Source organism: Ornithodoros turicata, chromosome 2 (assembly GCF_037126465.1).
Source record: "Ornithodoros turicata isolate Travis chromosome 2, ASM3712646v1, whole genome shotgun sequence".
Classification (NCBI taxonomy): Eukaryota; Metazoa; Arthropoda; class Arachnida; order Ixodida; family Argasidae; genus Ornithodoros; species Ornithodoros turicata.
Genome location: NC_088202.1, coordinates 147,624,311 through 147,912,668, shown reverse-complemented (window position 1 = coordinate 147,912,668; position 288,358 = coordinate 147,624,311). Strand labels below are relative to the sequence as shown.

The 288,358-nt window shown below is 46.8% G+C and overlaps 9 protein-coding genes, 2 long non-coding RNA genes and 1 other non-coding gene across 14 annotated transcripts; 7 read left to right on the top strand and 5 right to left on the bottom strand.

The window, feature by feature from the left end:
* Positions 1-14,776: 14,776 nt before the first annotated feature.
* Positions 14,777-40,130, bottom strand: LOC135384246 (uncharacterized). The gene is made up of 7 exons (XM_064613457.1): positions 40,045-40,130; positions 34,479-34,549; positions 31,970-32,065; positions 28,161-28,245; positions 19,187-19,233; positions 17,011-17,097; positions 14,777-14,894 (listed from the first exon to the last, which is right to left on the bottom strand). The coding sequence occupies exons 1-7, from the start codon at positions 40,100-40,102 to the stop codon at positions 14,838-14,840; spliced, it is 501 nt and encodes a 166-aa protein (XP_064469527.1). The 5' UTR covers positions 40,103-40,130; the 3' UTR covers positions 14,777-14,837.
* On the bottom strand, positions 23,577-25,453 carry LOC135384245 (putative polypeptide N-acetylgalactosaminyltransferase 9). The gene has a single exon (XM_064613456.1). It carries the CDS (start codon positions 25,425-25,427, stop codon positions 23,583-23,585), a length of 1,845 nt encoding a protein of 614 aa, XP_064469526.1. The 5' UTR covers positions 25,428-25,453; the 3' UTR covers positions 23,577-23,582.
* Positions 40,131-44,292: 4,162 nt separating the features above from the next.
* On the bottom strand, positions 44,293-62,121 carry LOC135386348 (uncharacterized). Its single transcript, XM_064616209.1, has 7 exons — positions 62,037-62,121; positions 57,399-57,469; positions 56,812-56,907; positions 54,603-54,687; positions 52,784-52,830; positions 49,712-49,798; positions 44,293-44,420 (listed from the first exon to the last, which is right to left on the bottom strand). Exons 1-7 carry the CDS (start codon positions 62,110-62,112, stop codon positions 44,364-44,366), a joined length of 519 nt encoding a protein of 172 aa, XP_064472279.1. The 5' UTR covers positions 62,113-62,121; the 3' UTR covers positions 44,293-44,363.
* A 9,740-nt stretch (positions 62,122-71,861) lies between these two features.
* Positions 71,862-164,297, bottom strand: LOC135384244 (uncharacterized). 2 transcript variants are annotated; one of them, XM_064613455.1, is made up of 8 exons: positions 164,273-164,297; positions 142,477-142,635; positions 89,432-89,502; positions 87,089-87,184; positions 86,480-86,564; positions 82,353-82,399; positions 77,362-77,448; positions 71,862-71,974 (listed from the first exon to the last, which is right to left on the bottom strand). In XM_064613455.1, the coding sequence occupies exons 3-8, from the start codon at positions 89,447-89,449 to the stop codon at positions 71,918-71,920; spliced, it is 390 nt and encodes a 129-aa protein (XP_064469525.1). In that variant the 5' UTR covers positions 89,450-89,502; positions 142,477-142,635; positions 164,273-164,297; the 3' UTR covers positions 71,862-71,917. The 2 variants fall into 2 exon arrangements, with proteins under 2 accessions (XP_064469525.1, XP_064469524.1); XM_064613454.1 differs by lacking the exons at positions 142,477-142,635; positions 164,273-164,297 and adding an exon at positions 99,595-99,665.
* LOC135385136 (uncharacterized) lies at positions 112,787-118,929 on the top strand. The gene is made up of 2 exons (XM_064614312.1): positions 112,787-113,092; positions 115,570-118,929. Exons 1-2 carry the CDS (start codon positions 112,787-112,789, stop codon positions 118,927-118,929), a joined length of 3,666 nt encoding a protein of 1,221 aa, XP_064470382.1.
* On the top strand, positions 127,080-217,814 carry LOC135384243 (vang-like protein 2). The gene is made up of 7 exons (XM_064613453.1): positions 127,080-127,410; positions 173,547-173,669; positions 200,244-200,551; positions 211,685-211,954; positions 212,290-212,808; positions 214,381-214,585; positions 216,729-217,814. Exons 3-7 carry the CDS (start codon positions 200,264-200,266, stop codon positions 217,154-217,156), a joined length of 1,710 nt encoding a protein of 569 aa, XP_064469523.1. The 5' UTR covers positions 127,080-127,410; positions 173,547-173,669; positions 200,244-200,263; the 3' UTR covers positions 217,157-217,814.
* On the top strand, positions 207,584-210,421 carry LOC135384242 (uncharacterized). Its single transcript, XR_010420301.1, has 2 exons — positions 207,584-207,821; positions 210,270-210,421. It is a non-coding gene; the product is annotated as an uncharacterized LOC135384242 (long non-coding RNA).
* Positions 217,815-233,748: 15,934 nt separating the features above from the next.
* Positions 233,749-233,821, top strand: Trnav-gac (transfer RNA valine (anticodon GAC)). The gene has a single exon. It is a non-coding gene; the product is annotated as a tRNA-Val (tRNA).
* A 15,258-nt stretch (positions 233,822-249,079) lies between these two features.
* LOC135385135 (uncharacterized) lies at positions 249,080-283,171 on the top strand. Its single transcript, XM_064614311.1, has 7 exons — positions 249,080-249,143; positions 253,962-254,060; positions 256,002-256,134; positions 275,386-276,045; positions 281,405-282,114; positions 282,720-283,116; positions 283,161-283,171. The coding sequence occupies exons 2-7, from the start codon at positions 253,962-253,964 to the stop codon at positions 283,169-283,171; spliced, it is 2,010 nt and encodes a 669-aa protein (XP_064470381.1). The 5' UTR covers positions 249,080-249,143.
* LOC135386347 (uncharacterized) lies at positions 259,327-260,060 on the bottom strand. Its single transcript, XR_010420668.1, has 5 exons — positions 260,037-260,060; positions 259,799-259,871; positions 259,649-259,734; positions 259,504-259,590; positions 259,327-259,444 (listed from the first exon to the last, which is right to left on the bottom strand). It is a non-coding gene; the product is annotated as an uncharacterized LOC135386347 (long non-coding RNA).
* Positions 259,558-273,993, top strand: LOC135386346 (uncharacterized). 2 transcript variants are annotated; one of them, XM_064616207.1, is made up of 4 exons: positions 259,558-260,786; positions 260,873-260,998; positions 266,042-266,757; positions 267,678-273,993. In XM_064616207.1, exons 3-4 carry the CDS (start codon positions 266,714-266,716, stop codon positions 269,893-269,895), a joined length of 2,262 nt encoding a protein of 753 aa, XP_064472277.1. In that variant the 5' UTR covers positions 259,558-260,786; positions 260,873-260,998; positions 266,042-266,713; the 3' UTR covers positions 269,896-273,993. The 2 variants fall into 2 exon arrangements, with proteins under 2 accessions (XP_064472277.1, XP_064472276.1); XM_064616206.1 differs by having other exon boundaries at positions 266,042-273,993.
* LOC135384241 (uncharacterized) lies at positions 283,109-284,753 on the top strand. The gene is made up of 2 exons (XM_064613452.1): positions 283,109-283,417; positions 284,460-284,753. The coding sequence occupies exons 1-2, from the start codon at positions 283,257-283,259 to the stop codon at positions 284,629-284,631; spliced, it is 333 nt and encodes a 110-aa protein (XP_064469522.1). The 5' UTR covers positions 283,109-283,256; the 3' UTR covers positions 284,632-284,753.
* The last annotated feature ends 3,605 nt before the right edge of the window (positions 284,754-288,358 follow it).

Here is a 288,358-nt window from a genome sequence, read left to right as displayed (position 1 = left end):
GCAGAGAGGGCAGCCATGTATTTCCCACATTCGAAATGTGTTATACACTCTTAAATATGAGCTTCACCGCATAGCACGCTCCTAGCCAACCATAATATCGAATGATATCGTTATCTGCCCTGATTTGTTGAAAACGGGAGGCGTACGCCTTTTTTTGTGACACTTATATGCTGTTCATAATTGTCACAGAAAAGGCGTACGCCTCCCGTTTTCAACAAATCTGGGCAGATAACGATATCATTTGAAATTGGTTGGTTAGGAGCGTGCTATGCGGTGAAGTTCATTTTTAAGAGTGTACTCGTACCACGGGGGCACGAAAAATTTACGATTATCGTCGAATGTCATTCCGATCTCTCAAATGTCATTATTTACCGAGCTCGTGACACACGCAGTCTTTTTTTAGGACATTCAACGCCACGATGACGTCGCTTTTGCGCTCACCAGAACGCCAGAACAGGCTTTTGACAGCCGTGCTTCAGTTTTCTTTGAATGGCACCATCCAATGTATATGTGTGTGCGTGGTGTTCTTTGAATGGTTCTTTCGTGAAAAGATATTCGTGAAATATAAACAATAGAACAACAACAATTTTATTTCAGGATGATGGGTGGATCTAAACAATAGTTTAGATTATTTATTTATTTATTTGAAATACTTCTGACGTATGACTCGCCATGGAAGGAGGGACATACATAGTGCGCATATTCCACTACTAATATAACTGCAACAACAATAATAATCATAATAACATTTCAAACAATTATGAACAGCATAAGTGTCACAAAAAAGGCGTACGCCCCCATTTTCAACAAATCGGGGCAGATAACGATATCATTGGAGATGATGGGTGGCTAGCAGCGTGCTATGCGGTGAAGTTCATTTTTAAGAGTGTACACATTAGCAACTGATTGCTGTAATGAAGTAGACGTACTAACCGTGCCTGTTGTCGTCACTATACCATGACCATCGTTAACATGAAAAGCGCGACCGTGCCAAATTTTCTCTATCCTGTCCTCGACAATGTATCTATACTCCATTGCGCTGTGCAGAGGCCAACGACGCTAAAAGCAGCGGACCGAGGCGAAACGGTTGACTACATTGATTGATAGACGCCGTAGTGTTACTACACGATACTATCATAATTACATCGCCACTTTCCGTGAAGAAAAATGCGACTTTTTGAAAAGAAACTCCCTTCAACCACAAGAGAGATCAGTCAAAAGCCGACGCTTCTTTCTCTTTGGGCACTTGTATTGTTCGCGGTTTCGGGCAACGAACGCAAAGGAAGACGCTTGTATCGAAAAAAAAAAGAAAAAGAGCAAAGAGAAAGAGGTTTCAGCAAAACGTAGCAGTTCTTGCGGTTGACTTCCATCACCACCACGTCGCTCCCGCGCACATTCTCAGTGCTTCACTGCAAAGCGCTGGAACCACCGCGTAGCCTGAAGTCTTTAGACGGTCTGGAAAGCTGTGGGTGGTAAGGCCCTGCGCGGATGAGCTCTTCGCTGTCCGCATCCAATCCGCATCCGCACTGCTAGCTCCTTTTTACGTAAGCATATGACCTGTGCATGAAAGAACTGATACATACAAAGCCTCAAAATGCCGAAGAAATTAACGATGACAGATGAAAGTCACTGAAAAGGTTAGCCAGCTGTATAGGACTCGAACACACATCTTCTGGATTGCCGGTCCAGGGCTCTACCAATTGAGGTAAGCTAACGCACCTCACCTGAAAGTTCCAAGGGCACGTCAATGACTTGCCCTTGGAAGTCGCTGGGGAGGTGTGTTAGCTTAGCTCAGTTGGTACAGCCCTGACTCGGTAATCCAGAAGATATGGGTTCGAGTCCTGCAGCTAGCTAACCTTTTCAGTGACTTCCATATCTTTCATACGACCTATATGTCACGGACCTCGAATGAACCACAACACCACACACGAGTATATAAGCCTGATTCTTTCCTCGGTGCTTAAACACCTGTCCAGCACATCGGCACGGACAACAAACTGTGCGAGTGGTAGGCACAGTGCACTACACTCTTAAAAATGAACTTCACCGCATAGCACGCTCCTAGCCAACCATAATCTCGAATGATATCGTTATCTACCCTGATTTGTTGAAAACGGGAGGCGTACGCCTTTTTTGTGACACTTATGCTGTTCATAATTGTCACAGAAAAGGCGTACGCCTCCCGTTTTCAACAAATCAGGACAAATAACGATATCATTCGTGGCAATGGTTGGCGCAGAGCGTGCTATGCGGTGAAGTTCATTTTTAAGAGTGTACGTTAGCGACCATACGCGCACGTGTTTTCCCCAAAAGTTCTCCTGCGGAGCCCGGTCCGAATCTCAGGCCTCTCAGCAACTTGATCCTCACCTCAATCAAGTTCAGGATTTTTGCGTGCTTGCTATGGTCCGAGACTGACGACAGAATTATAGAGGGGTGCGTCCTACACTCTTAGAAATGAACTTCACCGCATAGCACGCTCCTAGCCAACCATCATCTCGAATGATATCATTGTACACTCTTAAAAATGAACTTCACCGCATAGCACGCTCCTAGCCAACCATAGTCTCGAATGATATCGTTATCTTGCCTGATTTGTTGAAAACTGGAGGCGTACGCCTTTTTTGTGACACTTATGCGGTTCATAATTGTCACAAAAAAGGCGCACGCCTCCCGTTTTCAACAAATCAGGCAAGATAACGATATCATTCGAGACTATGGTTGGCTAGGAGCGTGCTATGCGGTGAAGTTCATTTCTAAGAGTGTATGCCCTGATTTGTTGAAATCGGGGGGCGTACGCCTTTTCTGTGGCAATTATGAACAGCATAAGTGTCACAAAAAAAGGCGTACGCTCCCCGTTCTCAACAAATCAGGGTAGATAACGATATCATTCGAGATGGTGGTTGGCTAGGAGCGTGCTATGCGGTGAAGTTCATTTTTAAGAGTATAGTCCCGAAATGGGACACAATAATAATGATCTGTAAGCAGTTGATATCGGCCGGCTCAAAAGTCAGACAACTTTTCTTCGCGTGACGTACAGCGCGGGTGTCGCGTCGAAGAGCCACCAGAGTCTGGCTGGTGGAGAGGGAGAAAGAGAGAGAGAGAGAGACATGATGACGATGATATGGGGATGACTTCCGCTCACTGAGCAGAATGCTACCCCAGCTGGTGGAACCTTCTGTTCATTCGTGGTAAAGTGCGTCCTTACTCAAACTTCGTCCTCCCTTACATCAACTGACTTACTAACCTAATAACGACGGACCTTTATTGGAAATCGCACATTGAATATGTCACTAACAACGCCAACCGCACCCTGGGATATATTAGAAGAAAATTTTCCATGGCTCCTGTAGATCTAAAGTTAACACTACATAAAACTCTAGTCCGTCCCAAACTTGAACATGCATCATCTGTCTGGGACCCAACTCACTCCCAGACATGTACAAGATACTCAAAAATGTATTTAAGATAGGATAATAAATACTGACGTTAGAATGTAATTAAGATAGAATATAAATATATGGAAATTAAAGTAATTAAGATAGAGTACGAAATACTTAAAAAAGTACTTGAAATACAATTAAGATACTACATATTTATCCTTGAACGCAAAAAGTCACCAGTCACTGGTCGATGCGGCGAGTCGCCGCAATGTGACATGAATCACCTAAAGCCCGCGTACTATGCAAGCCGTCCCTGTGTGATAGGAGACATCTAAACACAAGTCCCAAAAAGATGACAAAGAGATATCATATAACTCCACTAAATATATGTGACCCAGAACAAATCAAACTTCTAGCAGGTCCCTGCTCGGCGAGGTCAGAATTCGGCGTTACCAGGTCAGGGCACACATAATAGAACCCTCGCCCGCCCAGGATTAGTACATACGGGACAAGATCTCTAAATGGAGACTGCCAAGAAGGGCCAATGTCCGGGTCAAGTCCAAGGGATTCAGGGAATTTCCACTGAACAAGCAAGATAATGGAAAGACGAGACACACAAAGTTTGAGAGGGAGATCCAAAATATGTAATTACAGTATTGAGTAGAAAATACCATAAAATGTATTTTAAATAGAGTACAAATGCACAAAACAAAAAGTATTGAGTAGAGTACCAAAATACGGCAAAGTGTATTTAAAATACAGTATTTTAAATACAATACTCCAAATACGTACAAGTCTGCTCACTCCGCATTAATCCTTCAGCTTGAGAGCATTCAAAACCGCGCGGCTCGTTTTATCCTATCCAACTTCAACAGTACAGCGAGTGTCACATCTGTATGAAGTCATCTGTATGATGTCATTATCACTTGAACTTCTATCACTACGTCAGAAACGGAGGCGCCTCACTCTTTTTCACGCCGTTTATTTTCACAATCCAATACTAAAAGAACATTTGCTCACTGCACCCTGGTTTATCTCTTCGCGTATTGATCATCAACATAAGATGGGAATACCGCTCTGCACGACCGATTTATTGTCTGACTCTTTTGTACCCCGAACACGTTTGGACTGGAACTGCTGGAGCCACCTCCCGTCTTCAGCGATGTGTATTAATCCTGCCAATTCCCAATTGCGTATTGCTAATCTCATATAACCACTCCCCTCTGTATAGTGCTTGGCCCTGAGGGTATAAATAAATAAAGAAAACTGTGTCGCTGTAGGACAAATGTTGTTTCAGCTATTTATTGAATTGTTGTTTGTTTATAAATGCGGGTTTTCGAAAACGAGCCACAGGGTCAGTTCATTGGTCGGGTGACGCACATATCTCTTCCCCAGTGTCGTTGGAACTTTTGAGATCCCCACTCCATCGAACCACGTGACAACCTGCAAAACTGAAACTTTTCAAACAGTGTTGTAGCGCGAAAAATATTTCAGAAGGGGTTCTATGGAGACTCCTCGTCTCCCTCTCCGAAATGCACTAGGAAAGGCACAGGGTTCGAACCCTCACTCCTGCGGTTACGGCACTGTTTCAGGCAAAAGCATCCCATGTAGAGATGCGAAGCCCCCCCCCCCCAAAAAAAAACCCCGCAAATTTAAAAAAAAAAAAAACAGTTCTTTTTTGGTTTTTCCTCGTCTCCGGAAAAATTGCCCAAAATTTCCAGGCGACAAAATTCAAAAATGTGAATTTTTGTGCCTTCGATGCGTTCCAACCGGCAAACAGTGCCTTTAGGTGCCTCTAATCCTCCAAAAACCACCAACTCAGAGCTCCGTCTGGCTGATCGGAGCGATCGCCATCGCGTTCACATAATGTCGGAGTTCTGGTCGGAGTAGACGGGTTGTTCCAATTACCCTATCGTTGAGTAGACAGCAGTCTCATGGGATGCTCTGCTCTGCATTTACGCCTAGAGGATGAACACTGCTAAAGCTTCTACCTCATTGTATGCTGTGGCTTGGCCGGCAATGCTTCGACTCAGCAGTAACTGAGTTTGTTTCAATTTTTTTTTCAAATTTTTCGGAAAAAAAAAACTCGAAAGAAACAAATTTTTTTCCCGAGCGATTCAAAATTTCCGGAAATTTTGCATCTCTAATCCCATGCGCACGTTCTGCACATTCCCGAAAATAAATGACGTAATGCACAGATGATGCGTTTAAATGCAACTGCGATGGTGCATGTTGCAGAAACGCCCTTATAGTTTACATCTCCTTATCTTCGTATTGTAAACACCGTCTATTACTTGCGCGTACTAAACGGGACATTCCAAACGCAGGAACACAATCCTCGGTCGCTTATTGCCAACCTCAACACCCACTTTTGCTTTGCAGACTGAGGCTGCCACGGTTGCCAACGATACCAGCAAATTAATATTGTTGCGCACGGTTGAATGCGGCTGGTTTGCCTCGAGTAAAATCTTGCAGCCAAAGAGAGGACGAAGACACAACGGTAGAAACACACAACAGCGGAACTGCAGACTCTCAACTAAAGGATTTATTGACAATACGTCATTTAAAAGGCGCAAGAAAGTAGGACACAGATAGTGATAAACATGTTCCAACAAAAGTTGTGTCTTCGTCCTCTCTTTGGCTGAGAGATTTTACTCATGGCTATGTACCAACTACCCCAAATTTCTACCTTGGTGGTTTGCCTCTTTCGCGCGGATTGCCCACATCCTGTCGGCCAGCGATCCGCTATGTTGATATCTACATCCGATCTGCACCCGCCAGAGCGCTATTTGCATCCTATACGCCCCCCCTTAAAAAAAAAAAGAAATAAAAACTATCGTGGCATGGCTGATGACCGATGACAGATGACGCAACAGGCCCAACCAAAATATTTCCTTCTGAGTCATTTTCCCTTCTCACCCGTAATACACTCGTAACAACAGCAACTACTGTACTACTACATGGATGATTATGGGATGAGGTGATTCACCGCAACAATTGCGGTACCATACCTCAGTGCATGTGGGTTATAGTATACGAGCGGGATGACGATGAAAAAGATGAGGCATACACACTCGGACACACACACACATGACAGACGCAAATGAGATATCATGCACGTGGGTGCGTCTAACTGATGGGGGATAGTAGTTCATCCGGTCGGCTACCGGAGATGAAATGCTATGAAGAACACATCTCCGCATTCATGGCAAAAGCTCTGAGGTCACAGGAGTTCAGGCAGGCTAGAAGACGTCAGGAACACATAGAATGAGTGCAGGCATCGACGGTGCTGCACAGGGTTAGACCAAGGACCTAAGATTGCTGCAAGGCTGAGCAGTATGCTGTTGAGACGGGTCAGTTGGGACTGGAGCATGCTCTCTCCGACCTGGATTGAGGGCAGTCGATGAGGACGCGTTGAACGCTTGCCACTATGCCGCAGTTGGAACGTGAGCTGGTGGACGCATAACCTGGTCTGTGTCTGAACTGCGGGGTGAAGGCCACATTGAGGCGAAGTCGATGCAGAAGGGAAGTGAGGCAGCAGGGCAAACGTAATACACTCGTAATACCTTATGAGCAAAAGCTATTCATCGAAGCTCACTTACGTTTCAAACTCGTGTGGTACCGAAACCTGTCACTACCACTGTCATGTACAGTCAACCCTCGATTTATGAACCTTCGATTTATGAATTCTCTCGTTTTATGAACACTAGCACAAGGAACCAAACTTTTTACATGCATTTTTCCCTCGTTTTATGAACCTTGATGTTCGAATAATGAATGGAATTTCTGGGAACCAATTAGGAGTTGCCCAGCGTTTTTGCCCTCAATTTATGAACGGATCGTTCTGAGGCCAACAAAAACCTTCAAATGGATTATTCGTGGTCTTATGAATGACGCCTGAACACACAAAACGTTTTCGAGGTATTGCACCCTCGGTTCTTAACCCCTCGAAATCCGAACAACAAACGGGTTTTTGCAGAAGTGTTCCTGACCTCAATTGACACAGCGGAAGGCATGGTCCAAAGCAAAATTAAACTATTTAGTATTGCATAATAAACAGAGTGTGAATGCGCTAACATCTGTGTTTTGTGAGACTGATACAGCAGAAGGCATGGTCCAAAGCAAAATTACACAATATATTGCATTATAAACACAATATCAACTCGGAAATACTGTTCCATTTGCTCGATAGTACTCACTTAACGGAATTTTCGATTTATGAATCCCTCGATTTATGAACGATTTTTCGGGGAACCGAGGGTGTTCATAAATCGAGGGTTGACTGTATAGTTCTCCTGTACTGTACCTGTCCACCAAGCGATACGAAGAAAGGTAGATGACCTGGGCGTTGGACTGCCGACAGCTCCGCGATCATCAATTCCAACCGCGCGGCGTCGTGATTGGACGATTAAGGGAGACGTGGAAGCGTCTAATGCGTTCATATTAGATATTCCGAGAAGAATGATAGAGATGAATGGAACGGGTGATCGGATTTACGGAAGCGTGTGGTCGCACGCTGTGCACCAGCAGGTCGTACATCACTGCACTCTCCACACGACATCGAACATGCTCATGTGTCGTGCACTGCTCAACAGGACTTATATTCACTCGCCAGCCAGTTCCTACTAGCCCTGAGGTCATGTTAAAGACTGAAAGTTTTTTTTTTTAATTCCGTGTTATAGCGCCGCGAAGCAGGAAGGGAAAACCTCAGACAACACAGCGGGTGACAGGATTCGAACCCGTGACACCTCCCAGTCTCGGCGTGTGACGCGATCATCCTAACCACTATGGGCACCGTGCGCTAGAGTTTTCTATCGACGGCAGCGGCCCCTCGAGGGGAAACGCGGCGTAATGCCCTGGTACCAGCCAGTAGCGTCTAGCAGTGCTGTGCTAGTTTCGCCGTTCGAAAAGAGCGATTTGAAGCTGCCTGCATAGAAAGTCAAAGGTGAAGACAAAATGGAAATTAATTATATGTGGTAATCTGCCACGACAACCGAGTTATTGTGAAAGAGAGGCAACTTGCCGTAAAGTTTTCGTCCTTCTAGCTGTATCGTCCCGCCGATCACGTATTTGAGAGAGCGCTTTCACGGCAATCCACCCAACGTGCCGCTCAAATCCAGTGTTTCTAACTTAGAACTCATTTCTTGCATTTAGTATATTTGTCAATGACCAGTTAAGCGTCAAGATGCGGACCTATAGCACAGCAACTGACGTGAAAAAGTTGCGAAATACACCAATGAATGACCAATGAACATCGTGGAGCTTGGCTAAAATTAGTGTCTGCCATATGTCGTACAGTATCTCTTTTACTCGGACCCTAATTCTGCGGCGTGTCGGCGAAGACTGGATTTGGACCTCGTCTTCCTTCAATATAAAGCTTGTATGCTTGTATTTGTCCTCCCAGAGCTGCGTTTCGCAAGGCGTCATCATTTGATGTAGGTGCATTCTGTCCCTATGATCTTATTATCGTTGCCAAATCTTGTGATCTCGGTTTACAAGTGGTTCTTTGCTCCTTCCTATTCGTCCGCACACACCGCAAACACACACAAAAGTAATCATGAGTTTGTCGAACAGCAACCTCACTGTTTCTTCTTAATTATTGTCATTTTTTAATTTTTTAGCATAGTTTGTTTTGTGTTTCTTTTGCGTGATATTTCTGGCTGCTTCTATGTTGCAATTTGCGACAATGTGCCTGATGCGCTATGTACTAAGGCCGCTGTGGTCGTTGTTTAGCACTAATAAAACATTATTATCATTACATATCCAGTTTCAAAGAAAAATACGCCTTATTTATGTCGTGAAACAATCTTGATTGACTGATTGATTTTTATTACTATGACTGTGCATCAAATGCAGGCACATATAGGGCTAAAAGGGAATCCCCCGCCTTGACCGATGCAAGATTGGGAATAATTTGACTAAGGAACTTATCCTCACAGTGCATCATCACGTTAACGGATTATGCATAAGAAAGAAACGAGAACTTTTTTCCCCGCTATCTTCGTAATGTATATTCCAATTTGTTGTTGACTGTATTATTCATGTGAATTCTTCAGTGAGAGATTTCCGTCCTCATAGCGCAGGTACTGGACGTAGCCAGTCTCTGATGTGTAGTCTATAATTGGTAGTCCCTTGCGGATAAATATGCACTTAACTTCACGTAAATACGGACCACGAATACTACACGCTTGTCTGCGCTACACACTGTGTCACACATTGTGCATAGACACATAATGCATAGACACATAGTGCATAGACACATAGACACATAATGTTCCACGTGCGAAAGGCTTCCCCATCGCATACATTTTACGTGACAAACCTCTTCCACACAAGTAGTCTCACGGGTTAATGAGTCCAAAGCCCCACAGCCGACATATAAAATAAATTCGGTAAAACACCCGTACGCACCAAAGTTACATACGCGAAGGCGCCAATACTATGGTGAGCTAGAATGACATAGGGCTCGCCATACCGATACGGCGTCAGCTCACCATACCGTCTAGCTCACCATACCGATACGGCGTCAGTACCAGACCGTTACGCGCGAAATCGCCACGGGTGGCGCTGCCGATCAAGCGACCGCAGCGTCCTCTCGCTAGTGCACGGTGGGCTGGTAAAGACTGAGAGGTGCCAGACTCGAATTGTCCCACCGGTTGTGCTGTATCTAAGGATGATGCTATATCTATATCGATTCACAGGGTGCAATTTTTGCTGCAAATTCGTTCCAGCAATTAACGCTCGCACGCAATGACGCGATAAACGACTGGTTGTTTGGAAACAGTATATACGTCACAGCTGGTATTTGACGAGATGTCCGTCAGATGACGCGACCCGTCGTTGGCAAAACAAAGCCGCGTGCGATGGCAGCCGCCGATCAGATGCGTTGAGGCAAAGACTGCTCCACAATTTGTCAAGTCACCAGCGGTCACGTTCTAATGCAATACCAGTATTTGTTGCCCTGTAAATTGCGGAAGTAATCTGTGTTGCAAAACATATAACGACAAAAGAAAAGAAACACAGGAAAAAGAGATTAGGTAGCCGGCTTAAGATGAATTTATCTGAAAGCAGCACAGAGGGTATACGCTGATGCAGATCTCTTTACCAGTCGTGTGAATGCACGCGGCCTCCCAAGATCTATCTCTGCCTTTCCCGTCTCGGCCACGAGCCAGAATACAAGGGTCGAAAGCGTTTGGACACTAGCTATAAATTGACAAGGGTTGACTAGCTATACCTTTATTGTAGCTCAACTAACTAACTACCTCTCCAAATTACTTGTACCTACCTCTACCTCTTGAAATCGTGTAACTACATCGTAGAACCAACAGTACTGGGACGTAACTATAACCACCTTGGCGTTTTGTGCGCGTTGTCCAGCCTAGTCGCAACATGGCAACATGCATGAATTGACAACATCTTTTAGCGTTAGGGAGTACGTAGGAGAAACGCGAGCTGTATAATGAAAAGATAATTACTTGGTTCCTAAAAATAAAGTGCAACACACAAAACTTCGAAGCCCTCACACTGCAATGGTAAAAGCTTTCGCCATTCATCATGCAAGTGTTTATTTGTACCAAAGTAATTGACACCGAAGTATGTCAAAGGATAGGTGGGACGTCTGCTGATGAATTTAACAGCTTTAGCGGCATGAGTAACACTCTTCCAGTGCAGAGGTTAAATGTGCTATAAAGCAGTCGATGTCGAAGCTATGCAATCAGCATGACGTGAGAGTGCTATATAGACTCAAAGGTTCAGCACACCACGTAATATGCTCAGGAGATTACTGTAAGTATTTTTAATTTGTAAATGAAAACGCAGTCAAGAATGTCGGGGTGACACCTGGTGGGAAGAAGTCCTCAATTTGTCAAGCAACCCTGTAAACAAGGAGACCGATAAACAGGTGGCTTTCCTGTTGGGATTTGCAAATACTATACCTTTTGAGAAAATGTAATTTGTGTGAAATAAAACAAACACATGCCTAATCTTGCACTCAGTAGCTAAACGTCTATACCTGGGCCTTGTTTGAGCATCGTAGCGCTGCTATCGTACGTCTCTGTTCGGCCCATAGTCGTGCGCATGAGACATTTTCGCCGCCGTACTTGGCGGAGTTGGCGTTTCGTCGGTCTGCTTCGCTACAGTGTTGCCAGTAGATTTAAATTTGCATTTTTTTCGGGAGCTATGGCATCTATGTGAGAAAATTTTGCGGCATTTTACTCCTGAGGACGTACACAATTCAGGGCACACAAAACATGAGGTTGCACCTCGACTGCTTTATAGTACCATTAAACGAACTAATCTAAATAATGTACCCGCGTCTTCTTAGGACTAATTTTGTGTGGGAGCGAGAGAAATTATATGTTTATTTACAAACATATTGGAGCTTGGTGACACCCATCAGGAGTCTACTGCTCCATTTCTTGAAAGCGTTTCAATTACGCATGAATAAAATAATAGACATACAAAACAGAAGACACATGCGACAACATACACACGCGCAACATACATATCTGACTTGGGATGTGAGGTACATCCCGGTTAGTAACGGTTAGTAACGGGTGATGTCGACCGCGCCTTAAGACTCACTGAGCCGATGCGATGTACTTAAACTAAGGAGAAATTGGCTACCATGTTGCGGAAGAAGCACCGCATAGCTTACGCTGGCAAAAAACGTTCTTGGTTTTATGACGACGGAAATATGTCGGTAAGCGGCAAAACGACACTTAAACAAACTCACGTGACCTCAAAATGACGTTTTCTATGACGTGCAACCAGGACAAGATTGCAGTTTTGCCAAAAGCTCCCGCTTGAGGGTAGCTACAACAATGGCGGGCTTGTGTCACCCCCGTGTTTGAGATGCAGCGGACAGAATTTCGCTGAGGCGAGTGACTGCCGTTGCGGTTCGTTGCTTCGCAGCAGATCAAGAACAGTACGCCGTAATGATAGGTGAAACGTTCAGAATATGGCGAACAACTCCAACACCAATCCAATGACCCGAAAAACGCAGGATGAGCCGGGAATAACAAAAGTTCGCAAGCTCGTCATATGGCAACCATTACAGCTGACCGGATACGGAACCATATGGAACGCAGTGCACAGATTGAAAAGGCGATCGTACAACCTGCAGGTGTTAAATGCAGGGTATATTTTTATTTTTGAGACTCTGTAACAAAAACATATTAACATATAAACGCAATTTCATGAATTGACAGGGAATTGCGTGACCACGTGACGCGCTTGAGCCAATTGTGGGTGTTGCCAGTGGCCCTCATGTCGACGTCATTTGGTGGGCCGGGGTGGATGTTCTATATAAACTTATGTTTCCTCGGTATGTGGTCGAATGTTTAAAATTAGAGTTTAGAAAAACCGTGGGGTTTCAATACATGAATTTTCGCACGTAGAGTCCTTACTGGGGTGCTTTATCGACTGTAAGTACGAAAGAGCTCCCACAACTTCTGGTCAGAGTCGATTTAGCCCTGACTTGGCGAAATGCAGTGGGCGCACAAGCTCTCTGGTCGCTACATAAAAATATTGGGCCGAGAAATTCGTTTTTTATACTCCTCTCGAGCTTGTATATCGTGAGACGCTGGGAAGGTTATCCGTGTATTCTGTCGGACGACTCCATAACGTAATCCTGCAAGGAATGTAAATTCCCCGGCTTGGTGAACCTCGGGAGGGTCTTTTTGTACTCCTTATGTGGTGGTGGTGGTGGTGATAGGGCTTGCCGTTGTCGGCCTCACGTATGTGGGCAACGTCACGACTCACGCTCTGGGGGAATGTGCGTCCTGGGCCGACTTCTACTCCTTGTACTCCTGTATATGGCCAGCAAACAGCCAATGCCCGTCGTTTACGTACTTCACTGTCTGGGAGCGTTCGATATATCCTACGCTCCCTTAACCTTCGAACTAATACCATATTGCCAGGTATCATCTTTGAAGCGACCACACGGAACAGCGGCAGCGGGCGGGGAGCCGTCGAGCGACGGGCTGAGATCCGCGACACGCTGCGCTGATTAGTAAGCGATGCTTCCAGAAGCCATCTGTTCCTTCGCTCGCATCAATCTCGTGGACGGATCGACGCCCTTGGAGAAGCTTCTCTACTTCCTCTTCTTCACGGACGCGCGCTTTCTACAATGTTCGCCGCTGTGTATAAAAGCTTGTGAGCTCCCAGCCGGAGCAATCTTTACCTTAGTTCTGTCTAATGTTGAATTCCAATGGCAGATTCGGAGCGCATCCGGAGCAAGTTTTGTTCACCGCCGAGAGCAAGTCTGTTCGATTGGCAGATTGGGAACAGTTCTGGAGTATTCCAATGGCAGCGTCGGTGTGGCATTTGAGCCAAGGTCGCTCCAGGGAGCAACCCAGACTGCTCGGCCAAAATAGGCAGATTCAACCGGAACTCTACGTGACGTGTCACTTGTCGCTCGTGTTTCCTATTTCCTGTCTGTATTTCGCCAACATGGCTGCTTTGCAACGCGTCTTCGCCGTGGCTAGTATTTCGCGTCGTACGTTGGCGATTTTGTTTTGTGAAGGAAGCGATAAGTCAGACACTACCAGGGCAACGTTAGGAGATTAGGAAGACCTTGATGTTGCAAAACATGGCGTTATAATGGAACATGAGCATCTTCTTCTTCTTCTGCTTCCTCCGTCTCTGGCCGCCATCCACAAAGGCAGATTATCCAGGGCTAACTCCGAGTTGTGCGGAAGTGTTCCAGTCGCAGATTCGGATCACTTGCTCTAGGCCAGATCAAGCCGCTCCACTGCGGAGTGTGCCACTTGCTCCGAGTCTGCCATTGGAATTCAACATAAGAGCTACCGCTCTTCTGTTAGCCACCTAAGCAGCTAGAATAAAGCGTTCGCCGATTATTCGCCGTCCCGCTCGTCTGTTTTCATCCGTGACAATATCAAATTATACCTGAAATCCAGTAACGAGCGAGTCTCAGCACAGTCCAGAAATAGCAAGACCCCTGCCTTTATTTTTCCACGCGTGCACCGAAATGTCTGTCGCCGGTTGATTTCCTATCGCGGGGTGTACAAATTATGGCCCACCTAACTAATTAAAGGCTAGTAAAAGTTGTTTTCCACTCTTCCTGGAAACCATTCGTAGGTGGATGACCCAGTGAGCCTGGCTTCTGGTGGAATTCAAAGAGGTAACCTGCAAGGCGAATTGTTCTAGACTTCCCTCCATCTCCCCCTTGCCACCTCTCAGGAAGTTGTTGGGAACGTAGGTTTTCGCTCCGGGTTATCCGCTTGGTTGTTGTAGTAGTAGATCAAGCAACTTCACAGCGCTGAACGAGCAGAAGAGCCTATAGGCAAATATCCTGACTGCGGAAGAAATCTCGAAGCATACGAACTTAACCTGTAGCTCACAGCTTAGATAGATGACATTTCAGTTAGTTTGTATTAATTATTTATTCTCGTATTATATGCGCAGCCAAATGACATATGCGAATGGCGGCGAGATTTAGTTGGGTACGCAGTAGCCTCCATGACATTTTCCTGTACGAGCTTCGGCAGCGGCCTGAAACATAGAAAACAAGGCCGTTGCACTCATTTTCAGTTTTCACACATACCGGGTGATTTTTTTTCATGTTTACGACAGCAAGATCCGCACAGATCAGCATCCGTAGGCACATGCGTGCACACGACACCCATTTCACACTGCCACCCCACACTCTTAAAAATGAACTTCACCACATAGCACGCTCCTAGCCAACCATCATCCCGAATGACAACGTTCTCGCCCCTGATTTGTTGAAAACGTGATGAGGCCCGTGCCTATTATGCACGGCACAAAATAGGCTCCTCCTCCCGTTTTCAACAAATCTAGAACGAGAACGTTGTCATTCGGGGTGACGGTTGGTTAGGAGCGTGCTATGTGGTGAAGTTCATTTTTAAGAGTGCAGGTGAAACGAAAAGCGGTGCGGGTCTCAGCCACCAAGATTTCACGAGGGGGAATAGTGACACTGCAAGCGTAGCGCGTCACGCGAAAAAACGAGCAGCAAACTAGAGCCCTGCATCATCCACGGATGGAAGCGGATATCCGCGTATATCTGCAAGATACTTGCGAATTCGGATAAAAATTTAGCACTTTCTGCGGTGTGCGCATCGGATGCGGATCGGATATACCGAGTGCTGTAATTTTTCGGCCAGCAATTTATTTGTATTGCGCGCCGACAGCGAGCGCATGCTCGGGTTCACCTTTGACCATACACGGTCAAGACGGGAGAGGAGGCATCTTGGCGTCTCAAACCACGCGAGCACCGGCGAGGTAGGGTTCCACGCGTTCCAGAAGTCTCTCCATATCGCGTTTGTTGAAAGGTTTGCCTTTGCTTACGGTCTTGAGTCCTTCCGTGACAGCATGGAGGCATCCGCAATTATACCAACATGCTTCCGGCGCTCTTTACGCGTCCTTCGAAATGTGCGTATTTTGCGGATCGGACGCGGATGGTGCGTTTTGCTCAGCGGATCGGATGCGGATGTAAACTGTTGTGTACGTTGCGGATGCGGATCGGATGGGGATAACGTGTGCGCGGATGTGGGTCGGATGCGGATTCCAAAAATCTCATACGCGCAGGGCGCTCTACAGCAAACCTCTCAGATCAGCGAGACCAGGGACACTGCGCTGGTGCACCCGCAGCCACGAGCACGGTGAGAGTCCGCAACTGTTAAAAGTATATTCCAGTATACGAACATCGTCTTTAGCAGGAATGCCAAAGGGCGCAGACCGCGACAGGGTAGGATTTAAAAAGAGCAAAACACTCTTCGAGCGATTAATGCGCACGTTTGATACATTGCCATAGGCAACTAGAACAGCTAAGGCTTCGGCTACAGGAGCTTCATCCCTAAGCATAAGAGACAGGTCATCTGTGTACTGTTACGTCATCGGTAGACAGGTGTCGTTGATGTGAAAGGTTTAATTCGAGATCTACATGGATTAGAAAAACAGAACACTTTCAGCCGTCGTCCCCGGGCCTCTTCGATGATGATTATTGATGTTTCCCTCGAGGGGGCGTTCCTTCTTGCGCCTCGCACCCCACCGGTGTTTCCGTTTCAAAATGATCCGGCTGTCTAACACATCTCGTAACGACACCGATGTAACAACACGCTTCAACGTCCAATATTGGCGTGCTGCATGGGCATTTGGTATATATACACAATATGGGTTCTTCACATTTTCCCAATGTTTAGCCAATATAAGCTGCACTGCACATGGGGATAATGAGCCCCATATTACCAAACTTTTTCCCATATTAGCTGACACTTGGCAATATAGGCCCCATATTGCCAGGATTTTCCCCATATTCACTGAAACATTGCAATACGGGCCCCATATATTGCCGAGATACAGCCCATACTGGGAAAAACGTGGTAAAACGGGCCCCATATAGGACCCGTATTACCAGTGTTCGCCAATATGGGACCCATATTCTGAGCTGCTTGGGAAAGCAGCATCAGAGCGTGCTCATGAGGAATCATTTCTACTTTCGGTCTGAAAGAATGTAATCGCTGAGCCCGTCTGTATCAATTAATTAATGTGGTTATTTGGTAATGTGTAGTTTCAACGAAGTAATTAGGATTTCGAGCAATCCTACATGTCATTTCCTTGCTGCTCTAAATATTGAATGTTTTCTTACCTGACAATCACTCCCGTCGGGCACATTTACTATAGTACGTTTGCGGTCTTTGCAGTAATACTTGCAACCGTATATTCCATACTTGTCCTGGAATAAAGAAATCTATAAATAGGGAAGTTGACTCGCGACGCAAAGCCAGAAATCATTATTATAAATGGCGTGTGCCGTGGCGCTCGCGTGTATAGGTTGCATGCCGCGGTGTCTACACTGTGCGGTGCATGCTGCGGTGTCTTGTGCGGGCACTTTTAAACACGTATCCCTGTAAGGTCACCCCGTAAACGTGACAGTCACTACACCAGTGGAGAGCGACAAAAAAACAGGGCACAGACGGCTCAATGACCCAGCCAACGAGTCTTCCAGCAGGCATAATGTAGCCTAGCAGGCCCCCTGAAACGCATTCGAGTCCGTAAATCTGGGACAACGTTTCCGAGAGCCAAATCGGGAGCCGTGTCAGTTGATTTCATGTCTGCCAGAACCAGGTTCGGGGCACAATGGCGCAGGAGTCCTTCAGTGACGAAATTAGGGGTTCAAGGCTTCCCGGGGTTTATTGCCAAAGTAACATTCTTTTGCTAGGCGGCCATAGAGCTTTTGCAGAGTGGGTCCTGATATATTTTCATCAGTGGTGCCTTGCACACGCCGCGCTATAGAAGTACTTTGCGAGAGGGCCTGCATTGACTCGCGTGCTGCACTGACCTCCACGTGGACACTGGATTGCTGGGTTCGCACGACGGCAACCTTCTCGACGGAGGGACGTGTGTAGCGGTACGGTGGAGCAGTTATCATCTGTTTCCTCAGTACGACGCATGCGTGCGGAGACAGTGGCCGAGAATCGGTGAAACAAGAACAGACGCTCTTCAGAGCAGATAACAAAGAGCGAGCACCAGACGCGCTATTAGCGCCTAACATAAATTACTGTATAGCCTTGTGTGGGGAACAACACGACAAGCATTCATTCACATGATTCTTTTCCTAAAGCGCTGGGCCATAATGTAAAAACGTTCCACGTGATGCCCATACGAAACACTTATTCTTAGCACTCAATGTGCTCCCTTTCCACCACTTACACGAAGTTAGCTTTCTTCTAAGGTATAAACAATGCTTCAGATACAATAATAGTTTTTCTTCAGCTTTGTAGCTTGATGGATGGCGACTTTGAATCTGCATTCTGGCACAGCATCTTGTACAACATGAGGCGTTTGGTCTGCGGCGTTGTCATGACTCAACAAAATAAACAAACAAAAAAAGAAAAACAATGTCAATTTTTTCCAGCTCGTTGCTTTGATGGCTTCACGCAACTGAACCAGCACTTGGGCATAAGAAGTTATCGTACTTTTGGATGGTAGATAATCAATCAGCAGGATACCATCCTCATCCCAAAAAAAACATGTCGCCATGATCGCTCCCGCAGAGGCTGTCGTGAATTTTACGGGCGAAGGAGGATTCCCGTGTTTCCACGCCATGTTCTTTTGCTTCACCTCGAGGTCCCTGTGGTACATCCGGGTCTCATCCCGAGGCACCAATCATCCGTAAAAGCAACTCTCATCAGCGTTTCATCATGGCAAACATTTCCATGACAGCATTCCACTCCACTTTCCTTCAGTTTAGGTGTCAACATTTTGGGCACCTAACGCGAAGAGACCTTGGTCATATTCGAATGTACGTGCAAGAATTTTCTACAGACACAGTACTGATGCCCAGTTCCGTAGCAACCTGAAGAACCGTCGCACGTCTATTGTTCGTAACTAGACTAGATTCATATTGTTCATAACATAACTAGAGCGCGGATATATATGCACTAAAAACTCCCGACATATGCGTGCAACGATGCACCAAAAACCTTCGAAATATGCGGCAAAAACTGTGAATATATGCAATGTCATTCATCGTTCTTGGTATGAAGGAAAAAAATAATTGCGCAGGTTGGAACCATTCTCACAGCTGCTGTAGCGACGATATATATATATATATATATATATATATAAAAGTCACTAAAGAAACAAGTAAATGACATTAGACGTATTTCAAATTCAAAATTACAGATTAAGATGGCTTCTATGGCTACAAGCAGAGAAACAGATACTCACGGAACGATGCGACAGCACCAGAGGACACGTGTCATCTGGTGCTGTCGCATCGTTCTGTGAGGATCTATCTATCTATCTACATATACACTCACCCCTAGGTAGTCGTACCCCCTTTCACACACTCTAGTTGTATTGAAAGCTGCAAAATAAACAAACAAACATCGCTTTAAGCCACAGAGCCCTTATAATAACTAGAAACCAAGCAAGCGAAGAGGGGCATCTCAGTAGCATACCAGACGTTACTCGCAGCATGATCCGTGCAAATAGCGCATGCGCTGGTCACCGTGACGTCATTGATGACGTTTTTTGGACGTCACGTAGCCTTATAGCGCACCGGCGGGAAGCAATAACCCGGCGTAACGCGTAGGGCAAGGTACACTCGAAATATTTGCTTCTGTTCTCGGCTTCTGCAGGGCCAACGCTGGCATCGCCTAAATGATGGGGGAAACTGCATTCAAGAAACTTGAACTAACCTTGGTCTCACTAGAGGTTATATTGGTCTCAACTAAGCATAAACTAGACAACGTCGCTTCGTTGTAGGGCAGTTGGAACATTGGCTACTCCGCTGCTGCATAGTCTGATATACAGGCACCGCCTACACTCTATAAGAAAAAAGGAGTGCTTTTACTCCTTTTGGGGACTAAATGCGTTGCCACAAAAAATAGTTCCTTTCGGGAGTGAATGCACGGGAGTAAATGAATGTCACAGAGTGGAGACTGCATTTCCCGCGCTGTTGTAAGAGTCCCAAGTACATAATTCGTGTGCATGCATGAAAATACTTTGAAGCAAACCGTCAACCGTGATATATCGAGTGATATAAAATCTTGCGCCATACATAGGGCACAATTTGCGAAGAAAGATGCGCTTACTGTTTCTTACTCTGTGTGGCTGGAAAATTGCTACGTTGTCTGAGTTATACAGCCTTATGTCGTTCAAATTGACCAAGGGCACATATTTACGTAGACTGTCGCATTCAGGAGACCATCCGCGAAGCTGAGTGACAACTTGCAGGCCTGGGGAGTAAATGTCGGGACTAAACGTCGGGTTAGGGGACTAAAATGGGGAGTAGAAGCTGCGATTACTCCCCAACGAAAACCCGAGACTGGGAAAAAGACGTCTTGTGTTGTGTCGTCTGTTTTTCGTCTTTTTCTCAGTCTCGGGTTTTCGTCATGGATCTTAGCCACCAGCTCGCTTGCTTTTTAACCTTTTTATCTGTATCATTACTCCCCGTTTTACTCCTCTTTTTCTTAGAGTGTACGTGGCGCGGGGGGAAGTGTATTAAAGAAATTTGAACTAAACTTGGTCTCACTACGGGCACTATAAGTGTCCAACTAACCATAAAATAACCAAAGTCTCTTCCTTCTGTGTTGCTCCAGCGCGCAGGTCGTGCTAAGCCTAACCGTCGCATTTTACATTAGGGTACACATTTTATTCGGTGAAACGATCGACTTCGATATGAGACGATTCGATTTCTTTTTGTCACCTGTGATGTCGTACCGTCGGTACATCCGCCCTGCTTTAAAACGGATTAGGCGAATCTGAACCCCCTGAAACTGATAACAGAATGTACACTCTCAGAAAAAAAGGAGTAAAACGGGGAGTAATTGTAGCTTCTACTCCCCTAGTCTGCAATTACTCCCCATTTTAGTCCCCTAGCCCAACATTTAGTCCCGACATTTACTCCCCAGGACTGCAAATTGTCACTAAACTTCGCGAATGGTCTCCTGAATGCGACAGTCTACGTAAATATGTGCCCTTGGTCAATTTGAACGATATAAGGATGTATAACTCAGACAACGTAGCAATGTTCCAGCCACACAGAGTAAGAAACAGTTAGCGCATCTTTCTTCGCAAATTGTGCCCTAGTATGGCGCAAGATTTTATATCACTCGATATATCACGGTTGACGGTTTGCTTCAAAGTATTTTCATGCATGCGCATCAATTATGTACCTGGGACTTTTACAACAGCGCGTGAAATGCGGTCTTCACTCTGTGACATTCATTTACTCCCGTGCATTTACTCCCGAAAGGGACTATTTTTGGTGGCAATGCAATTAGTCCCCCAAAGGAGTAAAAGTACTCCTTTTTTTTCTTAGAGTGTAGAACGCGCCGTGCGTATAGTGCGCGGGCACGGACGCTCTGTTGCTGCGCGGGCGCCAACAGCTCCCTCATAGTTTGAGATAATTCAGGCAACACTGGGCATGCGGCCAATAAAAGTGCGTCATGATGCCAAGCAGTCAGTCAATCAGGAGCCTCGCCTTTCGGCCGGTCATGGCTACCATGGACTTCTACTGGTTTTCATGCATGGCGCCCGTTATTGCAAAACAACCGAGAGACATTTTGACAGGCGAAATGCACATTTGTTCGTTGCAACGTCCAAGGGGCATCCGTGATGATGCCTCACGCAGTAATACCACGTGACTATGACGCGGAAATATTTTTCTGCTGCCGCGAATACGGGGAGTTATTGAGGCCTAGAAAGACGGCGTCGGCCCGGCGCCACTCACGCTAGAGACAGGAGAAAAAACGCTCACAGAACGACAACACTGGGCAACTGATCATGTTGCAAGTAACGTCTCCGTCTCAACATGTGTGACCGCCATGATAGATACTGCACTCTAAAAACAGAAACTTCACCGCATAGCACGCTGTGCGCCCACCATCGCCACGAATGATAGGGTTATCGCTCCTGATAAGAGGAGAGAGGATGGCGTACGCCTTTTTGTGGCAATTATCATGTACCCAAATTTTCACAAAAAGGCGTACGTCCTCCTATCTCCTCGAATCAGGAGCGCTAAAGCCATCATTCGTGGCAAAGGTTGGAGCGCAGCGTGTTATGCGGTGAAGTTCTGTCTTTGGAGTGTGTAGGTTACGAACGATATCTCCTACGAGCTCCGTTCCCTCATGTCGCAGCAGAAGGTTTAAAAGTACTATACCCGTCCCTTACGGAACAGGAAGCAATCCAAGCACACGACAGACACGAAGCAAACAAAACAAACCAACTTCGCAGTTCGCGCACGGAGCCCAGCGAAATAAAATGCCAATTGGATTGGATTGGATACCAGGGATGCCGAGCGGGCTGCCGTTCATGCGTTGATAGTCCGTGACCTTATCAGTCATGTTGGCGCCTGAACTTCGACGCTGGGAGGAGGCGGTGCCGCATCCGTACAAATCCTTTGCTCTCCCCCGTTACTTTCTCTCCCATCTTTTCTTCTAGCCTCTCTCCTAATGATTTCTATGTTTTAAGCATATCACACTGTTCTGTATACTATAGATCTTTCGAAGCACGTGACCTGCACGGAGGACGGAATGGGAAGAAGCGCGATCAGTAAACCATAATATCCCTAGAATAACCCTACAAGGACGTGAACGTCCTCAATATCTGGACATCCATGTGATATGTGTGGGACATCCCAGCACAACAATTGCGTTTCGGTATTACCTCGTAAACAACAGATGTTCCAGGTACGTCTGTAGGATATCGCGCTTTGGATGTTTGAAAAGAAGCAGCCAGCAGATCCCAGGGGTATCCGTGCAAGGCCCAGTATATATACCAAATTTGGAGCACTGACTGAACGTCAATGGGATGTCGCCAAGACGTCGCCTGGAGCTATACGAGTAAATATGTGATGCTTGACATGTTGTTCCGGCGGCAACTTTTTTCTTGTGCTCAGAGCAAGCAAAAACTTCTGTGAACGTGAACAGAATATGGGGGAACAAGTAAAATCATTATATATCTATCGTTCGCGTTCTGCTGGCCGTGCAACGTAGTATTTATCTGTGCGTAGCACCCGACAAGCAACAGAGGAGTTCGATCACTTTTGCACCTCCGCTCAGCAGGAAATCACATTATAGCCAATAACCTGAATTGAAAACACAATATTGGTTATGCCTTGAATCTGCAGATACACGAGTTCATTGCAAAGACGCACCCCCTCACCGTTACAAATGACTTACGCCCCAATCTCTTATAATGAACGTGCTCCACAATTTGTATTTCAGTATATGCTCCGGCCATTTCGGCAACAGATGCTCTTATGCTCTGGTTTCTCTCCAAATCCGCGTACGCGGTGGAGGGGCCAAAAAAGAGAGACCCTTTGGTAGGTATATCACCGTATAGGTATAGGTATTTTGTTTGGTAGGTATATCACCGTGTCGTCATCACTTGAGATGCATCAAGTAAAACTATGGCGCAGGAAGTAGAATAAAATTTATTACATTTGAAAAGCAATTATAAGTAACATCCCATATTCGTCCAAAAGTCTCATGGCGACGTCGTGGGGATGTTCCTGGGATCTACAAAAGGTGCCGAAATTCTGGATCTCCTGGGGATCTTCAGGGTGCTCCCTGGGATATCCTTATGTCCAAAATGGGATATCTCGCAGATGTCACTGGGACGTATATGGTTTACTGGCTCTACCAAATCCGCCCCCGCCCCCGAAACCCCCCTGTGAATGAGATAAACATGACATACGCCTCGTAACAGCTATTTCGTTTTATTACCATATCCTTGAAACTTCCAATGTTGCCTCGCATTTCCATCGCATCTCTCCACTATAACCATCCAGCTATTATAAGCCATCGCCAGACATTTCTTACTCAGCACGTGCACTATTGTACCTTTCTTGGGATCATGCTTCCAATGCTGATTCCCCTTTGCACCGTGACACGCGTAGAGCACCACGTTCTTTTTACCGTCGTAATCCAAACACGCAGAATCACGTCGAATCTCTCCAGTCTTGCTCAATAGCCAAAGCTGATTCCCTCCACGTCCATGACAGGAATTCATTCCAACCGGCTTGTTCAATTCGTCTTTGGAAGACGATTGGTCCATGCAAGAACGGCCATATGCTCCCGAGTTCCTCAATTCTCCTCTGGCCAGCGCGTCTCCTGGGACGAACAGTTCCGGATAGACGTTTTTCACGTACCACTCGAAAGACTTGCACCCGAGGGTTTCTCGTAAGTGGACGCGAGATGTGACGTCCCCGTGATCGTCGACCTCGTACCCAATTCGTTCGTAGTAATACTTCGCGTAATCGTCCATCCAAACTTTAGCCAGACGAATGGCGTTACGACGTAGGACGTTCACGCCCGTCCTCCACCTGTACGGGCTCCTCTTGCGGAAGACGTGTCCAACGTGTGAACAGGGTACAATCTCCAGCGTGCCACCGCACATCCAAGTCTTGAATGAGAGCTCGAGATTTTCTCCACCCCAGATGTCGAATCCGTCATCGTACGTGCCCAGCTTCATAAAGAAGGCCCTGTCAATAGCGAACAGTCCCCCGGCCATCGTGGGGCTGCGGACCGGTTCCCAAGTGTGCTTCCTGCGTTTCAGTTCTCTCTCGGGAACCGGACGCCAGTGGAACTGGAGGTCCCAGTCGAATCCGCCTATGTTCACCCAGTTAGAATCTCTGCCGTGATACTCAAACGTATCGTCGTTTATGACGTCAATGACGGGGCAGACAACCCTCGTCGAATTTCTCCTTATGCGATCCAAAAGCGGTTCCAGCCATCCGTCCAGACACTCGCAATGCGAATCCAGGAAGGTGATCACCGGTGCAGTCGAAGCAGCTGCTCCGGCCAGACGCGCCCTGATCAGCCCTTCTCTCTTGCCGAGCCGAACTATCTTCACTTTTATGAACTGCGCCATGTAATCTTCAAGCGGCATCTTCAAGTGCGACTGGTCGGAGAAGTCATCGACGAGTATAATCTCGCGTAAGAGGTGCGACGGTGTCCGTTCCAGCACACTGTGAACCGTTCGAAGCAGAGTGCTCCAGGCCTCGTTGTGGAAGCAAATCACTAGGCTCGTCTCTGGAACGTCCGCCGCGTCGTACTCCATGTCCTTGCACTCTTTATCGCGAAAGTCTGCAAGGCTTCTGCGCGGAGATATCAAGTCGCTCACGTATTGGTTAAACGCGTGACGTTCCCAGCCTTCTTCAACCAGGCGGCGCTGGCGGTACGTTAGGTTGACAAGCACGACGGGACTACCTAGCTCTCCAGGACGTTTCGTAGTGGTGGCGCGACGATGACCGCTGATGTTGCGTGATCTGGAACAGAGAAGTGCTTCTTCCCTTCGCTTCCTTGCTCGTGCCGCTGGTGGAAGCTCGTCTCGGCGAAATGAATTTCGTGCTTCTTGCGATGCCCTAGCCTGGCGGGACCGGATGGCAACCGATGGTTCCAAGTTCGTAAGGTGCACGTAGGACATGAAGGCGATGGCGAAGAACCATAGGGCGGAAACTGCCAGCAGAAGCTTGATGGCCATGGAGACGCTGTTGACCTTTACCCTTCTTCTGTCAGCGTTGGCACGTAGTGTGACACGTAGCAGTACCATGCACGCGTAGTGTGCTACTTCTTCTTCTCATACTCGGTGAACTCGTGGCCGCTCTGCCAGGTGTTGGAAAATACCACTGCGGTGCAGTGGGGTATCCACGGAGGGTGGGGTGTGCGGCAGTCGGGCCATCGCCCCCACCACATTTGTTTAAACAATAGCTTTCTTCCTCCTATAGTAGGTCCACCACCCATGCATTGTCGAGAAACTCTTGGCTTTTGTCTGCCAGTGATGGATCTTGTAATAAGAGTGTCGATTTTTTTGTATACTTTTGAAAAGAAGTTCGTTTGAATTTCGTTTCGTAGAAGTTTGAAAAGAGAGGCCTTGTATGTGATTGCCCCTTCTATGTTGTTCCAGCCTCAGAACATCAGTTCTCTCTTGTTCAACAATTGCCGCTTGCGTCGATCCCTGTCGTATGAATGTGTGTATGAGAGTGCAAAAATGTAAGAGTGAAAGGAGGATGAGTGAGAGAGAGTGACTGGTTTGTCCCTTCAGATGACGCACCCTGGAAGTCGCGGATAAGGCGTGTTATGCTTAGCTCAATTGGTAGAGCCCTGGACCGGTAATCCAGAAGATGTGGGTTCGAGTCCTACAGATGGCTAACGTTTTCAGTGACTTCCATCTTTCATCGTTAATTTCTTAGGCAACTTGAGGCCCTGTATGTGATTGTCCCTTCTATGTTGTTCCAGCCTCAGAACATCAGTTCTCTCTTGTTCACACATTCTAAGCCTGGTTCGAGCGGGTGTTCGCAGAGTTTTACAGAGGGAGAGAGCAGTCCTTGGTGCTATGGAGTTCGGAAGACGCTGGCTAACTTCGTCTGTGCTATTCGAAGAAACGCATGGAAGGTACGCTGTTCACCACTAAGCATTTCTTTCCACCGTGCCGTTATCCCGTACGCAACTCTCCGCAGTCTTGGTCTGTTGCATGGCGACGACAAGCACGAACAGCAATCCTTAACGTGACGTGATTTCACAAGCAGGAGTTGGCATTGCACTAGTTCTAGTTTTAGTCCTAGCTTGTTGAGATAGTTATATGGGAGCCAGTCTTTGTAACTGGTCCTTCGCCTCGATGCCAATACACAAGTTATGTGTACCTCCGCGTTGGCGTCTGATTGGGTGCTAAATTCTTCAGATGACGTAACGATGGATAGAGGTGTCTGGACGGCGGTGCATCTACCCGCCCGAATACGAAAGAGAGTGCGTTTTTGAAGTAACGTTGCACAAGTTATGAAGGAGAAGAATTGAACAATTAATTGTAAATAGAATTACGAAGCGTAGAAGAACAATATTACATCTATTAAACCCGTAACTAAATACATGCAGATAGGAGTTCTTACCTCCTATAAAGCCAGGAGATTCTGAAAGGACGCGTTCTCTCTCATTGAAGGAGTTGAACTTGACTATAATGGGCCGTTTTCTCCCAGACTTGACTTTTTATTCATGGTTTGTAATCGTACTTCATCGTTATGAGGGAGCGAGGCTGATTTAAATTTTAAAAATCCGTTTAAATCAAATCCGATTTCTTGTTTTTAAATCGTGATTTTTTGCAAGCCTGGGCTCAAATGACCCGCAGCGCTCGCGCTCGCGCGCGAGGACTTTCGAAGATCCCCCACTCTTCGAAACAGCGTATCCGGAGAATGAGGGAAGGAGGAGGGTCCATCGTGACGTATCCTATTCCCCTGGCATGTAACTCGTGACGTAGCCCGGCGTGAGCTGAGAAGAAAGAAAGAAAGACGACAGGCACGGGGACTGTGTCCGCGGCTACTTTCTCTGACAGGTTTTCTAAATTTGATTGCGCGGTGACAATACAATATTTTGCATAATGATTGCTGATACACAGCTTGACGAATAAGACGGACTTTCGAGCCATGTGAAGTGTCGCCTCATTGCTCCTTTAAATACTCTGCCGAGTGCTTAGTAAGTACGTTTGCAGTATATGGTACTTTGTACTGTACTAAAAGTACCGTTGATGCCAGATACTCGTGCTCATGTACTTTGCGAACCACCGAGGCTGGTAAGCCCTCATGATTGCATTAGGGCTTACCATTAGGCAGTGATGGCCACTAACTACTTCTACAGTAGTTTAACTATAACTACTAACTTCTTTGTGATTGAGTAGTTTAACTAGTAGTTCAACTACTTTTCATGGGAGTAGTTAAAACTACTTTTTTAACTGCTGCAATGTAGTTTAACTACATCTATAACTACTTAACGTTGTCCACCAACACCAATCCCTTGTAGTGTTCTTGGACAGCTAAATATGAAGCACGAGCAATAATAAGCTTTGGCTCAAGCCATTGCTACGATCGTCAAATACAAAGCTTGCAGCGGGATTCTTTCTGTGCCTACGCGATAAACTAAGTTGCAGAATTATTTCATAGCAAATGAGGCTTCACTAGACAAGCATTAAAAGTGAAGATTTAGTACACATGCACGACACAATTGCTCTGCACCTCCGTTCTCATCAAACAAGTAGCTCAAGATAAAAGTCGGAAGCACAATCGTGCCGTAAAGCTTGAGGCAAAATCGGAAGTAGTTGGCGCCTTCAGTAACCTAACTACTGTAGTTAACTACTTCAAATAGTAGTTTAACTAGTAGTTGCCACTACATTTCTGCAAGTAGTTGATAACTACTTTTTAACTACAATCAGGTAGTTTAACTAGTAGTTTAACTACATGTAGTTAATTACTGGCCATCACTGCCATCAGGATTGGAAATGCATTAACAACCTACTTACATTGCGTTTTGAGGTTATTGTATGTGCTTACTCTGGCGATACAAACACCCTTGTGGCATTTTCCTGGGTAGGACGTGGCAAATCTCTAGACAAGTGGGAAGAAAGAAAAGTACGTATTAGTATTCCATGTGAGGAGCCGTAATGATAGCGATTTGCAACGACATCAATAGGGTTTTAAAACGTCATTTGGGTAGTAGCGATAAACGATACCATGTACCACAGTTTTTCTGTTAATTTAGCGAATTCGAAATGCGCTCACGGTAACGTTCCCGAAGATATGATAAGTTAATCGCGGTGTTTCTTTGTAGCGGGTGACATCACATTGCAAAGGCTGGATTTGATAAGCTTGATTTGATTTTATCGTACCGTTATAGCGGAGTTCTTTCAATGCACTAAAATAACGACCTACTGGATTATAACGACCATGTCATAATCGGCAACCTCTATGAGGAGCCCGTCCGCACAGTCCGCTAGGGGCGCTACTCATCGGCACGCCAGATCCGAGTCACGATTGGACGATGGAAATTTGAATTCCGAACGCGCAGAAGCGTACGTACGACTACCGTAGCAGACGACAACAATAGCTCCTATGAAAACGCTGGAATAATGATGGTAATCAACCTCAGAATGAAACATCTTCCGTAGAATATCCACCGCTTGTGCAGAAATACTAAGTTAAGCTGAAGTACCGAAAGACGACGCGCCACTCCGTGACGCAGACGAAGTCAACTTGGTTTGTAGCAGACGACGTAGTCGCTGTCTGACGCAGACGAAGCCAACACCAGGTGTTGGCTTCGTCTGCGTCACAGAGCGGCGCGTCGTCTGCTACAAACCAATAACCGGGTCGACGAGTAGCGCCGCCGCTAGCTTCCAAATGCGGCGCTGGGAAAGGGTGCCATGATATGGTCGTTATAATCTAGTAGGTCGAGATTAAAACTCGCACAATGTACAGAACCGAGTTTTAGTAGATCGTTTGTTAAGGTAACGTGATGAACACCAGCTGATCCAGAAGCAAGACCTTCAGCTTGTCAGTACCCAATAACGCGCGTTCAATGCATCACAACGGCCCGTGATTCGCTGTGAGCTCTTGCCAGAGCCTATACTAAAGCAGCTTTGGGACGCGCGAACTTCAAATATATAATGATAACGATGGCTATGAGAACTTTCAAGATCGGGGCCCTCATCTCACTTTACCACCAAGTGCTGAACTTCGTGAAAATTCGCCTGCAGATGCGAAGAACGTGGCATATTATGCACGCCGCTCTCTGATTATTTTATATATATTATGGTGTATCGTTACAGTTTTAGTGGTCCTAAAGGGGTACTTCGGAACGATCGGTGAAAAAATTGCTGTACATCGTACTTGGTGCATAACGTCCACAGTATACCTGCCATCAACTTTGTTTCTTTCTCATCTGACGGATTATGCCTCAGATACGCGAACAACAAACGCGAAACAGGAATGTAGAGAGGAGTACAAAAAACTTTCTCTTCCGAAGGCCAACGCGTTACGTCACCCTGCATGGAGCGGACAAGTAGTAAGTATACCACGCCGGTCGTAGTCGCTGTCTGACCTTCCCGGAACAAAACAATGAACGAGGATTGGGGATGAGATCACTCAGGCACAGATGGAAAGAAACAACGGTCATCTGTTTCCCTGAGAGTCAGAAAACGGCCCAGGAATGGTATGACTAATGCACGTTGACGTCTCCGAGCAGAAAAAGAAAGAAGAAGTACTTCCATCCACGTTCTGCGGGAGCCAGAGTTTTTCAAATTTCGAAGGTCGTTCTTATGATTCCACCTTCGTTTTCGAGCGAGATATTTCACAACTGTGTTCAGTTCATGTAAACGGTTGTCGGAATACCGCAAACTTGAAATCCGCTTGGTTCCGGAGTCTCCCTTTAAAGAGCTGGAAGACAGGAGCACGAAGAGGAGGTGGTGCACAGGTGAGGCCCCGTTTCACCAACGACGATTAGCATTTGAACAGATATCAACGGTCCCTTAACTCGAATTTCACGCTGAACTCTGCTTCATTAAAGGGAGTCATTGTCAGTGAAACATTCATCGCGTCACCAGATAACTTTTGTAAAAAAGAAATTGAGCGTTTACTTGACTTGAATTTCTTGAAGTCAAGAAATTGACTTGAAGTTTTAGCCATCCTTCATCTCGGTGCAAAGTTAATCTGCGTTGGTGAAACGAGGCCTTAGTTATGTTAGTGTAACTAGGGAAGGAACATGAGGGAACGAACGTCACTGCGCCGATGGAAGGACTTCACATATCAAATACGTTAAAGGAGCACTCGGATGACCTCGAAAATATTTTCAGTTTTTCGCTGCGGCGTGTTCTACAACGAATAAAATGAGCTCCTGCGAAAGAACAATAAGTTCCGCCCAAACCATTCAAAACTCCTACGATTGTGAAAAAGAAAGAAAAAAAACTCATCGCAGAGCAAGAAGACGTCGTGACACTCTCCTGCACGTGACCAGTGACGTACAGCCGCACAGCTCAAGCGTGTATTCAGGGTGTCCCAGAAAACGTGTCATTGAATTATAATAAAAAAACTACACCACCTAGAGTCATGCGGTCAATGGCATTTGTTCTTACTAGGTTTTTGCCACCTCCTCATGTGAATGTCGTGTAACGTAAGTTTAATTATGTAAATTTTTGCGAGCTTAAGTCGGAAATTTGCCTAGTAAAGGTCACTTTTTTACCCCACCAATGTGAAGAGCGTGTCAAATTAATTACAATTGACAGGGATATTTGCGAATATAGGCGAACATAGGCGAATGAAACTGACGTCGTGTGTTCTGAAGTCATGTCATAGATACTTTACGAGGGTTACGGTTACGGTGGAATGTATGTCGGTATACTATGACCCTTAGGCTCCCTTTGTAACGTTTTATCGTTCGCGCACATAGACTTAGAGGTACATGTGACCGGTTGGGACTCTCTACCAATGTGCCGTAGTGTTCGTTTTAATTTCATCTGCCCACACTCTCCTCAAATAAACAGCGACGCAAGGAGGCTGCGTAACGGCATCTCTATGGGTAACGTCGCACAACGCGTCCCTTGTTTGAGAGCAGGGAAGCTGAATACATTTACGTATCCGCGAGGGCAAGCGCGTGCGAAGTGGCACCTCTTTTGTGGACAGGACACGAAGAAAAGAAGACGGAGCCGTCGAGCGCGTTTGTGAGTGAAGGTGTTCCTCGATTTGCGTCGTACTCGTGCAGTGGTGCTTGCTGGCTAGGAAGCAGCAACAGATATTCGGATGGGACGCGATCGTACCAATCCAGCAAGAAAGTACTTTACGTATGACATCACGACAAACAATAAGTCCGTCTGTATCATGCGCTTCAAGAAAGAACGCCTATTTGAACAGACAGTTGCCTACAGGAACCAGGAGCTACCGATTTTACAGCTGCCTATTAATATTAAATACCATGTATGCGGAATAAATGAGTTTACATTTTGCAACATTGATTTTTTTTTCTAGGAATGACCATGCCCACCAGAAGTGGAACCAGTTAAAACTGGTGTGAACCGCTATGTTTTTGCTCCGGAGCAGAACCGGTACCGGACCGTTTACGATAGAACCGGAGCGAAAACCAGAACGAAAAACGTTTCGGTTCGACGCCTGGCATGCTTCTAGAAATCTGGTAAAGACAGCTCGCCACCTCAAACGTGCTTGAGTAGTTGGCCCAATGTAGAGCTCAGCCAACCCTACATATTTTCTTTATTTAACTTACGTTGTTAACTTTGTTTAACAACCAACCAACCCAGTAGGCGGACTAAAAAACAAATATATTTACCACACATGAAGACCCATGTGCTTCGATGTTCCAGCACGTATTCCAGTAGTCAGGATGGCAATAATAACTGCACGCAAGGAGCCGACCTTTGCCGTCCTGAGTTGAAAATAATAAAGAACATAAGTGTTGCGCACATAGATTAAACTTGGAAACTGTCGTCTGCTAACGTGCCATGTAGTTTTACACGTTCCAGTTGGAGGTGCCGATTGTTGCGCGTTTTGCGTGCAAGGTACTGTAAAAGGACGGTCGCATCCAGAAACCCATTATGAAACAGGTACCACAATGTTCCGCGTCCGCAACAATTTACTCGGCTACTTTCTCGCCAGAGAAGTGCTTGAATATTAGATAAACGAGTTTTAGAGATCAACGCTCCTGAGGCTCTGGCAACAACGAGATCAGCGTGACGTCACCACCTAACCAGAGGAAGGAGAGGGCCTCGCTCAGAAGAGAGGGGCACCGTCCAGAGGCTCGCATGGTCGCGGTATTCGAGAGGAGAACCTATCACACCGCCACCACGCGGCGCTTAGCGGAAACCGTCAACAGTGTGGATTGGTGCGGGCAATTCGCATTCCATGCTTTACGTTCGGTGCGTTCCCCCTGCTTTGTGGTCGTTGGCTTCAGCATGGGGACAGAAAGTCAACATTCTGTGAGAAGTAAGGCACTGTCAGCGGACATACGAATTGTAATGTTGTCCTGAGCAAGAATAACGCGTCCTTTTCACAGTACGAAATTGTAGCAAGCGTTTGTTCGCTAAGTACGTTGCTTGCGTCAGTGGCGGTGTCCGTGGGGGAGGGGGGGGATATGTTTATTAAAGGGACTATGAAACGATTTTTTTCTTCGTTTCGTTCGAAAGAAGACATTTTTCTGAGTCTAGAACCGAAATTTTACTTTCGTCGCACGAGCGGACTTCTCGGGAGCGAATTTAAACGGAGCGGCGAAGGGAGGACAGCTGGCGCCGCGCCGTGGGGAGCTGCCGAGCGGAGACACAACGGGTAACTTGTCGCGACCACGGCCGGCTCAGCAACACGTCATCGTGACGTGTTGCCGAGCAGGCCGAGCCGAGGAACCCCGCCAGGAGCATGCGCCGTAGGATCCCGCGTATGCGTTCATCGGGAGTGGAAATCTCCATGACAGCAGCTTTCGCGCGATCGGCAGATTTCGGCAGTGGCGGCAGCCACAGCGCGAGCTCGCGGCATTACTTGCCATTGTGCAACACCGGTGACGTAACGGGGAACCGAAGTGCGGTCCGTACAGTTACACCATCGGCAGGGAAATATGCCCGAGAGAGGAGGAACGCGGAAGAGACATTTCCAGCGCGCGCTCCTCGCAGAGTGGAGCGATTTCGTCCGGAAAAATTTGTGGCATATTAGTTTCTCTGCGGGAAGAACAGTTTCCATGGAAAAAAAGTATGGGGCTTCGGGAAATTTCATAGTCCCTTTAAGAAAAAAGCAAAGGAAAGGTTAGCCAGGCAAAGCGCCGGCTTGCTATTCCGAAAAAAAGAAAAAAACAGGGAAGGGGGAAAACGAAAAAGAAACGGAAGGAAAGACGGGGAATAAAAAAAGGAAGTAAAGAAAAACGAAAAAGAAACAAAAAGCAAGAAAAAGGAACAAAAACAAAAGGAACAAAAAGAAAGAAAAACGAAAGAAAAACAAAAAGAAAGGAAAGAAAGAAAGAAGGGAATAAACACTAGCACAACGTTACATGCAGTTCACGAGTCCTGAGACTCGGAGAAAACAGGGGAAAGCGGCACTGACAGCCCAACTGGTTGGGGTGCAAGACGGGGCCAAGGAGAGCGACCAACGACCAAGTCGTTACAGCCAATCTGGAGGGTGTCCTTACGTCCGGAGGGTTTCCGTGGTTATTCCTCCTGTCAATGCATTCCTCGGAGTCCTATTTAGAGCGCATTCATTCCGTACATGAAGTCTCAACGATTAAGGAAAATAACGGGCCTAGCCCTGTGAGTGATTTGCAAAACTCATCGTGTAAATTAATCGTCTCAAGAATTCGTAGGACATTTCATGCCGTCCAAGAATCTCACCTCTTGTTGTTCGCTTTGTTATTTAGTTTCAGTGCCCTTTTCTTCGCTCACTGTAATGGAGCGCGTTGGGAGCAACAGGCGCTGAGTTCTTAAAGGAGAGCAGTTTCTGGCGGCAGGTCATGTTATCGATTGTAGTGTGTAGTGTTCTGCGTATGCTATCCAAACGTCCGGGCTTTTCAGTACCCCTCATTTAGTTAGCCTCCACTTGACTAGTGCTGGTTAAATACGTATTGAAGCGGGTTTGCACCAATCACGCTGGGTAATTTAATCACGATAATTAATGGCTGGGCACAAGTTTAGCCACGGCTGCCAACACGGGATACGTGGAGGAACTTTGTTACAGTGTAAAGTCATAATCTACGAGAGTAGACTTTTACATTATAAGACAAATACATTCAATTCGGGAGCCACCCCACACAGTGGCAACAACAAGGCATGCTTTCAGTCACATCGTGTAATCCATGAACATACCTTTATCCGTGTGTACGTCTTCGAATTACAGACGTTACCCCAGATATTATAGCAGTTACCGTAGCCTTCCACTGCGAACACAAGACAATTTTATGATCATGCGCAAGCAAACACATTGACCACTCTTTGCACTGGTGCGGCATGAACGAACACAGACAGGAGTAAGACATAAGCGCGGACCCCAAAACAGGCGACGCGCTGCAGAATTTGTCGCTGTCGCGTCTGGTCATGGCGCGACTTCCCGGTTCATTTGAGCAGCGACATTTCGTCGCCGAGAAATGATGTTTTTGGAGATGCAATGCTTATTTTATTCGAGCTAAGTTGTAAATTGCCATAAATATACCGAAAGTAGTATTTCATTCGTCAAAACGAGGAGAACTTGTAATGAAGGTGCTATGTAATATTCGCCGTAACGCAGTGGCGCTGCGGTTGAGGTTCCCACGCCCCGCCTACGTCTTCGTCTGCTACTTTTGTTGGTTGCCCTCTCCACGCTTTCCCTTGCCCACGCGTTCAGTTCGTGTTTCACGCCGCCAAATCTAGCTGGTTTCGTCAAACAACAGGCAACCAATTCAGCAACCTGCTACAAACATCTACAAACATTAATGCTAAAAATTAAAGCTTCCTATACATTAAAATACATGACCATTAAAATTGAAAATCTCTTGACATCTCGAATTCACTCATACATTTTCAGCTATGTCTTCTTGTCCCAGTTCCTCTTCTTTCCAATCTTGATAGCTTCTACATCTCCTTCTATATCTCCCTCAGTATTAAATTTTTCAAGACGTTTTCCCAGATAAATCCGGATCCTCCAGCAGGAGCCTTCTTTCCAGCAAAGCTATATTTTTTTTAGTACCAGTTCAAATCTAAGGTTTCTCATGGACCGGACTGTACTACTGCACTTCTGTATTTCCTTATTTACTAAAGCTCTTTACTGTATTCAGTAGCCTCATGGACGGGCCCACTTTCCTCGCCTTTTACTACTCTTTCAATTCTGAAAGCTCTCCTGTATCAAAATGTAGTGCACCTGAGAATGCCCGACTTTACTACTCTTTTAATTCTGAAACCAGCTCCGGTGGCGCAGCGGTAACGCGTGCGCTTGGAGACTGGGAGGTCCGCGGTTCGAATCCGCGGGCCGGCTGTGCCGTCTGGGGTTTTTCCTGGGTTTCCCTCAGATGTGTAATAGGCGTATGCCGGCACAGTTCCCCTGAAGTCGGCCCATGGACGCAGCTATCCTCCCCCCGAGCGGATTCCGCTCGGTCTTCCACTTCACCCTCTCCTCCTCTCCACCACCTTTCCCTTCCCGAGAAACATGCCACCTAATCAGGCAGGCAGACCTCTCGGGTTCCTCCCAACGACACTCCTCCTCCTCCTTTAATTCTGAAAGCTCTCCCGTATCAAAATATAGTGCACCCGAGAATGCCCGACTTTACCATCTTTTTTTTCCAATAGCAGAAACATTGAGCCGCGACAAAGCTTTTTTGACGCTCGCCTGGCGGCGGTGACGTCGATTTTGTCGCTTCTCGCGTGCATCTGCCGCGTGTCGCTTGTTATGGGATTCGGGCTATTCACGGGACGAGACGCACGGACGCACTACTGCGAAGTACGTACAAACCGTTCCAGCTTCTATACCTCCTATGTATGCTTCTGGTCAAGAGGTGCGACTCGTCCCGTGTCTGCCCTCTGTCGGTGCTCGTTCTTGAAAGTGGAGGTATAAATGGGGGGGGGGGATTCTGGAGCCGGCGGAAAAATGTCTGAAGCGCGCTGGTCTGAAGCGCCCGTCGGAAGCTCAGCCGAAAGAGCCACTCGAAAATATTGTCGCCACTGGCGCAGGATACGAAAAGGGCTGTTATTGGCTGCGCCAGATCCTTCGCGCCGCGATTGGGCGAGAATCATTTGATTTGATCGAGGAGAGCCGTTGGCGATGGGAGAGTGGGAGGCGTGTCCAGTCGCGCATGTTCGCGTGTACTCGAGTTTGCCTGTGTATTGCGTCCGCTCCGATCGTTAATTTTTGCGTTCGCGGACGCTGGCGGGTTAGTTTCGATGGGTTCGAATGCTTCCGATTTCGACTGTGGCGGACTACCGTGAACGCCCAAAATGAACGCGGAGTGACTGATCCAGCTGATCACAGAAGAATGGAAAGAAGCAGGACATCGCACGAGACCCTTCGTGTGTTCTTCCTTTCCTCTTCTTCTTTGTTTTTCCTTTTCTTTTCCTGTCTTTGTCTTCTTCTTTTCCCCTTTTTTCTTCTCCTTTTCTTTTCTTCTTTGTCTTTTCCCTTTCTTTTCTTTTCTTCTTTGTCTTTTCCCTTTCTTTTCATTTCTTCTTTGTCTTCCCTTTCCTTTTCTTCTTTTCCTTTCGTCTCTTCTTTGTCTTCCCTTTTCCTTTCTTCTTTTCCTTTCCTCTCTTCTTTGTCTTCTCCTTTTCTTTTCTTCTTTTCCTTTTCTTATTTTTTCTTCTCCTTTTCTTTTCTTCTTTGTCTTTTCCTTTTCTTTTCCTCACTTCTTTGTCTTCCTCTTTTCTTCTTTGTCTTTTCCTTTTCTTTTCCTCACTTCTTTGTCTTCCTCTTTTCTTCTCTTCTTTTCCTTTCCTCTCTTCTTTGTCTTCTCCTTTTCTTTTCTTCTTTTCCTTTTCTCATTTTTTCTTCTCCTTTTCCTTTCTTCTTTGCCTTTCCCGTTTCTTTTCCTCTCTTCTTTGTCTTCCCTTTTCTTCTGTTCTTTTTCTGTTCTTCCCCCCTTTTTCATTTTCTTTTGAATAGCAAGCCGACCTCCGTCTTGCTGACCTTTCCTTTTTCTTAATAAACACATTCCCCCTTCCCCTTCGTGTGGAAGTCGGCACTACTTCTTCCGATAGTTTTATTTGCGTACATGTGTTCGCGATAACTCTTGCATGTGCACCTGATGCACTTCCAGTTCAGCCAATTCGAACAGGATCGAGCGGTCCCGCAACCAAATGGTGCCCCCACTATTACACTGTTCGCCCAAACGATCCCTGAAGCTCAAAGGCTTCCCAAAGGACGTCCCCGAGGGAAAGAAATTCGCCAGCTGTCGCGGGCGTGTCGTGTGAGCGTGACAGTCGTACCGTTTCCACCTTGCTCTCATTGTAAATTTCCATGCTCTACTTATATGTTGCATGGGACAACTGAATGAGTGAGGACGATGGGACTAAGTGTTTCACCGTAACACTAGAGAGTTTTTCATCAGAGAGTACAGAGTTTCATCGTGAATTTCTTAGGCAATTTGAAGCTTTGCATATATTTGTCCTTTCTATCCAGCCTCAGAACATCAGTTCTCTCATGTCCTTTATTACATCGACCTTATATTGACCAGGGTTGCGGAATGGGGTCTCCAATTCCGTTCAATTCCATTCTGAGGAATGGAGATATGCGATAATTTCAGTCCCTTCAATTCCTCGGAATGAAAAGGTACGGTCAGTTCCCACTCTTGGAATGGCTTGGCAAACCCAATTTCATTCCGTTAATTCCCTCAATAAAAGAAAAGGACCGGTAACCATATACTGGCAAGTCCAGCAGTGCTAGAGGAGATTGACATTACCAAGCACGGAAAAACACACAAGGACAATGTTATTTCACTCTTGACCGTGTGCAGGTGCGGTGCAAAGGGTGCGAGGACAGAAACCCACCACGTTGAAACCAAAAAGTCTGCCACCGGGGCACCCAGACCATTCCATTCCCATTCCTACGACAGTTTTTGCCAATCCATTCCAATTCCATTCCGGGCTCTGCTAAATCTGGAATGATGCCGGAATCATTCCAACTCAAGAGTGGCAACCCTGGTATTGACCTTTATTGTATCGTTTTCGTAGAGCGCTCGCGATCTGCTGAAACTTTCCACATTTTTTTCTTTATCACGTCACTATCACCATCAAGCAGCGCAACACCGTCGGGGAAAAAATGGGAACGCATCGGCTTCTGAACGGGCGATAGTACCCGACTGGTTCCCTGTTGCGTGGGAAAGGAGGAGGTATAGAGCGCGAACGAACGTGAGATCCATCTCCCGACGGTGCCCCGATCATTTCCCGAATGACGGTCATGTGACCAAGAATATAGGGTCGCTCCCCGATGTTGCGCCGATCACTTCCCGAAAATAACTCAGCACGCGTGTAGAGGACGATGGTCTTCCTCTACACGAGTCCTGACCGGTGATGATGGAATGTCCTAGAGGGCAGACGGGCGTGGCGTCACGCAAGGACGGTGCCCGTAAAACTGACGAGACCGCACAACAGGGCGTGGCAGCTGGGGGACATCGTCGTCATCGGTGGCCACCGCACGTGCACGGATATGCAACATATTTACATGATATTGCATTACGGAGCTTCGTATGACCAGCACTCGCTTTTATACCATCCCTCAGTCCGGCGTTTTTGTGCTTACGATTGCAGCTTCAGAGATATTCCGTTTGGAAGAGACATCGTTTCGATTCGAAATTCGAATATAATCCCGTATTCGATTGGGAATTCGAATCGAGTACACAAGTGTTCGGTTCAGTATTCGAAAAATCCGAATATTCGCACAGGCACAGTTGGTACAGAATGTGCAAACAGGATGTGTCTAGAAGACTATAAATTCCTAGACACACCCTGCCTGTACATCCCGTTAAGTAATGCACTAACACTGCATTAATGCTCTAACGGGGCTAACTTCTCGCAAAGTTTTATGTATAAAACTTTACGAGAAGTTAGCCTCGGGGAAGACAGCGTGCCTAACAGCGAATTCGGGTGGTCATTTCGTAGCAAAACGGCCGAGCGCTCGGAAATTGCTAGGTCGGCGACCGAGCTGGATCACGTGACCGTTGCCACCCGAACATGATTGCTAGGAATCTAGCAGTTTTAGGTACTTGGATCACGCTAGGGGCGTCGCGGTCGCAAGTCTTCGAGTTCTGTCGTCAGCTAAACCACGTGATTTCAACATGCGGGCCAATGAGGGCACTCGCCACCGTTAAAGTGCGGATGTGACGACACCGGATACAGTTGAGCAATCTGCTGCTCGATGGTTTTGAGACCGGGCAAAAAAAGTGCTAGCTAGCAAATTCCGAGCGCTCGGAAAGCGCCACGCGAACATGCGAGATTTGCTTCATTTTGACCAAGCGAAGATGACTGCTCCAGATCTGTCAAAAAAAGTTGCTCCGAAATGACCACCCGAATTCGCCATAAGCAAGTTATATCCTGTCACCAAGTATTAGATGAGCCTAACTTACACGGGACTACACTCTTAATAATGAACTTGACCACATAGCACGCTCCTAGTAACCATCATCCCGAATGACAACGTTCTCGCCCCTGATTTGTTGAAAACGGGAGGAGGAGCCTATTTTGTGCCGTGCATAATGGCACAAAATAGGCTCCTCCTCCCGTTATCAACAAATCAGGGGCGAGAACGTTGTCATTCGGGATGATGGTTGGCTAGGAGCGTGCTATGTGGTCAAGTTCATTATTAAGAGTGTACCTGCATGATGAAGTGCTCAAAACGTTTGAAAACCCAATGGTATCCTACTATGCCACATGGTATATTAACAACTCAGGGGGAAAAACAACTTCACCTACGCACCTACATTGAAGAGCGTAGCGAACAGAAAAGTCCCGGAGACGGTTGCAAGTAGATGCATCGCGTGCAATATTGGCGTCTAGTTTATAGTATAAACGTTGTTCTTAAAGTGTTCACATAAGCTACAGAATAGCGGCAGGTGCGTCTCACAGAGCGGGTTAACTAACTTGACCTTCAAAGTAAAATTTTTCATTGCGACTGAAAAGCAACAGTCAATGTATTTGCTGCCTCTAAGTGGGTGTTATCGGGAGGTTTCCTGCTTCGTTATTCTTTCCAGGTGCTATGTGTCTTCGACATATTCAAGTTCAGTGAAGTACAGCTTCGCGAACATTGCCTTCATTGCTGTTTCCAAGGAGTAAATGGTGTAAGCTTTAAGTTTTAACGTTGCCTTTGTTGCATCTAAAGGTTGAGCAGCACGTGTTCGACGCAGTACAAAGCTCGTAATTGGTGGTACGTCACAATGCAAGTATGATAACGAGCGGTCAGGGCCGGTGCTAGGGGTGTGCGGGGCCTGAGGCGAAGGCTCATCGCGGGACCTGTTTCACACCGCCAGTAATGAAAAGATAAGAAATGATAAGATGTTCGCAGTGGGAGGTTTTAGCAGTATTGGAAATGGCAGCAGGAGAGAAGGATGCGAAATCCTCGGTTATAGTGTGCAGGGTTGGCGGATTTTTCTTAAAAGTGGGACTTTTTCTCAGCACGTGACGGAATGGCACATAACACATTCTTCTCTTTTCCGTTCCCGTCCTTTCAAGTGATGGGACGTATAGCGCTACGACGACGACGTACTGTACCGTTCGGTGCATTCTTCGTCTTTGACGTGGCGTCCTGTCTGTGCTGGCTTCTGATCTTTGAGAAATGGTGATTGCTCGATTATACTAATAAGACGTACTTCATTTTTTTCTGACCAGATAGCGCTGCGGCTTGCTCAGAAATTGCTCAAATTGCTCAATTGCTCAACGTAAGCGGGAAGAGCAGCCACTCGCTGCCGTCCGTGGTACGTGATTGGCCCGAGACACAAGCTGGTTTCATATGGCATTCAGTAGTAACTAAGTTGCAAGTAACTTTTAACTAGCTACTTTTTCAGTTGTATAGCTATACAGGAACTAGTTACTTTTCAACAAAAGAAGCTTCTTACCACTTTGGATTAAAAGAAGCATGAAAAGATAATTGACAGGTCTACGATCATTTTCAATAGAGAATTTTCGTACATCGTACGCTATTGCTTTTACGTACATGAGGGATAGCGTTGGTGGCCCTGCGCACTGCATGAAGCTCTCTTTAAGGTTCGCGCATGCGCAGTACCATCAACGCTATTCCAGCCTTTCGTACGCAGACGCGATAGCGTACGATCTACTAAAACTCCCTAATTTGTTCCTCTGTACTAAAGCGTTCACCCTGTGAAATACGAAGTTGAAAATCGTTTAAATAGCGAAAATATTCGATATTAACCAAGGCCGTGAACGGCGGCTGCTATACGACCCGCCTGCGAGGAGAACTGACAGTGACATCATACAGAGGGGATGTTGCCGATTCGAGGACGGTCTCTTGCGAGCAAATTACAAGATTTGCAAACGAGCTTGCAAACTTCGCCATGAAGTATGTTATAATTTCACCTGGAGCTAAGCTCGTGTCTAATAGTTGACACAGAATCCTACCGCAAAATGCAATGTGGCCGTTGATTGGTTATCGGAGCACGTTTTCCTCTCTGAGCTTCTTCTTCGTCAGAAAATGTCTCTGTCGGTGGCCCTTTGGGAGCTGCTGCGTACGGATCGACGCCTAGATGCTGTGTGCGTCGGATAATCTCTTCCTCCGTCGCTGACAATTTACCAGGTCCCCCAAACTCACCACGGAAAAGCGTGGAACGAAGAAGGCCGCCACTAGATACCCCACTGTTGCCGTTCCGGATCACTTCAGCGCGCTAAGTTTAGCGGCAAAATGTTTTTGTTGTTTCTGCGAATGAATCTAGTATTTATATGTCCAAATAATACGCGTATAACAACTTTCTGTGTCGTGTTTCACTTTTTGGTCCCGTTTTTAAACGTGTTGAGCGATCAGAAGGATCTAGTGCACGGCTGCGTGCATCACATAGCGTACCCGTCGTACCAGGCGCCGCCACTGGCGCCGTAGGCGCAGTCGTCCATTTCTCCTTCGGTGACTTGGCCTGGCTTGGACTGTGCTTCAACTGGATCTTTAGCGCGCTACAATCAAACCCAAGCCAACGTCTGGTAACAATGGGGTATCTAAGGGCGGCCTCCGGCATTGCACGCATCGGGATAGGAACAAATACATGGGAAAATGGCGACCTTGGGGGACCTGCAATTTACGTTTCGCCATATTTCTACTGATTTCGACGGCAGATGTATACGACGGCGTTGTTGTCCAAACCGAAACCATGCACCCACGTGGGCCGGCGGGTGTGTGCTCCCGGTCGTCCACAATTGGCTGGGAGGACTAGACGTTGATGAAGTAAACCCGGCGGCAGGCACTAAAGCCAAACGCACCGCTTCGAAAACATTGTCGCCACTGGCGCAACTGCTCTAAATATCCCTAATTGGCTATGTGATATACAGGGTGGTTCACCAACCATGATAGAAATTCATAGTAAAAAACGTAGGCCCCGGAGAGACGTGCGGCCAAGAATTTTTTTTCCACCAATATCTTTTGCGACGTATTGGTAACATTTTTATTTAATTTCAATTGACGGAAAGTTAATTTCTTGAATTGAACTCAGAAATTTCCCAAAGCAAGATAACGTTTTCTTCGCGGAAATGGGTTCTCCGTGGTCATTTTACTCAGTATAGCACATGATCCCACACGTAATGCAGTGGCAATTGCCGAAATAAATTCGCCGAATATCCGTGGAAATTAGCCTTTGGCTCCGCCTCTTTTATGACGGCTGGTAGTTTGAGCGCAAAGCTGCGAAGAAACGAGGTTACACTGACACGCCACACGAGCCGGGAAAGGGTTACAAGCCTTACCCACGGAACAAGCACGCGCGGTAAGTGCGGGAATCAGAGCTATCTTTTCAAAAATGATGTCACCCGACACTTTGTAATCCTTTCCCCACCTCGTGTGGCGTCTCAATGTAACCTCCTTGCTTGGCAGCTTTGAGCTCAAACTCTCAAACTACGAGCCGTCAAAAAAGAGGCGGAGCCAAGGGCGCATTTCCACGGATGTTCGGCGAATTTATTTCGGCGATTGCCATTGCATTACGAGTGGAATTATCTGCTATACTGAGTAAAATGACCACGGGCAACCCGTTTCCGCAAAGAAAACGTTAGGTTGTATGGCAAATTTCGGAGTTCAATTCAACAAATTAACTTTCCGTCAATGGAAATGAAACAAAAATGTTACCAATATGTGGCAAAAGTTATTGGCAGAAAAAACCCCATGACCGCATGTCTGTCCGGGGCTTACGTTTTTTAATATGAATATCTATCATGGTTGGTGGACCACCCTGTATGTATACAGGGTGTCTCACGCAACGTGTCAAAAAATTATATCAAGATTATATCTAATACATTATCCTCCTGTAGCTCAGTAATGGTAATGTCATCATCCGTTGGGGAACCATCGGAAGCTAAGTCTCTTAGCGATGGACGAGGATCATTGCAGCTGGCCACTTGCCCTAGATCTGTGGCAAACTCTTCTGGAAGATCCTTAGGCTTTCTTTTGGTTGAAACGGACAGCGTGACCAACGGGTTTGACGGTTGAGGGAGGCAAACCATATCAAATTATATCTCAAATCCAGTACGAGCGAGTCTCAGCACAGTCTAGAAATAGCAAGACCCCTTCCTTTATTTTTCCAAACGTGCACTGAAAGGTCCGTGCACCGAGATGTCCCGCACCGAATTGTTCGTCGCCGGTTGATTTCCTATCAGGGGGTTTAGAAATGGTGGCTCACCTCAAAGCCTTGTAATATGTAGTTGCTTTCCGCTGTCCGGGGAGACCATTGTGCTCGATAAGGAGTGTGACCCAGTTACTCAGCTTCTGGTGGAATTCATGGAGGTAACCTCCAAGGGGAATTCCCCGAGTTCCCTCCATCTCAACCTTGCCGTCTGTCAGGAAGTTGTTGGGAACGTAGGTTTTCGTCCCGGGGTTATCCGCTTGGTTGCTGCAGCAGTGGGTCGTGCAACTTCACAGCGCTGAACGAACGGAAGAGCCTAGGAAGATATCCTGACCGCGGAAGAAATTTACAAGCATACGAACTTAACCTGTAACTCACAGCTTAGATAGATGACATTTCAGTTAGTTTGTGGTAATTATTTATTCTTGTATTATATGTCCAGTCAAACGACATCTGCGAATGGCGGCGGGATTTAGTAGGGCTGGCAGTAGCCTCCACGACATACTCCTGACCGAGCTCTGACAGGGTCCTGAAATGTAGAAAAGGTCATTGCAATTATTTTCGCTTTTCACAGATACACGTTACAGGTCCAGAACGATGTCTATCCTCTACTGAAGTTCTTGGATGTAACGACATGCCTTAACGTCAAATATTGAACATGAACATAAATATTGGCGTGCTGCTTGTACATTTGGTATATACATAATACGGGTTCGTCCCATATTCCCCACTTTTAACCAATATAGGATGCACTGCACATGGGCATGGTGAGCCCGATATTGCTAAGCTTTTCCCCATATTGGCTGACACTTTGGCAATATAAGCCCCATATTACCAGGATATCCCACATACTGACTGTTAAGTTCTGTGTTTGTTAATATTGTAGCTGACGACGATGCTAGGCCACGCCCTCGTGACCAGCCAAGCTCATCGGGCACGCATCATCTTCACCCGCGTTCATTCTAGTCGCTCTTTCCCAGTAAACTGGCTTTTCCTCCTGCTGCCTGTCTTCGACCCTTTTCTTCACGTCGCGACAACTGGTGACCCGAAGACTATATGCACCAACCTTCCGCGCATCCAGACGACCCAGGCATGTCTACCCTTCGATCTGGCACCAACACTTCGCCTGGCACTTCGGCCGCGGCCGTTACCCATGAAGACCCGACCTATCAGCCTATCGCAGCACAGACCTCACGGCGACTGTCAACAGCCTGCACTGCAGAGTAAATCGTCTGACTGAGTTAGTGGCCGGCCTGACTACCCTTGTGGTAAACGCAACCACGACACGCCACCGCTCACCATCTCCCTTTCGCTTTCGTGGCCGTCAATCCCGCACTCGCCATTATTCGCCACGTCGATACCGCTCGCCGGTCCCCAGCACAAAGTCCGCCATCGCCCTTCTGCTGGTATCACCGCACCTTTGGTGCGCACGCCCGCCAGTGCAAACCACCATGCTCGTGGGCGGGAAACGTTTCCCCCAGCACCTGATGGCGGCAGATGCTGCTGGAGGCAACGGCAACCGCCTCTTTTACGTCATCGACTCCATCAATCATCTTCGCTTCCTCGTCGACACTGGCGCTGAAGTGAGCATCATCCCACCACTCCCCTCCGATCGCCATCGTTCCTCCCCTCAATCCCTGCGCGCCGTCAACTCATCCCCCATCAAGTGTTTCGGCGAACGTTCACTTACATTGAACCTTGGATTACGACGCAGCTTCCAATAGGTTTTCATCATCGCAGACGTTTCCGGTGCCATCTTGGGCGCCGACTTTCTACGCCATTTTGATTTGCTGGTCGACATCAAAAGAAGGAAGCTCCACGACAACAGTACCGGTCTGTTTGTCCACGGAGTACGTGCCTTACATGCACCGATCAGCCCTGTCATTGTCCGCCCGTCGGCTCCGGAGCAATTTCGCGCCCTTCTTGACGAGTACCCCAAAGTCATCTGGTTGCCTCCAACGGACACTCCACCTCGTCACTCCACCACGCACCACATTCTTACCAAGGGCCCCCCTGTGCATGCCAAGCCGAGACGCCTTCCACCTGAGCGTCTCGCCATCGCCAGACGCGAATTTGACCATCTTCTCGCGCTTGGCTACATTCGTCCCTCTAGCAGCCCCTGGGCGTCTGCGCTTCATATGGTTCCCAAAAAAGACCCAGGGGACTGGCGCCCATGCGGGAACTATCGCGCTCTCAACGCTGTGACCATTCCCGAACGATACCCATTGCCACATATTGATGACTTCGCCGCCCGCCTTCATGGAGCCACTACCTTCTCCAAAATTGATCTCATCAAGGCATACCATCAAATTCCCGTGGAGCCCGCCGACATCCCAAAAACTGCCATCACGACCCTGTTCGGATTATTCGAGTACATCCGGATGCCTTTCGGCTTGCGAAATGCGACGCAGACTTTTCAAAGATTTATTGACGAAGTCACGCGCGGCCTCCACTTTTGCTTCTGCTATCTCGACGACATCCTGGTGGCCAGCTCCAGCCCCGCCGAGCACGAAGGTCACCTCCGGCAGCTTTTCCAGCGTTTAGAGAGTATGGCGTCGTCGTCAACCCTGCAAAATGTGAACTGGGCGTCTCTACCATCGAGTTTCTTGGCCATCGCATAGACGCCGCAGGAATCATCCCACTCCGCCGCAAAGTAGAAGCCATCGACAATTTTCCGCGTCCTGCCACCAGACGCAAGCTCCGAGAATTTTTAGGACTCATAAATTTTTACCGCCGTTTCGTCCCCCATTGTGCCCAGCTGATCCACCCGCACTGCTCCCTCCTTTCTGGGCCCGGTGGACCTTCCAAACCGCTCGCGTGGACTGCTGCCGCCGAAACAGCCTTCCACAGCATCAAGCGTGCCCTGGCCGAGGCTACGCTCATCGCTCACCCGATTCCTGACGCCCCTATCATCCTTACCGTCGACGCGTCTTCTGAAGCTGTTGGTGGTGCCCTCCATCAAGTCACCCCCGACGAACAGCTTCAGCCACTCGCATTCTTTTCAAAGCCTCTGATGCCGGCGGAGGCCCGGTATAGTACGTTTGGCCGTGAATTGCTTGCCACATATCTCGCCATCAAGCACTTCCACCACTTTCTCGAAGGACGCAATTTCACAGTCTACACCGACCACAAGCCCCTTACGTACGCCATCTCATCTGGTTCCTCATCTCATTCGCCTCGGGAGGTGCGCCATCTCGCGTACATCTCCGAATTCACCACAGATATTCGACACCTCCCTGGCACCAGCAACGTCGCAGCGGACGCTCTCTCACGGGCACGGATTTCCGCCCTCACGTTCCCGACCACTGTCGACTACGCTTCAATTGCGCAAGCTCAGGACCACGATGCTGCCATCGAAGACCTCATTGCTTGTCCACAATCTCTGTCCATCCACAAGATTCCCTTCCCTGGAACGCCTTACCATTTGCTGTGCGACGTTTCCACCGGCAGCCCACGACCCCTCATTCCGCAAGATTTTCGACGACACATCTTCGACGTTTTTCACTCCCTGCACCACCCAGGAATGAAGGCCACTCAAAAGCTCATTGCGGCTCGCTTTGTCTGGCCCTCGCTGAACCGAGACGTCCGCGATTGGGCCCGCCTATGTTTGGCCTGTCAGCGCTCGAGAGTTCAGCGCCACACACTTTCGCCTCCATCACCGTTTCCTACACCCGATGCTCGTTTCCGTCATGTTCATCTGGACCTGGTGGGTCTCCTTCCGACATCTGCCGGCAAAGCCTACCTTTTCACCTGCATTGACCGCTTCACCCGCTGGCCGGAACCCATTCCCATCGCCGACATAACTGCTGACACGGTGGTGCGCGTTTTCCTCGACACTTGGGTGGCCCGCTTCGGCGCGCACGGTACGATTACCACCGACAGAGGCCGCCAGTTCACCTCCCGTCTGTTCGCAGAGATGTGCAGTTTTCTCGGCTCCCAACATCGACAGACGACGGCTTATCACCCTTGCGCCAATGGCCTCGTAGAACGGCTCCAACGCACTCTGAAGACCGCCCTGCGCTCACATGACGACCCCAGCCACTGGGTGGAACGCCTACCACTAATTGTCCTTGGCGTCAGGGCTGCCATCAAGACAGACGCCCCTGTCTCACCTGCTGAGCTCGTGCATGGCGCGCCGTTAAGACTACCAGGAGAATTCTTCGACCATGCAACTCTCGCCCAACCCGCTCCTGACCTTCTTCACTACGCCACTCGCCTGCAGTCTTACTGTGCTGACTTGCGACCACTGCCCACACGGTCCTCTTCGTCCCGTCCCGTCTTCATTCATCCGGCTCTTCATTCCGCAACCCATGTGTTTCTGCGGCACGACGCGGTTCGTAAACCTCTCCAACCCCCGTACGACGGCCCTTTTCCCGTCCACTCTCGTCAAGCGAAGACCATCACCATTAGGCTTCCTAACCGGCTCGAGGTGGTCTCGGTGGATCGTGTCAAGCCTGCCTTTTTGTCCGCCATCACCCCGGTGCCCGAGCCTTCTCGTGCCCCGCCCCCTGCCCGCCCTCACCGGTGCATCCGTCACGTTCGGTACATTGGGCACCCGGCCTACCTTCTGTCCGTCTCATACCTCGCCGGCATACGGTCCAGGGAGGGGGTACCTGTAGCTGACGACGATGCTAGGCCACGCCCTCGTGACCAGCCAAGCTCATCAGGCAGGCATCATCTTCACCCGCGTTCATTCTAGTCGCGCTCTTGCCCAGTAAACTGGCTATTCGACTGGCTGTTTTCGACTCTCTTCTTCACGTCGCGACAATATTATTTATGTATATGATTTTCTGCTTTTCTAAGTGGCCCCAGCCTGCAGCATTATGGCGCGTATGGTATGCTTTTATTTCATTTTTTGTTTATCACAAGGGTCTCGGCCTTGCTCATTGATACCAAAACCGCACCTGTGACGACACGCTAATGGGTTGTGTCGCAGTTGGGACTTAGACTAAGGGAATGACAAGGACGTCTCGCGCACGCGAAGGTTGACTTCCTTTGTATACTAGGAAGAGTGTCTGGGGACAGGCTAATCCACTGTTTCCTTGTGGTTTAGGGATTGCTACTAATGTACTTGCCTTTAATTATGACAATTGTGTTTACGGCTAAGCGTCTTTTAAGCAAGCTCTTCCGGAGTACATTTTATTGGATTCATGGATTTTGATGTGCCGATTCAGGGTATTGGGAAAGTGCAGTCATCAACTGTGATTCGTTGGAAACACTTGGGCGGTACACTGATGTTTGTAAATAAAAGGGCCCGGAGAAACAATGAGAGGACGGAACAGCGGAAGGCTACACTTGAGTTTGGGGAAGAGACGATCAGTCTCGACCTGAGGTAACGTGTACTATGTACTGTAATTAAACAGTTATTGTTGCTAGTGCCCTGGAATGGTTTCTGCTCGCTCCGTGACGGACTCGCATCATCCCACCACCACCACACCTTCACGACAACTTCTACCAGGGCGTCTTCGTTTCTTCAACGGTGGAAGCCAGGGCAGAAAGTTGACTCTGACTGAAACATTACGATACTGTCCCATATTGCTGAGATACAGCCCATATTAGGGAAAACATGGTAAAACGTGTCCCATATAGTGTTCGCCAATATGGGACTCATATTGTGAGCAGCGTGAGAAAGCGGCAAGAGACCGTGCTCATGAGGAGGAATTTCTATTTCCGCCCTGAAAGAATGTAATAACTAAGCCTGTCTGTATCGATTAATTAGTGCGGGTATTTTGTATCTTGTAGTTTCAATAAATTAATTACGGTTTCGAGCAATCCTACATGCCATTTCTTTGCTGCTCTAAATATTGAATGTTGTCTTACCTGACATTTATTCCCGTCAGGCTCATTCACTATAGCACGTGTGCGGTCAGAGCAGTAATACTTGCAACCGTATATTCCTTCGTTGTCCTGGAATAAAAAAAAACTCTGTACATAACAAAAGTTGCTCGTGACGTAAAGCAAAAAATTGTTATTATAAATAGCGTGTGACGTGTCGCTTTCGTGTAGGCTGTACGCCACGGTGTCCACACTGGGCGGTGCATACTGCAGTGTCTCGCTTGGACACCTTTAAACACATGCCCCTGTAAAGTCATCCAGGAAGCACGACACCCCTCCGTTAAGTGTGAACCGCATGGCCCGAAAAGCGTCCGAATTCTTTCCGAACCGAATTCGGGACCGAACTTTTTTCGGAGAACAGAATTCCGTACCGAATTCGGCCCGATCTGGCCAAGCCAGATTTCTCCTCCGAAATGGGAAGTGACGCCAACCTAAAAAGTAGAAGCATCCAATGGCTATCCAGCCGGAAGAAGAACCATAGCAACGATGACGTAGCAATAGGGTTGACTGTTGCCGTGTGTGCGACTTCTACCCCTATGAATACAGGGATTATCTCATTGACCTGGATGAGTGAAAGGCGATGTTCCCCAAGGCCAGAAGTCTTCGGCCGAAATTCGGGGTGCATTTCAGTAGCATGCGGTGATGCAGAGAAAAAAGTTCGGTCCCGATTTCGGCTCGGACAGGTTTCGGACAGTTTATCCTGCCATGCGGTTCACCCTTACCACTACACCAGCGGTGGTGGTGGTGGTGGTGGTGATAGGGGTATGTGGGCAACGTCACGACTCACGCCCTGGGGGAATGTGCGTCCTGGGCCGACTTCTAAAGGAACTGTGCCGACATATGTCTGAAAGCGTCTGAGGAAAACCCAGGAAAAACCCCAGACAGCACAGCCGGCACCGGGATTCGAACCCGGGTACCTCCCAGCGGAGAACGACAAGAAACAGGGCACAGACTAATGAATGACCCCGCTACAGAGTCCTCCAGGAGGTGCATGTAGTGTAGCAGGCTTCCTGAAATGCATTCGAGATAGTTAATCTAGGACAACGTTTCCGAGCGTCAACCCAGGAACCGCGTGTCGTTTGATTTCATGTCTGTTCGAACCAGATTCCGGGCATAATGGCACAGGAATCCTTCAGTAACGAAATTAGGAGTTCAATGCTTCCTGTGTGCATTATGTCAGAGTAATGATGAAAGATGGAGGTCACTCAAAAGGTTAGCTAGCTGTAGGACCTTGTAGGACCTGGTAGGACCTGTAGGACTGTTGGTAGAGCCCTGGACCGCTAATCCAGAAGATGTGGGTTCGTATCCTACAGCTGGCTAACCTTTTCAGTGACTTCGATCTTTTATCGTTAATTTCTTGGGCATTTGAGGCTTTGTATGTATTTGTCCTTTCTGTATGTCTTCCAGCCTCAGAACATCAATTGTCTCATTGTCAAAGTAACATTCTTTTGCTCGGCGGTCATACAGCTCTTGCCCAGTGGGTCCCGATGGATTTTCATCAGTGGTGCCTGACGCATGCCGCGCTAGAAATACTTTGCCAGAGGGCCAGTGACTAAGGTGCGCCACTGACCTGCACACCAGGAGGACAGCGTATTCCTGGGTTTGCACGACGTCAAAGTTCTCCACAAACGCACGTATGTGTAGCAGTATGGTGAAGCAGTTATCCCCTGCTTCCTCAGTACGATGCATGCGTGCGGAGACAGTGGCCGAGAATCGGTGACTCCAAGAAGATACGCTCCTCACAGCAGATAACAAGGGATATAGGGAAGACCAAATTGGGAAATGCAGACCCATTTATAATCGAAAGCGCGGTTAACGGAAATCGAAATACCAGGACACCGTCCTAGATAGGCCCAGCCGCCGCGAAAGCAGAGCAGACGCTGCAAATTTATCCAAAGCAGGTGGTATACGTTGCGGATTTCGACAGCTGACTTCCCCGAAAATTGTCACTATACAAAGCGCTATTTGCGCCTCATATCAATTACTGTAGCCTTGTGTGGGGAACAACACCACAGACAAACATTCACACGATTCTTCTCCGAAATCACCAGCGGTGGCGCAGCGGTAACGCGTGCGCTTGGAGACTGGGAGGTCCGCGGTTCGAATCCGCAGGCCGGCTGTGCCGTCTGGGGTTTTTTCCTGGGTTTCCCTCAGATGTGTAATAGGCGTATGCCGGCACAGTTCCCCTGAAGTCGGCCCATGGACGCAGCTATCCTCCCCCCGAGCGGATTCCGCTCGGTATTCTACTTCACCCTTTCCTCTCCCTTCCCGAGAAACATGCCGCCTAATCAGGCAGGCAGACCTCTCGGGTTCCTCCCAACGACACTCCTCCTCCTCCTCCGAAAGCCCCGCTCCTATTTCAAACGTACCACGTGATGCCCATACGAAACACCTTAATGTGCTCCCTTTCTATACTACTTACACGAATATAACTTTCTTCCAAGGTATAAACAATGTTTCAGATATACAATAATAGTTTTCCTAAGCTATGTAGCTTGATCGTTAGCCGACATCGAACCGGCATTCTGGTACAGCGTCCTGTACAGCATGGGGCGTTTGGGCTGGGGCATTGTCATGGCTCTGCAAAAAAATTACTCAGTGTTTTCCAGCGCGTTGTTTTGAGGGCCTCACGCAACCGAACCAGCCCTTGTGCATCTTAGGACCCTGTTATACCTTTTGGGTGGTAGATAATCAATCAGCAGGACACCACCCTCATCCCCCCCCCCAAAAAAAAAATGTCGCCATGATCTCTCCCGCAGAGGCTGTCGTGAATTTTACGGGCGGAGGATGACTCCTGATTTTCCAGGCCATGTTCTCTTGTTTCATCTGGGGGTATCAGCGGTACATTCAGGTTTAATCCCGAGTCCTCAACTATCCTTAAAAGCAGCTGTCATCAGCGTTTATCATGGCTAACATTTTCATGACGGCATTCCGCTCCACTTTTGTTTCAGTTCGAGTGTCAACATTTTGGTCACCCAACGCGAACAGACTTGGACATACGAACAGACCTTGAAGAACTGTGCAGTCAGGTTACGATGTAGCCATATGTATACTCACGCTTAGGTAGTCGTATCCCCTTTCGCACACCCTAGCTGTATTGAACGCTACAAAAGAAACAGACAAACACATTGCTTTAAGTCATAGAACCCTCATAAGAGCTAGAAACCAAGCACGCGAAGAGGGGTCATCTCAACATAGGGGACGTTACTCGCGGCATGAACGCTGCGAAAGAGCGCATGCGCCAGACCGCGTATTGTCATGTATCCTGATTCCGCACGGGCTGGAAGCTATAACGCGGCGTAATGTTCGACAAAATCACGACCTACTCTATGCTAGAGACCTGGACAACTAGCGATCGCCTATATGGGAGAGCCGGGTCATGGGATAGTTACGGTAGTGGCCACAGCGAGCGCCACATAGCATTATTGGGGAGAGGGAATGACAGTATCGCTCTTGCCACCGTCTTTCGTGCTACACAGGCTGTTGCTAAGCACGCGCTATTCTCTCTCTTACTGCTTCGTCGTCGTCAACACAGCCCACCATGCATCGCCGCGGTTTCGGCGAGTCACGTGGTAACGAATAGTGCGAGCTAGCGCCAAATCCCATAGCCAAGCTGCGATTGTCAGAACTACTACCCCACGACCTACTACTATACTAGAGACCTGGACGTCCGCTACGCTCCCAGCACCGGGGTAGTAGTTCTGGCAATCGCCGCTTGGCTATGGGATTTGACGCTAGCTCGCACTATTTGTTACCACGTGACTTGTCGAAACCGCGGCGATGTATAGTAGGCTGTGTTGACAACGACGAAGCAGCATAAGACAGAGAATAGCGCGTGCTTAGCAACGGGCTTAGCAACAGCCTGTGTATCCCTAGCAGACTAAAGACGATGGCAAGGGTGATTCCCTCTCCCCAATAATGCTATGTGGCGCTTGCAGCGGTCACTAACGTAACTAACCCATGACCCGTCTCTCCCATAGGGGAGCGCCAGCTGTCCAGGTCTCTAGTATAGAGTAGGTCGTGTACTACCCCGGTGCTGGGAGCTTTGCGGATGGTCAGGTCTCTAGTACAGTAGTAGGTCGTGGACAAAGTACACCCGAAACATTTGCTTCTCGGCTTCTGCAGAGTCAATGCGGTTTAAAAGGAGAGTTCAACGAATGTGCGTAGTCAAGCAAACAAAGATTTAAACGAAGAACTCGATTTAAATCAAATCTGATTTTTAAAAAAACTGTGATGTTTTCGCTACCATGTGCTCAAATGACCTCCAGCGCGCGCGACGCCCTTCATAGACCCCGCACTTTTGGAAAGGACGCATCGCAGATGAGGGAAGAAGGAGGGTCCGTCGTGACGTATCCTACTCCCCTGGCATGTAACTAGTGACGTAGAGCCACGTGAGCGGAGGAGACTGAAACAAAGACGGAAGGCGCACGGGGACTTGTGCCCGCGCGCGGCTACTTTCTCAGACAGTTCTTGTAAATTTGATTGCGCAGTGACAATACAATATTTTGCACAGTGATTGCTGATGGGCAGCTTGACGAATAAGACAGGCTTTCGAGACATGATGAATGTCGCCTCATTGCTCCTTTAAATTATTTGCCAAGTACTTCGTAAGTACGTTTGCAGTATGGTACTTTGTACTGCACATACCGTTGATGCCAGATACTCGGACTGAGTACTTTATTTCACGTACAATTTTCGTGTACATCGTGCGTTACTGAGGCTGGCAAGCCATAATGATGTCGGAACCGCTGTTAGGGTAGGACCAAGTCGTGATGCCAAAGCGGACATGGCGCGAAGGGCACATTTTCGGCACAGCTACAGGTTCCAGCAACTCCACAAAACGTCGTCCAAGAACATGTATTAACAACCTACTTACATTTCCTTTTGAGCTCATTGTATGTGCTTAGTTTAGTGATACAAACACCATTGTGGCATCTTCCCGGGTAGGACGTGGCAAATCTCTGGACAAGTGGGAAGAAGGAAGAAAATACGTGTTAGTATTCCATGTGATGAGTCGTCGATTTGCAACGACATCAACCATAAACGATGCCATGTAGGACGGTTTTCTGTTAATTTAGCGAGGTTTCGTATATCGGAAGATACACAATAAGGTCACGGAAGCTCACAATAACGATCCCGAATATACGATACGCCAATCGCGGTGTCTCTTTGAAGTGAGTGACATCACATTGCTAAGCTTGGATTTGATTAAGTTATCGTAGAACTCTTCCGATTTACTAAAACACGCTATTTGCACCGTGCACCGAATTGAGTCTTATCAGATCTTTTGTTCAGGCAACATGACCAGCTGCTTCAGGAGCCCGATCCTTAACTTGTCGTTATCCCATAACGAGGGTTAAATACCGTTCCCTGATTCGCTATGAGCTCTTCCGCGAGCCTACCATAGCGGATTTGGAGCGCGCGAATTTCATGGAAATTCGCAGAAAAACCTGGTATATTATGGTAGAAGTGCAAGGGTGCAGGCGAGCTGGTACATTGTAAAACGACGATAAAACCGGAGACACGGAACAAAAAAGACGACTTGACACGTCGTGTCGTGTCGTCTTTTTTGTTCCGTGTCTCCGGTTTTATCGTCGTTTCACTGGTATATTATGCTGTCCGCTTTCTGATTATTTTATGCATATTGTACTGTATCGTTACAGTTTTACAGTGGTTTCAAAGAGTTGGCCACGAGGAGCACGGACAGGAGTTAGTGCACAGGTTGGTGTTCGTATAAGTAGGAAAGGAACATGAGGGAACCGACCACAATTTGCAGGGAATACACTCTAAGAAAAAAAAAAGGTATGATTTTCTACCCATTTCGGTAGAGCTGCATTGCACTCACATTTGTGCTCCAACCAGTCTTAACTTTTGGGTATAACTGCAGAGTAGAAACTGTCGTTCTACCGGCTTGGGTAGGAAATCCTACCATTTTCTCTTAGAGCAACCGTGAGAGAGAGAGGAGCAAAGGGAAAGGGACGCCGCCACTTATACCCGCGGTGGAGAAGTCGCGTGTAGATTGGCACGAAATGGTAGAAGTACCGTCCTGCTGCAAGTTTGGGTAGGACTGGGAGGTACCCGGGTTCGAATCCCGGTGCCGGCTGTGCTGTCTGAGGTTTTTCCTGGGTTTTCCTCAGACGCTTTCAGACATATGTCGGCACAGTTCCCCTAGAAGTCGGCCCAGGACGCACATTTCCCCAGGGCGTCAGTCGTGACGTTGCCCACATACGTGAGGCCGACAACGGCAAGCCCTTTCACCATCACCACCACCACCATTGGGTAGGAAATTCTACCTCTTTTTGTTAGAGTGTGGGGTAAGCTGTGCTGAGAAGATAGAAATAAGAAATTATATTGCGTTTCTAGCTACGTTGTCTACTACAACCACTTTTGCTGTTGTTCAACAGACAGATGTCTCTCAATTCCTAAACAAATGTCCAAAATTGCAGATTAGGAAACGGGAATCTCGATAGAGTAAGTTACGTAATGAAGTGTAATAGAAGAGCATGTCCTAACATAAAAGTCTAGTAACAGAACTAGTCAGGAGACAAGTTCAATTTCTCCCTGGTTTTCTTTTAAATAATCAATAATAATAAATAATAAATAATAAATAATAAATAATAAATAATAATAAATAATAAATAATAATAATAATAAATAATAAATAATGAATTTAAATAATCAATCAATCAATCTAAAAGAAGAGAACAGCAGTTTCTGTCTCTGTTCCTTTACGACTCCTGTTTGCTCCATTCGTACTCTCTGACGTGAAACGGGGATCTTGGCAGGGTAAAGTAAGTCTCGGGAGAGTAAGGCGGGTTAATCTGGGTAAAGACGAGCAGAAAAGAGTAGAAAGAGAGTAAAAGTCAGACTTACACTGAATTTACTCTCCTTCCTTCCTTTCTTTCTTTCTTAGAGTGAACGGTTCCCGTGAAATAAACATGTTTCTAAAAATCTAGTAACGACACCTCGCCACCTTAAACGTGCTGGAGTAGCTGGCCCAGTAGTTCACCTAACCTCTACATGGTTTCCTTCGTTTAAACCAACCAACCAACCCAGTAGGCGCGCTAAGAAACAAGTATATTTACCACACATGGAGATAATTTATCTTCGTTGATCCAGCACGTATTCCAGCTGTCAGGTTGGCAATAATAACTGCACGCAAGGAGCCGATTTTGGTCGTCCTGAGTTGAAAACAGTAACTAATGTAAGTGTTGCGCGCACACATTCAACTAGGGAACTGTCGTCTGCTAACGTGCCATGTAATTTTACACGTTCCAGTTGGCGCTGCCGATTGTTGCTAATTTTGTAATTTTGCAATGTATTCTAAAAAAACGGTCGCACCCAGAAACCCATTATGAAACGTATATACCACAACGTTCCGCGTCCGCGACAATTTACTTGGCTACTTCTTCGCCAGAGAAGTGCGAAGTGAGAATTTTTAATTTTTGTAAGATTGCTCATGTGCGTATGTGATAATCTCGACAATGAGGCGAAAGTTGAGCCACGGCTGGCAACACCGGACACGTGGAGGAACTTTGTTACAGTATAAAGTCATAATTTACGGGAGTAAACTTTTACAATATTAGACAAAGGCATTCAATTCGGAAGCCGCCGAACACAGCGGCAACGACAAGGCATGCTTTCAATCATATCATGTAATCCATGAACATACCTTTATCCGTGGGTACGACTCGTAGTTGCAGACGTTACCCCAGATATTATAGCAATTACGGTTGCCTTCCACTACGAACACAAGTAGACACATTTATGATCACGCAAAAAAAAGAAAAAGAAAAAAAAAACAGATTTCGCAGTAAGGGTAAATATGTTTGTGTGGCAAGAACGAACACCGACAGAAGTAAGACATATGGGGGACGAGACGCACGGACGCACTAATGCGAAGTATGTTCCCACCGGCCTGGCTACGCCCGTGGTCAAGAGTAGCTCGTTCGTGTCGCATACCGTGACGTATGTACCTACCGGCCCAGCTTATACCACATTTCATACTATCCTGTCTATAGTAGAAGGTACAGTCGTAAGGGAATACGCGGCAGCGTTAATCATATAACGACCGCAAGGGTGGCGCTTCAGCGGGAGTGCGCCAGAGCCGTGTATGGGGCGACTTTGCCCGTTCTTTATTTCGATCTTTTGCCGTCCGAGATGGGTTGCGCGCTGTGACATAAAATACGTCATCACTCGGGCCAATTACCCAGAATGCAACCGGAGTCGTGGCGATCCTGGAAAGCCTCAGTCGGTACCTGCTTTTTTCATCCTTGTCGTTTCAGATGTGCGGCCATGTGGCTTCAACCCAAGCAGCACAGGCTGTCAGGGAAAGAATGGGAATGCAATGGTGACATCGGCTTCTGAACGGGCGATAGTGCCCGACTGGCTCCCAGTGGTGCGGAAATGGAGGAAGAAGAGCGCGAGAGCATCAAATCGTCCCCCGGCGGTGCCCTGATCATTTCCCGACTGATGGTCACGTGACCAAGAGTATAGGATCGATCCCTGATGCCACTGTGATTACTTCCCGACAATCAGTCAGCATGTGCACGAATATGCAGCATATGTACATGATTTTGGCATTACGGAGCTTCGTATGACCAATACTCGCTTTCATGCTCCCTTTCAGTCTATAGCGTTTTCGGGCTTATGAATGCAGCTCCAGAGATATTTCGTTTGGAAGAGACATGGTTTCAATTCTAAATTCGTTTCGTCTAGAAGACTATAAAATTCTGCGCGAAGTTAGCCGTGTTAGTGCAATAATACGACTCTGTCAATAAGTGATTCAATTGAATTACATAATTGATTGTCAATTCGTTACCTTTGTTCCCTCATATTCGTAGCGTTTGGTAGATCGTAAGCAGAAATGAGCACCGACGTTTACGGCCCATCAAATAACCTTTGCATTTGTTGCAAAAATTCTCCAGAATAAGTTCATTTGTTCTGTACACGTTTTAACCTCGTGTAGAAGCTCAACGGGTAATACATACGCGACGCACCTTGCACGTGGCTGGTACCGAAATGCCTGTGTATCGAGGTGTCCATGCACCAAAATACCTGTGTACCGAAACGTCCGTGTACCGGAACGTCCATGCACCGACATGTCCGTACCAGAACGTCCTGCACCGAAAAATCCGTATCCCGTCACAGCATGAGGTTGTCCCATGAACGAGGGAAGCTGCTGGCACGGTCACGCCGGCAGAGTGTTGCTATACTGCTTTCGGGTTATTTCGATGAGCCAGTAACGAATTAGCAACGAGTTGACTATTTTTTTTTTCAATTGAATTAGTTTACGAAGTGCGCCCTTGTGAATGTGCCCTTCATTTCCAGTGTTATAGCTGTCCTTTCGAAGCATCATTTATTTTCGCAGGTGATATGAAATACCTAACGGTGTGTGTCATTGACTGCGTATCGTTGGAACGACTGTCAAATGGATTTCTTACCCGTCCGGACACGTTTTAAAATGGGTAGAAATTCAAAAATAGATCAAATATACGTGAAGTTCGCTTTTTTTTTTATATATTCAGCCCCCTGTTTTTACATTTCCCTCCTTAGTCTCTCATATCACCTGCCAAGTCTGAAGATTCGAGTAGAAGATAGATCTGTAGGATGTTGAATTTTATTGTTGGGTCGCCAACCTTTGCCGAATTCTTCCCTGACGCCATTCCCGGTTGGTACATGGCTGCCTGTTCCCGAGTTTCACTGCACCAGAGCCGAGACCGGAGTTTCCGTGATATGCGAAGGATTTATTTACAAACAATGATAAACCGGCCTCGGTGGCTCAGTCGGTAGCGTGTTCGCCTTCTGTTCCCCAGATCGCGGGTTCGAACCCGGCCGAGGACGCCAGCAACTTGGTGGCAGGGTACAAGTTGCTTAGACACGCCGTCTTCCGCGAGGGACGTTAAATACGGGGTGCCGTGTGATGAGCTTTCATCCCACGTTAAAGAACCCTCAGGTGGGCAGAAGCAATCCACAGACCGACCGCTGTGGCGTCGCTCATGATCTCAGTTGTCTCGCGACGTAAACACCCAATTATTATTAAACAAACAATGATACACATTAGCCATAATACATCTTGTCTAGTCCCCCACCCCACCTTCGCTGCTCCTCAGACTCAAGGAGGTGTCTCCGTTCAACCATAATACATGTCGTGACGTCATTACTTCACCTCCGTTTGTCGACGATGACATCTCAGATCTCGCTTTCCTGTCACTGCACCTCTTTCACAGGGTGACGTCATCGGCCATAACCTCACTATATCAGGAACCACTAATTCAGCAGCTCAGGACGAAACAGTTCCAACCCGTGGACGCACCCGCCCTCTGCTCCTGATTTACAAGTAACGGTGCCGGCTCTCAAGCCGCGCATCCCCCTACGGGGTCCATTCTCTCTGACTCACACAACTTTAGAAAAGCCGTCAGGTACAGGGAAAGGTTAGTGATATAAAGATCATCTTTCTAAGATGTCCTGTAACCATAATTCTGAATACCCCGTATGCCTATTTCTTGTTTGCTATTTGCGGGTTCAGTTTATTTGTAAAAATTAAAAGGTTAAAATTTTTTCATCAACTAGTAGGCGTATCTATTTTTGTCAGAAATGGTTTCTCCTCGCCCGAATCTTTTGTCACAAAAACTTCCTCGCGTCACCATTTTTTTTCTCTGGGAGTTCCCCTCACCCCACTTCAATCGTTTCACTGAGAGTTTTCATCACCACACTGCAACCCTTCGGTCTTTTTTTTTTTTTTCTAGGAATTCCCTTCACCTCAACGTCCGTGGGGTGGGGGGCGATGACGTCCTCGTCCGCCCTCGTGAAGACGAAGACCCCAGCCGTCGTAGAAGACAGCGCGTCCAAGCAACTTATATCCTGTCCAGGGATTTCCCTGCACCCCCTCGGGGGGGGGGGGATGTACACCCTCCCTGCATTTTTGCAACACCCCCCTCCCTGAAATTTCTCAGGTAACCCCACCCAGTTCGGTCACCAACACGTTCTGGTAGTGAGTCCGGCCGCAGCGAATTACATCCTGCACTCTCAAACTTGGGCTGTAGGACCACAGTCATGGAGATGATCGTACCATGCATATGTCTAAAATCATTTGAAAGTAACTGTTAAATGCATATATTGCGCGCATATACGAGCAAAAATGCGTGCGGGTACGCAAACTCAATGTGGATCATCAAGAACCATTTGCGGCCATCTCAAGCAAGCGAGGTATTCTGCTTTTTTTCGTCTAAGGTTTTCACCATTGGTTGCTAGGTATTCATTGAGGTTCGTGAGACAATGTGAGTAAAGTTTCTTCCGTTGTTACTGGAAGATGGTCCGTTGATGTAGCTCACAGATCGAAGATATTCCCAAGAGACGTCCGACAGGCGGTATTCTCGAACAATAACTGGGCTTTATTTACATAGTTATTTACATAACTATATACAAGACAATACTATAGCGACTGCAGTCACGGGGCTTTCGCCTCGCCTTCATCAAGTCGTTGCGGCTTCCACACACGGATTTTCTTGTGTCCTCCGCTTAAAAGAGTGACATTTGGGACACAACCTCCCGCCAGCAAACACCAATCCCAGAAGCCCGGTTCAAACGTCTCCAACTCATGGTTGGCCTACTTTGAATTTAGACCGAACCAGGCACCTCCTAATTGTCCGCCCACTACTCGGTATTTATGGGTAACGGACCAAGCTGTCAATCCGTGCACCATGCAACTTTGGACAGTGCATCTTCCTTGGCCCACTCTACTGATTTATTGCCAGCGAGCATCTGGTCGCGAAGACCCCCTGAGGCGTCAAGTGTCCCCTGTCCAACGTGCCTTCCCCGAATCTCTGTCGGGTGGCTATTCCACTGAGGTGGAAATGTACAATATTCTCGAGGTTTGTAAAAAGTACAACTCTTACAATGTGCTTGTCTTTTTTCTTTGTCGGTCGTGTGATTATGCATCTTAATGCTGAAATGCCAGTCATAATGAATCTGTATTCTAATGTACTGTGTTCTAACGTAATAACATGTACAAATAAAACGGGAAAGCTGTGCAGAGATGTCACCATTGTGCCACGATTCTTTCCATGTCCTCGGAAGAAAAATTCCGTAAGTGGAACCTTCACCAAGCATAACCCCCCTTGAAAGCGCGGCACCCCCTTAGCATTGAATTTCTGGGGAAAATCACTGACTCTGTCACCGAGTATTGATTAGCTTAACCTGCACAGGACTGCACGAAGAACTGCTTAAAGCATTTCAAAACCCCATGGTATCCTTCTATGCGACAGAGTCTATTAACAACTCAGGAAAAAAGCTTCATCCATCTACGCACCTGCACTGAAGAGTATAGTGAACAGAAAAGCCCCGGAGACAGTTCCAAGTAAATGCATCGCGTACAATGTTGGCATCTAGTTTAGTGTAAACCTTGTTCTCAGAATATCCATATATGTAGCGGCAGGTGCGGCACGCAGTGCGCGCTAATTAAATTGACCTTCCAAATAAAAAGTTAATTTGACTGAAAAGCGACAGATGATGTATTTGCGGCATTGTTTGCGGCATTTGTTGCGGCATTGTTTGCTGTTTCATCGTTCTTACCAGATGTGTCTTCGACATTCAAGTTGAATGAAGCGCAGCTGCGGAAACACGTCCTGATTGCCGTTTCCAAGAACTGAAAGGTGTAAGCACTTTTAATTTCTAACGTTGCCTTTGTTGCGCTTAAAGGTATAGAGCAGCACGTGTTTGACGCAGAACGGCGTTCGTAACAGGTGGTACAACACACGTCAACTATGCTAACGAGCGTTTGGTCTCTGGATGCATTTTCCACACCTGAGGATTCTTACACGTGGAACTGGAGAAAAATACGTCTTAGGAAGTGGTTGTATATGCGTAACATTTCGGCTGTCAAGAGTGTGTGTGGAGTGTACTTCCGTCCAAAACAGCGCAAAATTTACTGGAATAAATTTGTTACATAGACTGCACCACGTCACGCAGTGTCTTTTCACGACACTGCTTCTTTAGTTGAAAGATGGAAACGATGAAAGATGGAAGTCACTGAAAAGGTTAGCCAGCTGTAGGACTGTAGGACTGTAGGTCAGCCAGCTGTCCTACAGCTGGCTAACCTTTTCAGTGACTTCCATCTTTCATCGTTAATTTCTTAGGCAAATTGAGGCCTTGTATGTATTTGTCCCTTCTATGTTGTTCCAGCCTCAGAACATCAGTTCTTTCATGTTCTTTAGTTGTACAGCTTGGGACAAAAGTTTACGGAACACTGGGGTGTCGCATTTCTCAACTGGAGCCACACCCTCGCAGCAAACAGGAGGGCGCGCACATACCAAGGGATGGGCAGAATAACAGGTCACCTGTTTCTTATTCGATCTCTTTCTGATAGCTACTAGGGGACCGCTCCGATGACGAAACACGCTAGTGCCGTGTTCCGTAAACTTTTGTCCCAAGCTGTACCCGTGTTCTAGAAGAAGACAACCGATGGCTGAAGTATCTTTCCCGTTCCTGTCCTTTCGAGTGATGGGATGATGGTGATGATGATGATGGGATGATGATGGGTTCGACGACGACGCACTACTCTTCGGTGCACTCTTCGTCTTTGACGTGGTGTCCTGCTGGCTTCGCATCTTTGAGAAATGGTGATTGCTCGTTAGTACTAATAAGACATACTTTATCTTGTTTGACTAGATGGAGTTACGGTTTGTTCAGAGCGTTCGTGCGTATACGCCTTGAGGAGAATGGAAACTGGAAGATCTGCCACGTGCTGCCGTCGGTGGTGATTGGCCCGAGACACAAGCTGGTTTCATATGGCCTTCAGTAGTAACTCAGTTGCAAGTAACTTTTAACTAGCTACTTTTTCAGTATGTATACAGGGACTAGTAACTTTTCCACAAAAGAAGCTTCTTACCACTGTGGGTTAAAGGGACCATGAAAGGATGTTTTGCAAGCCTGCGATCATTTTCAATATAGGTTTTTTTTATATCGTGCGCTATTGCCTTTGCGTCTGCGCACGCAAACATTCACGCATTGATGGTTCTGCGCACACCCATAACAGAAAGAGAGCTTCGCGCAGTGCGCAGAACCACCAACTCTATCCACTACGTGCGCAAAGGCAATAGGGTACGATGTACTAAAACTCTCTAATTTGTTCTTCTGTACTAAAGCATTGACCCTGTGAAATACCAAGCTGAAAATCATTTAAAATTAAGTAGCGAAAATATTCTATGTTAAACACGGCCGTGAACGTCGGCTGCTATACGACCCGCCTACGAGGTGAACCGACCGTGACATCATACACAGGGGATGTTGCATATTCGCGGACGGTCTCTTGCGAGCAAATTGCAACATTTGGAAACGAGCTTACAACCTTCGCCATGAAATATGTTTTAATTGGACCTGGACCTATAAGGTCGTGTCTAATCGTTGACACAAAATCCTACGGGAAATACAATGTGGCCGTTGATTGTCAGTATGGTTACTGGAGCGTGTTTTCCTCTCTGAGCTTCTTCTTCGTCAGAAAATGTCACTGTCGGTGGCCATTTGGGAGCTGCCGCGTATACGGAACGATTTCTATATGCTGTGTGCGTCGCATAATCTCTTCCTCCGTCGCTGACAATTTACGTTTCGCCATGCTTCTACTGATTTCGATGGCAGACATACGACGCCGTTGCTGTCCAAACTGAAAACATGCACCCACGTGGTCACGGGGGGGGGGGGGGGGGGGGCTCCCGGTCGCCTGAGAGCGCTAGACGTTGATGAAGACGTTGCGAAAATCATTTCATGGTCCCTTTAAAGTATCTGTAAAACGTGACTTTTACTCAGGAATAGAGCGGCATGTTTTCCAAGCGTGAACTTTGTAACGAAGTCTCGTGGTGCCTTGGAACTTACAGCGAGAATGTATGGACATAATCTGAATTGATGACGATATTGATGTTGGCGAAAAAATAAAAAACATAAATAAGAGGGAGATTTTGAATTCATCACACGGCAAATTCGGCTACTCCCATAAACAACCATCCCCCCCCTCTACCAAAAAAGAAAGCAACCGCACTTTCGCCGGTTCTACGTGTAGGCGATAAAACAAACACAGACGTCAGCCGTCAACGCAGTGCACAATGAAGCCACATGACATATCCTAGTAGACTGTCGCCAATGCACTACTCGGGATAAAAGTCGCAAGCTCTGATAAGGCAGCATCCCCCTTGTCAGGTGGCCAAGGACTCAGCACTTTTATGAGGTCAAAGTTTCGGTGGTCCAGTTGCTCGAGAAGCAGATTTCATCGACCTGTTATATTATAATAATAATCTCTATTTTTCACTATCGTGAAGGGGTTATGAGGCAAAAAGTCGTAAAGACTTGATCGACTTGCTCAGACGCTGTTGCAGAGGTTGTCTTTGAATGTCCCGTACGGCCACCGATTCAGCATGTGTAGGCGTCCTGGGAGAGCCAGTCCGACTTTGTCGCGGCTCACATCACAATTATTTTTCTTTACCCCATCATCCATTAAATTGGGAGTGCCAATTCAGCGAACTGTACACTCTGCGCAACCGTGGAAGACACTGAGCATATATTCTCGTGCACTGTTCCGACAAGCATCTCGAAGGGCCTCTGTGTACTTTTACGTGACTTTTTTTTACTCTCCTTGCCTTTTCACAAAGGATCGAAGCTTGCCGCCTTGTCTGACCAGACACACCTTACTCCACTTGCTTTGCACTATTCGTGGTCCACGACCACCACATTTTAACGTGTCGAGTGACCTCGATCTGCTGGCACTTGCTTCATCAGGCTTTGTTGCGAGTAGTAAGTATTCAACCCAAGATTTGCACAGAAAATCCACGACAAGTATGACACTTTTTACTTTTAAATTACTTTAAAATTACTCATTTTAAAATAGTGCATAATCCGAGTCAATGCAGCACTTGTCGTGGATTTTCTCTGCAAAGCTCGGGTTATAGAAAAAAATAACTAAATAGAAAGAGAGCACACAGAGAGAAATAATTTATTTGAAAATCAATGACGCCATCTTGATGAAATCACTCCGGTATGGGCGACTGGGCGTTGTTGGGAACGACGATTGCCGAGACAGGTGGCAAGCTAGTTGCAAGGCATCACAGCAGATTGTGACACAGTCATGTCGATATGCGTGTAAGAGACAGAGAACAACAAAATACTAGCGGCGGGTAAAAATGGCAACAAGAACGGCACTGCTAAACAAGTCTAAACATGCGAGATCATGTAGAAAACACGTTTGCGTGGAACACAAAAAAAGTACTAGCCGTGGGTAAAAATGCAACAAAGCACTGCTAATTGACTTTAAACATGCAGGAGTCCATACAAAAACACTGGTCATGTGGAGGAAAGGTTTATGACGAGCGCAGAGCTAGGTAAAAATGCGCCAAGACCAGACGCATTGCGGAAGAGGCCTAACCGCTATGGCAAATCACTCACGTTTCCCTCATAGAGACGGAGTGTCCGATCCCATTGACAACCAGACTTCAACTGACGTGGTGCAGCAACGGCGGAGCGAACGACTGCAAGTTCTCTCCCTACGAAAGCCAGCGCTCGACTGACAAATGCGCCTCCCTGCGGCTGCTACGCATGTGCGCACGTTCCTAGCGCCAATTGCGGCGACCACCAATGAGGAGTAACACATCCGTACCATGTGAGAGGCTAAGAGAGACGTGAATCCCTACGCCCTCTGCAGGCCTTGCTCATTTGTCCAACCAACGCAGTTTCGTTTATCTTACTATATTGATTACACAAAAAACAGAAAAACGATTGCAGAAAAGCACAAAACACCATGCATGAAAGCTGATCGGAGCAATTAAAGGACAACGGAAACGAAATTTGTCCATTGCAAAAAAGGGACCGAACAAGGTGTAAATATTACGTAGAATTATGGTGCCACTAGTATTTTGCGAGTACGCTGTACGGATGGGCATATTTTTGACGATTACGAGCGCGCTGGACCGCCCACCCCACACGATCGCCCATGGAGCGCGCCCGCTGCCGCAAAGCACTGCCGGAAAATCTGAGGAGCGCGTGACGTCAAATATCTCTCGAGCTCCATGTGCGGCTGCCGGGTGAACGGGGTAAACACGGCGAATTCCAACTAACGCCTGAAGATGTTCGATTCGGAGATCTCGTGGAAGTCTGAAGGAGATATATCCTATGAGAGATGGGTTCGTACATGCTTCTTCGTAGCTTCAAGTAGGCATAGACGGATTCGCGGTGAGAATAAGATTCCTATCTTTCGGAAACAATTGAAACATGACAGTCATGAAAGAAGTCAGACATCGGCGGAATTTGAACTTCGCATCTCTCGATTGCCAGTCGAGCGCCAATGGCCAATACGGCCACGGAAACAACCACAAACCGGTAGAGCGTGTTTGTTCTGAAACATATCCCGGCCAAACGCAAGGTAAGACAGCCAGCAATGTAAGCAGCAAAACTGTCACCTAGAGAGAATGAGATCACACTTCGGATGGGTTTTGGGGGCCAGCCTCGCTAGTGTTGTATTTGTAATAAACGTCAGTCGATGTTTGACGCTATGTTTGTGCTGTCTATCCCTGTGTCGTTCGTGCAAGGAACACTATGTCCTCGCCTTGCTGAAAGGAAGTCCGCAATATGCTGTAGCACAGCCAGGAAAGACTTCACAAGCATGTACAATTTTTCTTGTCGCGAAAATCAACCTCCGATCGCAAAACAACCGCGAAATGAAAGCCAGGAACTCCAACAGAGGAGACAACGTGCGTCACTTCCGTGGTCTGCTACGGCGGCGCGGCGACGCTCACCAGGGGCTCAGTGTGCTTCGCGGCCGAATTTTATATCGCGATTGTGGCGGGATTTCAACTAATATACGTAAATCTAAGTCGAATTCCGGATTGTTTTGGTACACATCGCAATATCAGGCAAACAGCTTTGCAGCTTATTTTCGCTTCCGTCGTCCTTTAAGCATTTTCTAAGCTAGGAAATTTGAAAAACGAGGGTCTCCTTCAAACGACCCAGCCAGTATGTCAGAAAGAGAAGCACAGACACAACAGCCTTCTGTGGCAGCAGCTCCCACAACCATCATGGTACGCCATCTGCTCGGGTTGTGCATTTATAAGCGTATTTTTCAGCCCGGTTTCGGGGTCATATATAAGGACTTCAACGTTACCCTGATTTTCACTAATGCCATGCAAAATGCTAGCTCTGCATTGTTTTAGAAAAAAACCTCCTGTGATATTTACTGTTCTGTGATACTGCTGTGTGTTAAATGCTTCAGCTTTTGTATAGTGCTTGCTTTGTTGCCTGAATCTAGATGTCTTGACATAAATAAGTGTATTTTTCGTTCGTTGAACTCTAATTGACTGGGGATCTTTTCAAACTGTATTAGTGGCTACTGTAAAACAAGCGATTGAGACTTTGCAAAATGAAACATCACTTATCGGTGTCGAGCCGATGGTCCTGGTGAAATAATGGTTTGAGTGTAACAAACACACGAGCGGTGTGTTTGTCCTGTCCCTCTAATGGTTACCAACGCTCTCCTGAGACTCAGTCATGTTGCCTCTCGTATTGCCAACTGTACACTCTTAAATTTAAAACACCCTTTAGGGTGTAATCCGGGTGTAACTGGGGTGTAAACAAATTTTTACTCCCAAATTACACCAGCTCGAAGAAACATCCTGGGATGAGGGGTGTTAAATGGGTGTAGTAATAACGTAACACCTTATTTACAACGTCCACTGAGCTCGGGTGTAAAAGAGGCGTAAAATGGGTGTACCGGGCATAGCGCTTTTACATGAACTGTATTTCTTTTGAAATCACATGATATGCTTCATGTTACCTACAGATGCATACAATAGGGCACCTCAGCAGAAATGTTGAGTCTATACTCTAAACCCTGTGACGAACATGTGCCGGTTAAAAAAGTTCCCTCAGAAAGTACAGCCGGTACACAGCCGTAACCGTCTGGAAGCAGCCGTAGCAGCTATCAAATAGCAAGCTCAACGATCCCTATCGCCAAATATGTGTGCCCCGCTGAATAATATGTGTGCCTCCTGAGCCGTATACTCGTGTGCTTGTCGAATAATCCGTGTGCCGGCTGAATATGTGTGCCTTCGCTGGAGCGTACTACGTTGTTCCGCGCTCCGCCCGTGAGGAGTGACGTGGCACCGCGTATTCTACCGCAGTGCATTCGTCGCTGCGTTCGTGCCTGTTATGTGCGCTGCAACCTCGCCTTTGAAAGGCCGACAACCTTGCTTTTTAATTACAAGTTTATGTTTGCTTAAGGTAAGTCAACCTGGCTGTGATGCAACGTACGACGCCTGCGTTTTACTTGTGTTTAACAATCGTTCTGTTGCAGACGATGGACACATTGCAAATGGCGGCAGGAGTGGATCGGCTACATCGGTGAAGGGACGATTTATATTACAAGAAAGGCTAATTGTATTCTTTCGTTACAGGTGAACGTGGGACTGTATCGACTGCAAGGACGTGAGTTACAAAAAGCTGTAATATTCTAGCATTAACGTTTGAACAATACCAGCGTGATGTTCCCTTCGGTTTCTTTACAGGTATCCTGTCAGGTGTCCTGTCTCAACGGTCACGCATATGCGTGCAAAACTGCAACTGCTTCTCACATCGAAGAGGGGTCTAGTGCCACATGCTCGGACAATTATTCGTCGGCCATTTCGTTTGGGGAACTGTCGTGTTCGTCACTAAGGATGATCTTGGTTGAGCTTTGCAGTGCCAGCCTGGTTCTTCGGAGGGGTTGTGTCCATGCAACGTGTGCTTCATATGTGTGTGTTGGGATTAGTGAACCGTGTATGCTTTCCATTCAGCCAACGATGATGTACTGGATGAAATTTAAAGGTATGTGCACGCCAATAAAATTTGGTGGTTCAAGTTCGATGTCCTTGGTGGATTTTTTTCCCTGTTTTCTTCTTCTTCATTTTTCTTTTTTTCGCGAAGCCTGGAGATCATTTTCTGTTAGCGAACTCGAGAGGTATAATGTGTCTCGTGTATTGGTTGGTACAAGTATTCCTTCATTACGTCCGGTACACTGTGGCTCCTGACGTCGGCAGCGATGTCGTACCAGTTGTTTCAGGGGGCACAGGGCACGTACAGCTTTCGCATGCTTCCTCTTGAAGTCATCTGGTGCACTTTTTGTGAAATGTACCAGTTGATCAGGCGGCACCTATCCGTCAATGGGTTTAGTAATGTGCATTGTACCTATTTGAGACGTACTTGTCTGAAGTTTGGGTTTCGGGCTTTCACAGCATTCTGAAGCCTCTGTGAAGAGTCGTTGCAAGTAGTATGCAGCAGGCAGGTCGGGAAAAATCTGCGGTGCCTGTTTGTTACTCACTACCTGCAGCATGCCGCAGAAAGCAGCGAAACCATGAAACCCAGTGACAGACAGTATGTCGCCAGCAGTACATGTCCCGCTCAATATGACTTTTTTTCCAGAGCATTCAAGAAAACCTGTGAAGCGAAAAAGCCGCTGCTCCTTGCTCGCTCTTTCGCTCCTCCTTGAGGGCACATTAAGCTTTGGCACACTTTGATATACTGAATTATGTATGAGTAATTCAACTCCTCATTTATTGGACTGCGTACATGTACATAGGTTCACAGTTTCTGGCTGCCGGCATTTGTGAGAACTATAGCATCTATCTCTCAAGTAGCACATGTATTACTTGACAACACCTTTTTGAAGGGTGTAATATTACCAGGGGTGTTAAATTACACCCTAAAGGGAGTGAGTTATAGCACTTTTGGATTACACCCTAAGGGGTGTTTTTGAAGTAGCAAATTACACCCTTTTTTTAGGTTGTAGCCGGTTGAAAAGGGTGTGATATTACACCCTAAAGGGAGTGAGTTATCGCACTTTGGGATTACACCCTTATTACACCCTAAAGGGTGTAAAAAAATTAAGAGTGTAGGATGGGACAAGCGAAAACTGGCCCACATCACACTTAAAAAATAGCACTGCCCTCGCTCTAAAAACGAAGAGCAGGATAAACTAGTGCCTCATCTTGTCTCTGTCATGTAGTACAAAATAACGGGCGCGCGACATGTAACGTTGGACCGCTTGCTGTAGGCCGTTTTTCGTATTGCATACCCTAGGAAGAACAATGTAACGGGTATCAAGCGCTACACCGTATCTATGTGTGTACAAACGGCACCGTGTAACACGTGCACCACGCGTTACAGTGTAGATTTTTGTGTAGAAAGTACGCAGTGACGCCTGCTCGAGGCGGTAAAATTTAACAAAAATGCCTCTTATTAAGTGTCGCATGCTTAAGAGTGTTGCAACTAGCAATGTCACCACTGGCGATGAAATTCCCCATTCATCATCATAAATAAAGTCATCGTTTCTGCTTGTTGGCGTGAAATGCAGAACTGATATTTAGTGCTTTCCACATTTTTTTTTCTGTTGCCTTAAATTTTCACCTTTATAGTTTTAATCACTGCATTAAACCGGCTCTTGTTCAACTGGTACTGGCACGCCCTTTTTAGATTATATATATAGTAATGGGGCGATGAATTCCTCTATGGCCAGTGAATAACCAATGCTCCTCGTTTATGTATTACACTGCCTGAGAGCCTTCGATATATCCTACGCTTCAATAACCTTCGAATTAATACCATATCAAATTATGTCTCAAATTTAGTACGAGTCAGTCTCAGCGCAAGTCTAAAATAGCGAGACCTTTTCCTTTATTTATCCACACGTGCACCGAGACGTCCGTGAACCGAGATGTCCCGCACCGAAATGTACGCCGCTGGCTGATTTCCTATTGGGGGCTCGGAAATAGTGGCCCACCTAAAGGCTCGTAAAATGCAATTGTTTTTCGCTGTCCGGAGAAACCACTGTGCTCGTTAAGGAGTGTAACCCAGTTGCTCGGCTTCACGTAAGATTCAAAGAGATCACCTCCAGAGGGAATTGTTTTAGAGTTCCCTCCATCTCCCGCTTACCACCTCTCAGGAAGTTGTTGAATGTAGGTTTTCGTCCCGGGTTATCCCCTTGATTGCTGTAGTAGTAGGTCATGCAACCTTACAGCGCTGAACAAACAGAAGAACCGATTAAAGTATCCTGACTGCGGAAAAAATCTACAAGCATACAAACTTAACCTGTAGCTCACAGCTTAGCTAGACGACATTTCAATTAGATTGTATTAATAGTTTATTATTGTATTACGCATCCATATTGACATCTGCTACTGACATTTATAGGGGCACGCAGTAGCCTCTTTGACATTTTCCTGTACGAGCCCGGGCAGGGTCCTGAAACGTAGAAAACAAGGAAGGCCATTGCAATTAGTTTCGGGTTTCACAGACACGAGGTGATTTCTTCATACGCGTAGATAAAAAGTAAATGAAAACCCGCGAGAGAAGGTGAAAAGAATAACGACTGACCGGTTAGAAGCATAAATAATTTAATTACGAGGCTTTCTTACACTAGATGGCATATCTTAAGATAGCAAAATACATGGTCTGTCATGTATTTGGTTACCAGAAGTAGTGCAGACTATGGACCAGTCCAAGGTGCAGTCCATGGTCTGTCACGTACTTTGTTACCTGAAGAAGTGCGGACTACTACACGAAGGTCTCATAATTAAATTATTCACGATTCTAACAGGTGTCATGATTTCTTCATGTTATGACAGCTAGATCCGCGCCGATCAGCAGCCGCTGGAAATGTGTACACGCGACACCCACTCCACACTGCCACCCCAGATGAAACGAAAAGCGGTGCGGGTCGCAGCCACCAAGGTTTGACGGGGGGAATAGCGACACCGCCATGATACTTGCTGAAAAACCATGAGGTGGCGAGGCGGGCGCGACACGTGATAGGCAGCCGCGACACGTGATAGGCAGCCGCAAATCTCTCAGACCAGCGAAAACTTGGACACAGCGTTGGTGCACCCGCAGCCACAAGGACGGCGGTTGCCGATGATGCCCGGTTTCATGGGCGGAAATAATGGTGCCGCGGGGTCCTGTGCGCCCAAAAATACCGCAGTCGTTTTGAAGAGCTGGTGAAACGGATCCTAGGCGACCAAGTGCTATCATGCGCTCTCTTGATTTGTTAAAATTGGGAGACATAAGCTTTTTTATTAACATCGATGTTAATGAACAATAAAAGCTGCACGCCACTGAATGAGGAACATAAAAGCGATTACATTCGCTGCACCGATTGTATTGAGCATATTGCATGTGTTCCATCTGTTCCCCTCTCTCTCTTTTTTTTATTCAATGCAGAACAGGACTTCTTGTAGATATATCACAATAATGGTACCCGCGTTCTGATATAGCAGGACAGCAAGTAAGTCAGAGGAGTAAGCAAGAAAGGCACGTTACCTTCTATATTCGTACCAATTAAATAAAACACACATAAACGCTTTAAACGAGCTGACTAGCCTCCGATTTCACGCTCGCTGTGCGTGGGGGTCGTTGGATGTACTAGTTCCCAATTCAACCTCAATGCTAGTGTTTTCCTCTTGTTGGTCAGACAGATTTTACAGTTGTTCTGTCGTACTTTCTATGTCGATGAACCGTATCGTCCGTAGCAGAGGAGTTGTAAGGGTAATAAAACAATGAGAGGACGATAGCTTTTATTGTCCATAAACATCGATACGAAAAACGATACGAAAAAGATGCAGTGGACAACTTAAGACTCGCGTCTCCCCGTTTTTTACATTCAAGGTCAAACTTAAACTCAAAACTCGTGTCTGACCAACAGCGTAGAAAAATACTAGTATATAGCATTACTTGTAGCCGCTATCAACTCAGGCGTGGCGTGACCGAAGCGAAATAGCCCCAGAGAACCGAGCGAACTCACACAACTAGTTCATATGGCTGTCTCCAGGACTTTCCCTGGCGCGGTGGACGCTTTGCATAAAACGTGTACGAACGTCGTCTTTAGCAGAAATTCCAAAGGGCGCAGAGCACGACTGGGTAGGATTTAAAAAGAGCAAGACACTCTTCACATGATTAATGCGCGCGCTTGATATATTGCCTTAGGCATCTAGAACAGCTAAGACGTCGGCTGCAGAAACTTCATCCCTAAGTATCACAGACAGGTCATCTTCGGAATGGAAAAAGCGGAAGAGCTGTGGAGCCAGGCAGCTTGAGCAAGTGTGGTTTCAAGGGATTCGAAAAGCGGACTGAGGACCAGGACATAAAGGGCAGAGGACAACGGTACACAAGACTTTATCGGTAACCTGGCAGACAGACCCCATCTAGAGCTATAGAAGCTGAAGCTCCGGGGTATAGAGTTTGCATTACGACCTGTAGGATGGGACAAGCGCAATGCCTGCGCACATCGCGCTTCAAAAATAGTACTGCTCTCGCCCTCAAAAACGAAAAACAGGCACTTTCTGCTCTGTCTCCTTCCCCGGCGAACATGAATGAACGCCGATATGATGGGACACCGCAACAGCTGTTCCGAATTCAGCCAATCAGCGTAAAAGAAAGACTGAAAATATGAAGTGCCTAGTATATATACCCGTGGTGCACCCTGTCCAAAGCGTTCTCTTGATCAAAAGAGGCCAAAACCACGAGCTGAATGCGACAATGAGCCCAATAAAGAGTTCATGCAACGCGGAAGAAATGAGCTGCAGGGACTTGCGCAAGCCTGCCAAGGAGGAATGACAAGGCTCAGAACAAGAGAAACTCGCCTTCTTTGGGATCGCTGCATCTGCAACACGCCACAAAATTTTCCAACCCGCTCCAAGAGGGCAAGGGAGTGAGACACTTTCGTAACGACGAGGGACATACATCTCAGCAACTGGCACGCATGTGCAGCAACTTCAAGGCACCTGACGTTACAGAACGGATATTCCTTCCTATCAGACGTTGCGTTTCCTACTTGTCCTGCCACTTCCATTGGCATTAGAGAGTACAGCTTGGGACAAAAGTTTACGGAACACGGCATCTGCGTACTTCTTCATCGGAGCGCTTCCCTGCTAGCTACCACGAAGCGATCGAATAGGAAACGGGTGGCGGGCTATTCTATTCATCTCTCAATATGTATGTCTACTCCTTATTGCTGCTAGGTTGTCGCTCCATTGGAGAAATGCGACACCCCGGTGTTCCGTAAACTTTTGTCCCAAGCTGTACAAGCACGCACGTTCTCGCTCGCACGAAACGACTCATTCGAGAGTCGCTCATTACGAGAAGTAGGACGCGAGATTTCGCTGGAGTGAGTATGACTCTGGAGTAACTATGATTCGCTCTGAGTCTTTCATTTTATTCCGCAGCTGCGACCAGCTGGCATGGCGAAGCAAGATGGCAGCTGTTTGCACCAGCTGAATATGGTGGACCATAGTTACAGCCAATGGAGGAAGGAAACACAGAAGCGGCCGTTTCGAACAGATTTCCTTGGGACACCTCTAGCGGTCGCTGGTGTCAAACCGCCATTGCTTCCTGTTTGCCACGTGATCCTCCCTAAAGTTTCGGTTTAGCAACGCTTCGTTGCTCGCGCTGCTTTCCGCGCTTTAAGGCCTTTCCAAAGTCATTTATTGTTAAAATATGAGCACCATTGCAGAAACAACGTCGTGCTAACGTTAACGTGCTCTTACCACGGCTGCGGCTGTCGTTCAAGGGAAATCAGCTCTGTCACGGGAATAACGTTTCATTCGTAAGTACGTATACTTGGTCGATTGTTTCGTGCCCCTGTGTGTTTACATAATTGTACATACATACTATACATAAACTGTGTGTGTGAGAGTCACCTTTAATCGTTCGTTGGCGAGCTGCTGCTGTGCTACAGCTGCAGGTTCATTTGATTTCCTCCATTGTTGTATAAGTTCGATTAATGTCATTATTTCCCACTTCACACACAGCGTGGCCTCGTCGTCACACAAACGTCGCTAAATGATGTTTCTAGTCCTCCGTTGTTGTCCTGCAGACCGTGACTGGTCTTGTAATAGGGAAGTAAATTTAAAAATAAACCTAGCTCCGATCACTAAGAAACAAAAATGGACGCGTGCGTTCATCACAATGAGGGTATGAACAACCACTACTCCCATAGTCTGCTTTGGCAGCTGGCATGCGCATGCTCTTAGGGGTCACGTGGTAGACAGTAGTATCCCCGAATGCAATGCGAAGGCTGGTACGCCCTTTCCAATGGAACAAAAGTTCGAAGGACCGCTGCGGTAGTGACCGCGTTTGGTCGTGTTGATACGGTATTGCGCTGTTTTTAACTGCAAGTCGCCATTAGCTACACTTGGAATGAACTTCCAGAACCAGCCGAAACATGAAAAGTTTACTATATTATGATTATCTTCATAATCATGCTGCTTAACGGAAAGCAAGCGCCAAAAAAATTGGTGCACTATGAGGCATGTTCGGAGCATTTCGCCGAAGCGTACATCGGAATGAAATAAAAGGGTAGAGTACTACTTGGTGGACAGAGAACTGCAACAATATGGTACTCCTGGTTTCCCGTACAGATCCTAAACGCTGTTTTCTGAAACGAAATATTGTGCCGTCAAGAAATCTACCAACGAATGCTCGGCAAGCCTCCATCAAAAAGCCGGCCTGAGAAAGTCGTCATTGCGCTGCACTGTCAGATATGTTTTTGGGCGATTTCGTTTATTGTGCTATCGATCTATTATTACCATTCGAAAGTTTATCTGTATTGAATAACTCTGTACTGGCTGCTAATGTTCACGATCCTCAAATGTATTGTTACACGTTGCCAGCGTTTTACACGTTGCACTCATTCTATGAGACACCGCTTTTTATCCTTCAATTCAGTTCAAACTTTACGGTGCCCATGAGCAACCAGATTGGTCTGAGTAATTCTGCACCACACCAAATAATTGTAATCAAACATAATACACTGACGGCTACCAAGTACTACAAACCAAACAATAATTGTGACACGGCGCTCAAGGCCTAAGAAGGCTTTTTTTTTTACACACAAAAAAAACTATCTGTCCCTCCGCCAAACACCATTATGAATCTCAACTAAACGTGCGTTCGCAAGCTGGCGAACGGCGTTGCATCCACACTACGCAGTTCGCTCCGCCGCCGCGGGAGGGGCGCCACCGTTCGCGCTCGTCCCCAATAGTTACGGTGCACATTACAGGTCCAGAACGAGGTGAATCCTGTGCGGGAATTTGTTGGAGGTAACGACACGGTTCAACTTCCGATACTGGCGTGCTGCATGGGCATTTGGTATATGTACCCAATACGGGTTCTTCCCATTTCCCCCATTTTTAGCAAATATTGGCTGCACTGCACATAGGCATAATGAAGCCGATTTTGTTAAGACTTTCTCCATATGAGCTGTCACTTGGCAATATAAGGCCCATATTGGCAGAATGTTTCGCATATTGACTAAAACAGTGTGATAGGGACCCCCATATAGCCGAGATACAGCCCATATTGGAAAAAACGTGGTAAAACGAGCCCCATATATGACACGTACTACCAGTGTTCACAATATGGGATCCATGTTGTGAGCTGTGTGGGTTGCAGCAAAAGGGCGGGCTCATGAGGAGGCATTTGTACTTTCGGTGTGAGCGAAGGTAATCACTGAGTCCGCCTGTACCGATTAATTATCGCGGTTATTTTGTATTTTGTAGTTTCAATGTATTACTGAAGGTTTTGGGTAATCCTAGATACAATTTCCCTGCTGCTCTAAATAATGAATGTTCGCTCACCTGACAATTAGTCCCGTCAGGCTCACTTCCTATAGTAGGGTTCACGGCAGAGCAGTAGTACTTGCAGCCGTATATCCCATAGCTGTCCTGGAATAAAAAAAAATCTATAAATAGCGAAGTTAGTTCGCGACGTATAGTCACAAATTATTCGTATAAATAGCGTGTACCATGACGCTCGCGCGTAGGTTGTATGCCGTGGTGTCTACACTGGCCGGTGCATACTGCGGTACCTCGCGCAGGCACTTATGTCCCTGTATAAAGTCACTCAGGAAGCACGATACCCTACGTTAGCCACTACACCAGCGAAGATCGACAAGAAACAGGGCACAGACGTGTGGCGAAGAAGACGAAGGCTGCTACCCGGGCCGGTGCGTGAATAAAAGACGATCGAGCCAGTTCTCGAACTTGTTCCAGCCTGAACGGTCACACGCCTCGCTCATTCCACTGTGGTGACCCGGACGTGATGCAAGGATCATCTGATGCACAACCCCCAACCTCTGCTCCGCCCCTGCAGACAGCGTAGGTTGCGCATTTCGCAATTCGACTGCCCCCTTTTTCCGTCCGAGGCCAGAGATATGGTTCCAGCAAGCTGAGTCACAGTTCGCGCTGGGCCACATTACATCGCAGATCATCAAGTTCCACCATGGTTTATCAGTGCTGCCTGAGGACGTCCTACTTTAAATCGCGGACAGCATAAGCACCCCTGCGGCCCTAGAACCGTACGACATACTCAAGGTCGCCGTGATCGGCAGATCCCAACCCTCTGACCGACAACGCCTGCAAGAGATAATTTCAAGCGAGGCTTTGTGGGACTGCAAACCTTCTGACCTTCTCCGGCACATGCAGGCAGTCCTCGGAAATGCCTCATTTGACGAGAAGCTCCTCCGCGAGCTATTCTTGTCGAAGTTACCTCCTACCGTCCAGCTTGCCCTCTCTGTCGCAGACGCCACGAATCTAGTAGCCATGGCGTCCCGCGCGGACAAAGACGCGGATTCCAGCTTTTCTACCAACCTGGCATCCGTATCAAGCAACGCTATGCACTGCCAGCCGTCGCTCGCGCACTCCCAAGACAACTCCGACCTCTCCCCCTTGCGGGATGAGATACGCCGTTTAGCGGACCTGCTGGATCGCTCCCTTTCCCGCGACCAACCCCCGTTGCCCGCACCAACGCCGTGCTAGAAGCCGTTGCCCGACTCCGCCACCTTCCAGGCGTCGCGAGCTTTGCTGGTTCCATAAGCGTTTCGGCCGTCGAGTTCGCCGCTGCGAATCACCCTGTAACTGGCAGGGAAACGCCGAAGGGGATTACTAGCGGGGACCCAGGATCCCCACTCTACGAACCCCAGTCGCCTTTTCTTCATCAAAAACGTTGCGGCAAAAAAACTTTCTAGTGGACACCGGAGCAGAAGTTAGCGTACTACCCGCCACACCGCAAGACAGAAGGCACAGCCCGCTCATGTACTTTACGGCAGTAAATGGTTCCCGCATTCCTGTCTCCTACCGTCGTTCCTTGCCTTTGGATTTCGGATTACGAAGGGTTTTCCACTGGGTGTTCCTGGTCGCAGACACCAAGCACTGCATACTGGGCAGCGATTTCCTCAGCCACAACACGATCCTGGTAGACGTCGCCCGACATCGGCTTCTCGACCATGTTTCACGTATGGCGGTTAATGCTCAGCTGGTATCGCAACTTTGCGCCCTCCAGACAGCAGTTACGCAAACCTACCTGGTCAATTTCCATCATTAACTGCCCCGTGTGACTGGACCCAGCCCGTGAAACACCCCGTCGTCCACCGAGTCATTACTCAGGGCCGACCAGTCTTCGCCAAAGCACGCCGCCTTAGTCCGGAAAAATTAACCATTGCGAGACAAGAATTCGACCACATGCTCGCAGTGGGCATCGTGCGGCCGTCGTCGAGTACATGGGCCTCCCCCCTTCACAGGGTTCCTAAAAAAACAGGTAACTGGAGGCCGTGCGGCGACTACCGCACGTTACACCTGGCCACTACTCCCGACCGTCACCCCATTCCCAACATCTCTGACTTTAGCACGGGATTGTCTGGCGCTTGCATCTTCTCCAAAATCGATTTAATGAAGGCTTATCACCAGATACCCATGGCGGAAGAGGACATCCCCAAAACAGCAGTCATCACCCCATTTGGGCCATTCGAATTCCTTCGCATGCCTTTCGGGCCACGAAATGCGGCACAATCGTTCCAGCGACTTATTGACAGCATCACAAGAGGGCTACCTTTCGTATTGGCCTACCTGGATGACCTGCTCGTGGCCAGTGCTTCCCAGAAGGAACACTTAACCCATCTCCGTGCCTTGTTCCAGCGGTGCCGACCATGGTTTGCGCATCAACGCTGATAAGTGCGAGTTTGGAGTTACTGCCTTGGAGTTTCTCGGCCACCGTGTTGATGCCTAAGGCATTACTCCCCTTGCGAGCAAGGTCGACAAAATACAGAATTTCCCCTTGCCCACATCAGTGACCCAGCTACGCGGTTTCCTGGGCATAATTATCTTTTATAGGCGTTTTGTCCCGCGCTGCGCGGCCATTCTACGACCACTAGAAGACCTGCTTCAAACTAGAAGACCTGCCCAACAGCGTGCCTTTGTCCGTCGACACTATTGCAGCCTTTGAGCGAGCGAAGCAGGCCTTGGCGACAGCGACAACCTTAGCCCATCCGATCAACGGGGCCCCCACCTCCTTGATGGTTGGAGCCTCGAATCGCGCTGCGGGCGCTGTACTCCAACAACACGTATCGGGCCACTGGCGACCTATAGCCATTCCAAGAAGTTCTCCCCGACGGAGGAAAAATACAGCACCTTCGGTCGAGGGCTTCTCGCCGCCCTTCATGGCTGTCATGCACTTCAGATACTACCTCGAGGACAAAACCTTCGTAATTTTCACAGATAACAAGTCTCTCGTCTCCACCTACAATTCCGGAAGCTGTCGCTACTTGCCCTGAGAACTTCAGCATCTCGCGTATCTGACAGAGTTCAACGCACAGTTCGAGCACGTCGGGGGGGGGGGGGGGGGCTGACAATGTACCTGCTGACACTCTCAGTCGGATCTCTACGATCGAGCAAACTACTGTCGATCTCGCAGATATTGCCCACCAGCAGCGCTCCGACCCAGATCTACAACGTATTCTACCCACCTGAGCTTCCTCACTCGCGTTCCAGGAAATTGACTTCCCCGGGATTCCAGCCCCCGTCTACTGCGACACTTCCACAGGCACGGAACGTCCGTTTCTGCGAGGATGTCTGAGACGTGCCATTTTCTCGGCCTTTCATCTCCTGTCACATCTAGGAATCAAAGCGACGCAACGCCTCATCGCTGCGCGCTATGTCAGGCCGTCGATGAACGCTGATATCCGCAACTGGACCAAATCTTGCGTTCCTTGCCAACAAGCCAAGGTGCACAGACACACCGTTTCGCGTCTATCGGCTTTTCCAGTACCCACCTGTCGGTTCGACCACATCCATATCTATATTGTCGGCCCGCTACCACCCTCAGGGAACAACCGGTACCTCTTAACATGCATTGACCAGTTTACTCGCTGGCCTGAAGTCATTCCTATGCAAGATTGCACCGCCGAGACCGTCGCGCGCGCCTTCCTGTTTACTTGGATAGCGCGCTTCGGCGTTCTTTCCAGATAACAGACAGGGGCAGGCAGTTCGAGTCTCGGCTCTTTACAACGCTCTCGGAGCTCATCGGTACAACTAGTTGTCGCACAGCAGCGTACCATCCCAGCGCCAACGGAATGGTAGAGCGGTTGCATAGGCACCTGAAGTCTGCAATTATGGCCTACGAAGATCCCTCCCATTGGCATGATTTCCTTCCATTAATCTTGCTGGGGCTTCAGACCTCGTAGAAGGAAGACCTCGGCTGCACGTCCGCCGAGCTGGTCTATGGCACCAGTCTTCGACTTCCAGCCGAGTTCTTCGACGCTCCCGCTTCCGATACCCCGACCCGTTCGGTTTCCGTCGACTTTATTGACAAGCTTCGCGGGCACTTCTCTTATCAAACCGACACCAACCAGAGCCAATCAGACCCGCCCAACTTTCGTCTCCCCAGATCTTTCGTCCGTTCGTTTCGTTCGTTCATGAGGTTTTGGTCTGCTGTGTTCTTCATCAGTTAGGTGAGCGACTCGTTCTTTAAATTGCGCTTTGTTGTAGTAATTTTGTTGAATGGGTTGTGATTTCAACACTCGGTTAGATCAGAGATTGAGAAGTTACCCGTCAAAAAGAACTCGTTACAAGTTAAGTTTCCGTGTGCAAAATGTAACTAAGTTAATAACAAAGTTCTACAGCATGAAATATAACTCGCAGTTACTGAGTTACTTAAAAAAATAACGAGTTACTTCCAAGTTACTTCGGACACAAAACAGCATTACGCAGGTGCAGCCCGCGTGAGTAGTTGAGTTAGACCTCGAGTTGCCTGCGAAGGAGTGCAACACGCTTTGGTCGTTTTCGTTTATGTCCAACAATAGACCTCACCGTGTTTGTAAATAAATAATGATAAATAATAAATAATGTGCTTGTTGCTGTTGTTCACGTGTGTTTTAGCATTGATACCATACTCCATTGTGTCAATATTAAATTGTGTTTGGTAACGTTAATTAGTTTATGGGCTCGTTTTATTAGCTCGTCACGGGCGTTACATGCTCAATTTTACGCGCAAGGTCTTTCTACAGACCTTGCAGACTGTGGCCTTGTGACTGTGGCAGACTGTGACTTCTACAGACTGTGGCAACCTGAAGAACCGGCACAGGCCTATTGGTCATAACTATAGAGGGCGGATATATATATGAACTAAAAACTTCCGCAATATATGTGTAACCATGCAGTAAACTCTCGAAATATGCAGTAAAAACCGTGAATATAGGCATGTCTCTCATCGTTCTTGATATGAAGGCAAAAGTAATTGCGCAGGCTGGAACCACTCTTACAGCCACCGTCGTGACGATGTAACTACATAAACTCACACTTAGGTAGTCGTACCCCCTTTCACACGTCCTAGTTGCAATGACAGCTGTAAAAGAAACAAACATTGCTTTAAGCCACAGAACTGCCATGATAACTAGAAACCAAGCAGGCAAAAAGGATACACACGAGACGTTACTCGCAGCATGATCGGTGCAAACAACGCATGCGCCAGCCACCGTGCTGTCACTGATGACGTTTTTGTGACGTCATGCAGCTTGATTGAGCCCCGGCTGGACGCTATAATGCGGCGTAATGTAGGGCAAAATACACTCGAAACATTTGCTTCTCGGCTTCTGCAGAATCAAATGCTGGCACCACAAACATGATGTGGGGGAACTGCATTCAAGGAACTTTAACTAACCTTGGTTTGACTACAGGAACTATAAGCCTCACCTATACATAAACTAGCCAAAGTCGCTTCATTCTGTGTTGCTCCAGCGCTCCCGTCGTGCCAAGCTTAACCATTGCTAGAATACGCATTTCATTAGGTGAAAGGATCAGCTCCGATGATACGATTCGACGCTCTGGTGCTCCGTAGGAAGTTCGCCGTCGGCGTGGCGCACCAGACCTCGGCAGTTTTGACTTTCGCTCACTCAAGTTCACTCACCACCCACCCAGTTCTCGGCTCGCTCACTCACGCTCACTCACCGTCCACTCAGCTCTCGGCTAGCTCAGTCAAGTTCACTCACCACCCGCCCTGTTCTCAGCTCGCTCACTCACGCTCACTCACCGTTCACTCAACTCTCGGCTCGCTCATTCACGCTCACTCACCGTCCGCTCAGCTCTTGGCTCACGCAGTCAAGTTCATCCACCACCCGCCCAGTTCTCAGCTCGCTCACTCACGCTCACGGACCGTCCGCTCAGCTCTCGGCTCGCTAATTCACGCTCGCTCACCGCCCGCTAAGCGAATTGCGGTCTTACGGCTCTTCCTTATCTTCCATCACCCCCGTGTGTCAACGGAGCGTATGAACATGAAATTGACAGCCGGATAGCTGATCCATAGAGCGCATTGGTGCACTGCTCCACGCAAGAAATATGTAAACCGAAACCAATTAATTACTCTGAACAATCACTAAGTGTCGACGCGGTTTTTTCTTGTTATATTTTTCGCTGAAGGTCCCGATGATTTCAGATTTTCAGTTTCAGATTTTATTTATGCACAATGATGCGTAAAACAGGTTCCGTAAGCATGCGAAGTAAAATTTAATTAGGTAAGTGTTTAATTAGTAAGTTTAAGTAAATGTTTAATTAGTGAGCGTATGCAAATGAGCAGGTCACTACTCGGTTTATAGCCCCACTGGCCACTCAGCTCCAGACTCGCGAACTCACGCTCAGTCACTGGCCGCTCAACTCTCGAATTGCACGCTCAGGTTCACTCAGTGCGCACTCACTCACTGGCCGCTCAGCTCTTGGCTCGCTCACTCACGCCCAGTCACTATGCATTCACTTCTCGGCCCACTCACTCATGCTCACTAACGTTCACGCACCGCCCGTTCAATTCACGACTCGCTCACTCGGGTTCACTCATGGTCCGCTCAGCTCTCGGCTCGCTCACTCAGACCACTCACCACCTACTCAGCTATCGGATCGCTCACTCACGCTCAGTTCATTAGCCGAATTGAGCGTGAGTGAGCATGAGTGAGCGCGCTCATGAGTGAGTTTTGCCGAGGTCTGGGCGCCACTCACGCTCCGTCTTGCGTGTGAGACAGGAGAAAAAACGCTCACAGGGCGACGACACTAGGCAACTGATCATGTTATAAGTAATGTCTCCGTCTGAACATGTGAGCCGCCATGATAGATACTGTAGGTTTAAGATGTTACGAATGGTATCTCCTACGACCTCCGTGCGCCGCTCTCTCACGTCGCAGCAGAGGGTTTAAGACACGAAGCAGACAAAACAAACCTACCTTTATTACCTACAAACGGCACTGGGGCAGCGCCCAGCCTGTTGGACGGCATCAGCCCCATCTCATCATCGTATCTTTATGTGTGTATGTCTGAGTGTGTACGCGTGTGTGTGAGAGAGAGAGAGAGACAAAGAAAGAAAGAGAGAGAGAGAGAGATGGTGTAGCCTCACCGAGGCAGAGGTATAAGTGGAGATGTAAATGGGAGAAAATAGGGTAAATGAAGGTATCTGATATGAAATTGAAGTAGTTGAAGGTAATTAAGAGTAAGTAGGGGTAATTAAGAGCAATTAAAGCAAGCAAGTTGAGTTTAAAGGTAATGAATGTAAGATATATGTACTTAGGAGAAAGCTTTAACTGAAATTAAAGATTACCAAATTACCTATTACCGTAGGCAACTAAATGTAATTAAAGGTAATTAACTTCAATTAAACGGAAATTGGGAGTGAATAAGCAAGTAAACCTAATAGACCTCTCCCTGTTTGTAAACAAATGACGTCATAGTGTTCGACAGCACCACCAATTTGGTAGAGTTGAACAACGCTCGAAACTAGGGGGAAAAAAAGGTCGCGCCCGAAAGCCAGGGTCTTAAGGGGATTACGATGGTCCCTGAAAGGGATGCGACCTTCGGTCCTACTTTTCTTTCAATAGGAGGCAGCAAACAAGTGCCCATTCGTGGAACGCAGCCCTCCCCTTCCAATTTGTTTCGGTTTCAGTCTGTCTGCCAACGTCATGGTGACGTTTCTCGGAAACAGGTCTATTAAGGGAAATAAATGAAATTCAAACTACCTCGGGTAACCGAAATTGTAAGTTAGATTAACTGAGGCCAATTAAAGGTTAATAAAATGGATTAACGTATAGTAATTGAAAGTGTCGAACCGGAAGTCAAGTATAGTCGGGAAGTGGACAACCGGAAGTCGGGCTTAGACAGGAAATAGGTACCCGGAAATGAAGTATAGATCGGAAAAAAACGCTTAAAGGAAGACTTTGGAAGAATTAAAAAAAAAGTAAGTTAGCATCATACGGAGCACGAACCGCGTGCTCGATATCGAATACAACATTGGGCGTGTTAGGTTCGTGCTCCGGGAACATTCCCTCTTTCAGAGGATCACTTAACTCCTCCAAAGTGACTTCCTGTGCACATTCCCGGGTACACCCCGCGCACCCCTTCTTCGGAGCTGGAGAACGCTGGGGAAGAGCGGGGCCAGTTCCCGAGCATGACGCATGTTCCGGTGTACTGCCTTTCGAAATGGCGCAACCGTTGCAACACGTTGCAACCGCCCATGCTCTTTGTGTTTCTAGAATCATCGGATGTCGGCGGTAAATAGTCATACGATTACAGAGGACTGCTATGGTCTACTGTTATGTTTACTTAAAAGCAGACGACAGGAAAGAGCTCTATAGGAGGCGCGCGCTCAGCGGCTCTGGCGCTCGGCTTCCGCGGATAGCCTCACAAACACCATTAAGTGCAGACACCAGGGGTACATTCCCCTGAGAACCCGGGATATGGAGCTCGGGAGCCTGCTTAACGCACCCATTCGCATTCATTGTGCGCCAATACTTCATTCGTAAATGATGACAACAGCAAACCGAAACCGAAATGCAAAGAGCAAAAAGCAGAGCTCCATACTACAGTGGTTCGTCCGGAGAATAGCGTGACGTCACTCAGCACTGTCGTCTGCTTCAAAATCTGCATTCTCCCTTGGCGGATGCCGAATGATATCATCAGTCTGTTGTCCTAAGTGCACTCTGGCTTCACACAGGCGAAGCGCTCGCTTCGTAATCAATTCGTTTCAATAAAACAGGCTCAGTTCTGGAACGAGATCTTCCGTACACATGCTCCTGACATCCCAAAGGCACCACAAGCTTTGTGGTGAACTTCTTGTGGAGTCCCACTCTAGTGATAACGTATTCCTCTCGCATTTATTATGTCCAGGTTAGACTAAGTTCGCTTTTGGCAGTTTCCCGCGCGCGACTGTGCATTTAACAGTCAGATAACATTTATTTTCAGTAGTATATTTTGCAACAGGGATTTTGATCATCTTATTTCAAGCCCAAGCAGCAAAACCCTGGCAAGCCCAAATGATGTCGACACATATGTCCTGTACAACCAAGTCATGGCGTCCGAGCGGACAAGAACCACAGCAGGAATGGCATATTTTGCAGAGGTTTCAGCAACTCCACAACAGGTCCTCCAAGAATATGTATGAACAACTACTTACGTTTCCCTTTGAGTTCATTGTATTTCTTTACACTGCTGATACAAATACCATTGTGGCATTTTCCTCGGTAGGATGTGCCAAATCTCTAGATATGTGGTGAGAAAGAACAAAATACATATTAGTATTCAATGTGATGAGTCGTAATGAGAGCGAGTCGCAACGACATCAATAGAGTTTTGAAACATCATTTGGGTAGTAGCGATAAACGATACCATGTACGACAGTTTTTCTGTTAATTTAGCGAGCTTTAGTATATTGGAAGGTGCTCACAATAACGGCCCAGAAAATATGATAAGCCAATCGCGGCGTTTCTTTGAAGCGAGTGATGTCACATTGCTAAGCTTGAACCTTCTTGATCGTATCGTCATCGTAGTGTTCTTCCGATGCACAGAAACATGTTATTGGCACCAGCGATTTCCCCAGAAATTCACTGCTGCGGCTGGTGCCGAGCTTTCAAAGGGGGAGCGATTATGGTTGATGAAGGTTCCACTTAAGGAATTTTTCTTAGACACGGAAAGAATCGTGGCACATTGGTGACATCTCTGCACTCCTCCTCGTTTAAATCAAGCAACCAGCCCAGCAGGTGCAGTAGCAAACAGGTATATTTACCACACATTTCGACCCCTCTGTTTCCTTGAACCAGCACGAATTCCAGTTGTGAGGTTGGCAATAATAAGTACACGCAAGGAGCCGATCTTTGTCGTCCTGAGAAAATAATAAGTAAAATAAGTGTTGCGTGTGCACATTCAACTTGGAAACTGTCGTCTGCTAATGTGCCATGTCATTTTACACGTTCCAGTTGGTGCTGCCGATTGTTGAGCATTCTGCGTGCAATGTATTCTAAAAGGACGGTCGCATCCAGAAACCCAATATGAAACGGATACCACACTGTTCCGCGTGGGCCGACAATCTACTTGGCTATTTTTTCTCTTTTTTTAGTCAGAGAAACACGTAGATATTACATATAAAGGAATTTTAAAGATCAACGCTGCTTCCGCTGCTGCGTAGCCTCGACAACGAGATCAGCGTGACGTCACCCCCCCTAACAACAGGAGAGAGAGGGCCTTGTTCAGAAGAGAAAGGCACCGTCCAGACCACAGGGGTGACACAAACCTGCCATTGTTGTACCTACCCTCTAGCGGGTGCTTTTGGCAAAACTGCCATCTTGTCCCGGTCGCACGTCATAAAAAACGTAATGTTGAGGTCATGTGACTTTGTTCACGTGTTGTTTTGCCACTTACCGACATATTTCCGTCGTCATAACGCCAAGGGATGAACGTATTTTGCCACCGTAAACTAGGCGGTGCTTCTTCCGCAGCATGGTAGCCCATTTCTCGTTAGTTTAAGTACATCGCATCGGTTCGGTCGTCATCACATCTTTGGAAGTCGTCAACAGTACGTGGCCTTATGTGCAAAACTACGCGTTTTACTGCGGGGTTCTCAGATAAAAATAACTACCGTGACCGAAAGACATCCGAAACGTTGCACAGAAACAACAACTGCGTCGTTTACAAACAGTTTGGCCGCCAATCACTGGCGGTGCCATCTTTAAGGTCACGTGTGCCTTAACGTTTGCTGTCACGCACGACCAGGACCTGTCCAGGATGCATGGTGTTTGCCCAGTACGCTTTCGTCTACGGAGCAATACACTGGATGCCACCCCTGTGATCAAGACGCTCGCATCGCAGTGGTACTCGCGGGGAGAACCTATCATACAGCCACTACACGGCGTTTAGCGCAAGCCGTCAACAGTGTGGATCGGCGCGGGCAATTCGCATTGCATGCTTTACGTTCGGTGCGTTCCCTCTGCTTTTTGGTCGGTGGTATCAACGTGGGAACAAAAAATGAACATTCTGAGAGGGGCAAGACACTAGTACTGGACATATGAATTGTAACTAAGACATGAGCAGAAATAACACGTCCTTTTAACGGTACGAGATTGTAACAAGCGTCTGTTTTCTCTGTATATGTTGAGTGCGTGAATGGCGGTGACCATGGTTATTCCTCCTGTCAATGCATCCCTCAAAGCCATTTAGAGCGCATTAATTCGTTGGTGAAGTGTTTGTTACACATAATCGCAAATTTCGTGAGCTGTTTCCTGAGTTTGGCACGCCAAACTTTTCGTCGTTGCTTGTTCTTTAGGAAGCCATGAAAGCTAATTCCGGGTTTGGTGCAATATCTATTGCACTGAGGAACGTCCCGTCGGTACGAATGGACGTCAGCTGTCTTTCTATATGTAACGTTTTTAAGGCAATCTGATGCTTTGTTGTGCCCGCCCTTCCGTGTTCCAGCCTCAGAATAGGTTCCTATCATGTGGAACGCAGTAACAATTTACTATTTTTCCACAGTCGCTACAACCGCTATGCAGGTCTAACGAGCCATCCACACTCTGTTTTTTTATCATCTCATCATCTGTTTGTACATTCTGTGTGTAAGTGTATTATGATAGCCAGTTCGACTTCGTTAAAACTCACATCCCCATTTTTTTTCTTTATCACATCACATCACATCCACAGTCTTGGAACGCACCGCAGCGCCACCTTTAGGCAGCACCCTGAGTTGTGGTGTAGGGAATGACGTTTCCGCCTTTTTGCAGACAGCGAATTCCGGCATACCCTCAACATCCGGCGACTCTTTTGGCCTTGCATTCGATCGAATAGCGCCTGAACTGAGCCAGTTCCAGTTGTATTTTCGATACCGTGGTCAGTGGTTAACGAGGAATAAAATGACACCATATAGTGTCGAAATCCGCTGGAACGGATGCGACCATCTCCTTAGAGGGAGACTTCTGAAGAAAATCGGTTGAGTTCTTTTGTTGCTTTTACGATCACCGGTATGTTTCGAACGCAGTTACGGTATATCTCGCCTGAAAACGGCGCAGACGTCACAAAAATCCTTTCTGAAATGTGTAATCCATGTGAAATGTGTAGACCATATAATCCATGAACATACCTTTATCCGTTCGTACATCGGGATTTGACAGATGTTACCAGCCCAGCTGTGGCAGTTACGGTTGCCTTCAACTGCGAACACAAGACAAAGTTATGATCATGCACAAGCAAGGAAATCGACCTTTTTTCACAATGGCCTTTGCGCATGCGTAGATCTTGAGGCGCCGGAGAGGATCATCTTTATCTTCACTAGGTGACGCACTATGAGAACGACACAAGTGGTGACCAGTGGGGAGACCCGACGAATGGCGTGACCTTGTCGGCCTCACTCCGGACTGGTTTTGGTCCTCTGTGCTGTCCAGGTGAATTTGTTTTGAAGAGCGTCGAGCATGGTTCGTTGGAGAGCCGCTATGATACGACGCTTATGTGAAAAAGGTCCATTGCCCTCTCTTTGCAATTGTGTGCCAAGAACGTACACCAACAGAAGCAAGACATACAGGGGACGAGATGCAGGACCCACTACTGCGAATTATGTACTAGCCGGTCAAGCTTCAACTTCCTAAGTATGCTTCTGGTCAAGAGCTGCGACTCGTTCATGCTCGTTCTTGTCGCGTACCGTGACGTAGGTACCAACCGGCTTAGCTTATGCTTCATTGCCTACTCTGTCTAGTAGAAGGTACCATCGTCCGAAAATATGCAGCAACGTTAATCACATAATGCACTGCTTACACTGTACATATCACCAGATTTTCTTTATATAATCACATAATGACCACAAGGATGCGTTTCAGCAGGAGCGCACCATGCAGAGCCGTGTATGAGGCGACTTTGCCCGTTCTTTATTTTGATCTTTTGCCGTCCGAGATGGTTAGCGCGCCGTAACGTGGAATACGTCATCGCTCCGCCAATTATCCAGAATGCAACCTGAGTCACGGCGATCCTACAGAGCCTCAGTCGGTACCTGCTGTTTTCACCCTTGTTGTTTCAGATGTGAGGCCATGTGGCTTGAACCCAGGCAGTGCAGGCTGTCAGGATAAGAATTGGAATGCAATGGGGTTATCGGCTTCTGAACGGGCGATAGTGCCTGACTGGTTCCCAGTGGTGTGGGAATGGAGGAGGTATAGAGCGCGAGAGAACATCAGACCGTCCCCCGACGGTGCCCAGATCATTTCCCGACCGAAGGTCACGTGATTAAGAATATAGGATCGCTCCCCGATGCTGCTCTGATCACTTCCCAATAATCAGTCAACACTTGCTCGGATGTGCAGCATATGTACATGATATTGGCATTACGGAGCTTCGTATGACCAATACTCACTTTTATGCTCCCCTTCAGTCTAGCGTGTTCGGGCTTACGATTGCAGCTTCAGAGATATTCCGTTTGGAAGAGACATCGTTTCGATTCGAAATTCGAATATAATTCCATATTCAATTTGGAATTCGAATCGAAGTGCTCGCCTCAGTATTTGAAAAATCCAGTTATTCACACAGGCCTATTATGCACAGTTAGTACAGGATGTACAGGCAGGGTGTTTCTAGAAGACTATAAAACTTTGCGAGAAGTTAGTCGTGTTAGTGTGTTAATACGACTGTGTCAATAATTGATTGAATTGTGTTACATAATTGATTGTCAATTCGTTCCCTTTGTCCCTCGTATTCGTACCGTTTGGTACATCGTAAGCAGAAACGACGTTTTTGGAGGAGGAGGAGTGTCGTTGGGAGGAACCCGAGAGGTCTGCCTGCCTGATTAGGCGTTAAAGGAGGGATTAAAGGAGGAGAGGAAAGGGTGAAGTGGAAGACCGAGCGGAATCCGCTCGGGGGGAGGATAGCTGCGTCCATGGGCCGACTTCAGGGGAACTGTGCCGGCATACGCCTATTACCCATCTGAGAGAAACCCAGGAAAAACCCCAGACGGCACAGCCGGCCCGCGGATTCGAACCGCGGACCTCCCAGTCTCCAAGCGCACGCGTTACCGCTGCGCCACCGGAGCTGGTGACGTTTTTGGAGGAGGAGGAGGAGGAGGAGGAGGAGGAGGAGTGTCGTTGGGAGGAACCCGAGAGGTCTGCCTGCCTGATTAGGCGGCATGTTTCTCGGGAAGGGAAAGGTGGTGGAGAGGAGGAGAGGAAAGGGTGAAGTGGAAGACCGAGCGGAATCCGCTCGGGGGAGGATAGCTGCGTCCATGGGCCGACTTCAGGGGAACTGTGCCGGCATACGCCTATTACCCATCTGAGAGAAACCCAGGAAAAACCCCAGACGGCACAGCCGGCCCGCGGATTCGAACCGCGGACCTCCCAGTCTCCAAGCGCACGCGTTACCGCTGCGCCACCGGAGCTGGTGACGTTTTTGGAGGAGGAGGAGTGTCGTTGGGAGGAACCCGAGAGGTCTGCCTGCCTGATTAGGCGTTAAAGGAGGGATTAAAGGAGGAGAGGAAAGGGTGAAGTGGAAGACCGAGCGGAATCCGCTCGGGGGGAGGATAGCTGCGTCCATGGGCCGACTTCAGGGGAACTGTGCCGGCATACGCCTATTACCCATCTGAGAGAAACCCAGGAAAAACCCCAGACGGCACAGCCGGCCCGCGGATTCGAACCGCGGACCTCCCAGTCTCCAAGCGCACGCGTTACCGCTGCGCCACCGGAGCTGGTGACGTTTTTGGAGGAGGAGGAGGAGGAGGAGGAGGAGTGTCGTTGGGAGGAACCCGAGAGGTCTGCCTGCCTGATTAGGCGGCATGTTTCTCGGGAAGGGAAAGGTGGTGGAGAGGAGGAGAGGAAAGGGTGAAGTGGAAGACCGAGCGGAATCCGCTCGGGGGAGGATAGCTGCGTCCATGGGCCGACTTCAGGGGAACTGTGCCGGCATACGCCTATTACCCATCTGAGAGAAACCCAGGAAAAACCCCAGACGGCACAGCCGGCCCGCGGATTCGAACCGCGGACCTCCCAGTCTCCAAGCGCACGCGTTACCGCTGCGCCACCGGAGCTGGTGACGTTTTTGGAGGAGGAGGAGGAGGAGGAGGAGGAGTGTCGTTGGGAGGAACCCGAGAGGTCTGCCTGCCTGATTAGGCGGCATGTTTCTCGGGAAGGGAAAGGTGGTGGAGAGGAGGAGAGGAAAGGGTGAAGTGGAAGACAGAGCGGAATCCGCTCGGGGGGAGGATAGCTGCGTCCATGGGCCGACTTCAGGGGAACTGTGCCGGCATACGCCTATTACACATCTGAGGGAAACCCAGGAAAAACCCCAGACGGCACTGCCGGCCCGAGGATTCGAACCGCGAACCTCCCAGTCTCCAAGCGCACGCGTTACCGCTGCGCCACCGGAGCTGGTGACATTTTTGGCCCATCAAATAACATTTGCATTAGTTGCAAAAATTCCCCAGTAAGCTCATTTGTTCCGCACACGTTTAACCTTGTGTACTACTCGTGTACTACTACTACTACTCGTGTGCAGACTACTACTTGTGCACTACTCGACGGGCAATACATTCGCGCCGCACTTTACGCGTGGCTTGTACCGAGATATCAGTGTATCTGGATGTCCATGTACCAAAATATCTGTGTACTGAAATGTCCGCACCAGAATGTCCTGTACCGAAACGTCCGTGTCCTACCACAGCCTGATGTCGGCCCTGGTAGAAGAGGACCTGGCACGGCGACGCAGGCAGAGTGATGATTGCTTTGATGATTTTGATGAGTCAGTAACGAATTAACTATGTGTTAACTTTTTTTTTTCAATTGAATTAGTTTACAAAGCGCAGCCCTCCGAATGTGCCCTTCCTTTCCAGCGTTATTGCTATCCTTTCGATGCATCTTTAGACCTCGCAAGTAATACAAGATGCCTAATGATGTGTGTCATCAGCTGCGTATCGTTGGAACCACTGTCAAATGTATTCTTCACCGTCCGTACATGTTCTAAAAGGGGTTGAACTGCAAGCGTCGATAAAATACCTAAATAGTTTCTTCTTTTTTAATTTTAAGCGTCCTCCATTACATGCGAAGTCTAACAACAACAACAAATAAGTTAATGATAATGAATGGGGAAATTCGCTACGTAAGTCTAAAGCTCCTGCTAAAGAGGGAGTTGTTGGATGTTGAATGTTGTTATTGGTTCGCCAACTGGAGTCCCAGACGATCATCAACTTGAATGACTCGTTGCCGAATTCTTCCCTGACGTCGTTCTCAGTTGGTACATGGCTGCCTGTCCCCGACTTCACTGCACCAGAGCCGAGACCAAAGTTCCCGTGATATGCGAAGGATTTATTTACAAAGTATGACACACGTGAACCATAATACATGTCGTGAGGGCGTTATTTAAAATCCGTTTGTCCACGACGTTAGCTCCGACCTCGCTCTCCCTACACTGCACCTCCTTAACAGGGTGACATCTTGGCCCATAAGCCCAATACAGGGTGTTACCCTATAAAAGTCTACCCGCGCCGGCATGCCGTGCTCGCCAATTACTCAATGCAGGAGGTACAATGTGTTGCCTACGTATAAAACTCATAAGGACATTCCATCATGTTAAATATCGAAGTGATTGAGCACCGTAACGCAAAGTTATAGCGCAAAACGTGAGGCTCCCGTAGTCAAAACAGCCAAGATGGCGCCTCTGAGTTAGCAGACGACATCCCTTTTGGGTGTCGTCTGCTGAGTATGCGTCGGCATTTTTCGTTCCTCACGTTGCTTACTTCTGAGCAAAATACGACAGTTACACGAAAGCGAAATGAAAACTGCAGTTCCATCCGGCTGGAAGGATATGCGTCACGTTGTCGTGTGGGAAGCAGCATGTCAAGTGCTCTTCTCAACGCCGCCATCTTGTTTGTTTTGACTATGGGAATTGCACGTTTTGAGTTATAACTTCGTGCTGCGGCACTCAATCACTTTGAAATTTACCAAGATTAAATGTCCTTATGAGCTTTATATAAAGATCGCACAATGTGCCACCTGCATTGAGTAATTGGCGAATACGGCATGGCGGCACGGGTAGACTTTTATAGGGTAACACCCTGTATATCTGGAACCACCAATCCGGCAGGCTAGGTCCAAACCCGCCCTCTGCTCCCGATTTGAAACTAACGGTCCCGGCTCTCAAGCCGCGCATCTGCTACGGGTCTATTCGGTCTATTCACACGACGCAACTTTAGAAAAGCCGTCAAGTGCAAGAAAAGTTGGTGATTTAAGGATCATCTTACTCCATGTTCCTGTGACGATAATTTTGAATACCCTATGCCTATTTCATGTTTGCTATCGCGAGTATGTGTATAGCCTTTTGAATACCCTATGCCTATTTCATGTTTGCTATCGCGAGTTCAGTTTATTTGTAAGAATTAAACCGTTAATATTTTCGTTCAAGTAATAGGCATATCTATATTTTTGCCACAAAATGGTTTCTCCTCACCTGAATTTTTAGTCTGAAAAAAATTCCTCGCCTCACTATCTTTTTCTCTGGGAATTCCCCTCACCTCAAAGTCCGTGAGGATGCACACCTCAACCCTCGGGGAAGACGGCGCGTCTAAGCAACGTATATCCTGTCACCAAATATTAGATTAGCTTCACTTGCACAGGATTGCATGATGAAGGGCTCAAAATATTTCAGAACCCCATGGTATCCTAGTATGCGATAGGATCTATTAAGAACTCAGGACAAAAAGGCTTCATCTACGCACCTGCACTGAGAAGTGTAGTGAACAGAAAAGCCCCGGAGACGGTTGCAAATAGATGCATCGTGTCCAATGCAATGTTGGCATCTAATTGAGTTAAACCTTGTTGGTGTGTTGCTATAGAATGGAGGCAGGTGTGCCTCACGTGAAATGTGTCTTCGACATTCAAGTTCACACATCTTTATTGTCGTTTCCAAGAAGTGAAGGTGTAAGTTTGAAATTCAAACTTTGCCTTTGTTGCACTTAAAGGTTGAGCTTAAAAGTTGACTTACTGGTTCGACATTCAAGTTCACACATCTTTATTGCCGTTTCCAAGAAGTGAAGGTGTAAGTTTGAAATTCATACTTTGCCTTTGTTGCACTTCAAGGTTGAGCAGCACATGTTTTTTTCGAAGTACAAAGCTCGTAACTGGTGGTACGTCACAATACATGTATGATCACGAGCGGTTGGTCTCTGGATTCATTTTGCTCACCTGAGATCACCTGAGGGATCTTACAGGTGGAACTCCGCGACAACAATACGTCTTAGAAAGTGGCAGTATATACCCGTAATCTTTCCAGCTGTGGCGAGGTGGCCGACATTCCTCATTGTCTTCTGCACTGCCAGCAGCACATTCCCCAACGGCCCCCCTTTCTTCTTTTCCTTTTCTTCTCTTCTTTCTCTTTCTTCTTTTCCTTTTCTTTTCATTTCTTCTCCTTTCCTTTTCCTTTGCTTTCTTCTTCTCCTTTTCTTCCCGTTTCTTTTCTTATTTTTCTTTTCTTCCCCTTTTCTCCTTCTTTCTTCCCCTTTTCTTTTCTTATTTTTCTTTCCTTCCCCTTCCCTTTTTGTTTGGAATAGCAAGCCGACCTTCGTCTGGCTGACGTTTCCTTTCTTTTTCTTAATAAACATATCCCCCCCCCCCAACGGCAAGCCTTCCATCGCCGCATAATACCTTCTGGGCTGCAGCACATTGTCCACGGTTAGAGTCACTAAATAAGCTACGGTTCAGAGTATCGACACTGAGTTCCAAGAGCGAGCATGCGCCATCTTGTTTCCGCGCCACGCTACCCACGCGCACGCGCACTGCACACCTTAGCGCACGACGCCATCTATCATGCGCGGATGAAATATTCCTGTCGTTTACAAGCAGCAGTTGACGGCCTTGAGCTCACCTTGGCATCTTCGGGACTCTCCGGTGGATAATACATGGATTATCGCACAACAATCATACACGCTTTTCTATCCATTGCCAGCATTATGCTAGTCGTCTTTGATCCTCCAATGGGGTGATACCGGTGTGGTGAGGAAACAAGATGACACTCCTGCTCTCCCTTAAGGGCGAAACACATGTACGACAAAATGCATGACCCGTCGTGCGACGAGTCGCACAGTTTCGTGTCACGAGTTGTCGCGTGCTGCATCAGCAGACACATGGGCGGCGACATCCTTACGACATGTCGCTCTGAACCGCCGTGTTGCTGGTGGTGCTAGAACAGCGCGGCCAGAGATACACTCGCTTACACTTTATTTAACATAACGAAATGTGCTCACAGTAAACGAGAACAATTCATTCCTTATTTCACGTGTCTTTCAAGGCGCAACACGACGAAATCAGCCACCGTTTGCATTCAGAACACACACTGTCCGCCATTTTTTCTCGGATCCATCGCATCTACCAGAGAGGTAGCATCATTGGCTGCTTCGCTCATGACGTCACTACATCCGCACGACAACCCGCCGACGGGAGCGGAGATATCTGAGCAGTTTTGTCGCGCTGCGACTTGTCGCAGAGCGCTGCTGCGACGACCTATTTCTCCAGAATCAGTCCCAGGATGCTTTGCGCTGCGACGCGTCGCACGACGGGTCACACATTTCGTCGTACATGTGTCTCAGCCTTTAGACCTCAGTGTCGACACTCTGAAGCGAAGCTTATTTAGTGACTCTATCCACGACCACCCTCCTTGCTCCCGTCCTTCGGCCTTACTCGGTGGGCGGTATAACTACCCGGCTCCGCTTCTTGAGAGACTCGGGCCTTGCGTCTGCCCTCTGACTGGACATTCGTGCTGTACTGCACTGCACTGCGTGCCTGTTTTTCTTTCTTTTTTTCTTTTTCCTTCTTTCTTTTTGTTTAGTTTCAGTTTCCTTCTTTATATTTCTCTTTTTCGGAATACCAAGCTGGCAATAGCCTGTCCGACATTTCCTTTTTCAGTCTTTCCTTCGTTTTTTCTTTCACTCTATTAAACATATCCCCCCCCCGTAACCTTTCGGCACTCACGAGCGTGTGTGCAGTACACCTCCGTCCAAAGCCGCGCAAAAATTTACCGGAATAAATTTGTTACACAGATTGCACCACGGCACCCCATGTCTTTTCCCGGCACTGCTTCTTTAATGGTTCCCGTGTTCGGGAAGAAGATAAGCTATCGCTAAAGTATCTTTTCCGTTCCCGTCCTTTCGAGTGATGGGACGATGATGATGATGATGATGATGATGGGATGATGAGTGCGACGACGACGCTGTGTACCCTTCGGTGCACTCTTCGTCTTTGACGTGCTGTCCTGTTGGCTTCGGATCTTTGAGCAATGGTGATTGCTCGTAGGTACTAATAAGACGTACTTCATTTTATCTAACTAGATAGCGTTGCGGTTTGCTCAGAAATTGCTCACATAGCGTATACGCCTTGGGAAGAACGTAAGCGGGAAGACCTGCCACGTGCTGCCGTCGGTGGTGATTGGCCCGCCACACAAACTGGTTTCGTATAGCCTTCAGTAGTAACTAAGTTACAAGTAACTTTTTTTTTTTAGTATGCAAAACCTTTTCGCGAAAGTTTACCGTAGACCGCCGCGGAGGGACAGGAAGGCACAAAAAGGGAACCAAAGAAAATGGAAGAAAGTAAACGAGGTTCGAGTAGAGACGGCTCAGAGTGCGAGCGACGAAGACTGCACGCTTGCTTTGTCGTTTGTCGATGGGCAGAGTCCAAGCAAACGACTAGGCGACGTCGGCATATGTCGGCACAGTTCCCTTAGAAGTCGGCCCAGGACGCACATTCTTCCCGGGCGTTAGTCGTGACGTTGCCCACATACGTGGAGCCGACAACGGCAAGCCCTTTCACCATCACCACCGCCACCACCACCACCACTAGGCGACATGTCTCGGCGTGGCCGTGTCACGTCGAGACTGTGTCTCCTCACGGGAATCTCTTCCGTGAAAAATTTCCTCATCTCGAAACGTTTCTCCAAGGGCATTCGCCTCACCTCAATCTTGCTACAGAAAATTTCTCTCACCTCACCTCAATATTTTTCTGAAAAATTTCCTCGTCTCAGTCTCCCTTTCTGCAAGTTTTCCTCACCTCACCTCAATCTGTTTCATCTGGGACTTCCCCTCACAGTAACTTGTACCCTGTCACCAGGTGCTACACTAGCTTAACTTGCACAGGACTGCATGGTGAGGCGCTCAAAACGTTTGAAAACACCGTGATATCCCACTATATGAGACAGCGTCTATTGAAAAGGAATTTTCCTCAGATCACGGGCGGGTCCATCTTTAAAGTCACGTGGCCCTTGAAGGCCCATGCTTGGGGCCCATTTCAGGTTTGCTATGGTAGGTTCAGCTTATTGTACCGATTAGATAGTTAATATTTTTCATCAACTAGTAGGCGTCTCTATTTTTGCCACAAAATGTGTCTCCTCACGGGAATCTTTTCCCTGAAGAATTTCCTCACCTCGGAACGTTTATCTAGGGGCATTCGCCTCACCTCAATCTCTTTACAGAAAATTTCTCTCACCTCACCTCAATATTTTTCTGAAAAATTTCCTCGTCTCAGTCTCCCTTTCTGCAAGTTTTCCTCACCTCACCTCAATCTGTTTCATCTGGGACTTCACCTCACAGTAACTTGCACCCTGTCACCAAGTGCTACACTAGCTTAACTTGCATAGGACCGCATGATGAGGAGCTCACAACGTTTGAAAACACCGTGATATCCCACTATATGAGACAGCGTCTATTGAAAAGGAATTTTCCTCAGATCACGGGCGGGTCCATCTTTAAAGTCACGTGGCCCTTGAAGGCCCATGCTTGGGGCCCATTTCAGGTTTGCTATGGTAGGTTCAGCTTATTGTACCGATTAGATAGTTAATATTTTTCATCAACTAGTACGTGTCTCTATTTTTACCACAGAATGTGTCTCCCCACGGGAATCTCTTCCCTGAAAAATTTCCTCACCTCGAAATGTTTCTCCAGGGGCATTCGCCTCACCTCAATCTCTTTACAGAAAATTTCCTCACCTCGAAATGTTTCTCAAGGGGCATTCGCCTCACCTCAATCTTTTTACAGAAAATTTCTTTCACCTCACCTCAATATTTTTCTGAAAAATTTCCTCGTCTCAGTCTCCCTTTCTGCAAGTTTTCCTCACCTCACTTCAATCTGTTTCATCTGGGACTTCCCCTCACAGTAACTTGTACCCTGTCACCAGGTGCTACACTAGCTTAACTTGCACAGGACTGCATGGTGAGGAGCTCAAAACGTTTGAAAACACCGTGATATCCCACTATACGAGACAGCGTCTATAGAAAACTCAGGAAAAGAGCTTTATCTATACGCACCTGAACTGAGGAGTGTAATGAACATGAAAGCACCGGAGACGGTTGCAAGTAGATACATCGCGTGCGATGTTGGCATCTAGTTTAGTATAAATGTTTTTCGGAATGTCCATTTATGCTACACAATAGCGACAGGTGGTTTTCGAAAATACAATTTTCAATTCGAATGTAAAGCAACAGTTAATGTGCTCACCGGCGTGTTCTGTGTATTTTTGACAATCAAGCGAAGTTAATGGCAGTTCCGCGAACACGCCTTCATTTCCAAGACGCGAAAGTGCAAGTTGTGATTAACGTCGCCTTTGTTGCATTTAAAGGTTGAGCAGCATGTGTTTTGCGCAGTACAAAGCTCGTAACTGGCGTTTTTATGTCGCAAGATCATGACAAGCGTTTGGTCTCAGTATTCAGTTTGTTCACCCGAGGGTTCTTTCAAGTGGAACTCCGCGAGAGAAATACCATAGATTGAGAAGTTACCCGTCAAAAAGAACTCGTTACAAGTTAAGTTACCGCGTGCTAAACGTAAGTAAGTTAATAACGAAGTTCTTCACATGAAATCTAACTCGCAGTTACTGAGTTACTGAACAAAAAGAACGAGTTACTTCCAAGTTACTTCGGACACAAAATAGCATTACGCAGGTGTGCAACACGCTTAGATTGTTTTCCTTTATGACCAACAATAGACCTCTCCCTGTTTATAAATAAATGACGTCATAGAGTTCGACGGCGACAAAATTTGGTAGATTTGAACTACGCTCGAAGCTAGAGGTGAACAAGGTCGCGCCCGAAAGCCACAGTCTTGAGGGGATTACGACATGATCCCTTGAATGGACGAGACCCTCGGTCCTACTTTTCTTTCAATGGGAGACAGCGAACAAGTGCCCGTTCGTGGAACCCAGCCGTCCTTCCGCTTTGTTTCGGTTTCAGTCTGTCTACCTATATGTCATGATGACGTTTCTCTGGTTGAGGTCTATTCGAACGCTTTGCATCTTACCCCCTGTGGGCGCACAACGGTTCAGCTTTATTTCAATGGCAGCAGTTCTTACTTCCTGAATAAAATACTGACACTCATTGAATATCACGTTTTATGGCAAAATATGCCATGAAGGAACCGGAGAGAAAGCAAGAAAATGTGTGGACGTGAGTGAAAACCGAGTTAAAAGTAACTTGGAACGTAACTTAAGTTACTTTGGCAAAGTTCCCAAAAAAAGGAACGAGTTCCTCTGAAAGTTACCACGGCGCAAAAGTACCGAGTTACGTTACAAGTTACCAAAAAAAGGAACTTAGTCACAGTAACGAGTTACTTATAACGAGTTACCTCGAACTCTGAGAAATACGTCCTAGGTAGTGGTAACCCTTCGACAGACAGGAATGTCTGTACTATGTACCTCCAAGGGCACTCCGACGCGAGCTGGTTGGATATACCTTCCTCCAAAAATGCGCAAACTTTACTCAAAGAGAAACCCCGGTGCGAGCTGGTAGGATATTATCGTGAACTGACACGTAGCGTGAAAAACCGGGACAATCAGACGCAAGCTGAATTAATTTTTATAGCTAAATGTGTTTTTTTTTATAGTGGTACACTCTTAGAAATGAAGTTCACCGCATAGCACGCTCCTAGCCAACCATAATTTCGAATGATATCGTTATCTTCCCTGATTTGCTGAAAACGGGAGGCGTACGCCTTTTTTGTGACAATTATGAACAGCATAAGTGTCACACAATAGGCTCCGCCCCACGTTTTCAACAAATCAGGGACGAGAACGTTGTCATTCGGAATGATGGTTGGCTATGAGCGTGCTATGCGGTGAAGTTCATTTCTAAGAGTGTAGTCGTAAAAATCTCGATATAACAACAACCTTATTACGGGATGCTGACTGGTGAGTTTCATTCCCGATACTCTACGCTGCCTCTGCTCCAGATTGGCTGTAACGACTTGTTCGTTGGGCCGCTCTTCTTGGCCCCGTCTTGCACCCCAACCAGTTGGGCTGTCACTGCCGGTCTCCTCGGTTTTCTCCGAGTCTCAGGACTCGTGAACTGCATGTAATGTTGTTGTGCTAATGTTTATGCTCTTCTTTCTTTCTTTCTTTTCCTTTCTTTTTGTTTCTCTACCCTTTTCCTTTGTTTCCTTCCTTTTTTTTATTCCCCCGTTCTTCTTTTTTCTTTCCTTCCTTTTATTTTTCGTTTTCCCCTTCCCCCCTTTTCCTTTTTCTCTTCGGAATAGCAAGCCGGGTCTTTGCCTGGCTAACCTTTCCTTTCTTTTTTCTTAATAAACATATCCCCCCCTCCCCGCCCTTTACCAGTCAAGTTAGCGGACGGTGGAATGAGCCGTTCCTGCCGTTTGGGTGATTTCTTTAAAGGGACTATGAAATTTCCCGAACCCCCATACTTTTTTTCGATGGAAACTGTTCTTCCCGCAGAGAAACTAATATGCCACAAATTTTTCCGGACGAAATCGCTCCACTCTGCGAGGAGCGCGCGCTGGAAATGTCTCTTCCGCGTTCCTCCTCTCCCGCGCATATTTCCCTGTCGATGGTGTAACTGTACGGACCGCTCTTCGGTTCCCCGTTACGTCACCGGTGTTGCACAATGGCAAGTAATGCCGCGAGCTCGCTGTGGCTGCCGCCACTGCCGAAATCTGCCGATCGCGCGAAAGCTGCTGTCATGGAGATTTCCACTCCCGATGAACGCATACGCGGGATCCTACGGATCAGCAACACGTCACGATGACGTGTTGCTGAGCCGGCCGTGGTCGCGTCAAGTTACCCGTTGTGTCTCCGCTCGGCAGCTCGTCACGGCGCGGCGCCAGCTGTCCTCCCTTCGCCGCTCCGTTTAAATTCGCTCCCGCGAAATCCGCTCGCGCGACGAAAGTAAAATTTCGGTTCTAGACTCAGAAAAATGTCTTCTTTCGAACGAAACGAAGAAAAAAATCGTTTCATAGTCCCTTTAAGTATCGTCATTCTGTTGTAGTCCCACATATCCGCTCCAGGTCTCTTGACCCCTAACGTGATATTTTTTTTTTTTTTCATTCCTTCTGGCGTGAGCATCCTTAAATTCAGCGACTATACACCTGAGATTTGCTCATACGCCTCATAAGAATAACACGGTGATCAAATGTAACTGCCCGCGTTGCTCCATCTGTGGCACACTAGCTGACATTTAGCACGTTCCCCTGTCACTGAGTTCCCCATAAACGGACAAGCTTGTGACTGCGCTTAACAACGAGCAAGATCATCGCCGGTACGTTAATTCTGGGAACTCTGGGGCCAACCAATCATCCCAGCGCTTGGTCATCTGGGCCCCGATTACGCTTCCTCAGGGATATGCGATTGGTTTAAGGGGGAATCACTTCTTCAGAAATCGATGAGTAATTTTCGTTCGCACAACACACATGAACGCTCTCAACTATCATCATAAGATTTGTACTGGCGTGTTCCCTTAGCTTTTCTCCAGTCAATGACGTATTTCTTTTAGAGGACAACGTTGATCCGTTGATTTTTAATAAATTAAAGTTTGGTGCGTCTCGAGCATGTGGCTGCCATCTCGATAGAGTGCCGCACACTAAAACATTTGCGAATTCGGGCTCAATACAAATCAACCAATAGTCCTGGAATTCGACAAAATGTGTCATTGACGAGGGCAAGGCAAGGACAACATGCCCCAGACAGAACACCATCTCCTACGGACGTCCGAAATAGATCCCAATGTCCATATCCGAAAACTGACCTCCGCAGGACTCTCCTCGGATATTTATGGAGGGATATCCGTAGCCGTATATCCGCAGGAGGTCCTGTTGCGGCTGTTTCACGGATTGTCCGAATCAGCTCCGTGATGGGATGCTGTACGGATCATGTATTTGAAGAGAGAGAGAAACGCGGGACGATGTAGCACTGCAGAAATTCGACTTTCCGTGAACCAACTCACTTTCTCAAACTACATGAGTAAGAAACAGAGACATTACCTCTACGCCGAAGTAATACGCCAAACAATTTCTCATTTCACGGTTGTTTGTGCACGTAATCCAATTATACTTAGACAGCTCACCCTTCATTTCGACTGCCAGGCGAACGAGGCTTTCGAATGTGTAGAAGCCCGCGAGAACACCAATGTACAGTGTCTGTCCCCTGTTTGGAGAGAATGCAACCTTATTTCCAAAGCATTTCGGCTGAGTGGCCCAATCTCTTGTTGCTGTTTCTTCTTCTTTGCTTTTTTTTTTTTTTTTTGAGAGAGCCCGCGCCGATTTTCCCTCATGGGAAGCAAAACGGAGCAACAGAAAGTGAAACGAGCGGCGACGGCGGCAGATGTAAAAAAAAAAAAAAAAGAAATGGCGGAAACACGCTTTATATTTTACTACAAAGCGTATACTGACTTCCGAAAAATAAAAAAGTAACACGCGCTCCAGATACATGCTACATCCCAGAGAGTTCCTGTTTATGTTCGTATGCCCTGGTTATGTCCGCAAAGTGGATGTTCGTAGGAAGTTCGAAGCCCGCCCAAGTGGATCACCGTAGTATCTCCGCTGGAGGAATTTCAGTATTCTGCGGATAAGTATATCCGATGGACATCCGTAGGACAGAATTTTCTGACTGGGGCCAGTACTTCTGCTTTGACGATATTTTACGCCATTTCTGAGCACTGTGCGAACAAACGTTCTCTGTTGTCTTGCGCAGAAGTGATTCGCCCTTAAAGTAGCACAGAAGTCATTTTTAACACCCAGTTTTCTTCCTATAAAACTGTTAAGTAGGCCAGTAAGATGCACCATGCGAAGTAATTTACACCACAGAGTCATAATTATCGCAGAAATTGAATTTAAAATACGCCGCAAAAAGCGACCGTGCGCAACGGTGGTGAAGAGCAGTACCAGCCTGTGATCTGCCTGGAACCTCGCGCTGACGCTATAAGGAGAACGCTCGCTGATTGGCCTAGAGAAATGTCTGCTACTCGGCTGTCGTCTGCTACTCGGCTGTTCGGGGTTCTGATAAAGCCTTTCTCCTTGCTCGGTAATGCTTCGGCTGCTCCTTCTATCCCCAATTCTCCGTGAAAACTGGCAAAACAGGTTTACGGCGACAAAGGGACAAGGCGCTGACCCCCACTGACCGACAAACCAGAACGAGTCTCCTTATGCCGTCATCGGTGACGTGCCATCATACCTCCTCATCCTCGTTATAGCTGGAGTGGTGAGTTAAGGGTGAAGGCGCGGAGCTATGTTTATGCGAGTTTTTTTCTGGGAAACAAATTGCACACATCAAAACCTTTCGCGCTATTCGGTATAATGACACACACACTTTCATCAGGCATCTTAATCTGAATTTTTTTTGGATGGCCCTCTGTACTCCTTTAAAGGTACCATAAAGCAGTCGAGGTGCATCCTCATGTTTGGTGTGCCCTAAATTGTGTACGTCCTCGGGAGTAAAATGCCGCAATATTTTATCACACAGACGTTATAGCTCCCGAAAAAATGCAAAGTTAAATCTACTGGCAACAGTGTGGCGAAGCAGGCCGACGAAACGCCAACTCCGCCAAGTACGGCGGCGAAAATGTCTCATGCGCACGACTCTGGGCCAAACAGAGCGACGTACGATAGCAGCGCCACAATGCTGAAACAAGGCCCAGGTATAGACGTCTAGCTACTGAGTGCAAGATTCAGCTTGTGTTTATTTTCTTTCACACAAATTACACTTTCTCAAAAGGTAGTATTTGCAAATCCCAACAGGAAAGCCATCTGTTTATCGGCCTCCTTATTTACAGGGTTGCTCGACAAATTGAGGACTTCTTCCCACCAGGCGTCGCCCCGACATTCTTGACTGCGTTTTTGTTTACCAATTAAAAATACTTCGAATAAACTCGCGCGCATATTACTCGTTGTGCTGAACCTTTGAGTCTATAGCACTCTCACGTGATGCTGATTGCATAGGTTCGACCTCGACTGCTTTATTGTACGTTTAAAGCTCTTTCGCTTAGTTTCAGTGATATCAGTGAGGCGCTGCATTTCCGCGGAAGTGTGCGCTGCAAGCTTCTGCCTCCAAACACTCATGAACGCGATGTAGTAAGTGTTGGCCACTAACTACTTCTACAGTAGTTTAACTATAACTACTAACTACTTTGTGATTGAGTAGTTTAACTAGTAGATCAACTACTTTTCAGGGGAGCAGTTAAAACTACTTTTTTAACTACTGCAATGTAGTTTAACTACATCTATAACTACTTAACGTTGTCCACCAACACCAATCCCATGTAGTCTTCTTGGGCACCTAAATATGAATCACGAGCAATAATAAACTTTGACTCAAGCCATTGCTACGGTCGTCAAATACAAAGCTTGCAGCGGGATTCCTTCTGTGCCTACGCGATAAACTAAGTCGCAGAATTATTTCGCAGCAAATGAGGCTTCACTAGACAAGCATTAAAAGTGAAGATTTAGTACACATGCACGACACAATTGCTCTGCACCTCCGTTCTCATCAAACAAGTAGCTCAAGGTAAAGGTCGGAAGCACAATCATGCCGTAAAGCTTGCGGCAAAATCGGAAGTAGTTGGCGCCTTCAGTAACCTAACTACTGTAGTTAACTACGTAAAATTGTAGTTTAACTAGTAGTTGCCACTACATTTCTGCAAGTAGTTGATAACTACTTTTTAACTAGAATCAGGTAGTTTAACTAGTATAGTTTAACTACATGTAGTTAACCACTGGCCATCACTGGTAGTACCTCACCATCGTTTACAGGCTGCTTTACACGATTCCCGTCGAGAGACAAAAGTACGATGCCCTCGTGAGGTTCGAACGTCTTCTACCCTACAGCGTACCCGGGTGACAGACTACAATTACCGTGAAGACGTCCCTATCAGATCGAATGTATATCCGACCAACCCACACGGATTCGTACGGAAGCTGGAAAAGATCTCTTATCAGTTTAATGCTCGGCCGTCGACGACGCGGAACAATTCGCGCCGGCCAAAAAAACCGGTTGCGAGAAAAAAAAAGAGACCGAAAAATTTCGGCGTCGTTTCGCCCAACTGGACAAATCGTAGCCACGTAGGTTGTTCTTGATGAAGAAGGCTGTCACATTAAATGAAATAATAGCGCCTGATGGGTCTAAACGTCGGCGGCGGCGGTGTGGTTATCGCGCTTATTACGGATAATATCTCGGGTGAAATTTATCGGGGAATGGCTCGCGAGAAGGCGTTGCGATAGTGATTTATATTCGGGAGACTACGCGGAAGACAAAGCAGGATTATGGCTGATCGAAGATCGATTTCAGAGAGTAATTTTGCCATAATTAAAGTCGATAAAGCCCTCAGTGCGCGGATAAAGACGAAGGATGTACACAAAGACGACGACGACACAACACTGAAATGCCAACCAAAGATTATCCCATTGGTAGAAGAAGAAGAAGAAGAAGAAGAATTTTATTCCGCGCAAACTGGGCGCATAAATACACTCGAAAAATACCCTCTCCCAGCCTCTCCTCGTATGGGTCTTCCTGATTACGGCTAATCACACCCTTCTTTTTTAGCTTTAACTCGCCAACATGAACGTTGTTATTCTATTTTGTTTCGTTTTGGATTTGGTATGGTTTTATTTTTATTGTTTTTTTATTTTTGTATTTGCCATTTGTAGACTTTGGACTATGTGTAATGTAGGTGCGCGTCCTCAGTTGGCGCTGTTCAACTGTATAGGTTGAAAGGACAGTTTCGAGCTACGCACTGATTTTGAAATTCGTGTATTAGAGCAAAGAATCAGAGCCCGGTCCACCACCCAGTAACCATAGGTTATGGATTTCGTTCAATGAAGAACAAGGAAGTTTTTTGTCTGCGACATGTTCCGCAAGGAATAAAATGAGCTCCTGCGAAAGAACGACAGTCGCTTGTGCCCTGCAGCCCCCCTCCCCCATACCAAGACATCTCATACCGGGACATCTCATACCAAGTCAACTCGTACCACGACAATTCATACCGGGAGAACTGATGCCAAGACATGTCATAGCGGGACAACTCATACGGGGACAAATTATACCAACACATGGCAGCGCCCTCTCAAGGAGATGCCTTGTCTTTTCAAGCTGAATTGCCATTCAGAATATTCTAAACTGATATAAGTGACGTAAACAACACAAGCACACTTGCACCACCCTTGCACCTGGCTGCCTCTACACAATGCTTTCCGAATGGGATTTCGAAACTGATGGTAAAAAAAATAGGAATAAAGTGTAAATCTTGTTGAACGAAGACCTCACTGTGAAATTGCACGCGAATACATCGTCACAGAAATTAAAAAAAAACATCCAACGTCTGGAGAAACGTGCCAATCTTGAAAGAAACGATGAAAGATGAAAGTCACTGATAAGGTTAGCCAGCTGTAGGACCCGAACCCACATCTTCTGGATTACCGGTAATCCAGAAGATGTGGGTTCGAGTCCTACAGCTGGCTAACCTTTTCAGTGACTTTCATCTTTCATCGTTAATTTCTTAGGCAACTTGAGGCCTTGTATGTGATTGTCCCTTCTATGTTGTTCCAGCCTCAGAACATCAGTTCTCTCGTGCCCATCTTGCCTGTCTCAAGCGAGCCTCTCTTGCGGATGATGGGGACCATGCGTATGATTAGGACGATGCCCAGAAAAAGAACGGTCTCTGTTCGAAATATCAGCGGCTCTCGTCCTGGTGCAGCTTATTTTCAGATAATGATTCAGGTCTTTCATCGGCAGTGCCCAGAGCCGATATTGCTCCCGGTAATTTGGTTGACGAGTCTCACAGTGAGAACGGAAATTCTACGTTGTCCAAAAAGTTTAGTACTTACGCACCGACCATTTCACAACCGTCGTGCCGCTAGCCCAAGGCGGTAACCGCGGTAAAAACTCTTATATCATTTCTTTTTTGAGGTAATCTTTAGCGTTATCGTATCTGCAGATGCTAGAAAACTGATGTATAGGTTGAGACAATATTTTCCGCCCACACGTGCTTATTTGTACGGTTAAAACGGCCGCACACCAGCTCCACGCCGAGACTGCACTCTTAAAAAAAAAAGGGTGTACTTTAGCTCCTTTTTTTGCCGCATATATAGCACCCTTTTGGAGCGTACAATTACTCTCAAAAGGGTGTCCCCTCACTCCCTCAAGGGAGTAGCATAACACCTTTCTCCCTACTGGAGAGTAATATTACTCCCCGGCAGCTCCAAAAGGGTGTTATATATGTGGCAGGAAAAAGGAGTGAAAGTACACAATTTTTTTTTAAGAGTGTGGGAGGTGATACGGGTTCAAATCCTGTCACCAGCTGTGCTGTCTCAGGTTTTCCCCGGGTTTTCCGAAGACTTTTTTTCCAGACGAATGTGTGCACAGCTTCCCCTGAAGTCAGTCCAGGACGCATACTAACCCCCCTGTCCCCTATACTCCTTCCTGTTGTCCTCTCTCCATCTGTCTACGTCTGTACGCCGCTCATGGCCACAGTTGCTTCGCGGCGCAAACAAGAAAATTTAAAAGAATTGAAAATAAAAGCGGAACTTAAAAGAAAACGAAAAGGAATACGAGACTCAGTTAAAAACATAATGTTACGAGAGGCTGCAGTCAGAAAAATGCATCTACATATAGTCTCCGCTAGCAGGCCAGGATTTCGTGAGACATCAAACAACCATCCTCTCGACGTATCACTTAGAGGTGTTTCGACACAGACAGACGCGAGCGGCTGTATCTCCTTCCGCGCTGTCGAGTACGGTCGTTGCTTCTGCGTATAGTTTGTTTCCATTCTCTTCGTTCACAGCCCTGAAAGGTTCCGCATTATTTTCACTGCGAAAATCAGCCCGCCTAATTACGGCGGTAGCCACGCAAGCTGCGGTTCCACTTGAGGATGCACAGAACGGGCGGCGTGGTATCACGTCGGATACTTCCAAGATCGCCACTGGCGGCGCTGTCGCGACGAAGCAGCGCGACATCTTTAGGTGTCGCACCGTGCCTATGGTGGGACACGTGCTTCAATGGTATGCCAGTAACCGAAAGCTGGAAGGGCTGCACGTTCCGCCTCGTGAATCGGAGTATTACTGTCTTTTTCTTCGAGATGTCCAAGCCCGCTAGTGACATGTACTGCTGGATAGCGGAGCGACTAGAGCGAGTTGGACGCGTCGCTAGAGGGAAATAGCCACTTTCCTGCCGACGCAACTCGGAAGACCATTCATAACAACGTTACATGAGGTGGGGCTCAGAACGCTCCCCTGGGGGCACACCATGAGTCAACGTCACAAGGTCTGTATCACCTTGGCTTGTGCGGACGAACAGTTCGCGTCCATGGAGGAAATCAGTCAGCCATGAGAGTGCTCTAGGCCGGCATCGAGAAAACCATGAAGGACAGAAGCGTGACTTGCAGTGGCGTACGCCCGCCTAAAGTAGCACAGAAGTCATTTTTAACACCCTGTTTCCTTTCTATAAAACTGTTAAGTAGGCCAGTAAGATGCACCATGCGAAGTAATTCACACCACAGAGTCATAATTATCGCGGAAATTGAATTTAAAATACGCCGCAAAAAGCGACCGTGCGCAACGGTGGTGAAGACCAGTACCAGCCTGTGATCCGCCTGGAACCTCGCGCTGACGCTATAAGGAGAACGCACGCTGATTGGTCTAGAGAAATGTTGTCTGCTACTCCGCTGTTCGGGGTTCTGACAAAGCCTTTCTCCTGACTCGGTAATGATTCGGCCGCTCCTTCTATCCCCAATTCTCCGGGAGAACTGGCAAAACTGGTTTACGGCGGCAAAGGGACAAGGCAGCTGACCCCCACCAACCGGCGAACCAGAACGAGTTGTCCTTATAACGTCATCGGTGACGTGGCATCATACCTTCTCACCCTCGCTATACCTGGAGTGGCGAGTTAAGGGTGAAAGCGCGGAGCCACGATTATGTGAGCTTTTTTTTTTTTTCTGGGAAACAAATTGCGCACATCAAAACCTTTCGCGCTATTCGGTAAAATGACACACACTTTCATCAGACGTCTTAATCTGATATTTTTTATGGCCCTTTGTACTCCTGTAACATCGAGAAAGGCTGCCAGCACTGCCTTCTTGCGCACCTTTGCCTCTTCCACAGACGTGATTACATCCAGAACTGAATCTACTGCTCATCTGTGCTGACGAAAACCCGCCATTTCTCGCGGGAAGAATCAGCAATGTTTGAGCGACCACCCCAGTCTGACGAGTACCATGCGCTCCACTACCTTGCAAAGGCAGCTTGTCAGTCTCGCTGGTCTAAAGGAGGACAGCTGCGATAGCGATCTACCTGGCTTCAACGGCGGAATAACACGTACGCGCACCCAACTGTCTGGTACTCTCCCTGACCTCCGTGACTTATTAAATGCCTACAGTACATATTTCATGCATTTCTGGTCGAGCTTGCGGAGAGCCCTATAGGTGACGTTATCCCGGACCTGGAGAGGAACGGACCCGAGACAGAAGTAGTGCAACTCTGAACCCTGCCCTCGAGAAGTCCACATCCAGGTCCTCGTTACTGACCGTGGGCGCAGCTTGAATTCGTTCGACTAAGGTTGTCACATGGGCGGAAAAACACAAAATACTTGCAGCCTTCGAAAAACGGCAATGGTGTTGCAAAAAGCCTGAGCCACCTCAGCTTCGGACTACGAAGAGGGTGACATCGGCGATAACGCCACATTCATCATCATCATCCGGTCGTCTTTGCCGGCTGTCTCCAGTGGCTCCAGTGGCACTTTCCGTTGTGGAGTTCCAAGTTTGAAGGCGGGCTTATTAAATGTGCACGTTGCGTGCATCGTTTTTGTATCTGGTTGATGTGAGCTCGAGAGAAGGTAACACCAGAACATGCTCGACAATTTTGTTGAGCATGTTCAGAATCGGCGTTCTCTGAGGAGGAGAGCGATTGAAGAGTGCCGACACCTACATTTTACTTCTGAAATAAAGTTCCGTTGTTTGACAAAGTATCGTGGTGATAGGTGTCCCGGGTGGCATCTAAAAAGAAAGACGACGATCGCGCGCCAAAAGTTACGGCGCTTTGGAGAACGATCGTCTTTGTGCAGGACATTTTCGCAGACAGAGATCAGGCAATGCATCCAAACTTTTTTTTTTTGTAATAATACGTCCCGTGTAGCACGTACAGAAAAAAAATATCTCTCTCGTTTTATTGGGCTCTCTGCCAACACGCATTTCCGAACTCTATAAAATTGTCGAGGTGCCCGTTCAGGGGTAATGCAGTGAGTGAGAATTTCATATGTTGAATTCCAATGGCAGAGTCGGAGCAAGTGGCAGGCTCCGCAGTGGAGCGGCTTGATCTGGCCTAGAGCAAGTGATCCGAATCTGCGACTGGACTTCCGCACAACTTGGAGTTAGCGCTGGGTAACCTCCCTTGGTGGATGGCGGCCAGAGACGGAGGAAGAAGAAGAAGCGGATGCTCATGTTCCATTATAACGCCATGTTTTGCAACATCAAGGTCCTCCTAATCTCCTAACGTTGCCCTGGTAATGTCTGATTCTCGCTTCCTTCATGAAACAAAATCGCCAACGTACGACGCGAAATGCTAGTCACGGCGAAGACGCGTTGCAAAGCAGCCATGTTGGCGGAATAGAGACAGGAAATAGGAAGCACGAGCGACAAGTGACACGTCACGTAGAGTTCCGGTTGAATCTGCCTATTTTGGCGGAGCAGTCTGGGTTGCTCCCTGGAGCGACCTTGGCTCGAATGCCGCTCCGAAGCTCCCATTGGAAGACTCCAGAACTGTTCTCAATCTGCCATTCGAACAGACTTGCTCTCGGCGGAGCAACAAAACTTGCTCCGGAGGCGCTCCGAATCTGCCATTGGAATTCAACAATAGCTTCGGTGGATGCTCCATGTTGTTATTAGCTGTTCCTAAGGGTTGGTGGCATTGATTACAAGTCTGTCAGCGTACTTGGGAACGGTTGAGCTCACAGACATCCGATTTGTATCAATTTTCACAATTTCCACAACTTTGTGGCAATTTCTAAACGGAGTGTTGCAGCGACCTCGCGGTTGCAGTTTTACACTTTTATGACTTGTTGAAGCTTCGTCAATGCATAAAAAATTATTTGACACTGCGTTCTATTCGCGCCAGTTACAGGGTTAAGGGTAAAAGGTGCGTGTATACTGAAGGCACTGTACGGGATGCGATTTCGGCTGACGCCCTGAATACGCTATGCGAGCAACACGATCGAGTGTCGTACGTCCCGTTCCGTGGAGGAAGATGAAGACCTTTGTGTACATGTTGATTGAAAGTGATGAGGATTGTGTTCTCAGCAGTCCCTCCAGGAAGCCACCCGTCGCCGAGGAGACACAGGAAACTTATTCGTCGACGTCAGAGAGTGCTGAACAACAACTTGATTGTGAGATGAGGAATGAATGCTGGTCCGTGGGGGGTTCCCTTGAACTTCTTGCCGCAAGCCATATCTACGCAGGCTTGTCAAAAGGTGACGACGATCCGCAGAACTGCCTCCAGCGCTTACGGTCAACCGCCGCCAGCTCTTTAGTGGCTGCCTTGCTCGCGCGGCAGGTTTCTTGAATGTCTTTGAGCAACCCAGTCCGACGAGTTCTGCGCTCCGCATTGGACTGTATGCCCGCAGCTGCTCAACCCTAGGGTTTTCGACGAAATGCCCAGTGACGACATTAACATCCTTGCTTGATGAACCAAGGGCCTCCTCGATGCATTTGTGTAACTCACTCCTGAGTGAGTTACACGAAGTTACCCTCACTGAGTGAGTTACATTTGTTTCGCCTTCTTTGTGATAAGACGGTCGTTTTGTTTTCTTTGTTATGAGGCTGTTGTCACCAGAATCGAGGTCAAACCGCGGGAGAGAAAGGTAAAACAAGAGGCGGGAACACGTCTTCCTCTCCCCGCACCTTCCGTGCGCTTTTCTTTACGACAAGAAAGCAGGAGGGGATAAAGCGAATTTTTTACTAATTTTTCCGACCATTTCTGTTGCGATACTGTGCATAGTTTTTGCTGGGGCCGGGGCTATCCGTGGAGGACTTCCTATTGAGGTTCGTGAGTTAGGGAGGTTCGCTTGGCACTTTACAAAGTATAATTGAAGAAGATAAATATCCCGCAATTAAATATTGTCCAAAGTCTTTCTAAATGGCGGCAAAGGTTCCTCGAAGGTAATTGCCGAAAGTCCCACAATCATCCGGCGAGTACGTTCCCAGTTAGAATTTTTAATCGCTTTAGGTGAAACAGGCTGTATATGGATGTGCAGGTGTTGGATACAGTCCTACACGGCATCGTGGGAATAGCTGGAAAAAAAATATCCCGATACTGTCCCGGCATTGTAAAAACGACCCGGGATTCCGAATCCTAATCCTATAATCTCTGAGACAGGGAAGCCCCTCGTGCGCGCATTGAATCCACAGGTCACAGTAAAACCCTCGCGGGGCATTGTTTTGGTAGGCGTCACCATTCCGCAAGTCGGCTTCACCTCATTACCGAAACGGATTTGGGGAGGCAAGGCAAGCTGCCAACGTCGCACTAAACTAACCTAACACATAATTAACTGTTCAAACTAACCAAGTTTGTGATGTCTTAGGTTAGTTTAGTGATAGGTTAGGTTAGGTTGGTGTGACTGTGGCAGCTTGCCTCATCCCCCAAATCCGTTTCGATGGGGTGGGGCGGAGGCTAGCTGCACCAGTCGCACTAACCTAACCTAACCTAACCTAACACTAAACTAACCAGTGTACGATGTGTTAGGTTAGATTAGTGATAGGTTAGGTTAGGTTAGTGCGGCTCTAGCAGCTTGCCTTGCCGCCCCAGATCCGTTTCGGTAATGAGGTGAAGCCAACTTGCGGAATGGTGACGCCTACCAAAACAATGCCCCCTCGCGGTGTACTTCGTCAGAATAGAGCATCAGCTACTCACCCGGTGTTTCTAAGCTGTACGTCATACGTAGAGATGCAAAATTTCCGGAAATTTTGAATCGTTCGAAAAAAAAAAAAAAACGTTTTTCTTTTTTTTTTTTTTTTTAGAGAGACTGGCAAAAATGGAAACAAACTCATTTACTGCTGAGTCGAAATATTGCCGGCCAAGCCACACAGCATACAATGAGCTAGAAACTTTAGTAGTGTTCACCCTCTAGGCATAAATGCAGAGCAGAGCATCCCATGAGACTGCTGTCTACTCAGCGATAGGTAAGTATTAGAGAACAACCCGTCCATTCCAACCAGAACTCCGACATTATGTGAACGCGATGGCGATCGCTCGGAGCAGCCAGACGGAGCTCTAAGTTGGTGGTTGATGGCAGATTAGAGGCACCTAAGGCACAGTTGGCGGGTTGGAACGCATCGAAGGCACGAAAATTCACATTTTTGAATTTTGTCGCCTGAAAATTCTGGACAATTTTTCCGGAGACGAGGAAAAAACCCGAAAAATACTCTTTTTTTTTTTTCAAAATTTCCGGTTTTATTCCGGGGCTTCGCATCTCTAATCTTGCAGGTAATCTTCAGGGTAATCAATATACGTCACAAGGTCCGTCAAACAATGAGGCGTGACCCAGCCGAGCGTGGTGTAGAAATATCTCCGATATACGCCGTTGTCCGCTCACGACCCCGTATGACGTAACACGTTCGAATACGACCACGCACAGAAGAATACGGTACGAGTCTCACGACGTGACGTTTACATTCTGCTCGAACGGTTTCGCGATTATTAATCGACCGGTCTTATTTCCGGGAAAAAAGCGTTCACTTGATCGATTATAGCCGAAGAGCGACACCTCGACGTCGGTCTTTTCTATTTATTTTACTTTTACCTTGTAGAGGAGGATGGTCTTCCTCTACATGAGCCCCGACCGGCGATGATGGTATGCCACGGAGAGGCGATGACGGTGGCCTATCTCCATGGCCGCGCCGGTGGAACTGAGGCAGGTGCTTCAGGCGCGTGGCCATCTTCGTCATTGTCCACGGCCCGCTACAGGGCTCCCCCCTCAGACGCGGAGCGGCGATAAGAAAGATGGAAATATCACGTCTATACCGTCTATACAGGGAAAGCAATCAGGTTACGAGTCTAACGCTCTACATGTGCAAGTGTCCAGCGTTAACCACGACGAGGTCTCCAATGCGCTGCAGTCTTTCTGGGAGTTAGAGCACCTTGGTATTGTTGACAGTGGAGAGTCGGAGGGCAAGAAGCATGAAGTTTTCCAGAGGTTTCAGGACACAACCAGATTTGAAGATGGTCGTTATACAGTGCGCCTGCCGTGGAATGAAGACCTCGTCTCACGACTGGGAAACAACAAGGCTGTAGCGGAGCAGCGTTTACGCAGCGCCACCCGTACTCTTTTGAGAGATCAAGAGGTCATGAACGAATACGATCAGGTGATACGACAGTATCTCATTAACGGTCATGCCGAGCGTATTGATGCAGCATCACCAACACCTGTTGCTGCCCCGGAATATTACATGCCACATCATGCAGTTATCAGACGCGAGAGGGAGACTACGAAGGTTAGAATTGTATTCGACGCCTCATCGAGTGCTCCGGGTTTTCTATCCCTGAACCAAGTTCTGCACGCCGGTCCAAACTTGAACTCTGACATCCTTTCTCTGCTCTTAAGGTTTCGAATGCATCGCATAGGCATGGTGGCAGACATCGAGAAAGCTTTCTTGCAGATTGCACTTCACAAACAGGATACAGACGCTCTGCGCTTCTTATGGTACACTTCGACGCCGATCGCAGGACAGCCTCTACCGTCTATTGAGACATGGCGCATGACACGAGTGCCATTCGGAGCACGATCTAGTCCGTTCCTGCTGTCCGCGACCATTCAGCAGCATTTACAGCAAGTCGAGAAGGATTACTTGCAGACTGCTACGCTCTTGGAGCAATCCTTTTACGTGGACGATTTAGTGGTCAGTGTCAGCACCTCAGGAAATGCCAGGACACTTCATGAGGAAACTCTGAGCATATTCGAAGCGGCCGGCATGAAGATAAAGAAGTGGGTCACTAACGACGAGGCACTTCTACGAGAGATGTTTAAAAAGGGGAACTCTACAACGGAGACTACACAGAATCAGACTAAGAAGGCTTTGGGGGTCATATGGGATCTTCAACATGATCAGTTACGATGTTCAGTTGCGTCTGTCCTGGACTCCATGACGGAAAAGGAGAGTGTCAAGAGACATGTACTGCAGACCATTTCCAGGATTTACGACCCATTTGGCCTGTTAGGACCCTTCACTATTTCGGGCAAGATCATGCTCCAGAAGATTTGGGAGGCAGGATTGCAATGGAATGATCAGTTACCTTCAGACATCGATGCAGAGTGGAGAGAGTGGTGCAAAGGAGTCGTGGAACTGCAGCACATATCTGTTCCTAGGGAGATAGCGAGCAACTCATTCGTCGACAGGCTGCGCAAGTTGCATATTTTCGCAGACGCCAGCCCAAGGGCATATGGTGCGGTAGTCTACCTCGAGCATTTGTCCGACGACGGTTCTCGCGGCATGGCATTTCTACTTAGCAAAAGCAGAGTCTCACCTCTCAAGCGCCAGACACTTCCGAGGCTTGAACTCACAGCAGCTCTTCTTGCTGCCAGATTATATCGCTTTGTATCCACTGCTTTGCAGACAGAGTTCGATTATGTATGTTGGACAGATTCCTTAATCACCTTGCATTGGATCAAGGGATCGGCATCCAGATGGAAGACCTACGTGGCAAACCGGGTGCGCCAGATACATGAGCTGACTTCTCCTGAAAGATGGCGTCATTGTCCTGGTGAAGAGAATCCGGCAGACTTTCTCACGAGAGGGATTAAGGGGCATGAGCTGCGTGACTGTGAAGTTTGGTGGAAAGGCCCACGATGGCTGAGTCAGCCAGATTTATGGCCGCACACAGCATTTCCAGATCATACTGAAGGAGACGAGGAATGCTTGGACGCGCAGGTGGCATTGGTCAGCTGCACGACACATTTACTTTCACCCGAACGTTTCAGTAGTGCCAATCGACTTCTTAGAGTCACCGCATGGATACTGCGCTACGTACACAACTCGAAGCGGTCAAACGTCAAGAAAACAGGTCCTCTCTCTACTGAAGAAATGGCGTCCTCAGAGCTGTACTGGATCAAGGCTACTCAGACAAAGCTACTTACAGAAAGGTCCTCTCATCTCGAGAACTTCCGCCATTACCAGGATAACGATGGACTACTGCGACTAGAGGGTCGTCTGCAGTGCTCTCAGCAGTCACAAGCAGCCAAGCATCCCATACTGTTGCCGCCAGCGTCAGAGGCTTGGTTCACGTTGCTTATCATACTCAGAGAGCACTTAAGGATGTCCCACGCCGGTATACAGGAAACTCTGCACCAGTTAAGAGAAGAATTCTGGGTAATCAAAGGTCGTCAGTCAGTGAAGTATGCTCTTTATCAATGTCTTTTTTGTCGACGACTGAAGACACGCCCCTGCACAGAGCAGGAGGCACCCTTACCTGCCGATAGGGTCACTCAGCAACTTGCGTTTGAAGTCGTTGGCGTAGATTTTGCGGGGCCACTTTATTACAGAACGGCCGAAGGGCAACGGAAAGCGTACGTGGCTCTTTTTACTTGCACAGTCACCAGGGCAATTCATCTTGAGCTCGTCTCCGACCAATCCTTCGGGACCTTCCTTATGGCCGTCAGACGCTTTGTAGCACGCCGAGGTTTGCCAAGGAAGGTCTATTCAGATAACTTCTTAACCTTTAAGAAAGCCGCTCGAGAGATTCCTGCCTTGCTGGCGAATCAGTTCCAAGCGGTACGTGAGTATGCCACACAAGCACGAATAACATGGGAGTTTATTGCCGAACGTGCCGCCTGGTGGGGAGGCTTCTGGGAGCGTATGGTACGCTCAGTTAAAGATGCTCTCAGAAGAACACTAGGTCGGAGTCAGCTAGACTTTCAACAGTTGCTGACCGTGTTAACAGAAGTCGAAGCGATCGTCAACTCACGGCCATTGACACAAATGTCAGAAGATCCTGGCGACACCCAAGCTTTGTCTCCGTCGCATCGGATATTGGGGAAGCGACTCACGGCGTTGCCGCCAATTAAGAGACGTCAGACAGCGTGCGTAGACGCCGAACCGTTAGAAGTGCTGCAAGTAAAGGAACGGCTCCTCACTGCATACTGGAGGCAGTGGAACAAGGACTACTTGCTACAGCTTAGATCTGCAAACCTGAGTCGACATGCAACCTCCAACAGCGTTCAACCGCATCAACTCGTACTACTGGCGGATCAGCGGCAGCCAAGGATGTTTTGGAAGCTAGCAAGGGTGCAGGAGCTTCATACTGGACGTGGTGGACTTGTACGATCGTGCACGCTCAAGACAGTCACTGGTTCCTTCATCAGAAGACCAATTCAGCTACTTCATCCTCTTGAGGTCTAGATTTGAGACGCATCGGGCGGGGGAGTGTTAAGGAAGAGGTGGATTAACAGCTGGGCTCGTGCTAATCCCCGAGCTAAGAGGGCGTGCACTATTATTCTTTTGGGTTTTGTTCAGTAAACGTTTTGCTCTGGCTCCGATCGTCTGGCTCTTCCTCTACACAAATTTAAAACTGTGGGCGTGTGGTGAAGAAAGGCAGGCAGCAAAGTAGGAAGCCACAGTTTATTGGGCAGCGCGATCAGTGGCTGCCAGAGGACTGAACTGCCTGGCACAGAATGCCAGGGAAGCGCATGTCGCGCGGCGCGTAGCGGTGGCAACTTATTCTTCGTCGGCTGCCACAAGATTGTCCACGGCCCGCTACAGGGCTCCCCCCTCAGACGCGGAGCGGCGATAAGAAAGATGGAAATATCACGTCTATACCGGAGGGAGAGAGCGAGGGCGGCCGTGGATGACGTGCACTACAGGACGAATTCGTGGGACGGCACAATACCCGTTGCGTGAAGCTCTCGATGAGCGAGGCAGATGAAGGGCGAATCGTTGGGCGTGAGAGTCGTGGCCTGGGGTGCCGCAACCGGCACGGGAGCGTGAGCTCATAGGGTCCCAGGAAATGATGCTGCGTACCCGTGAGGATTGCCGTGAAGACTGCCGAGACGCTGGCTAATGCGGGCCGTGGCGTCGGCGGCCGCGACTGCCGAAACCGGCAGGCGAGCATTTTGCTCTGTTGTCGCGGCCGGCTGCGAATGTGCGTCGAGAGGCGGAAGGGAAGTGGCGGGTAGTGAGTGTGCCGGGGTCCGTGCACAGCGCAGGGCGGTCCCCGGGATCCGTCAACCGATGGTCGGTTAGAGGAACGTATGACCAGCGACCGGTTGGAGCGTTGCATGGTCGTCCGAGTGGGTACCGTGGAGGGGGGCAGTACGTGAGCGTCGGCGCGTCAGTCGACAGGAGAAGGGCAGTCGTGATGCTGTCGTCGTGAGCCGGACGGTGAAATGCTGCACGGCTGCAGAGGTGGGCGGGCCGTGCTGGACGGTGAGGCCGCAGACGGAAAGGCGCCGGGTACGTTAACGGCGGGGTTTGCCGGCGGTGGGTCCATGTATAGAGCGCTGTGGTAGTGCTCGTCGAAGGCGTCGTCAGGAATTTGGGATAGTAACGAGCCGAATTGTATCCGAACATGGTGTTCGTTGTCCGGGTCACCAAATGTAGAGGAGGTGGAGTTCCTCTACATGAGCCCCGACCGGCGATGATGGTATGCCACGGAGAGGCGATGACGGTGGCCTATCTCCATGGCCGCGCCGGTGGAACTGAGGCAGGTGCTTCAGGCGCGTGGCCATCTTCGTCATTGTCCACGGCCCGCTACAACCTTTATTATTATAACAAAGCGGCTTAATGGAAGGTTGAATGGTTGTGCAAAAATAGTAATCAAACTTACGATGAAAGCTAAAAAGAAATCTGTTATTGTTAGCAACCACGAAGCAATCGTAGCAATATGAGCGGAGTACCAACCTGGAGAGACGACAGCAGAAAAATAAGGTTAAAATTTGGGCGGGTTGGTATGACATCTTTTAAAATGGATAAAATACCCCAGTGCGAAGGTAAAACAATGGGACGAGACGAACACAGACAAAGGGACGACGCACAGCACTGATGCTGCAACACAGTGCTGTGCGTCGTCCCTTTGTCTGTGTTCGTCTCGTCCCATTGTTTTACCTTCGCACTGGGGTATTTTATCCATTTTAAAAGACAGCAGAAAGGGTTGGTGAAAGGAGGAGGGGGGAAGGGTGTATGTTTATTAAGAAAAAAGGAACGGAAAGGTTAGCCATGCAAACAGCCGGCTTGCTATTCCGAAAAAAGGGGAAAACAAAAAGAAAGGAAGGAGAAAAAAATAGCAAAAAGGGGAATCAAAAAGAAAAGGAAGGAGAAAGAAAAAGGAAAGGGGGAATCGAAAAAGAAAACCCAAGCAGCACAATGTACTGAAAGTCGAGTGCAATAGGGGTAGCCGGTATGTGTCTTATCATTGTTCTTTAGTTTCACAAGTCTGCTCAAGGCCTTCCACCTACACGTCCACCCCTATTGCACTCGACTTTCAGTACATTGTGCTGCTTGGGAAGGAAGGAAAAAGAAAAAAGTAAAAAAAGCAGAATCGAAACAAAGGAAGGAAATAAAAAAGAAAAACTGAGAACACAAAAGGAAAGGAGGCGGTCTTCTCCTGTCCTCATGCACCGACTTAGCCACGGATATATGGTAACAATGGCAGTGAAAAAACACTTGGCGAGGCATAGGCTACTCCAGCGCTACTCCAGCGCATGGCTAAAGACTCTGCCATGAGAAGCTGTGATGTTTCTGATGTTTATAGGCTGGCGCTTTGCTGCTGACTGATGGTTATTGCGGTATTTCATGCTGGGTGCCACAACAGCTCCACTAGAGATCTTCGTTGTGAAGATAACATTCTTCTCCCGGTCAGTTGCTTCTGTCTGGATGTGATTTCCTGTAATTTCGAGACCTTCGTTCTTGTTCTGTGTGCAGTGGGACATGCGTTGATATGACATCTTGTTACGGCGAATCTGGTTGTTCACCATTTCCTAACCCCGACACGGTGAAAGGTAGAGCTTCATGCATGTCCTTTCTGGTGCTATCTGTCCAACTGTCAGAGAAGGCGTAATATTTCATCTAGGCGCGGAATTGAAATGCCTCATGAAGATATGCGTTCTCTGTGAATTCCCTTCAGACAGTAAGTATCGTGTTGAGAAGTTGCTCTCTGTGGCTTAGCAGGCGCGACATTCCTTCTTGGCGCAAAACTGCGAATCCCCGTGGACATAGGGGTTCCCTTGAACGAACGTGCCTCAAATAATAGGCATCATCAGAGTGTCATGTGGACCAGTTGCCCACTATATTTCGTCCTCACTTACTGGGTGCACTCTTAAAGGTACTGTAAAGCAGCAGGCATACAATTTTATATTGTTGGCTCACTTGACAGCCCGGGTGCTCAGTACACAAACGCCACAAATGTCGTTCAAATCCACCCTATAGTTTTTTTTATAGAAAATTAAGTTTCAATATTACGGGCAACTCTGTCTATGACCCGACACGAACTCCGCAGTTCCCGCCATGCAGGGCCGCTGACATAAACATGCAAATAACAATGGAGCGTACAGCGACATCTGTGGACTGCTACCATCACCACATCGACTTGCCGGACGTGGTGCATTTCTGCGTAAATGGCTTTCATGGTGATTCTGCTGGCAGGCTGTTACTCATTAACACGATGTACCAATGTTCTTGCGTTTTGACAGACAGAAACTACCTCTTTTCATCGAACTTTTAAAAGAAAGTTCATGAAGCCGGCTACTAAGCCTATGACTTAGCCGATAGAGGGTGGGGGCATGTAACACTGTTGCTCGACGAATAGGCGATTGTTTCCCACCAGGCGTCGCACCGCGTCCTTTCACCGCAGAGACGTATATTAAAAGGGAGTCTGGCCATTAGGAGGAGTCACAAAAAGAGGCTCGACCTGTCAATCACAGTTTCGCTCCTCTGATTGGTTTGCTCTTTACCAAGGGGGTCGCCATGACACCATACTGCCACCCAAAATGGCGACGAAAACAAACACAGTGAAGCGGGGATTTCGTGACAAAAATTTTTCACAGACTAACCTGATTTTACGCTGCAAATGTACATCTTAATATCAATTTCTCGGAAATCAGTTTCAACTTATGCTCATCCATCAATATCTAACTGAAAATAATACGTTTTGTCGGCGGTGTTAGGCCTAGTGAACACGGCGATCACAACGAAATCATAACAAAAACGGCGCTGTGCTGTACAATCTTTTAACAGCTGGATTTCATGGATATAAACATTCTTGCCTCTTATATTCCACCTATTCATGTAGATTTGTTTAAAAATCATACCGACAACAGAATGTGTCCCAGCAGGTGGTTCTGCCGGCAGCGGTACAACGACGGAAGCAGATGACAATTCCCGACGTGCCTTACGCTCCCTAGGTGGCGCTTATCGAATTTGCACTAACAATCCACTACTTTTGCAGATTGCGAGAGGTATCCATTTCAATCCCATCCAATCCACTTGCCACCCAAAATGGCGCTGCCCATGTTGGATAGGGGGGCAAATAGTGAGGATAGGCTGATTGATAGCGCCCCATATTTCAAGACTTCATTGGTCGGAAAGCTGAAAAAGTGGGTGGAGCTTCAGGTATAGGCATGACCCATTAATGGCCAGACTTCCTTTTAATATATGGCTCTGTTTCACCGCAATTTCGGTAGTGATTAAAAAATATTTAGAATTCTCCGTCGCACATAAAACTTGCACTGTGGGTTTCTTTCGGCATAAGCTTTCAAATGCCACTACCAATATTAACAGCTTGCCCGCTGCTTTACAGAACCTTTAAAATAAACCTTAACCACACAGCACGGTGAAGGCCATCCATTGCATAGTATGATAATGTTATCGCTCCTGATTTGCAGAAAGCGCGGGGCGTGCGTTTCTTTTTTTTCTGACACTTAACAGTGTGCAGAAATTTGTACACCTCCCAACAACAACAAATAAGTTAATGATAATGAATGGGGAAATTCGCCACGTAAGGTGCGGCCCACTACCCCAAGGCACAATGGGGCAGGATGAGATGTGTCCTGATGATGAGGTGATGAACGATGCTAAATAGGGTCGATAGTCAGTGGAGTCAGTAAGACATCAGAACGGGAGGCAGAACCACAGCACAGAAGAACACACACCACACGCAGGCAGATCATAGGGTAGAGAGGAGACCAGTGTCCCGGAGAAAAATCTTGAAATACTCAAGAGCTCCTGTTTTTAACCAATCAGGGGAGAGAATGGTATGTTATTCGGGATGGTGGTTAGCAGAGACCGTGCTATGCGGCGAAGTTCATTTTTAAGAGTGTAGGTTAGGTGAGCCATAGGTTATGGCGCATACGCTATAGCAACGCGGCTAGCTGTCACTCGTGCAGTAAAATTACGGAAATTTTTCTTACAGTGCACACCGACAGATAAAGAAACTGGCAAAGATGTGCATACAAATAAAACTCAGCAACAACGAAAAATTTTACGCGTCAGGCGTCTTTGTTGCGATTATCTGGGGATCGCGGTTTTTGCTGACTATACAACGACGACAAAACACGTTATTTTCACATAAATATCGACACAGGAGCATAATTTAAAAGTGATAGTTCCAAGATAGCTACAAGAGAATATGTACTCGCAGAACGACATTAACGTAACTCGCCAAAAATAAAAAAAAAATAAAAAAAAACGCAATTAAATCCGCGCAGTTTTAAGTAGGGTTTGTGGTTTTCGGCATTTATTTTCAACCCAATTCGGGGGGTGTTTATCGGCATTTATATTGGGGACTATAAATCGGATTTTTTCGGCATCTATATTCCGCCCAAAAAATAAATGCCCGAATACGGGCACCTATTTATTTCGCATGAGGAGAGCCTATTTTGCGGGCGAAGTAACAACGAACCGAAAAGAAGTGAATTGATTCATCGTTACATTAACAATGTCTTTTATTGCCTGTGCCAAACCAGCAAACAATGAGACTACCTCTTGTTGCAATAGATGCAAGCGTACATCATCATGCTCGCATCTGTCATAGCGGCTCGCTCCTTGCGATTAATAACACGCAGTTTAGAGAACGCGCGCTCAACATTAGCGTTAGAAACAGGAATAGCCAGTATGCTTAAGGCGCACTGCGATAACAAAGGCCATATGCTGGAACGGGTCGTCCAAAACTGAATAGGAGATATATCCACCTGAGGGGCAGGGCATGCAGCATATTCGAAAAACTCCCGCTTTATATCATCCATACGAGATTCATCAACACAGCTGAGGTCATCCTCCTATAAGCGCTTACGCACAACGAAACAAGGGCACAGCCCGAAGATAATGCCACGCTCGAGAAATAGTCGACAAAGGGAGATTCCAAGGGGATTTCCCTTTGCGGTTCCAGGTATGGCAGCTATCAGGATACGGGAAATTCGTATTTTTTCGGAATATTCCGAATCTGAAAAAAATCATCCGGGGGGTGTTTTCCGGCATTTTTCGGAAAATGCCGAAAACCACGAACCCTAGTTTTAAGCTAGGCCGCCATTTTCACGAAACTTTGATGTGATGACGGCCCCCGTAGAGAATAGCAACCAATGAAAAGTCCTCAAGTTTCTTTAACACCAGCATCTTTTTAGGGCCTTCTAGAGCACTTGGCTTGTCTTGGCTTCGCCCCACATAACCAGGCAACGCCGCCATTTCTCTTCCACGCCAATTGGGCCCGCTGTGTTGACGCTCAGCGACGAAACTCAATTTTTTGTAAACTCGCGCGAGATTACCTGTGCCAGACGATTCTGGACGGTACATAAACTACTGTGTGTATAGATTTACGAGCACAGACAATTACAAAGCGAAAAAGGATTTCCTAGGTAGTGACTATATCATATCAGTTACACAATAATTTGATTAAAAAACATAGACGTCACACTGTAATATTTGAATCACCAGGGCCAATGATCTATTGCAGGATTACAGGTACGAGAGATTGCCAAATATATAAATAAATGGAAGGGATATGGGGGATCACGGTCACGTGGTGGACGGTTTCGACCAATAACGATCGCGGCGGCGAGGGAAAAGGCTGGCGGTACTCTGAAACTTGTTTTTCTAGTGCTCTAGGGTCCTCGAATTGCCAGAAACCCCTTTTGCTCAGAGGCAGAGCCGTACATCAAAAGTGAGTCTGGCCGTTGCAAGGAGCCCAAAAAGACGCTTGACCGAAGCCTGCGTAATAAAAAACGGCTCTGCCGCTCTACCGGCCACTCTCACGCTCTTCAGCCAGCAACCATTCCTGCAATTCCATGTCTTCCCGACATGCCTCTCTCCGTCGAACTGACCTTGATAAAAAATGGTCCCTCGATAAAAAAAAATGGGAGAAATATAACTTTGGATAGCCTATAATAGTACGGAACGAAAGGGACGTATGAGGTATACTCGTGCACTTAAAAAAAAAAAAAAAAAGAACCTCACCGAATAGTATGCTCCTCCCCAACCATAACCTCGAATGACATAGCGTTCTCTCCCCTCATTTATTCAAAACGGGAGGCGTACGACTTTTTTGTGACACGTATGAAGTTCGTAATTGTCACAAAAAAAGGCGTACGCCTTCCTTTAAAAAAAATCAGGGAGAGACCTATGTCATTCGGGATTATGGTTTGCTAGGAGCGCGCTATCTGTGATGTTCTGTTTTATGTGTACATGCCGACCTGTACACTATTAAAGATGAACTTCACCGCATAGCACGCTCTTAGCCAACCATCATCCCGAGTGACAACGTTCTCTCCGTTGATTTGATGAAAATTGGGACGTACGCCATTTTTGTGGCATTATGCAGTTCATAATTTGCACAAAAATTGCGTCTCAACCCGTGCTCATCAAATCAACGGAGAAACCTTGTCATTCGGAATGATGGTTGACTAGGAGCGTGTAATGCGGTGAAGCTCTGTCTTTAGAGTGTTTTCCAAGTTCAAATGTGTTACGAGTAAACTTCAATATTACAGTTACAACGATACTCGTAAAATTCCAGAAAAACCATATTCAAATGCCATAAAGATGAACTGCGAACAGCCCCAAACTCTTTCCATGATAAGCTGTTGCATTCCACTTCCTCGGCACTGCTCTAATGCATCTTTCTTGCTGACGCCTCGCCAAAATCATTTGCGTAATTACTCTCCAGGTACTTTCAAGTGCCCTTGAAGTTCACGAGGTAATATTTGGCCTGAGTTGTCCGAAGTTGGCAAATTCGTTCCACAGTACACTCCTTGCTTCCCCCAAAAAAACCTGTCGCCCCTCGCGGCTTACCCAAAGTCAACACACGCACAAAAGCAGAAAATTGGAGGTGCCATATGCGGCCCTCGAAGGCAGCAACCGCCACAATAGCGTAAGTACACCGGCCGGGGCTACCATAAATCAAAAGCCATCACAACAAAAAGCCTACATCATCTCCCAGACGGCGGCGCCACATGAAGAGGCTCCCGCCAACCAATCACTGCTCGTCGAGGAGAAGGGGCGCATGCGCCCTCTATCGACAGGCACGCGAGGTCGAAGCGGCGTCCTCCGCGTCAGTTTGCAGACGTCAGTGTGACCATCGGTTTGGTGCACAGTGGTTTTGGTGTTATGTTTATCGTCTGCTTGTACACTGTGTACCTGCCATCGATGACCCAAAGGTGGGACGAAGAATCTTTTGGGATAACTCCGTGCCAGCGCGGAATTGTGTGATCGGCGACCGTGTCTGCTTTTTGTGTCGGCATGAGGGCGACCGCTCGATGTTTCGTGCGGTCCAGCCGGTTTCTTCGCTCCGTGGTTGTGTTGTGATGGCCGGCGCCGTTTGGCTAAGCAGAGAAGCTCTTGGATTACGACTCGAACGTCCGTTTTAGCCTGGGGCCGACAAGCGAAGACGATAGCCAGCTGAAGGTAAGTAAGCGACGTTGTCTTGCCCTGCTTTGTCAGATGTGATGGCCACACAGGCCGAGTTACCTGTCGTGAGCTGTTGTCATTAAGCTTCCCGTGTGTGGGATCCTTGCGTGATGCGAGCGATAAGAATGACAGCTCTGATTCTGACTATAGTTTGGGAAGCCGCTGTGCTTGGCCGCCGCGTATAACGAGGTTGTCGGACGGTGCGCTCGACATTTTTTCGCGCGCTCGTATTCAGTGAGTTCTCTGCATTTCACACTGTGACGTAACGCTTTTTTCGAAGCACGTGCGAGTATGTTGATTTGCGCATGTGTTACATCGCATTCGCACTCTTTCGTGAAAGAACGAAGGAAGAAAGCTGATGTCATACAGGGCAGACTGAGCGAACTAGTTTGCTTCGCTTTAGAAATTACTTAACTTATTTACTCTAACACATTGCTCCGTGTGATTTAGTGAAAATGTAATAGTGACCCCCGCAGTGAGTACTGAAATGCTGCATTGTTCGAAAATATTGGTCAGACGAAGGCTTTGCAATTTCCTTCCAGTATTCTGTTTCGAGTTTAACGATTTCCATACGGACACAGCAGTGCGTAACTAAACGGAAACTTAATAAACGTAGACACATTCTGTAATGCGCATTGGAATGAGGACCCTGCCGCGCAAGGTGGCAATTTGGGCGTGTTGGTTGATAACAGTCAATTTTGAAAGTGCTTAAACTGCATAAAAGTACAAAGAGACGAGACAACACACAGCACTGCCTTGCAACAAAAGAATCTTTCTAAAAAAATCTGCACACACAAAAAAAGAAAAGAAAGAGCTTTGTTGGAAGTCAGTGTTGTGTCGTCTCTTTGTCCCTTCGGGTAGTTTAAGCCTTGCTCTATCACTTTTAAAATTAACCCTGAAAAGCCCAACTATAACGCTATAAACATGTTTCAATACTAGAAAAAGCTCCGAATATAGTCCTTATATGTACATCTACTTTTTTTTTTTTTTTTTTTTTAGTGCTGCATATGTGCGTGCTCTTCTTATTGAAGTAGATCACTTCATTCTAGAGCACCTTTTGTTTCTCTCTCTCTGTGTGTATCTGTTCCATAGAGCCCTGCTTCGTTTAATTGCTGCTTTTCAACAGTATCGGGCAGTAAGCAGGTTACAAGTTACTGGTGCTACTTGTAACTATTGTTACCGCTTTTGGTGGAAGTACCTTTCAAATGTAACTGTAATTAAACGATACGGGTAGTGCTATATTTTCGCCAGATGCTCGCATATCCTGACCGACTTTTTCATCGTGAATATGATTTCCGTGAAATTCGGTACGTCCAGTTCTGCCAACGCTCCCACTGAAAGACCTTTTTAGTGCGGGAAGGCATGGATATGAACTCAAGCGCTTGAAGCTTGCTGACGGTAACTTGAAAAAAAACGACCACCGCTTAAATGCAACAAGTATGTGCAAACAAGTATCTAGCGCGTAATTTCGGTTGGACAGTACGACAAAGTTATGCAAATAGCAAAATAAGGTTTGTTAGAGTCGCGGTTACGCGGGTTTTGTTTCTTGAAATGTGACAATGTAACTAAGTTATACCTTAACATGGTTAGCGTATAGCTGTAAGTAGTTACATTTCGGAAACTGTAAGTCCCGCTCAGGTACTCTTTTCAACTATGGGGAATATCCTGCGCCACAGCCACAAGATATTCCGTAGCAGACGACAGGAAAAGACGCCGACGGCGTCGTCTGCTAAGTGTCGTCTGCTAAATACGGGCTAGCTAGTATTCTTTTTTTTGTTTTTCCCATCATATACAGTATTCATTTATCGAGCGGTGCTTTTCTCTTGTGTTGCGATTTATGAAACGTCCATGTTGATCTGCTTTCCCTTCTTCTTTCGTAGCAATGACCCAAGTTCGCGAAGTCAATCGGTGACGGCGAAAAATGTAACGCGAGTACACGAGTCTCCTCCGCGACGCGGTCTCGTTTCGAAGCCAGGGGAAATTGGCGGCCCCGTCGTCTCTGGTGATTATTCTTGAGCTCATTCATCATATCCGCGGTGTATTCATGTATCCCGCTTTCCTCTCAGGCCCTGCGTCTCTTCCGCAGTCTCTGTTTATCTTGCAAGAAGGAAAAAAAGAATAAGACAACAGTCGGCTTCAGTGTTTCTATCGTTTCTAGATCAAAGGTTCGGGACCGTTATTTCTTTAATCGCGGAGACTGAATTTCTAATAAGTAACTTACGAACATACGGTGGCGTGTCTACTTTGCAGCTGGTGGTATACATTGTAAACCGATTATTAAATGGGTAAAACGATGTGTAAAACAACAGAAGTAAAACAACAGAAGTAAAACGATCATGAAATATGGGCTGCTGAGTTTGAGGACGAGTCGTGTTGTTATTTTCTGTTCCTTGTCTCGGGTACTCTTACGTCAGAATTTTCGTCCCAACTGCGCTCACTTTCTTTTAGAGAATTACAACTTAAGATAACGGTGAACACTGTGCTGCAGACGCCACCCTGCACATTGCTCGTTATGTACGGCGGCAAAGATTCGCATGCGCATAACACTGTGTCTAAAAACAATAGAAGTCGGCTACGTAGCCGTCAGGAGCAGCAAGCAGGTAGGGAACATAGATCAGTGTTGCTTGACGAATTGCCTTTTTACCGCAATTTTACTCGCAAATTAAAAATGTTTAGCGTTCCTTGTCATAGTATATATATATATGACTCGTTGTGCTGGGTTTACAAGCAACAAGCTGTTAAACATCACCTTGTCTCCGTCTACTGCTTTATGATAACGCTACCTTTAAAAACGCTCGATTGAGCCTCCGCAATTAATGCCGGTTACTCCGTGGTCATTGTCGTTTCAAAGCACCGTGTATACTATCGCAAGTTTGGAACTGACACCAACGTCGCTTAGGCTATGTGTACGTCACACCGATGTTGATTTTATAACCCTTTGAATGAATGAAACTTTACCCCATAACGATTACGCTTGTTCGTTTATTTTTTTTTCTTGTTTTTTTTTTACCAGCTCCCGTACGCCGAGACTGGGAGGTGACATGGGTTCGAATCCTCTCACTGTCTGAGGTTTTTCCCTGCACTGTAAACTGAAAAACACCCTTATGGGTGTAAGTGGCTTGTCCTATAACTCACACCACTTTTTACACCGTATGGTCTGGAACACCCTTTTTAGAGGGTGCATTCTGTGTAAAACACCCTTTGAAAGTGTTCGTTTCCTTGAAAATGCCTTCTTTTGCACCCTTTAAACACCCTTTTAGGAGGGGTGTAAGATTGTTAAACACCCTCCTAAAAGGGTGTATAAAGGGTGCAAAAGAAGGCATTTTCGAGAAAAAGCACCCTCCAAAAGGGGCGTTCCAGACCATATGGTGTAAAAAGTGGTGTGACCTAAAGGACAACAGTCGTCATGAGCGGTCGCTCCGTAGACTAACTTTGCCCCGCCCCAGGTTTCTATAACCGGACCTCGATATATTTCCCCGACGGCAGGTGGACGATGGTAGTACGGATCCAACGCGGCGCGGTGCGTGCTATTATTTGAGGCTCGTGTAATGTGCCGGTGTCCGCCCTGCGACCTCTTTTCCTCTGCGGGCGCCAACAATAGCGGGTGTAATGTTGGAGAAGAATCGACTATTCCATATTTGTTTTCTCAACAATGGGTTCACTGCCAATGACGGTGGGTACAGTTGGCGCGTACCACTTGACCTGAGCTCCCGCTGAACGAGGCGAAACTTTGTGTTCGTGAAACGGAGCATGCTTCTTGGCAGTGATGGGTGACTGAGTTGTAGCTGCAGCAAAGCTCGTGAAAATCCTAGTGCAGCGTTTTGTTCTTTTCAAATTGGTCGTCAGTACGTTTCCGTCTACAGTCAAACTCCTTTACAACGAAACTGAGGGGACAGCAAAAAAAATTCGCAGTAAAGGTATTTTCGTTAAAAAGGATGTCCATTATTGGACCTACAGGGCTCTAGCGGGACCGCAAAAAAAATTTGCTGTAGTGGTATTTTCGTTAAAAAGGTGTTCGCTATAAAGGAGTTTGACTGTATTCAGTCCATACATGTTCCTTCCCAACTGAAGAGTTCTTCATCGGGATCTTTTTCGCTATAACGTTCCAGAGCACGGTGAAGGAGTCTGTGCGTCCTGGGCCGACTTCTAAGGGAACTGTGCCGGTATACGTCTGAAAAACGTCTTCGGAAAACCCCCAGATAGCACAGCCAGCACCGGGATCCGAACCCGGGTACCTTCCAGTCTCGACGTGACATGGCCAGCACGCTAACCACTGAGACACGCGAGCTCGACTATGCGGTTTATAGATGATCTCTACCAAATTAACCAATGAACGAATGTCAATAAATTAGGACTTCCCCCTTCTTTACTCCAGTCGAATCAAAGTTCCGCCCCGCGTATGCGTCATTTTTAGCTAATGCCTAATTTTAAATAAGGTTTCATGTTTTCCACCTTTGCCAACAAACGTCACAAAAATGTCCGCCGAGTACCCCATGGCAGCCTCTGCGCCAACCATTCTGCCAAATGACACAATTATCACTCCTGATTTGTAGACAAACAAGGATAACTGACCTTGAGATGAGTGAGCAGGGGTCGCAAGTGTGCCGAACTCCGCTTACCGCTACGAACATTCCCGAGTTTAAGCATGCAGCGCATGATTAGAAAGAAAAGAAAAATGTGAAAAGCAGCAAAAAAAAAAAAAAAAAAAAGAAAATGGTAGGAAAGCGAAAGCCAGCATCATTGCCTAGTGGATCGGTACTCCTCCAATAAAGAGCAATTCAATTCAATTCAATATACAGCGAAAATGGGCTGAATTTGTTAGAGGCAGACATGTACAAAATACTCAAAAATGTATTTAAGATAAGATAATAAATACTAACGTTAGAATGTAATTAAGATAGAGTATAAATACATGAAAACCAAAGTAACTAAGATAGAGTACAAAATACTTCAAAAAGTATTTGAAATACAATTAAGATACTATTTATCATTGAACGCAAAAAGTCATCGGTCACTGGTCAATGCGGCAAGTCGCCGCTATGTGACATGAATCACATAAACCTCGCGCACTACGCTAGCCGCCGCTGTCTGATAGGAGTCATCTAAACACAAGTCCAAAAAAGATGACAAAGAGATACTACATAACTCCACTAAGTATATGTGACCCAGAACAAAGCAAACTTCTAGCAAGTCCCTGCACGGTGAGGTCAGAATTCGGCATAACCGCGTCAAGGCACACAGAATAGAACCCTCACTGGCCAAGGATTAGTACACACGGGGCAAGATCTCTAAACGGGGACTTCCAAGAAGGGCCAATGTCCGGGTCATGTCCGAGGGACTCAGGAAATTTCCACTGAACAAGCAAGATAATGGAAAGACGAGACACAGAAAGTTTGAGAGGGAGAACCAACATTTGTAATTAGAGCATTGAGTACAAAATACCATAAAATGTATTTAACATAGAGTATAAATACACAAAACAAAAAGTATGGGGTAGAGTACCAAAATACCGCAAATTGTATTTAAAATACAGTATTTTAAATACAATACTCCAAATACGTACAAGTCTGGTTAGAGGTTCTACTTTTACGACAACATCTCGGCAGAACTCACTCATGCTGAATGCAGCGAATGAACTAAGCATACGGAGAGCTGAGAACGAGAAGTGAATGAGCATGAGTGAGCAAACGAAAGAGCTGAGCAAGGAGGTGAGCAGGAGTCGAATGAGCCGACCTATCTTTACGACACAATTCCTAATACGAAAAAACACTACAGACAGTTCCATGGAACCACAGCGGCACTTGGATAGAAGGGCATCTGAATTCCATTATTTCCCCTCAACATAATAAAACTTATATAACGCATCTATTTTCAGATCTGCTTATCACCGCGTGGTTGGGTCGCGCACCATCCTTACCTCGTACTTCTTCACGCCGCCGGCGACACGACCGTCAACGTCAAAGACTTTGTAAACGTTGCAGACAAGCATGCTGGTATTGCCTCGTTGCACCCTTCAATTCGAGTTATCCACATGGACATGCACCGACGTGGTGTCCACATTTTTTTTATCCTTTCTGTAGAGACGAGAACGAGAAGGAACCGCACCCTGGTCAAATGATGCGCGAGGAAAACCTGCTCTGGAACGAGAGTTATGCCTCCCTGGGATAGTCATGCATATGGATGTGCGATCATAAACGTGCAGTCATGCGGGATGATGTCTCATCATACGCTATATGCTGTCTGACAGCGGTGTATCATACCGCTCGAACAAAGGCCCAGTTGAGAGTCGCTCATAGTTACTGGTATCTCACTCCATATCGGGTGTGCGCATCCAGCCTTAGATTGATAATGGGGCGGTTGTCAGATTTCCACACCATGAAAAATGAAATACGATGTGCCCAGATACGGCCTGAAACAGATTGATCTGTTGAGAGGAGGGGGCGTACGCCCTCTATTCTTCGGCAAGTCGTAATAGAGAAGTTGGCCCCGAACGCGTTGTATATTGCGATGATTTTTCTCCCTGATGCGCGATTCAGGAGATACCCTCGTCTCAGGATGTCGTAGGAGAGTGTCGCGTTTATATGCAGGAACTAATACTGCCGAGGAGATGGAATGGCTTCTATCCGTGTATTCACACGAGCGACATCCTCACGGAATATTCTAGTGGAAGAGAAAGCGAAAACACTGCTCACGGAGCCCAAGTTCCGCGTCCCGTGTTATGTTGAGCATTCACACGGTGCCGGAATACCGGGAGTGATCACTTAGCAGACGACAATTAGCAGATGACACTTAGCAGACGACACTTAGCAGACGACACTTAGCAGACGACACTTAGCAGACAACACTTAGCAGACGACACTTAGCAGACGACACTTAGCAGACGACACTTAGCAGACGACACTTAGCAGACGACACTTAGCAGACGACACTTAGCTGACGACACTTAGCTGACGACACTTAGCTGACGACACTTAGCTGACGACACTTAGCTGACGACACTTAGCAGACGACACTTAGCAGACGACACTTAGCTGACGACACCTAGCTGACGACACTTAGCAGATGAGCGTCTTTTCCTGTTGTCTGCTACGGAATATCTTGTGGCTATGCGTGGCATGATATTCCCAACGGTTAGCAGTGCGCGTGAAGACACGACGTTGAGCGCCCCCGCGAACGTGCCAGCAGAAAGCTACAACGTTTTATCGCATCTTCCGCTGGACTATTCTGGGGAATGTTGCTCGTGTGAATACACGGTTTATTCCAGTGCGGGGAGTACATGGACACGGAAGAAGACATCGTAACAAACGCGTTTGTTACCATGTTACTCAACCAACACGTTCTACATCTCGCACAGAAGAAGACGTCCGGCATGGTTTCGCCGAGCTGTCAACACCACTGACTATGGGCAGGGCCCGCTTGAATAGATAACCGTGCAGACAGACATGAGGATATGACAAAAACAAACAAAAACGACACGTGTAGGGGGCGTTTCGATTGCGATAACAGGCTGCTATCATCGTTGAACTTCGTTGAATGCCGTTCTAGATAAGTAATTGGTGTAGATTTATACCACTAACACACGGGCACATTTGAACTCTTTTCATTAGGGGGTCCTGCAAAGGACACAGCTGCAAAGGACACCTTCGCGAAGGGAGTTCGTGCCGGTGACACACGGCATGAGCGAACTCCTTGGTTCTTGACATTCGCTCATGGTTCAAATAAGATAAACGGTAAGATACCAGTCAGGTAGTTAACAGTGAATATAACCAATACGACCAACGAATTATAAATACGTACTCCAACGCTGCAACTGCAATATCTGCACGCAGACTTCGTGTAGTTGAACAATGAAAACATGGTCTAGTCTTCGTTCGAGAGTATTGTCGTATCGCCCTTCGTTCGAGGCTACGCCATACGCTTTTACAGATGAAAAGGAGATCGCGGATCACAGTTTCCCAAAAGGACCGCTTCGTAAAAGGAGATCCTCGTTTGCCGTCTGTCACGTCACGCAACGCCCTTCTGTTAGGTGTCCCTTTCTGTAAAGGAGTTCAAACGTACCCTTTTATCAGGGGTATACTACACGTAAGATGTAACGGTCTAAAATTGGAATTTAGCATAGCTCGCTCAGAACAGAGGTACGTCGTCCTCTTTTCTGATTTGTTCAAAAATGCAGGTACAGTCAAACTCCTTTACAACGAAACTCAGGGGACAGCAAAAAAAAAAAAAAAAAATCGCAGTAAAGGTATTTTCGTTAAAAAGGATGTCCATTATTGGACCTATAGGGCTCCAGCGGGACCGCAAAAAAATTTGCTGTAGTGGTATTTTCGTTAAAAAGGTGTTCGCTATAAAGGAGTTTGACTGTATACGTTCTTTTTGTGACAGATTCGAGATACGACAATTGCTAGAAAATGACTCCTCTCCTCAAATCATCCAAATTGTTCTTGTATTTGGAATGTACCATTTTTCACGAGGGGTCAGCGGGACATATAAAGATTGCTGGATAAATTCCCTTTAACGACGCTGAGAAACCACTGAGGAGCACGTTCCCTTCAATCGTACAACTTTTACCACTCACGATTTTTTTTTAAAGCATCGTTCGAAGCTGAAGACCACACACACAGTTTCGATGTTACCTCTCTGTACTTGGCTTCCCCCGCTTCACGCAAGTACCTGCTAACAGTAAGGCATTTTTATTTGTTTTGACGTTTCTTTACTTTCACCTCACCGAGCTGAGTTTTGACTTTTACGACGCTTAAAACCAGTTGACACCGGGGGCCGGGACGGGATATGTTTTACGGTTGGCTGTGGGAGGAACGGAAGCAGGGCTGCCGTAAAACGAATTGTGGTTGTCGTTAAAAACGGACAATCGTTAGAAACGTATTACGATAAGAAAGGCCGGGTCGCGGTTCGTAATTTGGAGCGATATGTGCATTATGGACGATTCTTGTATTTGTTGCGTTACCTCGATAAGGTATGAGAATCAGTGATGGCCACTAACTACTTCTACAGTAGTTTAACTATAACTACTAACTACTTCGCGATGGAGTAGTTTAACTAGTAGTCCAACTACTTTTCAGGGGAGGTAGTTAAAACTACTTTAACTACTGCAGTGTATTTTAACTACACCTATAACTACTTAACGTTCTCCATCAACACCAATCACATTCTATAGTGTTCTTGGACACCTAAATATGAATCACGAGCAGCGATAAAAGTGAAGATTTAGTACACATGCACGGCACAATTGCTCTGCACCTTCGTTCTCATCAAACAAGTAGCTCAAGGTAAAAGTCGGAAGCACAATCGTGCCGTAAAGCTTGCGGCAAAACCGGAAGTAGTTGGCGCCTGCAGTAACCTAACTACTGTAGTTAACCACTCGAAATGGTAGTTTAACTAGTAGTTGATAACTACTTTTTAACTACAATGAGGTAGTTTAACTAGTAGTTTAACTACATGTAGTTAACTACTGGCCCTGGTATGATTATTGCAGTAAACCAACGCTATAACCGAGATCGTTTTTTTTTCTCTCTCTCTCTCTCGAATTGTTGCATCATTCGGAATCTAGGGATGTCGCGACGGAAACGCATGCATGCGAACCCGATTATTCGAAGTGTCCTGCCTGCGTACCACGTTTGCCGACTAAACCCGTGCGGCAAACCCATCGTACGCCGTTTCTTTCTTGTCCTTAAAAGGACGCCTAATCGTAATCGCACATGAAAAATAAACGCCGTCGGAAACGAACCCTCTTCTTCTTTGTTTTGATTGGCCTGGATTGGATTTTGATTGGCGACTGGTTTGACTGCACCGGCAAGCCGGTCATTCTGCCGTCACGAGCACTCGCTCGGTAGCGGAAACGCGGGCTTCTGAGTCTAGTGTCACTGTTTGTTTTTCTTCTTCTTTTGGCATTTTCGCTGTTATCGAATTGCTGTTTATGAATATTTCTTCCGAGTTAGTTGTAATGACGATGGACCGTACATATCATGGCGACCTTGTATATCGGACAGCGCCTCCCAAACTGGCAAAATTGGGCACCAAACCAACCAAGAGTTGCAAAAAAAGAGGGGTCCCGACGTTTCGGAGCCACCTCGCTGGCACCTTCTTCTTCGGAGGTGACTGTGGTGGGCAGCGGCAGCGGGTCTTATACTTGGCGGTACATTCGTTCGTTCGTCATGCGGCGAGGGCCGCATTGACATTTATGTGCAGATACTTCCCTTCCCCATCCCAGCACTGACGACGACTTCTATATCTTCCGGTCTCTCGATCGGTGTCTCGAGCGCAGCGAGTCGAGAGGTAGAGGCCACGTTGAAATTTTGGAACGCCGATGAACAGGTGCAAAGAGGCCCCCCTCCTCCCCTCGATTACGAGGTCCATGGGAGCGCACCGATGAGGTCGCCAGACGAGCCATGACCAGCTGCGGGTGACAGCTTGCTTCTTTCTCGAACAATGAAGCCACCTTCAGTTCGTACTGGCGAGCAATGAAATTTGGGAATGTCTGGAATCCCCCCCCCCCGTACAAGTCTTCGCTGTTTCTCATTTGGTAAGTAGGTTCTCGCCAGTGGCGTAGCAAGTGGGGGGTTTCGGGGATTCAAAGCACCCTCAAAACATTTGGTAGTGCATTTGGGAGAGGGAAAACGAGGGTAAATCCTCTCCCCCATGTACACTCTTAAAAATGAACTTCACTGCATAGCATGCTCCTAGCCAACCATTATCTCCAATGATATCGTTACCTGACCTGATTTGTGGAAAACGGGGGGCGTACGCCTTTTCTGTGACAATTATGAATAGCATAAGTGTCACAAAAATGGCGTACGCCTCCCGTTTTTAACAAATCAGGGCAGATAGCGATATCATTCGAGATGATGGTTGGCTAGGAGCGTGCTATGCGGTGAAGTTCATTTTTAAGAGTGTATAGTTCCCGTGGAACCCTTCCCGAAATATTTTTTGGCTACGCTGCAGGCAGTGTTGTGCCCCGCTACTCAATTTAGGTAGCGAAATACCGCTACCCGCTACCCTATTTAAAAGTAGCGCGATACTAGCGGCGCTACATATTTACGAATGTTGCGCGATACCGCTACCGCTACGAAAAAAAAAAAATGTAGCGCAATTACCCTTCCGCTACTTTTTCACCGATGGCCTATGAATATGTACCATATATATACGCCACGCCAGCCAGATTCAGGGCTGAGAGACGGCCGCGGCACGACTTCTTTGAGTCGGGCTTACATGATCTGACAGCGAGTTCAGTGGACGTATTCTAGCGTCTAATTTATTTTATTTTCTCCCTCAAAAGTAGCGGTAGCGGAGGCGGTTCCGCTGCTCAAAATTGTAGCGGAAATTACTTTCCCGCTACAAATAACAAATGTAGCGGAGTTACACCTCCGCTACTGAAAAAAGTAGCGATTACAGTAGTGCCGCTACAAGTAGCGCCGCTACGCACAACACCGGCTACACCTTCTTGCAGCGGCACTGCATAGACGTCGTTTTAAAAGCACCAGCTCGCGTGGCGGAGTGGTTAGCGTGGCCGAGTGGTTAACGTGCCATATCACGTCGAGACTGGGAGGTACCCGGGTTCGAACTCCAGTGTCGGTTGTGCTGTCTGGGGTTTTTTCCTGTGTTCAGTTTTTTTCAAGATGTCAGATATACGTCGGCACACGTCCCTTAGAAGTCGGCCCAGAACGCACATTCGTCACACACACAAAAAATGACCACCCGGTTGTTTGTATTGCAAACTGTAGGATGGGACAAGCGCCATGCTCGTCCACATCACGCTTCAAAAATATAGTACTGCTCTCGCCCTCAAAACGAAGAGCAGGCACTTACTGCTTTCTTCTCCCTCCTCGGTGAACATGAAAGAACGCGGGACCGCCCGGTTGTTACTTGAGAATTGCTAGACGCCATTTCAAAGGTGAGGAATTTCTCTAACCGCATGACAACGCTCGAAATGGTTCAGATCGCTCCTAATTTCAGGAGTTATATAGCGGGATTTTTGTGGGAAATAACATATACCCTACAAAAACGCCTCCCGTTTTCGACAACAATAAGGATCTTCATTCAATCCAACACCTTTGTATAGCTTGGAATGGGGTAGGGTCCTGCACTCAACGCAGAGAAACATCCCACATCATCATCATCCATTCATCTATGTTGTTGTTGTTGTTGTATAGCTTGGGCATTGCGTCAAGTTCAAGAGCGTGCGACAGAAGCTTACCGGGGGTAGACACCGGACGACCGGTTCTATACTCTGGATTCTCGCGTTATGCAATGACGACAACGTCAGGGGACAACGGCCGATTGGTGTTTTACTTCGGCGTCTTGGCCCTCTATCATATGGCTCTGTTTCGTCCGAATGCTGTGGTGGACAACCATGCCGACAGTGTTGTCATCTTGAAAGCTGCCTCGGTGAACCGAACCAGCTGGTACGGCGTGCCTCGCCCTATACTGATACCAGCGTCCGAATCCGTCCGAGGACGTCAGCAACTTGGTGGCGGTGCACGAGTTACTAAGGGGCGTCACATTGCGCGAATTACGTTAAATATATGGTGGACACGATTTAACGCGCCCCTTAACCCTCGCATGGACAAAAAATTAATCAGCGGAACGAGCACTGCTGCGTCGCTCATGAACATAGTTGTTTCGCGACGCTAAGGCACCGATATTATAAGTCCAAGGTAAGTCCAAGGCGTTGATATATCACCGAAAGACAACAATGAAAGCGTAGAGCCTGCTAAACGAAGTCGTGACATTTAAAAAAAATTGCTTCACGTGTTTAGTAAACATCAGGGTGAATGAAATAAACGCACTCTTTATATACTCGTAAACGTGTTACGGACGAAAGCTACCGAAAAGACATGAGAGAAACTGCAGAGTGGCAATAATGCACGTTTGGTTCGCATGTGTTTACTGGCACCAACTGGCTCGTATACAGGGTGTCCCTGAAAACGTGTCATTGAATTATAATAAAAAAACTACGCAACCTAGAATCATGCGGTCAACAGCATTTGTTCTTATTAGGTTTTTGCCACATCCTAATGTGAATGTCATGTACTCAAAGTTTAATTATGTAAATATTTGCGAACTGAACTCGGAAATTTGCCAAGTAAAGGTCACTTTTTTACCCCACCAATATGAAGAGCGTGCCGAATTCACTCAAATTCATGATAATTCACAGTGATATTCACGAGCTATCCCATCGGAAAAAATAGCCGAATATCATGCTTTTCGGAGCACCGGACCATAGCGCGCGATGACTTTTTGAGCGCAATCGCTCTCAGTGCGACGAAAGGAGGTTCCGAAGCCGGCCCACAGAGTGATAGTAGAAAAAGTAACAGTTCCTAAAATTGGGAGAGGGAAAGCATTATCCCAGCGAAAGTCGGACGTGATAAGCCGTGCCTGTTTTATCTCTCTCTGGGATGTTAGGGAGGGCTGGGTTTCCAACCTCCTTTCGTCGGACTGACAAAGATTGCGCTGAAAAATTCATCGTGCGCTATTTTGTGCGACCTCCCTAGAGCATGATGTTCGGCTATTTTTTCCGAAGGGACAGCTCCTGAATATCCCTGTCAATTATCATTAATTTGACTAAATTAGACACGCTCTTCACATTGGTGGGGTAAAAAAGTGACCTTTACTAGGCAAATTTCCGACTTAAGCTCGCAAATATTTACATAATTAAACTTACATTACACGACATTCACATGAGGAGGTGGCAAAAACCTAGTAAGAACAAATGCCATTGACCGCATGACTCTAGGTGGTGTAGTTTTTTTATTATAATTCAATGACACGTTTTCTGGGACACCCTGTATACTGGCACCAATGATAAACCAAGCTTGGACCTACAAACAGGAAAAAGTACCAGGCGGGCAACAGAAGGTGCTGCTGAAGAAAAGGCTAGGTTTCGAAACCCCACACGGTTATCATGGATAAACGTAGAGGCGCACAAAAGGACGACACACACGAGCGTTGGTGTGTGTGTGCGTCGTGTCGTTTTCTGTGTCTCTGCGTTCATCCATAAAGATATCTTATAATAACCAACAAGCTCTCCTTTTCCTGTCATGAATACCCCATATGGTGTATTCATTCTGAGCGAGTGGTTGAAGGAGATGCGTGTAGAGATCTTTCGCAGAGGCCCATGGTTAACAATTCGTGACTTTCACAATTCGTGACGTCACAAGACAGAAGAGTCGAGATGGCCCGATTAGGGGTCAGCGCTTTCCGTCGTTTTTACGAACGTATACGAGGCCAATTAATTTCCCCACTAGAAGTCAATGTCACGACAGTGCAATGCCGCGAAGTGCACAACGAAGCGTACTATATACTTCGATGTCGATGACACTGGGTGTTGCTCTTCTATACACTAAAGATTGTATACTCTCGTCGCCCGAAATTACCGTCTAGGGTGTGTGACGGTTGGTGGGAAGCGTTCATTGCATTTTAACTACGAGCCATTCGCAGCTGTGTTGCGGAACTTCTTCGGCGCTGTTCATGCATTCAAGACGTTTTTTTTTTTTCCTTCTTCGCTCGCCACACAACAAAGACTGATATTATCGTCTTCTTTTTTTTTTTCTTTTTTGTCTCCCGTCCGTTTTTATGGCGATAAGAAAAATATATCGCCGTCCATTAAAAGGTCCGTCCGTCCTTCCGCTTTGCGAATATTTATTTCTTATTATCCGAATTTAAGCGACATAATTGGCACGTGCTAAGCAGCATGCGATAAGCGATAGTGACACTGGATTTTGGAACCGTAATGTAGACCGTGAAATCTGATATCGTCAAGAAAAAGAGCAGAAAAGTAGAATGACCGCTGTATACCCAACCTATATTTTGTTAATTAATTGATAGTGCATATATAGCGACTGATTTCCTTTCGCAGAAAAACGCCGTTTTTTTTTTTTTTTTAGTTCGAGCGTTGCCTATAGTTCCTTGGGTCCCAACATTTTTCTTCTCAGAATGCAAATACTGCCGTAGCCGGGACGACAGTGACTAATGTCTCCACTTTTTTTTTCTTCTCTCTCAAGTAATCTAATGAGATATAGCGAAATTTCAAGGTAGGTGTGGCTGTCTCACCAGATCCAGCGGAGTAAGGGTAATACCTTCCACGCAGAGTTGAGTGTGCTGGGTGTTTGCCCTCGCAGGTGGAAACGCGATTGCCGTCAGAAAAAAATAAAGAAAGTCATGCCATTTTCCCTCGAAGTCGACGCAGGATCCCCCATCCATATACGGGCACTGAAACGAAAGATGATGATGATGATGATTTGTTTTGTTTTTTTTTGGCGCAAAAGCTACTAGGGCTATAATGAAACGAAAGAGCCACAAAAAGTCAGGCCAAGGGCAGGGGATATGTTGTGTCATTCCATCCGCTTCGAGTGAGACGGTAACGAGGCGCTTGTGGTGACCCTAACGTGGCCTTCAATCAGCTATTCTGGAGCCCCAGGGCCCATGACCACCAACCAATAACGTAATGAAGAATGAGGAATGAAACCAGATTTTTCAATCGTTTTCTTTTCTTCTTTTTTTTTTCTTTCCCCCCTTACATGGTGCGGTGTCGCCTCTGTCTATGTTAGGCAGCGCGTACGTATGAGCACTTGTGGTACATTCACCTCAACAATAAGTTAAGATCACAGCAATCTGGGCTTCGAGTGCACGTTGGTAAACGAACCTTGTATTTGTAACATCGCACTAACGCTACATATAAGCTTATAAGCGGAGCAGCGTGCCCGGATGTCATCCGCGGGAAATTACAAAAGGAACTGAGAGGGGTAGAGAAGAAATAAAAATAAAAATGCGGATCAAACCGCTATCTACAAGGGTCGATGGGTCTTACAATTTTAGGAGTCACATTAAAGTACACTCTTAAAAATGAACTTCACCGCGTAGCACGCTCCTAGCCAACCATAATCGCAAATGATATCGTTATCTGCCCTGGTTCGTTAAAAACGGGAGGCGTACGCCTTTTTTGTGACAATTATGAACCGCATAAGTGTCACAAAAAAGGCGTACGCCTCCCGTTTTTAACAAATCAGGGCAGATAACGATATCATTCGAGATAGTGGTTGGCTAGGAACGTGCTATGAGGTGAAGTTCATTTTTAAGAGTGTAGCAAGCCCGAAACCATCGTACAAGGGTTTTTTCCCGGTTGAAACTGTAAGTAATGGCAACAGTATACAGTGGGTAAATAGCAGATAATTTCAGTGTTCCTGCACATAGTCATAATCGTTTGTAAATAACTACGCATTTTTCTCGAATCCGATCGATATTTTCAGTGTCGCATTTGCAAAAATCAGCTTGTCTGAAGCGGAGCTTCTCATTAAAGAATTGTACTACACACACATCGTCCGCGGCTACACAATAAATACTTCGCTCCTGTGCTTTGTGTGTATTTCTAATTTAGGGTATTTCACGGTAATTGTTGTCATTTCGGCTCTCAGGCATCGCATATAGAACGTCCTGCAGAGGACACGGTTGTCTAAAATCGGCACTCCGTGGTTTATCTCGTCTAAAATCTCCAGGTGTTACGAGACCATTTCTTTTTAGTAATAAACACGTGCAGCACCATGGTCCGCCTTCAAATACAATATTGGCGCAACACTTTCAAGCGCAACCGACGTAATATGGTCATAGGGCCTGACTTTTTAGGGTTAAACCCGTATCCGCCCGATATTTACCCCCCGAACGAAATCTGTAAAATTCGGGTTTAACCCGAATCTACCCGAAAACATCCGTGTCGCGTGGCACACTCATAAGCGTGCATTAAAATAAAGTTTGACAACATTGCTAAACATTAGTTCCGTGCTAAGACAAATTTTTATTAAACAAAAAAAAAATCACCCGAACACACCCGAATTCCTGACGACAGAATACGCCGTAACGGGATTTAACCCGAATACACCCGAATTTTCGAATGAAAAATATCACCCGATATTTACCCCCCGAATTTGGCCAAAAATAAAACCCGAAAAAGTCAGGCCCTAATATATGGAACGTATGGCGAAGTAGTGACAGGCGATTTTTTTTTTGGTAACCGTGTCTCCAACAGAACTTTTCAAGGTTGTCTTCTCCCAAAGGCATCTCGAGGAGCAGTCTTGGTTTCTGTAGTGTTTCTCGTGTGTGCCCGCATGCACCAGATACGGGGTTCGTTGTCCCCGTAATTTATGCAGGTAAGAAAACAGTGGGGGCGGGTCTCGAAAAAACGTGAACATCCACTCACGTCGGCGATGCACGCATCGTTCGGGAGCCTCGATTGTATACAACCCTGTTTACGTCCATGTACAGGTTGGGACAAAAGTTTACGGAACACGCGAGCGGGTGAGTTCACTGTTTCGGAGGGGTGGGAAGGTGCGCTGTTAGCGACACACACACACTCTTAAAAATGAACTTCACCGCATAGCACGCCTCCTAGCCAACCATAATCTCGAATGATATCGTTATCTGCCCTGATTTGTTGAAAACGGTAGGCGTACGCCTCTTTTGTGACAATTATGACCAGCATAAGTGTCACAAAAAAAGGCGTACGCCTCTCGTTTTCAACAAATCAGGGCAGATAACGATATCATTCGAGATTATGGTTGGCTAGGAGCGTGCTATGCGGTGAAGCACATTTTTAAGAGTGCAGTGGCAGTTCCGATGTCGCTTGAGTGCGTCTGAAAGTGGAAGCTACCGCTGTGTGTCGCTAACGGCGCACACTTCCACCCCTCCGAAACATTGAACTGAGCCGTTTCCGCCAGCCGCTAGAGTGTCGCACCTAGAGTCACTAAATAAGCTACGCTTCAGAGTATCGACACTGAGTTCCAAGCGCGAGCATGCGCCATCTTGTTACCCACGCGCACGCGCACTTCAGCGCACGATGCCATCTATCGTGCGCGGGTGAAACGTTCCTTTCGTTTGCAAGCAGCAGTTGACGGCCTCGAGCTCATCTTGACGTCCTCAGGACGCTCTGGTTGACAACACATGGATTATCGCACAATAATCACACACGCTTCTCTATCCCACTGGGAGCATTATGTTAGCCGTCTTTGATCCTCAAATGGGGATGATACCGGTGTGGTGCGCAAACAAGGTGGCGCTCCTGACCCTCCCTTCGAGACATCAGTGTCGATACTCTGAAGCGAAGCTTATTTAGTAACTCTAGTCGCACCGAAGAAAAAGTACGCCTCTCGCGTGTTCCGTAAACTTTTGTCCCAACCTATGCTCCTAGACAACTGCGGGTGCGTCGTGGGCAGCGTGCGGCCCTATGTACTGATCCTAAGGTTGCTGACTGGAACCCATCGCGCCACGCAGAAACACTGTCTCAAGGAGATTGCCCAAACAATAGTGAGGAAAAACGTTCAGCTGCACATAGAAAAATACTACCGTGCTTCTGACAAAATGGCGTATATAGACGCAGGCTAGGTGGTGAATGAACCCTATAACGTAAACGCTTTAGTCTGGGCACACAGAGGGACGGCACGAACACACGACTCAAAAAGTCGTCGTCGTGTCGTGTCCTCGAGTTCTGTCGTATATCCGTGCCGTCCCTTTGTGTACCCAGACTCAGGCTTTTATTTTATGGGGTTAAACCGTGCTTCGAGAGTTCTTCGTTGTGCAAGAATTTCTCTGAACATTCCTTACGTTCAAGAAGGAGACTTCCTGGCGTCCTTTTTCGGGACCTTTTAAAGGTAAAATATACGGATAAGCCGAAGTTATCTCTTGAACGGTTATCTCCCTCTCTCTCTCTCTGTGCAAAGAGTTCACACCCAATGAGTTGTTTTATTTTGTTGCCTCAATGTCCCGCGCCGCTCTATGCCAGAAAATTCAAACTGATCAAAAATGAAATGGGGAAATTACATTATAAATCCTGCCTACACAGACTCTCCGGGGACTCTCCAACGTAAGTGTCATAAAAAAGGCGTACACCTCCCGTTTTTAACAAATCAGGGCAGATAGTGATATCATTGGAGATTATGATTGGCTAGGAGATTTCCATGCGATGAAGTTCGTTTTTAGGAGTGCACGAATATAAACAGAGTTGCTTATCCGACTGGCACCAGATTCTGGAACATCGCCTCAGAGGTAGAGATAAAAAAAAATCCGGAAATTTTGATCCGCTAGAAAAAAAAAAACGTTTCTTTCTGGTATTTTTGTTTGTTTTATTAAAATGGAACAGAATTGAAACAAACGCTTGAAGCATTGCCGTCCAAGCCGCAGCATACAATGAGTTAGAAACTTCAGTAGTGTTCACCCTCTTGGCATAACCTAAGAAGTCGGTTATAACCTCCCAGGAGGACCCGGTTGCACATCACCTTCCGCGATATTTGAGCGCATTAGGTGGTAAAAATGAATCCACGGACCACTCATGACACGGTGTTACCTTTATCGCCATCGTTACTCGTCGGAGTCGCGCTTCTATTATGAATGGTACGTCTTTCTATATCCGACCGTTTTCCGATGCAGCACCACACTGTAAACTGAAAAACACCCTTATGGGTGTAAATCGCTTGTCCTATAATTGACTCCTCTTTTTACACCGTATGGTCTGGAACAACCTTTTTAGAAGGTGTATCCCGTGTAAAACGCCCTTTCAAAGGGTGCTTTTCCTTGAAAGTGCCTTCTTTTGCACCCTTTATACACCTTTTTAGAAGGGTGTTTAACGATCTTACACCCTCCTAAAAGGGTGTTTAAAGGGTGCAAAAGAGGGCATTTTCAAAGAAAAGCGCCCTTTCCAGGGGTGATTTACACGGAATACACCCTCTAAAAAGGGTGTTCCAGACCATGTACGGTGTAAAAAGAGGTGTCAGTTATAGGACAAGCCATTTACACCCATAAGGGTGTTTTTTAGTTTACAGTGCACTTACCAACGGCACAGATCTCTCCCTCGGTGTGATACAGTATGCTCTTTCATTCCTCCCCGTCATGCTCGGCTGGGTCCGGGACATCTTGCACGACAGCTTCGTGTGAATGATTCCTTTATACATACGGGACAACACGCGTGGCGCCATTCTTCGCTGCATGGATGGCCTATGTGGAACTCTTAATCTGTACATCATATAATGGAACCAGTCTCGTGGAACAAGTCGGACGAGGAAGCGCCGCGATGCAGCTATGAGCGGTGCACAGAAGTTAATAGAGGACAGCAGCACTGGGGGAATTAGTATGAGTACTGGGCAGACTTCACGACACACCATAGGGTGTAGCTGGACACGAACCCACCACCAGAGTTGTGCCTAACTCGTTACAAGTAACTCGTTACTTGGTAACGGTTACTTTTTTGGTAACGAAGTAACGACTCAGTTACTTTTAAAAAAATAGTAATAGTAACGGAATCAGTTACAAAAATTGGTAACTCGTTACTGACGTTACTCGTTCCTTTTCTTGAGCACGGGGGAGCACATTTCGGCACTCTGTGTGACGCAATGCGTGCAGATTTGACCTGCGTGACCAGTCCCTCACTGGATGTGTTGTTGTCCTTTCTCTTGTTTCCGTAATTTCGGACCATCACTCTTTCCCAAGAATGGCCACCAATTGTGCTATGGCTACAAAAAACGCGTTTCGACATCTAGCCTTTTCTTGTCTTTGCTAAGCTTCTGAGCGCTCTAAATTACGACGCAGCCCCTCGCCTGTTTTTGGGAACCGTTGGTGATCGGTGGCACGAAAACCAGTGTTTTTTCTTGTGTTTTCGTAATCTCCGATCACCCCCACTTCGGAAGCAAGGGAGAAGGTCCAGGCAAACTGATATACATTCATGGTAATGGGCCGAGGGACACGGAACACGAAGGACGGACGACAAATTTCGATTATCAGCTTCTTCTGAAGTGCAATTCCTCAATTATAAAGAGTTGAAGGCAAGTGACGGCATGTTTGTTGGCTCCTTTAACTGAAAGTATGCTGCGGTAACGTAAAAGTAACTCGTTACCTGTAAGTAACGAGAACTCGTTACTTTTGTATGTTGGTAACGAGTAACGTATTTAGTTACTTTTTTCTGAAGTAACGGGTAACGGTATTTAGTTCCTTTTTTTTCGGTAACGGGCACAAGTCTGCCCACCACCTCTCAGTCTTTACCGTGGCTTTGGTGCTAAGCAAGCGGGTCTCACAGTGCGGATTGTGTTGGTATCGCTATACATTCCCAAGCAGCACAACATCTTGGCCCAATATTGGACCAACATTGGCAATACCAGCTCAATACTGGTCCAATATTGAGCCGGCAATACTGGCTCAATATTGAATCAATATTGGCCCAATATTGGCTAAATATTGAAACAATATTGGCAATACTGGGCCAATATTGGCAATACTTGCTCAATATTGACCCAATATTGCACCAATAATGACAATACTGGCTCAATTGTTGGACCAATATTGACCCAATATTGAACCAATATTGGCGTATTGGGCCGAGATGTTGCGCTGCTTGGGTTAGGGTGCCTGAATACTAGCTCCCTCTGTGTAGGGTGGAGTCACCCTTTGGAGAAGCGAACGCCGCAGAGCCGCCATATTGACTCCCAAGCTTACCATGCATGAATGCTGTGCGCCGATTGTACTCGCTTTTTCAAACCACCCTCGCTATGTATCTACTCAATTCCACTACCACTACCAGAAAGCGAAACGGAAACGAAATTCAAAAGTGGTAACGTTAACGAAAACCAAATTCGCAGGACGTTTCCCTCAGTGTTTTCGCGTTAATAGGAAAATTATATATATCCGCACTATTCTTCCAGTCATCATTCATTCATTCGTTTATTTTCTGGACTTTCTTTCGTGTTGAGCCCACTGCGCAGCAAGATGGGCGCGAAAGTTTTGGATGACGTGTTATTTTTGCGCACGAGCGCAACCTAGAGAGGCATCTACTCGCGGTGTATAAGATTCGTGACGAACTTTGCATTAAAGTCTTTAGTGTTTGTGTTTGGTGTGGCTGTCCTTTTCCATCCAGTATGTAACTAGAATATCTGACAAGAAAAAGCCAAAACCAGACAGTACGAGCTTCGGAGGAGAAACAGAAACCATGCAGTACCGAAATTACCTCGGAAACGGAAACGAAATTCTTAAAAGGAAACGGAAATAGAAACCGCTACCGAAAATCGTCCAGAAACAGAAACGGAAACGAAAAGCCGAGTTTTTCAGTTACCGGAACCGGAACCGGAAACAATAATATTTTCGGTAACCAACCCTGTGTTATATACGCAGTGCAATGTAGCTCTGTCGCCGTACTTGGCGCGCAATGTGCAGTTGGTGGCGACTTCGACAGAATGTTGCCCGTAATCTTCCATTTTAGAACAGAAAACAGAAAAAAACAGAACAGAACTACAGAAAAACCTATGTTCTAACAGAAAAAACTATGAGCGCCATTGTGACGTAAAAGTACTGACGGCTCAGGCTATCGAATAGATAAATTTTCTGAGATTGCTTTAATAGACGCCGCTTCAGCGAGACGTTCCGGATAAAGAAAACAAGAGGTTTTGCTTCCTATATCTGGAGAAGACATTCATTTTCCGGGCCCTCAAGCTTACAGTCGTCGAGCGGCGATGAAAGTTGTCCGTCCCCATTAAGAGCAACAAGTAGACGTTGTCTTCATTGGCTGCATCCATTAACCTGGCGGGAGTCGGTCAAAGGTTGTTCTTCGGGAAGGGGGGTCATACAAGAGTTGGTAAGAGCCCCGAAGACATGAAGCTTTTCTATACTGCTCGGCGTCATTTGCCGTGTCATATGCACGGGTAGTCTTCAACGATAAGTGAAACCATTGAAAATTCACCAATCACGTAACGTATCGACCTGTCAGGGTGCGTTGGACAGCCTTGAGAAGTTGTCGCGTGGTGGCGCTACGTGCATTTTCAACGATCATTTAAGACTATCCTGGTATTAGTCTTGTTGCACAGCAACCGGAACCAAAGGACTGTTGAAAAGACAAGTAGTGGAACTAGAACCTTCCAATATCTGGATCTTCGCCTTTCTGTGACATTTTTGCAACAAAAAGGCCTCTCTCCTAATATCGGAAGCAATAACTGTACGATTGGTCGACGTGGTTCGCACAGAGCGTGTCACGCGGTCAAGTTCAATTTTTACTTTCGCTTAACTTTCACTAACCTCATTCCGTGTTACTAACATCACGAACCAGCTGTAACTTTGTAGCTTTTCGTAGCTAACTTACCGCAAGAGAAGCGAGCTCTAAAACGCCGGTCAAAAAAGGCGCGTCAATTTCACGTCTGCTTCTTCTTCGTCTCTTTGACTTCTTCGTATTATTATTATTATTTCTGTCTCGGCGTTCTTGCTAGTCGTAAGTCATACGCACAGTACCCTTCTGTTTTTAAGCGACGAGAAAAAAGATATTGTTTACGCGAAAGAAGTAAAAAAAAAAGGCTGCTTTTGACGGGTTAACCCGCGCGTGATCTGCGATACCCTTCTCCTGTCGTCTGCTTCCTTACCAGGCGTCGCAGACGATAGCCAGATGTGCGCGCTCTGATTGGCCCAGCTCTAGATAGAGACCTCTGCACCGGAAGCTGTGTCGATGCGCAACAAGGGCTCCGCACGGATGCGGGTATTCCAGGAAAATAACTTTTTTTTCTTTTATCATGGGGTCACAGTACCACGTGTAGACGTCAACAATCTTCGAGTTCGAGAAACCGAAAATAATTTCTAAGCAGTCGGTCAGAGAGTCGTCTGCGACCACACTCTTAAAAATGAACTTCACCGCATACCACGCTCCTAGCCAATCACCATCTCGAATGATATCGTTATCTGCCCTTGAGGCTTAATCGTTTCATCGTCGTTGCGGTCGTTATGAGCTAACGAGCGGCGGGAAATTCAAAAAGGCGCGCGGGAAATGAAAAAAGATGGGCACGTGACACATTGCGCGTGACGTATCCCACGCCCTTCACGTATCGCGCGAAGAGCGCCGTGCACGTGTTTTATCACGTTTTTAACAAATCGGGGCAGATAGTGATATCATTGGAGATTATGATTGGCTATGAGCATTCCACGCGATGAAGTTCATTTTTAGGAGTGCACGAATATAAACAGAGTTGCTTATCCGACTGGCACCAGATTATGGAACATCGCCTCAGAGCCATCTAGAGCTCGCGAAAGTTTTCGTTGTATACCGGGTGTTTCAGTTAAATCCCCGGGCTAAATAATTCGCGAACGGGTGCACCAATCCACGAACTTTCTTTTTTACAAGTATCTGTCCGATACCACCTACAAGCTGCACACCGTGTGAATGAGTGGGAGGCGCTCATTATTAAAATAAAAATGCAAATGAGTTTCGTCAAAAAGCGTATCTTCTAAAGCAGGGCGCTGTCGGCATTAAAATGGGTACTACCCCTTTTGGGACCTTCAGTGGACACCTTTTAGAGAAAAATCTGCCACCGAAGCGGGTCATTTGTTGCAGTAATTAATTGGTTTCGGTTTACGTATTTTTGTCGCGGCTGGTCGCGGCGAAGCGCAAAAGGGCGTATTTCATTGGTGTAATTCATTAATGTAAGGACGTAATTTATTGATGGATAAGGGAGTGAAAGAGCGTCCTTTTGCGCTGCGCCGCGACCAGCCGCGACAAAAATACGTAAACCGAAACCAATTAATTACTGCAACAAATGACCCGCTTCGGTAGCAGATTTTTCTCTAAAAGGTGTCCATTGAAGGTCTCAAAAGGGGTAGTACCCATTTTAATGCCGACAGCGCCCTGCTTCAGAAGTTACGCTTTTTTACGAAACTCATTCGCATTTTTATTTAAATAATGAGCGCCTCCCACTCATTCACACGGTGTGCAGCTTGTAGGTGGTATCGGACAGATACTTGTAAAAAAGAAAGTTCGTGGATTGGTGCACCCGTTCGCGAATTATTTAGCCCGGGGATTTAACTGAAACACCCTGTATATGCAGCATCACTTCGTACTGAGCTGAGCTTGAACAAAACTAACCATGTATGCACCATTCCCGTTCGGAAAAAGGGAGATAGACTCGAAAGCCGAACCCCGACAGGCAGGCGTTTTTATAACAGAGATTACGTGATCGGCCAGGTGCACGCGGTAGGGGGCGTACAGGGAGGGTTCCCGAAATAGAGTCTACACTTCGACCCCATATAATAACTGGTATACAAAACGAGCCCCACGCTACCTTATAAACACAAACATTCAATATACACGTGGATTTTCCACGTCTTGCCCTCGCATTTGCGAGCATCCCCGTGATATAGAATGTGTCGTGTTCAGTGCTTCCATACTTGGTTTAGTTCCCTTTATTTAGATCATATTCGGGCACCACGTCTATGCACACATATATCAAAACAGAAACAACGTACAACGATGAAACATGAAAGTCACTGAAAAGGTTAGCCAGCTGTAGGGATCGAACCCACATCGTTGATTTCTTAGGCAATTTGAGGCTTTGTTTGTATCTGTCCCGTCTATGTTGTTCCAGCCTCAGAACATCAGTTTCTCTCTTGAGCGTACAAATATTTTCGTACGATAATTTAGAAACGAGACTATACGTCTGGTTATGCGGCCAGACTTGTGCCCGTTACTCCAAAAAAAGTAATTGGATTACCGATGCCGTTACTCTTCTAGCTAAATTAATTGATTGCCGTTACAAATTACTCGACTCAAAATGTAATTGAGTAACGAGTATAAAAGTAACGCGTTACCCGGGCCGTTACTTTCAGTTCATGCAAAAATTTCCGCCGCTGTTTGCTTCGAAAAAAGAGAGAGAGAGAGAAAGAGAAAAACTTCAAAAACTCGCGCGTGAGAAGTGGCAGTAATATTTTTTCCCGCTTACTACAGTGGAATAGCCCAACAAAGACACAGGAAATTGTTATGTTCACAGTCACAGATCATTCAGAGAGCATTGTTATCTTGTCGGACTCTACTTCGAAAGTAATTGGTTATCCGGTAATTGATTACTCAAAATTGTAATCGAATTGCTTGAAAAAACACTCGTTCGCAAATATAATCGATTACTCGAAAAATTACTTAAAAAGTAATTGATTACATGTAACGCAACTACTTGTAACGCTTGTTACGTACACGTGGTTGCGCCCAAACGGATGTTCTGACAATCGGCGCAGCCTTCTTTACCGCGTTTCATTGCGCGTGGACTCGGGCGAGCGTTGGTTACCGTGGCAACAGACGCGTGCGAGACCTTCGGTAGCGGAACGCAAGGAGTTCGCCCGAGATGAACTTTTTTCGCGCGCGCGCGGCAAGTCGCAAGCGAAGAACCAACCGCCGCATTACACGCATGCGCGTTGAGGCGCGTCTCCATCTCTGCGTGAGATGAATTTCAACATGGCGGCCGCTGTAAACGTGGAGAGCATAGGTGTGGCAAGGAACACAATGCAGCATTCATTACGCTTTCATTGAAAGTATAACAGCGGTTTGTTTCGCTCCGGACTTCAACATGGACGTGAAGCGTTCCACGATGACGCTTCGTGGACAAGGACGTCACGAAAGACTCTCATTGGCTCACACTTGCGGTGGACGCATGTACAGTGAACCCTCGATTTATGAACACCCTCGGTTCCCCGAAAAATCGTTCATAAATCGAGGGATTCATAAATTGAAAAATCCGTGAAGTGAGTGCTATCGAGCAAATGGAACAGTATTTCCGAGTTGCGATTGTGTTTATAATGTAATATATCGTGCAATTTTGCTTTCGACCACGCCTTCTGCTGTATCAATCTCACAAAGAACAGACGTTAGCACATTCACACTATGTTTATTATGCAATACTAAGTTGTTTCATTTTGCTTTGGACCTTCCGCTGTGTCAATCTTGTGAAGAAGAGATGTCAGCACATTCGCACTCGATTGGTCTCGGATTTCTTCAGGGATTTTTAACATCTATTTGCGTATTAATCTCCGGGTGACAGCGGCCACCTTATTCATCAGTTGAGGTCAGGAACACTTGGTCGCCCTTGTGCGACCCCGGAAAACCCGTTTCTTGTTCGAATTTCGAGGGGTTAAGAACCGAGGGTCCAATAGCTGGAAAAGGTTTTGTCCATTCAGGCGTCATTCATAAGACCACGGAATAATCCCTTTGAAGGTTTCTGTTGACCTCGGAACGACCCGTTCATAAATTGAGGGCAAAAACGCTGGGCAACTCCTAGTTGGTTCCCAGAAATTCCATTCATTATTCGGATATCGAGGTTCATAAAACGAGGGAAGAATGCATGTAAAAAGTTTGGTTCCTCGTGCTCCTGTTCATAAAACGAGGGAATTCATAAATCGAAGATTCATAAATCGAGGGTTGACTGTATATGTAAACAGACCAGCGGATCGCTTATGTCGCACGTATTCGCTTCGCGCAATGGAACGCAGCAGTGTGTGTGAACCACGCTTTTCGCGTACCAGATACGCGAAATACTCGAGGAACGCAATCGGTAACCTTATTGCGCTTATAAAGGTCGGTCCTCACCGATGCGTTTTGACGCGCAGGCATCCGTTCCGTTGGCCTGTATCCGTCAGTCACCATGACAACGAGCTAACGGAGAGCTCCCACCACAGGGGTGGCATCCAATGCATTGCTCCGTAGACGAAAGCGTGCTGGGCGAACGCAAAGCATCCTGGACAGGTCCTGGTCGCACGTCACAGCAAACGTCAAGGCACACGTGACCTTAAAGATGGCGGTGCCCGTGATCGGCGGCCAAACTCTTTGTAAACAATGCGGTTGTTGTTTCTGGACGACGTTTTGGATGTTTTTCGATCACGGTAATTATTTTTACCCGATAATCTCACAATAAAACGCGCAGTTTTACACATAAAGCCTCGTATTGTTGACAACTTCCAAAGATGTGATGACGACCGCGCGTTAAGAGTTACCGAGCCGATGCGATGTACTTAAACTAAGGTGAAATGGGCTACCATGTTGCGGAAGAAGCACCACATAGTTTACGCTGGCAAAATACGGTCATCTCTCGGTGTTATGACGGCGAAAATATGTCGGTAAGCGGCAAAACGACACGTAAACAAAGTCACATGACCTCAAAATGACGTTTTCTATGACGTGCGACCAGGACAAGATGGCAGTTTTGCCAAAAGCACCCGCTTGAGGGTAGTTACAACAATGGCGGGTTTGTGTCACCCCTGTGGCTCCCACGCACGGACGTAGAAGACTTCGCAACGACTCAACTTTTCCGCGCAGCAGGGCGTTCGACGCAGCAAGGAGACCAATCAGAGCGGCGAACCTGACGCATGCGCAGTTTGTACTTGGTAGGTAAACAGTAATGGCGGCCAACGGAGCAATTACGTTGTGTGGTTTTGTGTATGTGGTGCTGCCATACTGGCATTGCAGTGCAATAAATTGCAGTGCGAAATGGAGGTAACAAGACGAGGCCAGATTATAAAAAAGGCAGTGCAGCGTGAGAACGTGTGTTCTTGTCTCATTCAATTTCTGCTGAAAGAGTAGCGCCGGCGAGGAATGCTGGGCCACAAGAAATCCAACGAAAGCATCGCTGAGCGTCACCGCTTCCGTATCTTCCATATCGAAGCGCTTTTAAAATCGGCTGTATGGGCATGCACTGAACCCACGTCGGTGCGCTTTGTCGACCATGTGTCAACCACCGTCAACAGACGGACGTAGGTCCGTGGCAGTGAGAACATGTCAACGCATTGCGCTGGGTCCCGTGCGCTGGGTCCCGTGGGTGCACTGAGGACCCGTGCCAACGGAACAGATGCCCGTGCGTCAAAACGCATCAGTGAGGACCAACCCTAAGTTTCGTTCATCGTCGAATATGCGCAGCGTCAACGGTCAATGGACGTCATGGAGCTCTCGCAGAACATCTTTGCCTTCCCCCATTTCTCTCAACGCAAACTGGTCGTCCAGGTCGCCCTTGGAACTTGACTTAAGACTTATTCTTAAAAGCCTGTCAAGTGATCAGAGTATAGTGTGGCCTTTAGCTGAAGAGATAAAATGTTGCCCAAACGGTGTCCGCCCTTCTAACGCCCCATTACATAACGAAGCTTCAGTGGACGTGACCCAGTTCGAACATTAAAGGGTATGGAGGCGACTGTTCATTCCATTTTTTATATATACAGTGAACCCTCGTTATTATGACCATGGTCGTTCCCGATAATTTTGGTCATAATGCGGAATTGTCATATTAACGGGGGGCATTTGCAGAGGTTTCACTAAATTGTTCCCCAGGAGTATGGTCGTAAAGCGCGTATGTCAGATTATCGGGGGTCATATTAACGAGGGTTCACTGTAGGTGTTCAAACTCAAACTCGTCACAATCAATCGCGCGGATGCAGTGCGCCTGTCATTTTCGTGACTGTGCTACCTCCAAGCGGTCGCTCGTGGCAAAATGACCGTCTTGTCCCGGTCATGGCATCTGGCATCACTCTGTGAAGTCACGCGCCTTTGTTCCCGTTCCGTTTCAGCGCTTTCTGACGTGCTGCTACTCGCATAAAACCGAGACAGGCGAATATATTCTGCCATTGTAAATTATGCGGTGCTTCTTACCCGAAAAAATCGACGAAAACCCCTTTCTGGGTAAAAAAAAAGGGACAAAGGATGGTACAAGTAAAGACAAACAACAACTGCACTAACTGACAACCAAAGTATTATTCCGTCAAACCAGGTCATCAGTTTCGGTCAGGTCAAACCAGACAGTGAACCATCGTTAATATGGCCCCCGATAACCTGACATACGCGCTTTATACGACCATACTCCTGGGGAACAACGCAGTGAAACCTCTGCAAATCCCCCCCGTAAATATGACAATTCCGCATTATGACCAAAATTTTCGGGGACGACAATGGTCATAATAACGAGGGTTCACTGTAACCTTCGTTAATATGATCCCCGATAACCTCACATACGCGCTTTATACGACCATACTCCTGGGGAACAACGCAGTGAAACCTCTGCAAATCCCCCCCGTAAATATGACAATTCCGCATTATGACCAATATTTTCGGGGACGACAATGGTCATAATAACGAGGGTTCACTGTAACCTTCGTTAATATGATCCCCGATAACCTCACATACGCGCTTTATACGACCATACTCCTGGGGAACAACGCAGTGAGACCTCTGCAAATCCCCCCCGTAAATATGACAATTCCGCATTATGACCAAAATTTTCGGGGACGACAATGGTCATAATAACAGGGTTCACTGTAACCTTCGTTAATATGATCCCCGATAACCTGACATACGCGCTTTATACGACCATACTCCTGGGAAACAACGCAGTGAAACCTCTGCAAATCCCCCCGTAAATATGACAATTCCGCTATTATGACCAAATTTTCGGGGACGACAATGGTCATAATAACGAGGGTTCACTGTAACCTTCGTTAATATGACCCCCGATAACCTGACATACGCGCTTTATACGACCATACTCCTGGGGAACAACGCAGTGAAACCTCTGCAAATCCCCTCCCGTAAATATGACAATTCCGCATTATGACCAAAATTTTCGGTGACGACCATGGTCATAATAACGAGGGTTCACTGTAGTAACGTCCTATCTAAGTTTTAGCATGGCTTTTGGAAAGGTTTTAGTACTGTACCACAATTAGCAGAGGTTGTATACATAACTTTGCAATCAACTTTGCAGCCATGCGATCAATGATAGATCTCAGTTAGATGCGGTATTATTAGACTTCCATAAGGCTTTTGATGTGGTTTCACATAGAGAGCTCATACAGAAAATTAGGACTATTTTTAAGAAGGATACCGTCGTGAGATGGCTATATGATTATCTTTGTAATCGAAAGCCGTTTGTGTGTTTCGGGGTTTTTAATTCAACTCGGAATGAGATCTCTTCTGATGTACCTCAGGGATCAGTGTTGAGTCCATTGCTCTTTCTTTTATTTATCAACGATTTATGCTGCGCTGTGTCAGTTATACCAGTTTCAGTCCAGTTGTCCTTGGGAATGTAACTTGGAACTTACAGCTTACTTTCCCAACAACAACTCGTTAGTGTAACAAGTTTATCTTGCAAGTTAAGTCAGGGCACTCTAAGAAAAAAGTGTGTGAAAAGGTGTTAACTTCTATTGTTAACACCTAGACCAACACAGCGTCTGGTAAAGAGTGTAAAAGGGTGGTAAAAGCAATTATCGTATATCCAAATTGCTGCAAAAGGGCGCACGCCCCCCTCGCTCATCGAATCAGAAGTGGTGACCCTATCATTCGTGGCAGACAGTGACGTAGCAGGTATAGAACTTTGCAACCTTTTAGGCACAACATATGCGACAAACATTACCTCCTAAAAGGTATGACTGCTCCACTTTCTTTTTCTTTTTTTTTTTTTTAGTGTGGCGCACCAGTGGCATGACATGGGATTTCTTGGCTTTCCGTCAGATATTCAGAAGAGGGATGTCAGCACTGGACGCATGCACTAACCTCTTGTCGTGCTCCTTCTGCCTACACAAAAAAAAAAAAAAAAAAAAAATTGTGTAGTGTACTATAGTGTTACGGACATTTAATAAATTTGCTGAAACGAGAGTATTAAACGAACCAATGCTGCGACAGAGGCACACGTGCAGCCGCACCCGACCCTTTCCCGGTATACCATCGGGTGAAGGTATTTCAAAGGGATTTTCCATATTCTCGGCAGGCGCCCTCACGCTGTGCTCGCCAAGGTGTCCTTCATCCATCATCACTGGGAGCAAGATTATCTCTGCTGGCCGGCATTCGATTGCTCTGTCAGCAGCTGATAGACTGGTGTGCGTATTTCTCCACGGGGATGCGTATACACATACGAGAGTTGTGTACAAGACCATTAAGCCTACACGACGGGTTCGCACGATCTCCGATGACCCGCAACGGCTGCCGCGCTTCGTTGCCGGCTCTCACGGCGCCTTTTCATTATCATCCCTACCTTCTTTCATTCGCTGTATTCTCCACTTTCTTTTGTGAGCATGCAGCGTCTTCACTACATCCACAGCACGCTTTCAATTAGTATATAGCCCGCATTGTACGTAATCAGCAGTATCCGTGTGTTCGTACGAGCGATATCCTCACGGAATATTCTAGTGGAAGAGAAAGCGAAAACACTGCTCACAGAGCTGAAGTTTCGTCCCGTGTTATGTTGAGCATTCACACGGTGCGGAATATCGGGAATGGCGTACTGCGCCCTTTGGAGACGACACCGTCAGCGTGTTTTCCTGACACTTAGACGACACTTATAGCAGATGACACTTAGCAGACGACACTGTCAGCGTGTTTTCCTGTCGTCTGCTACGGAATATCTTGTGACCGTGAAGCAGGATATTCCCCGCGGTTAGCATGGGTAAGTTTCTTCTAAGAAATAAGAAAGTTACAGCTTTAGAAAGGTGAAAATAGTACGAGACCCGTATTTTCTAATTTAACGCTCGTCCTGTCCAACCACCGACCCCATGTCGTCATTATCGTTGTTGTCCAACCGCTGAATTAGATTTGTGACTTTTATGACCCCGTGCAACGACATTGCCGTGACCGCCCCGCGATCACTCTCTCCGTTGGACCTGCCTGCTCAAACCTCCTTCTCGCCCCTGTAGGGCGTAGTTTGTGAGAGGGCGCGAGTTGGCTCGGTTGGCTCGGTATGCTCTTTTGCCCGGTAGCAGCACTTACGTACGTTCCATTTTCTTCAAAATTTGTATTCGTTATGCGAGGTACATGCAAACTGGATATCTATATATTGTGAAAAGATCTAGAAGGTGACCAAAGCACTTGCAGTGATATAATGCGCGCGACTTCCTGCAACTTTCGCCGATTTACAATCAGAGTAGGGATCGATCCCGAACCCTACTTCGAAGTCGACCCCCCTAGCAACATGCCGCCATGCGAATCGCTCGGCAATGCACGCGAACACTCAACAAATCCGTTTTTAGAGTACACTACATTTTCGTGCGTTTCCAATCCAAACAATTTTCGTGACATCGAGTAAAAATTGCCAACAACATTGAAAAACAGAGTGTCTGCCAACCTGAAAAATTTGGGAATTGTAAGGGAATTTTGATGTGACTGGAAAAGCCGGGGAAGTTGCCAAAAAGAAGCTGAAGTCAAGGAAATCGCACCTCATTCCATCGTCATTCATGTAGTAGTAGTTGTTGTTGCATACAAGTGCCATAACGATATCGCAGCAATGTTGCCGCGATTAACAGTTCGGCAATACGAGAAGCGCAGAGGATGAAAAGTAGGGCAGCCTCACTCATAACTTCATAAGTGACCTTTAACAAAAAAGAAACAAGGATCATAAATGAGACGTAGTACCCAGTGATGGCCACTAACTACTTCTACAGTAGTGTAACTATAACTACTAACTACTTCGCCGATGGAGTAGTTTAATTAGTAGTCCAACTACTTTTCAGGGGAGGTAGTTGAAACTACTTCTTTAACTACCGCAATGTATTTTAACTACATCTCTAACTACTTAACGTTGTCCATCAACACAAATTTCATTCTATAGTGTTCTTGGACACCTAAATATGAATCACAAGCAACGATAAAAGTGAAGGTTTAGTACACATGCACGACACAATTGCTCTGCACCTCCGTTCTCATCAAACAAGTAGCTCGAGGTAAAAGTCGGAAGCTGGAAGGGAAAACCCTGGTTTTCTTTTAAATAATCAATCAATCAATCAATCAATCAATCGGAAGCACAATCGTGCCGTAAAGCTAGCGGCAAAATCGGAGGTAGTTGGCGCCTGCAGTAGCCTAACTACTGTAGTTAACTACTCGAAATAGTAGTTTAACTAGTAGTTGCACACTACATTTCTGCAAGTATAGTTGATAACTACTTTCCAACTAGAATCAGGTAGTTTAACTAGTAGTTTAACTACATGTAGTTAAACTACTAGTTAAACTACCTGATTGTAGTTAAAAAGTAGTTGTCAACTACTTGCAGAAATGTAGTGGCAACTACTAGTTAAACTACTATTTTAAGTAGTTAACTACAGTAGTTAGGTTGCTGAAGGCGCCAACTACTTCCGAGTTTGCCACAAGCTTTACGGCACGTTTGTGCTTCCGACTTTTACCTTGAGCTACTTGTTTGATGAGAACGAAGGTGCAGAGCAATTGTGTCATGCATGTGTACCAAATCTTCACTCGTAATGCTTGTCTAATGAAGCCTCATTTGATTTGCTGTGAAATAATTCTGCAACTTAGTTTATCGCGTAGGCACAAAAAGAATCCCGCCGCAAGCTTTGTATTTGACGATCGTAGCAATGGCTTGAGCCAAAATTTATTATTGCTTGTGATTCATATTTAGGTGTCCAAGAAAAATACAAGGGATTGGTGTTGGTGGACAACGTTAAGTAGTTAAACTACATTGCAGTAGTTAAAAAAGTAGTTTTAACTACTCCCCCGAAAAGTAGTTGAACTACTAGTTAAACTACTCAATCACAAAGTAGTTAGTAGTTATAGTTAAACTACTGTAGAAGTAGTTAGTGGCCATCACTGATCACTGGTAGTACTAGCAGGAAAAAAAAAAGGTCCTCTTAACTGTTTGCCTGCACTTGTATTCTGTTTGTTTGAATTCAATAAACGATCCGTTTTATGAGTGATCTGTATTAAAACGTAGGAGCAGACACCAAGTTCCCCATGAGAAAACTGATGTTCTGAGGCTTGAACAACATATAGAAAGGACAAATACATACAAAGCCCTACAAAGCCATGTATTTGTCCTTTCTATGTTGTTCCAGCCTCAGAACATCAGTTCTTTCATGTTCAACAGTTGCCGCTCGCGTCGATCCCGTCGTATGATTGTGTGTATGAGTGAGAAAAATGTAAGAGTGAAAGGGGGATGAGGTGAGAGAGAGTGGTTGATGCGTCCCTTCAGATGACACACCCCGAAAGTCGCTGGAGAGGCGTGTTAGCTTAGCTCAATTGGTAGAGCCCTGGACCGGTAATCCAGAAGATGTGGGTTCGAGTCCTACAGCTGGCTAACCTTTTTCAGTGACTTCCTTCTTTCATCTTTCATCATCTTTCACCAAATTCCTGTTTGTTTTGGTGAGAGAATTCGCTCGAAATAGTCAGTAAAAAAAGAACTGTTTGGTTTGATCAGTGAATTCGCTCGAAATAGTCAGTAAAAAAAAAGTCAGGGAATTTGGAAGCTACCATTTGGTGGACACCCTGAAATACTATACGGTCCACTGCCAAGGTGGAAATGACGTCGGCAAAGTGAGATGTCACCCGAGCGCCATATACCGGCCTGACGACGCAATTATGTGCGCATAAAGTATATGCAGTTAGCATTTATCATCATACACTGGGACAAACACGTTTCCATCTCAATGGTTGTTGTCCCGCGGGCCATTTTTATAATTGAGTGTAATTTCTATTCCGCACTCGCATTGCGATGCTTCTAACCTGTCCCTTTCGAGTGGAGGGGGATTAAGCCTGATTGCAACGAAGGGTGGATATAGAGCGAGGAGGAAAGCAGAAGGGCCCTAAAGGTATTTCGACGGAAGAGAACGAACGTACTGGAAGTGACGTATGGCTATAGGGGACAAGTTTGAGCTTCTTTCAAGACCTACACTCTTAAAAATGAACTTCACCTCATAGCACGCTCCTAGCCAACCATTATTTCGAATGATATCGTTATCTGCCCTGATTTGTTGAAAACGGGGGGCGTACGCCATTTCTGTGACACTTATGCTGTTCATAATTGTCACAGAAAAGGCGTACGCCCCGTGCTTTCAATAAATCAGGGCAGATAACGATATCATTCGAGATAATGGTTGGCTAGGAGCGTGCTATGCGGTGAAGTTCATTTTTAAGAGTGTATACAAGTGTCATGGAGATGAGAAGGCTTTGTCGCTATGGGGGATCATTTCGAGACGAATTCCGAAACCGGAATTTCAACGAAAGGAAAGTTAGGTAGCAAGCGAGCTGGTGGTGACGATCCTGCATGACTTGAAAACCCGAGACGAGGTAGGGACAAAAATAGACAAACACAAACACGGTGTGTGTGTTTGTCTTTGTCTGTTTTTGTCCCTATACCTCGTCTCGGGTTTTCAAGTCATGGATCGAAATTTCAGTTTTCTCCCATAGTAAAGAGAAGGAAAAAAACAGAAAACGTTTGAGAGCATTAAACAGTTTAATTTGCGGAAAAAAAAAAACGAGTCTTTCGTGCAGTAGCCTGCTCTTCTAGAGGTTTGAGAACCTGCTACGAATAGTCCAAAATATATCAAACCCAAGTCGCAAAAGAGTAGAATGCGAGGGTTTTTCACGTTCTTTTTTTTTTCTTTTGTTTTTCACGTTCTACGATGTTTTTTTCACGTTTTTTCACGTTCTACGATTTCTCCCATAGACGAGCTCACACTCTCAAGACCCAAGTTTAATCTCGACACATCCTCTCAGTAATCGCTATACCACTTTCCAATCGTCACGCCCGGTTTACAACGCAGCTTCTCGGACAAACCGACGCTACTCTAATTTCCTAAGGTGTGTGTGTCAAAAACATGAAGATGGGCCATATGAACAGCGGACAAAAGCAGGGATGAAAGATGAAAGTCACTGAAAAGGTTAGCCAGCTGTAGGGGTCGAACCCACATCTTCTGGATTGCCGGTCCAGGGCTCTACCAATTGACTTTTTGACAATTGGTGACAATTTTGACAATTTACCAATTGACAATTTACTTTTCAGTGACTTTCATCTTTCATCGTTGATTTCTTAGGCAATTGAGGCTTTGTTTGTATCTGTCCTTGTTGTTCCAGCCTCAGAACATCAGTTTATCTCTTGTTGAAAAGCAGGGAGGAAACATTTGCTGCGTGCACCGCTCCCTGGCAGCCATAATAGCACGTGGCATACCGTCTTCCCCAACGTCTTTCCCATTAATTACGACACGAACGAACCACTCTCGCCCTCAAGAAAACCAGGCGACATCTGACGCTCGCTCTAGCAAAACGGAGCAACCCTGACCGCTTCGTGCCTTTCCACCGCATGCCCTTTTTAACTTGCACGTCATTTACCTTTCAGTTATACGTGGGTTCTCGTACGTTCGTCAACCTGACTTCCCTCATCCTTTCACTCTTTCTCGTCCGCGGAAACGATTATGTAGGTTTCCCTCTCTCTCCTGGTCGGACAGGTTTGTTATTTGTTGGCTCGTCGCTGCCCCGGTGTACAGTCCTCGGCTTCTGCCGCTAATTCTCCCGTGCGTGCTCAACCTGGCCGTTTTCCCTTCTCTTTCCCTCTCTCTCTCTAGATAGGCACGGCCGGTATGGCCACCTGGACGGCTAGAAGAAAGCAAAAAAAACTTCGTAATAATAGCAGCAATAAAACGAGAGGAAGAAGAGCGCCGCCAGCGGTGTGTTTTGGAATTCGTCTGCTTCTCAGAAAGCAGAAGTAATGCCTTCTGGAGTGCCGCGGGATGGCGCGTCTGCCGTCGTCTGCGATGGTTGTCGTCTGCGATGCGATGTGCGCGCTCAAGTTTGTGGCACCAGTAATGTGTGTGTAGTTTGCTAATGACGGAGTTTGCTCGTGCCCAATTAAATGAAATGTTGAGAGAAATAAGTTGTAGCCGTAACTTAGTGGTGCTGTATGAGGAGTTCATGAATGGCACTGTTCTGACAACATACTGAAACTCAGAACGCATCACAGCTTAGCTATAGGTGAACCGAACGCTGGCAGTATGCTGATACATGCCACCTCATTTCTCACCATTCTCTCTCTTTCTCTGTTTTTAATAAACACCCCCCCCCCCCTACCAACCTCATTCACAACGCGCTTGAAGGGGGCAGTAACGGCGCCCGCGCTGTCAGGTGTTTTTTTTTTTCGTATTTCTTTACCTTGATTTTCTTTTTTGAGCCTGGAAAAAACAACCACGCAGGAGGTACTTGATTACAAACAACTGACTCTGGAGTTTCTGATGGACGGCTTACCTATTTTCCGCCGGCTCCGAAATTAGTACATATTTAAATTTCTACATATCTGATCTCAATGAATGAATTAATTAGCGGTAATACAAATATATATCCTTACTCGCACAGTACGACTTCAGCTCCAACTCCCGCTGACTTCACTCTCGTATAATGCTTTTTTTTTTTTTTTTGTTCGAAACTTAGTAGGGTTTTGAAACGCTTTTTATGTCTGGTCTTTGACGTCATCCTATACGAGTGCCTGATACAACGTTTGCTTTCTCTACAATTATATAATACTCATAATATATATAAATCATATAAATATATACTCATAATATATTCTCCGCAAGCCAAAGAAACATTGTATCCGGAACTTGTGTCGGGACCGGAAGAATGACTCGGTCCCCTTTTATAACACAGCGGGCAACTCCCTGCAGGTGGCAGCACCCACGTGGAAGCTTATCGCATGCGGACAAGAATAATGCGACAGTCACGACTGGCAATGGCAAACCGTTTCTTTTTTCTTTTCTTTTTTTTTTCTTTTTTCGACCCAGCGGGAATTCCTGTTCCAACGGCGCAAGAAAGGACACGGTGACGGACGGAGGTCGACGTTCGCGTATTTTAGGCTTTAACATATTTATACGCTTCTGCGGAGATTAGTGTAAGCGGAGATAAAAGAGGGAGTTGGTGTCAAGAATTATCGACTTCTCCCGCATGTTACGATGTCGTCTGGGAACAGGAGCTTTCCTTGTATACGAGAGAGACGGACACCGGTGTGGAATTCTTCTGCGGATCATCCAGGGAGGGAGCTACTGATGGGTGCTTTTTTTTTTTTTTTTTACCCGTAACATAAAAAGGAGAGACGTCACTAAGACGGATCAGTGAGCTGCTGCGAGACGACACAACGGTGGATATACCCGCTCGTGTATTTCACGGGGTTCGAGGCAGAATGCTCGGCAAAGTGTTTGGCGATGTATGCAGACGGGCCCCAAGCAGCACAGCATGTTGGTCCAACATTGGACCAATCTTGGCAATACTGGCCCAATATTGGTCCAGTATTTGTCCAGTATTGGGCCAAGATGTTGTGCTGCTTGGGGCTGTTCAAAAAAAGACCGATTACATCGTACTTGTGGCGAAGCAGAACATAGTTCGCTTTGTTGCTGTGCATGCCGTCCACATCGACGTGATCTTCGCAGTATTTGGGTAGTAATTAACCTGGTTACAAGTTACAAGTAACTTGTAACACGACACACATCTTTCGTGTGTTCTTTGTGCGCTGCCTTTGATGTTGAATTATGCCTCACTAACTCGCCGAAGTTTCCGTCGTTACCGTCTTTGTAACATACAGAGTATATACTTTGTAAGTTACAAGTAACTAGTTACAGTTACAAGTAACTTGTAACAAGTAACTAGTTACAGTTACAAGTAACTTGTAACAAGTAACTAGTTACAGTTACAAGTAACTTGTAACAAGTAACTAGTTACAGTTAAGTTAAGTAACTTGTACAGTTAAGTAACTTGTCGCTGTAACTAGTTAGATACTTTCCTAGAAAAGTAACGTGTAACGGTAACTAGTTATCGCTATTCGCTAAAGTAAATGTAAAATGTAACTGTAACTAGGCGGCAATATTTTCCACGCGTCAGTTCTCTAGCGTTATTTGTTCGTCGGTTCAAATGTCCAGCCATTTCTCCCAAACATTCTACATATTTTGTTATCTCGTACACAGCCAGGATGCCCTAGACTAAATCCCACGACCTTACGGTGGACCATCGGAAATGCTCTCCTTATAACACAGTATAACTAGCTCGAACAGCACATGCGCTAAAGGAATTTTTTTATTTACCTTCGTTTGGCTTTTTCAGAATGTAACTGTAATGTAACTAAGTTATTTTAATGTGCTAACTGTTGCTGTAACTAATTACTTTTCAAAAAGAGTAACTGTGACTGAGTTACTATTTTTGCATTTATCTGTGACCTCGTTACTTTTTTTGAGTATCTTACCCATGACTGGATCTTCGTGCTGGACCAACTAGACCCTCGTCTATTGAACTATGAGGAACGAGCGATCCGAGCCACCATGAATTTTTTTACGATAGGGGCTTTACGTCGCCAGACAACGACGATCCGAAATTTCTTATCTTTCTCATTTTCTCTCTCACACACGTACACTTTCAATTGAAGCAGAGATGGAGAAAGTTCGTGCCAAGTTTGCTTGTCGAAACCTAAGAAGTTTGAGATGAACAAATTAGAATGGCTGAGTCTCGCTCTCGCGTTCTCCTAATCGTCTTGTGTGTTCCTTAAAGTGGGACTCCGCAACGAAATCACCACAAAGATTGTGACACAGCAGTAATCCTTGGGGTTCCATGAACATACATACGAAATATCGCGTTCCCAAAGTGCGCAGATTTTATTCGAACAAATTATTACGAAGTGAGCGCTTCGCCTTTGTGAAGCAAGAGGGCGCTGAAAGCAACACTGCCGACGTCATTCTGCATGGAAGAATGCAAGCTTCGTAGCAGACGACAATGCTCGGTGACGTCACAATATCTTCCTCCGGGCGAACCGCTGTCTGCTTTGCATGTTGGTTTCGGTTTGGTACTGTCATCATTTACGAATTAATTACTCCTAGAAAATGAATGCAAATGTTGTATTCGGTATCAAGGAAGCGATATGTGTTCGGTATGATGCTCACCTAATTTTTTTTTTTTTTTCGAATCCTTGCGAACTCTCCCTTTGAACACAATAAAATCTTGCCTCTTTGTAAGTATAATTCGACATTAAAGGCAGTGCACACAGAACACACAAAGACACGACACACGTCTTCCGTGTGTTCTTTGTGCGCTGCCTTTGATGTTGAATTATGCCTCACTAACTCGCCGAAGTTTCCGTCGTTACCGTCTTTGTAACATACAGAGTATATACTTTGTAAGTACCGTAATTTCACGCATAACCCGCACCTCAGATAAGCCGCAGGTCCCGCTTTTAGGAACGTTTTGAAAGTTTTTTTTTTTTGCAGATAAGCCGCACTCGCAGATAAGTCGCGGGCAATACGACGTGACTGATTTGTGCGACAAATGATACCATAGAGAAGGCCATAAACCCTGTGGTCCCCTCCATACTCCAGGGTCGGCATAGTGTACCACAAATGAGGTCAGCTCTACAGAGTTCTACGAGGAGCCGATTGTGCCCTTGTTGGCCGTTTTTCATGGATTGATGGGTCAGTGGTCTTCCAGAAGACGCGAATCACTGTCACAGTCACTATTAAGCAACTGTTCGTGCATCAGCAGGGCGGTGCTGGTCCAGAGACGCTGTTGGCACTTTCATTAAAACCGGCGTATGCGAAAAATACCAGGAAAAATAGTCATCAGATAAGCCGTACCGGTGGATAAGCCGCAGAGCGCCTGTGAGAAAAAAAATCGCGAATAAGCCGCAGCTAATATCACTCTAAGAAAAAAAGGAGTAAAACGGGGAGTAATTGCAGCTTCTACTCCCCTAGTCTGCAATTACTTCCCATTTTAGACCCCTAACCCGACATTTAGTCCCGACATTTACTCCCCAGGACTGCAAATTGTCACTAAACTTCGCGAATGGTCTCGTGAATGCAAAAGTCTACGTAAATATGTGCCCTTGGTCAATTTGAACGACATAAGGCGGTATAACTCAGACAACGTAGCAATTTTCCAGCCACACAGAGTAAGAAACAGTTAGCGCATCTTTCTTCGCAAATTATGCCCTAGTATGGCGCAAGATTTTCTATCACTCGATATATCACGGTTGACGGTTTGCTTCAAAGTATTTTCATGCATGCGCACCAATTATGTACCTGGAACTCTTATACAACAGCGCGTGAAATGCGGTCTTCACTCGGTGACATTCATTTAGGGTACTCCCGTGCATTTACTCCCGAAAGGGACTATTTTTTGTGGCAATGCAATTACTCCCCAAAAGGAGTAAAAGTACTCCTTTTTTTCTTAGAGTGTACGCGTGAAATTACGGTAGTTATTCCAGGACGAGGCCAAGAGAAACCCGGGCGGTTTATCCCGCGACGCATTGGGGCTCATCTGATCGGACGTATACCTTTCGGCTACCTTCGTTTCTATCTATTATGAGAGTTGTGTGATGTATGCGTGGCGTTTCCCATCCCACGTGACGGGCTATTCGGGTGTTTGTCTAATGGTTTGTCTAATGGTCCTAATGGTCTTCTTCCAAAACCGCACACGCCCGCAAAACCCTTCAGTGACACAGTCGTTATTTCCGCGGGGGCATATAAAGAAAATTACTAGCCACTCTTCAGCGGCACTGATCGCACAAACACAGGGACGGCAACTACCCGACGGTTTATGACTTTTGCCATTTTCCTTTACGTTTCGCCGAAACGTCCCTGAGGTGTGGCGTCGAAAAAAAAAAAAAGCGCTCGTGTAACGTGCCGGATTGTATAACAGCGCCAGAGAGAATTCGTTTCGCGACAGTTTTTGCCATCTCGTAAATGCGAAAGTGGACGAAATTAATTTTTGAAGTTCACTTCCGTTGCGGACGAATTAGGAAATTGTGTCAATTATATGGTTCTCAGTTGTTCGGGTCACGTGTTTTCCTAGATGTCTGGAGGATGATAACGAAATGGTTACGAGCGGGGGTCTATAGTAGTCTGCGGGCCGAATGAAGTAGTCACGCATGATGTTTCTACAGAGAGGTAGAAAAAATTAACAAGGTCCCGGAGCCTTCCACGGGACAAAGAAAAAATGATGATGATGGTTGCAGTTTCTATGGCCGATATCTCTAAAAAATTTGGAAGTTCTCATGTATAGGGTAAAAGTGGTTCATCCCCAAGCAAAAGAGCAGGGTGAAAAGGCACTTGATATTGATAAAATACTTTAAAATAACGTCGAGAAAAAAAATAAAAATAAAAATACGTCAATGCTTTATGATACTTAATAAGATAAATATCTATAATAAATACTATAATAAATCTAATGAATTTATATAGAATAATTCTAGAATGCATAATAATAGGTGACTGCCACTATGTTCTCCGCGAAATAAGTACCTCAAATGTCCATTGTTCTCTATAGATACCGCGTGATCATTGCCAAATATCTATCGTTTAAGAACAGTCTCTATATCCTTTTCCGTAGTTTATACATTCATTCCGGTCTTTCTTGTCCGTTCTTATAATCGCAATAATTCTGCTCCTTAAATTCTGTCGCCCTCCTTCTGAATTAGCTTTTTAAAAAAAATCCTTTTCTTTCTCCGTACGTAGTTCCGGTTTTACTGCTACTACGGCGCCGTCACAATGGATCGTGGTGTGTACAATTACGCGAACAAGAAATGAAAACGTCTCCAAATGAAATAATGGGGGCAAGCGGGCTTTGGAAACTGGGGTCCGTTGTTATTTTGGTGAGCCCAAATGACCGGTGAGCGATGAAGCAGAACCACCTCCACCAAGATTCGAGAAAGGGCAAAGCAAGATGGGGAGGGGTTTCCTTCCTTCCCCCCTCCACGCGGTTCCTTCTTGAAAAAAAGAGCTCACGTTTCAAGAGAAGGCACCTCCTCATCCTCTATAGCGATGAGTTTCCCACAGGAGCTGAGAAGAATGGTTGACTTTTCTCTGTGTGTGTGTGTGCCCACGCACTCGAGTATATGTATAGTGGTCGGAAGACATTATGCCGCCCATAAGGTATCTCTCTCTTTGTGCGCACGTACTATCATCTTCTCTCCCCCACACTCAACGAAGTTCTCCCTCCCTCTTTTACTGCTCTCTACCTGTACTCGCCGATTCTTACCGATTCTTACAATGTGCTGCACATCAGGGTTACGGAGTTGCCACTCCGGAGCTGGAATGATTCCGGAATCGTTCCGCATTTTAGCAGAGCCCGGAATTGAATTGGAATGGAATGGCAAAAAACTGTCGTAGGAATGGGAATGGAATGGTCTGGGTGCCACGGTGGCAGACTTTTTGGTTTCAACGTGGTGGGTTTCTGTCCTCGCACCCTTTGCACCGCACCTGCACACGGTCAAGAGTGAAATAACCAGTGATGGCCACTAACTACTTCTACAGTAGTTTAACTATAACTACTAACTACTTGGCAATTAAGTAGTTTAACTAGTAGTTCAACTACTTTTCAGGGGAGTAGTTAAAACTACTTTTTTAACTACTGCGACGTAGTTTAACTACATCTCTAACTACTTAACGTTGTCCATCACCACCAATCCCTTATAGTGTTCTTGGACATCTAAATATGAGTCTCAAACAATGATAAACTTTGGCTCAGGCCATTGCTACGATCGTCAAATACAAAGGTTGCGGCGGGATTCTTTCTGTGTCTACGAGATAACCTAAGTTGCAGAATTATTTCACAGCAAATGAGGCTTCACTAGACAAGCATTAACAGCGAAGATTTAGTACACATGCATGACACAATTCCTCTGCACCTCCATTCTCATTAAACAAGTAGCTCAAGGTAAAAATCGGAAGCACAATCGTGCCCTAAAGCTTGCGGCAAAATCGGAAGTAGTTGGTGCCTTCAGTAACCTAACTACTGTAGTTAACTACTTAAAATAGTAGTTTAACTAGTAGTTGCCACTACATTTGTGCAAGTAGTTGATAACTACTTTTTAACTACAAGCAGGTAGTTTAACTAGTAGTTTAACTACATGTAGTTAACTACTGGCCATCACTGGAAATAACATTGTCTTTGTGCTTTTTTCCGTGCTCGGTAATGTCAATCTCCTCTAGCACTGCCGGACTTGCCAGTATGGTTACCGGTCCTTTTCTTTTATTGAGGGAATTAAAGGAATGGAATTGAGTTGCCAAGCCATTCCAGGAGTGGGAACTGACCGTACCTTTTCATTCCGAGGAATTGAAAGGAATGGAATTATCGCAAGTCTCCATTCCTCGGGGTGGAATTGGAACGGAATGGGAGACCCCATTCCGCAACTCCGCTGCACGTGCACAGTATACATATTGTCTCTTTGGAAATAAAAACGTGCGAATCTCGAAAGCGAAAAGAACAAGCATATCGAGCTGGTATAGCTCGTCCGTGTGCTCATTGCAAGGTTCTTGGTTCGAACCCAGCAAAGCAACTTGGTAGCAGGGTGCACGTTGCGTAAACACGTCGGTTTGAGCGCACGACGAATAACCCTAGGTAGGAAGGGTAGCCCGATCAATGTGTCAAACCGTTTGTACATCCGATACATCCTCTTCTATAATCTGTTGTAAGCACGACCTACCAGATTATAGCCACCACTCATAATCGGCAAACCCAATGAGGAGCCCGTCCGCACGATCCGCTAGGGGCGCTACTCATCGACGCGCGAGATCTGCATCGTGATTGGACGACGGAAATTTGAATTTTGAACGCGCGGAAGCGGACGCACGATTATCGTTGCAGACGACAGCAACGAAGTTCCTATGAAAACGCGTAGAATGATGATGATAATCAACTTTAAAAGGAAGCACCTCTCGTGGGACATTCACCGCTTGTACAAAAATACTAAGGTAAGCTAAAGTACAGAGTACTGTAAAAATGGAGGCAGCAATGACCGGGCCGATGAGCAGCGCCACCGCTGTAGCCTCCACATGCGGCGCTGGGAAGGGGTCGGTTTGACATGGTCGCTACACTCTAGTAGGTCGTGGTTGTAAGTCATCTTATGAGAGTTTAGTGAGAGCTTCTAGAAAAGCCAGGAGTGAAATAGTTCTAAAAGCGATAAACCCCCCTACCCTACACGCTTGCACTACACGCTTTACCCTGAAAGATGAAAGTCACTGAAAAGGTTAGCCAGCTGTAGGGATCGAACCCACATCTTCCCCAGGCAGCACAATGTACTGAAAGTCGAGTGCAATAGGGGTGGACGGGTAGGTGGATGACCTTGAACAGACTCTTGAAACTAAGGAACATTGATAAGACACATACCGTCCACCCCTATTGCACTCGACTTTCAGTACATTGTGCTGCTTTGGTCTGGATTACCGGTCCAGGGCTCTACCAATTGACCTAAGCTAACACGCCTCTTCAGCGACTTTCGGGGTGCGTCATCTGAAGGGACGACAAAAAAGCCACTCACTCTCACTCACCCTCCCTTCACTCTTACATTTTTTGCTCACTCATATACACATTCATACGACGGAAATCGACGCAAGCGGCACCTGTACGCACCTTTACCCTACACGCTTTACCCTACACATTTTTTACCCTACTGTGAAATACTTTACAGCGACAAATATAACGTTCATCTCTCGGCTTATGGGAATAATGTTGGTAAGCGCTATACAACGGAACAGGTGAAGCATACTACGACCTCTAAATGAGTTTACCATCGAGCGACAGCCGGAGAGTGGTCATAAAAACGTCCGCTTTCGGTCTCTGAAATGGCGCTTTATCTTTTCAGATACCCAAGCGAGGTCATCATCGAGGCACTTTTAATCTATACCAAGGACACCATGTGTGCGAGTCAAGTTCAAAGTGGAAGATACTTCACTGGAGAGTACACCACGAGGATAAAGCGCTGAAGGTAAAGTTCCCTTTTTTTTTTTTTGCTTCAATTTATTAGGTCTCAGAAAAAATAATAATAATACGACAAACGACGCAACTTGAGAAAAGTGAGGGTCGCTTCTTGGTGTCAGTGAGTCAGTGAAGCTTGTGGTTCTTCAGGAAATATTTCTGTACACTAAACACTGCGATATATGGATAGCCTCGCACAACTGCATATTTATTTACGCGATACAACATCAATCTTACACTCATCAAAATGAGTCGTTTTTTGAGTAGCTGAGCGCAATCAAAACAATAGCTATATGATTTTAAATAGGTGCATAGATGTATTCAAGCTGCATTTCGGGCCCCCTTTTTTTGGAGGGGGGTGCGTCCTGAGCTGACTTCACAGGGAACTGTGCCAGCATTTGTCTTAAAGTAACCTAGAAGTTATTTGTAACACCCTCTTTTCGTTCGATAAGACTGTTAGGTAGGCCAGTAAGATCCACCGTGAGAAGTACGTAATTCGCCCCCACACAGTCATAATTATCGCAGAACTTGAATTTAAAGTACGCCGCGAAAAGCGACCGTGCGCAACGGTGGTGAAGAGCAGTACCACCACCCTGTGACCTCACGCTGACGCTACACAGTCCGCGCTCGTTAATTGGTTCACTGTGTCGTCCGCTAGTCAGCTATTCAGGGCTATACGCAGAAGCATTGCCAGACTTGTACACGTTACTAAAAAAAAGTAATTGATTACCGTTACCGTTACCTTGTACGAAAAAGTAATTTTTTACCGTTACAAATTACTGGCCGGAAAAAGTAATGAAGTAATGCCTCGAAAAGTAACGCGTTACTTTGCCAATTACTTTCGATATCTTAGAAAACGATACAAAAAAAGATAGAAAAAATGATATCCACATAAAAAAAAAGAAAAGGAAACTGAGCGTCGACATCGTTGTGATATCGACAGTATTCCGCACAAGACTGACAGGGGCTCGTGGTCACAAGAGTGGCATTAGGTTATCGGGGTCCGGAGTTCTGCGAAAAATGTGTCGAGAGGTTGAGAGTTTTGAGAGTTCTGTGAAAAGAGTCCCAACTGGGACTCCTACAAATGACTCATCAGGTTCACGGTACAACCTACAGTCCAACTTACTGCATACAGGCCGGGTTACGGATAGATAGTACACATGAATGGGGAGAGGACAGTGGACTCAAAAATACACTACACGTGCGGAGCACTGTGGCAATTGACCTCGGGTTCCTCGGGTAAGTAATTGTTGCGGGAAAAGTCCTAGGGATAAGACAGCTGCCTTGCACTGAACTTGCAGAGGGCAGTTGGTTTTGTCTTCTCGCGGCGGTGAATCATCCCATATATGTGTGTGTGCGTCGTCCCGAACAATGTGGATTCTTTAGTTTCCAAGTAATCGATTACTTGGTAATTGATTACTGAAAATTGTAATTGAATTACTAAAAAAATTACTGGGCCCCAAAAGTAATCGATTACGTTACAAATTACTCAAAAAAGTAATTGATTACTAGTAACGCAATTACCCGTTACACGTTACGTACAAGTCTGAGCATTGCACACAGGGAACAATGAAATCCTCCATCCTCACGGTCACCCCTTCAATTCCTAATCTCTCCCTAGGGAACAGGTTTACCGGCTACAAAAGGAGAAAGCCCTCACACAGAAAAAGAAAAAAAAAAAAAACACGCGCTGACCTCAACTGACCGCGCAGACGGCATGACGTCACTGTCGTTCCTTCTCATCCTCGTTACACCCCGGGGGGCGAGTCGAGAGGGAACCAGGGCGCCTGTGTTTGTGTACGTTTCCTTTCCTTTTCTTTTCTTTTTTTTTTCTGAAAAAAAAAACGTTCAAATGCATGCATCAAAACCTTCTGTGCTGTTCAGCACATTTCAAACTGAAAATATTTTGAATGGCCCTCTGTCCTCCTTCAAACTAGCAGATTCTCGTTATAGGTGCAACACCCTGCATATGCAGTGCTGGAGCGTAAAGGTCGATCGACTTTGCATTTTGGCTCGTATTTCCGACACAATGGGGAGCACAATAGATACCAGAAAGCATTGTTGCTGGGATGTCTGGACAGCCATATATCCTTTTCGGTCTTTCGGAAGACGAACGCGGCTGCGAAAAAAAAAAAAAAAAAGAAGCCCGATACCATGTCATGCACGAGTGCCTCCCTCCAACTCGTCCGGAGCATGCGCAGTCGGCACAGGAATGGTCATATGTGCCATCAGTTGTTTTTATTTCTGACTTCATTGGCGACGCTCTCACACTGACGGATGGGCATCACGTGACCTTCTCACGCCACCCAAAATAAGGCCCAGACAGCTGTCCTGTGCTGGTACATAGCGACGTCTTAGTTATAATCAGGGGGTGACTTTTTCGGGTTCAACCCGATCCCGCCCGGTTATCCCCCCCCCCCCCGGAATAACCTCCGACCAGTTCGGGTTAAACCCGATTTCTCACCGAATTCAAGTCACTATGAAATCCTCAAGTGACGTTTCGACTGAGGACGAACAAATGTAGCCACGTGTTCACTTAAGGGGTCACTTAAGGGTTCAGTTAAGGTCACTTGAGTTCCCAGCAATACACCCATGTGTGTCAACACTGTCTATGCCTTCGGGGATTGCCGCTGTAAGGTCACGATCTCGCAAAACAAAACAAAAAAAACAAAAATAAAAAATAAAAGATTAGGAAAGGACTTAATAGACAAGAGGAAAAAAGAAAACACCCGAAAGCACAATTATCGCCGGATTTCTCCTGGAATTACAGATTTAAAAATACCGCCCGATTTTTACACCCCCCCTCCCCTTGAATCTGAGAAGGGTATTTAACCCGAAAAAAGTCACTCCCTAGTTATAATCTGCTAATAATAAATAATAATAATAAATAATAATAATAATAATAATAATAATAAACTAATAACAATAACTAATAATCTCCTAAGAGCTTAGGCTTCTCTTTTCTGACATACATATATACGATATCGATATCGCACAACGCTGAGCTCACAGCCAATCGCAATCAGTTTTTGTTTTAATTCGGTGCTAACGCCGCGAAACAACTGTGGCTATGAGCGGCGTACAGACATGAACACATGGAGAGAGGACAGCAGGAATGAGGGGGGGTTATTATGCGTCCTTGGCCGACTTCAGGGGGAACTGTGCCGACGTCCGTCTGGAAAGTCTTCGGAACACACAGGGAAAACGTCAGACAGCACAGTCGGTGACAGGATTCGAACCCGTAAATCACAATCAGTGAATCCATCAATCAATCAATCAATCGGGAGCCTTCCCGTTCGGCTCACTGCTCGGCTGTACGACCGCAATCAACTTCTACCGACTTTTAATGCCCGCCGCCCAGTTATTCGTTGATTTTGAAATAGTTACGAACAGTTTTGACGCAAAGAGGCGCTTATATATGTGTTGCGTCGATACACAGTATATGCACACTGCACAACGTTTGCTTGCTCAGTGTGAAACTTGCAGTTCAGTTCAAACTTGCAAAGTGTAGTTTATCCCTAATAACGAACAAGTGCCACACGACTGCGTATACGACTTCGTGATGAGCGTTTGTAGTTGGGTCCGTCAAACACTCTCAGCAAAACAAAATGTTAAACGTACATGATCGTATCTTTATACAAAAGGAAAGTAGCGAAAGGCTGCACGTATAATACCCCTGTCACACGGGCATTTCGATCCTTCTCAAATCCGATCTGCATCGAACTTCCCGAGCACGCTCGAGTTTTGACGCTGCTACACAACTCCCCACTCTCCAAGGCCGAAAATAAAGTTGTTGTTGTTGTTGTTGACGCTGCTACACGGCCACTTTCAATGCGCATTGAATGGTTGACCTGTGCAAATGGATAAACCGAACTCATTAATTTCGCGTTTCCTCTATAACAGCGATATTAGTGGTAATTTATCGTATACCGATGTAAGCATCATTTGTAGCTTCGCGCGCATGTCCGTCTTAACTTATGACAGTTCACCGGGGTCGAGGATGCAAATGGCGGCCGTCGAGCCGCCTCGAAATTCTCAATCCTGTTATGGGAACTGTCTTGAGTCAAGCAGGATCAAAGTTCGATCCTGCTTGGAAGCGGCCGTGTAGCACCATCCGATCTGCATTGGGTTCAAGCAGGTTCGGTCGAGCAGGATCGAAAATGCCCGTGTGACAGGGGTATTATTTGTTCCACGCTATCTTTGTCGAAGTGTGTTCGGACGGCATTCGTGCTTCTAAGTGCTTCAAGTGCTCCTAAGGTTGGAACGCACGACCAGGGATCCCCCCTTCACACACCCCTAATGCCTCCAACCAAAATCTTGCAACACCCCCCAAGTATGCCTGCCAACAACAACAACAACAACATAGATGAATGGATGATGATGATGATGATGATGTGATATGCCTGCCAGAAAGGCAAAAAAAAAAAAGCCGGGAAAGTAACAAATATGGGTGTCACGACACACTGTAAGCTGAAAAACACCCTTATGGGTGTAAATGGCTTGTCCTATAACTGACACCTCTTTTTACACCATATGGTCTTAGAACACACCCTTTGAAATGGTGCTTTTCCTTGAAAATGCCTTCTTTTGCACCCTTTAAACACCCTTTTAGGAGGGTGTTTAACAGGGTGTTTAGGGTGTTTAGGAGGGTGTCAGTTATAGGACAAGCCATTTACACCCATAAGGGTGTTTTTCAGTTTACAGTGCAACGTTCCACGAAAACCTGATATAGGCTGGTCGAAAGATGCACGATGTTTGTGTTGGGAAAACAGTGTGCAACACACAGAAACATATCGTAACACACGAAGAAGCCTGACATTTATCTGTCAACAAAAAAGACATCGCCAATGTCCACCCTGCAAAAGGAAAAAACTCAGACGGAGGCGAGGAAGCGACCTTCCAATGGGAGCGCTCCGAGCAAAATTATAGATTCATTTTATCTCTTTTTGTTTTTGTTTTTTTTCACCCGCGGACGGCGTAGAGCTGAGGGCGATTTGAGAAGCTCTGCGCTAATAAGAGCATCGCTAAAAATACTAGTAGTTAAACAAAGATGAGCCCGTGCGTTTCCTTTGAGAGCAAACTGCCTGACGCTCCGAGCCGGCAGAAAATAGGTGAACAAGACATACTAAAAAAAAAAAAGAGGGGCGACTGAACCGCGGCTGCAAGCGCATCTCTCCCTCTTACGTCAGAGAAGAGCAAAGATGAAAGGTGGTTGTAACTGTATTCGTCCTTGTTGTAGCTAGGGTTGCCACCTTTCGTAGTGAAAAATATCGGCTGAGGGAGAGGAGGTGGAATAGAGGGAAAGGAGGAAACGTTCGCGGGAAAGGGAAAGTAAGTGAGGGGTGGACAGTATAGAGAGAGAGTGAAAGAACGAGCGTACTGGCTCAAGACAACAATGATAATAATAATAATAATGAATAACTAAGAAAACGACTGGTGATTACGGAGTTGGATCTGTGCTCCAGATTTATTCAAGCTGCAGTGGAATGTTGAAAGGAAAACCCTGTAAAAACCCCTATGAAAGGTGTTCAGCCACAAATACCGGCAAAGCGCTGCCGGTATCACCTTCCTACCGGCAACCGGCAGAGAGAGCAAATAAACGGCCGTGCCGGTATAATACCGGCCTGGTGGCAACCCTAGTTGTAGCTCCGCCATGAATTCTCTCTAAAAAAAAAAAAAACAACAGAAAGTAAGGTGTGGTACTCGGAGTAGTTTTACAACTAAAAAAAAAAAAGAACTTGACCAGTAATCACTCCTCATTTGTCGAAAGCGTCACTAACAAGTTAGCATAACGAAAAAGACCTTCCGTTTTCAACAAATGGGGTGGGGGGGGGTGGGGAGACATACCGGGAGTGAGTAGTCGGTGAAGTTCGTAAAATGTTCCGCCACTGATCTCTTCCAGCCCCCACCGAATAGGGACCGGAGATTTTCGAGGCGGTAATATCTCTGTCGCTGTTTTGGCATTGGCGGTGGACATTGAAAGTATCCACCCTCAAGAATAACCAACAGCGTCAAGGCCCCTAAGAGGATTCGAACTCGGGACCCCGCGCGCAGAAGGCGAGCACTCTACCGACTGAGCTATCGTGACGAGCGGAAACGTTTTTGGGGAGTGCTCGTTTTACTTCCGCGCTGCTCCTTTTTTTTTCGAGACTTCCTCCCTCGTGACTTCCCGTTAGATTTTCGTGCTCTCCGCAAAGAGGTTGTGAAACTTGTCGGTCGTGTCAGATAAATGGAAAAAACAAAAACGCATCAGTGGGAATTAGCATTTCAAGTCCTCAAGTGAAGACGGAAACAGTAGCCTAGAAACTGAGTACTGCCAACACTGAAAATCTTGCTCGACGCCGATACATCTTCAATGGCCTGTATCTCGCTAGCTAGGACTAGAGATGCGAAATTTCCGGAAATTTTGAATCGCTCGAAAAAAACCGGTGTTTTGGAATTTTTTTTTTCCCCGAAAAATTGGACAAAAATGGAAACAAACGCGGTTACTGCTGAGTCGGAAGCATTGCCGGCCAAGCCATAGCATACAATGAGCTAGAAACTTTAGTAGCGCTCATCCTCTAGGCATAAATACAGAGCAGAGCATCCCATGAGACTGCTGTCTACTCAGCGATCCACTCCGACCAGAACTCCGACATTATGTGAACGCGATGGCGATCGCTCGGAACAGCCAGACGGAGCTCTAAGTTGGTGGTTGTTGGCGGATTAGAGGCACCCAAGGCACTGTTGGCGGGTTGGAACGCATCGAAGGTACGAAAATTTAAATTCTTTAATTTTGTCGCCTGGAAATTTTAGGCAATATTTCCGGAGACGAGGAAAAAACCCGAAATGAACTGTTTTTTTTCTCAAAATTTCCTGGTTTTTTCCCGAGGCTTCGCATCTCTAGCTAGAACACGTACAAAAGTTATCTTTTTTTTTTCTCTCTCTCAATATTACGGCATACAGCACAATGCGTCCGTGATGTAATAAGTCACGTGTCTCAAAGTGTGACAGCCTTTTCGACGCATATTAAACGGACAAGGCATGCACGGGTGGCACACTCTAAGAAAAAAAGGAGTAAAACGGGGAGTAATTGCAGCTTCTACTCCCCTAGTCTGCAATTACTCCCCATTTTAGTCCCCTAACCCAACATTTAGTCCCGACATTTACTCCCCAGGACTGAAAATTGTCACTAAACTTCGCGAATGGTCTCCTGAATGCAAAAGTCTACGTAAATATGTGCGCTTGGTCAATTTGAACGACATAAGGCTGTATAACTCAGACAACGTAGCAATTTTCCAGCCACACAGAGTAAGAAACAGTGAGCGCATCTTTCTTCGCAAATTGTGCCCAGTATGGGGCAAGATTTTATATCACTCGATATATCACGGTTGACGGTTTGCTTCAAAGTATCTTCATGCATGGGCACCAATTATGTACCTGGGACTCTTACAACAGCGCGTGAAATGCGGTCCTCACTCTGTGACATTCATTTACTCCCGTGCATTTACTCCCGAAAGGGACTATTTTTTGTGGCAATGCAATTACTCCCCAAAAGGAGTAAAAGTACTCCTTTTTTTCTTAGAGTGCAGAACACCAATAAGAATACGATATTGTGGCATTTTTATTCTCAAGCTTTATATACATGATGCTGGGTACTTGACTTATTCTTTCGTTGCGAAACAATTCTCTCGTTAGCGATCAAGACGCGGCGCTATTTCTCACGAAAATGACCGTTGGAGGACTGTGGGTCACCTAGAGGGACGGCGAGACAGAAAAAATAGTTGGAGACTCGATGTGTCACACGCTTTTTCGTGACATCATAGAACGAGGAAACCGTGACATCATAGCACGCTGAAGGCGAACAGTTGCAAATGAGTGATACCGTTATCACTCCCGATTTGTGGAAAGCGTGGGCCCTTTTTGTGACAATTAACGTAACCACGTAAGTGTCACAAAAAGGCCTCCCGTTTTAAGGGACCAGTGTGGAAAATTAAAAATCGCCCTCAAGAGCCACGTGGGTGAAATTGATTACTAGTATCGTAGATGTCGTTTCTACCTTATTCCTTTTTTTCTTATTCTTCTTCTTTCGCGTGGAAAATATCTTCGCGTTTTTTATTTTATTTTTTTTTTGGGGGGGGGGAGTAGAATTGCATCGAGCAAAGTGATTTGCAGGGATCGAAGTCCCCAAAAGGTGTTGGATGCCCCAATTTTAAACATGTACGATTTCGGAAATCAATCAGGGGTATTACCAAGGGGGCTCTGGAGCGTTCATTCATCGTGTCATTACTCATTACTTCTGTCATGTGGAAAGGATTTCCAGTAACGTACGACAGCTAGTAGCATAGACTTGTGGATCGATAGAACTACAGTATACTGTTAATCGTTGAACGGGCCACTTACCGTGTGAGTGGCTATATTGTCGGGAACAGACACACACGTTGCTCGTAAACCCAGCTCAACAAGTTATACACGTCACAGGGAACGCTAAATGTTTTTAATTTTTAAGTAAAATTGCGGTAAAAAGATTCGGGGCGACGTCTGGTGCGAAATAATTCCCAATTCGTCGAGCAACAGTGAGCTATGTTCCTGACTCGCTTGCTGCTTCTGACGGCTATGTAGCCGACTTGTTTTGTTTTAGGCCCAGTGTTACGCGCGTGCGATGTAGTTTTGCCGCCGTACCTGACGGGCAATGCGCAGTTGGTCGCGACTTCGACACAGTGTTGCCCGTAATTTTCAATTTTAATTTTCTATATAAAAAAAAAAAACTATGAGCGCAATCGGGAGAAATATGGTGACGTAAGAGTACTCAAGAGGCTCAGGATATGGAAGAGACACATTTTCTGAGATTGCAACTCTACTTCCTTTTAAAGTCCAAACCTAAACCAAAGAGCTGCCCCCCCCCCCAGGGTTTTTTAGGGTCTCTACCAGGTTTGCGGAGTTGCCACTCCGGAATTGGAATGATTCCGGAATCATTCCAGATTTATCACAGCTCGGAATGGAAGGGGAATGGAATGGCGGAAACTGTCCTAGGAATGGAATGGAACTAGGCTTTTTTTTCTTTTCGAAGGCGGAATGGAATTGGACTGGTCTGGGTGCCGCACGGTCAAGGCCGAAATAACCTTGTCTTTTTGCTTTTTCCGTGATGGGTAATGCCAATCTCCTCTACAGCACTGCTGGGCTACCCAGCACGGATACCGGTCCCTTTTATTTTATTGATGGAATTAAAGGAACGGAATGGGATTTCCAAGCCATTCCAGGAGTGGGAATTGGCCATACCTTTTCATTCCGGGGAATTGAAAGGAATGGAATTATCTCCATTCCTCAGAATGGAATTGGAATGGGTGATCCCATTCCGTAACCCCGCTCTCTATACAACGCTTATACAGTCACCGTGCAAAATATTTCAATTACATTCGCAGCCAATTATTCGTAATGGATTTTACTAGCCGGCGCTTTCTCTGCCGTGGCATCACTGAGAGCAAATTCCGGTTTTCTCTTTCTTGCCGAGAGACCCCCATTCCAAAGAAAACATTTCCTCTTACATATCTGCATCTCAAAACAGCCCTTAACCTCAGTCACACACACCCTCGCGATGTCCGCACAACGTCCACGATTAATGGTATATGCTCCCTCAGCTCTCTAGGTATTACTGCGCTGCAGAGAAAGATGGCTGGACGCAGAGAGGTCACGCTCCATCCCTGCGCCACAAAACGAAAACCATTCCCACTGCTTCCGCGTTGGCTGTTAAGATTGGCAGCATGGCATTACGCTGCAGCAGAAAGTGCGCTCTCCTAATGATAGCGACTGATGGCGCATGGTGGCGCTGCAGTATTTCTCCTGGCGCGCTATTGCGTCACCAACGGCGTATGTAGACGATGTAGTTGACGGACTAGATTTCTTCTCCTTCTTATAGCAAGAACACGACTATAGTCGATGCTTAGGTTATTCGTCGTGAAACCGAACCGGATTTTTTTTTTAGATTCCGCGTTAGCGCCGCGAAGCAACTGTGGCTATGAGCTGCGTACAGACGTGGACAGATGGAGAGAGGACAGCAGGAAGGATTGGGGAACAGGGGGGGGGGGTTATTATGCGTCCCGGGCCGTCTTCAGGGGGAATTGTGCCGACATTCTTCTAAAAAAAGTCTTCGGAAAACCCGGGGAAAACGTCAGACAGCACAGTCGGTGACGGGGTTCGAACCCGGGTCACCTCCCAGTCTCGGCGTGGAAAGCGATCATCCCAGAACCACTATGCCACGGGAACTGGTAGAGCCGGATATGAGCATGCCCTTCATTTTTTTTTCTGGTTCATCTAAAAACTATGACGCTTTGTTCAATGAAATTTTAATCGTGCCGCGCACAAGTAATATACGGTTGAATATATATACAACTCCAAGCGGCGTTCATATAAGCAGTTGCAAAAAAAAAAAGAAAAAATCGAAAAAAAAACCAAAGAGGGACGTAAAAAAGGAAAAAAAAATCGAAAACAAAAAGCAAAGAGGGACATCAAAGTTCGGTCGTTCAATCGCCGTTTAGAAGAAATTAAACAGAAAGTCGACTGTAAAAAAAGAAAAAATCGAAAAAAAAAACAAAGAGGGACGTAAAAAAAGAAAAAAATCGAAAACAAAAAGCAAAGAGGGACGTCGAATTTCGGTCGTTCAATCGCCGTTTAGGAGAAATTAAACAGAAAGTCGACTGTGTTTTTTTCCCCCATCGTGCTCATAGATGGCGCAACCGTTCGCGAGTCTCGATTTTATATAGGGCCCGCTAATTCGTAATTAAAGCGACCGTACCTCTCACAATACTTGCACGATAAAATCGATAAATAAAATACGTAAATAACGCCGTGGTTCTTCACAGCGATTCTCGCCACGCCCTCTGTAGGCCAATAACCCGCAAGAACGTGAATAACGTTCCGATGCACACACACACACACACACACATGAATACACGGCCTCTTTATTGTTCGGGGGTAACGCGCTGGGGCGCGGTACTGTTTGCCGCTCATCTCGTGGATGCCATTATTGAGTCTCCTATGGGTGCTGGGACTGTGAACGGACAGGTTTTCTATCCGGGCTGTATAATGACATTGCACGTAAAAAAGTATATGTCGCCCAGACCCCTTCATCAAAAGGTGCTGCATCATGTATGTAAATTAAGAAGTACGCAGAAAGGAACGCGTAACATTAAATTCCCCGGGACAAGATATATATTATTAAGATATAAGTTTGGTATAAATAAATATATAAGTTTGGATATTTCCTGCGTGCATATCCGGTTGCCTTTCTTTCTGCTTGGATTTCGCCCCCGTATTTTTCTTTTTTCTTCTTAAAAAAAAAAGAGGAACTGAACCGAGCTCAAACTCTCTCCTGATTTCAGGAAATGTTTATCCGATCAACGCCGCTAAATATTTCGCTTAAAAATTTCCCGAGCATTTACAACGAATAACTGGACCAAGCAGCGGCGGAACGAGCATGATTATTTATTGTTAATATTATTGTCATAGAATAATATTATAATAGAATAAGTATAAATAAAATACACTGGGTACGGTGCTACACTAGAGCCGTGGGAAATGAGCGGGTTTTTTAAAGCCATAGTTTCGTCGCGGTGCCGAGACGGCGCAAGTAGACAAATTGGAAGCCGGCCACCGCTTGGTATGCGGGGTGTATGCCAAAACTCTGTTGAGCCAAGAGTCCTACTTTTGGAAGTAAATGTGAAAACAAGACGAAAAACGAATCGCATATACGCTGCGTGGTTCGCTATGACGTGAGCATGAGCAGGCGAAGGTTTGCGGACGTCACAAGCCGTGGGCTGTGGAGACCGAGTCGATCGGGGACCCCAGAGATTTCGTGGCTCCGATGCTTCAGGCACGAAAACCGGAACCGGAAGCTGTTGATATTGACATCACGAGAGAGACAGAGACTGCCGGCAATAAAAATCGCTAGTAAATAATTGGCCGCGAACATTATTGATATGGTATTTTGCGCGTATAACTAGTTTGGTTCAAAGGCCTCTGGTGGTTCAAACAGGTATCCGCATACCGTTAAGCAACTTTATACGGCATAATTACGGGACTCCCGACGCGGAAGGCCCACATCATCACCATCATCATTTCAAACAGCTCAAATTCAGCGTCATCCATGTGACGTCACCGACCTTTTTTCGGTTCGGGTTTTACAATTTTACAATCGTCTGTATAACCGTGCCGGCATAGCATTATTTAACATATACAGTCAACCCTCGATTTATGAACACCCTCGGTTCCCCGAAAAATCGTTCATAAATCGAGGGATTCATAAATCGAAAATTCAGTTAACTGAGTACTATCGAGCAAATGCAACAGTATTTCCGAGTCGGGATTGTGTTTATAATGCCATATATTGTGTAATTTTGCTTTTGACCATGCCTTCTGCTGTATCAATCTCATAAAGAACAGACGTTAGCGCATTCACACTCTGTTTATTATGCAATACTAAATTGTTTAATTTTGCTTTGGTCCATGCCTTCCGCTGTGTCAATCTTGGAAATAAGAGATGTCACCACATTCGCACTGGACTGGTCTCGGATTTCCTCCGGGATTTTTAACCTCGGTTTATTAATCTCCGGGTGACAGCGACCACCTTATTCATCAACTGAGGTCAGGGACACTTGGTCGCACCTTGTGCGACCCCGGAAAACCCGTTTGTTGTTCGGATTTCGAGGGGTTAAGAACCGAGGGTGCAATACCTGGAAAACGTTTTGTCCGTTCAGGCGTCATTCATAAGACCACGGAATTATCCCTTTGAAGGTTTCTGTTTACCTTGGAACGATCCGTTTATAAATTGAGGGCAAAAACGCTGGGCAACTCCTAGTTGGTTCCCAGAAATTCCGTTCATTATTCGAATATCGAGGTTCATAAAACGAGGGAAAAATGAATGGAAGAAGTTTGGTTCCCGGTGCTCGTGTTCATAAAACGAGGGAATTCATAAATCGAAGGTTGACTGTATACTAATAATATTTACAATAAATATTATTCTATGACAATAATATTAACAATAAATAATCATGCTCGTTCCGCCGCTGCTTGGCCCAGTTATTCGTTGTAAATACTCGGGAAAATTTTTAAGCGAAATATTTAGCGGCGTTGATCGGATAAATGTTTCCTGAAATCAGGAGAGAGAGTTTGAGCTCGGTTCAGTTCCTCTTCTTTTTTTTTTAAGAAGAAAAAAGAAAAATACGGGGGCGAAATCCGAGCAGAAAGAAAGGTAACCGGATATGCACGCAGGAAAATGCTGGGAAAGGGTGATAGAGAGAGAGAGAGTCTCGATCGATACCCCCTGTGTGGGGGAGACGCGCCTTTCCCCCTACAGGTGCTTCCCTGCATGACTCACCCGAACATACCGTGTTTTACGCCCGATAACTCGCCCGTGAGTTATCGGACATAAAACCTCCTTCTGTGAAAGAAACGGAATATGCCTGGAGTCGAAACATATTTCCAGCGATGGCCAGTAGTTAACTACATGTAGTTAAACTACAAGTTAAACTACCTGATTGTAGTTAAAAAGTAGTTATCAACTACTTGCAGAAATGTAGTGGCAACTACTAGTTAAACTACTATTTTAAGTAGTTAACTACAGTAGTTAGGTTACTGAAGGTGCCAACTACTTCCAATATTGCCGCAAGCTTCACGGCACGATTGTGCTTCCGACTTTTACCTTGAGCTATTTCTTTGATGACAACGGAGGTGCAGAGCAATTGTGTCGTGCATGTGTACTAAATCTTCACTTTTAATGCTTGTCCAGTGAGGCCTCATTTGTTGTGAAATAATTCTGCAACTTAGTTTATCGCGTAAGCACAGGAAGAATCCCGCCGCAAGCTTTGTATTTAACGATCGTAGCGATGGCTTGAGCCAAAGTTTATCATTGCTTGTGATTCATATTTATTTGTCCAAGAACACTACAAGGGATTGGTGTTGATGGACAACATTAAGTAGTTATGGATGTAGTTAAACTACATTGCATTAGTTAAAGAAGTAGTTTTAACTACTCACCTGAAAAGTAGTTGAACTAGTAGTTAAACTACTCCATCCCAAAGTAGTTAGTAGTTATAGTTAAACTACTGTAGAAGTAGTTAGTGGCCATCACTGCATATTTCACACCAAAACGGTATAGGGGAGACATGGAGTAAAGTTTCTTCCGTTGTTGCTGGAAGATGGTCCGTTGATGTTGCTCACAGATCGGAGATATTCCCAAGAGACGTCCGACAGGCGGTATTTTCGAACAATAACTGGGCTTTATTTACATAGTTATTTACATAACTATATACAAGACAACACTATAGCGACCGAAGTCACGGGGCTTTCGCCTCGTCTTTATCAAGTCGTTGCGGCTTCCACACACGGATTTTCGTGTGTCCTCCGTTTAAAAGAGTGACATTTGGGACACAACCTCCGCCAGCAAACACCAATCCCAGGAGCCCGATTCAAACGTCTCCAACTCATGGTTGGCCTAGTTTGAATTTGGAACGAACCAGGCACCTCCTAATTGTCCGCCCACTACTCGGTATTTATGGGTAACGGACCAAGCTGTCAATCCGTGCACCATGCAACTTTGGACAGTGCATCTTCCTTGGCCCACTCTACTGATTTATTGCCAGCGAGCATCTGGTCGCGAAGACCCCCTGAGGCGTCAAGTGTCCCCCGTCCAACGTGCCTTCCCCGAGTCTCTTTCGGGTGGCTATTACACTGAGTTAGGAATGCACAATATTCGCGAGGTTTCTAAAAAGTACAACTCTTACATCTCCCCCCTTAAGTTACTTGTGGGGCACTATTGCGACACAAGGAACAATATCACTAAGAGTTGTGTAGCCTAATCATTTGGATTACGATAACAACAGCTGCAAACACTGTATACACTGCAATGCACTCGCGTAAGGATATTCCCTCTTATGGTCTCAGGATCATCAATACACACGTCAACTTAAATACGGGCTACGACACAGTGCAGTACAAACGTAACTGAAGGTAGAGTTCACAAGCAAAGTCCCACTGCACTTGCACTCTATAGGTGCCTCATTGCCCACATCCCATAGTGCACCAGAACCGACATACATTATATATGGGTTTTAGTCTAACGTGTCGAACACTAGCCTCCCCATTGTGACTACCTCTGCGTGGGTCCTATGTGCGATTACGATCCCTAACACTTTGTCAGCAACCCATCGCGCCGGCAGGCTCCGTTTGCTCACCAGCGGTCTGGAACGGAGCGACGCGTCATATACGCGTTCGTGAGCTACTTCGAGCAACTCGCTCGTCACATTCGTGTCTGATACGGCTTTACCTGTCAGGAGCTTGCGAGAAACATGACTTGTGCCTGTTACGGACTTGTGAGGATCGCTACGGATCTCACTCTTTTCGAGGCTACATGTTTCGACCTCCGTGCTATGCTCATTCTCTGCAGGTGTTTCATTGCCGATGTGGTGCACTGCGCTGGGGCGCTTGCTCGCCTGCCCCTCGCCCTCGCAGTCGGACGTCAAGCTTCCGCCTTCATGACTGGGCAACTGCCCTTCGCTCATGCTAGCGTGCAAAGCAGTGCACTGCAAACGGACGTCGCCGACCTGCTCGGCGCAGTGGTCTTCGCCCGTGCAACGAGAATTACCGCAGTGCTGTACGTCTGTCACCACACGGCATTCGACATGAACTGACGCTTCTGACAAATTTCCTTCGCTATCAATGTCTGACTGACTGATTACATCGACCTTCAGGTCGCCTACGCTGCTAGTATCATCCTCAGCATGGCTGAAAGATGCTACGACGGTACTAGACGTCACGCCCTCAATGATTGCTTCACACAGCAGCTCAAAATTACTTCGCTCTGGAGGCGACAGCTTTGAGTACGACTGATCAACTCTCCCATTTAATAGGGGGTACAAAAATCCCGCTCTCCACGGATACGGAACGCCTTGAGCATCAAGTGCTTGTTCCACGTCTCGTAGCCACTGGGCTACTGATGACGGTTCGTTGGGCATTTCCTTAAGGGACACGCTCAGCCTGCCTAGCAGGTCTCTCACCTCAACGAACCTTTGATTTGGACGGAAGGTTGCGGCTTCACGTCGCTCATTACACCTCAAACTTCGCGCATTGTTTACTCTTAGTTCGGCAAGTTGAAGTTTCAAATCTAAGATCTCCCATTTCTTTGCGGGCGCCGCGGCGATCCCACAAACGCCATGTACATATTCGACGGCGTCTATCAACGCTGCGTCTACCTCTAGCTCCTCATCGCTCCGCATGTTTTCCCTGTCTCTGTGCCCGTTACTAGACTCGATCATAGTGCACACAGGACGTAAGCAACGAAACACCTACCTCATGTATCTTGCTTCCGGAGGATGCGTTGAGGTTCTGTCCAACAATCCAAGAACACAGCTGACCCCGGTGATGCTGCCGCTACAACGTCGCGTCACCGCTGCTTGGGTCTCTGGGTTGTCCTTGCTACTCGTCGCTGGCACAGACACCTTCACTGCAGTCCGTTGCAGTTAGCTTCCGCTGTCCGTCGCGGAGCTGCTTCTGGGCTTGGCTAGCACTGCTTTCTGGTCACAGCCGCTCCAACGGCTGCAGCCGGCAATGCTCCGGCTAACTTGCCTCGAAGTTGTTCCATGTTGCTGCTGGTCGTTATGCTTCTTCGCAAAGCTGGGATCCTGACGATGACTGGAGCTGTCCCTTCAGTTTCCTGGACACTCCGATGGTCTGCCGCTGTCTTGCGCTGATATGCCCTCGTTGTTCCGACTCGAAATATCGTCCGTCCGTCCGGATGGTTCAACTCTCCGTAGGTGAGCAGACTGTCGTGCTGCGCCAGTAAAGTTTCTTCCGTTGTTGCTGGAAGATGGTCCGTTGATGTTGCTCACAGATCGGAGATATTCCCAAGAGACGTCCGACAGGCGGTATTTTCGAACAATAACTGGGCTTTATTTACATAGTTATTTACATAACTATATACAAGACAACACTATAGCGACTGAAGTCACGGGGCTTTCGCCTCGTCTTTATCAAGTCGTTGCGGCTTCCACACTCGAATTTTCGTGTGTCCTCCGCTTAAAAGGGTGACATGTGAGACACAACCCCCCGCCAGCAAACACCAATCCCAGAAGCCCGGTTCAAACGTCTCCAACTCATGGTTGGCCTAGTTTGAATTTAGAACGAACCAGGCACCTCCTAATTGTCCGCCCACTACTCGGTATTTATGGGTAACGGACCAAGCTGTCAATCCGTGCACCATGCAACTTTGGACAGTGCATCTTCCTTGGCCCACTCTACTGATTTATTGCCAGCGAGCATCTGGTCGCGAAGACCCCCTGAGGCGTCAAGTGTCCCCCGTCCAACGTGCCTTCCCCGAGTCTCTTTCGGGTGGCTATTACACTGAGTTAGGAATGCACAATATTCGCGAGGTTTCTAAAAAGTACAACTCTTACACATGGGGAGGATTGTCATCACAGTTAAGCACACTCCACGGACAAAATTGCATTCTCGTGGATTGAAAACAAATTGGACTTCGGAAGCCGATCGACCCTATACGCGAAACTGATGGAAAAAAAAAAAGAAGAAGAAGAAAATAAACAAACAAACAAAGGAATCGCGTGCCGATGCAACTGTTAAAGTGTATTGTAAAGCAGTAGAGCTGCAATCTGAGAAAATGTATCTATTCTATAGCCTGAGCCCTCAGCGCTCTTGCGCCACAATTTTCGCACCAATTGCGCTCAAAGTTTTTCTTTAGAAAATTTAAATTGAAAAATACGGGAACTAAATTTAAAAAAAAAATATATATATATATATATATATATTGAGCGTTCCCTGACGTATGTATAACTTGTTGTGCTGGGTTCCGCCATCGTAACCTCTTTGTCGGCAGCTTTATGGTACATTTAACAACATCATTGTAATGATGATGACTGGAGAGTTCGATCGCCATGGCAGTCAGTCAGTCAGCTACTTTACGAAGGGAGTTGCCTCAGGACAGGAGCCGCCGAGATTTCGAACAGAGACTGTTCTTCTTCTGGGCATCGCCCTCATCATTGGCGTGGTATTTAAAGGGTTAGGTGTGACATGTGACACACCTAACCCTGTAGCCGTGTTAGGTGTGACAGCCCGGGTTGTTGACCCACAAATCGCATGAACCTTTAACATGTCACACCTAACCCTTTAAACACCATTAAATTTACCATTTACCATTAAAAATTTAGGCACTAAAGACTATGGAAGTAGGCAGGCATTCATGCCCTTCAAAATACCAAAAAAATAGGCAATAAAATGCAAAAATAGGCACGTCAATCTGGTACGCTCCTTGGATTTCTTGATGGTTCAGAATGCTGCATCGAGGAATACTTGCTCGTTCAAAAGGCTACGGTACCATACAAGCCTTGGCGTCTGGTACATGAATGCTGAGGCAGCCGGGAAACACGCTGTATTGAATAATATTTTTTAATTTTCCGCCCTCGAAGATCTTGAGAAGTCACATCTTTTGATCAAATGTATACACGAACCCCTGCTAGCATACCAAAGAACTGAAGGAAACCAAACTAAAAAAAAAAAAAAGGAACAAAAGGCACAAACATGCAGAAACAAAAAGCAAAATGCAACATTCAGCATGAGCCAGAAAGGCACACTCGCACTTACACCTCTAAAAAAAGGCTCTTATGGCGTCTAAAAATGTTAAAAAAGACTACCATTCTACAGAGTCGATAAAATGGAAGGCAACCCAGAAAATGTCGCATTTAGGCGTTTATAGGCATTTCAAGGCAAATGCCTAAAAATCCGGGACCTATACTCATAAGAAGCCTATCTCGCCAAACGTAGAACTTGGCCGAGAGAAAAAAAAAAGCGTCGTGAACACCTTCCGGTCTGCTCGCAAATATTTGGATCGTCCAACTGCGGATCGCTAAAGCAACCCTCCTGGCAGGAACGTGACGACCGTGAAAAGACCTCAGTTGCGAGATTGAAGACACTTCTTCACGCCATAGACACCCGCGCGCTGAGAAAGACCTATCATTACGTGGGCAGCGCATTTCTCGGTATAACAGGAATTCCGTGGCAGCCCTTTTATTTCCTGTCAGTGTGTGGACGATATCATTTTCCCCCGTGAGATGGCGCTCTTGCAATTTTACGCGTATACCTCGGTCGTTAGGCTGTCCTATTTTCGCGTCGGCATTGAGAGGTGGGTATATTTTGAACTGTGGATTTCACGCTTCAGTCCAGCAGCCACGTATCAACCGTAAATAATAAGGGCGTTGCGCGAGAACGCTAGGATTGTGTCTGCGAAATGGGATATGGTTTGCGTAAAACGTTGATAGTGAGGTTTAGTGGATCGTACGCTATCGCCTTTGCGTACGTAAGGAATAGCGTTGGTGGTTATGCGCACGCGCAAAACATAAAGAGAGCTTCGCGCACTGGGCAGAACCACTACGCTATCCCCTACGTACGCAAAGGCGATAGCGTACGATACACTAAAACTCTCTGATATCTTCCGAAGTTAGGGCTTAGCGGGAGAGGATAATCCGAGGGAGAGAGGGCGTTAGTGTTTCATCTGCATCTCTGACCTGCATGTTCGATCGAAAAACGGAACCTGACCCCACAACACCACCATTCAACAGAAGAACGCGATAACGATACCGTTCTGACCTCTACACTCTTAAAGAAAGGGTGTACTTTAACTCTTTTTTTTTTTTTTGCCACATGTATAACACCCTTTTGGAGAGTACAATTACGCTCAAAAGGGTGTCTCCTCACTCCCTCAAGGGGGTAGCATAACACCTTTCTCCCTACTGGAGAGTAATATTACTCCCCGGCAGGGAGAAGGTGTTATGCTACTCCCTTGAGGGAGTGAGGAGACACCCTTTTGAGCGTAATTGTACTCTCCAAAAGGATGTTATATATGTGGCAAGGGAAGGAGTTAAGCCCGAATCCCATAACAAGCGACACGCGGCAGATACACGCGAGAAGCGACAAAATCGACGTCACTGCCGCCACACGAGCGTCAAAAAAGCTTTGTCGCGGCTCAATATTTCTGCATCTACTCCCAGTAGATATTTGTAGCATGTCGCTGAGTTCGTTGCCTGTTGTTTGACAAAACCAGCTAGATTTGGCGGCGTGAAACAAGAACTGAACGCGTGGGCAAGGGAGAGGGTGGAGAGGGCAACCAACAAAACTAGCAGACGAAGAAGTGGGCGGGGCGTTGGGTACTTCAACCGCAGCGCCACTGCGTTACGGCGAATATTACGTAGCAACTTCATTACAATTTCTCCTCGTTTTGACGAATGAAATACTATTTTTGGTATATTTATGTCAATTTACAACTTAGCTCGAATAAAATAAGCATTGCTTCTCCAAAAACATCATTTCTCGGTGACGAAATGTCGCTGCTCAAATGGACCAGGAAGTCGCGCCATGACCAGACGCGACAGCGACAAATTCTGCAGCGCGTCGCGTGTCGCTTGTTATGGGGTCCGCGCTTTAAAGTACACCCCTTTTTTTAAAGAGTGGACAGGTTTTCCCTAAAACGTTACATACACGCAAAGTGTCACACAAAAATGGCGTATGCCCTTCATCCTCAAGAAGTCAAGGTAGGCCAGGATTCCGAATGGCCCTCGAGCATGTTGTGCCGGAAAGCTGCTTACAACATCATCGCATTCTGTGATTAGAGTGTACGACGTCTTTCATCGTTCAAGAAAATAATGCTTGAAGTAATTGTTAATCCGGCACATGCGTGAACGCATAGGAGTTTTCAATCCGCCGGAGGGGGTTGGGGCACAATGCCCTTCCCCCCCCCCTCCCCCCACGCAAACACTTCAACCTACGGGGTACTTTGCCCCCGCTTCATGCACAGAGGTCGAGCGGGGTGTCTGGGACTCTATGTCATTTTGCAGATTTTTACCGCATTGGCACGTTCGCTGGCACGAAGCCTGCGATTTTTCGGATATCCATTGGAACGTTCATCTTGGGTGTCAGCTGGAAAAAAATTTTTTTTGGGGGGGGGCGGAAGGGGGCTGCCCCTCCCCTCACTGAGAAAGTTTAGGGGGGGGAGAACTCACGCCCCCATGCAGTCTGCGCCTATGCGTGAAGGTCTACTCTTTTTAGTGACAAAGACCGAGTATAATCGCAAGACAACCCAGGAGCACGTACGGGTATTAACACTCGTCAGTTTTAGTACAACGTACGCCGTCGCCTCTGTGTATACGTAAGGGCTAACGTGGTGGTCCTGCGCAATGCGCAAAGCTCTGTTTGTGACTTACGTACGCAGAACCGCAAACGCTATCCGTGACGCACTCAAAGGTGATAGCGTAACGATAGATTAAAACGCACTATTGACTATAACTGTGAAGAGGCGAACAGATGGACACTATAGTGCGAGACGTGGGATTTATATGCGTCTGGGGAAAGCCTGCCAGAAGGCTGCTCAGAAAGCAGCGCCGAATTCAATCAATCAATCAATCAAAAGCTTTATTTCAATGAAATACAGTGTGGCACTTGAAGCAAAAAGCTGCATTGTGCAGCTCGAAAGGGCTCCAAGCCCGCGAATGAGTTTGACAGTCGCGAAAACGAAAGTATGGATACCCGGGACAACAAAAAGAATAGACGAAATAGCAACACATATCTGGACCTGGCTAGCAATAATAGTTTCAAAAAAAAAAAAAAAAAAGAAGAAGAAAAGAGAAATACAATACAATACGGAAGATACAACAGGGGTAACAAAGAAGTAGTAGGAAATGTCCCGAAGCGTACTTTTATCAATGTATACAATATTTAGGTTATGGCAGAGTAATAGAGGCATCTGATAGGCGATTTTTTGGTGCCCATAATTTGTTCCCGAGAATATTTACAGGTGTGCGGGTGTGATACTTTTGGCGAGGCTTCCGTTAAACGTACTAAACCAAATCGAAACCGAAATTCGAACCCAGCACACCTCCCAGTCCTGGGGCGTGACATATTGGAGGTCCCACCAGCGAGAGCCAAGGAGTGCCTTCCGGGTTCAAGTAACGTCGCTCGTTTGATAAGTTGACGTCAGTCGCGTTTTCCAAAATGGACGATAATGTGACAGGGTTGAGATAAATGACTCGGCCTCGCAGCGCGATAAGTGTCGCTTCCGGCATTCCTCGCAGTTAATGAGAGACAATAGGCGTGTTCCCATTGTTTAAACGGGGTATCTTTATTGATCCCAACAGCGGGTTGCTTTCCGCGCTCTTAAGAGCCTTCGTGTCTAAAATTACGAAGGGCCAACGACACTCGTTTCTTTGTGTGGATGCCCGGCATTTGTCCTGCCATCCTGAAGCCATCCTGAAGTGATCATTTGTCGCAGAGTAACCATATTGTCCTAGCCACCAGCGATGGCCACTAACTACTTCTACAGTAGTTTAACTATAACTACTAACTACTTCGTGATAGAGTAGTTCAACTACTTTTTAGGGGAGGTAGTTAAAACTACTTCTTTAACTACTGCAGTGTATTTTATAACTACATCTATATCTACTTAGCGTTGTCCATCAACACCAATCACATTCTATAGCGTTCTTGGACACCTAAATATGAATCACAAGCAGTGATAAAAGTGAAGATTTAGTACACATGCACGGCACAATTGCTCTGCACCTCCGTTCTCATCAGACAAGTAGCTCAAGGTAAAGGAAATCGTGCCGTAAAGCTTCCGGCAAAATCGGAAGTAGTCGGCGCCTGCAGTAACCTAATTACTGTAGTTAATCACTCGAAATAGTAGTTTAACTAGTAGTTGTACACTATACGTTTCTGCAAGTAGTTGATAACTAATTTTTAACTACAATCAGGTATTTTAACCACATGTAGTTAACTACTGGCCGTCACTGCTAGCCGCACTCATAGATAACATCATTTTTGAAGTAACGTGACCTTCTTTGTCTTCTGTGCTCGCCGATATGCGAAAAACGTACTTCGCTGCTGTCCTGGTACTGTGTCCTGCAGTATATAGCCTGTCCAGTCTTTGTCGATGGGCTCCCATCTCGACATATACAGGGTGTTTCATCTAAAGTGATAAACAAATTCTAACTGGCGACGTACTCGCCGGATGATTGTGGGACTCTCGGCAATTACCTTCTGGAAACTTTTGCCACGGTTGAGGAAGGCTTTGGACAATTTTTAATTGCCCGAAAGCCACGGTCTTGATGGGATTACGATGGTCTCTGAAAGGGACGCGACCTTCGGTCCTACTTTTCATTTACTAGGAGGCAGCGAACAAGTGCCCATTCGTGGAACCCAGCCTTCCCATTCTGATTTGTTTCGGTTTCAGTCTGTCTACCAACGTTGTGATGACGTTTCCCGGGTTGCCAGCAAGCACTTTTGTTTTCGCCCAGACTCGATGAAACCGGGAAGCGGGTTCCCCAACTATATCCGGTGTCGTCACATCCGCACTGCGAGGGTGGCGAGGGCCCGCAGTGACCCGCACGTCCAAGTAGAGGCGTGCGCCGCCGCCGATACTGCAAGAGCTAGCCGTGGCCGTACAAGAGCCCGTACACATTCTTTGTATTGGTTAAATCCGAAATATAACTCTGCTTTTTCAAACAGTCGTCCACTCAGAGCATGCTGTCAATAATTTGTACTTAAAAGCTTCAAAACTTATTCCTTGAAAGACTATAAAACGACGGCATCGTGTTCACTTTTACACAACACTTACAGAAGCGGGACAGGGGCGGAGAAGGGTCACGCCGATAGAAGCAGGTCGGCGTGACGCCGCCGACGCCGACGGCACAAAAACAGGAGGTACGCCGCCGCCGACAAATTTGCCCTCGGCGCACACCTCTACGTCCAAGTTCACGTGGGTTAGCAGACGACGAAACCCGAAGACGAGCGGCCCGGATGCCCCTAGCGTGATCCAAACGACTGCGATATCATACTTTTGGTATCCGTCCTTTTAAAGGGATTAAGGCAACCCAAACTAAAACCGCTAGATTCCTGGCATTCATGTTCGGGTGGCGACGGTCACGTGATCCAACGCGGGCGCCAGACTAGCAATTTCCGAGCGCTGGACCATGTTGCCACGAAAGAACCACACCCGAATAGACCTCTCCTTGTTTGTAGACAAATGACGTCATAGTGTTCGACAGCGCCACCAATTTGGTAGAATTGAACTACGCTCGAACCTATAGAGGCGAACAAGGTCGTACCCGAAAGCCACGGTCTTGAGGGGATTACGATGGTCCCTGAAGGGGACGCGACCTTCTGTCCTACTTTGCTTTCAATAGAAGGCAGCGAACAAGTGTCCATTCGTGGAACCCAGCCCTCCCATTCCGATTTGTTTCGGTTTCAGTCTGTCGACCAACGTCATGATGACGTTTCTCTGATAGAGGTCTATTCGCCATTAGTACGTTCCAGACAGAGCCTACAGCGCTTCCAGTCTCCCTTGCGAACTTGCGAGGTACCCGGGTTCAAATCCCGGTGCCGGCTGTGCTGTCGGGGGTTTTTCCTGTGTTTTCCTCAGACGCTTTCAGACATATGTCGGTACAGTTCCCTTAGAAGTCGGCCCAGGACGCACATTCCCCCAGGGCGTGAGTCGTGACGTTGCCCACATACGTGAGGCCGACTACGGCAAGCCCTATCACCACCACCTCTTGCGAACTGGCGGACGCTCGTTTCGGAGTTGGCGAGGACGTTAATTTCGAAGTCTTCATTGACGACGGCATGCTTCGGTTGCCTTCACCTGTGCACGGGCTCAGGCCTCCGGAACTAACCGCTCAAAAAATTTTGCAAAACTAATCTGACTGGGTACCGGGCGACCTGGGTCACGGGACGCGTATATTTGCGATCGCCGTCGGGAGTGCTTCGGCGCATTCCACAATCTCAACTCTTTCTGCCACGGAGTATCTTGGCTCGGCCGCCATCGCAAAGCTGTACGGCAGTGAACAGAAGGCGCGCAGCGCTGGATGCACGGAACATAAACAAAAGAATATCATGTGGAGGAACAGTGCGATTAAGCGTATTGCGATGTCAGTGCAGTGGGAGTAGTGTTCTAAGATCTTTCTCTGGCCAGAGGGAAGCAGCGAAACCGCGACTGCATCCCGCCGGCAACTTCGTGATTACCCGCAGTGATTATCCAGATTATACGCAAATGTCGTACAGCTGGCTAACCTTTTCAGTGACTTCCTCCTTTCAGCAAATGTCGTCATCGCATGTGACGTCCTGACGTAAAGGGGAGGTTGTATTTCCTGTGCGCTTTCAAACCATTTTCATCCCAATTTCGGTGCCGTCAACCGCGAATTTTGGCCTCGGGTAGTTCCCTACATATGGTTCTCTTTTTTTTTCAACCCAATTTTTTTTGCCTAAGTTGCTTTTCAATTGCAATAGACCTTTACCCGGGAAACGTCATCATGACGTTGGTAGACAGACTGAAACCGAAACAAATCGGAAGAGGAGGGCAGGGTTCCACGAATGGCCACTTGTTCGCTGCTTCCTATACTCTGTGCAATTTGAACTTCTGCGCAGGAGAGGGGAAAATGGGCGGAGAAATCACGTGGGCAGCGTTCCTCCACTCACCGGTCGGCGCGGGGTAACCAACGTGCTCGATGTTGTGGCTGCGGTTACTTCGTTGCTTCCTTCCCACGTTGGCTCTCCGCGTGCTGTTTGTTGTGCTGGGGGGCGACCAATCATGTGCCACGTTAGGTTACGTCATAGGCTGAGGGAAAGGGAGGAACTGAGGAGCTGCGCGAAAGCGTGACCTACTTGCAGAGCGTATCGAAAGAAAAGTAGAACCAAAGGTCGCGTCCCTTTCTTGGACCATTGTAATTCCCTCAAGACCGTGGCCTTTGGGCGCGACCTTGTTCGCCTTTACGTAGCGTAGTTCAACTCTACCAAATTGGTGGCGCTGTAGAACACTATGACGTCATTTATTTACAAAAAGGGAGAGGTCTATGGGCCTGTTTCACGACGTTTGGGGGCACTCAGAACCGTATTCCGCAGCACCATTCGTGGTCGCGTAGCCGGGGGTTTTTCCGTACACAGGCATGTATCATCTACACTGCGTCTCTGAAAAATCGTGGCGCAAGGATTTCCACAAAAGAGATGACGTTCCCGGTACGGCGGTTAGGCAGGGAACACGCCGGACACGACCGTCTAGTGAGAGCGCTCTACACTAGGGGAGGACAGTTGGCGCTGCGGTCGTTGGACGAAACTTTAGTGCAACAGGCTTATTGGCTCAAAATCTGATGTTTCAGTGTTCCCATAAATTCTATAGTTAAAAAGTTTCTTAGTCATCTGGCAGTTGCACGGTACCTCACAAAAAGTGTCCATCTGGCAGTCGAACTCATCTGCAAGAACGGCATCCGTGTAGCTTTCGTAACTTTTAAATTTAAAAAAATCTGCGTAAACAAACTGAGAACTGGCCGAGGCTGACCACAATTATAGGGACGACACAGACACGTAAGTTTCAAACGCCCACAAAAATCTCAGGTTCGATTCCCGGCGTCAGCACCTCTTTTCCCTGAGCTGTTTTTGAATTCGTAAAAATTCTGCAACGGATAAAAATCAACACGCTCTACATCGTTCTATTCCGCGGATACAGCACGCTGCGTTAATGAAGTTCCATGAGTCAATTAATAAAGAATCATTTCCTCCTTTCCAGAAGCTCCATATTGACCAAAGATGTCGTCCGCGCTGTGGTCGGGCGAGATCCAACACGGCTGCGGACTTCCTCCCGCGTACAAGAATCCGTTGAGCAATCACGAGACAGAATCGCTCAAGTCCGGCGGCCACGGCAGCGAACGATCTCGGAGGTCCAACAACCACAACAATTCATCTTCGAGACATCAGCACAGCAATCATAACAACCACCAGAATCAAGGAGGAGATCACGGGTCGTATCGTGCCACCAGGAGGCACTCTCATCGCTCCACACGCTCGTGTCCGACGCAGGTCAAAGTCGGGCAACAGGTACGTATTTCAAAAGTACGGCTTGGGACAAAACAACAACAACTTTATTGTGACCTTGGAGGGTGGGGAGGTTCATCGCCACAGGCGATACTCTACCCCATTGCTGGTGGGAATGGGGGGGAATAAAATAACGAGCCCCTTCACAATAACGATCGAAGTCCGATGGTGTCCAGAAATGTCAGAAGAGCTTCGAGCGCAGAGCGTTGTTGGGCTGGATTGGGCCAGGGACCAAGCAATTTCGATAGGGAGAAGGGACGAGAGTCCAGCTGACGAAGAGACTCGGAGAGTGTGGTTCGGGAAGGCTGGTAGTGAGGGCAATGAAGAAGAATATGCTCCAGATCCTCAAGAGCACCACAGTGGCCGCATTAGGGAGAGTCAACTTGTCTCAAGCGGTAACGCCACTGAGCTGTAAAGGCCACATCGAGGACATCTTGGGACAAAAATTTACCGAAGGCGTATTTCTTCATTGGAGCAGTACTCCTGCTAGCTATCAGGAATAGATTTAACAAGAAACCGGTGACTGGGTATTCTGCATGTATTTAGTTACGAGTTTAATAGATGTAATATTGTTCTTCTACGCTTCGTAATTCTATTTACGATTTATTGTTTAATTCTTCTCCTTCATAACTTGCGCAGCGTTAATACAAAAACGCGCTCTCTTTCGTATTCGGCCAAGTAGACGGACCGCCCTCCAGATACCTCTATCCGTCGTTACGTCATCTGAAGAATTGTAGCACCCAATCAGACGCCAACGCGGAGGTACACAAAGTTCTGCTTTACCCTTCGTTTGTTTTACACAGTGTTATGCGCGTGCAATCCCCCCTACCAAAGTTGCCGATGCGCAGTTGGTGGTGACGAAACTTGTGACGTTAAGAGCACTGAAGGGTCAGGCTATAGAATAGATACATTTTCTGATAATGCAACTCTACTTGCATTTTCTGTACCTTCAAGCTCACACAACACACAAGGAAGTTGCAGCACTCGCATGCGATTGTTTCTCATGTCGTGTTCCTGAACGCACAACCCATAAGTTCTGCAGGCAATGGGGCTTTTCACGAGATAATTGAAACCAAGTACTACTACATTCATGCTAAGCTGGTACACCTGGCGACATCGCGCGGCGGCAGAAGTGCTGTGAGATGCTTGACACCAGACACCGCTATCTCCTATTACGCCACCGCGCACCGCGTCTTACCCCTTGCGGACGCTCCTTTCTGCGAGCCGTGTGCAAATCAAACGCATGGGAGTACCGAGCAGGTCGGAGCAGGTGTAGTTGTCATAAAGTGAGAGGAGGAACATGAGAGCAAGGAGGAACGCAGAGAAGAGGTCCACAGGCGATTTAAAGAAAATTCTGGCGTACGAGTTTCTCGACAAGAGCAACAGCTTTCACCAAAGACTTTTAGGGTGTTTACGTTATGTGCTTCATAGCCTCTTTAAAGCCACGCATTAATGCAAAACTCTATGTCAAGAACGGTACCTGTCTCCGGTAGTTTGAATGTGTTAAGTGCTATAGAAGCGGAGATGTTCGTAGGAAGGTAGGGGCAACTATGGAGCAAGGTAACCTGAGGGCTTGGGGCAGGCGAGAAATGCGTGGTTCACACTACAACTTCTCTCCGTTGCGGTTACGGTGCGGATCCAGTGCGGAGGCGGCTGTCGTACGACACGCTGTTCAGACATATGCGTTCTTGATACGTCAAACGCTTGTGGTTGACCAATCACGTCTCCACTCCACCACGTCTCCATTCCACAGGCAGCCATGAACGGGCAACGTGATGTGGTCGGCGAAACTTTGAATCTCTGAATGAATCTCTGTACTCGGCTCGGCGTGGGTCGTAAAGCCACGGGTATTTCTCGATCTCTGAAATTAGAGCTTCTTCTTTTGCTAACGTGCTTTCACCGGAGGCAGCCATGTTGGAAAAGCACGCGACAGCACAGCAGTGATGCGCTTGCGCGGAGCGCGTTCGCTCATTGGTCAGCTGCATCTCCGCAGGTAGCCCGTACCGCATGGACTTCGGTCGAGCTCAACTCTTGCGGTGCGTGTGCTTCTCGGAGTGTCGTGCTTCGTTGTCATGACAACCGTGTCGCGCCGCATCCGTAACGCATGAAAATGCAACAGTGTGAACCAAGCAAAACGTGAAAGATTGCCGCGCATGTAAAAATACTTCTACGGACGAACGCGTTGGAATGGAATAAAGCGGACCGCACTTTGCCGGCCAGCAGTCCCAACACCCCCTAGACTGAATGAAGGAGGGAAGGAAAATATGAGTGTATTATGCAACTGTCACTTCTAGGATGAATGCTTACTGCAGATTGCAAAAGGGCAATGCCATTTCAAAGGATTGGCGTCACAGAAGTCTTGCGCTTCAAACATGGTGGTCCGAAGGCCGGCTCTCCAAGATCCAACAGGGATGCAAGACATGTTGGACCTCCACCAATTGAAAGGTGTAGCAAAAAGTGGACGAAGCGTTAGTACGAAAAACAGTACAAGCACACATCACGCGCCAGTCATCGTTGTCGTTCCCACACCTCACAATATCACTATAGAGGATGTAGGGAAAGGAGCAGGAATCAAGCTTGAGGGTAACGCTTAGTGGCACGGATGGCTAGAACAAGTGTGCGGATGACTAAACCACCCTCGATGGACGAAGTGCACCTGTCACGAGCGAGTCATCGTCTTCTTCCCATACCTTATGGTGAATTCGGGGAGGTCATTTTACGGGGGGTTCATTTCTGGAGGTCTAGGCAACACGGTCTAGCGCCAACGCATAGTCTGAGGTCCGAGCTGGATCACGTGATCGTTGCCAGGAATCTAGCGGTTTTAGTCACTTGGATCACGCTAGGGGCATCTGGGTCGCTCGCCTTCGGGTTTTGACGTCTGCTAACCCACGTGAACTTCGACGTGCGGGTCAATGCGGGTCCTCGCCACCCTCGCAGTGCGGATGTGACGACACCGGATATAGTTGGGCAACCCGCTGTCCTGCTGTATCAGTGCCGGTTGCGGTTGGAAAGCGCCACGCGAGCGTGCGAGATTGCTGCGCTTTGAGCAAGTGAACATGACCGCTCTGGATCGGGCAGAAAAGTTGCCACGAAATGACCACCTGAATTCGCCATTACACTCTTGGCGGTGCATGAGTAGCCTGACAGAGCCTGTGGTTGGCCAGATGATGAAGTTGTTTGTTACAGTACCAGTACTGATGAAGAGCTGGCTTCTGGTCCAAGAGACCCGAAGATAGTAGTCCTTCCATCCGTAGTACCGAGGACTGGTGATCCGCACAAAGAATCGATACAAAGGTGTGCCTTGAGTCAGAAAAGGTGTGTTGGTCATCATCTTGCTTCGAAGGAGATGGTGGCGGCGCTGCAGTGTCTGTGGGCATTGGCAAAGATATAGCGGTACAGGTCAGTGGCGGTCGTATGCCCTGCTGCCGCAAGCCTTGAAGTACAGGACAATCCAGTGGTGTCGTTGACTGACCAGCTGAGACGTTCACCTCTAGAGCCGATTCCAGGAGCAGAGACAAAGGACAGACTTTGGGGTTTTGTAGTACTTCACCTTTCTGGGATGAAACTCACTAAAGGGAGCCGGCTGTGTCGGGGTTATCGAAAACCTGTCGTTCAAGTTCTGACTGATAGTTTCCTTCACAGTAGTCAATGCATTTTGTTCGGTCATTTGAAGCCGGATATCGGTATGTTCCAGAGGGTCGTTGTCATCAGTTGGGGGGGCATGAACATCAGATGTCAGTGAACAGTGAACGCCTTGGGAAGGTCTATAATTCTTATATGCTTCTGCGAAGTATTTTTTGATGTTGCAAAAGCACGGTTATGCCATAATTCATAGAGAGGTAGTGCGCTTGGCACTCCAAGTTACTCGGGTCATGAGCTTCGCATACGAGTCGCATATGACTCCGCCTCATTGTAATAGACCTGTCCTTGTTTGTAAACAAATGACGTCATAGTCTTCGACAGCGCCACCAATTTGGTAGAGTTGAACTACGTTCAAAGTTAGTGGCGAACAATGTCGCGCCTGAAACCCACGGTCTTGAGGGGATTACGATGGTCTCTGAAAGGGACGAGACCTTCGGTCCTGCTTTTCTTTGCCCAACAAGTGCCCATTCGTGGAACCCAGCTCTCCCCTTCCGACCTGTTTCGGTTTCAGTCTGTCTACCAACGTCATGATGACGTTTCTCGGGTAGAGGTTTATATGCGGGGCTTTACGTCGCGAGGACAACCGTGATCGTGAGCGACGCCACAGTGGTCGGGTCTGCAGCTTAATTTTGCCCACCTGAGGGTTCTTTAATGTGCTCTGTAATCTCAACACACGGCACACCGTATTTAACGCCCCTAGCGGAAGACGGCGTGCCTGAGCAAGTTGTACCCTTCCACCAAGCTGCCACCGTCCTCGGCCGGGTTTGAACCCGCGATCTTGGGCTCAGGAGGCGGACACGCTACGACTGAGCCACCGAGGACGGCAACTCTGCCTCAGTTTCAATTTCGTCATCGTCTGCGATTGCCGCGATTTGATGATTCAGATCAGTGAGCAGGGATGATTTCCTTGTTAGTGAAGTGGGTTTGGAATGGATTTCTGCCCTGGATGGAGCAGTTTCTTGAAGTGATGTCATTTTCGAAACACAAGGACGAAGAGGGGCACGTGGCGTCTGGAGTTGTTCCATGTGTTGTCTTGTTCCTGCTGTTCTTTAGTCATTGATATGAAGGTGATGCCTCCGTCCCGGGCTTTGACACCGAAAATGTAGGGAAAGGAGCAGGAGCCAAGCTTTAAAGTATAACGTTATGGCGGATGCCTAGAACAACTGTATACGGATGACTAAAACAACTGCGCACCTGTCACGAGCGAGTCGTCGTCTTCTTTCCTTTTCTTACAGAGGATATTAAAACGCAATAAGGAATTATACTTCGGCCCCCGTCGACACTTACTATCATGGTTTACGATTGCTTTTCCTCTCGGTCAGCGTAACTTAGCGGCAAACTTCAAAGAAAACTTGTAGACTCTCTCCATAGATGGTGCTGCCCGTCCCCGTAGTCCGCGTGCTCGTCTCCAGCAACTTCATCTTCCCTCGTTTGCGTGGCTAAGCGGCAACGTGGTTTTCGTTCGCTAATTCGAACATCTCTCTCTCTCCTTGTTTTGTTAGTTCAGGTAAGTTGTCCCTTCCTACCCTTAGTAGGTTTAATCTCTACATTAATCTAGGACTGCTTTTGGTGGGCTATCATACTTAAGCCGTTGGGACCTGGAACCTTAGGTCCGGCGTGGACTAAAACCGTTAGGTCCGTCGTGGCCTAAAACCCTCAGGTCCGTTATGACCTAGAACACTCAGGTCCGTTGTGACCCGCAACCCTTAGGTCCGTTGCGACCTAGAACGCTAGGTGCGTCGTGGCCTTAGGTCCGTCGTGACCTAGAACTCACAGGTCCATCGTGACCTACAACCCACAGGTCCATCGTGACCTACAACCCACAGGTCCATCGTGACCTAAAACTCTCAGGTCCGTCGTGGCCTAGAACCCATAGGTCCGCCGTGGCCTAGAACCCATAGGTCCATCGTGGCCTAGAACCCATAGGTCCGCCGTGGCCTAGAACCCATAGGTCCGCCGTGGCCTAAAATCCTCAGGTCCGTTGTGACCTTGAACACTCAGGTCCGCTGTGACCCGCAACCCTTAGGTCCGTTGCGACCTAGAACGCTAGGTCCGTCGTGGCCTTAGGTCCGTCGTGACCTAGAGCTCACAGGTCCATCGTGACCTACAACCCACAGGTCCATCGTGACCTAAAACTCTCAGGTCCGTCGTGGCCTAGAACCCATAGGTCCGCCGTGGCCTAGAACCCATAGGTCCGTCGTGGCCTAGAACCCATAGGTCCGTCGTGGCCTAGAACCCATAGGTCCGTCGTGGCCTAGAACCCATAGGTCCGTCGTGGCCTAGAACCCATAGGTCCGCCGTGGCCTAGAACCCATAGGTCCGCCGTGGCCTAAAATCCTCAGGTCCGTTTTGATCTAGAACACTCAGGTCCGCTGTGACCCGCAACCCTTAGGTCCGTTGCGACCTAGAACGCTAGGTCCGTTGCGGCCTAGAACGCTAGGTCCGTCGTGGCCTTAGGTCCGTCGGGACCAGTCAATGCTTACTAATCTAATTCTTCATTGCTCCTTGCGGTTACCTTTAGGTTGCGTCCTCTCCACGCAATGGCACTTGAGGAACGACTCACTGCATTAGAAGCCATCCTGGCCGGACTCACCCCAGCTGTAAATCACATCCTGGAACAATTCCCTCCGAGGGCGGAGACGGAAGTCACTCTCTCTGAACAAGGCAGACCAGATCCATCTGGGGACTATCCCTCTGAATGGGATCCCCGCTTTGAGGATGAGCGATCGGCTCAGGAGGAGGAGCCCAACCCCTTGACTTCGGAAGGCCCTCACTCGGGGCTCTCCGTCCCTGCGGCTACAATACCGCTGGGGAACCAGGTGACGACAGAGTCAGCTCCTGTCGCCTCCATGGCAGATGACACATCTACACCAAGTTGGTTGGGTGCATCTTCGGATTCTACTCAGCGGCAGTGTTCCCGAGCAATCGAAGAATTCATCCACAGTAACTGGGCCGGGGAGTCTAGAGTCGAACGTCGAAGACGAGCCAGAGAATTGTTCAAATTGCCAGACTTGGCATGTCTCCGAGTGCCCAAACTTAACTCGGAGCTAATAAATACGGGCTTAGTTTCGTCGGGACACTGCTCTCAGGGATGTCCAAGGCACCTTATCCTGGGTAATGGCTCCACTCATCGACATTTTAGATCTATGTTTTCGGGGAGTCATTTCGGGCCCTCCGGGATTGGAAGTTTCGTCCGGTGTACCAGTTGTTGATGCAAGAAAGGAAGTAGCCGATCGGGTGGCAGCAGCAGTCGTACATCTCGGACATACCTTTGACCTCCTGTCCGAAGAACGCCGACGCTTCCTCGTCTCTCAACTACCTGCCCGCTTGCGGCCTGTAATACCTCAGGAGCCGGACGACGGTGCTGTATTCGGGCGGAGTTTCCTGTTCGCTGATGGCGTTTTCGACAGAATTCTAAAGCAAGCGAAAGCCGTGGAAGCTCTTAAATCGAGTTCTACGCCATTCAGCCGGTCCTTCGACGAACCACCATCGAAGGTGCCTCGTTGGGAACAGCCAACCAGCCGTTCTGGTGGAAGAGGTCGGGCCCCTTCCGCAGCCGGGCCACAGCCCTTTCGACAACGCCCCTCACTTCGCAGCTCGGGAGCGAGGGGTGCGGCAGCAGAGCCTGGCTGTAAGTACATTTTTTCCCTTTCACCGTGGTGCAGGGAAATTAGCAGCATGTGTCCCGTTTTGGAAAAGCATCACTTCGGACCCATGGGTGTTACAGGCAGTGCAGGGGTACCGATTAGAATTCGAAACGCCACCCGAGCCCATGATTCAACCTCTCGCGTTTTTCCCGTCGACCTCTCCCCAGGGAGAGAAGGCAGTGGAAGCATTGTTGCAGAAAAGTGGTGTCGCACCCATTCATCGGGGCCAGGTGAAGTGTCTGTCCCCTTTCTTCACTATCCTCAAGAAGGACGGAGGGGTACGACCGATTCTAAATCTGAAAGCCCTGAATCGATACGTCCGCCACGAGCACTTCAAGATGGAGGGCTTGTTTTCACTCCGCCCTCTCATACAGCCGAAGGATTACATGGTGAGGATAGACCTGGCGGATGCATACCTCGCTGTACCGATTCACCCGCTGGACCGGCCGTGGCTGTGTTTCAACTGGAAGTCCAGTCTTTTTCAGTGGACTGCTCTACCGTTCGGCCTCAGATCGGCTCCCAGAGTTTTCACCAAATTGCTGAAACCGGTTGTGGCTTTTCTGAGAGCCCAGGGAATTCGTATGGTCATATATCTGGACAACATTTTGCTACTGCATCAGGAGCCCCAAACACTCCTGGCTCAGCTTCACTTGACTGTCTCGACCCTCGAAAATCTGGGATTTCCAGCGATTGCAGCCATAAACAGACAAGGCAGTCTACGGTCAAGGCATCTATGTGCAGTAGCGAAGAGTCTGTGGGACTGGTGTCTGAAGCAGGGCATCTCTGTTCACGCAAGGCACCTTCCAGGAGCTCGGAATGTTCAGGCGGACTGGGCGTCACGGACGTTCCGGGATTCCAGCAGTTGGAAACTCCTGCCGGAAGTATTCGAGAATATATCACACCTATCGGGCCCCTTTACAACGCACCTGTTCGCAGGTTGTTCCAACTTCCAGGTTCCTCATTACATCAGTTTGAAACCCGACCCTTATTCGGCGGGGATCGACGCTCTGACTCAGACATGGGACAAACAAGGTCTATACGCGTTCCCGCCGTTCTGTTTGGTAGGGAAGTGCCTTCTCAAACTACGCGAAGTACCATCGACTTTGGTCATAATAGCCTCAGTGTGGCCGACACAGCCATGGTATCCCCTTCTGCTACAACACGCTTGCGACCACCCTCGCCTCCTACCGGCGTCAACAGGCCTTCTCCAAGATCAGGACCTCCATCCCCACCCGCTCACGAAAACAGGGAGCCTAACTCTAGCAGCCTGGAAGGTGACAAGCCACCCGAAGCTGTTGACGCGCTTTCGGAAGACACAACTCGCCTCCTCAGGGCTTCCTGGAGGAAGCAGACACAATCAGCGTATGCTTCCTGCTGGGGAAAATGGATGCGCTGGTGTGGCGAACGGCACATTGATCCATTTTCTCCGTCTTTAGCTCAAGTTCTGAATTTGTTAGCTTCCCTTCATTCCCAGAATGGCTTAGGTTATCGCACTGTGTGCTGTTATAGATCCACCCTATCGCAGTTTCTTCCACCGGTTCAAGGAGTTTCGATCGGTGAACATCCAGCAGTTTCTCGCCTTCTGCGTGGCATTTTTAACTCGTGCCCTCCAACGCCCCGATATTCTTTCACTTGGTCTGTTGACCGAGTCACGTCCTTCCTGACTCAATTAGGCCCAAATTCTGACATTTCGCTGCGACAGCTAAGTTATAAGCTGGCGACACTTTTTGCCCTGGTTTCTGCTTCGAGGTCTTCAGACCTCAGCCTGCTGCCGATCTCTGGCATCAAACGAGCTCCCGATGGTTGGGAATGGGCTTTAGAGGGCTTGAGGAAGACCTCAAGGCCGGGTAACTCCCGTCCTAGTCTGTTCATCCCCTCCTTTCCTGATAACGATCTTATATGTCCAATCCAGTGTGCAGTGACTTACCTCCAAAAAACTGCCCCCCTTCGATCAAATACGTCTCGTTTGTTCATCACGACCCAGAAGCCGTTCCGAGGGGCATCCAAAAACACAATTGCTAATTGGATTAAACGCACCTTGGCACAGGCGGGCATTGACACTACCTACTTCTCAGCACACTCGACTCGAGGTGCCTCCACATCAAAAGCGGCTCAACTGGGCGTCACTGACGACCAAATTCTTGAAGCCGCGGACTGGACATCCACCTCCACATTTAATCGGTTTTATAATAGACCGTCTAACCCACGGGCCGACTTTGGACGGAAGGTTCTGGCTTTGAACAAGCAATCGTAAACCATGATAGTAAGTGTCGACGGGGGCCGAAGTATAATTACCAGTTTCACAGAACGGTACTTACCTGATTGGGAAGCTGGAATTATACGAGGCACACGGAGACACTTACTATCATGGTCCCACCCACCCTCCCCACATTTGGCTATCATATTAACCACGTCTCTTTTGTCCGTTGCAGACCGCAACAGATAAATAATGATGCACCTCCCAGCATATGGACGCTGACTTTCCTCTGTGGGCAAGTTGAATGGTTGAACGTGGTTGAACGTTTTGGACTTTGAGGAGTTTTCTGGATAGTATCTCGGGTGACAAATAAATGTTGGCTCAGTACTTATGTGACCTTTTAACTGATATCCGCTTGGCATACGTCCTTGGGGACGTGTGGGCTGCCCCCCTTTTCCGACAACACACTCGGGAAGATGAAGTTGCTGGAGACGAGCACGCGGACTACGGGGACGGGCAGCACCATCTATGGAGAGAGTCTACAAGTTTTCTTTGAAGTTTGCCGCTAAGTTACGCTGACCGAGAGGAAAAGCAATCGTAAACCATGATAGTAAGTGTCTCCGTGTGCCTCGTATAATTCCAGCTTCCCAATCAGGTAAGTACCGTTCTGTGAAACTGGTAATTGGTGGTTTTAAGGACGCCATACAAGCGGCATGGTCGACTGGATATGGTACCTGCTTGGTGGCAGCAGGTCCAGGTTTAGTGGTTCAAGTCTGGAAAGTAGTGGGCTCCAATCCTATACCACTGCCTGAGGTTCCTCCCGTGTTTTATTACTGTTGACTTTCCAGACGAATGCCGACACTGTTCCCCATGAAGTCGGCCTCGAGAGGCATATACGAGTCCCCTCTGCCTCACACTGTGTCCTACTGTCTTCTCTCCATCCGTCCACATCAGAACACCATTTATAACCACATCTGCATCATGGTGCTAACAGGAAATTTTAAAAAGTCAAACCTCGCAACAGGAACATCTGTTTAGTGTACCGTAATTTCACGCGTATAAGCCGCACCGCAGATAAGCCGCAGGAACCGTTTTTTAGGAACATATTTGGAAGTTTTCGGGCAATACGACGCGACTGATTTGTGGGACAAAGGAGGCCATAGAGCCGTAAACTCTGTGGTCCATACTCGGAGGTCGGCATGATGTACAACAAATGGGGTCAGTTCTAGTGTTCTACCAAGATCGGATTGTGTCCTTGTTGTGTGTTTTTCATGGATCGACAGGTCACTGGCCTTCCAGAAGGCACAAATCACTGTCACCACTTTCGTTAAAGCTACTTGGGGGAATGCACCAGGAAGGTCAGTCTCTACTTGAATGTGGACACGCCCCTGTTACGCATTGGTCGTGCATTGGCAGGGTGGTGCTGTTCCAGAGACACTGTCAGTCCTTTCGTTAAAAACCTGCGTATGGGAAAAATACTCATCAGATAAGCCGCACCGGTGGATAAGCCGCAGAGCACCAGCTAGAAAAATAAATCGCGCATAGGCCGTGGCTAATACATGTGAAATTACTTTATGTGTGCGCATTTGTGTGTTATGCACGTTGGTGGGCACTAGAAAAATATGTTAATAAATGTATCCCGCGTTTCAGGACCACCGTCGGGAAGAGGTGATCGAAGTACAGATCCTACCGCAGGATGACAACTGGGGTGACAACACCACAGCCATCACGGGCAACACGAGCGACCGCTCAATGTCGGACGAAGACGTCTCCAGGCTGGGCAGGGAGCCCGGACTGCCGGCCACCTTCAGGTGCCAAATGTGGGCTGGCACCGTACTCACGGCCATCCTTTCCCTCGCTGCCTTCCTCTCGCCCGTCGTCATGGTTGTGCTGCCCAAGATCGAACTCTTCGAGTGGAAGGTACCAAGTTGAACACGTTTTTAGAAAAACTAAACCTCAAACACTCGGATTCTGGGTTTGCGGATCCATTTCTGATCAGCGACAAAAGTATTTAATTTAATTTAATTTTCGGCCGTAATGAGACTTTCGGCCACAATGAGACTTTGTCCATAATGAGACTTTGGCCATAATGAGACTTTGGCCATAATGAGACTTTGGCCATAATGAGACTTTGGCCACAATGAGACTTTGGCCATAATGAGACTTTGGCCATAATGAGACTTCGGCCATAATGAGACTTCGGCCATAATGAGATGTTACCTGCTGATACACTAATTCACATACTCAATCTACAGGTCCAGAAATGTGGACCAGAATGTGACGGCCTGCTCATCAGCTTTGCCTTCAAACTCCTCATCCTCCTGGTCGCCTCGTGGGCCCTCTTCTTCCGCAAGCCTCGAGCCACCATGCCACGCATCTTCATCCTACGTGCCATCGTCTTAGCTCTGGTCTTCGTCTTCATCTTCTCCTATTGGCTCTTCTATTGCGTGCGCGTCTTCGAAAAGCGCCACAGTGACTATGAGCTCACCTACCTGAGCATCGTGCAATTTGCTCTGTCGCTCGTGGACGCCTTACTCTTTGTGCACTACCTCGCGGTCATTCTGGTCGAGATTAGACAGATTCAGCCTCAGTACTACGTAAAGATTGTGCGCTCCCCCGACGGCCACAGTCGTGGCTACGTGCTGGGGCAGCTGAGTATTCAGCGCGCTTCCGTCTGGATACTGGAGCGTTACTATCGGGACTTCCCCATCTACAATCCGTACTTGGAGACGTTGCCGACGGCTAGGGCTCGAAAGCAACAACAAGCATACAAGGTGAGTAGCAGCGGCATAGCCAGAAATGTTTTTCGGGGCGTGGCAGAAAGACAAAAAAAAAATCTATCGTTGCTCCCACGTCGGAATTGGAATGGAATTGGGTTGCCAAGCCATTCCAGGAGTGGGAACTGACCATACCTTTTCATTCCGAGGGATTGAAAGCAGGGTGTCGAACCGCAAACAATACGGGTTCGGTTCGGGTTCGGGTTCGCGTTGCCTTGATTTCGTTCCGGTTCAGTTCCGGTTCGGCCATGCCAAAAATCGAACCGGTTCGCAAACCGGTTCTCAACCTCGAACCGGTTCACGAACCGGTTCAACGCTTCTATTTTATATGTTGCATAAAACTGCTTTTATCAGGAAATGCGTTGCTAATAGCGTACCACTGTTGTCTGCATTGACGTTTTTAGCGGTCAGGTACTCCCTTTAGCGAGAGAAAGGAGAAGTGGATGAAGCGGTCGTAGACCTGCTACTTTCTGTTCCTAAAATCTCTTTTTTCACACGCACAGTGCCAGCAAGATACACTTAAAGGAAGCCTAATAAGATGGACAGCGTAACATAGACGACGGTACTTGCCGGCAGACTGCATTCGCAGCGTGAATCGATCTGAAACCGTACGGAAGCATGTCGAAAATATGCTTGCCAGCCTTGCTCTGTCCGAGCTCACAGCAGTGTACTAGTTAATCCACAACACAAAGGCAAAGGCAAGACAAAGGCAACAGGCGACACAACTGCACTACCAATAAGCAGAACTGCATTTACTTTTCAAACCACGACCAATCAAACAGGCACTGTTCTGCGTACGCTGCTTCTCCACTTCTCATGTTTCTAACTTGTGTAATTTTTACTGCTCACATGTAAAGGGAAATGTTGGGAGCTTACTTAATCACATATTCGTCCTATAGAGCTACATAACTGGCCCACTCCATTCCTGTTTCATTCGTCCGCTTGGCGCCTCGTCTCTGAAGAGTAGACGCCGCAGCGCGTGCGCGGGGCGCTAGACACGGCGCTCACAAGGACAACTGCGCTTCAGCGTGTTAAAAAGACGCTGAGAGTATACTTACTATATGTCCTCGTTTGTCTGCTAGGTGATAATTTCCGAAATTCATGATGTGGACGTGTGATGATGATACCAATGTGTCTTCGTTCTGGGATTGAGAGGAACTCTTATGCTGACTTCTTTTATGTCCGAACCGTTTTGTTGCGAACCGGTTATCGCTATTATTTTTTACGGCTCTGCTCCGGTTCGGGTTCAACAGTGTCATGAAAATTTCGGTTCGGGTACGGTTCCGGCAAAATTAACGGTTCGGGTACGGTTTTCGGTTCGGGTTCGGTTCGGTTCGACACCCTGAGGAATGGAATTATCGCAAGTCTCCATTCTTCGGAATGGGAGACCCCATTCCGCAACTCTGCTACTAAATCTATGGTGCGCAAAATACACAGAGAAAGGTAAGGCACCAACACTTGGGGGGCCCCAAGTTGGACTACATTTATTACTCGGGCACAGCGAAGACCAGCTGACGCACATATTATGTACTTTTGTGCTAAAAGCTGAAAAAAGAACCTATCACGCAGGTGTACGACGTTGACGGCGTAAACTGCGACGGGAACAACACCCGCGGGACGGCGACGGTGGTTCCCACGGGACGGCGACCCAGCCACAACGATCGCTTCTACGAGGAACACGAGTACGAGCGGCGCGTCCGAAAAAGGAAGTCTAGGCTCGTATCAGCTGCCGAGGATGCCTTCACGCACATCAAGCGCATCCAGGACGAAAACGGTGGGTACCCCAGAATATTTGTGTTGGGAGAAGCTGGCCCCAGTGGTTCAGTCTCTAGAGTGCCATCCTACTGATCCCTAGGATGCCAAATTGTTGTACGCATGGTGAAACAGAAAACATATCTTCCTTTGCTGTTGTCAATACTGTTCACATCAACGAGAACTTCGTGTTGCACAACTATAGTATCTTCCATTAGGCTCGAGGAATCTGCTGAGGACGGTCGAGCTAAAACGACAAGTGTTTGGAGTCTTTGTGAAGTCTCTGGTGGACATTCTCAAGCAGCACAACATCTTGGCCCAATATTGGTCGGATATTTGCAATACCGGACCAATGTTGGGCCAACATTGGCCCTCTATTGCCAATATTGGACCAATATTGGGCAAAGATGTTGTGCTGCTTGGGTTATAGCTCCCTCCACACATTAATGTTTTCCTTTTTCTTTTTATATACATGCACGTATGCAAACACACACACACAAAAAAAAACTGTTTACTACTTTTTACACAGCAGCACCATGGTCGGGTGGGTTGAGGCGTCCCACTCATTGGTGGTAGGCAAGGTCATGCTGAAGACTAGGATGTGGTGGGTTCGAATATTACCCATGGCTGTGCTGTCTGAGGTTTTCCGAAGACTTTCCTGATGAATATCGGCAGAGGTTCCCCTGAAGTCGACCCAGGACGCATACTAACCCCCGTGTCCCCAACTCCTTCTTGCTGTCCTCTCTCCATCTATTCACAACCAGCGGCTTGGCGAGCATGTTAAGGCATGTTATGGAAAGGAGGGACACAACGCCCAAACGCTTTACCGTGACAACAGACCCAAACAACAGAATTGCAGGGCGCGCTCTCTCAGCTCCTTCCTTCTCTTTCCTCAACATTTTCCCCGACTGGCATTGTGATGATGCGCCTCCGAAAACGCCACCAGTCCCACTCCACTTCGCTTCGTGCTTCAACCAGTTTCCTGGGGACCTCCTGCTGGAAGTTCAACAGTGTCTTGATGAGCACGCTTGCGGTAGAGCCAATCTAAGTCGTAGAAAGACGTCGCTTGGCCCAAGCTTACCACATGTCCAGTACGCCTCACACAGCAGACACACCCGTCAATGCTCTGAAGCCGGTTGTAACAGACCAGGGGTGTACCGAGAAGGGGGCAAGGAGGGGGCCGTGCCCCACCCCTGGAACTCAAAAGTTCGCTTGTGAAAATAGTGCGCTTTTTAGTCATAGGTCGTAATGATTATTCTCAGATGTCATGATAGGAACCTCTGAACACATTGCACGACATCTGCCTCCAGAAAAAAATGTGGTAGGGGCTGGGGGTTTGCACTCTTGCCCCCCCCGGAGGCAGTTTGCCCCCTTGGTAAAAACGCCCATGGACGTCAAACGCCTTGGGAACGCCCATGTAACTCAATGTTATGGAAAGGAAGGACTCAACCCATCTATGTGCTGTCTGAGGTTTTCCCTAGGTTTTCCAAAGACTTTACAGACGACACCGTTTTTTTCTTCCCAAATGTCACTTCACTAGTCAGCTTTTGTTAGCTTATCTCAATTATCAAACTTATCACTTGTGTAACACCCCTGTCACGTGGGAAGTCTTCAATGATCATCGAAAGCAATGGTCATTGAAAATGCGTACACTTCCAGTAAGCGTGTCAACATCTCAAAGTGAATATGGTCCAGCAAGGGAACCATTGCTCCCTCACAGGTCCACACATTTTCAATGGCCATTGGTTTCAATTATCATTGAAGGCATCCAGTGTGACAGCCAGGGTATATAACTGTCTTATAGATGCTTTTGCACCAGAAAAATCCGAATCATCATCATCATCATCATAAAGGTCCGCACATTTTCAATGGCCATTGGTTTCAAATATCATTGACGACATCCAGTGTGGCAGCCTGGGTATAACACTGTCTTATAGATGCTTTTGCACCAGAAAAATCGAAATCATCATCATCATCATCATAAAGGTCCGCACATTTTCAATGGCCATTGGTGTCAATTATCATTGAAGACATCCAGTGTGACAGCCTGGGTCTAACACTGTCTCATAGATGCTTTTGCACCAGAGAAATCCAAATCATCATCATCATCATCATAACACTGTCTGCCACGAGGGCAAATAAACAGACGACGCTCCCCCTTCCAGGACCAGCCATTCCGATGGACCCAACGGAAGCTGCGCAGGCCATCTTCCCGTCCATGGCTCGTGCCCTGCAGAAGTATCTCCGGATCACCCGTCAGCAGCCCAGACACACCATGCAGGGGATACTGGACCACCTTGCCCAGTGCCTGCACTACGACCTCAGCCCCAGGGCCTTCCTGGAAAAATATCTACAGTCCAGCCCGGTGCTGCAGGACGACCGCGAAGTGCGCGAGGTTCAGACTTGGGCCCTGGTGTGCGACGTCCTGCTGTCGCGACCAATCAAGCCGGGGGTGTCGTTCCTCCTCCGCCAGGGCGACGTCTCATTGCTGGTGACCGTTCACGCCCTTCCCCACCTCAACGTCACCGAAGAGATTGTGGATCCAAAGTCTAATCGCTTTGTGCTGAGGCTCAACTCCGAAACGTCGGTTTGACGTTGGTGACGTGGGTGTAGTGTGCGGTGCAGAGTTGTGCGGTGGCATAAGGATCTTGTGCCTAACACCAATTCATTGTTCTGGGAGCCACAAACATTAGCTGCAGACATCACAGTGGGTCTGGGCTCTTGTGCTTCTTTCGAAGTCGTATTTACGAGGGACGTCTGAGGAGAAAGCAGCTTAGGCAAATCCTGAACTTGTTTGCAGCTAGGAGTCATCGGTGCCACTGGTGTAACCACAGAATACAGTTAGGAACTGACCTTTTTTTTTTCAGGTAAAACCTTATCCAATGAGAAACATATCTTCCTAATCAATTTGGTCTGGGTCGGTTAAGCTAGATTTTCCCCCAAAATTACTTTTTTTACGAACTCTGACACAAAACAAAGCCTTTACCAAAAACCTCCTTCTGTCAATCACAATAAATTATACTCTCGCTGTATAACGTTATACTTTGTAAAATGGAGCTTACACACAAGAAGCGTAGATTTTTTTACTGGTGCCATTAAAGCTCCATGGTATATCTTAACCATGATAAAGGAGATGTGGTCTGGTGTAACATTGACCAAAAGCATCTTATTACTAGTTTAGGCCAGTACATTAGTATCAACGGTACTATCCAACTTAACCGTGAATTAAACCCCGATTTAAAGAAAGCACCAAAATTTTGGCCCAATGCAGTCGGGTAACACAAAAATGGCTTGTGAAGCATGTTGGCCATTTCTAGAGACTTTCTTAAGACTAAGAATTTAGACCAATTTTATGGCTTCTAGATCTTGATGACTTTGTGAGACAACCAACCTCCCTGGACTTTCCTCTGTCTGCAGCTGCCCTCATCTGTTGCATCCCTGCCAGAATACAGTACAAGTGGTGACTGTGTCAGCAGTGATACATGTCCTTACAAGACATGCATTCACCTACATCTGAGGCGCGCAGATATATGCCTACAGCAGTTCATCTTATAGTGCCACGCGCATGGTGTTACTGACACCAGCACAAAAACTTATGTGCACCACGATGGCGAAACTGGAGTGAGTGACTTGGGCCAAGAAACATTTAGTACGTGTAATTATTGCTAGAGTAGTCTTAACAGTCGTGCTTTGTGTGTGTACAGTGTGACCGACACCCTTGTTCTTCATGCCTTTGTTGTTTTACAGAGTTCTCACAAATTCGCCAGAATCCACTGGAGGAAATTTAGAAGTGCTGTGCTTATCAGTGCCTTTGTCCTTGCTTTTCAAAATGGAATAGACACTATGCACAATTAGGACGTCAGCTGTCCTTAATCTTGCAAAGCATTCACTAAGCGTAAGAACCTGTCAAAAAACTTTCATAAAGAGAAAAGCCTGAGCTTGGGGCATGTGAGAGTCTCGTCGTCGTCCATAGAGTCGTTCACTCAAGCTCAAAGTTAGGTATGCATGCAAACGAAAGCTATGCAGTACTGTATTTACCCACATAATTAGTGCACGCCCACAATTAACGCGTCCCCAAACATTTATACTTTTTTCACATCACACACTGACTCAAGCAAAACTGCTGGCACGAACTGCACACCAAACAGGGCTGCACCCGTTACCAAAATATGGTATCGCAATACTGACGCTCGTTACTCAAGTAAAAAGTATCGAAATGCTGATATCGATAGTTTATTTTTGAAGTAATGGAGTACCGCTATCGTTAGTAAAAAATGTAACGCGATACTTTGCACGATACTCTTGTTGGAAGTACAAAGTAGATGCAACATCGAAATCTTGCTTACATGAACACCCCATTTGTATAATAGCAAATTAGGAGAAGACAGTTTTTTTTTTTTTTTTGCAGCAAAAGGACAGCATATTTATTATGTAGCTTTGCTTGACTTTTATCAATGGCTGGTTCTCAAAGCTTTATTCTGTCATCCTAGCAGGCTGTGGTCTCTCCGGCAGCTGACAGAGGCCAATATGAAGATTGCGTTAGTGTCATATATACTGTGAAGTCCACTGACCAAGGAAACCTATCCGAAGTTAACAAGCACAGTATACTGGGTGTTTCAGTTAAATCCCCGGGCTAAATAATTCTAAAGCAAGGTGCTGTCTGCATTAAAATGATTACTACCTGTTTTTGGGAACTTCATAGGACACCTTTTAAAGAAAAATCTGTCACCAAAGCTGGTCATTTGTTGCAGTAATTAATTGGTTTCGGTTTACATAATTTTGTCGATGTCCGGTAACTTCGATACCGGAAAAAGTATTGATTACGGTAACAGCGTTATGCACAACACTACACTGCAAATGTGCACCAGGGTTGCAAAAAGTAGCGCTTTGTGTGAAGGAATCAGAAAGTCTGATTTATTTAGTTTAAATCAGTTTTCCGTCCAGTCTTTTTGGTCGAACCACAAGAACCATGCTTGCGAAAATTTGTGCAGTAAACGATGATAAGACTGACAGAACAGGGGCTGCTAATGTACAGTCGACTGCACTGTTAGGGTGCCAAAACGAATATAAATAGCTCTCGATAAATCGGAACAGTTGAGCTGCTGCATAACACTAGGAATGCTCAATGCTAAAAGGAATGTTAGGAACGCTACAGGTCAGCTACATGCAATATGTCAAAAGCTTTTCCATGCATTTGACAGGCTGCAGTTTTAGCCAATAGCATTATGCTATCCTGATCCAGCACAATCTCAGCATCTGAGACAAAAGGAGATTGAGCCAATGAAGTGATATAAATTAATTCTTCTTAATGATTCTACCTTGGTGAAGTGATATACCCAGACAACGACCACGTCTTTGATGAGTTGCCTCCTTACTTGACTAGCTGTGTGTACTCTCTTCTGTTCACTTCTTCTCAGCATTCGCCTAGTCTCAGCATTGTTGAAGCAACGTTGACTTAAAAAAATATTTGTAAGCCTGTGCTGCCGCTTCCGTCCAAATCGTGGAGTGATTTTTTTCGACTAAAGCTGCTATTTAGGTTCCGATCTAAATCATTGTAGAAAACGGTGATTTAAATTACAATTACAATCAACGACTGAAATCGTTCCACCCTGATGGGCACACCATAGTGTAAGGCAAGTTTTTCTCACGTAAATGATGCACTTCCTGTGCACCACTTTCTTTTCGGGCACAAAATATCACGTTAATTATGTGCGTAAATATGGCACATTTTCAAACAAATTATGCTGCCCAAAATTCGGTACGTATTGGATGAACAGTTGTCTTCAGCTGGCATTATTGGTTCCCAGAAGCAGGGGTCCTAAGGGTCCCTGGTCCTGGACCTCCTATTGGTCCTAAGAGTCAGCCCACAGGAATGGTGTCTCAGAGTGGTGGACATGTCTGCTGTACAGTCTGCTATCATGTTTTCACATATCTAAGATACTCAACGGAGATGAGAGTGAGATGAGGTATCATATTTTTTGGTAGATAGGACATGCAGGAATATGGAACACAGTCATTTTGTCCCACAACATTGATACATACAGTCTGCATGCACTGCCTCAATACTAATGTGCATCTCTTCATTTCATAATGAAAGCAGGCAATAGTCAGGATATCCATTTTGAACCAGAAAGGGCCGTTTTATTCGGGTCCATAAAATTCTCAAAGCAATGCTGTGCCAACCATGCGTCTGACGATAGCATACATATATCTTCTGACGTACTGCAGTGTTTATTTAAGTCTCTTCATATCCTATTTTGAAGAGCCTCATCTCTTGAAATCACATTTGTAACGATATACGGAGAAGTTATAATAATACCAGCTGTACTGGACAGAAGCTTTAAGTAAATATTATAGATTCGGGAACGTGCCTAAAACCTGGAACATGATGTAGTGCAGCGTACACGATGACACAGATGTATTTACTATGACACTTGTAAATGCATCATTTTAAAGATTATCAGCGCATTTGCAACAAACGTTGACTTGCGGTTTCATGACGATCCCAGTTTCCTGCCATTGTGAACAAGACAGAGTGTATATGTGTTTGTATAGATGTTCCCATATATTTATTGAGGTGCTGTAGAAAGTATGCATCACTGTGCAAAATGTCACCTGCAGCTCGGAAGGTCAGAAATATAAGCCTCGTGTGTGTACCAGAGTGGGGTACACACTTTTCTGATACGTAGCGTGTTGTTATTACCAGGTATGTGACCTCATATTGAAGGTTTTGCAGCGTGTCACATTTGTTCCATATGGATGGCGGAAAAGAATAAAACAAATAGGATCCAAGGATACATACGAGGATACTTGTAAAACTTTTACTATTTCTATCTCTTCACGAAATCCAGTCATTCCTCACTGCCCGACACTGCAGTATTCCATGACTGTCGCGTGAATCACCGTAGTAGTTGACTCGGGGTTAAATTGGGGCAGAACAGTTCAAACAGCACATGACTGTACTATTGCTATCGCCCTAGTAATAGGAATTGTCAGTTGCTATATGACCCTACTGTGGAAGTAATGCATAGTAAAAAGAACGCTTTATAATGTCTAGAATCGAAGTTATTAGATGAATGTACGTTTGTGGAGCGTAAGCGCCATGATAGGCGAACAAAGAATGGAAAGTAGGAACTATAGCTTGTGTCGTATATGAATCAAAATGGCAGCGTTTTGAAGTTTAAGAGATATACGGGTTCTCTGTCACCGCGTGTGTTCTGAAACTAAAAAAAAAAGCTGCCGCGATACGACCAGACCCTGGGCCACGTCTCTGTTCGTGGCCCGCTCGGACTCCTTTCATCATCGATACCGTCGACCAGCTGGCCCGCGTTTATGCCATTCTATCATTTACATACCTTGTCGTCTGCAGGGTTCGTAAGCCGTTCTTACTTTTGTCATCGAAGGCTATGCTTCCGAAGCAAAGGGGGAAACAAAAACAAGGCACACTTCACACAACTCAAAAGACAACTGGGATTGGATTGGATTCCGAACGTTTCTGATAATTCACTAAGTCCGCTAACTTTAGCGGCGGCGCCCTACATAGGAGCCGTGATGGATGGATGGGGGAAGGACGCTTGTTGAGGGAAGGGAACAGCCTCTCTCACGAACTTTTTGCCATCCCCACTATGGTGGACTAAATCTCGTATTTTCAGAATCCTACCCGAAGTTATACGTTACTGAAATCTTCTTCTCTGACTTTACATTCCTGCAAAATGTTTCGTCTCTACGTGACGCGAGAGCTAGAGAAAATAGATCTATCCCTGTTTGTAAACAAATGACATCACAGTAAAGTCCCTTTTACATCATAGCAGAGCCATTTATAGGGAGAGTTTGGCAATTCTTTGATCTTTTGCCGCCTCGTGGGTGGAGCCTATTTTGACGTCAGAGTCGTCGTTGCACCGCCCAAAAAGCCTGTATCCAAGCAGAATCCACTTATCAGCCATGTGGTGCGCGCCATATTGATGCTGTCCGTCAGCTTTGTTGTCGCAATGAATGCAATCTACAGGGATAACCGGCTTATGATCCACAGCCGCCTGTGATAAGGGGGGCTTTGTTGCCAAACTGAAAGAGTTCAAGGACGAAGGGCTTTCGAAGGACAATGTACGCACGTGTCTTCCCGCCTTGCATCGTAAACAACGATCAGCATCAATATGGCGTCGGCGACCTGCTGACAACGGGACAACAATAGAGTACGGCGAGGGAGGTGGCTTAGCCGTGACGTCGCATGACGCGCCTCAAGTTAGGCTCCTCCTAATGGCCAAACTCTCCCTATAAACGGCTCTGCGCAGCGCGTGCGTGGGGCGCTAGCCGCGGCGCTCACAAGGACAACTGCGCTTCAACGTATTAAAAAGACGCTGAAAGTATACTTACTATAAGCTCTCGTTTGACTGCTAGGTGAAAATTTCCGAAATTCATGATGACATGGACGCGTGATGATGATACCAATGTGTCTTCGTTCGGGGAACGCTTATGCTTCTTTTATGTCCGAACCGTTTCGTTGCGAACTGGTTACCGCTACTATTTTTTACGGTTCTGCACCAGATCGGGCTCAACAGTGTCATGAAAATTCCGGTTCGGTTCGACACCCTGGTTCTAACAGCTAGAAGAACACGAGGGGTCGGATTCCTGCAGTAAGGTTGTACCGGTCCTGGGTGAAATTTCTTACATATTTCGTTCGCGTATTTTTCTGTCAAGGGGTCGGATATTTCGCGGAACTTTAAATTCGCGAAAAAAAGAGCGCTGGCGAATTTCGCTAAAATTACTACTTATACGGTATTTCAGGTGCCTTTTTTTTCTCGTATCATCATCATCATCATCATCATCATCAGGTGCCTAGAACGCAACGTGGTGATAAGTGGGCATGTGGTGATGTATGCATGAACGGACATGCTTTCAGACATATGTCGGCACAGTTCCCTTAGAAGTCGGCCCAGGACGCACATTCCCCCAGGGCGTGAGTCGTGACGTTGCCCACATACGTGAGGCCGACAACGGCAAGCCCTATCACCACCACCACCACCACCACGGAAGGAAGTTAGTCCTGTTATGATGTTTTTTACATAGCATTGTTTCTTAACACTCGCAACAGCTAAATGAATTACATATTTGGATATTGCGAGCACGTTCTTTTATGGGGCATGATAATTGAGAACTGCTGCGGGAGCTGTTTAGTGTCCCTTTAAGCAAAGAAAGGAAAGACGGAGAACGTCTTTCGACATCCCTTCTAAATTGTTATACCTTTCTAAAGTTAATACATAATGCACGCTGCTCAACAAGACAATAGGTACCTACTGTCAGTTCGGAGACCGCGTTGACGTTTATCAAAGTCGCGTAAATGCAACGTGTGTTTGTTCGTTTCTCGGCTACCATCTGTGACTTAGTGCGCGTTCCTGTTTTCGTGGCGCGGAGTACCGTGACAGAAAATTGCCAAGTGGTAATACGAGGTACGTTATCTTTTGGTTTTTGGAGTTATATTTCAAACTATGATATTCGTATACACAGGGCTTAGAAGGGTTAAAGGGAGACTTCGGAATGATTCGAAAAAAAAATTAAATGAGCATCGTATCGAACACGGACCGCTTCCTTGATGCCGAATACAACATCCGCATTCATTTTGTGCGAGTAATTAATTCGTAAATGATGACAATACGAAACCGAAACTAACATGCAAAGCGCACAGCGGTTCGCCCGGAGAAAGACACTGTGACGTCACCCGGCATTGTCGTCTGCTACGAAGCTCGCATTCTTCCATGCAGAATGACGTCGGCAGTGTTGCTTTCAGCGCCCTCTTGCTTCCCAGAGGCGAAGCGCTTATTGTGCGAGTAATTAATTCGTAAATGATGACAATACCAAACCGAAACCAACATGCAAAGGGCACAGCGGTTCGCCCGGAGAAAGATACTGTGACGTCACCCGACATTGTCGTCTGCTACGAAGCTCGCATTCTTCCATGCAGAATGACGTCGGCAGTGTTGCTTTCAGCGCCCTCTTGCTTCCCAGAGGCGACGCGCTTATTGTGCGAGTAATTAATTCGTAAATGATGACAATACGAAACCGAAACTAACATGCAAAGCGCACAGCGGTTCGCCCGGAGAAAGACACTGTGACGTCACCCGGCATTGTCGTCTGCTACGAAGCTCGCATTCTTCCATGCAGAATGACGTCGGCAGTGTTGCTTTCAGCGCCCTCTTGCTTCCCAGAGGCGAAGCGCTTATTGTGCGAGTAATTAATTCGTAAATGATGACAATACGAAACCGAAACCAACATGCAAAGCGCACAGCGGTTCGCCCGGAGGAAGACACTGTGACGTCACCCGGCATTGTCGTCTGCTACGAAGCTCGCATCCTTCCATGCAGAATGACGTCGGCAGTGTTGCTTTCAGCGCCCTCTTGCTTCCCAGAGGCGAAGCGCTTATTGTGCAAGTAATTAATTCGTAAATGATGACAATACGAAACCGAAACCAACATGCAAAGCGCACAGCGGTTCGCCCGGAGGAAGACACTGTGACGTCACCCGGCATTGTCGTCTGCTACGAAGCTCGCATTCTTCCATGCAGAATGACGTCGGCAGTGTTGCTTTCAGCGCCCTCTTGCTTCCCAGAGGCGAAGCGCTTGTTGTGCGAGTAATTAATTCGTAAATGATGACAATACCAAACCCAAAACCAACATGCAAAGCGCACAGCGGTTCGCCCGGAGAAAGATACTGTGACGTCACCCGCCATTGTCGTCTGCTACGAAGCTCGCATTCTTCCATGCAGAATGACGTCGGCAGTGTTGCTTTCAGCGCCCTCTTGCTTCACAGAGGCGAAGCGCTTAATTCGTAATAATTCGTTCGAATGAAATCTGCGCACTTTATGGGAACGTGATATTTCGTACGTATGTTCCTGACACCGCAAAGGTTACTGCTATGTCACAGTCGCTGTGGCGATTTTGATGTGGAGTCCCACTTTAAAAGGAAGGGCGGCGTCTACCCCGTCCCCCGTCTACCCCGTCTACCGTCTACTCCGTCCGCATTCGAGCAAGTATATAGAAGCGTTGTTTTCGCCTCACTCCTCTTTTCCTTCAACGCCGCGATCCCGGGTGGCGCGAACACCGCCTAGAAGATAAGGCCTCCCCAACATCTCCTCGCTCTTGCGATACCTCAGCCTATACTCGGATGGTTTCTTTCCAATGGGTGCGTTAAGTCGCGGCCCTTGAGCCCCAAAGGGAGTTACGCTGTCTAACCGACACCACCTAGATAGAGATAGACGGCTTACTCGTCGACGTATGACGTAACAACTATAAGAATCAGCCAATCAGGATCGTGTTCTGAACGGCGGTGGCCAATCACGAACGGGCTTTCAGTGGTCGTGGCCATGACGACGAACCACTGTCGTCTGCGAGTAGTGGTTGAACGTCCCCGCGTACTAAATGGGGGAAAAAAAAAAACTTGGAAATAAAGCGCAAAACGGTCCCATATCTTTCTCGCATATACCCCATATCTCGCACATCTCCCATATCTTTCTCGCGCATATGGTCCCATATCTAACTAATTTTCTGAAAAGCGTGTCGCACTTTGTCTACATATTCAGGCCTATAGGCCTATAGGCTCCAAGTAAGCTGCAATCATTTGCGAGTTCTTGAACTCGCAGAACGGCGATACGCAGTAGCAGACCAATAGGCGATTTCAGATATTGCCCTTGTGCTCCGCACGAGGGCCCTCCATCGCCCAAGTGAGGGAGGGCACCGCCGTAGCCAATGGGGCTTTCCGAGTTGTGAGGCAAGATAGACCAAGGGAAAGGGGTAAAGAAAGGTGTTAACGCTGGTGATGGACCCGATGTCCCTGGCTATCTGCCAAACTCAAAATAAGATTCAGGAATACGGCATTTGGATAACACACAGACAGTTTACTGACACTCTGGTATGATACATACAATGAAATACAATAAAGATATACCTAGCAATTTGGGTGATGAAGGGCCGAATGAGCTAAAGCGAGGATCCAACAGACTAACGACGTATGGTGATGAACGTCGTACAATGAAAGAACTCAGAACAGCACGTGGCGCGCGCTTATAAGCATGTAGCGGCGCCACTGCTGGCTTATGACGATGACGGTGAGGCCGAATTGAACAGTTTGGCTCTCACACGCCCACCTCTAACAAAAAGATGAAATGTCCTCATTTCGTTATTACACTGAGGAAAAATGAAACGCTACAATAGCGGTAATGCAGAAATTTAACAGTTTAAAATCGAAGCTGTTCTGAAACAGGATAAAAAAAACAAAAGAACATGATTCATGCCAGGGCCCTTGGCAGAAGCATGCAGCATCTTTTGTCCTGAAATGCAGAACAACCTAGATTTAAGAGAGTTTAATAATCCACCCTCAAATGAAGTAGTAGAATCTCCTGGTTCTAAACACATTGTGAATTTGATAACATTGAAGAAGAAAGTTCGTAGTTCAAAGTTCGTAGTACATGATATAGCACAGCATAGCATGAGTAGCATTGTGACATGCAGTACATACACAGTCTTGCCATGTCTTGCCACATGTCTTGCCAGTCTTGCCATGTGACACAACTTCTTCCGGATCCATCGTCCCAATCCTTGGCCGCACCACGAAGCTTACTCTTTGCAATGGCTAAGGCGGTATAATCGTCCCAACCGTACTGGATACGTAACACCTCAATTGATGAAAGCCATGCACGAAAATCATCGTTGGGCCGGCCATAAAAGAACTTCAATGTCTGACTAAGGTCGGGGGTGGTTACTATCCTCTGTGGTGTGGAAACCACCTGTTTGAAAATCTCAGCTAACTGATCGATGGTGATCGGAGCAGAGGAACTCGCGGTAGGTGTCTTCTTACTTGATTTGTTCATTGATGAGACTTGTTCATCCTGATGTTCGTCTTCGGATGATTCGCATTCTTCCGATGTTTGGTATTCCTCGTTGTCTTTGGTGGGAATAGCACTCGTAGATGCATGTTTCCTCCTTTCGTCGTCTTCCATGATGAGAATTGCTGCTTGACGAGGATCAGCGTTCTCTGGGAGTGTGAGATTACGTAAGACGCACTCTTCAAACAACTCTTGTGCTGGACGCAAAAGAAGTCTCAACACCTTTGGACTGTCCATGAAAGCACAAACTCAAAGACGATACTTGTTAAGACACTACGAAAAACCGAGAGATGGAAAAATACTGAACCAAGCTCCAGAAAGGTGTTACCAGCAGAACCTAACATCGAATGTCGCGTTCGAAATTGCGAACAGCTGAAAAATGCACAAATGCAACGAAAAAACTGAAGACGCAATTAATGCGTGACAAAAAGAGAACTAGATGTTACGAAGGGATAGAACTGTTGCAATCCGATAGAAAATTGCAATCCAATGCGTTCGAATGACGAGACTAAGCCTAAATCGAACAAGCCTTTCGTACTACGTCAAAAGCATAAGACTTCGAAGTCGAAGTACTTGCAAAAATTAATACAGTATCAACCAGAAGTGAAAAATCTGAAGAAATCACTTGCCGTATCCTGTCGACTGCGCCATGTGAGGCAAGATAGACCAAGGGAAAGGGGTAAAGAAAGGTGTTAACGCTGGTGATGGACCCGATGTCCCTGGCTATCTGCCAAACTCAAAATAAGATTCAGGAATACGGCATTTGGATAACACACAGACAGTTTACTGACACTCTGGTATGATACATACAATGAAATACAATAAAGATATACCTAGCAATTTGGGTGATGAAGGGCCGAATGAGCTAAAGCGAGGATCCAACAGACTAACGACGTATGGTGATGAACGTCGTACAATGAAAGAACTCAGAACAGCACGTGGCGCGCGCTTATAAGCATGTAGCGGCGCCACTGCTGGCTTATGACGATGACGGTGAGGCCGAATTGAACAGTTTGGCTCTCACAGAGTGGAGTAACAGGGAGAAGTGATATGCGCAGAACGCTCGGATACTTCCAGAGCGTATAGGAAACAATCCAAGCACACACGATTATAGTGGACAAAACAAAACCACCCACCGGAAGCAACACAACTTGGATTGGATTGGATTGGATAGAATACCAAGGATGCCAAAAAGGAACTGGCCAGGTCCCCCAAACTCACCTCGGAAAAGCGTGCAACGAAGAAGGCCGCCACTAGATACCCCACTGTTGCCGTTCCGGATCACTTCAGCGCGCTAAGTTTAGCGGCAAAATGTTTTTGTTGTTTCTGCGAATGAATCTAGTCTTTATATGTCCAAATAAAACGCGTATAACAACTTTCTGTGTCGTGTTTCACTTTTTGGTCCCGTTTTTAAACGTGTTGAGCGATCGGAAGGATCTAGTGCACGGCTGCGTGCATCACATAGCGTACCTGTCGTACCAGTCCCTGCTGGCGCAGTCGTCCATTTCTCCTTCGGTGACTTGGCCTGACTTGGATTGTGCTTCAACTGGATATTTAGCGCGCTACAATCCAACGCGAGCCAACGTCTGGTAACAATGGGGTATCTAAGGGCGGCTTCCGGCATTGCACGCATCGGGATACGAACAAATACATGGGAAAATGGCGACCTTGGGGGACCTGGAACTGGCGTTCACGCGTTGAAAGGAGGCTAGTTCCATCTCAAATCGAACAATCCGGTACACTTGATATCTCGAATGAACGGCAAAAAAATATATGTTGAAGCCATCGGTGAGTTAGGAGAAATAAACGCTTTCCGAATTCTCTGCGCTGCGCGGTTCGGGAAGTAGGAGAGGAGGAAAAAACTGCCTCTCATAAGACGATGTCGTCGCGCGCAGGTTTGAGCGTTCGCTACAAGGCTATTTCTTGTCGCATTATAGAAATTTCTTGATCTGGCTTTAGACCACTTAGGGCACAATGGGATCCTGCGTTGGCAGTGCTGTCTCAGTTTTTGTTTTTATACAAAAAAATACCAAAGTTGACTCAAAGTGCCGAAAAGCACCATATTCACTGCAACTTTGCGGACGATGTACAAAACGGATAATATTGAGCTTTATACCGTTTAATTTGTCATTCATAGGGCTATCGAATGATGTATCATTTGTTGCTCTACTCTGTAAGGAACGTAAGCGATACCTCTTTTAGTAGCACCATACCACCGAAAAATGACGAATTTCGGAAGCCTTTATCTAAAAAACCCCACCAAAAACTTTCCTCGAAAATTTTATATGTTGTAGGTAGCTCCTTAGACTATGCACAGAAGCAAAATCAAAATTCGGACTTGATCGGTAGGCGCACTGTGAATTTTTTGCCAGCCCTATACGCAGAGCGCATTCAAGCGGAGGCACCGTGTCCCGCGTGTTGCAAAATCGAATTTTCCAAAGGGACTTTCAACTTCTGTCTTCATATAAAAAGTAATTGCTGTCATTTGAAACCATTCTGAGGTTTCAAGGCTTCCTTTTCAATGTTCTGAGCGTTTGCGTTCATAAGAATGGTGTAATCGCTGAATCTAGATTGTGGAGCAACCAGATGTGCTCGCAGTTTTTGCGGGATGTCACACATGTATTGCAAGTGCTGGGAGCAAGGGAAGAACATAATGATTTTACATCTTTGTAAGAGGCATATCTGTTCAGGTTTATTCAAAACAAGCATATTTACTGTACGCATTATGGCAGGAGGGACGCAGTGACTTCCAGTATTCTTTGAAACATTTCCTTTCCTACGGCCTCATGACCTCCGAGGGGGGAAATTGCACTGAAGAAAAATGTTGTAGTGTCATACGGACACACTCAAGGCTAATTCATGGTGCCTTTTGTGAACCTTGCCGAAACAGCCCGACCGGCGCCGCTGTCCAATATGTCATTCGGTTCGACATGCTGCGACCATGGGAAGGTCCTGATCGCATTTACTCCCTGAAGACACCTTGCGCAAAGTTTCGCTTACACACAGAAGACGCTTCACTCACTTCTCGACTACAGAAGTGCACGGAGTGCCCTTATACAGAGTGTGCGACGACATCTGCATTACTGTAGTGTGTCGTCCTGGTATCACACCTACCTCAATGACCTCTTCGTTGTACAGTGCTGATCGTGTGGATTTCGCTGACTACCGCCTCATACACAAGAAAAAAGTGCTATAGACAAAGGATTTTCGCTTTGCTTCGGAGATCGGCGTAGCTGTCATAAAGACTGTGGTTCCAGCAGATCAAGCCGAAGGCGTAACAGAAGTGGGTCAACTATGCAGAAGCTGCTTCAAGTACTTCACAGCAAAGGTGGCTGAATCACAACACGCAGCAATGTTGCCCACATTTGAAAGAAAATCTAACAAGAACCTGCCATCAAAAGTAACATTAAGGAAAGTGGCTTCCACAACGGATTAAAGCAGTTCATGACACGAGCACTCTCATCCACCCAGAATGCTCTGCATAACTTACGTTACCTTCTTACCTTCGTCACCTTGTCTTCTTCGCTGTCAAGTTCTTGTTATTCTGTGTACTGTAAATATGCTTCGATATGATCACCGTGGACAAATATACCTCTTATAAAGACGCAAAAGTATTCTAAAGCATTCTGTTCTTGACGGGCTCCCAGCACTTGGAATGCATGTGTGTCATCCCGCAAAAAATGTGAGCACATATGGTTGCTCCACAATCTACATTCAGCGAGTACAACACTATTATGAATGCAAGCGCTCAGAGCGGTTTCAAATGATAGCAATTACTTTTTATGTGAAGACAGAAGTTGAAAGACCCTTTGGAAAATTCGATTTTGCAACGCGCGGGACACGGTGCCAAGGCTTGAATGCGCTCTGCGTATAGGGCTGGCAAAAAATTCACAGTGCGCCTACCGATAAAGTCCGACTTTTGATTTTTCTTCTGTGCATAGTCTAAGGAACTACCTACAACATATAAAATTTTCGAGGCAAGTTTTTGGTGGGGTTTTTTAGATAAAGGCTTCCGAAATTCGTCATTTTTCGGTAGTATGGTGTTACTGAAAGAGGTATTGCTTACGTTCCTGACAGAGTAGAGCAACAAATTATACATCATTCGATAACCACATGAATGACAAATTAAACGGCATAAAGCTCAATATTATCCGTTTTGTACATCGTCCGCAAAGTTGCAGTGAATATGGTGCTTTTCGGCACTTTGAGTCAACTTTGGTATTTTTTTGTATAAAAACAAAAACTGAGACAGCACTGCCAACGCAGGATCCCATTGTGCCCTAAGTGGTCTAAAGCCAGATCAAGAAATTTCTATAATGCGACAAGAAATAGCCTTGTAGCGAACGCTCAAACCCGCGCGCGACGACATCGTCTTATGAGAGGCAGTTTTTTCCTCCTCTCCTACTTCCCGAACCGCGCAGCGCAGAGAATTCGGAAAGCGTTTATTTCTCCTAACTCACCGATGGCTTCAACATATATTTTTTTCCCGTTCATTCGAGACATCAAGTGTACCGGATTGTTCGATTTGAGATGGAACTAGCCAGGACGTGGCCGTACCTATCGTATCGGTCATGGCGGCTCGTAGGCTTCGACGGTGAGAGGAGAGGATATATCCCCTCCGTACAAGTCCTTGTTTTTTTATTTTAAAAAAATTGTTAACGCCGCGAAGCAACTGTGTCTATGAGCGGCGTACAGACGTGGACAGGTGGAGAGAGGACAGCATGAAGGAGTGGGGGACTGGGGGTAAAGCGATCATCCTAACCACTACGCCACGGGAGCTGGTACAAGTCCTTTTGCTTTCTCCTATTAGAGTCTCTCTCCCAGCATTTCCTCTAACCTTTCTCCTTATAATTTGTATGGATCCATGAAAGGAGGCCACAAGGCTACCGGTAACTGGAACAACAAGAATAAATAAATGCGAATAAAACGTGTAGTGTTTCTCGGCAAAGTTCACCACGCACATGTTGTGATCCTCGCGCGACGCCGTTTCTACGGTACAATTGCGTTGCTTCTATACACAATGCAATTACCGACGTCCGACTTTTAAACGACTTCAAGGAATTATCAGTTGAATAGTGTGATAGGAAGCATACAGGAAACAGACTTGTTTTTGGGATCGACGTTCGCATTATAAAGGTACTTGTAGCAGCCTACACAAGATTGGGTTCTGCACCTGCTGCAACGATCTTCAAGGTATGAGAATAATACCTTTATTGGTGTACGTTGCTTACTGCAAGCACGCGTGTTTCACAGGTTAAGCGTTTGCAAATTGCATAATCAATTGAAACATGAAAAGTAGTGGCACTGACAAAACGTTTTACTGATTAAACGGTGTAGCTGATGTGCGCTTGATGTTTCGATGTTTTTGTTTCGCGTCAGCGCCACGGAGCGATTGTAGCTTCGACAGAGGTGTGTGTTGATGCCATTATACCCGCGCTATATCTTGGTTTGCGGATAGAAATGTAACGTTTTCAAACAGCGCGGGTATAGTGCGGATAAACGTTTTATCTCAAAATAAGCATTAGTGATTGTCTCAACATGCCCCAGGTGGACACACAACTGAGAGCACGCGACCAACCCAAAATGGCGTCGATGTGGGTCATCTTTTGCATTGCTGTGCCTCTAACTGCATTTTATTGGACAATTGTGGATGACACAATGGTTTGCATGCTGAGACAACAACTTTAACAGCAATAATAATTTTATTTAAATGATGATAAGTTGGGAGTTACATCGTTAAGGTGATATTCCCCGTGCTCTGCGTCTTTTTATGAGAGTCCTGTCCCATCGCGAAGTTGTGGCGGAGAGATTTCAACGTCTTTGTGACCGCTTATTCACAAATCACAGCTAAAACGTATTGTTGATCACGGCAACTGAAAGCATTCAATTGACCTCTCCCTGTTTATAAACAAATGACGTCATACTGTTCGACAGCGCCACCAATTTGGTAGACTTGAACTACACGCTCGAAGCTAGGGGCGAACAAGGTCGCGCCCGAAAGCCACGGTCCTAAGGGGATTACGATCGTCCCTGGAAGTGACGCGACCTTCGGTCCTTTCATCTTTCATCGTTGATTTCTTAGGCAATTTGAGGCTTTGTTTGTATCTGTCCCTTCTATGTTGTTCCGGCCTCAGAACATCAGTTTATCTCTTGTTCAACAGGTGCCGCTTGCGTCAGTTTCCGTCGTATGAATGTGTGTATGAATGTGTGTATGAGTGAGCAAAAATGTAAGAGTGAAAGGAGGGTGAGTGAGAGTGAGTGGCTGGTTTGTCGTCCCTTCAGATGACGCACCCCGAAAGTCGCTGGAGAGGCGTGTTAGCTTAGCTCAATTGGTAGAGCCCTGGACCGACAATCCAGAAGATGTGGGTTCGATCCCTACAGCTGGCTAACCTTTTCAGTGACTTTCATCTTTCATCGTTTTTTTCGGTCCTACTTTTCTTTCAATAGGAGGCAGCGAACAAGTGCCCATTCGTGGAACCCAGCCCTCGCCTTCGGATTTGTTTTGGTTTCAGTTTGTCTACCAACGTCATGGTGACGTTTCTCTGGTAGAGGTCTATTAAAGGTGAACGAAGGACGGGCAACCGAACTGGTTGGACGTTGGCGTGTATCTATACATTCACGGTGTGGCGACATGTTTCTCGGGGACGGATAATGCGTCCTAGGGCGACTTCATAGGGAATCGCTGACATTTGCCTTAGAGCGTCCGAGGGAAAACAGGGAAAACAGCACAGCCAGTGCCGGGATTCGAGCACATGTCATCTTCCAAGTCTCAACGTGAAAATTGCCGCGAAATGAACACGCGAATTCGCTATGGATTTACTTCCTTCTGCCTTTGAACGATATCTGGAACGACTAAACGCAGAAACCGTAGAAAACAACGGCATCGACACGTTCCAACAAAGGTCTGTGGTCGACGAATATAGCAACAGTGGTGCGCGTCACTCGCTCTGTTCGCGTCCCACGTGTTTTGTTCGGTCGTCTGGCGGGCGTTTTTTTTAGCAAGGCCACTGCGTGCACATAACGTTATAACGCTGAGAAAACGTTCCATGCGGGGACACATCGCAATGGACCATTTCCGACAACGCGTATGCGCATGCCCAGCCCTTGAGTCCGCCATCTTTGAGCGGAAAACATCGCCATGGACCCACCTGCGGGCGACTGTTATGTTCATTGTGGGGAGATAATCGGTTTCAAGGTTACGCGGACGTTTGAGGTCTGGTAATGAGTAGAATGCTCTTTCACCTCTTTCCGCATTCTTCTTCCAACCTTCTCTTACTACTTTCCCACGCAATGTACGTGCCAGTTCGTAAAGCGTCACCATTATTGGGGGGAAAGACACGACGTTCGACATTCCGCCGCCAGGGGCGACGCGAATATGGAAAAGGTCCATTGTGCTGGTCGATCTCCATCCCCATTTCCACTTATGCCCACAAGCCTAGGAATCTACTGGAATGTAACAGAGTGACCACTTTCATTCGCCTTCTAGTACAGTGTAAAACATTTCGGCTGCCGTTTACAGAGAAAGCTCTGGAAGAAAACGCCCTGAGCACTTTATAGTGGCTGACGGAACTTCTGTTCGTACCATGAAGAAGACCAAGAGACCCGGACACAGAAGACGACACACGTAGGTTCTCAGACACAGCAATAATTTCTTGGTTCATCTCGACTTAAAAGCTAAAAATCTACGAAGAATCTTGCTGTGTCTGAGAACCTACGAGTGTCGTCTTCTGTGTCCGTGTCTCTAGGTCTTCTTCATGGTACGAACAGAAGTTCTGTCAGCCACTATAGAGCGCTCAGGGCGTGGGTCCTCAGACACAGAAAGATTCTTCGAAGATTTTTAGCTTTTAAGTTGAGATGAACCAAGAAATTATTGCTGTGTCGGAGAACCTACGTGTGTCGTCCCTTCTGTGTCCGTGTCTCTCGGTCTTCTTCATGGGTCTATACCAGCTAGCCTGCACCCTTTCCCTTGTTTCTGTTCGTACACTTTACAGAAATATTGTGAAAGCAGCATACAGATGTGTTTTTGCTAACAGCGCGTTTATGCGGAAATGTCCGGGTATGTAATACGCTTACGGACCTCTGTATTACAAGTCCGCCGAAGCCGGCTTAGAACGACAACAGCTTGATTAGGCTTAGGCGTGATCAGGGTTCGCCTGCCCGTTATCAGAACACAACATCGTATTTTATCTAGGCCATTTCCTCATTCATCATCATTTGTTGTTGTCTGGTCCATATGCGTAGTGGGCTTTAGGGGGAATTGTGTCTAAAAAGTATAACGTGGACTCGACCCCGCTTACAAAACTCTCTCAGCATGAGCTTGGAACGGCGGCCAGCGAGAGGGCCCGCGTACCCAAGCCTGCCGTTCGCATTTGTTTAAAAAAATACAAGATTAATTCCAGATGTCTCTCTGTTTCTCCAGATGTTATTTGCAAGTTGGGGACTTGTTCCCGTTTGTCTTGTCCTGATCGTGGGAAATGCTCACGCAAACGAAGCCACCAGCAGGTACGATTATTATAATATCCGGTAGTAATTAATTCAACGTCCAGTTTTCTGATATAATGTATTGTCCAGCAATATCCAGTCATGCATTATTTAGTAAAAGTATGGTGTCCTGGGTACAGTGGTCATGTAACTCTTCTCTGAATATGCCTCTTGGGGCATCACACACTTATTATAATCGTTAACGAAACGGTAAAAGCCTCACTGCGAGGGTACCAAATGGAAGACACACACAGTGGTACCCTCGCGATGGGGTTCTTACCACTTTTTAAAGATTTTAATATGAGACACCAAACAGCCCGAATTTTAAGGCTTTTCAGCACATTTATATCTAGTACAGGGGCTCCATCACAGGGGGAAGGGGGACCATTGCCCCCTCGCTTCAGTAAGTGACCATTGCCGTTGCAACACAATCACAAATTACGATTCTTTTTTTCTCTCTCCAGAAGCGTAGGGTTTCTGAGTCAAGACAGCGCCACTGGGCCGTTATTTTATGGGTTGCAAGACTTTTTGGCGTGTTAGGAGGGTGATGAGAAAATCCGTGACCAGGGGCAAACCACTTATTGCATGCTGGAAAACCTTCTCCTTTCTTGGATATGATTAACCACGCTATTTACAGAGCGACGTGGTCGCAGCAGGATTCCTCGGAACCACCATCTACTATGGATTAGAGTATTGACTTCTTATTGATGCAGTACATATAGTTCAGTTCAGCAAAATTCACTCATAATGGCTGTGACGGTCATCATTCATCATCACATCATCACGTCATAGGGTATGGTGTGATGCTGAGTAATGAGTTGCGGATATGATGTTGAAGTTGATATTGAGTGATGACATAACAGCATTGCATCCATCCAGCACCGTGTTTCGGAGATTTTCTGCAGGGGGTAAGGGGCTCAGGTTCCCGAAATTATCTGCAGTTCTTCCCTGTGGCACGTTGCCACTAAGTGCAATCGAACTCATCGTACATGTAATATACCCCTGTCATACTGCAGGCTGAATGGCATTCCCAGCGAATGACAGTCACACCGAATGTCATTCGTTTGTCTTGCATCCAGCTACACGAAGAAACAGAATGTCATTCGCAAATCTCATTTTTTGTCTTTTACAAATCAATCAATTAATCATTCGCAAATGACGTCACTGTCGATAATTAAGACACCAGGGATGAACATATGAAGTATTACGTTAGTTATATTTTTATTTAGGTTTCTCGAAACTAGCGAAACATTGGATTATTTCACAAAATCGCTGCGTCAACGACGACACTTAGTTGGCTATGTGCCACAAGCAAAGACAACTAAGAAGCCTGTCTGCACCGCACTTGGCAACATGGCGACTGGGAACCAGGGTAGTTCTCTGAAAAACAGTGTTAAGCCTTCCTTCCTTGATGTCAAAAGTTGTCAAATTCGTGATAAAATGTTGGAGTACAACCTTTCATTCGCCTTTCATTTCTTCGAACGGTTTATCGTTGTTGTACACTCTTAAAAATGAACTTCACCGCACAGCACGCTCCTAGCCAACCATAATCTGAAATGACACCGTTGTCTGCCCTGATTTGTTGAAAACGGGAGGCGTACGCCTTTTCTGTGACAATTATGAACAGCATAAGTGTCACAAAAAAGGCGTACGCCTCCCGTTTTCAACAAATCAGGGCAGACAACGCTATCATTCGAGATGATGGTTGGCTAGGAGCGTTCTATGCGGTGAAGTTCATTTTTAAGAGTGTACTTGTTACCTCTCTTCTGCGAGGGTACACTCAGAACTTCACCGCATAGCAGGTAGTGCGCCAATCATTGCCGCGAACGATTCGAGGAGATTGATTCGAGGAGAGAGAGGGAGGCGTACGCCTTTTTGTTGCAATTACCATATACCCCAATTGCCACAGAATGGCGTACGCCCCCTTCTCTCCTCAAATCGCAAGCGATAACCCTATCATTCGTGGCAATGGTTGGCGCTCAGCGTGCTGTGCGCTGAAGCTCTGTTTTTAGAGTGTACGGTGCGAGAGGGAAAAGTATTGCCATTTGGGCTCACCGTGTGACACGAAACGAAACGAATGCCATTCAGTGCGAATGTCATTCGCTGGGAATGACATTCAATTTGCAGTGTGACTGGGGTGTAACTTAGTGCTGCCAACGGAATAATCTTTAGACCATCCTGGAGAAAAGTTTTCACCCAGGGCCTGCGAATGGAATTCGTCATCAGCGTCGTTTCCGTATAACCGCTTTCGGGGTCTCCATCAGAGCTGCCTCGCTGCGTTATGTTTAATCTCGTCGATGACCTGAAATATCGTCCTTCTCAAGCACACATTTTTAGCTTTGGGAAGAGCCAGCAGTCACAGGTAGAAGGGTCTGGAGTAGAGCCCTGCGCGGATGATGTTTTTGGCATCCGCATCCGACCCGCATCCGCGCACACGTTACCGCATCCGATCCGCATCCGCACCATACACAACAGTTTACATCCGCATCCGATCCGCTGAGCAAAACGCACCATCCGCATCCGATCCGCAAAGATCCGCATGTTTCGAAAGACGCGTAAAGACCGCCGGAAGCATGTTGGTATAATTTCGGATGCCTCCATGCTGACACGGAAGGACTCAGTCATGACGACAAGCAAAGGTAAACCTTTCAACAAACGCGATATGGAGAGACTTCTGGAACGCGTGGAACGCTACCCCGTCGGCGCTCGCGCGGTTCGAGACGGCTGAATGCCTCATCTCCCGTCTTGGCGCCGTGCATGGTCAAAGGTGAACCAGAGCATGCGCTCGCTGTTTGGCTGTCAGCGCGCAATACAAATAAATTGCGGGTGGAAAAATCACAGCACGCGGTATATCCGCATCCGACCCGCTACCGACCCGCTGCCTTCGTATCCGCATCCGATTCGCATCCGACCTCGAGTCATCCGCATCCGATCCGCACACCGCAGAAAGTGCTAAATTTTCATCCGAATCCGCAAGTATATTGCGGATATCCGCGGATATTCGCTTCCATCCGCGGATGGTGCAGGGCTCTAGTCTGGAGCCATGCCATCTGGTAGATTAGGTGAATCAAGATGGAGCAGGAATCGCTGAGCCAGACGCGAAAGCAACGATATAACACAACGATGCGTGGGACCTATAATAATGAGTTTTAGTACACCGCTTTTTCAACGTCCCGGTACGTACGATACACGGTACGATATCACGATACGCGCTGATGCTGTTGGGGTTTTAGTGCACAGTGGAAGGAGACGGTATGATTAATTAATGTCGTAGCGCTCCCGCATGGCAAATCCCAAACCCTGAACCGTGAAGCTTTTCGATGTTACGGTGTTGAGGAGTTCCGTTATTGCAATCAGTTTCGTTGCATGCACGAAGGATTACTCGCAATCACCTTGGGCAACATAAAAACGCTACGGGAGTCCGAACCCCCATCTTGTTTCTAGCGTAATTGGCTTAGCCGCCTTCTTCTCCTCCTGTCCCCCATAACAGGGGACTTTATTCCTCGAAGAGCGAAGCCCCGATTGGGTCGCGTATATGTGCCATGAGACCAACGCCGTAGAGGGTATCGGAGATGAAAATAACGATCTAATAAACGCTCAAATGATGGTTTTAATGCTGGAGCATGCTGTATGCAAGAAATTGCATTATCTTGTACACCATGACGTAATTAATCTAGAATGGGATGTAACTTATGAACGAATTTCTCCTACAGTGAAGGCAGTACGACACTTTTGTCGCCCGTCACTGAGACGTCACCCACGACAAGCGATGGTAGCGCCACCACCACCACCACCACCACCACCACCACCACCACCACCACCGCGGCCAGCACAACGGGCAACAACGACCTAAAGACTGAATGCAAATCCCTGGAAAGCAAAGCCGCCGGACCCTTCCAGTATATGTAAGGCGGTATTGGACAAGGATCATCAAGGTTCATGAGTAATAGATGGGTTAATACAAACGCCGTCTATTGACACGAACGACATTCTCCAACTCTAGCGGTATATGCACAGAATGGCATGACTTTCTGCATAGAGTATTTCTGTGGGGACATCGCTCGCTAGATACACGGAAATGGTCATAGGCAACGGTGACTTCAGCGCGCAGTACAGCTGAAGTGACGAGAATAATTTTTGTTAAACGCGCAGAATTAGGGGGAAAAAAATGCAGCATGCTTTCTAACAGCACTAATGTCATATAAGTCGTGTGGCAATGCTCTCATCAGAACCTGCTCCTTCAGACCCTCCTCCCCACGCCCTGTCTCAAGATGCACGCGTTTTCACTCTGACTTTCTTTGCTACCAATGAAAAAATATTGAAGAAAATTGCTGTCCGAGCGAGCTTTGGAGCAAGGACATTGTGGTTAACTTCAAATGCCTTACCCGAGATTGGGCTGCCGGGCAAATCCCTCAGGGTGAACTGCTAGTGTGCTTCTCTCTCTTAGTATAGATACCAACACCCAAAAGAATGCCCCAATCCACACCACGCCCATGTGTCCAGATGTGTGGTGACGTCAAAGCTCAGGAGATGCATACAGCCGTCGGCAGCTCAGCGAAACGCGCTGCTTCGAAAACAATGTCGCCACTGGCGCAGTTGCGCGGAAGAGCTACTATTGGCTGCGAGAGATGACTCGTTGCTGATTGGCCTTCAGAACAGAGACGTCGAGTTCCTCGCGCCGAATGGGTGAATATCACTTGATTAAGGCTAAATGTTGGAGATGGCCGCACTGGAGACGTGCTTTCCAAAACGCCGACCGTTGAGCTCGCAGACGTTAGCGCGTGTAGTACCGTTGGTTTTGAAGGCTTCTGATTTAGATTATGGCGAATTCGCGTAAACGGCTAATATGAACACGGAATGGCCGATCCAGCTGATCATCGCAACACTGAAAAACTGGAAATAATGACACGGCGGGGAACACATTGGTGGCATCCAAATGTATTGCTCCGTAGACGAAAGCGTGCTGGGCGAACGCAATGCATCCTGGACAGGTCCTGGTCGCACGTCACAGGAAACGTCGAGGCATACGTGACCTTAAAGATGGCGGCGCCCGTGATCGGCGGCCAAACCGTTTGTAAACAATGCGGTTGTTGTTTCTGCGCGGCGTTTTGGATATGTCTTTCGGTCACGGTAATTATTTTTATCCGATAATCTCGCAGTAAAACGCGTAGTTTTGCACACACACAAGGCCTCGTATTGTTGACGACTCCCAAAGGTGTAATGACGACCGTGTGTTAAGGCTCACTGAGCCGATGCGATGTACTTAAACTAAGAAGAAATGGGCTACCGTGTTGCGGAAGAAGCACCGCATAGTTCACGCTGGCAAAATACGTTCATCTCCTGCCGTTATGATGACGGAAATATGTCGGTAAGCGGCAAAACGACACGTAAACAAAATCACATGATCTGAAAATGAGGTTTTCTATGACGTGCGACCAGGGCAAGATGGCAGTTTTGCCAAAAGCACCCACTTGAGGGTAGTTACAACAATGGCGGATTTGTGTTACCCCTGTGGCGGGAAATCCCTATTCGGGAGCCCGCCATTTGCCCTGGACCGGTGCGTGTAGGGGAGCTTCTTGCGGCTGGACGCATGTCTATGGAATGCACACGTGGTACGCACATTCCATGTTTCAGGACGAGATCTCCTCTGCGCGTGTTGAGAGCATTGACATACATGAGTACATTGTAGTACAATACACTCTGCATTCGGAACCTATATGATCGATAGCAACAAAGAAGCACCGCAAGTTTGTCTCTCGTTTTTATTTCAAATTTGCTTATCTCTACGCTTGCATCTCTTATAGTTGGGGCTGGTTTAGTGACGCGCTGTCACTCGCTGTGTCGTACTACACCACTACAGCAACGCAGAAACAAGCAGCTATGAATTATACCAGCAAATGCACAACTCCGGACGTCGGCCCTGTTCCAAAAAGTGTCCTACTGGTAAAGTGGAACAAGGATGGAAACTACATCTATCCTGGCAAGTCAGGCTTCTTTTCATTTGTCTGTCAGTGTGGCGGAAGAAATTTAATTTCAGTTACCGTGTATTCACACGAGCAACATCCGTACGGAATATTCTAGTGGAAGAAAAAGAAAACACTGCTTACAGAGACGAAGTTCAACTATGATGGAACCAAGATGCTATGAAGCTCAACTTACACCACATATTCATTAGAGTTATATATATTGGTCTTCTGGTAGGTACCAAATGGTGTGGTGCTGGGAATATATCCTCTACAGAGGATGGAAAGGAGTATGGAGAGGCAAATGTGACGGATAAATGCTGTGAAGCCCATGACCGAGCCGCAGACTACATATCCGCATGGCGAATGCACCCCAACCACAGCCTCATCAACACACGTCAATACACTGTGTAAGTATTGAGCACAAACATCTTAACTAGTTACTGAAATTACTCGTGGTTTTGTCTCGCAGTATGTCAGTATTATAGGGCCAGTCTTCACAATGACAACTTTTTTCTAGTCGAGTTCAAGCCACTTCAAGCCCACTGACTGACTAGACCTAGACCAATCCCATGATGCTGAGTGGTCTATTACACTCATTGACCAGTCCTCCTGACTGCTGGCCTTCACACCAATAACGTTCATTTTCGGGCGGACCTCTCCGCTGATTGGCTGCACTTGTCCGGGGTGTAACCAATGCTTGGCGTCTCTCCACAACTTGTAGGATAGCTCATATGTCGATACGTCATAGAAGGCCACAAAGGCAGATTGATCTTTTTCACTCATTGGTTTCTCGTTCTGTGGCTGCCAATAGTATCACATTTGTGGGACACTACCTTGCAGTCCAGCTCCTATAGCCATCATTGGTCCAAAATTCTCGGACGCTCTCTCTCTCCCCCACATTTCCTGGGCACTCATTGGCTAGCTGAGATTATAGGAGGCAGGTCCCACTTTTATGGCCACCATTGGTCAACGTAATTCTAGTGCATTCATTGGTTTCCTTAGTCTCTTTCATTACCACCCCTTTTTGCACAGACTATGCACTCCTTACACAATTTCATATTTCATACATGTCAATGCTCGCCCAAACTGGAGTTTCTTGCAGTTACAGCACTCTGTGCCAGATGGCCTACACTGTGTTCTCCTTTCCTGATGGTGCCCTGCACTTGTGCAGACAGGTCTCAAATGGATTTTCTCGCCAGATAGCACATGTTATCCCACACTCCAAGCCCCTTAAAGAGAAAATCAACAGAGGAGATAGATTTCAAAGTTTATTGAGAACACGTTTTAGAAAACTCATCGGCTGCATGGTCCTGTAATACATTTTTAAAAATGAACTTCGCCGCCATAGCGCGCTCCTAGCCAATCATGATCTCTAATGATACCGTTATATGCCTGATTTGTTGAAAACGGGAGGCGTACACTTTTTTGTGACAATCGTGAACAGCATAAGTGTCACAAAAAAGGCGTGCGCCTCCCATTTTCAACAAATCATGGCAGATAACAACATCATTTGAGATGATGGTTGGCTAGGAGTGTGCTATGCGGTGAAGTTCATTTTTAAGAGTGTTTTTGACATTTTGCTCAACTTGACAGCGAGAATTCACAGCAGGGGAGACAAATGACATGAAAGACACCAAGTTAGTGAGGGTCGGTCTATCACTCATAAAGCCGTGCTAAGTGTCCACAATTTTATGCTTGAAAAAGGAGGATATATATGCATACATAACTTGAAGGTGCACAGAAGATGCTGACTGGTCTCTAGTTATTCACAAAGTGCACGCTAGCAGACTTGCATACAGGAACTACAAGGGAAGATTTCCATAGTGTAGGAAACGTATTGCACTTCAGTGACAAGTTAAATATAAACGTCAACACGGGTGAGAAGATATCAGAATAAGCCTTAAGGAAGTCGGCGGGGATGCCGTCAGGCGCTGGCCTAGTCGTTGGCTTTAGCTTGCGAACGGCGTCATCAACATCGTTCTCAGTAATGGCAAAACTCAGTTGTCTTGCGACGTAAACCCGCAATTATTATTATTAGTAATGGTAAACGACGGCAAATTATCACCGCGAGACGAGACTGGTAAACTAATATCTACAGTGGAACAGTTAGTCATCGTAAACAGATGCGAAGCGCGTGGCAAACATGTTGATTCCCATATGCAGGGGGGGAATATATTTGTTATAAAAAAAGAAAGGAAAGGTTAGCCAGGCAGAGAGCCGGCTTGCTATTCCGAAAAAATGAAACAGGGGGAGTGGGGAAGGGGGAAAACGAAAAAGAAAAGGAAGGAAAGAGGAAAAGAAGAAAGGAGGAATCGAAACAAAGGAGGGAAAGAAAAAAGAAAAACGGGGAGTCAAAAGAAAGGAAGGAAAGAAAACTAAAAGGAAACAAAAAGAAAGGAATGAAAGAAAGAAGAGGATAAACACTAGCACAAAGTTACATACAGTTCACGAGCCGTGAGACTCTGAGAAAATCAAGGGGTGCGGCAGTGACAGCCCACTGGTTGGGGTGCAAAACAGGGCCAAGAAGACTGTAAAGTATTGCCATCATATAGAGAAAGCGCTGTGCCGTGCTCCTAGTGCTCATGCTTATACCATTTCCAAAATTTTCAGGGATTGTTTCGCAGGTCAGACTGCACAGCATTCAGTTACAGTCTTCGGTTATTAAGAATCATTTTCTTGAGAAGGAGTCGGTAGGCGGCAAACCTGCTATAACCCAATGCATTGAGCATATGTAGAGAATGTGCTTGTCTTACACTACAAGTTACATGATTTGGAATTCGTTGAGGTAGAGTATACTGGCAAGTGAAACTTTGAGTATGCTTTCCAAAAATACAGCAAGTCTCACCCATTGTTTTCTTGTTAACTAAAGTTGTGGAACTCCCATGACCATATATGAATCTTGCAGAACCAACTGTTCGGAGGACATAAAGCTCTTCGATTGCCTTTACCAGGACAACTCAACTGTTTCGTTCGAGTTCGGCCAAGCTTTTTTTGACGCTCTTCGTGTTCCCTGCTTTGCCTACACATATCCGATAGTGTGCAAAAACTGGTAAGTATCGTACCTCAGGTCCTTTGTCTTGCCATTGTCTTTCCCTATATCCCCTGCTTTGCCATACACCACTGAGATGGTACGGGGTCCTCAGAAGATTTGCTCTCTCCCGTTCCTTTTCGCTTCAATTTATGCTCTCATGTTTGTGATTACAACGACCGACCATAGATATTCTAAAGGTTCAGTCTAAAAATGACACTAGGGGTCGCTAGGAACAGTTTATTTCTGCGTGGTCGTATGCTGGGAGGGGCGAGTCTGACAACTCGTGATTGCGTCATAGATGAAGCGGCTTCGCCTGGCAGGCTCTGCTTAAATTATAAACCGGAGGCAGCCGATGACAACCGGAGACAGCCGACCGGAGGCAAAACTGGAGACACCAGATCTCTATGCCTGTGGGCACAGATCGACCACTGTATATAGTGTGTCGCTTACGGTATGAGTTGTCTCTCAGTGAAAAACCCCGAATTATTATTACATCGTAGGATTGCTGCCTCCCCTGATATGCTGACGATACGTGGCGAACCTTTGTGAAAATTTGTACCTTCACAGATAACAAGTCGGAACCTTTCTCGTGTCATTGAGGAATCGTCAAACTAAGCAAAACGGATCAAAATATAGAGGGTGCTCATATTATGCAGTGAAGTTCTCTTTCTGTCGCATGCGGCCTGCCTTATTCCACAGTCAGTGAAAAACACTATCTTAAATAAACCCATGGAATTCTTTCATGACATCGTGACTGAACAGCGCACAAGCAACACAAGGTCCACAAAACGATACGGGCAAGCGCCGACTTCCAATTAAAGATTTACTATAGGAAATAGAAAGTATATACATTAGTCACGCGCACGCGCCGAAGCACGCTCTCGACGAAAAACAAGTTATACTTGTCAGTCAACATCTTGTCTTGCTTCACTTCCAGCAATCGGGTAGATGAAACTCCCCACCCATCATCCTGAAATAAAGTTGTTGTTGTTGTTGATCACGAAAGGGGTACTTACACAGATGTGGGGTATACAAAACTGCTATGTTTTCGGCCTCAAGTTGCCCTTCCATTGCGCTAACAGGACTGACGTTCTTCTTTGAAAACGTGTTTCTGCGCGTGCGCTAGAATAAATCTTCAGTTGCAAGTAAGCGCTTGTCATCCTGTGGTACTTGTCTTGCTTGTTCGGGTTCGAATCCCGGCACCGGCTGTGCTGTCTGGGGTTTTTCCTGGGTTTTCCTCAGACGCTTTCAGACATATGTCGGCACAGTTCCCTTAGAAGTCGGCCCAGGACGCACATTCCCCCAGGGCGTCAGTCGTGACGTTGCCCACTTCTGTGAGGCCGACAACGGCAAGCCCTTTCACCACCACCACCACCATCTTGCTTGTGCGCTGTTCAGACATAATACCGCACTAGGTGGCCGTAAAAGGGCTCGCCATTGTCGGCCTCACAGAAGTGGGCAACGTCACGACTGACGCCCTGGGGGAATGTGCGTCCTGGGCCAACTTCTAAGGGAACTGTGCGCGACATATGTCTGAAAGCGCAGGAGGAAAACCCAGGAAAAACCCCAGACAGCACAGCCAGCACCGGGATTCAAGCCTGGGTACTTCCGTACCAACTATATAGGCCAATCATCCTTGTTGACATTTCGTCGTGCTATCTCGTTTCATCCTCTTTTTGCTTCCCTGTGCAGGACTTTCAGATGGTTTCCCCTGTCACAAACTTGTGAAGAGTATGACGTCGACAAAAATGCCAGCAAAAGGTGGCAGTTCATTTCCCCTCCAAATTTCTACAGCGCTTATACGGAAAAATGGTACCCAGGCAAGCCCACGCTTCCTGAGAAGACAGGGTACAATTGGAAGCTTGCCTGTCAGAGGGATCCCGGTATGGGATGCGGCGACTATGACTTTGTGAAAAATAAAACGGCTGAGTGAAGCTGTGCAAGTCGTGCTTGTGAAACCCTTGTATATACCAGAGCGCAGCTAAACCAAAAAATAGCAGAAGTCTAGCGCTCGCAAGTGAATAAAATAAGTATTTAAAGAGATTGAAACATTTATTTAACTAAAAAGCGAGCTTTCAGACGGAGTCCGTCCTTCATCAGGTGCATACATTGAACATTGGTAGATATATTCATACTACTGTACATCGAAGAAAGGGGACAAAGAATGTGGTGAGGTGGAAATACAAATTCTTATTAGAGAGGACTGAAGGCGCGTGAACATACCTTATGCACATTCCCCCACAGTTTTTGCGCTTAAAACGTATATGCTCAGACCAGGATGATTTTTATGAACATGCAATCGACATGACTAAAGACTTCCTAAACCGTGGTTACCCTTCCCCTCTAGTCAGTGATGCCCTCCACAAATTAAACTTAAAGGAAAGAGATGTCCTGCTAGCATGTGTAGTCCTGCTACTGTCTTCCCAAAATCGCCCTCATGAGGCCAGTCGTCGTGAGGCCATTAATACGTGAGGGTACAATGTATTCCGTGAGGAGCCTCACAGATGAGGCCGTGAGGCCCTTTGTGAGGAACCTCACGGATGAGGCTGTGAGGCCTTTCGTGAGGAACCTCACGGCCTGAGGCCGTGAGGCCTTTCGTGAGGGGCCTCACGGATGAGGTGATGCGTTCGGGCTCCTCTTTGCTGACGCCAAACACTAACGTTAAACCTCACTGTGACAGTAACAACTGTTACCAAATTTATCCAAGCACAGCACGAAACCCTATGAACAGTTTAATGCCAGGCAGTATCATTAGTACCAACTACCGACGCAGTAGTTCAACGCCGACGTGTCATGTGAAGATGACGGAAAGTTCTTTTTAGGCTCATGTGCCTCCTAGTGACTTGAAAACACGTCAGGCCATGAGGGTATTCATGAGGCGAGGGCTCGCGAGGATGAGGGGTCGTGAGGCCATGAAGGTCCTCATGAGAAGAAGGTATGTGAGGTCATGAGGGTCATGAGGTGAGAACACGTGACGATGAGGGCCCTCATGAGGTGAAGGCATGTGAGGATGGGGATGGTGAGGCCTCTCGGGATCCCGATGCCCTGAGGTGAGGTTTGTGAGGGCAAAATTCAAAGTGGAATGTGAGGGTGAGGGCGACGGATGTTTAGTTACTGGTGAAGAAAATTTGGTGAGAGTGAGTGAGGCCAATGAAGTATGTGCTTCGTGAGGTGAGGATGAGTGAGACCGTAGGAAAATACCCACTTATGCTCGTGGCTGACCGTTTCGACTGGCCCAAACAAAAGACAAAATTTACATTCCTTTTTCTTTCTTTTTTTAAACTAGCCAAGTCATGCAGGCACCACGTTCTGTGTATGCTCCTTTTCCACTTCTCGTGTTTCTGACATGCTTAAAGTTTACTGCTGTAAAGGGAAATGTTGGGGGCTTGCTTAAAAAGGGAGACTTCGCAACGATTAAAAAAAAAAAGATGAACATCCTACCCAACACGGACCGCTTCCTTGATACCGAATACAACATTAGTATTAATTTTGTGCGAGTGATTAATTCGTAAATGATGACAATACCAAACCGAAACCAAAACTCAAAGCACACAGCGGCTCGCCGGAGGAAGATACTGTGGCGTCACCCAGCACTGTCGTCTGCTATGAAGCTTGCATTCTTCCATGCCGGATGACGTCAGAAGTGTTGCTTTCAGCGCCCTCTTGCTTCACAGAGGCGAAGCGCTCACTTCGTAATAATTCGTTCGAATAAAATCTGTGCACGTTGGGAAGGCGATATTTCGTAAGTATATTCCTCATACCCCTTGAGTCAGTGCTATGTCACAATCTTTGTGATGATTTTGTTGCGGAGTCCCACTTTAAGTGTATTTTTTTCGAACGAATGATTTCACTCAGCTCTCACTTCGTGCTCCAACAACAGCGAAAGCGGAGCAAGACTCTCCGACGCCGCCTGCTGGTTTTTCGTTTCATGGAGCTGGTGGCAGCAAACAACAGGCGGCGGAACGCGCACTGTAGACTGCCGCGCGAACTTTGTTGCAAAACATTCGCTCATGGAGGTTGTCCTTTAGCCCGCCGAACAGCTCACGATAAATACGCTATTAACGCTATTCATAAATACGCTAATACGAATGGGCCAAAGAACAGGCTATCCAGCGATCCTAGTTTTTCCCCCGGAGTTTAGAGAAGACGATGATGAAGCCGACGTGTTTTGGCGGGAAGCGCACGCGGCTCGTGTTCGCTGCTCGGTTGCTCCGGGTGTGACGACGCCGAGGCAAGTGTTTTAAGTTCATGTCTTTCTAGTGGTACCCTAACGACGCTATTCTAACATGTTGCCTCGCGACTTGTTTAAGAAGCGAGGCCCATAGAGCAATCCGAACCGTCAGAATCTACAGGGTGTTACCCTATAAAAGTCTACCCGTGCCGCCATGCCGTACTCGCCAATTACTCAATGCAGGTGGCACATTGTGCGATCTTCATATAAAGCTCATAAGGACATTTAATCTTGGTGAATTTCGAAGTGGTTAAGCGCCGCAACACGAAGTTATAACTCAAAACGTGAGATTCCCGTAGTCAAAACACTCAAGATGGCGGCGTTGAGAAGAGCACTTGCCATGCTGCTCCCCAGACGACGACGTGTCGCATATCCTGCCAGCCGGATGGAACTGCAGTTTTCATTTCGCTTTCGTGTAACTGTCGTATTTTGCTCAGAAGTAAGCAACGTGAGGTACGAAAAATGCCGACGTACTCAGCAGACGACACCCAAAAGGGATGTCGTCTGCTTACTGAGAGGCGCCATCTTGGCTGTTTTGCCTACGGGAACCTCACGTTTTGCGCTATAACTTTGCATAACGGTGCTCAATCACTTCGATATTTGCCATGGATGAATGTCCTTATGAGGTTTATACGTAGACAACACATTGTACCGCCTGCATTGAGTAATTGGCGAGCACGGCATGCCGACGCGGGTAGACTTTTATAGGGTAACACCCTGTATATGCAGCCCCGAGGTATCCCTGTGTAGTTCATTAGGGACACTGCATACACAGGGATGTCTGCAGGACTGTGTGTGCGTGTGCGTATGTGTGTGTTTCCGCTGACTGCTGGCGTGTATCTATATTGAGGTAAAACATATTCGTATCAGGGGTTCGAAGATGCTACGGAAGATGCTACGGGCTGTGTAGGGTGCTGGGACGATCACTGGGTTGTAGTGCGATCTTTCCTCTGGTTGTTTAGCAGACAGCAGCCCTAGCTACTGTTCCTGTACACGTTATTCCTCGTTCAAATTTTCTGCGAAGATAGGGAAAGTAGGCGCAATAGACCTGTCCCTGTTTGTAAACAAATGACGTCATAGTATCCGACAGCGCCACCAATTTGGTAGCGTTGAACTACGCTCGAAGCTAGAGGCGAACAAGGTCGCGCCCGAAAGCCACGGTCTTGTGAGGATTACGATTATCCCTGAAAGGGACTTGACCTGCCGTCCTACTTTGCGCATTCGTGGAACCGAGCCCTCCCCTTCCGATTTGTTTCGGTTTCAGTCTGTCTACCAGCGTCATGATGACGTTTCCCGGGTAGAGGTATATGGATGGAGACTGCGCACAAAGACGCTACGAAATGATAAATGACGCTATACGTGGTTTTACTCGACTCACTGAAACGAGTGTGTCAATCGGAAAGTCTTCACTGTTCCCTGGGAACTCTCAGTTGTGCATAAATACATGCCGTAAGTCGTATATGCTTGCACACCGAAAACCATTTCGGCCGCCTTTCGCAGAGAAAGCTATTGAAAAGTGTCGAAAGCAGCTCTGCATCGGTTTACTTAATTTCTGCATTGTGATCATCACTTGTAGCATATCCCCCGCTCCGGTAAGCGCCCGGTTGCTAGGCAACAAGGGATGCGCTATTGGACTAGTCCACGTGGACTACTCCAAGGGTGGTCGGGTGTTTGCTCTTATCGCTTGTTGTCAGGCTCACGCGCACACACACACACGCAATTGATTAATTATCTGGGACTCTCCTGAATGATAGTCTTGTGACACACCTATATCAGTGCTTATCTTAGAAAACGCTGTAGAAAAATCAGTTGTTTCACCACAAGGAGCCTGGACTAAGTATTAATACAGCTTATAGCCTGATACAGAATAATGCAAAAGTTTATTGCGCTTCGAGGCATTGTTTACGTTGTCCACAGAATCAAGCTACTGTACAGTTTAATTTCAGGGGCTGAAAAATATTGAAAATGAAATTTAAAAAAGGAAAGCGTGGTCGATCGCATTAAAACTTGAAAACATCTTTTGGAACACCGCTTCACAACGCTACACAATCCTTCACACGACCCCACACAACGGTAACGCAAGACAGCATCCACAGCCAAACGAGCCTTTCGGACTTCCTCCGATTCAGCTTAGCTGCGCCGTCTCCCAGCCTCAGCCTTGTTTCGCCGCCGCTCCTCCGCACAGCTTTCATCACTAATGGCTCGACCAAGCTGACACGTCTGAGCTTGTCGACCAGAACACAGCCAGGCCCTCGCAGCTCCCCATAGAGCACACAGTTTGAGATAATGCAGGCAACACTGGGCATACAACCAATGAAAATGAACTATGATGCCTATACCATTGGGCCAATCAAGAGTCCCTCAGTTTGACTCGTCTTTCCGCCCGATATCCTGGCTACTCATCGGCTTTTACTTGTACTGGCTTTCGTACGTGACGCCCGTTATTCCAAAATGACTATATAGGCCAAAGTAGACTATAGTTCGCACGTCATAATGGTACAAAAGTGTGACACATACAGGCTGTCCCAGCTAAAGGTGACCATATTTTTTAAAAATATGTCTATCACTGCTTCCGACGCGTCTCTAGAGATGCGCAAAGAATAAAATAAAGAAAAAAAAATGGTGTTCCTTCACGAATTTTTTTTGCGCACGATCTATCGAACGGATTTTTGTTCTGCAAACGGCTTTGGTATCTGGTGACCGATGAGATCAGATGTTCTCATTGGAACAACTTCGTAGCTCTTATAATTAAAAAGCTAATTATTGAAAGTAAATCAAGCCTCGGGAGTTTGCTAATGCCCTGCTAGGGAGTGCCGTTCAGCATACGCTATATTGCAATTGATTTGAGCTCGGAAAAAGTGATAGAGATATTTATACAAAAATATGGTCACATTAAGCTGGGACACCCTGTATATGCCATACAGGGGACACTACGTTGCGTTCGTTCGCACACACTAACCAAACCCACTTCCAGCTTCCAAAACACACGCATACTGTTTATTCCTAGAAGCCAGCGAGTCGCACACGAGCGCGTGCGATTTCATGATCAGAATTCCTCTTTCGTTGCTTGCGGTGCGTAAACGGTTACAGCGAAAACGGAAAGTGCTTGTGCCGCACGAAATCTTGTCTTTGTCGCTGTATTCGAAACGCGACGCCGCTCGCAAGCGTTCTTCGGGTGAACATGACAGAAAGTAACGGCTCATATGTTGAAACACAAAAACAGACAAACACAACGCGAGCCTCAAGGTGCCTAAATGAGCCGGCAATAAACCTCTACCCGAGAAACGTCATCATAACGTTGGTAGACAGACTGAAACCGAGACGGATTGGAATGGGAAAGCAGGGTTCCATGAATAGACCTCTACCTGTTTGTAAACAAATGACGTCATAGTGTTCGACATCGCCACGAATTTGGTAGAATTGAACTACGTTCAAAGCTATTGGCGAACAAGGTCGCCCCCCAAAAGCTACTGTCTTTAGGGGATTACGATGGTCTCTGAAAGGGGCGTGACCTTCGGTCCTACTTTTCTTTCGATAGGAGGCAGCGAACAATTGCCCATTTGTGGAAACTAGCTCTTGGTAGAGCCCTGGACCGGAAATCCAGAAGATGTGGGTTCGATCCCTACAGCTGGCTAACCTTTTCAGTGACTTTCATCGTTCACCCTTCTGATCTGTTTCGGTTTCTGTTTGTCTACCAACGTCACGATGACGTTTGTCGGGTAGAGGTTTATTGACACTTGTTCGCTGCCTCCCACTGAATGAAAAGTAGGACCGAAGGTAGCGTCTCTTTCAGGGATCATCGTAATCCCCTCAAGATCGTGGTTTTCGGGCGCGATCTTGTTCGCCTCTAGCTTCGAGCGTAGTTCAACCCTACCAAATTGGTGGCGCTGTCGAACACTATGGCATCATTTGTTTACAAACAGGGAGAGTTCTATTGAGAGGTGCGTGGCAGAGGTGCAACGTGAGCACATGCGCAGACACACTTCAACACACTAGCAAGCCTGCTAACACATTCTCTTCGGACAAATACCGTTCAGTCAATCGACATCGCCTGGAAGTAGGTGCCCACGAAAAAAGCGCAATTTCGAAACTCTGTCGACCAATCGGAGCACACGCCGGGCACCTCGGCCAATGGCTATGAACCGTGACGTGCCAGACGCAGTAAACCACGTGAAATGTCGATAATACATTTTTTAGGGCCGCAGAGAGTTGCGAACTGAGAAGGACTGGTACTATACAAAGTGCGAGAAAATATTAGGCCTAAGCCACCTCAGCACATGTTGTGTGTACAATTGGTATAATCACCCCTGTAGTTAGTTGAGTTGTAGTTAGTTCACACCAGTGTTAGTTGAACTGCAGCTAAATCAGAAAGAGTGCTATGCACGTGGTACTCGCACCACAAAAATCTGCGTCAACTTGTGGAAGACGAGAAACTTGCAACAGGTGAAATAAGTGAACTGAACCACAACGGACGACGCAGCGACCAACCGTACAGTTTCAAACGTCGAACACCATGGCGGTGGGGTTACAGTCAATAAACGAACTTCAATACGTTCACCCTGACCGAATGTGGGCTTCACTCAACGTGGAGGAAGAGCGTTTCATCAGGTTATACTGTGGAAAAGTACCGCATTATTTTGTTTCATCACAAATGCTTTCGTTGCTGCCTGCACGGTGGGTTAGAAATGGCTGTCATGACTCGAGCAGACGTCTAGAAAAAAGAAAAACAAATGTGTTCGCCGGAACTTCCAGAAACTTAACCGTAAAATTGTACTACAGAACCGTTTGTACAGTGTTCGCGTTCTGAAACGATTTCAGATGACGCCCGCTGTATGGCTGCTGTGCCTGATGGCGTTGATCACCACATCGACGAGTGCGATCATCCCAAGGGAGACAGCAAACAGCAAAGCCAGACAGGTAGGCATGCTTTTTCATGGCTCCACCTAAAATGATGCACTGTTCAACAATGGACGGCGATGGATGACTGAGACGGCCGTTTTGTCAGTATGCCTCTAGAGTTAAAAGACTAAGTCCCGGTTTCACCAACGCTGGTTAACTTTGAACCAAGATCAAGCGTTGCTAAAACTTGCAGTTAACGCTCAGTTCTTTTTTGCAGACAACCGTGATGAATGTTTCAGTAATAATAACTGCCCTTTGTGAAGCACAGTTAAGCGTTAAATTCAAGTTAAGGGACTGTTGATCTCGGTTCAAGTGTTAATCGGCGTTGGTGAAACCGGGCCTAAGTAGGAAAATGATGGTTCACTGTGTGCTTACAGAGGCATAGCAGATGCACGTCAGTGCTATTTTATCTTTCTTCTTTTTCCTTTTATGATAACCATGGCAACCACTGATATGGGAATACTGCTATCGAGGGTATAGGTAACTAACTGTGTATTCACTCGAGCGACATCCTTACGGATTATTTTAGTGGAAGAAAGCGAAAACACTGCTCACAGAGACAAAATTTCGTCCCGTGTTATGTTGAGCATTCACACGGTGCGGAACATCGGGAGTGGTGTACTGCGCACTTAGCAGACGACACTTAGCAGACGACACTTAGCAGACGACGCCATCAGCGTCTTTCCTGTCGTCTGCTACGGAATATCTTGCGGCTGTGTTGCAGGATATTCCCCACGGTTAGCAGCGTAGGTGAACACTGGACGTTGAGCGCTCGCGCCCAGGAAGCTATGACTTTTTCGCGTCTTCAGCTTCTGCGGGGAATGTCGCTCGTGTGAATACAGGGTAAGCATCCCACTAGCTACGTATGTCGAACGCACGAACTACTACATTATAACGACCATGTCATAATCAGCAACCCCTATGAGGAGCCCGTCCGCATGATCCGCTAGGGGCGCTACTCATCGGCACGCGAGGTGTGCACCACGATTGGACGATGGAAATTTGAATTCTGAACGCGCAGAAGCGTACGTACGACTGCCGTAGCAGACGACAACAATAGCTCCTATGAAAACGCGTAGAATGATGATGATAATCAACGTCAGAATGGAACATTTGTGGAATACCCACCGCTTGTACAGAAATACTAAGGTAAGCTGAGGTACAAAGTATTGTAGAAGTTGAGGAAGCAATAACTGGGACGACGACTAGCGCCACCGCTAGCTTCTAAAAATGCGGCGCTGGGAACGGGTGCCTACGACATGGTCGTTATAATCTAGTAGGTCGTGGTCGAACGCTCCTCTGACGACAAGAGGGACATCGACAGCGTCACCTTCGCTACCTCCAGCTACGCTGGCAAATTGTGACGTTGATACTCGTGAATTAGCATATAATGACGATGGTGATAGTGGTGGTGATCATGATCTCTGCGGTGGGAAAACCCGACGGGAGAGTACGCGTCGCTCACGGGCTACAACGATGGGTGTGAGCTACAGCTCCAGGGCAGTAGTACTGACGGTCACAGTCTCGCCAACCGTTTGTTACAAGCTCACATTGTTTGTTAGACGGCATGCATGTGTGCTGGCATCTATATAGTGGTAGTCTGTCGCCTCTTTGCTAACACCATGATGATAATTACATGATGACAACAGTGTTGATCGTGAAATGTCAGTGGTTCTAGTGATGACGACTGTAGCGGTGGCAGCGATGACGATGCCGATTAGCAAGACCGTGACTTTGAAGTCCTATCTCATTAAATACGACTATTTGTGTCGTACGGGTGCGTTTGAGTGGTGATGTCAAACACCAGCACCACGATTTCAACCACCAGCTAAGTGCTGACCGAACCCCGGTGTCGCTGAACCAGGCCTTCTGCGGAGGGCAGTGCTGCAAGCGCCGGACAACGATGCAAACTCGTTCGGCACTCTGGCATAGCATTGTATCTTGATTCTCATTAAACAGGTGGAGCACGAACAACTTATTCAACTCTTGCTACCAATCTACGTGAAGCTTCCTCCAGGCATCCACTCCGCTAGTGGAAGTTCGAGGGACAGCATCCGGCAACAAGAAGCGACCGCCGGTGCCGAGTCGTTACGTAAGTAAAAGACATTCATAAAGTCACGAGACAGCCAAAGAACAAGGAACGAAAGGGGCCGGTTGTTACACGACTGAAGAACCGACGACTGAGAAACAGCAAGACAGACACGGGAAACGTCGTGAAAACACAGGGCACGGCCGTAAGGTCGGCCAGATTGAAATGAAATTCGTATAACTTGAAGCTAATTTTTGAAGCTAATTTTTTAAACTTATGGAACACGATTATTTCGGGCCCTCGATATTCAAGGGCGTTACAAAACGAGCCAGTATTTTTATGGCTTCGTCGCTTGGCGTGCATCTGAGCGGTGAGATATGAATTACGCAGTCGTCGAAGAGGCCAGAGAGACGCACTCTTCTTGATAGCCGGTTGAGTGCTCTTAACATTACACAACGCTGTTACAAGTTCCCTACGACTTCCCAATGAGCCTTTTTTTTTCGGCGGACAGAACACACTCTTCACATTCTCTCTAGTATCCCTTTGTGCACTAGCAGACACGCAGAAAACGAGTCGGTGTCCACCGCTGACATTCACCTTTGTTGGCCAGTGAAATATCTTGCGCCCAAATATGCTAACTACCAGGGTTGACATAATCCCACCATTTTTGTAACCTCAGACGGGCGCTTTTCGCAAAAACCGCCATTTTGTTCTTGTTACAAGTCATAGGAAACGTCATTTCTAGGTCGTGTGACTTTGTTTACATAACTTTATAGCGTTCGCTGAGATACTCCCGTCGGCATATAAAGACAAGAGATGAGCGTATTTTACCAGTGCACACTATACAAGCGCCATGATAGCCCATTTCTCCTTAGTTTATAAGTAGATCGCATCGGCTCAGTGTGTCATAATGCCGGGTCGTCATCGCGTCTTCGGAAGCGGTGAACACCACGAGGCCTCATATACAAATCTGCGCCCGTAATACGATATTAAAGGATAAAAAACTCCCGCTTACAGCGCTACACAACCCTTCACACGACCCTACACAGCGCTAACGCAAGACAGCATTCGCAGCTATAAGCGGCCCTTCTCCGCCACTTTCTTTTGCCGCCGCTCCTTCGCACAGCTTTCATAACCTATTTTGCGCCCACGCAGACACGTCTGAACCTGTCGACCACCACAGCTCCACTGCCGCGTCGTGCGTCGCACTCTTCACGCGCCCTCTCCTTCCCTCTCCTCTCACCGCGCATGCGCGCCGCGCCGTGGCTACAGACAGACCACCCTGCGATTCTTGCCAAGCGAAGACTCTAAGGCCGGAGTCACACTGGTTATACACGTGCTCCAAACATGTATGACAACAGTCTTCAAACATGTATGGCGTATGTATAATGCTCGGCCACACTGGTCATACAATTCTTGTTTGACAACATCGTTCGATTCAAACGCTTGTATGATTATACATCGCCTCGAACATGTGTCGTTCAAACATCGGTCACACTGGTTATACAACTACAGTGGGAGTGACTTAAACACTGATGTATGACACACGTCAGTGTCACAGTAACCAACCCAGGAGTTTATGTAACTTCCAGTCGCGGACATCGCAATTCAAAATGTACGAAGACGACGAAGACGGGGCTGCACTGGCTGATTTTCGATTGTTTCATGCTCCATGTGCGCAGGCAAAGAGGTCGCCATTTTGAACGTACGTGCAACACAACGTCGCGAACACTGACTTACAACTTACTCGTGCAAAATAACTCACGCGCATCACGATGTCGTTGACACTGACTTGTGCGAGCGAAAACTGTCGTGGCGAATACGCCCGTTTATACAACTTGTCCATCACCGTTTTTCGGCAGTGCCCAAATACATCGTCGTGTGTTTGACAACATGTTGTCAAACATAGTCAGAGCGCTTGCTTGTATGACGGCGCGGTCACACTGGTTATACACACGTGTTTTAAAACATGTTGTGCCGGTGTTTAAGCAGTGTGACCAGCACTGTATGATCATACATGCTTAAGGGATGTTTGTTATACACGTTCGTCATACATGTATGATGGGATGTTGGTGTATAATGTATAATGTATAACCAGTGTGACTCCGGCCTAATGCTAACGCATTAATAATTATCGAGGTCGAAAGACGTCCAAAACGTTGCACAGAAACAGTAATCGCTCTGTGTTTATAAATGATTTGGCTGCCGATCACGGGTGCGGCCATTTTTAAGGTCACTTGGGCGTTGACGTTTGCTGTGACGCGTGATCGGGACCTGTCCAGAATGTGTTGCGTTCGCTCGGAACGATTTCGTCAATGGAATTCTACATGGCATGTGTCACCCCTGTGTCAGCTATTCAGCGGGAATTGGTCTTAAAGCTCACGTAAGCGTGATCGTGCAGAAATATTGTACAAGTGATATTCACACAACAGAAGGAATTAACAAGAAATGAACCATGATTGTGAGGATCTGTAGGGTTAGGACTACGTCATGTCAGCAGACCTGCTAACGACTGAGATGCCCCCTGTGGGAGACATCATGCGAATAAAAACCCATTGCAGGTAGTCGTCTAACAAACCCGACAGCCGAGGGACTCAACCCATACTTCTTGAATGCAGGTATCCAAGAAGTGTATAGGCTCGACGTATAGGCTGGAGTAGAGCATCGGCTATATGTCATTATAGCTCCCGGGTGGGTCTACGGTCCTGGAAGGGCTACCTATAACGGATAGTAGTGCCAGAACTGGACTTTGGGAGCTATGACGTAACTATATCGACACGCGACACTACACTTGGAGCTCTACACTGGGAGCAGTACGTAGTTAGCACTGAGATACCTAGCTAGACGCTGGGAGCAATCACGTAATTCTAGCAACACGTTGCTCTACACTGGGAGCAGTGCGTAGTTAGCAATGACATACCTAGCCAGACGTTGTTAGCAGGACGCTGGGAGCATGCAGTACGTAGTTAGCACTGAGATAGCCAGCCAGACGCTGGGAGCAGTAGACGCTGGGAGCAATCACGTAATTCTAGCAACACATTGCTCTACGCTGGGGCCGACGGAGTACGGTAGCCACAGTACGTAGTTAGCAAATGACATAGCTAGCCAGACGTTGTTAGCAGGACGCTGGGAGCTCTCCAGACGTTGCCGTGCGTATTTAGCAGTGACATAACTAGCCAGGCGCTGTTAGCAGTACGCTGAGAGCAAGATAGCCCAAACCAATCTCGCGCCGGCCCCGCCCCGGCTCATGCAAGTGATTGATAACCAAACATATGTCTCGTTTTTTATATTTTATTTTCATTGTAAGACGATTGCATGAAGCACAGCAGTTTGGAGCATGGACACGACATTTTGAATGGACATGGGGGTGATCCTAGAAAAAATTATGCTCAGGTGAGTAAATTATTTGAATTGTTCTACAAAGACACATACCCGTGGAAGACTACATGGTTGCCTGATGCACACACACTCGAAGCATGGGCGCAACAATTTGACGAAAAATGGACCTGGATGGCGATCCTAGAAAAAGTGTGTACGCTCCACTGAGTCGAGAGAGCTTTGCAAAGACCACACCTACCCTTAGGGGACTGCATGGATGTCTGAAGCACAGCTGCACAGCAACTCAAAATCATGGACATGACTATTTGGACCGGAGGGATACTCCTAGAAAGTGTGCGTTTCCAGTGAGTTGAAAAAACTTTTTGGAAAGGTCCTACAAAACACCTACTCATAGAGGACTACATGGATGCATGAAGCACAGCAACTCCGAGCAAGTCACAGACCTCAAAGATATGTCTTTCCTAGAAAGTGGAACCCTCTTTCAGTCATTTTTTCGAAAAAGCTTCCCAAATATATTATTCGATATATCATACTTCTCGTGCTATATACATAAGTGATTTTCTCTTATGCTAACAAGTCATAGTGACCCGAAAAGGCGACACTAGTACGTAAGGAAGAATACTTACGAGACATGCCGGCGGTCACTGAAGACGTACACTGACACACGGCATGTGGCTATCAAGTAACCTTATATAGTCAACTATGTCTGACTAATCTCTCTCGTTCTTTCGTTGTTCTTTGTAGCAATTAAGCATATCGCCTTTTCCTTACACTCTTGATCGTGTAACCCATATGAATTAGTTACTCTTTGCATGTTTTCGTACAAAGTATCTTGTTGAGGATGTAGATAACAACCCCCCGTGGCGACTTGATCAACGAATAACCTCTTTTTCTCCTTGATCGCTATCTCGAATGCGTGTCTGGCATTGGTTTTTCCCCATACGACTGTACCTGGCTGCTTTGCATCTTTTATAAATTACATTCACTTGACAGTTTTTTTCTTGACTTGCGAAGACGTACGTGTAGATAATGGAGTCTTATTTAGTCTTTCTTAAGTAGTGAATAGTTTCTTTTCGCCAAACGTGACTCCAGTATTGGTGTTCCTCATACTTGCAATGCAACTCGTGTAAATTAGCTTCTCTTTGTTTTTCTCCAGAATCCCTATTACGCATTTCACAAGCGATTCCTACCTGATTGCTAACCAGCCTTGAGACTTGTTATCCGTTGGGAGGGGGAAGGCATGCGAATCACACCATCTTTCACTTTTTTCCTGAGAGCCGATACTAATCGATCCTCGCGTGGTTACATAAGAAGAAATTCCTGAGGAGGAAAAATGAAAATCCCTCCCAGCTGACGCTGTGAGGATTACGAACATGGTAAGCTTTAGAGACATACTTTTTCAAGACATAACACTTTTATTATTCAGATATAAGGACAGTGAAGTGATGGCTTTTTTCGACAGGGAAATTCCATAGCCGGAAGGTTGTCTGCCAACCATTCGACTCAGAGAGTACATGTTGCCAGGACACCGACGGAGTGTCAACGTGCGTTCATCACATAGACAACACACTTGCAAACACTCATGCTGGTAATGAAATGTTTCATTAACATTGATTCGATGGAGACATTCATCCAACTGACGCGTCTCGTTTTGTGTCAGTGTAACACCATAGCGCTTCGCTCGACCATCTTTATCCCACATTCTAATGGAGAGCAAGTCCGAGGGGCACCTGTGCACATAAACGTATTCCTCCAGTTCTACCTCCAGGCTACAGTTGCCTTGTTGAAGTACAGTGGAAAATTGTGGCTTTTTAAACTGTAATATCAGTACTATTGCTAGACATATATGGAATCCAAGAGAAGTGACAAGCCACCCGCACTTATCCATGTCACACAGTGAAATGACAAGAACGAGGCTTTAAAGAGAATTTTTGTTTCGCTTTTGCTACATGGAATTTTTTTTAGGCAACAGTCTATTTTTAAGAAGGTCAATGGTCATCATACTAATGTAGCCTGCCACAAAATGAAGTTTTGAGCGGACGGCATACTCCATGAAACATAGACTCTCTTCAGCAATTCGTATAGCATCCACTTCATCCACGTAAAGCAACAGACTGTCAATTGTGCATGCCCAGTCTTGGATTACTTTCAAACCTCCTGGGGACGACCTCAGTGAACAGCCACTGTGGACTCCAGCATAGATTTTCTTTGCAATCTTCCAAACATCCCTACTTGGAGGGGGATCTGGCATCGTTTGAAATAGCACCATGTCTGTGACTACCTTAAAGGCTTCCACTATCACTGGGTCGGATCCCTCTGTCAAACTGCAGTCCATCATTTCTTTCCACGTTGCATGAGGCTTTCCACACAGATCTTGCACTCGAAAATCGAGGTATTCGATAGTCCTGCCTCCCTCAGGTACATCCGAAGTCTGTGAACAGTCCATATTCAGCCAGTCAATCAAAAAGATAATTTCCCGGTACCCACTTCGAGCTGTCACCAGAGTGAATCAAGTACTGAAGCTCGCCATTCTTGACTCGTCTTTTTATAATCTTTTCTACTGTTGGAATTTGTCGCACTCGTACAAGTTCGCTCTCATAAAAACCACCAATGATATCCTCATTGTTCAGGTCACGTAATAGGTAGGTATTGGGATAACCCAGTTTGATAGCTCGCACAATAAACAATTCTGTTGTTGCAGAACTTAAGTACTTCTTTACCAACTGATGTCTGTATTTAGCAATACGCACGATATTTCCAACGTTGTATCGTGGTTGCTTTGGTGGTCCAGCTGGGGTGGGGTAGAGTCTCGCTCGAAAAATGTGTTCATTTCCTTTGTTTACATCCACGGGTCTAGCAGAAAGAGATCTATGTATTCGATTGTTGTATGCTTTTACTACGAGAGGTAGGATGTCTAGATATCGTTTGTGACCCTGATATGTAAAGATACGATATAGTGTAGACATTATAGTCCTTTGAAGTCTCTCGACGTGCGCTGCTTTGTACTGGCTATGTGAGCTATACCAATGAATACCCTTTTTCTTTAAAAACGTTTGCACTAAACTGTTGACGAACTCGCCACCGCGATCCGTATGCAGAAGACGGGGTGTTCCGATTCGTCTGAAGGCAAGCGTTAAAGCACGTACTATCTCAGGAGGTCTTTTATTACGAATGGGCTCAACTGCAAGAAGGCGAGAAAAAACGTCAATGCAGAATAGCAAATAGCGAAAGCCGCTGTTATGATGTTTAAGTTTCTGTACATCCTTCAGGTCGCTTTGGAAGGTTTCCTTCACACCAAGAGCTACTATTTTACGGAACACCGAAGGTCTCTTGAACTCTTTGTGCAGACTGTAAGGGTCACTCGTCTCCAGAAACTTGACAACTTTGCTCTTCTTTACACGAATGCCTTGCGCAAGTCTCTGTATTCCGCCAAAACTGGCAACATGTTGTGGATCGTAGTAGGCAGCCATCAACACTTTCGCTTCCTGCCGTGCACTCGAAGAGCGTCGAGAGTCAGATATGCATTAATCGTAGCTGAAACGTCACCTCTCATCCAAGCGGGCTGCTTATTGTGAAGTTCGTACTGCAATAACTCCACAATAGACGATTGGGGAATCACTCTGCCGTGACAGATAACTCTTCCACTCTCGTCGTACGCCAGTACAGTTGTTATTAGTTGAAGCATTGCCAATACCTTTTTATGATGTCTTGAGGGGAAGTGAGACAGTATCTTTGCATCTTCAAAGTAACTCTTTTCATCTTGAGCTAGAAGAGAATCCATTGTTGATGGCGAGCGCGTTTTGCAGCACGTGTAAGCGGTGGCGATGTTTCAGTAGCGAGAGTTGGTGAGCGTCTGCTTGAAGTCGATACTGTGACACCCTTTTGAAGACGCGATGAGGGTACAATGAGTGACGGCAAATTCAATTTCTCCAGATGAGGTAACATGCGATCAAGATATGGAGGTCTCGGAGTACTACGAGCTCTGGATACGAGATAATAAACGAGGTCAATTATATTGGTATCCTCTTGTGGCTGTCCATCAATAATGATCTGATAGGTTTTCGGATCCCAGGAAATGGTTTGCTGCAGTATATGCAAAAGTTGTTTGGCTTTGACCTTATAACCACTGCTCATAAAAGCAGCGACAGCGTCACTTCTCTCATCTTCTGTCGTCTGTGCGCTCTCTTCTCTCCTTGTAGCTGTCGTAGTCCTATCCGTCGCCACATTGGGATGCAGCAAAGAGTGGAGATATTGAATTATCTCTTTTGCTTTGATGTCATCCGGTTCATTCTTGTGCAGTATTTCAGGAATAGGAGATTCGCGATATGGAACAAGCTCGTACTTCTGCATGAGTTATACACCGATTGCTTTTGCAATCGCTCTGCCACCTAGCGATGAGATGAGACCGAGTAGTGGTGGCAAGAGGAACTGCAAAAACCCACCAGTTTGTTGCAATACTCTGCGAACTTTCTGTACACTGCTGCCGTCTCGTTTTGCCAATGCTCGAATTGGGGTTGCATAAGGTTTCAGTTTTTTTCGCACACTCGGAGTCACTTGGATGTTCCCTTTACAGAGATTTATACAAATCTCTCTAATAGCTGTTAACTGATTCTTTGTAGCATGTTCCAGGAGATGGTAACGTTGTTCGGGTGACTTTGTTTCGGCCAGCAAGTGCAGGAAATGAATATTGTTCCGCACACGCTTCATGTTTTATATACTATCTGCCGTCGGTCGTCGGGGAAAATATTTGTCCACACTCGTAGGTGGTCCGGACACTTTTGAGACAAATCGATTACTACGTATGAATATGGTTCCTTGCATGCATCTTTATATATGGTGGAGAGCAAATCACCTTTACCTCGACCAAACAACTGTCGTGAAAGTAACTGCATCTGATCCGCTATACGTGCAGAACGACACAAAATCAGAGCGCTGCTATTAAACTGAATGCACCGATATAGGGGCTCGTTGACGAATAAATATTGTGTAATAAAAATACATGAACAATTTAGATGGTGACAGCCGGCAACGTAGAAATTACAGATTTCTTTAAGTCGACCTTTGTCGGCCAGACAGTCGTCAAATATGATTAAAGAATTTCTGACATTCTCCAAGTTATCTGGTATATCTCGCGTAAATGTGACCTCGGGGAATTTGTCAAAGATTGGTTGCTTGTATAAGTATATGTAAAATATACGATCAAATGGTTTGTCAAAAACGGATGCTCTGTGAGTCAAAAGTCTTGTTACCAACGTTGTTTTTCCACTCTGACTTTGCCCCGAAATGGTTATCGAAGCAGGAGTAATGAAGCGGTACGATTCAACCTCGGTCATCTTTTTTTTCACAGTGAAATACTATACAGTATGATGTTATGTGAAGTTTCAGAAACTCGCAGCGCATGTAGGAGAGAGACACCGCTCCAATCTACTTGCTAGAGGCAACTGAGAAAGTTTTTTCATAGAATCTGAATTTATTTGACAGTTGCTATACATTAGTTTCAAGTCGACAATTGAGAAAGTCAATCACGAACAGCATGATGAACTTTGCTGTTGAGTGGTATCCCAACTTCACAGCGATTTCGATAAAACATATGCTTTCTGTTGAAAGCAACAGAGGATCGATTTGTTGTTTGTAGTCCATCAAATCATCGATTTTGTGTGACCAGTTGGTTAACAAACCGAATGGTGTGTCGTATGAAACGAAACGCTCTCTATTGAGACTCGCATACATGGTTTTGGCAGTCTCCCAGACGCCAATGTTTGGAAGACTTTTGGGGAGTTCTTGAAAGAGGACTATATTGGTGACAATCTTGAAAGCCTCCGCCAAAGACATTCGTTTCGTCTCCATTAGACCACACCTGGAAAGTTCTTTCCACGATCTGTGCTGCTGGCGACATGGTGCTAGCATACGAAAGACACTTTTGTTCGATTTGTCGCACTCATCTCCGTCTGGTGTTTCTTCATCACTGTCTGATGAGGACCACGAATCACCGGGTTGAGTTTCAATATCGGACCACCTTGAGCTCTCCTTTGCCATGGCACTCTGGTGTCACCGTCAAGAGCTACTGCACATTTTACTATTTCAAACTCGCTTTTATAACTGTCTCTTTCGTAACTTCATAAATATATTTCTTTTAAAGACTCCACATAATAAAAAAAAAGAAAACGTGTTGCAGCAACTGCTTAAGAGGAAATAATATAAGAAAATGTGGAGATTACGTTCGGGTTTGCAGACGACTATACAAGGTCTTAAAGATCTGGCAAGACATAACATGTCTATGCAGGTTAGAAAAAAAGATGCAGACAGCAGGTTCAAGGCTGTAGCACATGTCCATGCAAGATGTTTCAAGAACTAACAAGATATAACATGTCTACACAAGTTCGTTCACCATGTGGTGTGAGGAGGATGCAGACTTTCAAAAGGCCTGACAAGATATAACGTGACTATATGCATGTTTGTTCACTGTTCAGACATTCAAGGTCATGATTTGCGAAAAAATGTTGAGTTGTCTTTCGTATATAAGCCGTCACACACATTGGGTTTTCTTCAGTGAGAATCTGAGCGTGAAGAGGTATGCCGCCCTCTGGGTACATGTTGAGTCAACTAACTTTTCCCCCATGCGTTTTTTCAGTTTTCCGAGGAAAGCATGTCATCGATTTTGGAGAAACTCAACAAACTGAAAAAGTCGGGAGATGGAGAAATTCAAAAGATGAGTATGTTATCGAAGAATCAAAAATTTGATGTTCTGGATATTCGCAGAATTGAGACAATGTATGGAGACACTGTCTACGTAGAATTACTGACAGATAATGAGACCAAGGTGAAAGTCTACCTTCCGAATAGATTCAAGCGACTTTCGGACGAAGACCTGGAAGAGATGAGACAGTTACCAAACCTCCAAATGGAGAAGAAGGATGGATACCGCAATGGCAAGAAGTTGGCGTATCCAGACATCATTTTCACTAATGGGAAGAAAAAGTAACTTCGTAAATCATGGTCACCTGTCACTTGTGTGCTCCACATGAGCGACAGTTCTACGCAACACCGGTAGGACTCCAAATTCATCTGGCAAACGTACACCAACTGGAGACACCATGCATCCCATTCTGTGAGACTTTATGCACACTTCGAAATTACACAAGACGCTTCGAGCTGCACTTGCATGACAGAGACGAGGCTGGACATGATGTGACAACGTTCTTTCATCTATACGGACAGTATATTGGTAGTGTGTTGCGATACTTTGGTTTCCCATTACGTTTTTACATCCTTCTCAAAGCAGAACTTGGACGACATACAGTGGATGATGATGAGATACGACTTGATACACGATTCGTGCCTTCCAAGGTGAGGACAGTATGGTCGGAAGTTGACATAGAACCCGCTATTATTCAGTCAGGCAGCGAAATTGCGCACAACTTGGAAAGTCTCGAAATCGAAGGCTCTGGTTTTTTCCTCTTTCGTATTCTCACATGCATTATCAATGTTGGACGTCTACTGCCTGAACTAATCGGTTGTAGTGACTTTGAGCTGCCTGCAGAGTTGAAACGAAAGAATAGGTCTTTACTGAATGTGGATTACGGTCTGCACGAGGGTGAGCAAAATATGTGTTTTGCATTTTCCGTGATAGCAGGATTGCATCCTGCTGATCGATTTCGAAGACATAGAGCATCCTCGTATCGGTCATACTTATCTCAGTATGTGCTCCCAGAGTCATTTCCCATCGCGTATCCCAAAGATGTAGAAATGTTTGAAAAGCAAAATGGCATCACCATTAATGTCTATGCATATGAAAGGGAAGAGAAATTTGTCTATCCTATAAAAGTTGTGAACGAGGAATGCGAAAAACATGTGGATCTACTCATGATTGACTCTCATTTTGTGGTCATCACAAATTTCAATGGTTTGTTTCAAAAACGTGGACGTTTCCATTGCAAGCGATGTACCATGGGTTTCACTACACAAGCTGTCCTGAGTAATCATATAAACATGTGCAAACTTCAGAAAGTAGGCAAGACAGTTTATCCAAAGAAAGGAGACACTTTAGAGTTCGCTGGTGAGCGTCTTTTGGCTGAAGTACCTTTCTACTGTGTGTATGACTTTGAGAGTGTCCTGTCACCATGTCTTGATGGAGGAAATGTGTATGAAGATCATATCCCCTCCTCCTTCTGCCTCTTAGTTATACGAGCGTCAGATTCAAATGTTCTCCAGAAACACCTTTTTCGTGGACCAAATTGTGTTGCTGTGTTCATGAGTCTACTGCACAGATTACATGACGAAATTTTGGAGTGGATACAGCAGATTGCACCTCTGGAAATGAGCGAAGAGAACGAACGCCAGCACGCCGCCGCCACCCACTGTAACTTTTGCAAAGAGTCGTTTGCAAAGAAACAGAAAGTGCGCGACCATGACCATGTAAGTGGAACGTTTCGACAATCCTTGTGTCAATCGTGCAACCTCAATTTCAGAACACCTCAGATGATTCCAATCATTGCTCACAATGCTAACTATGATATGAGTTTCCTTGTGTCTCATTTGCATTTGCTCAAAAAATCGAAAATAAGAGTGATTGCCAGCAGCTGTCAAAAATTCAAATCTATTGACGTTGGGTCCTTTAGATTCATGGACAGTTTGAGTTTCCTAAATGCAAGTCTTGAAATGTTGGTGAAAAATCTGCGTGAGAAGGGGGTGGAAAACTTTCATTGTCTGCGACAGTTTTTCTCAAACGAAGAACACTTTGGACTTGTCGTTCGCAAGGGAGTCTTTTGCTACAGCCATATCACTGACTTCGATGTCTATGATGAGCCTTGTTTACCACCTCGTGAGAAATTCTTCAATACACTCAATGGAGTGGAAGTAAGTGAAGAAGACTACAACCATGCGCAGAATGTCTTCGAAAAATTCCAAATGACAAGTCTAGGCGAATATTCAGATTTGTACCTGCTCACTGACACACTGCTTTTAGCAGACGTGTTTCAAAACTTTCGCAAATGGACACTTGATGTGCACAAAATTGAACCCCTGCATTTCGTATCTCTCCCAGGGTTAAGCATGTCCTGCGCACTAAAAATGAGTGAGATACAACTAGAACTCATTCACGACCCTGATGCGTACCTGCTAATTGAGAATGGCTTGCGAGGAGGTGTAACACAATGCTCTCTTCGAAAAGCGACCGCAAATATTCCGGGAACAGAGCAGTTTGATCCAACACAACCGACAAGAATAATTAACTACATTGACGTTAACGGTCTGTATGGATCAGTAATGCGGGAGTCGCTACCCTATGGAGGGTTTCAGTGGTTGACAAAGGAAGAAATTGAGAACCTAGACATAACTCGCATTCCACATGATGCATCTATTGGTTACTTTCTCGAAGTGGATCTGTTGTATGATCAAGAAATTCATGATCGTCATAGTGATCTTCCAGTTGCACCAGAGAAAATGTCCATTCCCTACGACCTATTGTCAGACTACCAGAAACAGTTGATGGAAAAGTTTGGGCTTCCGTCGAAAGCTATCGAGCCAAAGCTGCTGCTAACATTGTTCAACAAAGAGAAGTACTTTCTTCACTATCGCAATTTGCAGTTGTACATGCAATTGGGGTTGCAAGTCACAAAGGTTCACAGAGTTCTAAAATTCAACCAGAAACCTTTTCTTCGTGACTATGTGGATTTCAATCACGAACTGCGAAAAAATGCCACTAATACATTCGAGCGTCAGAAAAGTAAGTATATGATAAATGCTGTTTTCGGCAGATTTTGTATGCAAGTGAGGAAATTTGTAGACTGTCGCCTCACAGTGACAGACGAACAAGTTTTGAAACTCTTGCGTAAGCCAAACCTCAAACAGTTTCGAGCATTAAGTGCTCATGTAATCCTGTTTCAGTTCTCCCAGGCAGTGCTTCAGATGAAACAACCACTATACTTGGGTTTCACAATACTGGAACTCTCAAAGCTTAAGATGTTTGACTTCTATCACAATCATCTGATGCGTGTAGCTCCCGATACTAGACTGTTGTACATGGACACAGATTCCTATATAATATTGCTGAGCGATGAAAAGACACTGCTTGAACTAGCTGACGATCACTTGGACAACTCAGCCTATGAGCAAGACAACCCTTTGTATTCGACGAAAAACAAAATGGTACTGGGCAAGTTTAAGAATGAGATGCCTCGTGATCATATACTTGGTTTTTGTTGCTTAAAACCCAAGCTATATGCACTAGATCTCTGTAGCAAGAAACAGTACAACCGTGCCAAAGGTGTAAAGCTGTGTGAAGCACGAAAACTTCACTTTTCCATGTACACAGATGCTCTTGAACATGGCACAATACACAGGGTTAAACAGAACCTCATCGTGCAGAAGGACAACGTAAACAAAAGCGTGACCGTGAGAAAAATAGCTCTCAACCCTCTGGACACAAAGCGATATATTTGCTCGGATGGAGTAGAGACATTACCTTTTGGTATGACAGTGTTGTGATTAGCTACTGTAATGAAAGAGTGGTGACTGTATCGTAGCCTTTGTTATGGAGTTCACATGTTGAATAATACAAAGGGAAGTCAATGCTTTTCTCAAGCAACACAAGTGACGAACCTTTTTTTGTATCCCACAGGTACTTGTAATTGTAATTAAAAGTCCAGTGTCTCACAAATGGTTGTAGTTGTGTTATCCCTATTCTAATAATTGTATGCTTGATTTAGAGAGTGATGACTATAAGCAGCATCATCTTGTATTAACATTCCCGAAAAAAAAATGCTTTTTTTGGAGTAATGCTCTCAACGTCCTTGTACTCGCACAAAAGTTTTGTATGTAGCTTATCTTGTAATATTGTTATAATGTTGTGCACGCATCTCAGAGTCTCAAAATGAAATTGTATACTTGATTTAGGCAGCAGATGCCTGTAAGCAGCATGTCTTGTATTATTCTGAAAAAAGTAACTTTTGGAGCGATACTCTCAATGTTCTTGTACTCACACAAAACTTTTTACGTAGCTTATCTTGTAATATTGTTACAATGTTGTGTATCTCAGAGTCTGAATAATGCTTTATTGTATACCCTTTTGTTGACATAAGTAAATAAAATCAGTTTGTTTGGAAAACAACAAACATATTTTTATTGATCTCTTAGAGCACACTGCAGCATGACAGCATCTTCCCTTTCTGGAATTGTTTACGCACAAGGGTTGGTATAAGCCTGTCGTTGAGCTTGAAATTTGTTGGTGAGAACCTTCGAGTACACTCTTGTAGTGGAAATCCACAACAGAGAAGTGCACCTACATAGAGACAGTAGAGTCCACAGGTTGCAGATTCATATCCCTGGAGTCGTTTTCGATTATAGTGAAACGATTTCGTGTGATCAATGAATGTGTAAAATTCCTTGTACACTGGAGGGGTACCATAACTGTCGAAATAAGAGATGCTTCCATTCCGGGCAATATGACATAGTGTCCAGTGTTCTCCATGTGAAGATCTGGGAGCGGTGTTCACCACGTAAAGACCAGGCTCGGCTTTTTGCTGCGCAATTTCGTCACATGCAAATGTCCCACGGAAGCAAGACCTTGTGCAATGGTTGCGGGAAAACGTTGCATAGAACTCCCACTCTTCCATCTTCTCTAGACGAATTTCACTCGCCGGTCTTTGTTGATTTCCAGAACACGAGGAGTCTCCGAAATAAAAAGTACAGTCACAGCTTCCGTAAGGTTTGCAGCAAATGTCAGTGTAAGGCGAACGTTGGCTTGCACTATTGGACTGAGTGAGTGCACCTCCACGTCTGGTGTGAGGTGGTAATAGAGCATAAATTTTTCTTTTTGATAGGCCTCTGGAGGTAGGGGGATGTCTTTGCGCTTCAGTTTGTGAAGCAAGTTCATGTAACCCTTTGTGTAAATATCCCGTGGAAAGTCAAAGTCATCCGTGTACTGTTGACCACCAACATCGAGCACTGCTCTCTTTAGTTTAAAATGCTCCAGTTTGAAAGGGTTTCGCTGCAAGTTGCCCTGGTATGCAACACTCTTGACCATCAACACCGTCAATTTTGATGGAACTCTTTCACTGTAGAGGTCGTCGAATATCGCCTGAGACTGGTTTGGTGCAATCGTTCTGTACTTAATTTCCAAACCTCGGAGGAGATACGAGGCAGGTGTCGTTTGAAGTCTTCGCTCAATGCCGACAAGTACGCTGGGTGATACCTGCACTCGTCGAAGGTAGAGGACAATGCGTGCAAACTCCACTGTATGTTTTTCATTCTCAGCGGGGCCAGAGAGAAGTCTAAATTCGTCAGTCGTTTGCCTCAGCACAACCCTGAGATCGGTTCCATTAAGCAAAAATTTTTCCTGCTGGCAGATGTCACTGAAGATTGGTGCATAAAGATCACATAGTGCAGATCCTTTAGTACGTTTGTAACGAGCAAACATCCCTTTTGCTTCAGCAGGCACGGCAAAATTTTCTGACTCTCCCACTGGATCTGGTTCGTATAACATTGCGGACAGTGTGTGAGTTTGAGTAACATTGTTTGCATTGGTAATGATATCCAGGTAGGAGCGATATGCATAGTGCTCGAAATTAGAAACCAGTGTCGAATTTAGATAAATATGCACATGTTGAAAGAGGGAAGAGGCAAAACTCTGAACGGGGATCACGTTGTCTGGTGTCACAGTCGTGCCTACCGTGGCGGATGCCACGTCCCCATTTTTGCGAACAATCTTGCATTGAATGTGTAAGAAACTCGACTGTAGATCGAAGAAGGCACCTCCAAGACCGGGAACATTATACTCAATCACACCACTCGATGTTGGTGCTGAAACAGGAAAGAACTCCACGTATTCCGACTTCTCCAAGGAAAAGTTGGTTGGAGGCAATGAAAAGAGCTCCAGTTGATTTGTTGTGCAGAGGCAGGAATTCTTGTGTACAATAGCAATGCTAGACATGTTTCTCAGGTGAAAAAGTCAACCTTTCTTCGTTTCTTCACCACTTTCACTGACCGGCCAACCCTCTTGCGTTTGCTTTTATTGCTTTTTCTTCCTTTTCCTTTAAGTTTGCGAAGCAAATCGTCATGGGTTGAGTGGATCGTGCGTCCAACACCTCTCTTTACAGCCTCTCCAAATGTTGTTCCTTGTTGAACTTCTTCAGCTATATGACGTCCCGTGTCGAGGAGTTTTCGTCCCACATATGGTGCCACTTGTTTAGTTAGTATAGGCATGAACTGCTGCACCAGGTCTGAGAAAAAGCCTGATCCAACTTGATAAAGCGGTCCCGAATAATGTGGAAGATCACGCTTACCGCCACCAAAATGTGCGACGCAACAAGGTGACTGCAATATATGCATTTTTTTCTTAGACTTTCCTAAAGTGTAATGTGACCCCGACACGTCCTGAGCCTGCAATGAATGGAATGAAATCACCTATCTCGTTTGCCAACTCGATTTGAATGGTAGTTAATTCCTTTGCTACTACATATTTATAGTACAGGTTTGTAAAAGAATAAGAAATGACTTCGTTACGATTCTGTACCCTGAATGGAAGTAGACGTAAAAGTGGTGCAGTTATATCTCCTACAGCTTCACTCCCGATGATGTCTGTGTAAACGAAGATGTAATTTTGTGCCGGGAAAAGACATATATCACGCTCTGCCACAGCAAAGTTGGAGAAAGTTGTTCTCGCTCCAAATCCCAACATTAGAGCTAAATATGGATGAAAGGTGGTGTAGCCATCGTTATGACGTTCCAGCTGACAGACGTTGTTGTAGGAATTGTAGAATAAAAGACGAGCATCCTGAGGTAGCTGTAACTGTGTCCGATATGCATGATTTATTGCATCTACGAGATCCTGTCCTGAGCTGTAGTAGCCTTCTGGAATTTCATATTTTTTCGTGCGCGACTGATAAACAATTAGGGTGATTTCCTCTTCGGTATCCACTTGATACTTGAGTACCTTCACAGACCGGCCTTTATCAATCTCCGAGCGACCAATAATCTTCTGAGTAAAGCCAAGTTTAGTCGCCAGCGTGGAACTGAATTCCAGGCCGGCATTCAGCGGAAGCTGTATTTCATAATGACCAGTTGCACGTATTATTCGTGCCTGTGTCCTGTAATGCTTTGCGAGCAACTGTTTGATGGGTGGGAGAATGTTTTCTCCCGCCTGAAACTTGATCTTCTCCTTTGTAGTTGTAGCACCGAACATGCTTGTCTCTGTTATCTCATTAACATCATCTGTGACATTCTTGATTGCAAAAGGAATATTTACCTCTGTCAGGGCAACTTCCCACATACCATCTAGACTTATGGGTTGAGAGAGCTTAACACGAAACTTGCTCATCGTGTTATTGGGAAATTCATTAGTGGAAGCATTCGAGAGCAGATTTACATAAAACTGGCTCGCCATTTTCCTCCTTTCTGGTAAACGTTAAGTTGCACGCACTACTTTTATATGCAACTGGCGTGCCACTTGTTTTCTAAGTCGAGGAAAATCTCGAGAGATGTGGTTCGAGATAGTCACCCTGAAAGAGCTTCACTTTTCCACTTCAGACGTTACACACTCACCTTACAACAACAACAAAAATCACCAGATCCCCGCTGAAGATATAATGTTATGCGAGAAAAGAAAAGCTGTTTGTTGCTCAAGTCGCAACAGAGAGATACACGAGTCAAGATAATTGATCCGAAAACTTGTTTTGCGAAAGGGGTACTTAAGCGAAGTTTTTTCCCGGCGACCACAATGTGGTATGCTTTTCCTCAAGATTGGCGTGAGTTCTGAGGAGAACACTTTGATGGCAAAGTGGTGCGTCCTACTGCCGTCTTTAAATCTTGTTACAGTCTCTATTCTTTTCAGTGATGTTGTGTGGATTGTGTCGTATATGCATGGATGCATGAGGCGCAGCATATCGGAGGACTACATGGATGTATGAAGCACAGCCGTTCAGAGGACTACATTGATGCATGAAGCACAGCAGTTCAGAGTCCTTCACCACTAAAGGTCAGTCCGTTATAACTCTATATACTATATGGTTGCGCGTGAGCATACATTGCGTGCCCTCCCGTAAAAGTTCTTAACAATGTTTGTGTAAGGTGTGTTCTTAGAAATATCATTATGTGACAGTTTGTGTGCTGCATAGTGTAGCAGATGTGACGCATCCTTACGTATGTGTCACCGTGTAGTAATTGCAATACTTTGTGTGTTGCAGGTGATGCAGTTCAAATTGATTCAAATAAAATATAAAAAACGAGACATATGTTTGGTTATCAATCACTTGCATGAGCCGGGGCGGGGCCGGCGCGAGATTGGTTTGGGCTATCTTGCTCTCAGCGTACTGCTAACAGCGCCTGGCTAGTTATGTCACTGCTAAATACGCACGGCAACGTCTGGAGAGCTCCCAGCGTCCTGCTAACAACGTCTGGCTAGCTATGTCATTTGCTAACTACGTACTGTGGCTACCGTGCTCCGTCGGCCCCAGCGTAGAGCAATGTGTTGCTAGAATTACGTGATTGCTCCCAGCGTCTACTGCTCCCAGCGTCTGGCTGGCTATCTCAGTGCTAACTACGTACTGCATGCTCCCAGCGTCCTGCTAACAACGTCTGGCTAGGTATGTCATTGCTAACTACGCACTGCTCCCAGTGTAGAGCAACGTGTTGCTAGAATTACGTGATTGCTCCCAGCGTCTAGCTAGGTATCTCAGTGCTAACTACGTACTGCTCCCAGTGTAGAGCTCCAAGTGTAGTGTCGCGTGTCGATATAGTTACGTCATAGCTCCCAAAGTCCAGTTCTGGCACTACTGGGTGTCTCGCCGCAAACAATACTTTCAGGAAACTCGGAAGAAGCATTAAAATACCTCAAATTTTTATGCGTGTATCGCTTTGGGGTTAATATGAGATGGGGGGGATAATGCATTGATGAACGGCAGAAGGTATGCATGGGGCAAAAAGATTGTGAACCACTGATCTTGCTTTTTCTACGGTAGCCTGATTTCATTGGCAATGCAGGCCGGCAGAGCGTCGTCATTCCTGGAGCTATCATCGTAGATCCACGCAGCGGAGTTCTACTTCCTAAAGGCAGGTCCAGAGAAGAGTTAGAACCTGCGATGCGTGACAGCTTGCATATCATGCAAAGGTTTCTGCAACGTTCCAGGCGTCAGCACTTGGACTCTCCAGCGCCAAGAAGGCGCCGAAGTGTAAGCCAAGGTCAACAAGATGTCAGACGCACGAACGTTAGACGGCCCCATTCCTGGACCTCGAGACACCGTACACAGCCTTCGAGAAGTGTGAAGTCCCCAAGAGAGGGCCATGTTCATAGCGGACGGCTTCGGAGACGTCGTATTCCGACGCCGTCAACGACGTCTGATTATGAGGTCGTGCTATCTCAGAAGGACGACGCTGCTCATAATTCGTCCCTTTCCAAAGACGACGTTTCATCATTGTCTTCAACGATGTTTTCTACGGAGCCGCGTCACCCAATAACGGAGCATCGAGAAACCCCCCGAGTTCCCCAACAGAAGAAAAGTCAAGACGATGCCGTTGTGGCGAATCTGGACGGCAAAGACGGAGTCATCGAACGTTTGAAGACGAGGCATTCAGCAGCATTGGATGATCAAAGAAGGAACATCACCCTCCTGTTACAGGACGCGCGGAGATTCACACCCAAAGGTAGGTCCGGTTCAATGTGTATAGGTGGTACCTGTAGGTGATATTCCTCAGGGTCCCTCGGCAGGGGCGTCGGCGCTGGAAGGGAACTCCCAGACAAGGAAGAGACGTACATAGGACAACAGCGTCTCTTCGTACGTCTTTTCCTTGTCTCGGAATTCCTTTCCATCAGGCACATACAACCAGCTAACTGCATCTTATTTCTGCTTAGTGGTTATTAAAGCTTATCTCTTAATGCTGCGTCGACCCCCCCCCCCCCCCACACAGCCCACGAGGCATTGATCGACGCGCAGGATCTGCATAAACGGCATTCACGGAGAGACCAGTCTTTTAGTTACGAAGCCGAGCTCCGGCAAATCGGTCTGCATGGGCGTGTAGACATAGCTTTGGCACGTTGCGAGCGTCGGAACTTTGCCGGCGCGCAGTGAACGTAGACGTGTCCAGAAAATGCGAAACATGGTCAGGTCGGCGTCGGGTATAGGAGATCTCTAATAGTATTTTTGATAAAACTGTACCGGGTTGCCCCGGAATCTGCAGGGCGCGAAGTTCTCCGCACCGGCGGCACCGAGAGCAATAGCAATGTCAATGACGTGTCATGACGATGCTCGTGGCGAGAAGCACTTGGTGTTTCCCGGGGAATTTTAAAAGTCCCGCTTTTTGGGTTATGCTTATGACGTTCCGATTAGCGTGTAGCGCGCCCCAGTTCTGCGTAACAGCACGTGGTGACAACGCAAATATGAACGCAGCAGATCGGTATTGTAGACGGAAGGAAAGATCGACTACCGGCACAAGCGCAGCTAAATATGTATCTAATGGTGAGTGCCCTTTTTTCGATATTGGTCACTGCAAAGTTGATCATCGCCGACTGTTATCTCGAATTATCGCAAAGAATTCGTCGTCACCGCTGTCCATGTGATACCGTGCGTGTGCTGCGGCGTCTGCTGCTGTCGCCTGTGGTGATGCTCCTGGGGATTACACTCCCTCGCATGGCCGATTTTCTCGGTGCAACTCGAAGCAACTCGGCGGCGCACCCAGCAGGTGCACCCTGTTAATCGAGGACATCCGGTGCCCACTGGTGGGGGTTATCGAAGATGAGGTGTCGCCCCAGGGCGCACCGGTGCAGTCAGAGAGGTAATATAGGAATACTCTAGAGCAGTGTTTCCCAAACTTTTGGCGGTGGCGGACCCCCGGAAGCGATGAGAACCAATTCACGGACCCCCACACACACACCGTCACAGCCAGTGCATAACCAAGAACCTCGTCAGCTGCTGCGTGCTTTCGATACAGCTTCAGAAACGATTCCGGACTGGTTTCTTCTTCTTGTTTTTCTGTGTATGACGCGGACAAACGTGCGTTGCAGGACTTTTCTATCAGAAATTAGAAGCTACCCGTTGAAGCATGCTTGTAGCACTTTTGGAAGTTCTGCGTGTTTGGAAATCGGGCAGCATGTACGAGCGCGTGTTTGTGGGGACGAAAATCCTCACTGAAATGTGAGAGACGGTCGCGGACCCCCACGGACACTCTCGCGGACCCTCAAGGGTCCGCGGACCACACTTTATGAAACTCTGCTCTAGAGAACGTACTTGGCGCGCCGTGATTGGGATTCTCCTATCCGCGAGCGTGACCGCCAGGGCGCAGCCATCAGTTGGTCATGGACAGGGTTAGTGGACGAAGTTCTGCCCCCTAACTACAGCGCGCCCGCTCCTTTTTGTTGCCAACCCTGTGCAGTCACGTGTGATAAAAAACAGGGGGAACGGGCCAATGGAAGGAACGACGTCCAGCGTAGTAAGCGATGCAAGCCGTGTGATTGCGTTGAGTACGTACGCGACCTTCGGGATAAGTGCAGAATTCAGTATTGTTATCGGAATCGCAAGGTAAACCTTGTCATATCAAACGCGAATCATATTTTATCTGTGAGGCTGCCTGCTGTTTAATCTGAGCTCTCCCGGCACGGGAGCTATACAGACAAAGACTGTCGCATGTGGCCGAGCCGAGGAAAAAGAAGCCCCGTTTATGCTTGTGACTGCACTAAGGGTACATTTATGCTGCAGCATCGCTGCTCGCTGCAGCTTCAAGCACATCGCTGCTCGCATAACCGCTAGGGTGCGTTTACCCTGCAGATTGCTCAAGATGCTGCTCGCTTTCGCTATATCAGTCGCCTAGCAGCGTTCACTGTGGAAGGACGGAAACGAGGAAAAGTAGGAAGGAGGAAACCGACTTCATCACAACCAATCGCAGGTCGGATTTCAAGACGCCAGTCATCAATGATACCAGGAAGACAAACATGTTTACAGCGAGCAGAGCGGCAAGCAGCGGCAAGGATAAGCGAGCAGCCAGGCTGCAGGGTAAATGCACCAACAGAAAGCTCTGTGTTTGACCTGTCATCGCCAGAAGTCAGGTAGTCCCCGGGCATGTTCAAACATGTTTGGCAGCATTGTTGTGGCGATGATCATGGCGTGCATCTTTGGCAAGCAGCGATGCTGCAGCATGAACGCGCCCACAGAGATACATGTCTTTGTTTCGTCATCGCCAAAGAGCGATGTGCCATGTGCCAGCAGCGATGCTGCAGCATAAATGTACCCTTATAAAGGAAAAGAACCACTCTCCCAGGGCCGAATAACGTAAACATCCCGTGCAGACATAGCAGCAGCAAGCCCCGCGCAGCAAGATAACGTACACAAAAGATAACCTACACAGATACGTGCGATGACAACGTGCCTCGTCGTATAACACCTGCGACACCACAAACCTTTTGCTTTCCACCGACACGGATGAACATGCTTACCGCCTGTGACGTGTTGAAGTGGCCTTTTGTATGCTCCGCGAAATCGTTACCCATAGTAACGAATGTAGACATGTATTTCCCAAGACAGCAGTAACCCAAAGATGAATACGCACAGTAAACCGTCATTTTCATGCTGCTCCGAACCAACAGGAACCGGAAATGTTCAAAAACGAAACCACCCACCATTCCATGCTCGGGTCTGTCGAGTTTCGTGATAATGTGATAATAAAGTGACGGACAAACGACAACACACAAGCGAGTGATGTAGTAGGAAAATATTCACTGCTTATTTGCTTAACAAATATATATGAGATACGCACATAGTAACCCGAATTCAGATAGCAGGTGACTAATTTACGAAAACGAACGCGTCAAGTTTAGCGGAATGAATCAGCCCACGAAGGCAACGCCTTCAATGACCAACAGATGGCAGCTTCCTTGTGGTCACGCTTCCTTGAGCGAGTTCGACCCCCCCCCCCCCCCTGGGTGCAGTACATCGAATATGCTATAATACCTAGTTCCCTCTTGTTGATGCCGCCGACGCGAAGTCGCGGCACGAATGGTGACTTCGAGGGACGTCGGTAGAGGGCACGTTTCCCGTGTTCTCACCAGAGCCGTATATAGACAGAGTATGGCCATCGCCGACGCCGTGTTGATGCAGAACGCTGTTTACGATACAAGGGGGACCAGGAGAGACACATTCATATCGCATTATTCGAGAGCCCTTCGTCCTTGAATTCTTTCAGTTTGGCAGCAAAGCCCCCATATGACAGGCGGCTGTGGGTCATAAGCCGATGATTCTGAGTAGATTACATTGAACGCGGCAAAGCGTGTGTCGGCTAGCCAGCGGACTGCATCACAATGGCGCCCACCTGCTGGCTGATAAGCGGATTCCTCTTGGATTCAGGCTTTTTGGGCGGTGCAACGACGACTTTGACATCAAACCAGGCTCCACCCGGGTAGCGGCAAAAGATCAAAAGATGTCCAAGCTCTCTTTATATACGGCTCTGGTTCTCACTACGGAGAGCTTGCCGCCTCGCCGAGCTTGTCTCGCGTTTGACGAGACCCTTCGATAATATTCCATTCCATTCCCTCAGTCCGCTGTCATTTTAGTGTGCTCTGTGGTTCCCGCTGGTAGTTCCCCTCATTTCGACAGTGCTCCAGGTAACCGCGTTCAACTTTTAATTATCGTAACGGTACAGCTTGGGACAAACGTTCACGGAAGGACGCGGTGTCGCATTTCGCCACTAGGGGCGACACCCTAGCAGAAGACAGGGTCGGACGCACATACTCAGGTGGAAAGCGTAGCCGGACACCCGTTTCTTATTCGGACGCTTATCAGAAGGGGGGATGATAACGATAAACGAATAATACGAATGATAACGATGAAGGAATATGCCACTGCCATGTGGCGTGATCTTGGACTTGAAAGCTTCCTTTTTGTTTCCCTGGAACGCTTCCGACGTGCTGAAACTCTCTAAAGCGTATTATAAGTAGGGCCCGGATTTTTAGGCATTTGCCTCTAAATGCCTAGAAACGCCTAAAGACGACATTTTCGGGGTTGCTTGCCTTTTCATCGATTCTTGAACTGTAGCCTTTTTTAACATTTTTAGAAGCCGTAAGAGTCCTTTTTTTTAGAGGTGTAAGTTCGAGTGGCGGCTTTCAGGCTTTTGCTGCATTTTGCTCTTCATTACTGCGTGTTTGCGCCTTTTGTTCCTTTTTTGCGCACATTTCATTCAAAGGTTTGGCCTCCCTGGGCTTTTCCAGATTTTCGAATGCGGAAAACTAAAAGTATTATTCAATCAATCTAGCGGGTTTCCGGGCTGCCTCAGCATTCATGTACCAGACGTACGGTACGTATCGTACGGTATCGTAGCCTCTAAACGAGCAAATTTTCCTTGGTGGAGCATTCTGAAACACCGAGAATGCCAAAGAGCGTACCCGCGCTTTTTATTGCCCATTTTGGTATTTTGGGAGGCCTAAATGCCTGCCTATTTCCGTCGTTTTTAGTGCCTAAATTTCCTTGCCCTAATTATAAGTGAAGAATTGCAGTGAGGAACTCAGACGAGTCCAGGACGAAGACGAAGATGACGACTCGCCTTCGTCCTAGACTCGTCCGGGTGGGTCTTTTTCTTTTTTTTTCCACAGATATCGCCATCTCCTGAAACCTTCTCGTTAACAGCTGCCGCTGTAAAACGACCTGTATATCGACACGTTTCAGGACATTTTTGTTACAGCGCATATCTTTGTTTCGTATGTCGTATATCTTTCTATGAAATCTATGTTGTTTGTATAAAGTATTATCTATCAGGTCGGAACTCGTTAATATAAACGAGCGTCTAAATATGGCCAATATATGGTAATATCGTCGTTGATATGGCCACGGCGGTTCCCGCGGATTTTGGTTATATTGTGGTATTAACGAACGCCACGTGTTACGAGTGAAGGAGAGACCGGGCCCCTTCCGAAAAGTTGTCATAAAGCGTCGTATTAACCAGTGGCATATTAACGAGGTTCTGCCGCACATGTAAAAAAGATTTTACCCCGAAATCTAATGTATTCCCTCCGCTCTGTCAGCGTCGACAACTGCGCAGACATCATCTTCAACCACACAGACTCCAATGCACCCAGAACTCCGCAAATTCCTGGTGGCAGGCATGACGGACAATTCATCTTCCGACCTTCTCGTCATTAAAGACGTCTTCAACGAAACGTCCATACGCCCGTACGAAGCACTGCGCGTCAACACAACCGGTGCATCGCCCGATCGTTACGGAGGAACCCCCGTGAAAAACTTGGGAAAGTTCTGGATGCTTCCGCCAGGCTTCAAGAACCGCAGGAGACGACGGTCCGTCTTGCCGTACTACGCCGTCAGTTCCTTCGCCCTGAGTCCCACGTACCCCGAGGACAAGAACCAGACCTTTTACACCGTCTTTGCACGGGTGTCAGACTCGATGTTGCGAGACTTCATGTCCAAGAACGGCCGGGCGCCGCCACTCGAAGACCCCGATGACGACGGTCACATCTACTCCGAGGAACTGTTCAATTATGTCACAAGCCGCGCGGACAGAAACCACGAGAATGTCATCAAGGATCTCCGAGGGCGGACCTGGGAAGAGTTATTCCACAAAGTGTACGAGCAGATGAAAGAGGATGAGGAAAAACGTCACGGCACCATGGAGCCTTTGGGCTATCACTTCACGTATGCCTTACATCACGGGGAAAGGGGAATGCGGAGCAGCGAGAATCGGTCGGGGGAAGGGAAAGGCCACGAAGCAGGTTCCAAGGTATAAGCTTTGAAGATTTGTAGAAAAAATCTAAGCAATTTAGGTCATTTTGGGGGTTCCAGAATAGACCCCTCCCTGTTAGTAAACAAATGACGTCATAGTGTTCGACAGCGCCACAAATGGGGTAGAATTGAACTACGTTCAAAGCTAGTGGCGAATAAGGTCGCGCTCGAAAACCACGGTCTTGAGGGGATTACGATGGTCTCTGAAAGGGACGCGACCTTCGGTCCTACTTTTTTTTTTTTTTTTTGCAGCGAACAAATGCCCATTCGTGGAATCCAGGTCTCCCCTTCCAATCTGTTTCGGTTTCAGTCTGTCTACCAACGCCATGATAACGTTTCTCGGGTAGAAGTTTATTGCCAAATTCAATTTAACTTGATATTGGAGTGGCAAGTGTACATATAGACACATCTTGAGATTTCTGCTACGCGCCCGTATTTTCTGCTATATTTGCCGCTCTTACTACATGAAATGCTACCTATTATAGCGTTTCTTATTCAATAATTGGCTGGACTATACGTAGGGAGTCGGCTAGAACTCTTGCTGGATATTCTCCACGAAATATATCAATCCCCTGAGCAATCAAATGAGCAATCACTACGCAGGTATCGATGAGGAAAAGGGAAGATACTCTAGAACATCGGGAAGGCGAAAGCAGCACGGCAAGTCACGAAAAGGCCACAACTCAGCACATCGACACGCATTCACCGTGGATCCATTTCCAGAGCAATGCCGAAGAAGCACGAACGGAGCACTCGCCGCTTCCAGCAACCGAGGCCCTTCTTGAATACGCGCAGAAACAGCAACAGAAGAACGTGCCAGAAGACATCACGAAAGATATCATACCGGAGATCACGCAAAAACTCGCAGAACTTGGCTATGAAGTCAAAGCTAAGAAACTAGTATCTGATAAGACGGCTGCTCTGCAAGTGGGGCCTGGTTTCTTGGCAGAACCCAACTCTCAGTTTCTTCAAGTCGCAGCTAAAACTAGACTAGCCAAAAGTGACGCAATCTCGCGGCGCGCAGCAGACGACGCCGCGAAGCAGAAGACGACTGACGTAGATGGCGCTGCGGAAGAGAGAGGGGACAAAGCAGGTCGATTGGATAATCTCCTTTCGCAAAACGCGTTCGGGAATTTGGGGATGGTGTACAGTCCTCTGAACGGAAAACAAGTGAACTCGTCCTTCTTGGGATCACTCCAGCCTGAAGCACTGGTGGTCCCGGATCCAGCAATGCTGCCACAAGATGTTTCGCATTACCCATTGGCTGTGGTGTTCAACGGGCCCAAGCTTCAGGAAGCCAGGTGAGTCACGTGGCGGTCATGAAAGCGCCATTAGCGGCAGCAAATTCTTTCAAAGTCTCAGTGCTCAGCCACGTGAAAAGTCTACCGCCATGGCTTGCTTTGGTGTGGAGAACGCGCAATTCCCCGCAGGCATGTGTAATTTAGTCGGATAACTTTGTGTGCATATTCTCGTATTGCATCTCCATCTTAGTGGGTATGATGGTTCGCAGAGACCGTAGAAAATGAACTCCTCACCGCGCTCTCGAAAGGACTTTATTTTTATGCAGAAGTGTTTGGGTGTTGCGATGGCACATCTGGACTATATACACCTCTCCTTCGCAACGGGAGTGTCATATGTTTCGGCAATTAGTCGGGACGATCTCAAACAAAAGGACGAAGAAAGAATGAGTGGCGTGAATGTCGTCATGACGTCATACATAGGGCGTTCGTTTTCATTCGTTACATTTCTTTTATAAAACAGCTGTAAGAGCAGTAGAGATGTCGCTTCTGCAGTTGCGTCCAGGCGGGCATCCTCTCAAAGAGGCGTATAGAATATGTAACTTCCCGTGTATTCACACGCGTGGCATCCTCACGGAATATTCTAGTGGAAGAAAAAGCGAAAACGCTGCTTGGAGAGACAAAGTTCCGTCCCGTGTTATGTTGAGCATTCACACGGTGCCGAATATCGGGAGTGGCCATGTTGCGGATTTAGCAGACGACACGTAGCAGACGACACCGTCGGCGCGTTTTTCTCTCGTCTGCTACGGAATATCTTGTGGCTGTGTAGCAAGATATTCCCCACGGTTAGCAGTGTACGTGAAGGCGACACATTGAGCGCTCGTGTTCACGTGACAGGATACTTAACGAGTAACGCAGTTACTAATAACGCGTTACGCACAGTTCTGCTTAGGGCTTAGTGAAAATACGACGATTAGTCCAGAGCAATGCTATTCCGAAACCTATTTTTGGAACTGTCCTCGTTTTGAGTAGCTCTTAACCAATCAATGCACGGTATAGTCAACCGAACGGTTTGTAAACATGTTAATGCATTTTCCTAGTGCAGGTCAGCAGGGGTGCCTCCGCAGCCCGTGTATCGGGACATAGTCCAGAAGGAAGCCTTGCAACAGCCACTCCTTGATTCGGGCGCTCCAAACAAGCCGACGACCAAGGACCACATCAAGTGCATACATCGGAAGAACTCTTACGTTTGCTATGAGACTAGCGAACAGGATTGAGATTCATCACTTGTTATAGAGCGAGGTCATTGTTTAACGATGTTCACCCCTGTAAATATGCATATACTGTGAAGCGAGATTAACGTTCAGCGATGAGTATAAAACCACTGTCATCATCTTCAGCTGCTGCAAGTAATTTCTTCGCGAATTATTAATCCCTCTGGGTTAATATCGGTCGGTCCAGTTGCTTATGAAGTTTGCCCAGGACGCGCGAAACCCCATGTAACATGGCGTCATATCGGTTGGCAAACAGCTTGGCAACATCTACAATACCACCAAGCGAATGACGCCGGCTGCAGTAGCCTTGTTCATGTATGTGTATGTTTTGTAGCAATGGAACTGATTTCCGCCATCTTTAATTAGGCACAGTCTCATGCCCGCACCGCCTAGTGCGTGCCTGGGGGGGGGGGGGACCGCTCCCCCCAGACCGCTCCCCAATCTGTGTAACCTAGCCTGACCTAACCTAACTAAATTGCGCTTACCTGACCTAACCCAAGGCTCAACATCACCCATCGGAAGCCGTTAGGCTTAGCGTGGCCGTGTTTTTCTGTGCTTCGGGTGGTGTTAATGGAATGCATATAAAGAAGGTTCCAGACCACATAATTTTATAATTCTTATATTTTAAAACTCTATATATGGTCTTCTCTCACTTCCACGCATTATTTCACTTTTAAACACACTCACCAACTTTTAAAAGCCACCAGTCCCATTGCTATAGTACAGCTGTTTTGTATTGCCTACTAACTGTTTGACTAGTTCACACTAATTAAATATTCCACGCCACTTTTAGTGTCAATTGAAACATTCTGGATCGCACTAAACATCCCGGATTCAGTCCGACAACAACGACACCGCTCTCCATACATACCGCTTGGTGAAACTCGCCATGTTCCTTACAGGATGCACCCACTAGCGCTTCTGGGTCGCCGCCGCCGCATCGTTTGTCTTTTTTTTATCGAAAGCAACATCTCCAAGCACAACAGCTTTCGTTCGTGAGGGTCCATTTCGTATTGTCAACTGTAGGATGGGACGAGCGTAAGCTTGCCCACATCACGGTTCAAAAATAGTACTGCCCTCGCCCTAAAAACAAAGAGCGCACTACATTGTCTCCCTCCACGGCCATTTCGTATTGCCAACTGTAGGATGGGACAAGCGTAAGCTGAACCATTTTACAGCCATTTCAGGACGGAACAGGAAGGAGAGGAGAATGTTGCCAACACTTCGTGAAGCACATACGTATTTTTTTCACGGTGCGTAGCCACGCAGAGTTTTACGCAGCGCGATATTCACAGAAACACGCACCATGCGGGCCGGCCTATCACATCAGAACCAGCGGAGCGTGCCGTTAAGTGCCCGGTCGCATAGGGGGGGGGGGGGGGGGGGGGCAACGCTGTACGTGCTTCGTTGTCTGCCGTTGGATTATAAACTTGTTCAGCTCCTGAATGTAGTTCTGTAGCCGGGCTTATGGCTTTTTTCTTAAAGATCGACCAAAAGTACACAAATAACACCACTCGAAAGAGCGAAAAATTAGGCATCGACTCACACTTAAATAAACTATTTTAAAAAATTTATAAAACTAAACGAAAAGTCCGCCATATTGGAAAAGCACATAGACGGTCGGCGGCAGTAGAACGGAAGTCTCGTACCGGAAGCGCGACAGCGCCCCCTTCTTGCTAAATGACCGGAGGCAAAAGGCGCGAAAACCAGACACAACGTACGCAGAAGACGCCTCGTACTCTCGAACTGTAAGACGCACGCTTCACCAGTTCTCTCTCGCCATGCCTACCAACCTAATGAAGCTCGGGGTCGCACTGGCGACAAAGGAATCATCGCTGGAATGGCTGCAAGTGAACGGCATCCTCCCGAGGACACGAAAGTGTCTTTACTGCTGCACGGTCCTATAACGGTAAACCTATCGGACACATAGTGTATGGGGCCGGTTGGTACATATCCTTTGGCCCGGCGACGACAGACGAAGAAACGAGACAGCGACGACGCAACTTTCAACCGTTTACTAACGCTGAAAACAAGTGAAACATCCATTCTAACTGACACTCCCCCCACATGACGTTATGTCACAGATAACACTTGATGCCAAACACCGATATCACCCAAACCAACAACCTTTCTTTATCACTTCTTCTTGCTTCTTTGTAAGCACCGCGGTGGGGGCACTAACACAATCGCTACCTTGTTCTATGATGAGTTGCGTTTCCACGGTCTGCCTGAGATACACATCCTTTGACCTAAACTTTATCTCAGTGGCTTCGAAATCAGGCTCGCAACCGCAACCCATGACGTGCTCCGCTAAACGGGAAGAGCCGACCTCAGCATTTGATACCTTGTTAGCATGCTCTCGTAAGCGCTCATTTACGCATCGGCCCGTCTCGCCTATGTAACACTTCCCGCATCCCAGAGGAATGGAATAGACCACCCCCACTAAGCAAGGGACCTGTTTTTTCCTATGCCGTACCGTACAGACACCCTCCCTCCTTCCACCATTCACAATGGCAGGAAGGCATCCCAATTTCCTCTTGATAGACACTACTACCTTTATACCATTCTTAGCTGCAACTCTGTTTAACCTGTGGGTGGCGGTATGGATATAAGGTAAGGTGACTGTCGGCTGACTCGTACTGGTACATTCTCCTTCCTCAGGGGCCCTCTTATTCCTCAGCAACCTCCTGACTACCCCTCTGACAAAATCCGGGGGATAACCCGCTCTCGTTAACCTTAGTATCTGATCTTCAATGCTCATCTCTACCTGGTGAGAACAGGACTTCGCCACTGCGTTGCTCAACAAATTCGACACCACCCCAAATTTTACAGTCTAGGAGTGACCAGGTCTGAACGGGAGAACTGCCTTCTGCATCTTCTGCCCGTAACACCAACATAACTGGGTCTCCCTTTCCCTGGGAGTAGTTAATAACTTCAAATCAAGGTAGTGGAGCATTCCTTCGTGCGGCCTTTCTATTGTGAACTTCAACTTGAAGGGATTGCCCTTGCAAACACTTTGACTAACTCATTCCACCTTACACCCTCCTTCCCCACAATCAAGAAATCATCAACAGGCAAGAAACGCAACTCATCATAGAACAAGGTAGCGATTGTGTTAGTGCCCCCACCGCGGTGCTTACAAAGAAGCAAGAAGAAGTGATAAAGAAAGGTTGTTGGTTTGGGTGATATCGGTGTTTGGCATCAAGTGTTATCTGTGACGTAACGTCATGTGGGGGGAGTGTCAGTTAGAATGGATGTTTCACTTGTTTTCAGCGTTAGTAAACGGTTGAAAGTTGCGTCGTCGCTGTCTCGTTTCTTCGTCTGTCGTCGCCGGGCCAAAAGAACCTATCGGAAAGTGAATACGGCAAGTTCAGGTGTCTAAAAAATCACGGGGATGATCAGCTTTTTCGACAATCAGTGGCGACCGGCTTGAAGGCACTCGTATGTCCCCAAGACAGGCGATCGCACTGACTTACTCGTATGCTAGGGACTACAATTACGACACGGCTGCCATAGTCATTATTCGACGGCAAAAAAAGACGAAAAAAAACATCACGAGAAACTGTCACAGATTGGTATAACTATTGCAAGGAGCAGTGTGGTAACGTTCTAAAAATAAAAACTACCTATTCCGACATGGCGAAGATTGGGAGCGACTGCCATGTCGTAGGAGTACATGAACGCAAAATTGGGAGGCCGAAAATTCAATAAGGGGAGGCTCGTAGAGGGG

Excerpts from the sequence above, each read along its gene's own strand:
- LOC135384244 (XM_064613454.1), bottom strand. The coding sequence starts at position 99,652 with ATGTATCTACTTGCAACCGTCTCCGGTGCTTTCATGTTCATTACACTC. Across the intron at positions 87,185-89,431 it reads CGATGTACGAACGGATAAAG|GACGACAAAGATCGGCTCCT; the intron begins GTATGTTCATGG and ends TTATTTTCTCAG. Across the intron at positions 82,400-86,479 it reads CAATGAACTCAAAGGGAAAC|CTGTCATTGCAACTAGGACG; the intron begins GTAAGTAGTTGT and ends TTTCTTTTACAG.
- LOC135385135 (XM_064614311.1), top strand. The coding sequence starts at position 253,962 with ATGACGCCCGCTGTATGGCTGCTGTGCCTGATGGCGTTGATCACCACA. Across the intron at positions 256,135-275,385 it reads CGCCGGTGCCGAGTCGTTAC|GCCGGCAGAGCGTCGTCATT; the intron begins GTAAGTAAAAGA and ends TTGGCAATGCAG. Across the intron at positions 282,115-282,719 it reads GCCACGAAGCAGGTTCCAAG|GTATCGATGAGGAAAAGGGA; the intron begins GTATAAGCTTTG and ends ATCACTACGCAG.
- LOC135384243 (XM_064613453.1), top strand. The coding sequence starts at position 200,264 with ATGTCGTCCGCGCTGTGGTCGGGCGAGATCCAACACGGCTGCGGACTT. Across the intron at positions 200,552-211,684 it reads AGGTCAAAGTCGGGCAACAG|GACCACCGTCGGGAAGAGGT; the intron begins GTACGTATTTCA and ends CCCGCGTTTCAG. Across the intron at positions 211,955-212,289 it reads TCGAACTCTTCGAGTGGAAG|GTCCAGAAATGTGGACCAGA; the intron begins GTACCAAGTTGA and ends CTCAATCTACAG.
- LOC135384241 (XM_064613452.1), top strand. The coding sequence starts at position 283,257 with ATGGTGTACAGTCCTCTGAACGGAAAACAAGTGAACTCGTCCTTCTTG. Across the intron at positions 283,418-284,459 it reads CCCAAGCTTCAGGAAGCCAG|GTCAGCAGGGGTGCCTCCGC; the intron begins GTGAGTCACGTG and ends TTCCTAGTGCAG.
- LOC135384246 (XM_064613457.1), bottom strand. The coding sequence starts at position 40,102 with ATGCATCTACTTGCAACCGTCTCCGGGACTTTTCTGTTCGCTACGCTC. Across the intron at positions 32,066-34,478 it reads AGACGTACACACGGATAAAG|GACGGCAAAGGTCGGCTCCT; the intron begins GTATGTTCATGG and ends TTTTCAACTCAG. Across the intron at positions 14,895-17,010 it reads CCGACGGGAGTGATTGTCAG|GCCGCTGCCGAAGCTCGTAC; the intron begins GTAAGAAAACAT and ends TCTATGTTTCAG.
- LOC135386346 (XM_064616206.1), top strand. The coding sequence starts at position 266,404 with ATGGTCACCTGTCACTTGTGTGCTCCACATGAGCGACAGTTCTACGCA.
- LOC135384245 (XM_064613456.1), bottom strand. The coding sequence starts at position 25,427 with ATGGTACTGCTACGTGTCACACTACGTGCCAACGCTGACAGAAGAAGG.
- LOC135386348 (XM_064616209.1), bottom strand. The coding sequence starts at position 62,112 with ATGCCAACATTGTACGCGATGCATTTACTTGGAACTGTCTCCGGGGCT. Across the intron at positions 57,470-62,036 it reads CACTATACTCTTCAGTGCAG|TGGAAGGCAACCGTAATTGC; the intron begins GTGCGTAGATGG and ends TTGTGTTCGTAG. Across the intron at positions 56,908-57,398 it reads AGTCGTACCCACGGATAAAG|GACGACCAAAATCGGCTCCT; the intron begins GTATGTTCATGG and ends TTTTCAACTCAG.
- LOC135385136 (XM_064614312.1), top strand. The coding sequence starts at position 112,787 with ATGAAGACCTTTGTGTACATGTTGATTGAAAGTGATGAGGATTGTGTT. Across the intron at positions 113,093-115,569 it reads CTGCCTTGCTCGCGCGGCAG|GGAAAGCAATCAGGTTACGA; the intron begins GTTTCTTGAATG and ends CCGTCTATACAG.